The sequence below is a fragment of the Phodopus roborovskii genome, unplaced genomic scaffold (assembly GCF_943737965.1).
Source record: "Phodopus roborovskii unplaced genomic scaffold, PHOROB, whole genome shotgun sequence".
NCBI lineage: Eukaryota > Metazoa > Chordata > Mammalia > Rodentia > Cricetidae > Phodopus > Phodopus roborovskii.
This window is the reverse complement of record NW_026126645.1, coordinates 2,406,522-2,650,314: the sequence shown is the minus strand read 5'-3', so window position 1 is coordinate 2,650,314 and position 243,793 is coordinate 2,406,522. Positions and strand designations below refer to the sequence as shown.

The 243,793-nt window shown below is 43.5% G+C and overlaps 5 protein-coding genes across 8 annotated transcripts; 1 reads left to right on the top strand and 4 right to left on the bottom strand.

Moving 5' to 3' along the window:
• Positions 1-6,678: 6,678 nt before the first annotated feature.
• Lactbl1 (lactamase beta like 1) lies at positions 6,679-16,764 on the bottom strand. The gene is made up of 7 exons (XM_051173694.1): positions 16,753-16,764; positions 16,099-16,234; positions 13,905-14,014; positions 11,255-11,412; positions 10,003-10,241; positions 8,388-8,493; positions 6,679-7,660 (listed from the first exon to the last, which is right to left on the bottom strand). The coding sequence occupies exons 1-7, from the start codon at positions 16,762-16,764 to the stop codon at positions 6,679-6,681; spliced, it is 1,743 nt and encodes a 580-aa protein (XP_051029651.1).
• Positions 16,765-21,032: 4,268 nt separating this feature from the next.
• On the bottom strand, positions 21,033-25,918 carry Tex46 (testis expressed 46). Its single transcript, XM_051173616.1, has 2 exons — positions 25,510-25,918; positions 21,033-21,279 (listed from the first exon to the last, which is right to left on the bottom strand). The coding sequence occupies exons 1-2, from the start codon at positions 25,699-25,701 to the stop codon at positions 21,064-21,066; spliced, it is 408 nt and encodes a 135-aa protein (XP_051029573.1). The 5' UTR covers positions 25,702-25,918; the 3' UTR covers positions 21,033-21,063.
• Positions 25,919-30,756: 4,838 nt separating this feature from the next.
• On the top strand, positions 30,757-78,819 carry Kdm1a (lysine demethylase 1A). Of its 2 annotated transcripts, XM_051173760.1 has the most exons (20): positions 30,757-31,292; positions 36,835-37,000; positions 50,459-50,518; positions 55,181-55,314; positions 57,153-57,231; positions 57,910-58,002; positions 58,678-58,784; positions 60,633-60,714; positions 62,377-62,471; positions 69,296-69,438; positions 69,985-70,075; positions 71,014-71,148; positions 71,798-71,871; positions 72,332-72,443; positions 74,290-74,422; positions 75,108-75,295; positions 75,661-75,775; positions 76,864-76,991; positions 77,534-77,680; positions 78,380-78,819. In XM_051173760.1, exons 1-20 carry the CDS (start codon positions 30,927-30,929, stop codon positions 78,563-78,565), a joined length of 2,634 nt encoding a protein of 877 aa, XP_051029717.1. In that variant the 5' UTR covers positions 30,757-30,926; the 3' UTR covers positions 78,566-78,819. The 2 variants fall into 2 exon arrangements, with proteins under 2 accessions (XP_051029717.1, XP_051029718.1); XM_051173761.1 differs by lacking the exon at positions 50,459-50,518 and having other exon boundaries at positions 30,758-31,292.
• A 1,443-nt stretch (positions 78,820-80,262) lies between these two features.
• Luzp1 (leucine zipper protein 1) lies at positions 80,263-151,451 on the bottom strand. 3 transcript variants are annotated; one of them, XM_051173691.1, is made up of 5 exons: positions 151,333-151,451; positions 99,653-99,754; positions 85,985-89,156; positions 84,133-84,294; positions 80,263-83,411 (listed from the first exon to the last, which is right to left on the bottom strand). In XM_051173691.1, the coding sequence occupies exons 3-4, from the start codon at positions 89,042-89,044 to the stop codon at positions 84,142-84,144; spliced, it is 3,213 nt and encodes a 1,070-aa protein (XP_051029648.1). In that variant the 5' UTR covers positions 89,045-89,156; positions 99,653-99,754; positions 151,333-151,451; the 3' UTR covers positions 80,263-83,411; positions 84,133-84,141. The 3 variants fall into 3 exon arrangements, with proteins under 3 accessions (XP_051029648.1, XP_051029646.1, XP_051029647.1); XM_051173689.1 differs by having other exon boundaries at positions 80,263-84,294; XM_051173690.1 differs by lacking the exon at positions 99,653-99,754 and having other exon boundaries at positions 80,263-84,294; positions 151,333-151,435.
• Positions 151,452-173,604: 22,153 nt separating this feature from the next.
• On the bottom strand, positions 173,605-175,028 carry Htr1d (5-hydroxytryptamine receptor 1D). Its single transcript, XM_051173687.1, has one exon. The coding sequence runs from the start codon at positions 174,854-174,856 to the stop codon at positions 173,618-173,620; it is 1,239 nt and encodes a 412-aa protein (XP_051029644.1). The 5' UTR covers positions 174,857-175,028; the 3' UTR covers positions 173,605-173,617.
• Between the last annotated feature and the right edge of the window lie 68,765 nt (positions 175,029-243,793).

Below are 243,793 nucleotides of genomic sequence, written 5' to 3'. Positions count from 1 at the left end.
GGAGTGTAGTGCATGGTGAATGAATGCAGCAAGAGGTGAAGCTGCTGTGGTCTCATGCAAAGAGATCAGAATGAGCTTGAATATATTGGGTTCCCATAGCTCATAGGGAGTGGCACTCTTAGGAGGTGTGGCTTTGTTGGAGTGGGTGTGGCCTTTTGGAGAAAGCATGTCACTATAGGGGTAGGCCTTGAGGTTTCCTATGCTCGGGATATTACCCAGTGACATGCTTCCTTTAGCAAACCTCCATCTCCTAAAGGTTCCACAACTTCTCAAATAGCACCACCAACACCTAGAGACCACATGTTCAAATACGTGAGCCTGTGAGGGACATTCTCCTTCAAACCACTACATCAAGGAACATGAGTCAAAACATTGGGGTCTTAAAATGATTGAGAGCTTGGCCTTCTCAAGAAGGTCAACAATGACCAAGAGAAGGTCAAACAATGGCCAAGAGAAGAAGGTCAAATGTAACCAAGAGAGGTAAGATGAGCTAGATGACAAGAGAGGTCTTTCATTACTGGTGATTTTTTTTTTACATTTATCTATTTATATACATACATCTTTATTATTGGAGGGGCCATTCAACACATTATGCACAAAAGAGTCAGGGACAGAGAACAGTCAGTTCTCTCCTTCTATCCTCAGGCTTGGCAGCAGGTGCCTTCATCTGCTGACCCATCTCACCAGTCCATTTGTGTACATGTTTGACACAGGGTCTCAAATATTCCAGGCTAATGGAAAACTTGGAATATAGCCAAGGATGACATTGAACTTCTGAAGATTTATTTACATTTGGTTCCCAGTACCCACTATGGCCTCTCACAACCATCTGCAACTCTAGTTTCAGAGGATCCATTGCCACCTTCTAGCCTCCTTGGGCACCAGAAATGCCCATGGTATACATGCATACATGCAGGCAAGGCATAAAGTAAAATAAAAAAAATTAAAGCACAATAAAGTAAGGCAAGGAATGAAATAATAAGAGAAGAGAAACAATGGGCATCAAGGAGATGACTAGCTGGGTAAAATGCTTTCTGCCAATGAGAGCCTGTGTTCTCATTCCCAACACCATGGAAAAGCAGGTGTGGTGGCGATGCCAATCATAGATAGTCAATAAGGCGATGCCAATCATAGACAGACAATAAGGACACAAGGGTCCTGGAACTTGCTGACTAGCCAGTCTAGCTGGCCAGTGAGCTTCAGGTTCTCAAAAATCAGGCCAAGGGCAACAGACAAACACAACTGATGTGCTGATATTTTGTTGATGATCTAACAAATAAAGCTTGCCTAAAGAGAGGGCAAAGCTAGCCATACTATTCAGCCATACAGGCCAGGTAGTAGTGGCACACACCTTTAATCTCAGCAGCCACACTAGTTAGCTATAGAGGCTGGGCAGCAGTGGTGTGCAACTTTAATCCCAACAGGAGAGAGGGATATAAGATGGGAGGAGACAGGAGCTCAGTCCATCTGCAGTCATGCTGAGGACAGGGTCTCCTCTTTGATCTGAGCCTCGGTAGACATAAGAACTCTCTAGTGATTGGCTGTTCTGCTTCTCTGATCTTTTAGCTTTCTACTCTAATATCTGACTTCAGGTTTTTATTATTAATACCAACTGGAATTTGTGCTACAAACTGGTATCACCCTTTGGCCTCTACATTCACACACACATACACACACACACACACACACACACACACACACACACACACACACAGCTCTGTAGCTTAATCCCATCTTAAGTCCATGTAATGATACACGTGGTTTTACAATGTGTATATTGGGAATGGTATTATTCAAATGAACGTCTTTATTTTCTTTTTTGGTGTGTGTGTGTGTGTGTGGGAGGGGTGGTTTGAGGCAGGATTTCTCTGTGTAGCCCTGGTGTTGATCTGCAAATGGACCCTAAGAGAACAGAGTGATGAGTTACAGGTCAGAAGATCCTTGTACTCCATGTATCCAACAAATGACAAGCAATCCAAAGACGTATGTATGAAAAAATTCAACATCATTAGCTTTTAGGAAGTTGAAAATTAAAACTACAGTGACATCTATTAAAATGATTAAAATAAGCTGGGCATGGTAGCACATGCCTGGAATCCCAGCACTCGAGAGGCTTACCTGAGGGACCACAAGTTAAGGCCAGCCTGGACCACAATGAGACCTGGTCAGGAAAAAGAAAAGTAGCACTACCAAATGCTAGCCAACATGGTGGGGGACTCCCATCTCACTAGACAGAGTGCAAACCAGCAGCTTGGCAATTGCTTCAAAAACAGCATAAACTTTCATTGGTCCACAATCCTTTGCACTCTTGGGTGTTTATTCCAGAGAAATTAAAGCAAGTTCACACGAATGTGGGTAAACAGATGCTCATAGCAACTTTATTCATATGAAACAACACAGACATCCTTCAAGAAGTGAATAGTTAGACAAATAGCGTTCCATTTGTCCATGGAGTCACTACTCTGCAACCAGAAGGAACGAACTGTTCATACCTGCAGCCACTTGAAATGACTGGAAAAGTATGCTAAATGCTGGGGGAGGACCTCCAAAGTTTGCTGACTTCCCAACAGCCATTTAATGCCTGAAATTTCTTTTGTAAAAGAATTTATTTTAGTCTTAGCGACAGGTAGACCTCCAAGATCTGCCCAGTGGGGGACAGCAGACAGCGTGGACCTCTCCAGCCTTTCACTGTCTTTAATAAAGTGTTTTGATTCCCCCTCAAAAAAGAATTTATTTTATTTGGAGGTATTTGCTGTAAAGCCTAACACTCATGAGGCAGATCTCAGAATTTGAGGCCAATGGTCTACAGAGCAAGTTCCAGGACAGCCAGGGCTACACAGAGAAACCCTGTCTCAAAAGTACAAAAAAAAAAAAAAAAAAGTTCCTTCCTTCCTTTCCTTATTGTGTATGTATGTGGCATGTGCCTACAGAAGCCAAAAGATCACATCAGACCCCCTGAACCCGGAGTTACAGAAAGTTGTGAGTTGCTCATGGAGGGTGCTGGGACCCAAACTCCAATCCTCTGCATGAGTGGCAAATGCTCTTAAGTATTGAGCCATCTCTTCAGCCCCTCCCTTTTTAAAATATTCCATTTATTTAGTGCGCTTTGTGCACACATATGTATGCTTGTGTATGTGGGTCTACACACAAGTGTCATGTTACATAGGTGAAGGCCAGATAACAATATGGGGTAGTTAATTCAGTTCTTCTGTCATGTGGGTTCTGGGCATCAAACTCAGGTTGTCAGGTTTAACAGCAAGCACCTTTACCCAAGGAACCATCTCGCCAGCCCCTAAGATTTGATAGTGTTAAAATGACAGAATTCCAGAAATAGAGAACAAGCTATGATTGCTAGTGCTTAAAGAAAGGGTAAGTCTTAGGGAGCAGGTGGAGATGGTTAGGAATGGGGACAGCTGGGCTGTTGTGCTGGGGAAAAGCTTTGGATCTTGGCTGCATTAGACCAATGTCTTACTTAACAACATTCTGCAAGATGTTCCTCAGAGAAAAAAAACTGGGTAAAGGCTACTCTAGTTATTTCTGAAACTTATGTGGGGATTTATAATTATCTCAAAATTAAAAGCTAAAGATTTTCAAAGTCACATGGGAGCTGAGCATATTGCTTACTGGGAGAGCATCTGCCTACTAGCACACATGAGGCCCTGGGTTCAATCTCCAGTACACGTGTGTGTGTGTGTGTGTGTGTGTGAGAGAGAGAGAGAGAGAGAGAGAGAGAGAGAGAGAGAGAGAGATACAAAATGCAATCCATACCTTTGCATTGGGTTTAACAGGAATAAATCTCATCAAAATGTTAATCCCAGCACTTGGGAGGTAGAGGCAGGCAGATTTCTGTGAGCTAGAGGTCAGCCTGGTCTACAAAGAAAGTTCTAAGATAGCCAGGGTTGTTACACAAAGAAACCCTATCTCAGAAAGAAAAAAAAATTAAAATTCTGTTCTTTAAGATACCATTAGGGCCTGGCATTGGTGGCACAAACCTTTAATCCCAGCACTTGAGAAGTAGAGGCAGGTGAATCTCTGTGAGTTCAAGGCCAGCCTGGTCTACCGAGCTAGGTCCAGGACAGGCTCCAAAGCAATACAGAGAAACCCTGTCTCAAAAAACAAACAAACAAACAAAAAGACACCATTAGGAAAATGGGCACATGACTGTGATTGCAGCAACTCAGGTGGCCAAGGAGGCAAGAATTAAAGGGAGTCTGCCCAACATCTCGAGACCCTGCTTTAAAATTGTAATATCTGGGGTGGGAGAGCTGGAGAAGTGACTCAGTGGTTAAGAGTTCATACTGTGGGACTGGAGAGATGGCTCAGCAGCTAAGAACACTGGCTGCTCTTCCAGAGGATCTGGTTCAATTCCCAGCACCCACATGACAGTTCACAACTGTCTATAACTCCAGTTCCAGGGGATCTAATACCCTCACACAGACATACACACAGGCAAAACACCAATTCATATAAAATAAAAATAAATCATTTAAAAAAAATAGTTCATACCGCTATTGCAGAGGACCTGAATTCAGTTCCTAGCACCCACACCCACAGGCTCACAGCATCTTGCCCATAACTCCAGCTCCAAAACCCGCTTCTGGTCTCCTAGGGACCCTACGCTCATAAAGACATAATCCAAACTATAAACATTGCATCTCCAGCTCCAACACCCTCTTCTGGCCTCCTAGGGACCCTATGCTCTTGAGGACATGATCAAACGATAAGCATTGTTTTTTTAATCTTACAAAGAAGAACAGGGATTATGAGTATGGCTTGGATGGAACAGTTTGCCTGGCATGCACTGGACCCTGAGGGTTTGCACCCAGCACTGCATAAACAGGGTGTGGTGGTGCACGTCCTTAGGAGGTGGAAGCAGGAGAATCACAAGTTTAAGGTCACCCTGGGCTACATACTGAGTTCCACAGCAGCCTAGATTACAGGAGACTGTACCTCAAACTACATAAATAAATAGACTTACATGAGAAAGGAAAATGAAAGATCAGTCCAGAGAGTGGGAGAAACTGTATCCAGAGAGGAGATTATATATATATATATATATATATATATATATATATATATATCTTTTACAATTCAAGAAATAGAATACAGTTAAAGCCACAGTGAGATAGGACTTAAGAACTACCGAAAGGCTAAAATGAAAAGACCGACAGGACCAAGCGTTGCCACATAACATGGGAAACAGAACCACCACACATTTCCATGTGGGGATGGAACGTGGCACCAGACTTTTGGAAAACTGCCTGGTAGTCACATCTAGAAACTCATCCAAGAGCAATGAAAGCCTGTGCACACAGGAGAACTTGCATACAAACCTCTTTTCCTAACAAACCTCATCTGGAAACAACCCAAATGTTCTTCAGTGGATGAAAGGTTAAAGGGCATAGCCATGCTGTGGAATAAAAAGCAATGAACTATGGATGCACATAAACACTAGGACCTCAAAACACACCGAGCTCAAGGAGATACACACACAACCTCCATGGTGGGATCCCATCCACACCAAACTAATCTAAAATGACAGGAGGTGGATCAGTGGTTGCCTGGGGCTGGGCGAGGAGGTGAGGGAGGGGACTGACTGTAAAGGAATAGTTGGGGGGGGAGGTGATGAAAATCTCATGGGTCTTGATTGTGGTGATGGGTATAAATATTTATCTACATTGTCCAAACTCAGGCTGGGGATGTAGCTCAGTTGGGAGAGCACTTACCTAGCACATGATGTCCTGGGTTCTATCTGCAGCCCCACTAAATAAATATATAAACAAACTGCACCTGATGGTGCCTTTAATATTAGGCAAATTGTAACTCAAAAACAAAACATGTTGTTCTTTTAAACATTGCCTCATGTGGTCCAGGCCTCCTGACCGTCCACCCTCCACCTCTCCAATAGTGGAGTTACAAGTGTGCACCACCACACCGTGTTTTTGCAGCCTGGCACAGGCTCTCTACCTTCTGAGCTATGCTCTCAGCCTAGTGAGAATGGTTTTTAAAAGACGCCGATCCTGGTATTGTGTCTTTGTTTACACACACACACACACACACACACACACACACACTCAAATATATTTCAATATTTATTTGATTGTTTGAAACGGGGGTCTCCTGCAGTCCAGGCTGGCCTCCTGATTCTCCCCAGTTCTGGCCTGTATCACTGTGGCAGGGCAATGCCTAAGTGTTTAAATGCTTACTGTAAATTCCTGTATAACTCTTCCTCCAAGGTGAATAAGCGCAGTTTGAAACCAGCTGCTGTCCAAGGAAGACCTCACTTTGCCAACTATTGTGTTCTCTGGTGGGCTTCCCTCACAACATCGGTTGGGACGCTGGAGGAAGGGCAAGGCTAGAGCTGAACAGACACCGTACCGTGCACGGGAGGCTGTAGGGAAGAGAGACTAAAGAGAGGACGCAGGTATGGGAAAATTGAATTGGGGAGAGGCTATGGACAGAAGAAGCTGTGGGGGGAAGGTGAGATGGTGGCAGTTAATGTTGGGGAGAAAAGCTATGAGCAAGAGGCTAGAGGGGAGGTTGCAGGAGGAAGCTGCAGGTAAGAGAACTGCAGGCCGGTGTGGGCAGGCTGGAGGCATGAGGATGGTTGCATGCATGGGTAATGCAAAGGCATAGGTGGTTGTGTGTGTGGAGGCTCCCGCAGAGATGCCCAGCTCATTAGGAGCCAAACACTGGCCTGCGCTGCAGGCGCAGCACTCCATAGGTGTTGAGTCCAGGCACGTCGAAGCCTGGTGCCAGCCCGTGGCGGTCCAGCGGGTAGAAATGCACCAGCTGCCCGTGTTGCGCCTCCAGAGACAGCCAGGCATCTGCGACCGGCAGTGTGCATGGGAACTCGCGTGCCACATGCAGCTGGAAGACCCGTCCGCGCACGTGACGCAGGGTGAACGATCGGAAGGCAGCGGGCACAAGGGCCTCCACGCGTGGCCCAAACTGGCGCAAGAGCAGCTCGCCACGCGGCCCTGCGGCACGCACCTCGTAGAAGGTGCGGTTGGCGAAGGTGAAGAAGCCGGCGAACGGGCGCGCGTGGGGCGGAGGCGCGGGGACGCGTTCAGCATCGCGCAATGCACGCTCCAGAGCAGGCAGCAGCATGTCTAGGGCGTCAGCCACCAGGTCGCGTGTGGGTGGGCGTGGCCCCGCCAGCAACAGCACAAACCCCAAGCGCAATGGTGGCACCAGCGCCAGGCTGGCAGCATAGCCATCCAAGTCGCCGTCCTTGCGTGCCACTCGGTAGCCCCGTCGCTCGTGGAACTCCCAAGGTGTGCCGGTTTCGTGAGCAAAGTAACCGTGGGCACAGACACGCAGTGGTGATAGCAGCGTGGCCAGGCTGTCGGGTCGCAGTAGCTGTTGGGACCCTGCGCCCAGTAGCGCTGCCGCCAGCCTGGCCAGGTCTGCAGCTGTGGAGTACATCTGGCCCGATGGCCGGTACCAACCCAGGTCGTAGAGCGGTGCAGGCCGGCCGCTGCCATAGAAGCCAGCAGCCAGGCGAGCATGCACAGCTCTGGTCAGTGCAAAGCCAGTGTCGCTCATCCCCAGGGGCTCCAGGACCTGCTCAGACACCCAGCGTTCGTAGTCTCCCTGTGCCGTGTGCGCAGCCAGCACATGGGCAAGGAGCGAGAAGGCCAGAGTGCTGTAGTGGCATCTGGAGGGAGAGAAGGGGGCATCAGGATGGGGTCCTCAGGACAGTGTGGTGTGTGGTGGCACCAGAAGGGAAAGACAGCATGGCCTACAGTCCAGTATTTGGAGAAACAGAGAGAAATCTGGCCCAGGGTAGCCCAGGAGTACCAGCTTCCTCTGCCTATTGTGTGTTGTCCATCCTCCATCCCTCACCACCAAGTTCTCAACTTGTTTAATGGTCAGGCCTTAATCTGAGCATCATTATTCATCATGGCAAAATCTGAATTTTTTCCATGCCTCATCAGTGCATGCTATAAAAAAGAGCCTTGGTCAGATGTTTGCTGGTGTATCCAGTGCTAGCAGATTTCTGGGTGGAGTAGTTGCCTTGATTGCATTTTGGGTCTTGGGATTTTTGTTTGTTTGTTAGTTTTTAGACAATGTCTTTGTATAGCCCAACTTGCCCTCCATTTCTCTATCCTCCTGCCTCAGCCTCCCAAGTGTTGGGATTACAGATGTGCACAACCACGCCATCCCCAGAGCACACACTTAGTAAACAATTCAGTTGATGAGTACCGGGACATTGGAACAGAACTGTGTTCTGGACCCAGCTCATCTAGGCCTTGCAGTCCTGGCCTCAGTCTTTCTGGCTGTAGGATGGGCTCTACTCAGAGATTCCCAGAACCCTGCTCACTCTGACCATCTAGGGAAAGCACTTCCTCAAGTATGGCTGGACTTCAGGGTACACTCCTCACCTGGTTCCTGGGTCAGCCACCAGGACATCATCCCTGAGCAGGCCCAGAGCCTCCTGGGTGCTGCCCCTCCACAGCAGCGAAGTGCCCCGCAGCCTTCTGGGAAGTCCTAGGGAGAGCAGCGGTCAGACCTGCTGAGCCTGTGCTTTGTTGGGGAAGTCCCTTCCCTAGATGCCACCAAATCACCTGTCCTCACACATCCCTGCCCCTCCCCCAGCCTCTCCCCTCACCCCAAGTGGGCCATGATGTCCCCTTCCTGGAAGCAAACTGTTTTCAACTCTCTCTCCCAGGTATTGGGATTGCAGACAGGTGCCACCAAGACCAATGCTTCCAAGGGCATTTAATACATCCTGAAATATTTAGTATTTAGGGCTAGCAAGATGGCTCCTGGATAGGAGAGGTGCTTGGCACCAAGCCTGACTCATTGAGTTCAACCCTCAGGACCCCTGTGGTGGTAAGACACATCAAACTCCTGCACTTATAGAACCCAGGACCACCAGCCTTGGGGTGACACACCCACAATGGTCTGGGCCTTCCCCCATCAATCACTAATTAAGAAAATACCCTACAGGCTTGTCTACAACTAGATCTTAATTGAGGTTCCCTTTCCTCAGATGATTTTAGCTTGTATCAAGTTGACATAAAACTAGCCAGGACAGGGGGTGTTAAATTTAAATCAATTTAAATTCCTTCTGCTGGCGTAGACAAGGACATTGTCTCCATGGTTTCCCCAATCAGCGTACCCACCATTTCAGTCTTTGCCAGTCTGATAGGGACTGTGTGTCTCAGTGTAATTTAATTTGCACACGTGTTTCAATGAACTAGCGTTGGCATCTTTTATTATTTCACAGAGCCTTTCCTGTGCCATGTCAGTTCTGTCCTTCACTCATGTGCCCTGTGGGCTGTGGCTTGCCACGTCCTTTGTGTATGTGTTCAGGGAGTGCAGAGCACCCTACTGGGTTTAACATGTTGCCTGGCCGTTGGCATGACACACACATCCTGACTCACTTGTTTGGGAACCTGTGTCTCTGCCTGACCTGTATTCCCAGATTTAGACCTGGGATGGAGCTCAGCTGGTACAATGCTTGCTTCACATGTTTGAATCCCTGTGTTCCTTCCCCCAACAGCATACATACATACTGGATGTGGAGGTCAATGCCTGTAATCTTAGCACTCAGGAGGTAGAGAAGGAAGAACCAAATGTTCAGGGTCGCCCTGAGCTACACAGTGAGTCTGGAGCCAGCCTGGGCTCCAAATGTAATAAGTCCCAGTGCTAGAGAGATGACGGGCTAACGCTGCTTTTCCAAAAGACCCACGTTCAGTTCTCAGCATTCACCTGTAGCTTCCACTGTGTGGGGGGATCTGGCACATACCTCAGTGGGCCCTCCCACACACACACGGCATACACTCTCACACACATACATACATGCATTTTTAAAATAAATTTTAAAAACTATCTCAGGCTTACCACAATTATTTCTACCATGGCCTGTAGGTTGGAAATATGGCTATTCAGGAACCAAAGCAGAGTCCTAATTGATGGAGAATCTGCATCCTGGGCCTGTTCCCCAAGTCCCTCTGATGTGGATTGGCTCAGCTGGGCAATTCTGAGGCTCACCTGACAACTGACTGGCCATCCTCCGGAGAGTGACAGAAGAAGGCCTTGGGAGGGAGCCCATCTCTTCATATTCCCCCATTGGTCCCTGTGGTTCAGGGTCTTGGGACTTGCCCAATGGGTTGTTGATGGAGAAGGTGCTGGCATAGCGCTCCAGAGGGTCATCCAAGGAGGCCACGATGCCCTCCTCCCACAGGCGGTACAGCATAAGCACTGGGAAGATCTTGGAGATGCTGGCAATCCTTTGTTGGGGTATAGGAGTGCAGAGGGCAACCTGTTAACCTCACAGCCTATTCCCCACCCTGTGCCCAGCCTCCAGCTTCTCATATTCAATAGTTCTGCCCTAGTCTGCAACTCCAGCTGAATCCCCAGCCTCTGTAGAGAGCCTTGAGATGTGTAGAATGTACCAGAAGCTGGGATAGGATAGACAGTTCAGTGCCTGCCCCATACTAAACCTTTTACCAAGCCCCACCTGTATGGAGGCAGACCTGGATTTAGTGAGTCTCTCACTGTGTGTCCTTGGGTAAGTTACTAGACCTTTCTGAGAGTTTAACTGTTGGTTTCATGGAGTATAATGGGGGTGGAAATGTGTATGTGTGCGTGTGTGCAAAAGCATGCATGTGTGTGCATGAGCACATGCATACACATGTATGTACGTGTGTGCATGCATGTGTGTGTGTGTGTGTGTGTGTGTGCATTCACAGAGCATTCAGCATGGCAAACAGATGATGAGTACACAGTAAGTGAGGCAAATAGAACTCTGGGCCCTGTGTCTAGCACCACAAAGGTGCAGTGTAAAGGCTAAATCCCATCAGACCTCTGAAGCCCCCACAGCATCCCTGGGATCAAATGTGTCCATTGTTGCAGCTATGAGGACTCTGTAGACAGCACCTGAGAAGAGAGTCTCTGGGCATGTAGCCAAGTATCCCCAGATACTTCCATCTGGGCCAGTGCCACTGACTCATAGGGCTGGGAGCTGGTTAGTTATCACTCTTGGGTGGCACATTGAGAAGTGAGGAGATGGATCCTTTTCTCATGTGGCCCGTGGTCCCTGGGGTGTGACATTGGGCACTCATACTTCCTGGTTTTCTCTGGACCTCTGTCTCCTCTTCTGTAGAGTTACCAGGACTGAGCCACGGGCCCAGGCAGCTGAGACCCCAGCCACACCTTTCTCTTGAATGTCCCTGCCTCCTACATCTGCCTGACTTGCCATCCTGCTCATCCCCTCTGGGACCCTGGAGGTCACCCCACTAACCGGTACATGGTATACTCGTTAGGGGTTCCAGAATTTGGATCTGAGCCATTCTTCTTTCCAAAGTTCCCAGTCCAGAGCACAGTGTCATTGTGGATGACAAGGGCAGACATGGCAGCCAGGCCTGGGGCCAACATTGCCTTGCGTAGAATTCCATCCACCTTGTGGAAGAATAGGCACTCAGAATGTGGGTGCAGTGACAGCTGTTGCCCCTTCCTCGCATAGCCACCTGTCCCCACAGAGGCACCCCCACAGTACCCTAGGAGCCTCCAGACCTTGTAACCCCAGCCGTGCCCCATGAGGACCCATTCTCTCAGCAGCTTCCCTCCCACATGTTTGGACATAGGACTCGTGTGTGTGTGTGTGTGTGTGTGTATGTGTGTGTGTGTGTGTGTGTGTGTGTGCGTGCGCACATGGGAGGAGTGCACATGTGTGCAAGTGATATGGAAGCTGGAAATTGACATTGGGTGTCTGAAACACTCTTCACCTTTATATATTGGATCGGGGTATCTCACTTGAACCAGAACTCACCAATTCAGGTAGTCTAGCTAGCCATCTTTGTCTAAGGGAAACCTTTCTCCACCCAAGTGCTGGGATTATAGACAGGCCACATGTACCTAGAGTTTACATCCATGTGGAGGGTCTGAACTCTGGTCCTCATATTTGCACAAACCACTGAGCCATCTCCCAAACCCCTCTACTTAATCAGCTACCAGACACCTACCTTGCCTTGTGGTTTCACCTGCCCCTTGCTAAGCGGTTTCCATAATTCTCACTTGCTCTAAGTCGGTCTTTGGGGTCCTCAGTTTACCCATGTAGTCAGGGATTCCCTGGACATGCATACAAAGGGGTGGCACAGCCTGACTGATACCACAGTGCTCAGTGGGAAGAGGCTGCTTTGTCACTCGAGCCCTGTGACCCTGTGATGTAAGTTATATTGGTAAATTGTCATGTGCTATTTGAGTTCACTGTAGCTACTGTAGAAGTGGGGTTATCTCCCCCACCCCTATTTTGGACCCAAGCATGTTTGTCTCAAAGTGTCTTCTGAGACTCTTTGTCTGGGAATGGGCTGCCTTCCCTTGTTCTGTAACAGGAAGTAAGAACAGCAACTCTGTCCAGGAATAAAAAACAATACGTCACTGACAACACTGGAAAAGTCGCTATTATTTATCTTTGGGTATAAAACTTCTATGAACTTGTCACCCTTTTCCTTCTGCTTCTCGTCAGCGCACAGCTGCCCAGATGTTTTTGGCTCTGATCCCTTTGTCTCTATTCTCCTGAGGTGAGTGACCCACAGGGCAGAATCTGAGTGGCACCAAGGAGAGCCATCCTGAAGTGGGGCAAGTTCTGGCCCGGTGCATGTATACCTGTGTATGTGTGTACACCTATGCATGTTACATGTTACAAGACCATATTACAGTGGACCCTGTCACTCTCCCATTTCATCTCTCCCCACCTCTCTATGTGTCCTGTGTTCACTCCACTACTTCTGGGCCTTTTCATATGTTGGCCCCTTGTTTGGGTATACTCCTACATCCTTCAAGCTTCTTTATTCCCCTGCCTGTCCTCATCTCAGCCTTGGCCCTACAGGGCCCTGACAACCTCCAAAGGCTTCACACACCTGAGCCCCACAGTCCGCAAAACTTTCCTAATTGTGGCAGTTTGAATGTAATTGGTTTCTGTAGGCTCACAGGGAGTGGCACTTGTAGGAGGTGTGGCTTCGTTGCAATAGGTATGACCTTGTTGAAGGAAATATGTCACTGTGGGGGTAGGCTTTGAGGTATCATATGCTCAAGCTACACCTAGTGTCTCAGACTACTTCCTGCTGCCTATGAGATCAAGATGTAGCTACTTCTCCAGCACCACGTCTGCCTGCAAGCCACCATGTCTAGTCATGACAATAATGGCCTAAACCTCTGAAACTATAAACTACCCAATTGAATGTTTTCCTTTATAAGGGTTGCTGTGGTCATGGTGTCTCTTCACAGCAATAGAAACCCTATCTTCACTCTTTTTTTCCCCCTCCTAAGACAGGGTTTCTCTTTTGGCCCTGGCTATCCCAGAACTTGATCTGTAGACTAGATTGGCCTTGAACTCAGAAATCTGTCTGCCTCTGCTTCCTGAGTGTCAGGACTAAAGGTGTGGTCCACCACCCCAGGCTCCTAATCTTCACTCTTGCCCCTGAGTCAGAAATATGTATTATCTTAGCTGCTTCCTTCACCTAATAGACTGAATAGGAGTCAGTCTTTCCCTACCCCCTTCTGTCTTAGAACTCACAATGTTGTCCAAGCTGACCTCAAACTTGCAGTGATCCTCCTGCCTCTGCCTCCCAAGCACAAGAATTCTAGGCACAGAACAGGAACTCAAGAAATTTGTGTTGAAAGCTGGATATGGCAGTGCACACCTTTAGTTCCAGCACCCAGGAGACAGAAGCAGGTCCATACCTATGAGTTCAAGGCCAGTTTGGTCTATAAAGACAAGTTCCAAGACAGCCAGGGCTCTTATGCAGAGAAAACATGTCAAAAAACAAACAAAAAACAAACAACCAAAAAAGCCAAGTACATTGAGTGAATGAATGAGTGAATGAGAGAGAACACTCCCTCCTCTACCAAGCTTTACCACATTACCAGTAATCTCCTGGGCTATCACTAACCTTCTCCAAGGCTTCCTTCAGCACTGGGAGGGGATGAGCCAGAGGCACAAGCTCGGGGTGCTGGGGACACATCTTCACTGGGGCTGGGGTCACCTCTGGCTTCAAGGAACCTGGAGGGCATATCAAGAGGTGAATACAGAAGAGGTCAGGTCAAGGGCAAAGGGACATCTTAGAAGATAGCAAGGCTGCAGCAAAGGCCAGAGCCATGCCTTGGGGAACACCCTCCAACCAGCAGGAGCCTTCCCAGGAAATGTTCAGACATGGGCCAGCCAAGAGACCAATGGCCAAGGCATAGTGTCACCTTTAGGATTGAGCCTCTTCAAGTCTCAACTACTAGTCCTAAGCCCCCCTTTCTCCTCACAGGCTCAGCCTCATCCATCTATTCATCCATCTATCCATTCCATCCATCCATTCTACCCATCCATTCATCCATCTGCCCATCTACCCATCTATACCTCAAGATAGTTTTCTATGTTTGGGTGTTGAAACCGCAGGTGGACTTCAGGCCTGAAGCAGCAGGAACAGTTTATTCTGTTCCCAGAACTGAATGTAAACACTGGTCACAGGGTAAGTCTCATCTGTCTTTATCCAAGGAGTGGCCATCATCACACGGACAAATCTGGGAAATTATCCCTGAGAGCACAAAACCATAGGGAGGCTCCAATATCAAGTATCTTTCATACCTCCTTGAAGAAAGCAGATTAGATCAGCAGCAGTAGAACTGTCAGCCAGCCCCTCAGAACCCTGAGAAATTATCAGCTGGTGAGTTTGATATGTTTGTTTATTCCCTTGTGGTGCTTGAGATAGACCCTAGGGCCTTGCACACTGTAGGCAAGTGCTGACACTAAGCTGCGCCCCTAGTCCCTGGGGTGGTTTATTCTTTAGACAGATAAATAGATGATGGGTGGTTGGTCATTGGAGTAGAAGTCTTAAATAGAGCCTTAGCTTTGTCAGTTTGGGACCTGGGTGGGTCTGGCATCTGTAGCCAGACACACAGATAGCACCTGGGGGATGTCTCAAAAGGCATGGTGGAATCAGCAAATCTGGGTAGGACCTGAAAGTTCCAGCATTTAAGTGGGACTGGGGGGTTGCCACAGCATGGCTGTGGAGGTCAAAGGACAACCTGTAGGAATTTTCCCTTTTTTCCATAATGTGGGTTCTAGGGATCAAGTTTAGGCCATCAGGCTTGGTGACAAGTAGCTTTATTCGATGAGCCATCTGGTCTACCCAGCCTCTGGAAAGTTTACAGTGGGTTGACACTGACTATGCCCATTGGATCTGCTCACACAGCTCAGTTCAGATGTCAAATGTCTTGAAGTTTCCCCACTACAAATTCATTTTGTGGACTTATAGTACCACCTGTCCATCACAGCTTGGTAGTTTGAGAATAGTGGCCCTGAACAGCCTGCCAGCTATGGCCTATTTGCTTAAGCAACAAAGAAGCCCCTTGAAAAGGAATTTACCCCAGAAAGGACTGGGGTGGGGGATGGAGACCCTGGAGAGACAGTAAGAGGGGCTGTGTCTGGGAAGGCTTCCTGGGGCCATGGAGCCCTGGGCATCTTGCTGAGCACTGACATTGGCAATATGAATGACAGGACCGGGAGAAGCTGCTCTTTAATGCAGTAGAGACTTGGGGTGCTGGATTGCTGGATGCTATGGCAACAGAGGATGGTATCCATCTGTGACCTACCCCTCTGGAGTCCTAGATGGAATGAGGGGGTCTTTGAAAGGGGCAAGGGTCAGGCAAGCCCACAGAGCAAGGGAAGCACTGTTTAAACTTTGCTTTTTAAAACTAAAATTCTAAATTAGTATGCGCGCACACACACACACACACACACAGGTCATGTGCATGCATGTGGAGGTCAGAATAAGTTCATGGATTTTCTCCTTCAACCTTGACATGGGTTCTGGGGATCAAACTCAAGCTATTTGGCAAGGGCCTTTCACCAGCCTCTGTTTGAGCTTCTCAGGGACCCTGAGTTGGCCCCTAGGCTGGATGAACTCTGATGGCAATTGGGTTTTCACTCTGTTTATAAGAGCTTGACCAAGCCCAGAGAGCTCTTGAGACCAGAGATGAACAGTGTGACTCGGAGTGAAGAGACCTCTGTGCTCCTTCACCCCACATCCTTGGCTGCTCCAGACATAGCAGGGACCCATGCCCTCCGACTGGAAGTGAGTGGCTTTCTTCACTCACCAGTCTGCAGCTTGGGGAGGTGGTACTGCCACAGGAAGCAGCCAGTCATGGCCACTGAGAACAGGAAGAGGAAGCCACTGAGGGCCCGAAAAAACCATTTCTTTTTCCCTTTTAGGAGACAGGGCTGGTGGCAGGCCTAGAGAAGCAAAGACATGGGTCATGAACTCTAGGATGAGCAAGGAGAGGAAGGTATGCTTGCTGCAATGCTGCCCCGTGAAGCCAAGGGTCTCCCCAGGGTAAGTGCCTCATCAGCCCTACACACCTGGTCTGGCTCTGATGCCCTCAACTCACCTCACCTCACATGTGCTTATCAAGATATCCCGAGCCCCACTGAAAGGGAAATCTTAGGACAAATGACTTTACCTCTTGGAGCCTGACCACTGCCCCTCCCCCTGGAAAGCAGATGATTGAATCCCTTAGAAAGCTGTGCAGAAAGCAGGGACCAATGAGCAGTCATGTAACAACAACAAGTGTTAGCACAGCTGTCACAGTTGCTGTGATTGCTCCACAGAGACACAGGTAAGGACGGAGGCTCTGGTGAGGGGTGCAGGTGGAGCAGCCATGGTGGGAAGGAGGGTAGAGGCACTGAACAGGTGGCTGGGGAGGAACAGGGATGCTGACAAAGACATGTGTGATTTCCGGTTTGAGCCTCACCCGAGTCTTCATCCTCCCCAAGGCATAGAAGATTCCTGCTCCTTGAGGATTCTGGCCTGTAGCCCAAGAGACTCTGTGGGCAAGAAACAGAGAGAGAGAGGAGCAAATACAAAGGGAGGTGGGAGTGGTGGGGAGACAGGGCCTGGAGAGGTGGCTCAGAGGTTAAGATCACTGACTGCTATTCTGGAGGACCCAGGTTCAATTCCCTTCATCCAAGCTCACAACTGTCTGTAACCCCAGTTCCAGGGCATCTGACACAAACACACATGTAGGCAACGCTCTCCTACATATATAAAAAAAAAACCAAACAAACAAAAAAAACTGTCCTGGGGCAAGAGGGGAACACACAATAGCTAGAAAAAAAAGGTAAGATTTGGATGTTGGGGAAAGGGGTTCCTTACTTCTGAATCTCAGAAGCCTCATCCTGGAAGTGCCATTTTTCCCACTGGAAGACCTACATTCTCCCAAACCCTTCTACCTCAGACAATCTACCAACAGATCCAGGCATTTAATTCCGGATCCCCACCCCAGGCTGCCTCACAATGACCTGCCCAGCCCACGATTCTCACATCTTACCCACTTCCAGAAGAACAATAGGCCCACAATGCAGGTCTTTCACAGGGTTCCCTGTGTTCCAAGAGACAGAAGAGTCCTCCTGGGTTCTCAGCATGGGCTTTTACCCAAATGCCCAGTGGTGACAGATGTGGACCTCATTTCTCCAGTGCTAATCCCTCTGCCCTCTGCCTAGAGGATTAGCTCCCAGAAGCCCCAGCAGCAGGTAAGCTGGGCAGAAGTGTCAGATTGCTGCATACTCCATGTGGCCTCAGAAGCTATAGTTTGGTGTGTGTGTGTGTGTGTGTGTGTGTGTGTGTGTGTGTGTGTGTATGAGCTCTCTCTCCAGGAATCTCTGCGGACCCAGGGTAGAAAAGAAGTGACAAAAAATGATGTGACCCACAGGCCCTAAGACCCATTTGAAAGCTAGTTCACTAGTCACCTCTGAGGAGCATAGGGTGCCACCTTCCTATTAAATTCTCAGAAGCACCATGGTGACCTGGAGTGGCACGCTCTCTTGGTGTCTCTGTAAATGAGAACAATAATAACCATACCTAGTTAAGCAGCACGATGATTGTAAAGCAAGGATCCTGGGACCTGGCTCCCAGGGACCGCTCTGCCAAGGCTGGCTCTCGTGCATTGGCTTTGGTATCAAACCCCGGACCTGCCCTAAGGCTGACTTTAGGTTTTTTTGTTTTTGTTTTGTTTTGTTTTTTTTGTTTGTTTGTTTGTTTTGTTTTTAATGGAATTTCTGGAATGTCAGAAGACAACTTGCAAGAGCTGGTCTTTCCACTGTGTGGGTCTCAGGGATTGAACTCAGGTCCTCAGGCTTGGTGGCAAGCACCTTGACCTGCTGAGCCATCTTAAAGGCCCCTGTCTGTGTCTTTGACCTGCATGGCAGTTGCACAAAGTGGGATCTACATTGTCGCACTTCCCATTCAGAGATGTGAAGTTCCCAGGAAGTGTGAGGCTGAAGTTGGAGCACAGCAGCCCCCTAGGAACGCCTTCCTTACCCCACATCTGACCGACCATGAGGTCCCCCAGGGCAAAGACAGCATGTCAAAGATAGTGCTGATGATCTGAGTCAGACAACTCGCTGCAGGAGCCTGCAAGCCTCCCCTTCTGGATATCCTCCTGGATACTTACTTACCTTTGTTTTTGTTTTTTGAGACAAGGTTTTTCTGTGTAACTTTGTAGCCTGTCCTGGAACTAGCTCTTGTAGATCAGACTGGTCTCCAACAGAGATCCGACTGCCTCTGCTTCCCAAGTGCTGGGATCAGCTCTGGATACTTAACTCCAGACCAGCAATTTTTCACCTGCAAGCCAGGGTTATTCCCAATTCAGCCAGAAGAGAATCATACCATGTCATACAGCAATATCACCACTAGGTGGCAGCAGATACACGTGGGTAAAATCTCGGTCAGCTTCCGCATGTTTTTTACTGGAGAATTGCTCTTCAGGCTCTGTACCCATGAAACAAGAATGCTCTTCCCCCCCCCCCCCCCCCCCCCGTCTCTCTCTCTCTCTCTCTCTCTCTCTCTCTCTCTCTCACACACACACACACATACACACACACGAAGAAAAATGACTGACAAACTGCCAATACAAGAAGACAGTTAAACTTTCCTGCTTTGCTGAGGAGTCTGCCAGACACACTATGGCCTATGGGCTGAAGATGGAAGATTACAGAAGAACTTCGGGTGACTGGCCAGGCAGTGAGTTGTCTCTGTCATTTCTAGAGTTTATATATTATCCTTCTGTGGTCTTTGATGGAGTTGAAGACAGATAGTTATGGTTATAGTTTTCCTTAATTAGGATTAAAGATAAGTTACATATAGGACTTTAGACTCACAAAGATAGAATAGATGATGGAATATTTTCTTAAATCTTACTAAATATTAATGGACTAAATATTGTTAACTGTGATTCTTATTTGATAACTGTTGTGTGATATATTTTGCTATATTAAGGTTAAAATCCTTCTTTTTATTTAGACAGAAAAGAGATGATAGGAGATGTCATTTTGTAAATATGTTTCTTATACTGGTTAATGAATAAAGCACTGTTGGCCAATAGGAAAGCAAAATAGGAGGGACTAGGAGACAAGGAGGAGAAAAGAAGTAGTAAGGAGGAGTCAGCATGGAGAGACTGGAGAGAACTGAGGTCCAGGCCCACTCTCCGGTAAGATGAGACCTGGAAATACTTAGATTAATAGAAATGGGTTAATAAGATAGAGCTAACTTATAAGAAACAAGTACCTGACCAACAGCATTTATATCTAATACAGAGTCTCTGTGTGTTGTCTGGGGCTGGCACTGCCGTGGCTCCAGGCCAGCAGGAAAAACCTACTTGTAACAAAGCACTCTACCAACCAAGCTAATTCCCAGGCTCCATTCATAACTTGTAAACCTTTCTTTCATTTATTTAGACTAATATACAAGAATATAGCTATCAAAGCATGGGCTGGAGAGATTGTAGTGGTTTAGAGCTCTGGCTGCTCTTCTGGAGGACATGGGTTCAACTGAGGAATTATCTCTACCAGATTGGTTCATGGGCATTTTTTGTTCATTATTTTCATGTGTGTGTGTGTGTGTGTGTGTGTGTGTGTGTGTGTGTGTTTTAATTGCTAATTGATGTAAGAGGGCCAGGCTGGCTGTGGGCAGCATCTCTGGGAAGTAGGCCTGGGCTTTATAAGGTAGTTAAGGACTAGATGTGGCGGCGCACGCCTTTAGTCCCAGCACGCAGGAAGCAGAGGCAGGTGGATCTCTGTGAGTTTGAAGCCAGCCTTGTCTTCAGAGTGAGTTCCAGGCCAGTTGGGTCTATATGGTGAGACTCTGTCTCAAAAGAAAAAATAAAATAAAAAGAAAGGTGGTTGACTGAGCCGGTAGGCAGTATTCCTCCATGGTCTGTGCTTCAGATCTTGAGTTTCTTGAGTTCATGCCTTAGTTTCCCTTGATGATATAACCTGTAAGCCAAATAAACCTTTTCCTTTCCAGATTGCTTTGAATCATGGATTTTGTTATGTTTTCTTTTCTTTTTTACAGCAACAGTCTGGGACTGGGCTGGTTACCTCAAGAGAAGGAGAGAAGGCATTTGCTGTTTTTATTTTATTTATTTATTATTTTGGGTACATGTTCATGTGTATGTTTGTGACAAGTGTGAAGGTTAGAGGACAATTTGCAGGAGTCAGTTTTCTTCCCCAACTAAGTGAGTTCTAGGAATTGAACTCAGGTTGCCAGGGTAACTTGGTGCGAGGGAAGTGTCTTAACCTGATGAGCCAAAAAGAGTGTTGTTTTGCTTTGTTTATTTTGGAAATACCGGGGATTGAACCCAAGACCTTGTGTATCCTAGGCAAGTGCTCTATCACTGAGCTACATCCCTAATGCAGGAGAAGTTTTTATAAAGCAGCTTTGGCTTTCCTGGCTCTCTTTTACTTCCTTTCTCACCAAGTGATTTCTGTCTGCCTGTCTGTCTCTGTCTGCCTATTTCTCTCTCTCTCTCTCTCTCTCTCACATACACACACACACACACACACACACAAACACAACACACAAACACACTGTGATGCTGTCCTCTTTGAATCCTCTTTGAAGCCCTCACAAACAGCCACTGCTAGCTTCACAGTCTTGAACCTCCACTATAAATTAAACCAAACTTCTTTATAAGTTCCCAGGCTCAGATCTTTTGTTATAGCAGCAACAACAACAAAACCAGACTCATACACTGGGTGAAGATCACATCAGTAGAGGCTATCCCATTTCAATTACATTCACTAGGGCTATTGGTAGCATAGTTAGAGATGATGGAGAAAGCAGAGCCATTCCTTCTTGTCCTGTGCAGCCTCCTGGAGAAGTTCTGGTGTCTGCTGCTCCACCGGCGACGCTGCCGATTCATTTTATTCCATATGATGAGCATCTGATTTTCCAAGACCTTCAGCTTCATCTCATTGAACAACAGCCGTTCAAGGACAATACCCTGGAGGGAGAAGCAAGCATTCATTTTCTCCAGCTCTTTCTTGTTCATAACATTGTTGTTAGGATTGAATTCTGGAGCCATTTTTTCTGCCACCTCCTAAGAGCCCCATCTGAAGGAAAGAGTCAATTCATAATGATAATTCCTTCCAACACAGAACATTTGCTCCAGGCCAGGTTAATTTTATTTTTCATCTCTGGGACAGAATCTCATTTAGCGCAGGATGGCCTGGAACTCACTACATAGCCCAGGATAACCTTGGACTCCGCATCCTCCTGCCTCTACCTCTCCAGGTCTGGGCTTACACATGTACATCTGTACATCTAGCTTATACAGTGCTTGGGAGGGAACCCCCAGGGCTTCATGTATGTTAGGCTCGACCTACTGAGCTACATTCCCAGCCCTTCGGGCCATTTTATCAATTCTCAGGCCCTCTGCCAAGATGAGAGCATCTTTGCCATAATTTGTGGTTGGGAAAACTGGGGTCCAGTGAGGGAAAGTCACTTTCTTATCAACCTACAGCCAACACTTCCTTCTCCAAAGGTCTAACACCCATGGTTGTGTTTGTTTCATAGGAATGGTCTGCTGGTTGTAGAAGACACAAAGCCCTGGTGTTATGAGTAAGGTTTTTCCGCCAGCCTGGTCCCAGAGCCGCACCAGCCCCAAATAACACAGAGACTCTGTAGTTGATATAATGCTGTTGGCCAGTTACTTGTTTCTTATAGACTAGCTCTGTCTTTAATATTAACCCATTTCTATTAATCTAAGTATTTCTACATGGTCTCATCTTACCGGAGAGAGGGGCCAGCGTTCTGCTCTCTCTTCTCCATGATGAATCTCCTCCTCTCTCCTCCTAGTCTCCTAGTCCTGCCTATCTTGCTTTCCTATTGGCCAACAGTGTTTTTATTCATTAACCAATACGAGAAACATATTTACAGAATGACATCTCCCATCACCCTGGGTGGACAAGATGGTTCAATGGTTAAGGTTCTTGCTAGCAAGCGGGTCATGATGAGTCTGACCCCCAGGACCCACACAGTGAAAAGAGAGCTGACTCCTTCAGACTGTCATCCCAACATGCAATGTGCCTCAAGGTTAGCCACACACTAAAGAAAAAAATTAATGCCATTAGCATACATATGTATATGTCTGTCTCCAAAATCTTTATTTTCCAATTTCTTTTGGAGCATTTTGCCAGAATCAGTAAAACCTCAAACTACAGCATCCTAGTGGTCTCTAGACATACTCAGCATTCAGTCCTCACAAGTTCTCATGTGCCCTCCCTCCAGTTTATAGCAACATACCCCCTTTGGATTAAGCTACAAACTACTGGTCTTTAAAAACTGGACACATGTATTTATTTATTTATTTATTTATTCAGAGTATGTGTGTATAAGTCAATTCTAACTTAGATCATCAGGCTTGGTAGCAAGTGCCTTTCCCCACCGAACCATCTTGCCAGCCCAAACTGGTGGTCTTAAGAAATACTTTAGTCGGGTGGTGGTGATGGCTCACCACTTTGATCCCAGCTCTTGGGAGGCAGAGGCAGGAGGATCTTTAAGTTTGAGACCAGCCTGGTCTACAGATGAGTTTCAAGACAGCCAGAGCTGTGACATAGAGAAACCCTGCCTCAAACAAACAAACAAAAACAGAAAGAAATACTTTAAAACTAATTATTTCAGGACGGGATCTAGCTCAGTTGCTGGGCTTTTGCTTGGCATAACTAACTAAAGTCCTGGAGTTTGAACTCTAGCAGTATATAATCTAGTTGTGGTGACACACACACCTATAACTCTAGCACTCAGGAGATAGAAGCAGAAGGATTAGGGGTTCAAAGTCAGCCTGGGATATATCAAACCCTACCTCAAAAAACAAAGTAAAAAGATGTGGGTTGGGGGAACCAGTAAATATTATGCCAAATTCCCACCTTTCTCGTGTAAACTTAAGAAATCAAATAAAGGGTGGGCTGGAGAGATTGTTCAATGGTTAAGAGCACTGGGTTGCTCTTCCAGAGGTCCTGAGTTCAACTCCCAGCACCTATATGGTGGCTCACAACCACCTATAATGAGACCTGGTGTCCTTTTCTAATATGCAGGCATGCATGCATGCAGAGCATTCAAACTGAAAAACAGAAAAAAAAAAAAAGGCTAAAAAAGAAAAAGAAATCAAGTAAAGTACTGGGGATGCGATTCAGTGGGAGAGCAGGGAGAGATTAAGAAGGGACAGCAGGGAAGGGGGAGAGAAGAGGGCAGAGGGAGGACATTTCACAAATAGAATTAAAGTTTCTGTGAATTTCTCCCCGCAGAGTTCCCTTCCCCCAAACATCACTTCCTCAGTTAAAGTCCTGAATTTGGCATTCAGTGCTTTAATGCATTTTCCCTTTTTCAAATGTATATTGGGATGGTGTGCCTGTGTGTTTGCATGCTGGAATGTGTATGAGCATGTGTGTTCATGTGTGAAGAGGCTCCAGGCTGATGTTGGGTGTCTTCCTCAATTGTTCTCTGCCCTATATATGAGGAAGGGTTCTCCCTGAGCCCAGGACTCTCTGTTTTGGTTAGTCAGCCTACTGTGGGGACCCTCCATCCCTACCTGCCACAGCCTAGGATTACAGGTGGACCTCACACCTAATTGCTTTTTGTTTTGTTTTGTTTTTAGAGACAGGGTTTCTCTGTGTAGCTTTGTAGACCAGGCTGGCCTTGAACTCACAGAGATCCGCTTGCCTCTGCCTCCCCAGTGCTGGGACTAAAGGTGTGCACCACCACCGCCCTGTCCACCTACTTGCTTTTAAGTGGGTACTGAGCATCCAATTCCAGTCCTCACATTTGACAGAAAGTGCTTTGCCTACTGGGACATATCTCTAGCCCTCATGTGTCCCCTTTTAATTTAAAACTATTTTATTTTATTTTTAGATATATATTTATTTACTTTATGTTTGAGTGTTTTGTCTTTATGTATGTGCCCAAGGAGATCGGGAGGGGGCATTGGGTCCCATGGAACTGGAATTATGGATGGCTGAGTCACCATATGAGTGCCTGTGGGCCTTATCCTAGGGCATTAGATCCCTGGAACTGGAGTTATAAGCAATTGTAAGCCACCATGTAGGCGCTGGAACCCAAACTCAGGTCCTCTGCAAGGACAGCAAATGCTCTTAATCACTAAGCTATCACTCCAGCCCCACATTATTCTTATTTTGTGTGTATGGGTGGTTTTGCCTACATGTATGTTTGTGTAACATGTGCATGCAGCACCAGCAGAGTCCAGGAGAGGGCATCAGATCACCTTACTGATGGTTGTGAGGCACCATGTGGATGCTGGGAACTGATCTGAGTCCTCTGCAAGAGCAACAAGTGCTCTTAAAGAATGAGCCATCTCTCTAACATGTTCATTTGTTTTAAATAAGATGCCATTTTGCCTTTTCCAAGCAATATCTGGATATATTCTAGGTTGTGGCAAAGGGGTAGAAAGTGATACTAGTATTTCCTGACATGGGGGCCAGAGAAGCTGCTAAATAATGGCCCCCCTTCCTACACAGCACACACACACACACACACACACACACACACACACACACACACACACAATCAAAAACTGTTCTTACTTGGTTACAGCCCTTCCTAGCATAAAACATCTGTTATAGTGAGGATCCAGAATGCCTCCCAAAGGCCCATGAGTTAAAGTAAAGCCTCAGTCCAGTCCCTGGTGTATTTGAGAAGTGGTAAAACCACTTAAGAGAGGGAACTTCACAGGCATGCCTTCAAAGGGGGTCATGGAACCCTGGTTCGTTTCCCAGAGCTCCTTTTCACTTCCTGGTCATATGTGCTTATGGTGATATATTATTTATGATTTATTAAAGCTTGCCTCCTCAGGCAAAAAGTCAGCCACAAGCCATAGAAACCAGGCACACACCTTTAATCCCAGAAGTCAGAAAGCTAGGTGGTGACCTTTAATCCTAGGACTCAGGATTAAGAGGTAGATGGCTCTCTGTGAGTCTAAGGCCATCCAGATTACACAAGATTGATCCAGTCCTAAAGAGAAACAGCTTGCACAAAGGTGATCTCAGCAGCTGGGACCACAGGCCTTTAATCCCAGCATTAGAGAGGTATATAAGACAGGAGCAAGGTCTCAGTATCAGGCATTCATTCTCCCATTAACCTCTGAGCCCCCCACCCCATCCCCAGTCCATCTCTGAGAGTCTCACAACCTGCATTTGAAGCTAAGCACTTTCTTGCTTACCGTCCGGGAATGGGAAGGAGCCTGACGGAGTTCATGTTTGACCAGCCAGTTGCTGAGCAATAGCAGAAGGAAGAGGAAGCCAAGCAGGACTGGTTTAAAGCTTATCAGCCAGGCCAAAACTGCTCCTATGGCACCAGAAGAAGCAAGAAAGCCATGGAAACTCCTAAGAAGAAATACCAAGTCACTCAGCATTATGGCACAGAGGGGCACAGGCCCAAGCCCCCTGCTGAAGTCCCCTCCATGACAGGAGGCACAGCCACCCACTCCTCTGATTCATAACCAGCTCCCCACCCCCACCCCACCCTGGCTGTCGCATAACAATAAGTACCCCTATGTCTTAAGGGCCCACTGTGTGCCAGGCTCTCTGGCAGGCAGCTTGCAGGCACCATCTCAGGACCTCCTGGTGGCAGCCAAGTGATGTACCTCCCTCATTGAACATTTCTGGGTGCGCCCTGTAACAAAACAGTCAATGCCACAGACCACCTGTTCTCATAAAGGGAGAGACATCGAAGAAAACTTATCCATACCATGGAGATAAGGCAGACAGTGCTGTGTGCACTTTCATAGTCATGCTAACATACTGTCAATAAGTCCATGGAGGTCATATACTTGATTTACTTTGAAAATTACATGTATTTGTTGTTTGTGTATGTGTGAATGCATGAGAACAGTCTACCATGTGGGTCTCAGGGATCCAACCCAGGTTGCCAGGCTTGTCAACAAGTGTCTTTATCTACCGAGTGGGTACTTCTGCTTATTTTCGGTTTTAGTTATTTGTGTGTGTATGTGGAGGCTAGAGAACAAACCTTGGCTATTGTTCCTCAGGAGCCACCCACCTTATTTATTTATTTTAGGTTTTGTTTGTTTTTGTTAATTTTTTCAATAAGGGTTTCTCTATGTCGCTTAGGAGCCTGTCCTGGAACTAGCTCTTGTAGATCAGGCTGGCCTGATCTACTCACAGAGATCCTCCAGCCTCTGCTCCCTGACTGTTGGGATTAAAGGCATGCACCACCATCACCTGGGTCTCTCTCTGGGACTTGGGGTTCACTAATTTGGTTTGAATGGCTGACCAGCAAGCCCCAGGGATTCCCCTGTCTCTACCTCCACAGTGCTGAGTGTACACCACCACACCTAACTTTTTACAGGGGTGCTAGGAATTGAACTCACGTCCTTGTGCTTTCATGCTGAGCACTTTACAGATGGAACCACCTCCCCAGCCCTTAAGTAACTTCTTAATGTTGATTAGTGGCCTTACTCTGTAAAGTTTAGGTACAAGTTTGCTAACTGTGCTGGATAATTTTATGTCAACCTGACACAAGCTAAAGTCTTCTGAGAGGAGGGAACCTCAATTAAGAAAATGCTTCCTTGCTGGGCAGTAGTGGTACACACCTTTAGTCCCAGCATTCAGGAGGCAGAGGCAGGTGGATCTCTGTGAGTTCCAGGCCAGCCTGGTCTACAAGAACGAGTTCCAGGACAGGCTCCAAAGCCTCAGAGAAACCCTGTCTCAAAAAAACAAACAAAAAACAAAAACAAAATCCCTCCTGAAGATTAAGCAGTAAGCAACAAATCTGGAAGGGATTTTCTTAATTAGTGACTTATGGGGGAGGGACCAGCCCATTGTGGGTGGTGCCATCCCTGGGCTGGTGTCCTGGGTTCTATAAGAATGCACCCCACAGAGAACAAGCCAGTAAGCAGCACCTTTCCTGGGCCTCTGTCTGCATCAGCAGCTGCCTCCAGGTTCCTACCCAATTTGAGTTCCTCTCCTGACCTCATTCAGTGATAAACAGTGATGTGGCAGGATAAGCCAAATAAACTCTTTCCTACCCACGTTGCTTTTGGTCATGGTGTTTCATCTCAGCAAGAGTAACCCTAACTAAGACACTGACTTTTTTGTTTTATTTGTTGAAATCGATATTTTTATGCAGCCAGGCTAGTCTAGAATGTGTGGCCGTCCTGCCTCAGGCTCCCGTGTGCCGGGATTATAGGTATGTGCCACCATGCCTGGCAGATGCTAACTTTTTAAAAGTGGATAAATTAGCTGCCCCACTTTGAGAATTCCCTAAAAGAATTGGGAGGATGATCCTTTAAAAAAAATTAAACATAATTACACCATTGTTTATTTACTTATTTATTACAATACTGGAGATTTAACCTAAGCCCTCATGCATGCTAGGCCATTGCTTTACAGTTTGACCTATATCCCCTATGTGTGTGTGTGTGTGTGTGTGTGTGTGTGTGTGTGTGTGTAGGCCAGAGGTCAACCGTGGGTATCATTCATTCCTTGAGCCATCTACCTTGCTTTATGAGAATGGATCTTCTCATTTACCTGACCTCTCCAATCAGGTAGATTGGTGGCCAAGAATCCCAGGAATCTGCCTGTCTTTCCCTCCCCAGTACTGAATTATAAGTGCACACAGCTACATCTGGCTTTTTTACATAGGTTCCCGGGATTGACCACATGTCCCCAAGCCTGTGCAGTGAGCACTTTACCAGCTGAATTGGATTCCCAAACCCCATCTCTCCACCCTGCTACCTCACTAAGTTACAAAATCACCTTGAATTCTGACTGAAGTCCAGGCTCAGTTGCAAGCCTGTACCTGTCAGAACCAGTTTCAAAAGCAAGGACTTGGAGCGATAATTATACATCCATGTCCACAGCAACATTATTCATAAAAAACAAGAGGTAGCCGGGCGTTGGTGCACACCTTTAATCCCAGCACTCGGGAGGCAGAGGCAGGTGGATCTCTGTGAGTTTGAGGTCAGCCTTGTCAACAGAGTGAGTTCCAGGACAGCCTCCAAAGCTATAGAGAAACCCTGTCTTGAAAAATTAAACCAAACAAACAAAAAAACAAGAGGTAAAGCCAAGTGAGGTTGCATAGCCTGTGACTCCAGGTGAAGGTAAAAGGATTAGGGATTCAAGGCCATCCTTGATTATACAGCAAGCTGAAGGGCATCTTAGGACACTAAGATCCTGTCTCAAAAAAAAAAAAAAAAAAAAAAAAAAAAAAAAAAAAAAAAAAAAAAGGTGTGTGTGTGTATCATTGAAGTGGCCCAGTAGGTAAACCTGAACAACTGAGTTTAATCCACATTATGGAAGGGGAGAACTGACTCCTGCAAGTTGCCTATGACTCCATACTTATGCTACAACAGACAGACACACACACACACACACACACACACACACACACACACCACATTAAAAAAATTTTTAGTTACCTATTTTTAAGATGGGGTTTCTCTGGCTGTCCTGGCACTAGCTCTGTAGACAAGGCTGGCCTTGAACTAAAAAAGATCCACCTGCTTCTGTCTCCCCGAGTGTTGGGACTAAAGGCATGAACCATTATGCCTGGCTTTAAAAGCTTTTTAAAAATAAGGAGAAGGAATAAAAGTCAAAAGTTTGAAGCAAAAAACTTTGCATTGATAAATGAATGGATAAATCAAACCAAATGGGAGCTGGAGGCGTAGTTCAGTGATACAGTGCCTGCCTACAGTGATGGTCAGGGTTTGTGGCTGAACCTAGACTCGCCACTAGGGGAGTATTTTCACTATGTTCATTAACGTGGGAAGACTGGGCAGCTCTGGGCAGAGCCTTTCCTGTATAAGGTGGAGAAAGGGAGCTGAGCAGCACATACATTCATCACTCTCTGCTTCCTAACTGTGGATGTGGGGAGGCCAGTTTGCTCTAGCTGTTGTGACTCCCCTATTCTGATGGTGTATCTTGAACTGTGAGCTAGTTCAAATTTATAGAGGCAGGAAGTAGAAGAGTGGCTGCTAGGCCCCAGAGGGAAGGGAGAGTAATGTGCTTACATTTTTGGATATGATGTATTTTATGATGGGAGAGCAGGGTTTAGCTAGCACCAAGCACCCTTCTCCATATTATTAACCCTTCCCTAAATTGCTCTCATCTCTTACCCACAAACTCATCTCCGTTCCCTCAATATAATTCTATCACAGTCACTGATGTTGTTGATTTTGGTCAAGCCAATGTACTTCATGCGAGACATTTGTTGTATTGATTACATTTTTTTCTTACATAGCTTTTTAAAAAGGTCTGTTCATGTAGTTCAATTAGTTTTGATGAATACACACACCCCTGTAGACATCACCCTAATTGCAGTATGGAATTTCTTCCCAGCAAACTACTGTTTTGCAGTCAACTTTCCCACTGTGGAAGAATTAAATAAACTATGTGTAACAGGGCACCAGACTTGAGTAGCCCCTGGGGCCCTACCTAAAATAACTGACTCCATGGTAGAAAGTACCATTCAGGCTGTAAAATTCCACACACAGAAAGCACTGTCTGCCAAAACTAAAACAAAGGCCTAATCTATCAAAGTCCATAGTTTTGGGAAATGTACTAACCTTGCTTTTTGGCTTTTGTAGATCTGCTTCTGGCTAACTGTTCTTGTTAACTGAAGCATGTCAATCCAGGACATGGTTTTTGTGCTTGAATGTTCACCCTGAGAAAGGCTCAGGGCTACTGCTGGGATCCCAAACACCCAGTCATTGCCAGCAGGCTGATAAAGATTTTCTAGTAGCTTAAACTCACTTCTGAACAGTCTTCCCTGGTGATTTTATCCCCACAACATCACCTGTCCTCAATACCCCATACGTCTCAACATTCCACGAATAAAACACCCACCACCACAACATTAGAAAGAACTGACTTAGGCAGAAGAAGTGTTACATGCCTGAAGATGAGGGACACGGAGGAGGCCTGGTGTGTGTGTGTGTGTGTGAGTGTGAGTGTGTATGCAGATAGTGTGCTGACCCAAGAAACAAAATAAACAAGGCTTGGTGGCAAGAGAGAGTGTACTTTGACTCAAGCCATGATTTACTTATTTCTCTCTATTTTATTACTGTGGAAATTTGAGCACTCTTTGTTTTTCTCCCAGTCCAAGTTGGGCAGTTAAGAAGTTAGTTTTCTATAGTCCCCCAGCACTATGGATAACCCAGGGCCATGTACATGCTAGGCAAGTGCTCTAAAGATGAGTAACACAGCGTAGGATAATTAAGCCATCATTAGTTAAGTCATCCGTCTTGGTGTTCCTCTGTCTCACTTAGAGGTGGTAAGCTCTCTGTAAGCCACAACGCCATAATGCAACCCTTGTTAGAATTAATGGTGTTGGTTGACTCCCTACCGCAGGGGGCGCTCTACGTCGGCCTCGCTCTCGGAGCTCCGGCTCCGCTCTAGCCTCCAGGACGCTGCTCTGTGTCTGTGAGGAGGCCGGGAAGAGGGGCACAGCTGCGGCTTTTTGTCCTGGCGCGGCGGGGGCGCGCAGGGCGCGTGCGCACGCGGTGGTGTCTGGCGTCTCCCCGACCGTGTGAGGTGCGGAGCGGGAAGGCTAGGCGGCTGCGGACCCACGGAGCGGCAGACCGAGCGGCCCCTGCGGCCGGCGGCGGCCAGGCGGCCCGAGATGTTGTCTGGGAAGAAGGCGGCGGCGGCGGCGGCGGCAGCGGCGGCGGCAGCGGCGGCGGCGGCGGCTTCTGGGACGGAGGCCGGGCCCGGGTCGGCGGGCGGCGCCGAGAACGGCTCTGAGGTGGCCGCGCCAACCGCGGGCCTGGCGGGCCCCACCGACGTCGCTACGGGGGCGGCGGGCGAGCGCACTCCCCGAAAGAAGGAGCCTCCGCGGGCCTCGCCGCCCGGGGGCCTGGCCGAGCCTCCCGGGTCCGCCGGGCCCCAGGCGGGACCCACGGCCGGGCCGGGCTCCGCGACGCCCATGGAGACGGGAATAGCCGAGACCCCGGAGGGCCGACGGACCAGCCGGCGCAAGCGGGCCAAGGTAAGGCCGGGCCCAGCCTCTGGCTCCCGGGGGCTGGGAGTGGAGGTGGCGGGGGAGGGGAGGCCCGGCCTTTGTGCGGGGACCCAGGGTGTCGGGCACGGGAGGGCGTGACCGTGATCTCACTGGGAAAGATGGCTTCCCGACGCGTCGGTCCACCTGGGTGGCTGGTGTGTACGGACATCGGGCGGCTTTTGGTCTGGGTGCACGCGCAGCGGGAGCTGGAGGTGATGCTCGAGAGTCAAGGGACTTGCAAAGGAAGGGACTTTTTTCCCTTTGATTTTTTTTAAAAGGTCTTTCTGTACGCCAGGATTTAAAAAAAATTTTTTTTCTTTCACGGTGGTCTTTGGCGTAGACATTTTTAAAATAAACCAAAAACATGAATTTGCTGTCTGTGCGAGTGGAGATCATAGGACAACTCGCCTGAGTAGGTTTTTGTCCTTCCACGGTTCTCAGGAATCGAACCGAACTTGACAGGCTTGGCGGCAAACGCTCTCGCAGGCCTCGGGTGGACTTGATGAAGAATGCTCATAGCAGTTGGTCACGGTGCAAATGCAAAGATAAAAGATTTGGCACCAAATCCAACACTATACTCAGATAACCTCCGTCTCACACCTCTGTGTGCCAGATGGTGCATTTGGCACACAGCCAACGTTCTCCTTTTGCCAAACACCACTGATCAGGTGGTGGTAGCTTCGTTTTAAGAATTGAGTAAACTGAGGTTTACAGTTTAAAAGCTTGGTGTTTTGACAAGGTGTCATTGCACTACTGAAACAAAGAGCACCTGGGGCAGTGACACTGCTAGGCGTTGGTGTGGCTTTATTACTGCACGGACTCTGGCGTTTTCTGGAGCGTTCTTCATCCGACGGGGAAAACTGGACACACATGTGGGTATATAATAAGTACATGAAGTAGTCTGAGGTTGTACCTGGATGGCACAGTACTTGCCTAGTGTGATTGAGGCCCAGGGTTTCTGTCCACAGCACTGCAAATAAATACGTCAATCAGTACAAGTGTTAAGTAAAGTTGGATTTAGGTAATCTCTTTGTACTCCTGCTGTACTGGGGAAGTGTATGTGCTAGACAGGTTCTCTACCACTGTACTATATTCCCCCTTTTATTTTGAAGTTCAGTTGCCTAGATTAAGCCCTGAGGGTTTTTTTTTTTTTTTGTGGCCTAGACAGGGCTTGAACTTGTGATCCTCCTTCGGCAACCTCCCAAGCCACTGGGATTTGTTTTGTTTTTGATCTGACCATCTTGTTATGTTGCTCAGTTTGGTCTCAAACACTTGTGATCAACACATCCAGAGATTGTGCCGGCTGCTGTGTATCATTTTCCAAGTCGGTGGGATGAGGAGCATCTTGAGATGAGTGTTTACAGAGAGCACTCAGCTTCACCTGCCTGCTTGAGAGATCTCATGCTCACTGCTTAGTAAAGTGAGTTTGGAGGAAGGACTTTTTTTGTGTGGGCTGTCATCAGCACACTGATAGAAAGGTGGGGTCCTGGGACTGGAATGGTTTCAGTACAGGGGGAGGAGAGGAAGGGGATGAGGGAACCAAAATGATGTGTGATAACCTACCTCACATGTTTTTAAAATCTCCCAAACTAGAATCCTGTTTTTAACTTCCAAAGAAAGTACACATGGGAAGGCAAAAGGCACACAGTGGGGACACCCCCCAACCAAATATAATTTGATTCAGCCTGCTTTGTTTTGCGTGGGTTTTTGTCTTTTGTTTGTTTTAGAGGCATTAAAAAAAAAAAAAAAAAAAAGCACAGAAATGACTTCAACTCTTAGAAATGAAACAAACCAGAGCCCAGTAGGGTTCCATTTTATCAATTCATTTAAAAGTGTGGCCAGAAACAAATTTAAGATAACTTAGAACAGATTTGAGATAATTCATGTGCCAGTGTTGTTTTTAAAATATGTATTCATAAGAAAATCAGCACCACAGTCAGTTTAGAACATTTTCACTCTTTCCCAGAGAAACAGTCGCTATCTTTTCTCATCCCCTACCTCCAGCCCTTGGCAACTACAAGTCTACTTTCTGACTCTGTGAACTTGCTTATTCAGAACATTCTGTGTGGAGTCTCAGGATATGTGGCCCTTTATTTTTGTCATTAATAAGGGTTTGTCAGCATTCATTTGTTTGAGTGACACTTGGGGAGGCCTCTACTTTTTTGCTGCTATGTACAATTTAGCTATAAACAGTAATATACAACATGTGAACATAAGTTTTCAAGTCTTGTACTACCTGGGATTATAATTGCTGAGTCACGTGTGAATTCTGCTTTTGTGAGGAAATGCAACCAAATGCTTTTCTAAAGTAGCAGCTACAGTTTCACATTTTTCTTGGCAATGTGTATGTGTTCATTTTCTGTGTCTTTGTACTTAGCATTTCTTTTACTATAGTCATCTTTGTAGATAGGAAATGGTATCTCATTGTAGTTTGACATGCATTTCCTTAATAGCTAATGATGTTGAACATGGTTGGGGTTTGATTTGCTTGTATTTTGGTTTCTTTGTGTAGTCCTGGCTGTTCTGGAACTCACGCTGTAGACCAGGCAGTCCTCAAACTCACAGAGATTTGTTTGCTTCTGCCTCCCAAGTGCTGGGATTAAAGGGTGTGCCCTGATCCCCATTCCCCCTTTTGCCATTCATATGAGAGATATCTGTTAAATAAAAAAATTTAAAGGACAAGCCAGGCTGGTCTTAAACTCAATATGTGGTTGAGGATGACCTTGAATTTCTGACCAATCTGCCTCCACCTTAAGCACAGTGCTGTGATTACTGTTATGTATCACACCCAGTTTTGTTGGCATTGTGGATCAAACCCAGAGCATCCTGTGTGCTAGGCAGGCACTGTACTAGCTGAGCTACATCCCCAGCTCTATTTAGTCACATTTTGGGGTCATTTTTAAAAATGGGTTTTTAAATGATTTTATAGCGAGATTTATTGTTTTAAACTTTGACGTTCAGTGTATGTATTTGCCTTGTTCTGCTGTCCCCAGTGTTACCCCTAAGGAATGTCTTTCTGGTCCCATTGATATATTTTTCTATCTATATGCCACTAACATACTGTTCTGGTTACTGTGGTTTTGTAAAAGATCAAGATGTGTGAACTCTTCAGCTTTGTTCTTTTTCAAGATCATGTTGATTGTTCTTTTCATAGGAACTGTAGAACAACTTCATTAAATTCTTAAAAACAAAACAGAACAAAAAAACCGCTGGGCAGTGGTGGTCCACTTGGAAGGCAGAGGCAGGCAGATCTCTGTGAGTTCAGGGCCAGCCTGGTCTGCAGAACAAGTGCCAGGAGAGCCTCCAAGGCTACACAGAGAAACCCTGTCTTGAACCCCCCAAAGATAATAATTTAAAAACTCCAGACTTGAGGTCAGGCCCCCGCGCTTGTGCTCCTGCACTTGGTGTTCATGTTTGGACATTTGGGCGCATTTGTATGTGTATGTTTGTATAGAGGTGGAGGTTAATACCAGTGCCCTCCTCAGTCATTTCTCTAAGCTATACTTACTAAAGCATTGTCTTTGTAATTCTCTTGCACTTAATTCCTGTTTCCCATCTCAATTAGCTTTTTTTTTTTCTTTGTGTGTGCAGGGTACGTGTGTGCTTATGTTTGCATGCATGTGGAGGCCAGGGTTGATATAGAGTGGCTTCCTTAATCACTTTCCACTTTATTTACTGAGGCAGGGTTTCAGCCTGAACCCCAAATGTTTATGTTTTGGCTTGTCTGTTAATCCAAGGATCCCCTGTATCTCCCAAGCACTGGGATTACATGTGGGCCAACACTCCTGGCAACCTGTTATGTGACTGTTGGGGACTGTGGCCTTCATTTCCATTTACTGTTTGTGCTTTTATCCCAGGAGTCATCTTCCCACCCCTGTGAGACAGGGTTTCCCTGTATAGCTTTGGAGCCTGTCCTGGAACTAGCTCTATAGACCAGGCTGGCCTCCGAGCTCACAGAGATCCACCTGCCTCTCCCTCCTGAGTGCTGGGATTAAAGGTGTGTGCCACCACCACCGGGTGTGATCAGTTCTTAAACTTTCAAAAGAAACATGAGATATGTTTATTTGGGGGACAATTAGAAGCAAGTCTGTGGGGCTAGAGATGGCTCTAGCCAGTTAAGAGCACTGGCTGTTCTTCCAGAGCACCTGGATTTGATTCCCAGAACCCTTGTGGAGGCTGACAACCATCGGTAACTCCAGTTCCAGGGGATCCAATGCTGTCTTCTGGTCTCTCTGGACACTGTATGCAGAAACACTTGGATGTAAAACACCCATAGTATAAAATAAATTAAAATACAGAAAACGTAGCAGCAGCAAAGCTGTGAAAAATTTTACTCATTCTTAGCCAGACTTGAGAACTAGTGTGAACTGTAACTTCAGTGGATAATTATCCACTTAAGGAATAAAAGGCAGACTGATGAGTGTGGCCCTGCTGGCCAGTATTGTAGGTGAAGTAGAAACAGGAGGCTCTCCAGGCTTATTAGCTGCTAGCCAAGCTTTGGGTTCAGTGAGAGACCCTGTGTCAAGAGAACCAAGCAGAAAGAAATAAGCCAGGACACACAGTTTCCTCCTTTGGCCTTAGAATGTGCAGGAGTACACAGTCTGTGCACATGCACCATATAGACTGTTTTAAAAAGGAAGCTGAGGCCAGTGTAGACAGGCTTTGCTTCAAGAGTTTTGAGGTGTATATAGACAGTATAGCAATGTTATGTTGCCTGGAAATTTGTCTAGTGTGGTGTGCCTCTTTTAAAATAGCATGAAATTATATAATCAAAATTAGGTTCAGGTTTTGTAAAGGTGTTACTGAAGATGGTAGGGTCAACACCTGGGCCCTAGCAGTAGCTGTAACAAGCTTGTCAATTTAAAGAGACAAATAATATCAAAAGACAGGAGGGAGAGAGGAGAGAGACTACTGCCTGAGCTGCATCCTCAGGCATATTTATCATTATGTAGGCTGGTATAGCTACATACCTCATATATAGCTGAGTGAAGCCAAGAGGTGGTGGCACATGCCTTTAATCCCAGCACTTCAGGGAAGTAGAGGCAGGTGAATATCTGAGTTCGAGGCCATTCTGGTCTACAAGATGAGTTCCAGAATAGCCAGAACTACACAGAGAAAACCTGCCTCGAAAAACAATCAGACAAACAATTCTTTTTAGAAGTCATTTGGGTACTAGAATTATAGGCATATACCACCATATCTGGCTCACTATTAACTGTATTTTTGGATGAGGGCTACTTTAATTGAAACTTTTAGTGTGTGATCATGATAATAGACACACTGAAAACAACATTACAGGAGAGCTTGAGTCAGAGATGTGACCAGTATAATGTTGTAAATTATAGATTGGGCTAATCTAGTCTTTCTTGAGGCCTTTTGTCTTTAATAACTGTTGAAAGTTGGCTTTATCTTTGTTATTTCTTTAAAATTTGAAGTTTGAAATCAATTAATTTCCATGAATGGTTCCAAATAGAGTCCCTGATTGAGATTCTCATTGGATTTATTTTTTTCTGGAATAATTTCTACATAGGTAGAATACAGAGAAATGGATGAAAGCTTGGCCAACCTCTCAGAAGATGAATATTATTCAGAAGAAGAGAGAAATGCCAAAGCAGAGAAGGAAAAGAAGCTTCCCCCACCACCTCCTCAAGCCCCCCCTGAAGAAGAAAATGAAAGTGAGCCAGAAGAGCCATCTGGTGAGTTGTAGTGACCGACCATGGCTTCTTTTATCTTAGAAATATGAATCACTTGTCTTGCAGTATTATTTATGTCTTCATCTTTGGCTTACATTCTGATTCTGGGGCTCTTTGCTGTGTGCCTTTTTAATGTAGATGTATACATGTATGTATGTGCGCACATGTATACATAGTGCTGCTGGCAATTTTGTGTGTGTATGTGTGTGTTTCTGAAGAAAATAAAGGATGATGATAGATAATAGCAGTGTATGTTGGTTAGAATTAGGAGAAAATAAATGGTTAGGGAAATGTCAAATCCATAGAGCCAGTCCTGTCAGCAACAACTTGAATTCACAGCTTAAAAGTTTTGGTTTTTTTTAGTGTTGTTGTTTTTGTTATGTATGCATACTTGTTAGTAAAAACTTTTTTTCTGGTAAACATACATAAAAACATCCTGAAATTAAAAGGAGCAAGCCTAAGATCTTGTAATTTTTATTTTTGAGCGTTCCAATCAAAGGAATGGTATAAGAAATGGGGAGATGTCCAGTCAGTTAAGTGCTTGCTGCAAGTTCCAGGACCTGAGTTCAATCCCCAACTCCTGTGTAAAAGCTGAGTGTGGTAGCATGAGCCTGTAATATCAGTGCTAAGAAGGCCAGGCAGAGACAGGATTATCATTTAGGTCTGTTGGCTGGCCAGTCTGAAAATAATATGGAGAGTGATTGAGGAAGACGGATGTTGTTGAACTATGGTACCTTTATGCATATTTACAAGTGTGCATCTGCACAAACTGACATGAAATAGAAAAGGCCTTGAAGAGAATCTGATCACATAAGCTTCCTTATGCCTAGCATCTTTTTATTTTTTATCCCGGGTGTTTCTCCTCTTTGATGTTATTGTAAATTACTAGAACTTAAGTTATTTTTTTTTTTAAGTCTACTATTAATGCTGGTATTCCTCTTGAGAGTATTAAAGGTCAAATTGTTAATGTAAATTTAGGTTCAGAGCTTAAATTCTGACTAAAGCTCTTAAAAATAATGTACAATTGAAGTAATTATAAAAATACTTTCTGAAAAAGAAAAAGATAAAATTCTAAGTTCAATTCATCCCAGTATCCGGGGGTTTCCCTAAGGCTTTCTTAAAATAGTTTATCAGTTAACTCCCTATTGGAAGGCCTCTAGTCTGGTGCCTTACCTTTGCACATCCATCTGGAGGCAGCAGAGCCTTCTCTGCACCTCAGCAACACCTTCTCATTGTTGCATTTTCTTCCTGCCCTTCCTAAATCTTGTACTTAGCTTTTTTTTTTTCTTTCTCTCTCTGGAAGTCACTGTGTTAAACCAGGCTGACCTGCCTCTGCCTCTCGAGGTCTGGGATCAAAGGCGTGCACCAACTTGGCTGTGTTTAGCTTTCTTTGTGCAATCTGTATCTCTCTCTCTTCTTTTTGTGCCTCCTTAATATAGTCTTTTTTATTTTTATCTTTTTCTTCTGTTTTTGCTGGTCACTTGTTATTGAAATGCGTGCTATAGCTCATGAGGCTACAGATCCTCAACTTAGGGTTCTTAAGTATTGTACAGTGATGTTCTGATATGTCAGAGGTTGGGTTCTGGTGTGGTAGGGTATTCTGTGGTCCCAGTAAATACGATTTATCTTAGGTACCAACTTGATGTACATTTTCTTTGTCCTTTAAAAATTTAAATCAAGCCTTGGATTTTATATGTTTGTGTGTGTTTTATTACATAAATAACAGGCACTGGTCCTACAGAATGTGTCTTGAAGGGATTTGGAGGCCCTGTCTTTACTCCATTATGTTAAAACAATCCAGTGCTTTAGTATAAAGGAGTCTTAGTAATTTTGGGATAGTTAGATTTTTTTGTTTTTGTTTTTCTAAACAGTTTCTCTGTATTGCTTTGGAGCTTGTCCTGGAACTCGCTCTATAGACCAGGCTGGCCTCGAACTCAACAGAGATCCTACCTCTGCCTCCCAAGTGCTGGAACTAAAAGCATGGAAAGTTAGATTTTTTTTTTTTTAAGTTAATTCTAAAATATTTTAAGTGTTGCTTGCTTAATTTTATTCTTACCTACTTTTAAATTTGTTTACAAAATTTTGCTTTGCTTTCTAAAGTGTTAATTTTGTGGGTGTTCCAAAGATAGCTCACATGGTTTGACTGGAGAAGTTCCTTTAATTGAGAATTGGATAGGGAAGCTGGAAGGCAGATTGCAGCCATATTGTAGAGAGCCTGGCTTGACTGGTAGTCTGGTTGGAGGTAGTAACCAAGTTACTTTGGTTTTGTGGAACTGGGTTCTAACTCAGGGTCTCCAGCTAGACAGACATGTATTCTACAAGTCATTTGCCCGCACTTCCCTAGGCTCTCACTGAGGTCCTTTAGAGTACGAGAATAGTACCAAGTTATTTGTTGTAGAAAAGTCAGTCTGTAGAGGGGTCTAACAGCATAGAGAGGGAGGGACATTGGAGAGAGAAAAGTATATGAGAGTTGATTTGAAGTGGGGTGCCTTTCTCATGCTAAGTGATACTTCATCTAGGCACCACAGTTAATTTTTAAAAATGAAAATAAGAGGTGTTTTATTTGTTTGGTGTTATTGGATTAAATTTATTTAGAGGAAGTTCTCTATTTGGACTTAAACATTGTCTCTCCAATTTCTTTGACATTGCACTGTGGCATTATACTCCTTTTAAGAATCAAATGGATACAGATTTTTAAATATTAACTGTTGCTTATATTTAAACCTATATTACTTTGTTTTCTTAAAATTTCCATGTTTTTAATATTTTGTTTAACAAATGATGGTTTTATTTCCTTTCTTAGTATCTTTTCTGTGAAGATTAAGCTTTGTCTTACGTCATACAGACTGCTTGGGAACAAACTGCATTTGGGTGGCATGTATTGGTTAATGGTGGAACTTCTGTAATAGAAGACTCATTCAGTTAACCTTCACTGGTTTAGAGTAATTGCTCCTTGGTTGAAGGAGCTTCTAATAGAAATACACTTTATTTGGAGCTTACCTCAGCTTTTCTCATCTACTTCAGGTCATCGATTGATGTTGTTTGGGCTTTACACTGTTAGCTGCTCTGCTGCTACTAAGCCTTTTGTGTACAGAAGCATCACTTGTCCCCATCCTGCTGCCTTACTAGTTGCTGACTTTACATTTCAGTAGAGCACTTTGCTTAGGACCATAATATACTATTTTGAGTAATAAGCAGCTTTGTTGTGCATATCTTGACATGTATGAAAACTTCAAAATAATAAGCAAAAGCATGTTTAAAATGGGCAACTAGATGCTTTTCCAAGGCTTCTTCAAGTTAAAGAGTATGTGAGCTATTTTCACAGAGGTACCACTTAAACCACTGTTCAATTCTCAGATTAGTTTTATTAGGCATGGTTAGTGGATTGGCAGTTATAATCAATATGTTAAGTATGGGAAGCATTATTTATATCCCTTTTAAAGCCAGATGAAGGTCTCTTTGCAGTAAAGCCAGTTCTTTTGTACTTGGGGAATGTGTGTGTTTGGGGGGAAAAGCTGTTAAATTAGCAAAATTAATTTATGTAATAATCGGTATAGCAAAATGTTTGTGTGCTTTAAATAATCTGGGGGCTGTTGTAATAAACTGACTTAATGGTATCTTAAAAATTCCCTTTGGAATGGAAGTGTAGTTCAGTGGTAGAGCACTTGCCCAGCATAACAGCCCTGGGTTTGCTCTCCAGCACTGCAACCCCCACCCCTACCAAAACAAAAAACAAAAAACAAAACAAAAAAACCCAGGAAGACAAAATGCACATAAAGGGTGTTCAGGAGCTAGGGAGATGGTTCCTTTAGTGAAGTGCTTGCCTTACAAGCAAGCATGAAGACCCTAGTTCAGGTCCCAAACCACCCAGGTATAGTGGTTTATGTCTCTATCTAATCCCAGCACTGGAAAGCAAAAGACAGGATTCCTGAGACTTGCCAGCAGTCTAGCAATCTAAATGAATTAACAAGTTCTAGGTTCAGTGAGATGAAAAATAAAGAGAAGACTGCTAGGCATAGTGAGAGATGCCTTTAGTCCTAGCACTTTGGAAAGTAGAGCCAGATAGATCTCAGTGAATTCAAGGCTAGCCAGGGCTGCAAAGTGAGGAAACTCACCCAACTATTACTCCCGCAAAAAGAGGGAAGAAAGGAAGAGAACAGTTGAGGATGATACACAAAAATACCCAAAAAATAAATTAAAAGGTATACCCAACCTAGATTAGTGAAAATACTAAATAATCTAAAAACAAATATAGGAATGTTATGATTAGAAGAATTTAATTTGTTTCATTGACATTGGATCACAAGTGCTATTATAATTAAAATAAGTGACAAAAATTGATAAACATTTTATTAATTGATTATTCAGTGTAACAAAAATCTAAAAGGTGGAATCTTCCTTATTAGTGGAGGACAGAATTCAAAGGACAATTCATGGAAGTCAGTTCTTGTCTTCTACCATGTATTTCCTGGAATTGAACTCAGGTTGTTAGATTGGCAACACGTGCCTTTACTCTGAGCCATCTCCCTGGCCCTGAAGAAGAGCTGGCAGCTGATTTCTTATTTCCTTTGTAATAGGACCTCGTACAGTCCAAGCTCATTCTGGACTCACTATGTTAAGGCCATGGTTGAACTTGTTTATCATCCTGCTTGAACTTCCACAAACTGGATTATAGGCATACATCATTATACTCAGCTGGTTTTCTGTAAAAGAAAAGGAGAAAACAGGCCAATGGGATGGCTCATCGTATAAATTCCTTGCTATCTGTGCAAACCTGGTGATGACCTGGTGTAGACCTACCTGGTCTACAATAGTGAGTTCCAGTACAGCCAGAACTATGTGGAAAGACCATGTCTTAAAACAAAAACAAAGCCTGGAGAGACTTAGAAGCAGAAAGTGTGGAGAGTACAGGGTTTGTATGTAATACAGAGGTAAAATTTTTAAAAATTAAAATGGAGCTGGGAGGTGGTCCAGGCCTTTAATCCCAGCACTCAGAGGAAGAGGCAGGTGGATCTCTTTGAATTCCAGGACCTGCCGGGCTACATCGAAACACCACCCTGTTTCAAAACCAAAACAGAACAAAGCAAAAAACATTCAAGAAGCTGGTGATAAGGTCTTCTTCTGCTCTGGAAACACCTGTGGTGGATCTTTGAGTTTGAGCCAGGCTGATCTACAGAGTAAGTTCCAGGACAGCCAGGGCTACACAGAGAAACCCTGTCTCATAAAACAAAACAAAATGGTAAAGATGAGACTACAGAAAATAAGATTCCTCCAAATGCAGTAGTTCCTTATTTACTTTATTCAACACACAACAACTGTTACAACTAATTGTAATCCTTTGTTGGAGGTGTAGTTCTGGAGTCTTAAGAATTGAAAAAATAAGACCAGATTCTCCCATGGTATTCAATCCAAAGGGCTACAGATAATAGCAGCTGGCTTGGCTGTAGGAGTGAAGCAGCACAACAAGTGTTTAAGGAAAAGTGTACTGAGAATCCAGAAATTTATTTTCTAAAGTGGTAGATAAAATTGTTTGAAATTATTTGTATCAGATTATGTATATAATCTGTTTTTAAGTAATATATATTTGTAGAATGTCAGAATCTAATGAAGGAGCATATGTATTACCTTGATGAGGTCATTTTTATGATGAGAATACCTAACACCTATTCTTGGCATTTTTCAAGAATATACAGCTTTATTGTTACTTACTGTAGTCACTGTGTTTCATAGATTTTTGTTTTACGAGGCAGGGTTTCTCTATAGCTCTGTAGACCAGGCTGTCCTGGAACTCATAGATCCATCCGCCTCTGCCTTTTGGTGCTATTAAAGGCATGATCCTCACTGCCTGGCTGTACCATAGATCTTTTAGAAATTGTTTGCAAGCTAATGTTTCTGCCCCAGGAACATTGGATTTTGTAAATTTTGCATTAAATATGAAGAGTTGATGTTAGGTTTTTGTGAAGTAGTTCTAGATTCTTGATTTTTGAAATGTTAATTGTTTTTGATTGGTAAGAACCATTGGATTCTATGTTTGGCCTTAGAGAGATTGCCCTGCTTTCTTAATGAATGGCTTTATTTTGTTTTGATTTTTCAAAATAGTAATTTTAGCTGAGCAACTTTGTTTAATGACTTTGAATCCTCTTTGCTACCATCATTTATTTGATCTGATCACATTGTAATATACCACTGGGGTAATTTGTCTGTGACTGTGAAGACTCCATTGAGAAAATGTAAACTCTACCATTATGTATGAACATGTTGTATTAAGTACAAGTTTGAACTAGGAATAGAACAAATTAATATTTTAGTCAGAAAAAAAGAGGTCAGCTTATAGCCTACATAGATGCTTTTAGAAACTGGAAGTCATTTTTAGTACCTCATTGTCAAATATGTGCACCTGGGTATAAAGTAGGATAGTAACTTTCTAGTATGGAATGTGTTACAGTGGTACTTTTAATAATGGCCAGAATAAAATTTGATGCTGTCCATTTTAAAAACAGTTAAATAAGAAAAGTAAGCCTTGTTTTTCACTGCCCAGACACATCTGAAGCTTGTAACTAGACAATGTAACAGAATCTGAATTACATATTTTCTTTGGAGCATTTTGAAACCTACACTATGAATCAAGACTTTGCACAAAAATAGGGGACAGAAAAATCCCTACTGTGGAATGTGGGTAGTGTGTGAAAATAGTCTTCTGTTGATTTCTGAAAGGTTTGCTTTCCTCCGCAGCTTACCGTGTATTAACTTCTTACATTGTTTCCATGGTTCCTGCTGCTTCTGACTTCTGTTCCTTCTGGCAGGTGCCATGAAGTTCTAGACAGATCCTGTCAGTACCCTTTCTTACTTAATAATAGACATTATGAAGGTTGCTTGTTTTTAGTTCATTTTTTCAATGATGGCATAATGGGATTGCTATTCCAATTGAAACTTGTGAATTTTATTTATATTGTTCAAATGCTGACTGTAATTGGCACCCTAGAGACCGTCAAAGGCCTCTAGTGTGCTTGAAGATTCTGGCTATTTTTTGTTACCTCTATGAACCTTGTTTACTTTGTTTTGCGTTTATTCTAACAAACATAGGTCATTTATTCTGCACAAAATTGGGTTAAATAGGCAGTGGGAAAGAACTGTATTGAGTTTATTTATTTAATGATGCTTTAGATTGTTTTTACTTATGAGTGTGTGTCTCTCTGTATGGACATGTATATTTGGTTGCCTTAAGGTGAGAAGAGGGTATCAGATCCCCTGTAACTGGAGTTACAGGCAGTTATGAGTCACTTAATGTGGAAACCTTTATCTCCAGCCTCTTGAATGATTTTTTGCTTGTTCTTGTTGGTGTTAGGTTTTTGGTTTGTTGTTTGTGTGTTTAAGACAGGACCTTTCTGTGTAGCCCTGGCCAACATGGAACTCACTATGTAGAGCAGGCCATCCTGGAATTCAGCCTGCCTATGCTGGGATTAAAGGCATGCCACCATCATGCCCAACTTGTGAATGGTGTTTTTAAAGCTATTTCTTAAAATGGAGATAGCAGAAAGGTAGTACAAAGTAGTGATGATCACTCTAATTTTTTTTTTTTTTTTTTAATTTTATGTGCATGTGCCTATGTGGCACAGAACAGGGCAAGTATGCAGGCATCCATTTTCTTAATCCACCATGTGGGTTCCTTGGGTCAAACTCAGGTCATCACATGTGGGAACAAGTGCCTTTACTCACTTAGCTGTAGTTCTGCCCACTTCCTTAGTTTTTAACCTTTGATTAGCTAGTCTCTGTTAGTTGGTTCGATTTTGAAGTTATGGGTTTGCTTACTCTCCTAAGATCAATCATGCATTTATTTATAAGCTCAAACTTGTTGAGCCTCTATTTTCATGTAGGTTTAAAATCTTAAATTCATTTTTCCTTCTGTCTTTTATTCTTTTTCAGCCATCTTTATAATATTTACATTTTAGCTTTATCTGTTTCTATTTTATCTATTGCATTACCATTCTCCTTAATTAAAACAGAGTAATCTTTAAAGTCCTTTATCCTTTCTATGCCCTCATATGCACAGCCTTTTTAATTTGTAAATCTTGTCCTCTTACTCATTTTGTTACAAGTTATTTCACTTCACATATAAATGATTTTGTTGACATTTAATTGCATTTTCTAGGCCATTCTTCTTCCAAGACATCTGTTACAAAGTGGTCAGATCAGTTTAATTAAAATACAGTATTACTGTTTTTTGTTTTTGTTTGGTTTTGTTAAAGATCAGTTTTCTTCCATTAGTGCTAAGGTCAAGTTTAGTTATGACTAGATATTACCATCTGCAAAGTTCATACTGGAGAAACATATAGTCGAGTCACAAAAATAGTTGTGGGAAGCTATCATAATGTTTTAAATAGGCTTATAGATTTTTTAGGACCACGTTCATAGCTCTTCTCTGCCAAATGTGACCTGTGGGCTACTAACTGGATATAACTAGAGCTTGGCCATCTTTGCCTGATCCCCCACTGCTGTTCTAGACCATCTCCTTAGCTGAGTGTGTACTATGCCATCCTTTGCACATACCACATCTGATTTTCTCCCTGCCTCTGAATGCTTTGTGTTATGAGTAGTTTCCCCACCGGCCTGGTCCCACTGTTGCACCAGCCCCAAATAACACACGGAGACGCTGTATTAGATATAATTCTTTTGTCCTGTTACTAGTTTCTTATGGGCTAGCTCTGTCTTAAATATTAACCCATTTCTATTAATCTAAGTATTTCCACGTGGTCTTATCTTCACTGGAGAGAGAACCAGGTGTACTACCCTGTAGGTCCTCCATCCTGAATTTCCTCCCTACTACTTTATCCTCCTTGTCTCCTAGTCCCGCCTATCTTGCTTTCCTATTGGTCAACATTGCTTTATTCATTAACCAATACAAGAAATAAATTTTCAGAATGACATCTCAGTCTATCCAAATACCTCGGAACCCATACAGAAAATCATCCCTGACCCTCGAGTCTGTTAGCTTAGTTCATTTTTTAAAGTTGCTTTGTGAATATTTTTCATTTTTCTTCAAACAGATTAAGCTCTTTTAAAGCAGAAATTCTACCCTATTTTTGCTTTGGTGCTTAGCAGTTTTGGGATAAATATCCATTAAACATCAAATATAAAATTATGAAACCCAAAATTTCACTGATTGTTAATAAAGTGGAGGTTTTTGTGTTCAAGGAAGAGTTTTACCTTTTTTATTTCTTTCTTTTTTTGTTAAGCCAGGGTTTCTTTATATTGCTTTAGAACCTGTCCTGGAACTTGATACTTGATTTGTAGACCTGCTTTGCCTCCCGAGTGCTGGGATCCAAGGTGTGCACCACCAACACCTGGCTTTTTTGTTTGTTTTGTTTAAATTTTGAAATACCTGTTTCTTATTACCAATCTAATTGTCAAGGTCAACATGAGATGACTAGATTGACAGTCATTAGTCTTCCAAAAAAAGTATTTTTTTTCCAAGAAGACTTAGAAGTTTATCAAGATATTTAGAATGTAATTCCAAGAAACTAGTCAAAATAAGAAGTTCCTGGTATCAACAAAGTGGGGATTTTCACCTCCCTATATTTGAATATTTGAAGGTCAACACTGCCTTCTGTTTAAGATTTTAGAAAAATGGTCCCTTGGGTATTTGAATCAAGATAAGGAGTCTAGTGATGGAACTGGAGCACTGAAAGATAGTTACACAGATGCTACAGATGATAAGCCAAAGAAAGACTGATTCTCGATTTTGAGAAGCCGTGCATGCTTGAGGAATTCTTTTTTTGCACGCTTGTGCACTGCACATATAGTGGTTGAGATGAAAACTGAAGGCTGTGGCACCAGAAAAGCTACTTTTGAGTATTTTCATTGTTTATCTTGAATTTGTATTTATTAAAGATAACTATGCTTGCTTGTTTTCATGTCAGAGTCTCAAGCTGGAGAATCCCAGATCAGATGAATAAGACATTTTATGTATGTTAAATGTTACTTGAATGGAAAGTTAGCTGTTAGTGTTTGTATCTGTACCATGATGAAGAAAATGAGCTGCATGTAATAGTCGGTGATTGTAGTTCCAACACTGAAACTTGTAAAGGAGGGTTATTGTGTAGACCCTGACTCGAGAGTTCATCCAGAATACTAATAAAGACATCTGGCAGGGCTTGGACTGTAACACAAATTGGCAGAGTACTTTCTAGCAGCTGAAAGCAGGAGCAGTTTAAATCCATCCTCCAATATGTATCAAGTTCAAGGCCAGCCTGGAATACATGAGAGCCTGTCTTAAATAAATAGATTGCTGGGCTGGGAATACAATAATGATGGAATACTTGCCTAGCATGTGTGAGGCCATAGGTTCAGGTCCCAGCATTGCAAAACAAGCAAACAAACAAAACACTTGTTGTGCTAGGCATGTAGCCCAACATTGTAACTTTTCACTTAGTCATGGCGCAAATATAACCAATCACTTGGAAGGGACCAGCAGGTAGATCAGAAATATAGTTGTCTTCAGCTGCACAATAGCAAATGGTCACTTAAAAAAAAAAAAAGAAAAGAAAACAAGATTTCTTAGCTCCTTTGAAAAGTGGTTAAATATACCACAAATACATTATAGTTAGAAACTAACCACATCCTTTCACTTCTAACAAAATAAACTTTGAGGCCAGGAGATAAATCTTAGTAAGCATATTTTAGTTTTGTTTCCCATCAATTCTATTTGTTTGGATTTGGTTTCTCTGTGTAGCTTTGGCTGTCCTGGAACTCACTGTGTAGACCAGGCAGAGATCACCTGCCTTTGCCTCCTGAGTGCTGAGATTAAAGACTGCCCAGCTATTTTCTGTCATTTCTTATGCTGTATTACCTTTTGAACTCTTAATTCTTTGCCTAAGTAATACCTTGAATGAAAGAGCTTTTAAAACTATTTCCAGGATTTTGATAGCTTCTACATTTATTCTATATGTTGTTATCAATTAACAGGATCTTTTTAAGATCAGAATTTTCTGTGTAGACCAGGCTGGGCTTGAACTTGCCATCTTCCTACTTCAGCCTTTCAAGCATGCACTACTATACCTGGCTCAATTAGTGTCCTTATAAGATTTTTAAAATGTTTTAAAAGCAGAAGCAAGAAAGCAAGACTGTTTTATTCTTTTGTTATGATATTCTTTGAAACATGATAATCACAAGTAAGAAATGTGTCTTTTTATTGTTGTTGTTAGTACCATTGACAGTAGAAAAACAAGAGATGAGCTACTTGTAGCTTAAACAAATGTGCTTCTTGTATGGCATGTAGTCGGAGAAAGGGAAATGATAGGAATAGGAAGAGTGGAATAATTGAGCTCAATGGCCAGTTGAAAGTGCTTTTGTTTTTCTGTTAGGCTTTTTGTTGTTGTGTTTAGTATGAAATTTTTGCCAAGTTCGGAACATTGTTTGAGAGAGAACGTTAATGTTTTTATTTTGGATTTTTTGGTGTTTTGGGGGTTTTGTGTTTTTTTTTTTTTTTTTTTTTTTTTTTTTTGTTGTTGTTGTTACTGTTGTTTGTTTCTGTATTTTGAAACAGTTTCTCTGTGTAGTGCTGGCTCTCCTGGAACTCTGTAGATCAGGCTGACCTTGAACTCACAGAGATCCACCTGCCTCTGCCTACTCAGATTAAAGGTGTGCACTACCACCGCCTGTCTTAAAAAGTTATTCTTAAACTGTATTTGTTTACTGTTATAACCCCTTTCTCTCTCTTTTTAAAAAATATGATTTAATATTCTGATCTACTCTGGTTCAGTTGGGAAATTCAACAATGAGAACATTTTTTTTTTTTTTTTTTTTTTTAAACCCACAGTACTTTTAGGAATAAAAGATCATACCAAGAGTGAACATTTCTGATTTAAATTGTAGGGCCTTTGTTCTCAAGATTAGTTTGCATATTAGGTTTAGCATTTGGATCTTCTTGATGGGAGATGTCATTCTGTATATGTTTCTCATACTGGTTAATGAATAAAGCACTGTTGGCCAATAGGAAAGGAAGATAGGAGGGACTAGGAGACAAGGAGGAAATAGGAAGTAGGAAGGAGGAGTCAAGATGGAGAATCTGGAGAGAATAGAACTGCCAGCCCCCTCTCGTTGGTAAGACCACATGGAAATACATAGAAATGGGTTAATACTTAAGACAGAGCTAGCAATAAGAAACTAGTAATGGACCAACAGCATAATATCAAATACAAAGTCTCGGTGTATTATTTGGGGTTGGCGCGGCGGGACAAGACCAGGCGGCGGGCGGAAAAACCCGTACTCTTACATCTTCTCATCATGCTTATGTGCTGTTTCCTTGGGGCACTAAACAACAAATCATACACATTGTATTTGTCTAAGCAGAAAAACCATCTAGAACCTAGTGAGTCCTTTAGATGAGCATAGGAAAATAATCTTTAGAACAGTGTCCACCATCTGCGGGCACATTCTATTGTCAGAAGTCACTGTTTGTGTTTCATAGACCTGGAACAATTTTATAAGGGCTAAAATTGTTTGCCTGTACTGTACCCTTAAACTCAGTTCTGGACTTTTGTGTGGGGATAGTTTAAATTGTCTAATGAAGTTTGTCTAAGTTCAGATCACTGGGAGATTGTGTTTTCCTATTTCCAAAGGCCACATTGTGATCTACCAGCAGTATACCAGGGGCTTGGAAACTTAAGATCATGTTGTCTTTGTCTGTCTTGGTGATAGATTGTAAAAGACAGTCTGTTGATGATATTTTCTGATTGAATTTAAAGCTTTGATTCTTGAAGTTCTAAACAGTACCATCTAGGAGAATTTTTCTAAAGCAGGGCTTAGTATGTCATTTAAGGTAGAAGTTCCCCTATGATGTTGCCCGAGTCTCTCCATCCTCCCACAAGTGTGTGTCTGTCTGCAGTTTGGCCTCTGACTACATGATATCTTTACTGAGGAAGCACTGGCATACTGGCATGTTCAGTCCAGTCTTATCTACCATGTATGATAAACAAAACTACTGTTGATGCTGAATCTTTTAGTTATATCCCTGCTTTGATGAGGACAGGATTTTTTTTTTTTTAACTAAGATTGTCAGTCATTTGTTTGTTGTCCTTTTAGATTTTTGATGCAGTTTAAGGTCCTATAGTCCATGTCAAACATTCTCAGTCTAGCAACAGTTAGTTAAAAGATATTGGAATCCATCTCTGGTCCCATGCAGACTTACTCAGCAAGACTGGTAGCAAGAATTTAGGGATTAGAAATACTATGTACTTTGTTCTACTGCCTTTCAATAAGGATCAGCATGTGAAGTTGAAATTTCCTGACCGGAATTTGAAAGATGATGTAATACTCTGGGCCTTGATTCCAGAAGGAGCTCTCTGATGCAGGTTTACTAGTTGGTGATAAATTCTTGAGTCGCCAACTAGTAGACCTTTTATGTCCAGATATTATCTTAATTTATGGAGTAAGGTCCCTGAGTTCTCCTCTTTCCTTCCACAGGGCAAGCAGGAGGACTTCAAGACGACAGTTCTGGAGGGTATGGAGACGGCCAAGCATCAGGTGAGGGTGGCATTAGATGCTTGCCACTTTAGCAAGAGCCGCCAAGCCAGGGAGTGATTGATGCTTGCAAGTGTTTTTGGCTATGGTATTCTTATTGTAGCCAGAAGCACAGGGGTAATGTAACCCACAGGACAGAGTAGTGTAAGTAGAAAGTGTAGCCAGAACAAAGGCAAGCAGTCTCTATTGAAGTCCTCAGGCCGATCTCAGCCCTCCATTCTTCTTCATGTTTTTGAGGAGATGGCGGGTACTTTTCTCGGGAATCATGGGACCTTTAAAGAGAAATGTAGTAGCACTAGATACAGACAAGAAGTCATGGACTAAAGTCTTAAAGCTGAGGTATTTTAGGACTAGACTATAGGTGACATGTTACATAGGTTCGTGTTGGATACTTTTTCCAGTTTTAGTAGGTAATCTCTTTACAGTTGAATTAATTTGTTTCTGGGGTAAAAATCACCCCTTAAAAAAGTGTATTCAAAGGGTTATCTCTTCTCAGACCAAACTATGAACTTTAACTTGGGATTTATAGGGCCATCATTTGGAACAGTTAAGCTTGTTCCAAGAATCTGAAGTAACATGTTTGCGTTTCATTCATCCTTTTTGTCTTTGGAAGGGTATGTGTGTCTGTGTCTGTGTGTATGCCAGGGTCCAGAGCTGGTTTATTTAGACACTTGGATAAAATTAGAGTACATATTACTTACTGTTGAAGGCTGTCTATTTTCATTAAGTACAGATTTGTACAGTGTGTGTCTAGTAGGTTCAGGACATATTTGTGTTTTATTTTGGATCACAGGTAGTTCCTTGGAGATAGAGCAGTTGGCAGTTGGTAGTCAAGGGGATTTGATTTGGATTGTTCAGAGTAGAGATCTTTCTATACTGACCCAAGGACCAGAGGTTTAAATCAGTACATGCTTACCTCAGAGGGGTATATTTCTCTTTCAGAGAGAATGCTTTTATTGAGTGATGCAGGAGATCTTCCTTGAAACTTGATCAGGAACAGCCTTAAAGTCTGAAGCCAAGTTGTTTTGTTGTTTTTTGTTTGTTTTATGAAACATTCCTCTTTGCTTAAATGAACAGACAATGCATTGTATAACAGCAAACTTTGATGTGGAACTGTGGAGCATGATTCTCGGTGTTGCCAGGATGGTGGTGAATGTTGTGAAAGAAACCCAAAGAAGCTTAATGAGTTGGCCAGCAGTGAACCAGAAGCTGTTGGAGTGAAGAACCCGGGGACTTTGCTGTAGACTGTAGACTGTTCTGTTTATTGATAGCAGTATATTTTATACTTACCCTAAAGATAAAAAGTGTAATTATGAGAAGTCATGACTTTGCTTTTCTCTTCCTGTCTTTACTCTTTTTATTTTAAAATCAAGTAGGACTTGATATACTTCTTCTGATTTTAAGGAAGACTTTACTTTCAGCTTGGAATCTAGTTAATTTATCTCTTTTATTTAAAAAATAGAGGCAAATGATATACAGAGGCCTCCTTTCTCTAACTTTTCTGTTACTTAGGCTCATCAAAATGCCATTTGCATCTCATAAAAATCAGGGTAAAATGATTTTGTGACAAAACACTTAAGAATCCTACCTCCCTGCTTCATTCTTTTCTAGTTGACTAAGCCTGCAAAATTTAGGTTGTTCCTTTAAAAAAGAAGGTTTATATGTTTTTAGAGACAGCATCAGATGATCAGAAAGGACATTGTAGTTCAGGGTAATTGCAGTCTGGAAGGAAAGCTATTCTAGAACTGTGTAAGGGGTGAGGGATAGTACTGAAGCTGGGTAGACTGGGGCTTTTTAAAAGTTTAGACAACATCTATGTAACTTTCTGAATTCTAGAATAATAGATTGTATTAAGTGCACCCAAACACAGAAGTGGAAACTTTTCCAGAGCCAAGTGCAATACATTATCCAAGTCATCAGGGTTCCTGTGAAGGAGATTGGTGTGAGTTTTGATTTGTCTTGTTGGCAGCACTGAGGAGAAGGCCAGGCCTGTACATGGCCATGCTGGGTCTATGCTTTTGAGCAGTCACCCCAGCCCTCACTCTCCAGAGTTCCTAGAGGCTTTCTCAACTTGAGAGCTTGGTTTCGAAGGAATTCTATCAGGAAGATAGAGCTGTAAAGCAATATTGTTTCTGATGTGTTTATACCACTTTTAGTTTCTTTAATTGCATTTGTATAGTATTTTTGATTTCTGATTTAGAGAAGTACTTTGAAATTGCTATGTCAAGTAAATAACTTATCTTAATTGTTACATACTCCTCAGATGCCCCAAGTTAGCCAAATATATGAGAATTTTTGTTTTGTTTTCCCTAAGAACACTTGCAACTTGGAACCAAATGTCATGAAATTTTGGGGGATTTTTTTTTCCATGTAATTTTCCCTGCTGTCATTGAAAAATAATCTGCTGTAGAAATGTTAAGTAATTTACCACTTTTTAAGCATACAGAATATAATACAGTATAGTTAAGAAAGACAATTATTTTTGGCAAGCCAGAAAGGGGTTTTGTTGATGTTTTGTTTGGGTATGTGGTGGGGTTTTGCCATAGCCCAGGTTGACCTCAAATTTATGATCACCCGGCTTTAGCCTCTGGAGTACTGGCATTATGACACAAATCACCATGGTCAGCTGAGAAATGGGAATTTAATGAGGATTTGATAGAGATAGTCATCTTCATGTTAATAGTGCACACCTGAACTATATAGCAGTAATCTATTAAGTATTTGGTTGAAGTACTAAACTGTAATGAGTAGGTAACTGTTCATTATAAGGATTTAAGATATTTTGGGGTTTGACTTTTGTTTTTTGTTCAGTTGCTTTGGTTTTGGGGTAGGGGACAGGGACATCAAAGCTTTATAATAAAAAATTTCTGCCCCTGCTAGCGTTTCCTCCATCTCTACCATCACCTCCTTCTCTTGTATTACGTGCCACCTTATTTTATCCTTAAAGAATATCTAATTGTTTTGACAATCTTTGATTTTGGGTTGAAGTTAGTTAAATAGGATTGTTGGTTTTATTTAGTAATGTACAACACATGGTTTTTGCCCTTACCATCTTGTGCTTCTCTCTGAGAACAGCTATTTTTAATATGTGACCTCTGTTAGCACTGGTTAGTTTTATCTGGACTTTTTGTTAACTCTTTTGTTTCTTTAAGTAGTGATTGTCATTTGGATGTCATCATGGAAACAGATCCTGTAGTAGAATTGCTCCAGTCTAAAAGTTAAATTTGTGTCTGCTGTGTTCTTTCTTTTTAAAAGTTATTATTTTTTATATTACAATCCCAGTTCCTCCTCCCTCCTTTCCTTTTGATCCCCCCACTTCCCCTACCTCCATCCCACCTCCCATCTGCTCCTTGGAGAGGGTAAAGCCTTCCCTAGGAAGTCGACTTAGTTTGTTCCATCATCTCATTGAGACATGACCAAGGAACCGCCCCCACTCCCCCACATACCTGTATCTAGGCCGAGCAAGATATTTCTCCATATAGAATGGGCTCTACTAAGTCAGTTTGTGCATTAGGTTTTGTACCCACTGCCAGTGACCTCATATATTGTCCCAGTCGCACCATTGTCATTTATATTAAGGGAATCGAGTTCGGTCTTCTGCAGCATTCCCATTTGTCAGACTAGAGTTAGTAATCTCTCACTAGTTTAGGTCTCTGCTGTGTTCTTAATTCTAATCTGTACTACTTCCTTTTATCATTGCTTCTAACTTGTTTTATGACTTTAAAATATTAAATATAGGTACTTTCGTCTTGCTTTGTTACTTACTATAATACGTTATAATACTAAATTCAGGAATTCTAAAATTGTACCGTTTCTTGTCCCTCTCCTTTTTCTAGAGTAGAGGTTTGCTGGGGATTGGACCTAGAACTAGCTAAGCACATGCACATGCTAAGCTTGAGCTGCACTCAGGCCTATCTGGCTGTTCAGATGCTGGTTTAGTGTAACCCCAGGGTGTGCCTGACTTTCCAAGAATTTCTTACAAAGATGTGTTTACCCACTGGCTTATAAAATATTTAAAAGCCAGTTAAAACAATTTCAGAATAACTTTGTAGTATATGTGTACACTGTCAAAACCATATGTATATCAGCATTTTGCTTGTATAGAGATGTATTTCTAATGTTGCTGACAGGAAAAGTAAATTCTTGGCCCTCTTCTGACTATAGTCTGCTTACTTCTGTGCCCACTTGCTAACACTGCATAATAGGACTAATGCTGCCTGCTCATGATGAGATTGTGTACTTTTCTGTCTTTGAGTTTTCAACCTTCAACTTTCCATTCCATGCTGCACTCTCAGGTGAAAGCTTGTGACTCCATTCTTTACTCCTGGTGTCTGTTGGTGTACTTTCCTTTAATTTACTTTTTTCTTTAGCTTTTATTGTATGCTATGATGCTCATTTTAATTAGAGTATAATTTAGTATTACTTGATGAATGAAAATATTCTAATTGGCTTGTTACAAAGTAATTCATTAATAAACTTTAAGTTTTGAGATGTTTAACTTGAAATAGTACCTGAAATTTTAACCTTTGAAGTAAAATTTAAAAAAGCAATAAATTAGGCAAAGCTTTACAGATCTTCTCTGCGTAGAAGAGGGGTTTGAGGTTCCATCATTGGCAGTATGTGCCCACTTGCACTGTTCTAGTGGTCCTCTGCTTCCTTTGCTAGGTGTGGAGGGTGCAGCTTTTCAAAGCAGACTTCCCCATGACCGGATGACCTCTCAGGAAGCAGCCTGTTTCCCAGACATCATCAGTGGGCCTCAGCAGACACAGAAGGTTTTTCTGTTCATCAGGAACCGCACAGTAAGTATCTATGTATGCCTCCTTTTTTTTCACTTGGATTTTGAAAAATACCTATGACTTTTATATCAGAAGCGTGTTAGATAACATGCTCTTTTCCATGGGCTTCATAAGCAAACTTGAACTCTAATGTCTTATAAGTCAGAATAGACTCCAGATAGAAACTGAGTCACCTGTGGGCTCCACAAGCTGTCTTATAATTGAATCAACAGGTTTTAAGCATAACAATATTTGCTTTTAGGAGAAATTTTAGATATAATTACCATGGTTTTGTTTCATTTGAGGAGAGTTTTTGCTTCTTACTTAAATTTGAGAGATGGTTTTAATAATGATTTCTGTCTTCTGTGGTTCAATTTCTGTGACCCAAAGTCAAGATTTGGTAAAGGATTGGCTCAAGTTAGCATTGTAGTTTCTGCTCTGAGTTGCTTTGTGCTGCAATGATGATATCACAGTGACCTTCTGCTCTTGTCAAGATTTGGTAAAGGATTGGCTCAAGTTAGCATTGTAGTTTCTGCTCTGAGTTGCTTTGTGCTGCAGTGATGATATCACAGTGACCTTCCGCTCTATCTTCTGTCTTCTGACTTGATAACTGAAATAGAGCTCTGACCTGAGCTTTATCCCAGGATGGAAAGAGGAAGGAGCTGTGAGGTTGAAGAGCTTGAGCCGTGTATATGGAGTGACTGTATTCTTCTTTGATTGTAGCTCTCCAAAAAGTGGAGTGTCTGTGTAGCTCTAGCCATAGTCTATCGCGGTTAAATAAGGATCAGGATAAACAAATAGGCCGAATAGATGTTTATTCAGGGAGAAATAACTTACAACCTAGACAGATGAACACCAGGAAATTCAACCCGATCCTCTTCTGTCGGAGTCACGCCAGCCAGAGAGCCTTTCCTGGCTCTCCCTCCGACCTCCTTCCACAGGTCACTCTGCCCATGGCTCCACCCCCCAATGGGCGTGGTCAGTGCCACAGAACTATCTCACTACAATAGTCCTTTGTAACTGGTTTATTTATTATAAGCAAATTAAATTCCTTGGTTAGAACAGGGTTTTTTTAATCTTTAGCGGGACTTCATTTATCCTGCTTTGGGGTGTGTGTGTGTGTGTTCACTTTGACAAGAATCCATGTTAAAACTCATTGAGAACCATTGACTATACAGTAATCATTCCATTCTTCATCTGTAGGCTTTGATATAACTTAAATAATTCATTGTTCCCTTTTTCCTTCTTAAACATATCTACTCTCTTGGCTTCATGGTATATAGATTTTTTTCTCCTGTATCTTGGCTGTGTAGCCAGATGCTTTCCTACTGACTATTATGTGAAGTCCTCCATCCCTTTTCTCTAGTCTTCTGTACATTCACTTAATCATCACCGTGCAGACCTCACCTGCTTTATCTCTTGTGCCTCCTCTTAGTTGTCCTAGAATTAGACTTATGGTGTAGTCTTTGAATTTTCACTGGCCCCATTCAGCAACTCATTTAGCTGGATAACCCTGAACTAAGGGATCATCACTGACACTTTTTAGCCCCTGTATACCTGAATGATTATAATGATTTTTATCTGTTCAATATCTGGAATTACATAGCCCCAGGTTTAAATCCTAGCTGCTTCCTATTGGTTATGAGGCACTTTCCTTCTTTGGGCCAAATAGTCTCCAATTTCAATAATACACTAATATGGTGCAGTTTTGTATGACACAATAGTTTCCTTGTCAGCATTGTAACCCTAGCTGTTTATATGAAAATAAACTCAAAGTCTTAATAGGTGATTTTTTTTTTTTTACAGCTGACGAGGTTACATGAGTCTATGGGCATATAATAACATATGTCATTTAAATATAGTTGCAGTTATGGTTGGACAACCCAAAGATTCAGCTGACATTTGAGGCTACTCTCCAACAGTTGGAAGCCCCTTACAACAGTAAGTACTGTGCTTGCTGGAGACCTTATGGCTTCTGAGGGAATTTTTTTGTTTCTTATTTTGGGTTTTTTTTTTTTTTTTTTTTTTCATTCATTGACATTTTATTTCATCTTGTGATGTGCATAAATGACCTATAAAGTTCCATTTTTGTTTGCTTTTCTGATCTATAAATTGTATTGATGCAGATTGCTAAGTGCATCCCAATTCTGTTATCTCACTTGGATATAAATACTTTGGTATTTGATTGGCTAGTTACCTGGTTTTCTTCCCGTTTACCACCAACCAAGTCTTAGGAAGTTTTTGCCAAAATATATGAACATTGTTTATAACGTAAAAGGTTTGTTCTCTATTTTATCTGTAACATAGTATCATTTTTAAATGTTAATTTAGCCAGGTGTATGGGCACATGCCTGTGACTTAAGCATACAGAAGGTGGAAGAGATTCAAGGTTAGCCTTGTCTATGTAGCAAGTTTGAGGCCAGCAATCCATGCCCCTCCTCCCAAATTAATTTTTGTTTTGAGCATTTTGTATTATGTTACAGCCTAATAGTTCTGTAGCTTAGTTTGCTAAAGGTATCACATGACCAAGAGTCACATGAATTGTATATAGTATGACTTTACATTGGAAAAAGAAGTGTAGACTTTTGGAAATATGAATGTTTTTAATTTACTCTATAGGCGATACTGTACTTGTCCACCGAGTTCACAGCTACTTAGAGCGCCATGGTCTTATCAACTTCGGCATTTACAAGAGGATAAAACCCTTACCAAGTAAGGATTCACCCACCAAATGAACTAAGTGGTTTTGTAATACTTTCAGGCTTGTGTTTAATATTCATGATACATTTCCACCAGTGAAAATATTCCCAGTCTTGTACATTTCCCTGGATTTCCTGTTTGAAAGGGTCTTAGGAAAAGATTAATTTCCAGTGTTTGAAAATTGGAATTAAAATGCTATTAGAAATCTGAGAAGTCAATTATGCAAGCAGGAGGTTTTGAGGCTTTCCTCTTAGAGTTCTTTTTTCTTTTTAAATATTTGTCCTTTTCATGCTTTTTGAATAATGTCTGCCAGGGAGTTAAGAGACAAGGATATGCCGATGAGAACTGAGTAATTTTCCAGAAAGAAACACTAACTTAAACAGAAGTAAAACCCTTAAAGAGAATGGCTCACACTAGTACAGTGAGCAGGCCTTCCAGAGGTTTGACCACAGAACTTTCCATTCCTGACTAATACAACTCTAGCTTATAAATTCAGTTATAAACTTATAGCATTGAACTAATTTTTTCAAGTTTCAGACAGTTGTTCTTTTCATAGTTTCTACAGTTTGAAAGTAACTGAATTGTTTAAGACATATTAACAAACCAGAAGTTTTCAAGAGAAGAAAAAAAATCTAAACTACAACAAAATATTATAATTCTTATTCTTTTTTTTCCCCCTCCTCTTAGCTAAAAAGACAGGAAAGGTGATTATTATAGGTTCAGGTGTTTCCGGCTTGGCAGCAGCTCGACAACTACAGAGTTTTGGGATGGATGTTACACTTCTGGAAGCCAGGGTAAGAGTTGTACTTTGGGATTAGAGGTTTGATTTAATGGAAATATGGTAAGGAGTACCTGTTGCAAATTAAAGAATTGAACAACCAAGACTGATTTCTGTAGTGTAACAGAGTATTTTTGGATACTGAATAGCAGATAAAGTGTCTCCTATAGCTTTTACTTACATTATGTGATTGGTGCTAGGAATCAAACTCAAGAGCCTTGCACATAGTAGCCAGATGCTCCACCATTGATCGATATTTTTAGATAGAGTATTTTTGACAATACATTTTTAGAAAATACTCACTGAGTATGTGTAGATAATGTCAGATAAGTTTTTACCATTAGCACTGTTTGTCTTTTTCTCTGTTTTAAGATTTATAATGATGTGTTTTATGCATGTATCTGTGTGTGGATATATGTACATGTGAGTGCAGTTTCCCAAGGAATACAGAAGAGGGTATCAAACCTCCTGAACTCAATACAGTTGGTTGCAAGCTATCCAGTGTGGGTGCTGGAAACTGAACTCAGATCCTCTACAAGTACACCCAGTGCTCTTAACCACTAAGCTGTCTCTTCAGCCCCTAAAGTTAAGGTGTTCATAAACTACCTGTTTGTAGGAGACAGTATCTTTTGGTGATAAATTACACTGTTTGTTAGACAGGGGGAAGGATGCTTTTAGGTAGATACAGTCTTTTAGGACCTGGTAAAGGCAAAAGAGTTGGTTATATTCATTATTATTATCCTTGGATCTTGAAATGGAAACTGAAAGTACATGGTGTTACATCATCACATCAGCAAACTGTTACAAAAATGGTTTTCTTAAATAATTTTTCATATTTTATCTTACAGTAGATTAAAGATTTTTATTTAAAAAATGAAAGAAACTTCTCAGTAACCTAAACATTTTCAAAATTTTATAAAACTTTCGAACATTATGTTTCATTCAAAATTACTTTCTTAAAGTGTTAAGTTTTAAATGCTCTCCCTAGAGTATTGGGAAATAAAAATGATTTTTCCCGATACGCTGTTACTGGAAAAACCTTTTTTTATGTACTCTGTGTTATGTACTGTGTGTTAAGAGTAAAGGAATGCTTTACGGGCCATTTGTGATCGTTCCCACATGGGTTATAATCTAACTGGTAAGGGTTAGTTTTGCTTTGTTGTTGTTGTGTGTCTAAAGTTTGCAGAGTACTTTAATATTTTCCATAATTTTATCACTGTAGCTCAGTAAAGTTTTCCTGTCCCCAAGACCTTAATCAGCAGATGTAAGCCTGGGTCTAATTGGGAGTAAAAGCTATGTTATCTGTTTATGTTCAGTAGACATAGTTCCTGGGCATCAGGTTGCTTAGAAGAGAACATTTATCAGGGAAGTCATCCACCAAAAGATTCAGTTACAACAGCCAGTATACCTGTAGTCCAGATAGCTTGGACCACCAGTTTAAAACTAGCCAGGGCAGCTTGGTGAAATACCCTTCCCCCTATTATAAGTGACAGTAGTAATTAAAGAATAAGCTTCAAATCATATAGAAAGTTGGTGTTTAGTGTTGGAAATTATAAGCATAGATTTTTCTCTCTGAAGGGCACTTGTGCATCCTGTATAGTTAGAATAGCTGAGCAATGCATAACCTTCTGGCTGACAAGCTTGTTGTTTCACATTACTTCTGACATTCATGCTTATTGCTGACTTTCTTTACGTCAACTTCAGTTTATCATTGGTTTGTGTTTTGTGCACATAGTACTTTCTATTGACTAAACATAAACTCAAAATAATACTTCTTACCTTATGAAAGATTGAATCCTGGTATGCTGACTTATTGTGTTTAAAACAGAGTAAACGACTTTAGCCATTTGATTTGTAAAAACAGGATCGTGTAGGTGGACGGGTTGCTACATTTCGAAAAGGAAACTATGTAGCTGATCTTGGAGCCATGGTAGTAACAGGTCTTGGTAAGTAATTTTAGTTTATACTGTAATACTTAATCTGAGACAGATAGACCTTAAATTTAAATCAATAGTTTTGTAATACACTGATTATGGGTTGTGTTAGTTTTCTTTGCCAGTAACACACCACAGACAGTCACAGGGGCACAACACAGACAATGAATCATAAGGACACATCAGAGACAAAGAGTCATCCCACGACAAGTCAGGGACACACCGCAGACAATGAATCATAATGAAAGAAGTTAAGCCAGGCTTGATGGCACATGCCTTTAATCCCAACACTCAGGAAGCAGAGGCAGGCAGATCTCTGTGAGTTTGAGGTTAGCTTAGTCAACAAAGTAAGTTCCAGGACAGCCAGGGCTCTTATAAAGAGAAACCTGTCTTGAAAAACCAAAAAGAAAGAAGTTTGTTTTCCTTATAGTTGTGGTACTAGGCCAAAGTGTCAGTGATCTGATAGACATCTTGATGATTGTCTCCAGGTACTTCAGGTCACATGGCAAGAAAAAGGGCCTTTAGATTTCACTCATCGAAGGCTAATAAGATTCAGTCAAGTGGCTCAAGTTTGTCTGTCTTTTAGTTTGGTTTTGGTTTTTTGAGACAGGGTTTGTCTGTGTAGCTCTGGCTGTCCTGGAACTTATCCTGTAGATCAGGCTAGCCTTGAACTCACAGAATACTGGGATTAAATGTATCCTTTTACTGGGAATTAAAACTCCAGCCTGATTTTTGAGGGGACAAAGTATATTCAAACCATTGCAGGTCCTTACCTCCTATTAGTAGGAGGTAAATTGCCAAATAACCTTTCTGAAGGCCGAAATTGTAACTTGTACAAGTCCTTTGATACTGGGTAGCTTTTTCTAATTTAAAGAAATTATCCTAAGAAACACAAGTGAACAATGTTGTGCTTGGATTATTTCCAACACGACATTGTTTATAATGGCACAGCATTAGGAACCACATTAGATTACTTATTATACAGTAAAACATATGTATCTCCTAAGACTTATATAGCTCCGTAGTTTTTTTCAATGTATTACTAAGTTAAAAACTTTCATAGAATGGGTTATAATCCTTTTATGGGAAGTCTGTAACTCTATACTCCTAAATCTCAGAGGGATCTGTAATAAAATGTTAACTTAGAGGATTATGAGTAATTTGTAACCCTGGCTGTCCTGAAACTGGCCCTGTAGACCAGGCTGGCCTTGAACTCACAGAGATCTGCCTGCCTCTGCCTCCTGAGTGCTGGAATTAAAGGAGTGCACTACCACCGCCCAGCTAATTTAACATTTTTTATGTTTGTCTTAGGTGTTTTTTTTTTTTAACTGTGAGCTTTATTATATAAGATGTAACTGAGACTTTATTCATTTATTCTTTTGGCAAGGCTGCTGGGGATCTAGCTCAGTGCCTGTAATGTGGGAGACAAGCTCTAGTACTGAGCTCCATCTCTAACCCTTGTTTATTCTACAAGGTGTCTCATTATATAGCCCATGCTGGCCTTGAACACTCCATTCTTCTGCCTCGAAAGTGCTGTGGCACTGGCATGGGTCACCAAGGCTGGATTTAAGCATTTTTTATTTTGAGTAAAGGAATTTTGACTTTCAATTTTTTCTTTTCAAGGATAGGCTGAATTTGTTTGAAATTTTGTTTTGTTTTATTTTGTTTTCCTAGGAGGGAATCCTATGGCTGTTGTCAGCAAACAAGTAAATATGGAACTGGCCAAGATCAAGCAAAAATGCCCACTTTATGAAGCCAATGGACAAGCTGTAAGTTGATGACAAACAGAGCTTTTCAAAATTTCTTTGATTCAGTTGGAAAAAATTTCAGGGCAATCAGTTACTGAGCATGGCATGAATATACAGACTGAGAAACAATTGGCATTTTTCTGGTTGCTTTCTTAACCCTGAGCTATATAGGAAAGGATGATGGTACATGTGCAAATTTACATGTCTGTCTGCTTAGGCATTTATCTACAGGTATTTACTGAAGGCTAGCCACCCACTTAATTGGCCCTGGCCACTTATTTTAAGAGACCTGTGGATTTAAACCTAATTCTTCATATTTTTGTACTGTGCCTCCATTGTGTGCTTAAGCTCTGTGTGCTCTGTCACTTGGCTTTGTGTGTTTAGACTCAGGCTTCTGATAGGCTAATAAGTAGCCAAATGGTGATACTTACCCAGAAGTAGAGGTAAGTTAAAGTGTTTATGGTCAGAGATCTAGGAGCTTCTTATCCTTGGTGTGAGAGTAGCAGGAACATGGTGATTGGTCTGAGAAATAAATGTGAGTAGTTGAGCCTGACAGGCCTGATTTTGTAGGCATGAGAAAAATTAAAAAGTTTGTGTTAACAGAAATTTGATCAACTCCCTCAAGTCAGGATGAGAGCCCATTGTCTGAAACAGTATTAATTCTGAGGAAGAAATATTTGCTATATACTGCCTATGTCATGGCTTAGCTATTATACCAAAGGTAAGACTCCCTACTCTTGAGTAGGGACATCCTTATTTATTCCTAGCTGCCTTAGGTTTTTTAATGGCTTGATGTTCAAGAATTGCCTTGGGTTGTGTGCACCAACATGGCCAGATTTTTTTCCAGAGCTTGGGAGAGCCATCTAATAAAATAAGCAGGATAGAATGAGAAAAAAGGGATATGCTAGAAGTTAATTTATTGAATTATTTGATAAAAGTAAGTAAAGGATATATATAAAGTTGAATATCATTCTCTACTTTAATGATAGCCATTTGGAAATAACCCCCTTCCAATTTTTATTATTAAAAATAGTACAAAATGAACTCCTACTTTTCTGATTTAATTTGTCCTGTTTCTGCTTTGGGGAGAGAAGGATCTGAAGAATCTATACCCAGAAGCCTAACAACAGCACTAAATTGAGGCAGATTTGCTAACGGTTAGGTAGAACCAATTGCTGCAGAAGAGTCAAGGGACAAGTGGGTGTGTGGGAGGGACTGGTAGGACAGTGTGAAAAGGACGAGTGCATTTGTGAGGTGCAGTTAAGACTTGCGTCTGTGATTGTACACTGGGGCTGAGGAAGGTAAGTAGGTGGAGGGGTCTCTGAGGGCAGGATGAGCTCATCCTAGTGAGGCAAGAAGACAAGCTACAGTGTAGGGCTAGGCCTAGCTATGGGTGCTGGGAGTGGAGTTTGGAGCAGAGGAAGTGACAGAATGAGGTAGATGTTGGAGGTCAGTAGCAAGAAAGCCTGGTTGGTGTAAGGAAACCAGGCAACAGTAAAGAGATACCTAGAGAAGTGCTTTTAGTGTTAGATAAGCTTTTTTGTAACTGGCTTCTGAGCATCCTACCTGAGCCGCCCAAGTGCTGAGATATCAGGCCTGTGCTACTCAGCACAGCTTAGCTGACATTTTTTGTTTTTGCTGTGTCCAGGATGGGACCCAAACCCTCAGGCTTCTAGACAGTTGCTCTATCACAGATCCTTAGTGCTCAGTGTTTTGCCTTTTGTGAAGTTTGTTACTGGTGATTACATTTCTGTTACAGGGTTTTAATGTGTTCTAATAGCATGGTCACCAGTCTCTCCTGTCACAGATGAACAGCTTGCATAAAAACATAGATATATGCGACCAACCATATTATAGATGTTCCAGTGTAAGTTCCCTATCTAAAGACCAGCCCTTTGGGCAACATCTGATAGTTTGAAAAGGGATGTGGGGTTCTCCCCATTTATTATTTTTAGATTTATATATTTTATGCGTAGGGGTGTTTGCCCATATGTATGTCTTTGCACAGTATTGTACCTGTTCCCATGGAGGTCAGAAGAGGGGGTTAGATTCCCTGAGATTGGAATTATAGATGGTTGTAAAATACCAGGTGGTGCTGGGTATCTTAACCTGGGTCCTTCACAAAAGCAACAAGTGCTCTTAACTGCTGAGCCATCTCTCCAGTCCTGGATGTGTTTTTTTGTTGGTTTTTGTTTCCTCTCAGTTTATTTATTTGTATTTGCCATATCTAAATGATGATTCTTAGGCATTTTAGTTTTAGAAAGAATTCTTTGTAGCTTTACGCTCCTCTTGACTTATGTAAGTAGCCATGTTAATGTCTGTTTTTCTGTCTCCACTGGTATAGCTCAGTGAGAATGTGGAACTGTTGACCTGTAGACTAGATTTTCACTTGAAGGACAGGTACAGAGAACCTTCCTTGCACATGCTTATAATTTCAATGACGCTTTGTGGCTTTAGAAATAGACAGAATTAAGTGGGTGGGCAGTTTTTTCCCCCCTCATTTTGCATAATGGAAAGCTGTAGCTCCCGTGTATTTCCCTAAAGCCACTGGTCAGGACCAGAAAGCAGGACTGTTGCTTGGTGTTCTGTCTAGCTCAGATTCCCATGCTTGTTCCCTGCAGGGTGAGGGTGTGCAGCACCATGATTGCCTGTGTGACTATGTCTGCTAAGTCTCCTTTTCAGAGAACTTTAGTTCTCCTTAGCTGGGCACTCAGAAGCAGAGGCAGGTGCAGGTGGATCTATGAGTTCGAGATCAGCCTGGTCTACATAGCAAGTTCTGGGACAGCCAGGGATACATAATAGAAAGACCCTGTCTCAAAAAACAAAACAAAAACCTAAAGTAGTTTCCCTTGGAGCCAGCAAGACCCACCTGGAGTAGAAATTACTCAGCTATGGAGATTTTTAGCTGTTTAAAAATGAGATTCTGTGTTCTTTGTGTACAACCTCAATCAAAATTGACCCAGCACAGTGTCAGTCCTGTAATTCCAGCTACTTCAGAGGCTGTGACAGGAAGATCACAAGTTCAAGACCAGCCCAGGCAGTTGAAGTAAACTCTGCCTCAAAATAAAAAGACTTAGGGATGTATGTAGCCTAGTGGTCTAGGGTTCAATCCTTAGTACCACAAAGGAGGGTAACAATTTGATAGTTTAGTTCTCTTGTTAGTACATAGAGAATTAATAATTCTCCCAGGTTATATAAGATAGCAGTTACTTAAAGTTACGGATATCACCAGACATGGTGGTGCATGCCTTTAATCACAACACTTAGTGGGTACATGCAGGTGGATCTTTAAGAATTTGATCCAGCCTGGTCTAAGAATAAATTCTAGGATAACTAGGGCTACAAAGAGAAACCCTATCTTGACAAACCAACATTAAAAAGGGGGTGGGGTGGGAGGGGCGGTTGTGTATATCACAGGTGGTACTTGCTTAAGGACATAGCTCCATACCCAGCCATTTTTTGGTATAGGAAAAAAATGTAATAGGTAGTGTTTGTTGTTACTTTTTTTTTTTTTTTTTTTTTTTTTTTGTATTTGTGTGTATATGTGTATGTCCAGACGTGTATACATGTTTGGTGTTGTGAGTGGTGTCTCCCTCTCTCACTCTCCACCTTATTTTTGGGACAGGATCTCTCACGGACCCTGGAGCTCACTCACTGAGCTGTTTTGGCCAGCAAGCCCTAGGGATTCTCCTGACCCTGCCGCCCCTGAACTGTATTATATTTTTATGTGAATTCTGGGGATTTGAACTCAGGTCCTCTGTTTGTGTGGAGGCACTTTACAGACTTAAGCATCTCATCTCCCCAGCACCTGTTGTTAAACTATTAAAAACATAGTGACAGTGATCTCTAAAATAGTAGTAGCTCACTGTTCTATGTGGTCCTACACGGGCAGCTAGAGTATCGAGCTTCAGTGTTTGCCTTGACAGTGAAAGTTTTAAATGTTGGATATGTAAAATAGAGCATTTGTAACTGGCCTTTTAGTAATGGAGTTAATATTTAAATGCATTAAAAACATGTTTGGGTTTCCCCTGGTCAGTATTGGTTTGCCAATGGACACGTATGCTACTTACCATTTTCTAAATACTCCTTTAATTTCCAATTGAAATGTAACAGTTAATGGAGAACAGCCTGGCTTCAATGCTTACCCCCTGGTTTCACTGGTAACATTAGCATTGTTGTAATTGCTCTCCTGGGCAGAAATGGGTGGGCCTGGTTGCTGGTGATCTCACATAATTTCATAAAGTTGAGCCTTGGGTCTAAGTGGGTACTGGATATGCAGTCTTATCATCTGATGTCAGTCAAATGTGGCAGTACTTCTTTGTTTTGAGTTTTGTTTGATTTTGTTGTTACTGTTCTGTGTTTTCTGTTCTTTAATTTTTACTTTTGTTACTCACTGCTTTCTCACCACCACCCACCTTTTTTAAATTGCCCCTACCCCTGGCCATTTCTATGCCTTGACTTTCCCATTTTGGTCTCTGTACAGTCTGTTCCTTATTTCTCCAGCGGTTGCAGCTTCTAAGCTAACAGAATGCTTCTGTCATGCTGTGTGTTTAAAGCCTTGATTTTACTGCTGTCATACAAAACTAAACTTGACGTGGCTGTTGGGCTGTTATTTACAGTTTATTTCTCCCTCTGCTGCACTGGTTAAAAGGACACTGTCAAGGTATTTTTTCATAATTTTTCAAATCATTTTCTTCACTGTTTACAGTAACCCATTAAAAGCTTAACACTTAAATCTTTTCCTTTCAATGATCCTCTCCATCACACATTCACACTGGTTTGTTGTTGTAGAGTTGCGCCTATATGTTGGGCTGGTGCTGTTTGAGTTTTTGTCATTGAAAGCGCATGTAAACATCAGTTTTTTTGTGGGGAGTATGGGTGGGAAAGGGGGAAGTGTAATGAATTAAGCAGGCTGCTCAGAAAATAGAGGGAAGAAACAATAGGTCAATTTGGTCCCTCTAACCTTGACAGTGTCCCTTTAAATATTTCTCTATCACCACCCTAGACCCAGTTACTGAACCTGAGTGCTGGGTATCTCTCAGTATGAGCTCCCTTATGTGACTATCACCTAACCACAAAGATTAAAGCTTGTCTGAAGCAAGCCATCCAGTTGGCATTAGAAGAGCTTTAATCTGTCCCATTTACGTTCTCGTGTTTTGGCGCATTCCGCCTCATGGTAGAGGCATATGTGGTCTAGTTCCTCTTGCTAGAGCATCTTCTTGTGAGGCATTTTAAGGAACCGCCAGGAAAAGCGGTCTTGCGGTTGACATGGCACAGCTGTGTAGAGTTGATATTGAAGTGTGATTGTAGAGTGCTAGAACCATCTTCTGTAGCACATTGCAGGGTTGCACTGGAGATAGCAAGTTCCTGGGCAGAATTTCATTTTGAGTTACTCTGTACATGGCCATCATGTCTGAGAAAAAGTAGTTGATGAGAACATGAATGAGATTCATGACAACAGGGTCTCTGAACAGCTCTAATAGATGCAATCAGTGCAAGCAGAACCATCGCCAAGAGCTCTTTCATGGGAGAAATGGGTCTGCCAGATCCTCTGATCTCCCAGCTGGGACTATAGTACTGTCTAAAATGACACCACACATCTGAAGCCTGGTTCTCTACCTCATTTCTCTACACAAACCAGGTTATTGGAGTTTAGATTTCCTTTAGGCTGGAAGTAGTTGATTCTCTGTGACCCTAATTGTCACTTGTATCTGTTGTGTTCACAGATCCAATGCAAAGCTGCTTTGGCCCTCTCCCCTTCTCTTTTTAGTAAAAGTTACCCTGTTTTGACAGGTCGTCTTTGCCACACTAGTGGCTCATCTCATGGGGTTACCTGTGAGGGGTATGGTCGAGTGCTCTCCTCCTCCATTTTTTCCAAGTGCAGGATTGAAGTGTTTCCTGTGAGAGGTAAAAACCTCTTACATGGTGATCTTGTCAGTAGTCACTTTCTACCAAACACTGCAGGCTTGCTATTTACTGTCTTATTTTAGTGCTTTGTTTTCTTGTTCCCTGTTTTAAGTTGATTGCAAAGTGAAGTCTGTATTTTAAATCCCATTTCCCACCCAGTGCCCAGCTCTGGCAAAAGATGCTTATCTTAGACAGGCTTTGTTGTTTCTGGCTATTGCTGTGAATCCAGCAGTGGGACTGCAGACAGGAGAATGATGAACTGATGCTGTCATTAGACTGTACAAAATGGTCTAGGTCAGCAGGAGTACTGCTTCAAAGTGTTCCCTTCCTCTACCACAGCAAGGAGCCAGTCCTTCTGGTAATTGCATTATTCCTAGTCTGAGAGAGTTGACATTCACCTCTGAGGCTGAGAATCCATTATCATATGTAAAACAGTAAGGTGCTGACGTGTTACTGTCAATACCATGAATTTGACTTCTCTATTTCCTACTGTGCCTTGAAAATCTTTCGTCTCTGAACAGGTAACTTGAGCCTCTTCCCATTTTGCTCTTATTTTGGAGGAAAGTCTTCAGTTGTGTGATCAAGTCTTTGTTCTCTGGAACTTTCTAATATGTCCTTTGCATGTCAGCCCAGCTCAGCTCAGTGTACACTGTGCTTCGTGTAACTTCAGCTAGTGCCTGCCATTGGAGGTCTGGTGGCTGTTACTGTAGGTTGAGTCCTAGCTTTGAGGGAGAAAGGGAAATATTTCAGGCCTGAAACATTTCATATCTCATTTAAATGGATTAACCACTTCATAGAAAAAGTCAAATCATTGTCTTCAAAGGTTTTCCTTTGAAATACATATTTTGGCCTCTTAAACTGTAGAACATTTTTGTGTGTTCATGGATGACTATGCTTAGTTTGATAAGGACCAACTCTGCTATACTTCATATTTTCAGGTTCCAAAAGAGAAAGATGAAATGGTGGAACAAGAATTTAACCGGTTGCTAGAAGCCACCTCTTACCTTAGTCATCAGCTAGACTTCAATGTCCTCAATAATAAACCTGTATCCCTTGGCCAGGCATTGGAGGTTGTCATTCAGTAAGTACTTGAAACTGTTTATCATTTATAGTTCCATTACAGACTATATTTCTGAAATCCGGGCCAAAGAGATGGCTTAGTGGTTAAGAACACTGGCTGCTCCTTCAATGACCTGGGTTCAGTTCCTAGGACCTACATGGCAGCTTGTAACCATCTGTCACTCTAGTACCAGAGGATCTGAACATCCTTTGCCTCCTGCCTCTGCTGGTGCTGCATGTGCGTGGTGCATAGACATACAGTCAGGCGAACACTTGTAAAATAAAAATAGATAAACTTTTCAAAATAAAATGAATTCCAAAGTAAAACATTTAAAATAAATTTTAAAATAATTGTAGAATCTCCAAGGCCACTTTCAGTTCTAAAATGTATCACTTTCATGTCTGTAATTTTATTTATCTTGTAGGTCAGGTAACAGATACAACCAGCTAATTTTCTTCTCTGAATATTAGAAAGTCAGTGGGCTTTGGCCCTCAGTGTTTGGCTGGGTGCCTGTTTTGTGCTATAGAGCTGGCTTTGCAGCTGGGCCCCGTGCATTGTCTCTTACAGGCTACAAGAAAAGCATGTCAAAGATGAACAGATTGAACACTGGAAGAAGATAGTGAAAACTCAGGAGGAGTTGAAAGAGCTTCTTAATAAGGTAGAGCTCTGCATTCATGGTTTCCATAGCACCAAAAAAAAAAAAAAAAAAAAAAAAAAAAAAAAAAAAAAAAAAAAATAAGGGGACTCCTGTTACTTAAAAATGTTTAAGACCTTTCTGGAGTTTCACCTCCATGGAGAGGTGCTGCGTGGCTGGTCTCCTGACCCTTACTAACTGCAGTTTGGTTGGTCAGCATTTCTGCTGAAGTCTGGGGTCATAGCAAGATCAGCTATACTGGGGCCAAGTACCTATAGATGAAGAAGATCAAGTCAGCCCATTCATTGCCGTAACTGTTTCTCTTGATGCCGACACTTCTACCTCCATTCCCTCACTGAGGTTTCTGTCACCACCTTCTGATGATACAGGTACAGTCAGATATCTGTTTTTATCCTACCAACTGCAAAAGATACCAGCTTAGGGAGAAATGATTTATCAGCTGGGGAGGGCCAGGGCCTCACTCTGGCTTCTTGTCACTAGGAGCTCCAGCCCACCTCTATATGGAGTGTGGAAAGGGTTGAAGAGTGGTTGAGAATTGCCAGTTGGCAAACAGCTGTGGGCCTGGCTTCAACACCCTAATATTAGAAATGATCATATAATTATTTGTGTGATTTGACCTTTTTACATGTTTTTAAAAAAAAAAAAAAAAAAAGAATGGGGCTGGAAAGATGGCTCAGTGATTAAGAGCACTGGTTGCTCTTTCCAGAGGACCCTGGTTCAATCCCTAGCACCCAGATGGCAGCTCACAACTGTCTGTAACTCTAGTTCCAGGAGTTCTGACACCCTCACACAGACATTCATGCAGACAGACACCAGTGCACATTAAAAAAAAAAAAAAAATTTTAAAAAAAGGAATCTGCCTCTGCTTCCTAGTGCTGGAATTAAAGGTGTGTGTCACCACCAACTGGCTAGTATGAAAATTTTTTACTTTTCCATCTTAGATGGTAAATTTGAAGGAGAAAATTAAAGAACTCCATCAGCAGTACAAAGAAGCATCGGAAGTGAAGCCACCCCGAGATATTACAGCTGAGTTTTTAGTGAAAAGCAAGCACAGGGACCTGACTGCCCTCTGCAAGGTTAGTTCCACACTGCCCTGAAAAGTAATGTAGAGGTGGGAAACCTGAGAAAAGAGAGCTTCTAGCCAACGACAAGAGTCTGTACTATGCAGAAGATGGGTCGGTGCCTAAAGAGCCATGGAGAGTTAATGGCTCAGTACAGTGTGAGATTGGTATTTCCTGCATAGTTCTTATTCTGACATTTGGGAATGGAAATGTATGTGGAGTTTGAATTCAGACTGTGTGCTTTCAGTATCTCACACGATGATCCCTAGCACCTTGGCTGCTTTAGTCTCCTTATGTGCAGCATGGTATTAATAATGATACATAGCTTGGAGAATCCCTCTGAAGCGTAAATGAACTGTGGCTCTAAGGAACCCCCCAGCAGGGCCATGAGAAGTACTGAGAGCATGGTAACTACTGTGATTTCACATCCTTGTTTAGAGCGTGCCAGTGCTTTTACATTTTCCATCCTGCTCTATCTTATCCCAGATTCAAAGCTGTTTCCAGCATAAAAATCACCCCTGAGGTTTGACCCCCCCCAGCCTTAAATTAAATCACATTTTGTACACCTGACCTAAGCAGGAAACATATTACATATAAACTAGATAAATATTTGACCACTGAATTGAGACAAATTTTTTTTTTTTTTTTTTTTAATTTCTGTTAGGAATATGATGAATTAGCTGAAACACAAGGAAAGCTAGAGGAAAAACTTCAAGAATTGGAAGCAAATCCCCCAAGGTAAGGAAAGAAACTCAGACATTAAGAATGACAGCTTTGCTCTCCTTCTTCAGTTTGGGAGGAAGATGACAAAACAAGGCGCCTTTACTGACGAGTTAGTGTGTGATGGACAATATGTACGGACACGGAGCTGTGCTCGGGTTGTGTGTGAGGTGTTCTTTGTATCTAAAATTAGCTCTTCTTTACAGACCTGGTATTGAGATATAGCGGTCCTAGATAGGAATTGTCTTTGGCGGGTGATTTAAGAGACCATTGTTTTACAATAGATTTGGGGGACTAGGACTTTTTCTATTTCCACTGCGTTTCAGGCAGCAATGGCATCCTCTCTAGACATCAAGGTTAGAGCAGTTCTGTGACTTACATATAAGGTACAGTCCCAGTTTTAGAGTGCAGATTGGCTGAGACCATCCATGTGAATTCATTGATATCTTTGTTAACAATGCACTCCTATTTTTTTCAGTGATGTATACCTCTCATCAAGAGACAGACAAATACTTGACTGGCATTTTGCAAATCTTGAATTTGCCAACGCCACACCGCTCTCTACCCTCTCTCTTAAACATTGGGATCAGGTAAGATTTCATTACTTATTGAATTGCACATACTTAGGACTAAAAACTGTGTGTGTGTGTGTGTGTGTGTGTGTGTTTGTGTGTTTTCTTTGTGGGTTGTCTTTATGTGCCTGACTCCACTTACCTTGAGGTAGTTCATCCCCTTGTCATTTATTACAATTCCATTGTAGGGATAAACATAGATTGTTAATTCATCATTGGTACAATGATGGGTTTATGTGTGTGTTTGAGGAACTATTTAGTGAAGCTGCTCTGAATATTAATTTTTTCTCAGAAAACAGGTTGAGTAAGTTGGGTGGTAGTGGTGCATGCCTTTAATCCCAGCACTCAGAAGAGAGTTAGGCAGAGCTCTGTGAGTTCGAGGCCATCCCTGGTCAGCCAGAACTAGATAATGGAACCCTGCTTCTGACCTCACCACTCCCCAATCCCCAAAAATTTTTTTAGTGGAATTAGGTTTTTTAGTGGAAAGTAGGTTGGTTTTTGGTGGTATTAGGGATCAAATTCACAGCCTTGTACATACCAGATAAGTACTCTACCTCTGATCTAACCCCCAGCCCTGCTTCTGCCCCTATAACTTCCAGACTGCATACCAAATTGCCTTCCCCCCCAGTAGCACAGTCCATGTGCCTTCACATCCTCAGAGATACTCAGTGTCAGACCTGAAAGGCAGAATGTCCTCATGTGTGGATCAGTTGTTCTGTGTCTTGTAGTGAAATGTCCTTGGGTATTTGGTTGGTTGTCTTTTTTAAGAAGTTGTAAGAGCTCATCTGTCAGATAAATATATTCAAACACTTTCTTCTAGTTGTTGGTATGCCCTTTTTGTCCTGGCTCTAAGCTTGTGAGCATGCTCTGTCATTATCCCTTCAGCTCCGTCTCTACTTTTTACATTCTGAAAATTGTCATTCTCACCTGAGCTTGTAATGTTTTCACATGTAATTCCTAAGAATTATGATACATCCCCAAGAGTTTCTAGACTATGTGGGATACTCTTAGCTTCCAGGCGAGACCTTGGCTTGATGCTTCATGAATGTTGGAGCTTCCTTTTGCGTATGGGCAACCTTTACCTAACCAGACCAGCTGGTTTTAGAAGTAGTCTCAACTTTAAAATCTGTCAGTTTAAGGATTGAAAATGGATTTTTCTCTTAAGTAAATGTCTATAATGCTCTAAGAAGGTAAATAGGGCTGGGTGATGGTGGCACACACCTTTAATTCAGCACTCGGGAGGCAAAGGCAGGTGGATCTCTCAGGACTACACAGAGAAACCCTGTCTGGAAAAACCAAAAAGGATCCCAAAACAAAAAACAAACAAACAAAAAAAAAGTGCATGTATCAGCTTTTGTGCTTTCTAGTCATCTGTCTCTGTGGATGGTCTGAACATGGTAGTGAGTGCTGTGCTAAAAATATCTAGGGACAATAGAAATGAGTTCCTGGAGAGTAGAGACAGATCAGTCAATACTTTTCCCTTAGGCAGTTAAACTTGAATACTAAGTAATTGTTTAGTTGTGGTCTTAAAATACAAAATACTGTTTGGGGCTGGAGAGGTGGCTCAGCAGTTAAGAGTACTAGATGCTCTTGCAGAGGACCGACCTGGGTTAGATTGCTAGCACCCACTCAGTCAGCCACTCTGGTCCCAGGGTGTCCAACACCTTTTTTCTGGCTTTTGCAGACACTGCATGTATATGGTGCATAAGACACATGCTGGTAATACCCATACACATACATTTTTTAGAAATTGACTAGTCTACAAGCTTGTGCTCTTTAACACTATCATACAGAACTCAGTGCAAATGGCAGTTTGAATTTTATTTAAAAAGTGTGGTAATAGGTCTTTTTTTGTCCTTGTTAGGATGATGACTTTGAGTTTACTGGCAGTCACCTGACAGTAAGGAATGGCTACTCATGTGTGCCTGTGGCTTTAGCTGAAGGCTTGGATATTAAACTGAATACAGCGGTGCGACAGGTTCGCTACACAGCCTCAGGTATGTGCCTGCTCTATAGCAACTAGACCACCTTCTCTGACACAAGATGAGGTTTTTTACAACCTTTTTTTGTAAGCTTGATTGCATGGTTCATGGATAAACTTTTGTAAGTAGATGATAGAGTGAGAGAAACTTCAGTACCATCTTAGTTCTTTGTCTACAGAGAGTGGACCTGGGTTAGCTATCATACTCAGGATGTGCTATATTTTCAGAGAATTCATAATTATACTTAACAATGACTTGATCAAAAGATACCTACATATATAGTTGTATGACCATTCATATAAAAACATACTAGGTCTCATTAGCCATTTCCTATGTTCTATGCTTTTACAGTCATTGTTGATAAATGTGTATAACTATTAATAATGGTGTTATAATTCTGATGTCAACTTAGAAGTGAGGCTAAGCATTACAGTATATCTCCACAGTTTGAGGTTTTGTGCCAGTCTTCAAGTTCCTTAGTGAACAGGCAACCACTTTAGTATATTGCTTGTGTGGAATGGGGGCAATCAAGGGTTCCTTATTGACTGGGGGTTTAAATCCTGGCAGCCGTAGCCCCCTTCTGTCTTCTTGTCTGAAAAATGAAGGAAATAGCATGCCAATCCTGTTGGCCACCGTGTCCAGTTCCCTCGTTGATGTCATCCTCATCACCAATACAATAAAGTTTTCCCGCTTTCTCCAGGATGTGAAGTGATCGCTGTGAATACACGCTCCACAAGTCAAACCTTTATTTATAAGTGTGATGCGGTTCTCTGTACCCTTCCCCTGGGAGTGTTGAAGCAGCAGCCACCAGCTGTGCAGTTTGTGCCACCTCTTCCTGAGTGGAAAACATCTGCAGTTCAAAGGATGGGATTTGGCAACCTTAACAAGGTGACATGCTTTCCTTCCTCTCATTATAGCCTACTGTTTGGTGTCCAGTGGCATCACTGAGGAATGGGGTCTCCATGCAGCCATGTTTGCCTGCACCCTCCACTGTGATTCCAGGCCTGAGGCCTGGCAGTTCATATAACCCAGTGCCTGGTTGTATTATATAATATTCAAGTACACTTAATCTTGTTATAACCTCAAGCCTTCTGAGGGTCACAAGTCACATCATAATGCAATGGGGATTCTTGTTTTTACACTGAAAGCGGTCAGTAAGTATAAGTAAGACCTTAAAGGACACATACGATGCTAACAGAAAGCTATCTCTTATATGCTTATAAGCCAACTTATATGCTTCCTTCCTGTGGTAGGTGGTGTTGTGTTTTGACCGAGTGTTCTGGGATCCAAGTGTAAATTTGTTTGGGCATGTTGGGAGTACAACTGCTAGCAGGGGCGAACTCTTCCTCTTCTGGAACCTATATAAAGGTAACTGCTTGCTGGTTTAATTTTTTCCCATACTTTCAATAGAAACATACCATCAGTTGATTAACTAAAGCACTAATTCCCTCTTCCAAGAAGAGAGAAGAACAGGTGTTTCCTGTGCAGCAGTTGTAGGCCACTGCTTAGGAGCAGTTTTCTGACTATCACTCGTTCCGTCCCCACTTGAAGAGGCATTCATACACCAAGGTGATGCCATGCCTTTTCCCTGGTTCCACCCAGGCCATCTGGTCCTGTCAATGCCAGCTTCATGGTATTCTTCCCTGCTCTTTCATTCCTTATCCATCACCCGTGTCCTTATCCAGGCCATTGTCACCTCCCATAGCATTTGCTAGTAATTACTAGTGTCCCTGCTTCTGTTAGTTTTGCATTAGCTGATTGCTTTGCATAGCAAAAGGGAAACACAGATTTCTTACCTAAGCCCCTCACAAAAGCCCTTCCCACCTTCCCAGTGTACCCTGATCCCAGCTCTTTGTTCAGCCCATCTGTTTGCGTTTCTCTTTTCACTATCTGGCTCACTTTGCTCAGCCTTCACAGCTTGGGCTGAATGTATTGGAAGAGGCCTTTAAGGCACACATTTCTGTTGCCTAGAATCTGAATTAAATCTCCTTATATAGTCTCTTTACAATATCCGGTATTGGCACAGCTTTATCAGAGGTCGTGATTCTGTGTATGTGTGGTTTTCTATTAACTCTAGTATAATTTGTAGCTCTGGGACTGTCATGGAAGCTTCTAGTATACCAAATGGCTGACTGAGGGTAGTGATAGGTATGAAGGATCTCAGCTAGGTAGAAGGGATGTTGCCATTGCCGTGGAAGCAACTTCTTTGGCTAGGACTATGAATTCTATACCTAAATATAGAAATGTTAGTTCCTTTAACTCTCGGAAGTCATAAGCAGATGAGTACCCATTGGTCAGTTTCTGGGGACAGAGTTCAGAAAAAATAGCTTGTTTCTAGCTCTGTGTGGTACTACATGGCTCATTGACATTTACAGTACCAAGAACAAAGTAGGGCCTGACAGGACTTTGTTCTTATAAGAAAACACTTCTGAGTAAATTGTCTTTTGTTTCCTCAGCTCCAATACTAATTGCCCTGGTGGCAGGAGAAGCTGCTGGCATCATGGAGAACATTAGTGATGATGTGATTGTTGGCCGGTGCCTGGCCATTCTCAAAGGGATTTTTGGTAGCAGTGCAGTACCACAGGTATGTGAGAATGAGTAGACAAGCAGGGATCCAGCTTCCAGTTGAACTGAGGTTTGGCTTATTTGCAGTTTGCAGCTTAAATTATTGATCAGGACATTTATGTCAAAATGGAGACATGTGCTAAGCTGGCCTGAATTTTAATGTTTGAAACTTTAAGGACATGACCCAGAGAATGCAGCTGCTAGCTAGCTGAGTTTCTCCCTTCTGTATGTGGGGTCACATCACAAGCAAGTGAATTCAGTGACTACATTGGGGAGTTGTATGAGAATTTCTTTATAGCTTATGATTTTTCAAGCCAACTGCAATACTTTAGCCTCTTGTGAGATTTAAGGTGAATTAATGCCATTATGTGAATTTATGAAAAAGGTCAAGTGCTGATTGTCATAGAGGAGGCAACATGGATTCTCTTGTGTCTGCATCCAAAGCATCAGCATCCATCGACCTGGTTCCCTCATTTTGTCTGTTACCTGGGTCCTGCCTACTTTTCAGTAATGGCTGCTTTGTCCCACCATCAGTAATATTCATGCTTCTCTTGTATCTAGCCCAAGGAGACTGTGGTGTCCCGCTGGCGTGCTGATCCTTGGGCCCGAGGTTCCTATTCCTATGTGGCTGCAGGATCTTCTGGAAATGACTATGATTTAATGGCTCAGCCAATCACTCCTGGCCCCTCAATTCCAGGTGCCCCACAGGTGAGGAACTAGAAAGAAATCTGTGTCTGGGCCTATTTGGGGAAAGATCAAGAGCTCAGGGTAGAAATGTACTCTCTGGCTACTTTAGACTTCAGTCATTCTTGTCCTTAGATACTTTGAGAATAAAGTACTATTTCTCATAGCTGGGGTTTTTGTAAATGCAAGCAGCCTAGATTTTAAGGGTAAGAGTCCAGAATTACATCTAAGTCAGTAAATTCTCTTCTTGCTTGGCTTTGTCCCCTTTAAAAGCCCTATTTGGGGACTGGAAAGACTGCTGCTCTTCAGAAGACCTGAGTTCAATCTCCAGCACTGACACTGGATGGCTCACAGGCTCCTGTAACACCACACCCTCTTCTACTTCCATGGGCATACAAGCTTGTTTTTTTTTTTTTTTTTTTTTTTTTTTAAACCCTATTTTTAATTGCACCTAATTTTATGGCATCTTATAGGGTTGCAGAGGTCTGAGTCACTAGGGCCTTGTCGATCCTAGCTTATGTAGACTATGCTAGACCTTGTTCCAGAGTATTCATTATCACAACCCAAAGGTTTGGTGTCTGCTCTCAAACACATTCCTGCTTAAGAAGGCTCTCCTCCGTGTGGCTCAGAGTTTAGGATATCATCAGTAGATACTACGTGAAATTAAACAGGAATTTGGGAATTAAGACACTATTGTTGATTATCTCTCCCCCACCCCCCAAGCCCATCCCAAGACTCTTCTTTGCTGGAGAACATACAATCCGGAACTACCCAGCTACAGTCCATGGTGCTCTGCTGAGTGGGCTTCGAGAAGCAGGAAGGATTGCAGACCAGTTTTTGGGAGCCATGTACACTTTGCCTCGTCAGGCCACATCAGGTGTCCCTGCACAGCAGTCTCCAAGCATGTGAGACAGATGGTTCTGAAAACAGAGGTCCAATGGACAGATCTGCCATGTAAGCAAGCTCTTCTAGCAATACTTGATCCTACTAGAAACTCCTATGTCATCAACTGCAGGACTCCTAGTTTGACATCAGAGGCTGGCTCCTTTGACTGACAGCACAGAGAGGAACTTACCCAGGAATTTGGAATTATGTCTCCATAAAGACCAAGACAAGCAAGTGCTGTGAGATAACCTCCTTAGTCTTGGAGTTTGGCTTTTTTTTTTTTTTTAATATATTTTGAGAATAAAAGTTTAAAATAATTTTATATAATGGTTTATTTTTAATTTATGTGCATTGAAGTAGGTGATCATGATGGCCAGAGGCCATGTATGTGCTCAGAACTAAATTCAGGCACTCTGCAATAGCAGTATTTTTTGTTTGTTTGTTTTAAACTACTGGGCCATCTCTAGCCTCATATAAAATTAGTTTGATCTTTTGGATTAAAGCTTCATATATATGTAGATAATACACAAGTGTTGCTCTTACCTACCTTTAACAATAGTATATATATATTCTCTATATTGCATTAAGGAGGCAGACAAATGGTTTGGTCAGGTCCAAGAGCTCCTACTGACAGTTTTTTTTTTTTTTTTTTGGCCAGGGTTGGGAGTGGTGGTCCCAAGACAGAGTTTCTCTGTATTGCTTTGGAGCCTGTCCTGGAACTCGCTCTGTAGACCAAGCTGGCCTCGAACTCACAGAGATCCACCTGTCTCTGCGCCCCCCACCAAGTGCTGGGATTAAAGGCGTGCACCACCACCCAATGAAATAGATATTTCTATTATCATATGTCTCCTTAAAAAAAGGTAACTTTTGCAGGCATGGCGGCACACACCTATGTTCTCCAGTTCTTCTTTAAGGTTCTAGTTTTTGCCTACATGTATGACGTATGTGTATTATATATACATGCCTATATGTCTGTGAGCCTCCATGCTGGTTCTAAGAACCAAACTGGGGTCCATTGTACTTAAAAACTATGGAGCTGGAGAGAGATGGCTCCATACATTTTTTTTTTTTTTAAAGCTATTACTATGTATGCAGTGTTCTTCCTGCATGTATACCTGAATGCCAGAAGAGGGTACCAGATCTCATTGTTGTGAGCTACTGTTTGGTTGCTAGGAATTGACCTCTGGAAAAATAGGCGGTGCTCTTAACCACTGCCCCCTTCCCCATTATAATTCCTAAGGGCAGTCTATTAAACTGGAGGCTCCAAGGGAATGTTTCTATCTTTTCACGTACCAGTGCCTGTCTGTGTTGCATGGAGTAATAAGCACCTTGTAGTTGAACCGTTGTACTTACAGTCCAAGTCTAATTTCCCATCTCAAAACTCTTCTTATAGTGCCTTTGAAGTCTCCTCTGTTCTAGGACAGCCAAGGGTACACACACACTGTCAAAAAGATGCTGTTTGTGTAGCCCTAGTTGTCCTGGAACTCACAGGAGATGGATCCTTCAGCCTCTGCTGCTATTAAAGGTGTGTGATAAGCCTCCTAAAAGGAAAACAGAGCAGAGATAGCTGCTGGTTTTAACTCTGGTTCACTTTTACAGCATAAATTATTAGCTAGGCATTTTACCTAAATTTGTGAAACTCCATACCAGCAACACCAATTCAGAGAGAACCACTGTTCCCAGGATTATATTGACAAAATTGTCATTGACTCAAAGGAGCATATGGAAACGGGAGCTTTATTGGTTATATTGTGCTGCAGAGCCAACAGAGCATTACAGCCTAAGGACACATGCAGACAGGCAGCTTCAACTATACACATGCACCCAAGGAGCCCTGAGCCACTGCCCGTGGCTGTGCCCTGCTTTCCAGAGGCAGGTTCTGGCCTCTCTGGTCCCATACTTGGAGCAGGAATGTAGAAGCTGCTGCACCTAGACTCCAAGGGGCAGAGGAGAAGCCAGAGCCACCTGCCTAGGCAAGTGGATATGGACCAATAGCTGAGGCCCCAGCAAAGGGCCTATCATGCTAAGTTTATTTAAGGGCCATCTTCCTAGCCCTCCCAATCTTTAAAATACAAAAAAATAGACTTTATTCTCTTAAAAATACATTCCATTCAATACATGTTCTGAGCTGTGAAGCAGCAAGAAAAATAGGACCTCTTTCCTATGACCTTGGTCGAGGTGTTGAGAACCCTGTTCCCTATTCAGGGTGTTCAAAAGATAATCCCTAAAAAGCAGCTCTTGCAAAGCAGTCTTTGTCAGAGAAGAAACCCATGCCAACAGAAGCAGCTGGGGGTTAGCCTCTGTGTCCCTGCTCCTTTACTGACCCACTAAATCTAACAACTAACACTGCCCAGGACAAGATGTCCACTATTCCTCCAGGCACCGGCTCCTGCTGCATGAAGGATGACTGGTGTGCAAACTTGCCTGTAGCCTTGGCCCCACACAAATCCCTTTAACTCGTACTCTGAACTATTTCACTGCCACAGAAACAGACCTGGCACAGCTTCCTGCCTGCCACCCTGCAGCCTTTTCTGACTTCCAGTACCCAAGTGGCAGGTAACAGAGCAGGTGGATCCAGCTCCAGGCAGTTCTAGAAATAGGTTCCTCAGAATTCTCTGATAAACACCTGCTGGCCATCTACCCAGACTACTGAGAAGCACTTGTCATAAAAGTGAGTCTGTTTATGGGGACTAAAGGAATATTTGGCTTGATTAGACAACAGTTTGACTATGGGTCTCCTATTTGGAGGTTTCCTCTAGCATCCAGCTTGGACCCAAAGGTACATCTTGGTTTTTTTTTTTTCCCCAGAAATGTGCCTTCTGACTTTGGAACCAGAGCCAGCCTGTTCATTCATGTAAAGCCCAGAGGAACCAAACCCTCCAAACTTCACTTTCTTAGGATAAATGTTGTCTGCAATTTAAAAATATATCTACTTTATAGCTGTTCTACAAAAGTGTGCAGATTAAAGAAATAATATCCTGACATAACTGTTACAATCAAATGCTATTGCACTCAGATTTTCAAAATGGCAGCCCATCGCTGTTCCTATTCCACAGAACATGTTAGATAGCAGAAGGTATTGGTACTGCTAAAATGTGGAAAGATCCAGACTTTGGCACCAGGAGCTACAGCACCAGAATCCAGGGCTCGACACCCAAAGACAAAAATTATTGTCGAGATCTTTTGAGGCAGGGTTTGGTGCCCCTGTGTCTATCAGTAGAGAAGAGCCACAGACTTAATTTCCTATACTCTTCAGTGGACTACCACAGAGTTCTGTTTCCTTTGAACTCTCAGGGCTGCCAACTGGTACAGAAGAATGTGAGTGAGAGAGGTTGCAGCTTTGAATGAAGGAGTATCTGGCCAGTGACCCAAAAGCAGCAGCAGGAACAGAACTTGAAAACACTACCCTAGAGTTGTACATCAAGTTGGGATGTGGAGGCAAGACACATGACAATGACCTCAGGTTAGCAAAACTCCATTCAAACAGAAGTGTTAGCAAGTTGTTCCTGTCCCTGGGGATTTGAAAACAACAACAACAAAAAAAAACAAAAAACAAAAAACAAAAACAAACAAAAAAAAAACACAGTAGATCTCCCCACACCCTGGCAGGATGGCTGAGTCTGATGCAGACAAGGGCAGATAAGTGCCAGTGTGTGTGTGCTGAGTAAGGGTGGAGGAGACTACTCAGTCCTCCTGAGGATGTCCTGAGTCTTCCCTGTCCAGGAAATTCACAGGAAGAGGCACGGAAACAGGAATCAATCAAACTTGTGTTATAGAAAGCACCTAGCTTGAAAGCCAGGAAACATGGCACTGGGGAACACCTGTGCCATATAGACCTGAGACCACCCAATCTAATCCTTTCACCTCAGACTGAAGACAGGCCTTACAGAGTTCTCTGAGCTCATCCCCATGACAGAAACATGAGGAAAGGAGAAAGTATAAGACCTGGAAGACAACTGAAGGCATAAACACATTCCCTAGATTCCTGTGAACACCACCTTCAAAAGCAAGAGTCAGCTCACACCAAGGGATGAAAACAAATTTGAAATACCAAAGTTAAGGCCTTAGAGGTCATCCAATCCAAAGAACTCATTCTAAGCTAGCTGTGAAGCAGCAGTGGCAGAACATTTGCCTAGCACACCATATCCTATGTCCAACCCCAGCATGCACGTGTATACTCACATGTAAGCAACAAATGAATAACCAACAAAGAAGTCATTTTTAGAAATAGGGGAAACTGTGGCTCCAAGAAGACAATGACTTGCCAAAAGGTCACAAATAAGGAGTGACAAAGCTAGGAGGGATGGGGAAAAGTGGCTTTCCAGACTCCCAGTATAATAAGGCAATGACATCCACTACATAGGTAGCCGTGGAGGATCCCTGTGAACTGAAAGAATGCTTCAAAAAACTCAGTGACAAGCAAGCAGTTCTTAACTTCCCCATGTGGTTGATATAAGGAGATGAAAGTTTTTTTTTATTTATCCACCTTCCTAAAAGGCTTAATGCACTTTGAACTGCATAAATCTGAGGCCCTCAACAGGCAGGTATTGGCTTTCCTCCAATGAAATTACTGAAATAATGATCTATTCGTAGATACCAAGGGCTTGCTTTTGTGGGAATGGTGCATTAGCAGTCAGCATGGTAAAGTGCGAGGCCTCCTCCACAGGATGGAAGAGGAATGGGAGAGAGCAGTCAGTCCATGCCTTTCATGGAGCTATTGCTTGTGGAGTGACTAAAGGAATTCAATTATTCTTGTTTGTTTTCCCATTTGCTGGGCACTTCCTAGAAGGCAGGGTATGCTGGGTCTGCCAGCTCAGTCTAAGATTTTTCCCAAGATGAGAGTGATGAAGTCAGCTGAAGTTTCCAGGCCCTGGGGAGAACAGAGATGATACCAGCAGCAATGTTGGTGCCCAGGAAAGGAGATGCATGAGATCTGTCTGTTTCTGATGCCTTTGGAAGGTGAGCCAAGTGCTGGAGTGGGAGGATGGTGTCATTCCACTTGGTGTCATGCTCTGTCTCCACGAAACTGGTTAGCCAAAAGGGTGGTCCCATAATTACTTAGGGGCAACAGCACAGACTCTTCTTCTGTTTCCAAATTCTCAAGAACTCAAAGACAGGAATGTAAGTCCTCCAGATGGAAATGATGGCTGACGGTTTCCAGGGGGATCCCTTAGGACAAAGAAGGAGCCAAGTAGATATGGTGGGGCATCGGCATCAAGTACACAGCGAGAAGGGCTGGCCTTTGATACACAAACAGCTCACCAAGGAGCACAGAGAGCTTTTGGCTGCCTCTATATGGTGGTGGGTTTCTATCACTTCCAGTTTGGGGGTCTGAGAGTGCTCGATGCTACCTTGGGGACAGGCATAGGAGAGAGGACTACTCATGCATCAGGAAGGCTGGCCTGAGTGACTGGTTTGTAGTCTCTGATCCTACTAGGCAACTGGCAAAAATTACCTGAGCCATAGCCTGGCTCTCTAGTCTCCAGCCAAGGCCTTGTGTCTAGCCTGATTAACTGGCCTTGGATCCTTCACAGGCCAGGAAAGGGGAGGAGCTGAGAAGCAGAAGGAGGGAAGAAACAGCAGACTTTCACCTAGCTGGCTCAGTCTTCCTCAGCATAAGGCCTGGCTGGCTCTAGCTGCTCCTCAGTCCAGACTCCAGGCTCTGGCAACCCCTGCTTCCCGGGCAGTTCAGAATGTTCCAGAGCGTTGTGCACTCGTCTGCTGGTAACAGATGTGCCATCCTCCCCTTCCTCCTGTGCCAGTGAGTAACAAAAATAAAAAGTGAGCTATAGAGATAGTACAGGGAAATGAGACAACCTAACCTTCCACCCTGGTAAGCTCTCGGACCTGTAACTGGAATAGATACATACTACACAGTAAACTGCAAAGACATTTGGGGGAGAGGAGAACACAGCTCAAGTCAGTATAAAACTCCTTGGAAATAACTGAGGAAACCAAGAGGTTCATAACTGAACAGACCCCATTATAGGTCAGAGCCTAGAACAGCATTATGGGAGCAAGTACTCCCAAGAGGTATGTGTGAAAGCCAATTTCCTTGCTGCATGGCTGGAGTATGCTAAAGAGAAAGTTAGGTCTTTATTTCCTATGCATGATCTATGAAAAAATTCACATTTTCCTCTTATATCATTCTGTCCCTTGACTTCTGTCTCCCTGGAAACTCAGGCAAATCTTTAAGACCTGAGATAGCATCTTTCTCCCCACTCTTGGAATTCTGCCTTGTCAATATGATCAGAAAAGGCAGGTGATCATGGTAGAGAGGCATTCCTAAGGTTCCAACTTGCACTTTGGTTTTCTCATCTGGATGACGAATAAGGTGCCTTGTCTAAGACCTTCATCTTTGCTACTCAGATGTGAAAAGCGAAGACGATATTGTTCACTGGACTGTTTTAAGGGATATGGGGTGAAGCCAAATGTCAACCTAAAAGATTGACACGCTGGTCCAGTTAACCCACAGTTGCCTACCTTTTTAAAAAGCACTAGCATAGGCTGGAGAGATGGCTCAATGGTTAAGAGCACTGCTTATGCTTCCAGAGATATAGGTTCAATTCCTAACATCCACATGGCAGCTCACAACCATCTGTAATTCTAGTCACAGGGTGTCTGACACTCCTGGCTTGTGTGGTTGGTACCAGGCACAGACTTGGTACACAGACACACATGTAAACAAAACACCCATACACAATAAATCTAATCCTGCCGGGCAATGGTGGCCCATGCCTTTAATCCCAGCACTCAGGAGGCAGAGGCAGGTGGATCTCTGAGTTTGAGGCCAGCCTTGTCTACAGAGTGAGTGCCAGGCCATGCTCCAAAGCTACACAGAGAAACCCTGTCTCCCCCCACCCCACCCCCCCAAAAAAAAGGAATTTTAAAAGGTACTATGTGTCTAGAAGCAAGATATTTTAATGGTCAACGGATCCAGGTTCAGGACATCCCTGGGGCCTTCTCCAAGTTCTGTTCTAACACATTGGTCTCAAGTCAGTTGATTGTGGGTTCATCTGCCTTTAAATGAGTCATATAGAAGCACTCACACAGAAAATACAATGGGGTAGGCCTATCTGGGACAAAAGAAAATAACACTTATAAAGTAGGCCCAGGGTAGGCCCTCACTCTCCTTATCTGTAGGCTGCCCACAGAGACCTGCTCACCAACTGAGGCAGGACAGGAAGAACATGTTCATTGACACCCCACAGGTACCCAAGAGCTTTCTGTTCACTGCTCTGGAAACAAAGCCACTTTCTGTTTGCTCCCCTTCCGTGTGAAAGGAAAATGAAGACAAACTAGATGAAGGGTTCTGGAAGTCATGCTGCTTTTTGCCAAGCCTATGTGAGACTCAGTATTTCCCAGCATTCTGGGTTCCCTAAATCCTAGGCTGAACAGATCAAGGCTGAGGGGAAACAGAATGGGAAGGAAAGTGAGACTCACCATGCTTGCCGTGTGGTTCCAGGAGGCGGCAGTGATGGCATCTCCTATACGATTCCTCCGGGTGAGAACCTCTGCTGCGGTGAGGCTACTTTGGGTCCTTCTAGAGGAGAGTTCAGGAGCATCCCCTGCATCTCCTACCTTTCGAGTGCCCTGTTCAGAAGGGAGGAGCCTAGGCTGTTCAAGCTCTAAGAAGTCTGTGGAAGACCTCTGTGTGTAGGCATTGGTAGATTCTAAGTGCCTACCTACTGGAGCTGGGGTGTCTTCTGAACATTTCAAGTCTCGCTTACTCTTCCAGGCATTCCTCACAGTGACATGTCTGGTGTCAGAAGAGCCCACCTCTGAAGAGGCACTATGACTTTTCCACCTGATTGTCTCCGCTTGGGGGGCATGACTGTTCCTCTCCACAGAATCAGATGGCTTGATTAGAATGCTGCTCCGAGAGACCACTGTCTCCGATCTATTCTTTAGAGACCCATCTCCCATTCTTTCAGCTTCTGTGAGCTGCAAGGTGATATCATGTTTATGAATAGAGAGCTCAAGGGGAGAGTTGACATGGTTGCTACCTGCTGTGAGCTCTGGATGCCCCACCTGGATGTTGCTGGTGGAGGTATGCCTTTCCCTTGGGGCCTCTCCTTGGACAGCTCTAGGGCCACTGCTTTCAGAGGGGTAGATGGTGATGCTGCTTGTCACTTTGCTTGGCACAGGTTTAGAGGTGGATCTCTGCTTTTCCAATACAACCTCAGTCCCAGACCCTCCCATGATTTTTTTCACATCCTTATCAATGATAACAGGTTTTATGATTGCTCTAGATCGCAGGGCCTCTCTGGGGCTGAAGGGCCTTTGGTTTTTTACCCCAGCACCATTGGCATCTGGGAATTCAACAGCAGCACTGGAGGAAGCTCTGGTAGCTTTCACTGACTCATTTTCTATTGCAGCATTTTTATCATTTTCAAATAGGGCAGTTCTAGGTCCTCCTCGGGACTTGACCTTTTCCCTAGAGTTTGGCTGTTGTTTGGGCTCTGGCTCTGGCGTGATAGTTGTGTTTACCAACTTGGCAGTAACAAGAGATTCTATGTCCAAGTCATCATCTGAGTCTGGCTTCTCTTTGCCACTGGATTTAATGACACGACACCTTAGGGCTTCATGCTGACGGCTGTCTTCCATCACAACTGCTACAGACTGGTCAAGTCCTTCTTTATTTGGCACTGAAAAGCCCTGAGGGATATTTTCTTGGCTTCTTGAACTATATGGATACTTTGATAAAATAGGAGATTTAGAACTTGGGAAATTGGCATCAGCCTCCAGGCCATTAGCAGCCCTTTTGCCTTTAGAAATCCCTTCTGAGGAGGCTCTTCGAGATGAGGACAGAGCTCCAGTGGCCTTAGAACAACCAGAATCTGCAGCCTGAGTTACTTGACTTCCATTTCCAGGTACCTGCGCTCTCTTGCCATAGAGGGCCTCAGAGATCTCAGAAGTCTTATCGCCTCTACCCATTGTATCATTGGGAACAGGTCCATGGGTGGAGTCACTAAATGTTCGAGTTGTCTTTTCTACTTTCCCCTTAAGTCCACTCTCAGGGCCTGGCTTGGGAGTTCCCTTCCAAACTTTACTATGCTCCTGGGCAGCTGGTGGGTAACGGCTGAGCACTGATGGCTGCTCCCTACACTTTTTCCCTTCACTCTGAGAAGACCCAGGTACAAATCGGTCTTCAGCTCTCTTTGTCTCCTGAGGTCCATTGTCTGCACCCACTCCCATGTTGGAAGTTTTTGCTGCCCTTCTGTTGGTAAAAATAGAAGAAGCCTGCTTGTTGCTTAGAGAATAATTTTCATTATTAAGAGCAAACTCCCTATTCCGGATCCTTTCCCGCTTATGTTGAGGAGACAGTTCCCGGGGTATGTGCCTTGACATGGATGCCTCAACCCCATGACCTCTGAGCTTAGTCCTCTCGTGCCTGCCTCTGCCCAATAGGAAAGCATCTTCCCCTTCTATATCCCCATTTCCTAAATCTTTCTGTTTCTTGACTTGTAGCTTTATCTCCTCTAACTGGCTAGCTAAGATTTTGTTTTTATTCAGTTCAGTTAGGTAATTATCCTGAAGGTCATTGTTTTTAGCCCTCATTTTCTTAAGTTCCTCTTCCAAAGATTCAAAGTGTTTGATTTGAGTCTTAAGTTTCTGAATCTCTTGGTTGAGGTCTCTGACTTTGTTGTCCTCCTGGTTCCGGTTCTTTTCATTTTCTGATTTGTCTCTGGTTTCATTCTCAACCTGCTTTAAGTAGTCCAGACTGCCCTTCCTTCTTGATTCTTTGGAAGGCAGTGTGGAGATGCCATCCTCAATTCGCAGGTCATTCCTCTCCAAAAGGGTAGAAGCATTCCTCGTGTGATCTCGGCTCATTTTCTTGTTCTGCTCCAGTTTTTGAGTAAGCTCTTTTATTAATTTCTCATTTTCTTTCTCCTTTTCATTCAAGTATTTTCTCTCATTTACAAAACTCAGGGTTAATGATTTTAGCTTTTCTAATTCTGATACTAAAGTCTGCTCAGTTTTATCTAAGCGGTCCTCCGAAGATTCCAGTTCTTTCACTTTGACTCTAAGCATTTCCAACTCAGAAGAGATTTTCTTGGTCAGATTTCTCTCTTCATTCAGGCTCAAACAAAGCTGGGAGCATTCATTCTTGCTCCTGCTCAAGGCCTCTTCTAGCTTCTCTAAATCAGCCATTCGCTTCTGAAGCCACTCAATCTCAGATTTCAGCTCTCGGGTAAGGTTTTCCTCCTCTTCAAGTTTCTCCTTCATCATATGACACAGGTCCTCTGCTCTCTTGATTTCCTCATCTTTACCTTCAATCTTCAGTACCCGCTGTCGAAGCACCTCAATCTCAGCCAGCATGCTAGAGTTGCTGCCCTCCGCCTGGATCACCTTCTCCTGGAGGTCCAGGAGCTCATCCTCAGCTTTCTGGAGGTTTTTTGTGGCTTCCTCCAACTCATCAAGGCGGCGGCTTAGGCTCTGTAACTTAAACCTCAGGTGTCGACTGGAGGCAGCATCCTTGTAGCTGGTCATGTCTGCCATGTCTACAGCCAGCCAAGGTGTACTGTTAGAGGCATCCAAATGCACTGGAGAAACTGGTTACCTTTCTTTTGGCATCCACAACCTTCTTCGGCAACTGAAGACCATTATAAGTCTACAGAATGAAAGCAGAAAGTGTGTCAGCAAATTTTAAAAAGGCATGTTAGCTTGATTATAAAAAGAACTCCAATCTACAGTCCTTATATAGAGGACACACCATCGACTCAAAATTTTAATGGATTAACTTGAATAAACCTGCATAAAAACCTCTTTTCTTCATGGTTGACAATGAGCTAACTCCTAAGCACAGCATGGCACAAGAATGAAGGGAACCCCAAATTCTCATGGCAGAGTGCAAGGACATCCACCATATACAATCTCTACCTTTTCTGTCTTCATTAAAAAATAAAAGCCTTTCTTCCTTAGCTGTAAAATGAGCATAGTCCTCTCTCCTCTATCACCACATGAAAAGCATGTGGTGAGCTCTTTGGAACAGCACACTAAATAATCCTGAAGTGGGAAGAAAGGAAGGGAGGTAGGGAGTGCAGACCAAAGGAGGGAAGAAGTAATATATTTTAAACAAGTTAGTGAAAGAAAGAAAACCTACCCCAAACAGAATAAAGTTCAATCTGCTCCCAGACACAAGAGTACAGGAAAAACAAACAAACAAAACCCAAAAAACCCACAATTTATAAAAGCAACAGGTTTTAAGAAATTGTCTCAATCAATTGGCTGTTTTAACAAAAGATCTGACACTGGATCATTTATAAAGACCAGATGAAGACACTGAAAACTCAGGCTACCAGGAGGTTCTTCTATGCCAGCTTCAGGCCTGATGTCCACTCCTAGGAGAGTATCTTAAATCTTTAGACTTGAATGACTGAAGGACAACTTGTCACCCTTCTTAAGGGTGACCTCTTAATTTTATCAGGGAGGATTAAATTTGAACCTAAGTTTTATGGGGCACACAAACATTCAAATCATAGGAATAATATTTGAGGAAACAACTGAACTTTAAATGCATAGCAAGTAGAAGACAAAAGACATGGAGCTATCTAGAAGTATATATCCCCTGCAACAACCAAACATGAGCAGTTTAACTTAATGAATTCTTGAGCACCATCAGTAAACTGGAGAGAAGGCATGTGCATGGCCACCAGATGGCACTCTCAAACTCACATTTAAGGCTATAAAAAAACAGCTGTGATGGTGTCAATTATCAACTTGACAGAATCCAGAAATCACCTGAGGCCTCAGCACATGGCCGTGGGAAGTTGATTGTGTTCATTGATGCCCACTGTGGATGGCCTTTCCTTGGCAAGGATATTGGACTATATGCATGGAGAAAGGGAGCTGAGCAGCAGCAATGCAATTATTGCTCTCTGTTCCTGTGAATGATAGGACCAGCTGCTTAAGATGTCTGGCACCTTGGTGGACTGTGCCCTTAAACTGTAAGCTGAAATAAAATCTTTCTTTCTCCCTTGAGTTGCTTTTATCAAGGTATTTTAATGACATCAACAGAAAAAGATACTAAGACAATCATCTTACCAATTCTAAAAGACATCTTAAATTAGATCACCAAGGAATCAAACAAATAAGGAACAGAAGATAGCTGGAAATACATTTTGAAATGAAGGAAAACGCAACTTTCCTGAATTTGTAGGATAAACTGAGAATGGCACAAAGAGAAGATGGTAAGGTTTTAAGAGCTGAAAATTGGAGATCTGCTATGAGAGTCTTGTACCCATGAAGTCTTAACAATGAGTTTGCCTAAATAATGATATCATCAGATAACATTGCAACATGGTTGGGGGAAGTCTCAAAAGACCCAACACCTACAGCTACAAGCAATTGATAGCTAATTCAAATCGGTCAACCCTAAACACATATTTTCTCTCCTCTCTCTCTCTCTCTCTCTCTCTCTCTCTCTCTGTGTGTGTGTGTGTGTGTGTGTGTGTGTGTGTGTGTGTGTGACAGTAATTATAAACAGGCCATGAATTTCAAGGGGGTAGCAAGGGAGTTTGAGGAGCAGGAGAGGGTGTAAATGATGGAAATACAGTTATTTATGAAATTTCACAGGATGAAGTGAAAGTGTTGCTTAGAGATATTCATGGCACTCAGTGCATATGGTAGATGAAATTGTAACAATCAGTAACCTTGAAGCTTCCATCTTAAGAAACAAACAAAAAGAGTAATTGGATGATGATAGGTCCAGCTGCTAGGGAAAGGAAAACAGGATGACTGCTTAGGCAGCCACCTATTAGCTAATTATGTAATTAATCTGCTAATTCACTAAAATTAAGCAAAAGAAATAGAAAAGGTAAGTGGAGATTAAAAACTAAAACAAGGAAACAAATAGCGGTGTTAATCAAAGATAAAGCAGGCTCTTTGAAAAGATAATGGGGCTGAAGAGATGGCTTAGAGATTAAAAACACGAGTAATTGTAGAAGACATAAGTTTTAGTGCCCATTATCCACTTCAAATGGCTCACAACTCTAGTTCCAGGGGATCCAGTGCCCTCATTCCACAGGCACCTGGATGCATAACACACTAACACACACACACACACACCCCCATGTGGAGTATGGTTGTGGACCCCAGTGCACTGAAATATAAAAGACCTCATGCTTTTGCATCAAGACCGTTTCTCATGAGTGAGTGATTGGGGGGGGGGGTGCCTTTCCTGAGTCGGGGCGTGAGGGTCCACGCCCTCCATGGGTCTTTCACGGCTTTTTGAAAACTGCTTGATGTGGTCATCATACCAATAGGTTAAAGAAGAAAATGGACATGATATCACATAGACAAACTCAAGGCCTCCATGCCAGAATGAGGGACAATAAGAATGTCTTCTCTCATCATCTCTTTCAACATTGTACCAGAAGCTTAGATAATACAATTAGGCAAGAAAAATAAAGGATATGTTGACTGGGAGGAAAGAGAAAAACATTGAGAATGAGGATAACATGACATGTCTGTCTATGTAGGAAATTCAAAAGATGGAGCAAAAGAAAGTCACCTTAAAACAAGTAGTGATTATAAGATTGTTACAGACTTAAGTATAAAATATAAAACTATTAACTCCTAAAATTTTAAAAAGAAAAATCAGATGATCTTGAGTACAGTGGTAACCTTAAGTACTGTCCCAAAAGTACAATCCATGCAGGAAAGAATTGGTGAAAGACATCAAGACAAGCCAAAGATTGGGAGAAAATAACTAACATATATTTGATAATAACCAGGAATCATAATCTCAGAACTTGGAAGACAAAGGCAGATGGATTCCTGTGAGTTCAAGGCCAACCTAGTCTAGAAACTGAGTTCCAAGACAGCCAGGGTTACAAAGAATAGACTATTATCCAAAATATACAAATGCTTACCTCAGTAAGAAAAACATGAGTGAAAGACCTGAATAGACATCACAACAAAGGAGATATACAAACTGCAAATAAGCACATGAAAAGATCATGTTGATTTAGAACTGGGACAAAGAGACAGACAGACAACATGCCAACAACTGGGCATGGTGGCTTATGCTAATAATCCCAACACTTGGGAAGGCTAAAGTCAGGAAGACTGAATCTTGAACTTGAGGCCAGCCTGGGATACACAGTGAGACCTTGTCTTAATAAAACAAAGACCCCAACATCACTACATAGCTACTGGAATGAACAAATTATGAATAACATGGAAGATGCAGAGCAACAGGAACTCTCAAGTCCATGCCAATGGTAAAAAATGTATTACCACTTTTGAAGACAGTTTCTTAAAAACTAAAACTAAGCATACTCTAACCACCTAATCCAGCGGGGTTTTAACCCTTTTTTCCCCTCACCCCAGATGACTGAAAAATTATTTTAACATAAAAAACAGGCATGTAAATATCTATAATAACTATATTTATAATTGCCTAAACTTAGAAGCAGGGAGACATCTTCCAGTGAGGATAGGGATAAACTACTTCATCCAGACAATGGAATATTAACTCAGTTCTAAAATGAAACAAGTTATCAAATTTAAAACAGCTCCCAAGGAGCCGGCCACTGGCTCATTCCTTTAATCCCAGCACTCATGAAGCAGAGGCAGGCAGATAGATCTCTGTGAGTTCAAAACCAGCTTGGTCTACAAAGCAAGTTCCAGGACATGCTCCAAAGAAACCATGGGTGTTCAGGCAAGGGGGAAGGCTCACAAAGTCTAACTTCTAACAAAATGACACCTGGAGAAGGCAAAACTATGGGAACATGAAGAGCACAGGGGATATTTGGGGCAGTAAAATACTCTGCATAACGTAATTTATGGATACATGTCATTCTACCTCTCTTTAAATCTATAAAATATACAAGATCAAGAGTGAAGCCTAGACTGATTGTGGTAGCATACACAATTAATCCTAGCACTTGGAGGCAGAGGCAGGTGGATCCCTATGAAGTCTGAGGCCAGCCTGGTCTACATAGTGGGTTTCAGGTCAGTCAGGGCTAAACAGGGAGACCGCGTCACAAAAAAAAAAAAAAAAAAAAAAAAAAAAAAAATTAAAGAAAAAAAGAAGTGAACCTTAATATATCAATGTTGGGTGACAGCAACTATTATGACCTAAATAAAGATCATTGTAAGTGTCATGGTTTTTAGAAAGACCACTGAAGATAACAGCGGGGCTAGGAAGACTAAATAGGAAGCATTATGGTAATCCAGGCAAAGACCACTGTGGCTGGCAATAAAAGCACTGAGAAATAGAATTGGTCATGTGAAAGTAGAACCCATGCTTCTGTTCCTGAACTGCATATGATGTATGAGACAAAGCGTAAAATTAGGCCAAGGTTGCTGGCCTGAATTTGCAGGATAATCAGTGCAGTTGATTGCAAATGGAACAGTATGAAAAAGATCAGTTTAAAACATTTGTTGAGGTACTTAGTTGTCATTCAAAGACAATAGAGACCACAAATACACACGCATGAAGAGGTCAGGGGAGAGATGGTCTCAATATAAATCTGTGAGTCAATATAAAAGCAATGACATCTCCAAGGAATTGAGTGAACACAGATAAAACTAAATCAAATGTCTGAACCCAAATATTTTATTGGTTGAGATAAAGAACAGCAAAGGGACAAAGTATTTATGAGGCAAATAGGAAACCAAAAGTATACACAGTGTGTTGTATTATGGAAGCCTCTCAAAGTGTAAGAAAAAAGCAATGATGAGCTGTGAGGTAAGACTAACCAAGATGGAACTATCAAGACAATTACATAACAACTATCACCACTGGGGCTGAGGAGTCATCTCAATGCTAAGGCATTTTCTCCAGCCTATGTAAAGCCTGGGGTTCTACCTCCAGCACCACATGGGCAGGTGGTAGGGGTTTGGCACTAAGTAACTGGAATGCTGTTGGAAACAGTGACAGAATCACTAAGGATTTAAGTCATTGGAAAATTAAGACTCAAAGCTAGGGGAAAGGAGGGAAGAACTCAGTCTTAGCTATAAGAGAAAGTCCAGCATCTAAAGTAAAACGAACTCTCAACAATCCAACAACACTTGCAGGTGAGGCTTGAAATACCAATGCCTTTTGGAGACTTAGGGCCACTGATTGCACTACATTCCTACAGCCAGTAGATGGAGCCTGTGCAACACACAGCAACAAAGGAGAAATCACTACCACCAAGGCCAGCTCTCTCCCTCTCATCCATCACTCTGCACCCTTCTCTTGGTATAGCTCTTTCCTCTTGTCTAGACATTTTTAGACTCTCTCATCTTTCCCTAGCCTACATGCTTCCATATACTCCAAAACTGGAGGGGGAGGGTAGACCTTCCTTTGGCCATTTGCTTAGTGGCACAGCAAAAGTCTTACCTATTTATACATAATAGGGGATTAGGGACTCAACTAATTTCATACAGTCTGATACAAAAGACAAAAGATAAAAGGTTAAAAAGATTATATTAGCATAAGTTACTGGAAGACACCATGTGTCTACAAAGTGCTTTAAAGCAGTGTGTCATTGTAAATATGCTTGTATAATATAAAGAGATGAACTTTAAATAATATACCTTATATTTCAACAATGAAATAATATATTTTATATCTCAATAATGCTTTCTTGTTTTATTTTGTATTTTGTTGGAGGGTTTTGTTTGTTAGTTTTTCAAGACAGGGTTTTTCTGTGTTGCCCTGGCTGTCCTGGAACTTGCCTTATAGATCAGATGGGCCTTGAACACAGAGAGATTCCACTGCCTCTCTGTGCTAGGATTGCAGGTGCCACCACACCAGGTTCAACAATGCTATTTTTAAAACACAGTTGGACATGGTACCATTCATGTAGTTCCAGCTACTCACAGAACTATAAAGCAAGAGGATCCTTTGAACTAAGCAGCTCAAGACTAGCCTAGGAAGCATAGTGAAGACCCCATACAAAAACAACAAACAAACAAAAAAAAAAAAAAAAACCTATCCTCAACTAACACTCTCAACACATTCCCTTTTCACTAGTTTATAATGCATTTCTCATGGAACAAATCTGTTATGTAACAGGAAACAGGTCTGTAGGTTCAATGAGCAGCCTCCTCACACTCCTGCTACCTTGACTTCCATGATGGATGATGGCACCTTCAAAGTGTAAGCCAGACCAATTATCTCTCCCTTAACATTTTTGTCAGGATATTTTATCATGGAAACAGGAAAAGTAACCAAATTTTATCACACTGTATGAACTTCTGTTTACTCAGTCTATCTCTCCCTATATCTTTCTTATTTGTATTCTTAATTCTCAGTACCCAGCAGGGAGCCTGGTACACAATAAATGCTTAAACTTGGTGAGTCTGAGTGGCTGAATGATTCAATGGCTAGCCAGACACTGGCTATTAACAGAAAACATTAACTAATGCCAAGGAACTGTTCATGGATTATAAAGGAGGAAATAGCTGGCAAGAGTGGATCCACATGGAACAGAGTATCAGGTCCTGGGGTAATGTTCTAAAAGATCACACCCAAGCTCTGTGCCACTTGCTTAGTGTCCCAGCACCATACTTACCCTTCTAATCTGTGGGTCTGTTCCTTGGAAACAGGGCCAAACTGCTGAAACCATTCCTTACAGTGTGCACAAATATCACTACTGGGCCAGGTAAGAACATAAAATATTTCTGGATCTTCCTCCACTCCTTAGAATAGGGTTTTAAAACCTCCAATAAACACTTCTTTTTCTTTTCTTTTTGGTTTTGGTTTTTGGGACAGGGTTTCTCTGTGTAGCCCTGGTTGTCCTGGAACTCACTCTGTAGACCAGGCTGTCCTTAAACTCACAGGAATCCGTCTGCCTCTGCCTCAGGAATGCTGGGATTAAAGGCATGCATCACCATGCAGCTAAATACACATTTCTTATCTGGAGGGGGTTGGGGGTGGGGCTGCTATTTCCAGCGGAGAAGAGGGTAGATTCTTCTCTTTCTAATGTTTGCCTGTTCCCTGGGGAGAATTTAGTTATTTACTAAATATTTATGAAACACTTGATATACCCAGTCTTTTGTGAAGTGCTAAAATACATTAAAAGTTTCCCCTTATCTTTAAGAAGTCAGATCTAGTCAAAAGTAAAACAATGGTTTAAAAATAAAGCCTTCTCTATCAGGCATAATGGTACTGGCCTGTGATCCCAGCATGCAGGAAGATCAAGGGCTCATAGTGAGCTCAACATGAAGAAACAAAGGAAGGAAAGAGGGGAGAGAGGAAGCAAAGCAGCAGTAGCTTTTCCTTGATCATCTTATGACCCACCATCCCTATCTTCTTACACTGTTTTTCTTCTTCAGCACACTTGACTAACCAGACGTACACCCTGGGGATCAGAAGTAGCAACTAACTATACCTGAGAGCGGCACCTGGGACAGAACTTGTTCATGCTAAACCTTGGGGGTGGGGGGAGTCACAGAAAAATAAAGGGAAGGATGACTTGATGGGAGATGTCATTCTGTATATGTTTCTCATACTGGTTAATGAATAAAGCACTGTTGGCCAATAGGAAAGTTAGGTAGGCGGGACGAGGAGATGAGGAAGAAAGGGAAAGTAGGAGAGGAGGCAGGATGGAGAGCCTGGAGAGAAGAGAACCGCCATTCCTCTGCTCTCGGTAAGACCACGTGGAAATACACAGAAATGGGTTAATAATTAAGGCAGAGCTAGCCCATAATAAGAAACAAGTAACCAGGCCAACAGAATTGTAGTCTCTGTATTATTTGGGGCTGGCACGGCGGCGGGACAAGACCAGGCGGCGGGAGGAAAAACCGTACACCTTACAATGACTAGTCCCACTTATTTGCATTTTGTTTCAACCAAGTGTCATCCTAAAGCCCACGTAGTCCTGGAACTTAGCATGTAGCCCACATTAGCCTCAAATTTATAATGTTCCATGTATTGGAGTCACTCACAGGCATGCACCACCCAGTCAGTACCATCTCTCTCTTTTTAAGATTTCTTTATTTTTTTTATGTACATTGGGGTTTTGCCTGAATGAGGATGCCAGATGCCCTGGAACTGGAGTACTGTCATGTGGGTGCTGGGAACTGAACCCAGGTCCTTTGGAAGAGCATTCAGTGCTCTTAACTACTGAGCCATCTCTAAAGACCAGTCCCATTTCTTAAAGTCAATGTCTCCCACATCATTATCTACCTCAGTTCCAATTAATATTAAAATTATCTTTCATTTAGTAGCTCATTTCTGCCAAACATTTAAAAACAATAACAAACAAACTAAGGCCTCTTGTATCTCAGGCTGGCCTTGAACTTTCTATGTAACCAAGAATGATCTAGAACTTCTTATCTGTCTGCCGCCAATTCCCAAGTACAAGAACAGGTATGTGCCATCACACCTCATTTATGTAGTGCTGATGGTACTAACAAGTACTCTACCAGCTAAGCTACATACTCAGCCCCTTAAACCTACTTCTAAGTAGCCCCATCTAGAAACTGACTTCTTCCTGTCCTGGCAGGAAAGTCTGAAATAGAACATAATAAATCGTGCCCTCCCCCTTCTCCCAACATAGTTGCTGTGATTCATTTCCTGTTCCCAATAGTCATTTAATACAGGGGTCGGCAAATGTCTTTGCAGTTTGACACATAACTACAGACTCAGGTTGGAAGGGTTGGAAATACTTTACGTTTTGTGGGACCAAAGGTGTCTGACCCAACAACTCTATTTTGTGGTGTGAAGCAGTCATGTCAGATATAAGAGAATAAACATAGCCATATTTCAACTAAATTTTATTTATAAAATCGGGCAAAGGGGCCTGAAGCCCAGAGTTTAGCATCTCCTGATCCACAGGAAAATCAAAGTGGTGTTTTTTTAAACGGTCTTCTCTGGACCACTCCTAGTAACCAGTCTTAAAGCCTTATGCCTTCTAACAAGTGTCTTGCTACCACTTCCTGAGTGTATCTATTTCATTATTTGATTTCAGTGGTTTTTATTCCCCCAGAATCATAAATTCATGCATTTTAGACTCGCAAACCTCAGAGTTAACACCCAAGTAGCATTTAGAAGTTCTTCAAATGGAAAGAATTCAATGCATCATCCAACTCTTGTCTAAGTACTTCTAATGACAAGGACATATACTTTCCCACCAGACAATTAATTCCATTTCTTAATAGCTCTAAGACACGACTTTTCAGCCTCGAATGTTTAGCCACATTATGTGTAAACCTAATATTGTCTGACTCTCCCACCAGCATGTAAGATCCACAAGGTAAAGAACCTATTTATATGTCATCTAATACCTCATGAAGAGTTCCTCTTTGTCCTTATGTCTTTTTCATGAGTGGGTTGACAAGAGAAATATTACTGAGATAGGTTACTCCAGACCTTTCTCTATCCCTATCATGCCAGCAATGACCAAGACCACTTGGTCCCTTAACTCACTCCTGCTCGTGTTCTGACCCCTCAATCCTAGTTCGTTGGCGTTCTCCATAGCCTTCATGAGTACAGCCAATAAAGACTGGCTCAACAAACCCAGAGAGAGCAAAAAGGAATTGGCTGTTAGTCCAAGTTTCTTTAATCTGTTTGTTTTGGTGTGCTTCTTAAAGGTAAATCAGCTACCATCTCAACTGAGAAAGTAACTTTCTCAAAAGAGTAATGTGATATGATGAAAAAGACCTAGTTTGAAAACTTAACTCTATCATTTGCTGCCTGTGTGAACTTGGAGAAGTTATTTGGCCTCTCAACTCACTTTCTTACATTAACCTCACAGAATGGGTATTTTTTGTTTGTTTAAGATTTATTTTTATTTTATGTGCATGTATGTGTAAGGATGCCCTGGAATGGGAGTTATAGACAGTTGTGAGCTGTCATGTAGGTGTGGGAATTAAACCCAGGTCCTCTGAAAGACCAGCCAGTACTCTTAACCACTGAGACATCTCTCCAGCCCCCTAGAATAGGTGTTAAGGAAGAAAGATTTTAGCTTCAAAAGTAGACTAAACCCTATCAAGTTGGTAGGCTTAATTCAAAGAGAAAACATGTAAAATGCTTAGTCTCTGATGTATAGTTCATACAAGGCATCAACCAACACTGTTCTCCCTTCACTTGCTGGGGTGGAAAATTGTAAAGGCCAAAAACCACCCAATTCTATTGGCTTGCCAGATATCACTATATAATATACTTACCATTTAGGTAGTGGGAATTTCTGTGGTGACTTCTCGTTGCCCTCCCCACTGCCTAATGTCTTGGAAACAGTCACTATCCTTCACTGGTAGCTGCCTCTTGACCTAGAGAGGATATAAAAGAGATATATAAAGCATAAGTCACAACATGGCTGAACTGACTCGAAGACCTTCATATACAGTCCAGCATCAGAAAAGAGGCAAAGTAAGAGCTATATCGATACTTGGCTGTGAAGGAAGCTACCTATATCTCTGAAGAGGAACTAGGCTCCATGCCACTTCCCCTTCTATCAGATCATATGATTCCCAATCCAGATTGTCTTAAATTAATAATGTTTCCTAATATTCTAAATATTTATGACATCTTGTAGCCAGGAAGCACCTCAGAAATCATCTAAATGACAGAGTTTGGAAAAGGTGAGTCATATAATGACTTAGGGGTAAAGCTGGAATTACACTAGAAATAAAATGTTTTGGAGGACAAATAGAAAACTAACTAAATCCTAGGCAGTATTTTTCTATATGTGATAATGTCACCTACTGATAGATAATCTAAATCTCAAGAAGTCAAGTGATTTGTCCGAAGTCTTATAGCTTACTCAATAAATACAGTGAAGACCAACTCAAGCTTATCTGGGAGTGGGGAAACAGCAAGCCACTTCACAACACTAACTCTCATTTTATTGATTGTATTGGCTCTGAACCATCCAATTAGAGCTAAAAGTGGAGTTAATACAAATCACTCCCTATCTTCCTAAAAGAAAGCTGAAGAGCCAATCAATCTGAAACCAGAGATTAGAGAAAAGTTATGGGAGGTAGAGAACTTGGGTCAAATCTTCCTATCTATCCTGGTCTTGAAGAATGAAGGTGGTTTATAGGTCAGTGCTAACCTAAGCTTTTGAACATATTTATGCATAGCACAAAACCAACTAACTGCCTCTATTCTCTTAGACATCTAGTACAGAATTAAAGTTCTGTTTAATAACTTAAAAGATGACAGTAAAAGGAATACCTGGAAGCTTTAAAACAACAAAACAAAACAAAACAAAACAAAACAAAAAAAAAACAAAAACAAAAAAACCTGAAGAGTGGGCTAAGGGGTGTAGCTCAAGGTAGAATACTTGCCTAGCACGCATGAAGCTCAGTTTTGAATCTCAGCATCATCTTGGCCCAGAGAGGCAAGAGGGCATCAGAACTGTGCTAAAATTAAAAATATCAACTGAAAATACTCTTGCACCTAAATATATGATATAACCCCAAATTATGTAAAGAATTAGGAAAATGAAACCTAGTAATTAAAAGGCAATCAAGAGAATGCAACACAAAGATGGATTCATGATGAAATTACCAAAGACAGAAAATACAAATTTAATGAAGTAAAAGAAATGCTCAAAACTAAAGAAAAATGGTAAATTTTGAGAGAGAAATTAGATGTTCTTTAAAAAGGGGGAACTTAAGAACAGAAATATAGTATCTAACTTTTTAAAATTCACTCAACAGATAAAAGCAGAATGGAGAACTGGGGAGGTGGTTCAGTGGGTAAAGTCGTTACACAAACACTAGGGTCTGAGTTCATTGTTATCTTTGGTATCTTATCAATCTCCAGCACCTATATGCAAAACCCTGGTGTGGTGATATACATCTGTTACCCCAGGTTGCTGCTAGTAAGTCAACCTCTGAATCAGAGTTCCAGTTCAGTGAGATACACTATCTCAAAAACAAGGTATAGAAGATACTTGAAATAACCTCTGCCTTATACACATACAAACATGCACACATGTACTTCTTCTGCATAAACACTCATACCAATGAACATATACACTATACATGGGGGAAAACAATTTAAAAAATTAATCACCAGGCAAGGGTGGCTCACACCTTTAATCCCAGTACTTGGAAGGCAGGTAAGTAGATCGCTATGAGTTGAGGCCAGCCTGGTCTACAGAGATAATTCCAGGACAGTCAAGGCTATACAAAGAAACCCTCGAAACCACCACCACCCTCCAAAAAAGTAAATAAATCTAACCCCCCCCCCAAAAAAAAACCAGAACAGAACAGAGAAAACAGTGGGAGTTGGTAAGAACCACAAAGCAGAATTCAAAATCTGAAGTAAGTCTATGTTATCTGTGGCTTCCAGAAAAGCCACCACCATCAGACTCTTCACCAGAATGTACAAATTATTTTCTGTTGTGAGAAAAACTGATAATGGAATACTCAATGACTTGAGATCACAAACTATCACCCAAAATTTTATTGGACCAGGTCACCTTCATCTAGTCATTAACCTCTGGGAGTTAGTTACCCAGATAAAGGCAAAGTAGAAAGTATGAAGGTGGAAAATAAAAGGGCAGGAAAAACTTAAAACAATGTCCAAAGTAGCTCCATGGAACACTGGGAAACATGGGCAGTTGAGTTTGATCCCCTGTAATTGCTAACGCAGCAGACACAACTGTTAGCAAATAAAGCTGAGACACTTGAATGTGTATTGTCTACACCAAAAAGCCAATACACAATAGGACAGGTAAGCCTAAGGCCTCTTGTTGTCACATGCTTGGTGAGAATCACTCCAGAGTCACTAAAGCTAGTGAAGCAGCCAACCTGAGTTTAGATTAATTGTAAGAATTATTTTTTCTTGTGTTTGGTGTATATATGTATGTGCATGGGTTTATGTGCTTATGCAAATGTGGTATAAAAGCTGGTGAAGCAGCTAACTTCACACATTGAAGTCACTGCATGCTGGAGCTCAGGACATCTTTAGGCATGCATGGAAGAACAAATCCTAAATTGCAGAAGGCATACCAAAGACAGTCCTGTTCCAAAGTTCAAAACTCACAGACCCAGGTAGCTGATGAGCAGTTACTGCATTCATTTGTTTAGTCATTCAAATAGCAACTAATTTCCTATAGTTCATGGAGCTCTGAGGTCTGTACCCAGGACGAACAGTGAATAGAAACAGACTGAAACAAAACAACAAAAAAGAATCTTAACGTATATAAATCATATGCACTATGACTGGATAAAAATTACTGCTGGGTAGTGGTGGCACGTGCCAGCATTCAGGAGGCAGAGGCAGGTGGATCTTTCTGAGTTCCAGGACAGTCAGGGCTACACAGAGAAACCCTGTCTCAAGGGGCGGGGGGGGGGGGAGAGAGGAAGGAAGGAAGAAGAAAAAGAAAGAAAAACATGTCACTTCAGGTACCTAACAGGTATCCCCTAATGTGACTGTTCCAAGTGTTCCAAGTGGAAGGATAAAGAACAAGGAGGAAGCAGCCTGGCCTATAATCCCAACACTTCTGAGGCTAATGCAGGAAAAATGTTACAGAGTTCAAAGCTAGCCTAAACTACATAATAAGTTCTAAACCAGCTCTGGGCTACAGAATGAGATCTTACACAACCCTCACATTCCAAAAGAAGAAGCATAGACAAAGCTGCACAGGTGTGTATGGAGCCACACCACACACACACATGCAAACTTTGGAGGAGAAACATCAGTTTGCATCTGTATCTGAAGAGTTACAGGAAGTCCCTTAAGTATTAAATAAAGGTAAGACATATATGCTCTGAAAAGATCACTTTGACTTCAATATGGATGATGAGAGGAAGGGTGATTCTAAGAGAGATGGTTCATGAGCTTCCATGTGAGAGCTGGAAATTGAACTCTTTGCTCTGGAATTGACGAGTGCTGAGCCACCTCTTCAGGCTCTGGTAACCATTTGTTATAAGCACTTTGTATCAGTCAATTCAATCCTTACAACCACTCTATGTGACAGACACTATTATCACACACACACACACACACACACACACACACACACCTATCCTCAAACTTACTCTGTAAACCAGGCTGACCTCAAACTCACAATGATCCTCCTGCCTCTGCCCCTGGGATTAAAGGTGTGTACCATCATCACCCATCAATTATCACTCATAAAAGAGAAAAAGGTTAAGTAACTGTACCCACCAGTTCTTCTTGTTGCTTCCCTCATAACCAGTACCTGGTAGACGTTTAATCTACTTGCCCTCCAAAACCTCAAACCTCTCTAGGTCTACACAAAAGCAGCTAGATGCCAGAGAACCACTGGAACCATGCACCAGTGTCATTTTAAATGTATCACCACAAACTTCCAACACAAATCTCCATACTGCCAGCAACTATGCCATGCTTACCTAGTAAGCTGATTTTTATTACTCAAAATCACTTTCATACCTTTGCTGTCTCTCAATAAACCTCCAATGCCATCAGCTGATAACACTGTCACCAAGAAGCAATACCCAGACCCTTATTTTCCTGCCCCCAAATCTAATATACCATTCTGTTCCCCCTAGTTACAACGGATCCAGTCCCCTTTCTTGTTTGTATATACATTACCCTCACACTCTTCTCACACCATTACTTTCCTCACAGCAACCATCAGCATACAACATGCATTAGAAGGAGTGACCTGCACAACCCAACACTGGTCTTGTCAATAGAACCAAAGGATGTGAGAATTAGCATTTAATCTGTGCGACAAATTGGCAATTGCTCCAACATCCAAATCCATGACTAGTGGATTCATCTCAAACAGGGTCCAGCCAAAAGGATGCTAATGAACTCACCAAGGGCACATGGAGTGAGCATGTACCCAGCATGCATGACACCATGTGGTGGTCTCTGGCAAACTAGAAAAAAAATAAATAAATTTGTCTCAATTCACAAATAATTTGAGAAGTCATGCTCTTAGAACAGAAAAATAATGTAATACAGGACAGCTAAAGAGTCTCACTAAAATCTCATTAAAATGAGATTCTAGGGACAGTAAAGATCGATTAGCAGTTAAAAACACTTGTTCTTGCAGAGGACCTGGGTTTGCTTCCCAACACCCACATGGAGGCCATAATCCCAGTTCCAGGGATCCTAACCCTCTTCTAACTTCCAACTGCCAAAGTTAACACACATACAAAATACAAGCTAAACAGTCATATTAAAAAAAAAAAAACAATAAAATGAGATTCTAATAATAGGCTCTCATGTTGATCCAGAGACCATATTTCGGAAATAATATTCTAGAATTTCCTATTTAGGGGAAAAAAAAACAAAAATCAAGAAACTCTCCTTTGATCTCTACCTAAATGTCTGACAATGAACTCAACAAATTCAAATACATACTTTCATTGTGTTCATAAACCTACTCCCCTTCAATGTGCCCTTCACCTCACCCAACTGTACAGGTGAAGCACCTAGACTCATGCTGGACTTTTCTTTGCCTCAAAAAAAATGTCAAACCAGCAGGTCCTGTCGATCCTCTTCCCAATTTTCTTGGTTCTGTCCCTCTGTTCCCCATATTCCTTACTGCACTGTAATACAAGGTGCTGGACTTTATCGTACCTACTATAATAGTGTCATTAAGCTCTCTGCTTCCAGTTATCCCCATATAAACTACTCTCCAACCAATTACATTTCCAAAATTTTAATCAGATCAAAATTGTATCATGTCAAGCAGATAAAAAAACAAAAAACAAAAAAACAAAAACCAACAACTTTCCATTTCACTTAATCTCTAGTCTTCAGCCACAGCCTAAGGGAGTGTATGCACTCTAGCTCTAACCTCTTTTTTGTTTTTGTTTGGTTTTTCAAGTCTGGGATTCTCTGTATTACTTTGGAGACTGTCCTGGAACTAGCTCTGTAGACCAGGCTGGCCTCAAACTCACTTGCCTCTGCCTCTGCCTCTGCCTCTGCCTCTGCCTCTGCCTCTGCCTCTGCCTCTGCCTCTGCCTCTGCCTCTGCCTCCGCCTCCTGAGTGCTGGCTCTAACCTATCTTTCCGATCTCATTTGTCAGCCTCCCTCTTCACATCACGTTTCACGTACATTCTGTATTTTATTTCTACCTAGAGCCTTTGCACTAACTGTTCCCTCTCCTCCTTGGACAGCTGGCTCCATTTAGTCATTCAAAAGTTAATATAAATTTTACAACCTAGGTAAAGTTTGGATCAACCAAAATAAAATTGTTCTCACTCTCTAATATATTCCCATGCTTTGTAAATGTCCATCTTAGCACTTAACCATACCTGCTGTTTTGTTTTTTTATTCCTCTCTCCCTTCTATAAATAACTTCTACTTTTGTCTAGCTCATCACTCTATCCCCAGTGCCTAGAACAATGTCTGGTAGGTAACAGATGGGTCTATATCCCAGAGGAGCGGTATGGGTTGGAGACACTGAGGTATGACTCATATCCATAAAGCCAATGGGGGTGGACTGAGAGGGAGAATGTCTAGTATGTGAAGATAGGAGGGCCTGGGAGGATAAACATTTAATAGCCACAGAAAGGAGGAAGCGCCTGTAAAAACATCAGAGAAGTGGGAGGAAGATTAGGACACTGGAGTCAAAAGAAGAGTCCTTCTAGAAGGAAGGAGTGGTAGCAGTTCACTAGGCCAAGAAAACAAAGGACAAAATGTCTGTAATGTTCAGCTTGGTAGAAGATACTGGTGACCTCAGTAAGAAATGTAGGCAGACTGGACCAAGTGAAGAGGCAGTGAATAGAGACAGCTTTGTAAAAGTATTTACCTGTGTAACAGTAAAGATGACAAAAGAAGGGAAAGCTGAGGAGAGGCTTTTATTTGGTTTTGTTTAAAACCAAGGGGGAACTCTGGCACTATACCACTAGTCATAGTTATGAAAACTCCAAGTCTTAACAGATACTAGTCACCTAAAGGTTTCAAATTGTGTTTACTCACTATTTAGAATGTGACTTTCTTCGGATTAATTCTTAAGTGGTTAAAAAAAAAAATGTAGAAGTTTTTTGCTTACACAAACATCTTTCTTATTACAATGCAAGACTTAAAACAACAACAAAAGGGTGCTATTAGGAGTGAGCTAGAATATATACTATAGGGTATAAGTAAAAAGTTTTTTTCTTTTTCCCATTTTAATGTGAAGATATTTCTTAGGGTCACTATTTCTACTCCCAGCAACACTGTCTTTTGCTTTATAACCTCTAAAGAACAGCCCTTGTCTCTATTCCACACTTTCACCCTATTTGCTCCCCAGGCAACACACCACAGTGGAAAGAGCACACAGTCAAAAGTCAGAAGAACTAGGTCCCAACTTTAATTCACCAACATTGATGATTAAACTTTACTACCTCTAGTTTTTCAATTTATATAGAAATCATATCTAAATTTCATAAAACTGCTGTGAGGACTGGAAAAAAAAAAAAAAACAAACATACCGCCAAGCCACATACACCAAAAATGGTTTTCTTTACATACGAAATGTCATATCTTAGGTCAGACATAAACTTCTTTTTTAGTAGTATGTTCACATGCACAACTGTACTTCTGTCTGTCTGTCGCTTGCTCTCTTTCTCTCTCTCTCTCTCTCTCACACACACACACACTATTTAAAATTTGCTTAAAAACCCACTGGGTACAAAGGACTTCATTAAGTAGTAAAATGGGCTGGGCAGTGGTGTCACATACCTTTAATCCTAGAACTTGGGAGGCAGAGGCAGGCGGATCTCTGTAAGTTCAAGGACAGCCTGGTCTACAAAGTCATTTCCTGGACAGCCAGAGCTTTCACACAGAGAAACCCTGTTTCAAAAAAAAAAAAAAAAAAAAACAAAAACAAAAACAAAAAAAACAAAAACAAAAACAAAAGTAGTAAAATGGGGGCTGGCTAAGTAGTGTAGGCCTGTAATTCCAGCTACTTGGGATGCTGAGGCAGGAGTACTATTACAAGTTCAAATCCTGAATGGGATAAAAAATGAGACAAAGCCCAGCCTGGCCCACTTGGTGAGACTCTGTTGCAAAAACTAAAGCCTGAAGAGAATGGTTCAGTTGGTTAACAGCTTGTCATGTAAGCATGAGGACCTGAATTCAAGCCTCAGCACTCACATAAGCCAATATAACCCAGACCATGAAGAGACAGGTAACACACATAAATAAATGTAATTGAGGCCAAGCATAGTGACTGCACACCTCTAATCCCAGCACTTGGGAGAGACAGGCAGGAGGATCTCTGAGTTTGAAGCCCACATGGTCTACATAGTGAGTTCCAGGACAGCCAAGAAAATATAGACTCTGTCTCAAAACAACAACAAAAAGGTAATTTTAAAAAATTGTTAACAGGAAATGAGTCATACCTTCCTTTCTTTTTTCTTAGACTGAAGAATCAACCTTTAAAAATGACTAGGAGTCATTTTTTTATTTTTATTTTGGGAAAGGAAGTAACCAAGAGTAACCCCAGACTCTTAAACAGATATACATGCTAGGCAAGTGGTATATCACTGAGCTTCATCCCCAGGTCTTGAACATACTAAATGAGAAGACTCAGTTAAGTCAAACTGATGAAAAGACAAATGGAACTTAGTTTAGTAACTAGTTCTCACACTATTCATTGGGGTATATTATTGGGATAATCTTTTTGTACACTTTGTGAAGCTGTGTCTCTGTTTAAACTCACCTGTCTAAGACACATTCTGATTGGTTTAATAAAGAGCTGAATGGCCAATAGCTAGGCAGGAGAGGATAGGTAGGACTTCCAGGGAGAGATAGGAACTCTGAAAAATAATTTGTGATGCAAGAGATTTCACCAGCCAGACTAGGAGGAAGTATGACATACCATAATGAAAAAAAAACAGCTGGGAATAATCCTAAGATAAGGCCAAGTATTCATAATAAAAAGTCTCTATGTCATTATTATACAACAGGCGGTCCAAAGAAAGGCCTGTTACAATATATTGCCAAAATATGCTATTGCCATTTCTCAAGTATCCATACAATAGTCATACCTGATCCATTGTCTCTCATCCCCACTGAAAATATGGTACTCATCAAGCATAGTCAAATATGTCTGTAGTCACAGCTACTCAGGAGGCCAAGGCAGAAGGAGCACCACGATCACAGGAATTCAAGACTAATTTGGCTGGAGAGCAGGAATGCACAAGCAACTAAGAGCATATACTGTTTTTGCAGGGGACTCAAGTTGAATTTCCAACCCTCATATCAGGCAGCTCACAACAACATGTAACTCCAGCTCCATAGGATCTGAGAGGCCTCCAAGGACACATGTGTACGTGTACACCCACACCCATATATCCAGAACCAGATGCCCTCTTTTGACCTCTGTGGATACCAGGCACACATACAGTACATAGACAAACATGCAGGCAAACCACTCATACACATAACTATATAAACAAATCTTTTAAAATAAGTATCAGGAAAGTATCATCAGCTCTAGATGAAAATACCTAGTACATTGTAAAGACTGAACTGAGCCCCTATTCTAATTAACTATAAAGATACTTTGAGGTATCAAAGAAATCTGATTATGAATTAAGTTTTTGCTACTATAACTAAAATTAATAACAGTACCAAATTACATTAAGAAAATACCCATATTTGCAGATGGATATGGAAAAACAGATGACATTGACATGAGATCTGAGATTTGTTTTGAATTTCCTCAAAAAGAGAAAAAGAATGTGTGAAATAAACATGACAAAAACCTTTAAAACTAATTATCTAGATATATGTATACGTAGATTCACTACTGGGGGGGAGGGGGGATGTTTGTTTTTTGACACAGGATTTCTCTGTGTATCCCTGGTTGGCCTCAAACTCCAAGATCCACCTGCCTCTGCCTCCTGGGTGCTAGGATTAAAGGAGTGCACCACTACCCAGCAAAGTTCTTCATAATTTGTGAGAGAGGGAGAGAGAGAGAGAACCTACTACAACCACAAAAACATTTAGCACATCTACCAAAGTAGAATAGCCTGCCAATTCTATTCCTTTGTATATAAAACCAAGAGAAATGAGGACAAACATCCTCCAGGACATACACTAGAACAAAATTGTTCTTGGCCACTTTCTCACATAGCCAAAATGGGTATCCCAAGTGTCCATTAACAGTAAAACCAATAACTATGGCATACCCACCAATTCAATATCCAATAGGACATTGAGGAACAGTGAGCCAGAATTAAAAGAATACATACTGTCTGACTCTATATAAAATCAAATAGACAAAGCAGCCAGGACTACTTAAGTACATCTATAAACTGCCCCCCAAGCAACAGAGGGAGTTTAAGGTTAATCTAGGCAACTTAGTGACCCTGTCTCAAAATAAGTAAAAAGTAACACAAGGGCTTGAGGATATCCTCAGTGATACAGTGCTACACTAGCATGCTCAAAGCCATAGGCTTAATCCTAGTACTGTAACAACAAAGACAAAGCTAGTTAACAAGAAAATGCAAAAGCCAATTTGGGGCACACAGCTACAAATATACCAAGACCCTGTTTCAAACAAAACAAAGCCAGACATGGTGATGCACACCTGTAATCCCATCACTTAGCTGTAACTGATATTTTTTTGGGGGGCACTATTTAAGTCCTCGTCCCCTTTTAGGGTTCTGACCAAATTATTTAGTTTCTCAGGTTCTATCCCAATAGTGGTCCACAAATTGGAAATGTCCCCTAGCAATCTTTAAAAGTCATTAAGGGTCTACAATTGATCTCTCCCAATCTTACCTTTTATGATCTAATTTTTTTGCAGACCTATTTTATATCCTAAGTAATCAATAGAATCTGTTTTTTTTTTTTTTTTTTTTAAAGAAGCAATTTAATCCCTAATGAGGCAAAACTGGCTTTTTTTGAACATTTTTAAAAAAGTATCTACCTTTAAATCAGCTATTATCCATATAATGGTAAATTATGGATTGTGGAAACTGTACATGAATAATTTCCAACAGTTTTTGCAAAAAATATTGGCACAGAATGGGGCTATTTAACATTCCCTGTGGAAGAACTTTTCATTGATATCTCTTAGCTGGCTGAACATTATTATAAGTAGGTACCATGAAGGCAAATTTTTTTCCTATCTTTTTCTTGTAGAGGTATAGTTAAGAAATATCTTTTAAGTCAATAACTGTAATAGGCCATTCTTTAGGTAACAGAGAAAGCAAAGGCATTCCAGGCTATAAAGAGGCCATCAGCTGAATTACTTTATGGCTTTCAGGTCTGTTGCCATTCTTTATTTTCTAAATTTCTTTTTAATAACAAATATAGGAGAATTTCAAAGACTGGTAGATTTTCTAATGTGTCCAGCATTTAGCTGCTCCTGATCCAGCTGTTCTAAAGCCTATAGATTCTCTGATGTCATTGTCCAACCCAGACAGGTTTGTCAGTTAACCATTTTAAGGGTAGGGCTGATGGTCCCTCTGAGTTTGGCAGCTGTTGTGCCCTGTTTTTATACAGTCTGAATTGTTGGTGACTGTTTGTTTGTTTTGTTTTGTTTTTGAGACAGGGTTTTGATGGGAGATGCCATTATGTATATATGTTTCTCATACTGGTTAATGAATAAAGCACTGTTGGCCAATAGGACTAGGAGACAAGGAGGAAAGAGGAAGTAATGAGAGTCAAGATGGAGAGACTGGGGAGATGAGATGCCTGCCCCACTCCCCAGTAAGGAGACCACGTGAAAATACATAGATCAACAGAAATGGGTTAATAATTAAGACAGAGCTAGCCGATAAGAAACTAGTACCTGGCCAACAGCATTATATCAAATACAAGTCTTGGTGTGTTAATTGGGGCTGGCGTGGTGGCGGGACAAGACCAGCGGCGGGCGGAAAAACCCTACTCCTTACAGGGTTTCTCTGTGTAGCTTTGGAGCCTGTCCTGAAACTCACACTATAGACCAGGCTGGCCTGAAACTCACAGAGATCTGCCTGCCTCTGCCTCTCAAGTGCTGGGATTAAAGGCATATGGTAACGACACCGGGCCTAGCAACTGTTTTTTATAGTGCCTTATTATATTCTTTCCAGAAACATGAGTTGGTTTAAGGTCCATTTCTGAGACTGGAGGAATGTTAATTATGGGTATTCTACTGCTGCAACAGATCACAATCCCATTAATTTACTGCTACATTAGCCACATATGGCCTAAGCCTTCCTTTCTGTCCTTTTGGATCTATGCATTCAACCCTTCTCGTGCTTTGTTTTATTTGCTATAGAGTTCCAATCCCTAGGAACTGAACATCTACCTCCTGAAGAGGCCAATTTGGATGCCATGATTCTGGAGAAATAATAGTCATATCCACACCTATGTATGTCTAATAATCCCTCAATTACAATGTTATTTATTTGTACTCTTTGGTCTTTGGTCATTTATAAAAATGTGTCAAAATATACATTTGTGGTTCTTCCAGGAATTTTTGATTCATCCTCCAAAATCATCCTCCAAAGTCATATGGCACTATATTATTTCTGATTAAGTTTTGTATAGTTACAATTTCGAGGACATTGTCCTCATGTGGCACATCTGTTTAAAGATTTTTTTTTTAATTTTAAAATGTAAAGCTTTAGTCTTTAAGCTATATAGGCTATTAAGAATTAAAGGTTAATAGTCACCCATGTTTCTTATAATTATGTTCTCTTATTTCTTATAATTAAATTAGGTTCTCTAGATGCACAGAAAAATGTACTCCACATAGATAGGCAATCTTCAAACACTTCAGAGACCTACAAAATATGGCGTTTAAATGTTTCAATAATTTAGAATTCTGTTGCTATGATACACAACTGTTCCTGGCAACACTGATCTACTCCCGAGAGAATGATGAATACCAAAGACACTCCATATGGAACTTGTTTTCTTCTTGACAAAACTGGCCTATCAGGCAAAGAACTGACTTTGCCTCAACTGGTGATAGTAAGCATATTATCTAATCTGGACAAGCTCAATACAAGGAAAAGTGACTACTGAACCTTGCCAAGACAAGGCAGGACAGTCTTTCAAAATGGTCTGTCAGGTATTCCAAGCCTATGGCCAAAGCTGGTTGTCCCAGTGTTGCAGAGAGACTTTGGATGACTGTCCAGGTAGCCAGCTGTTTCTGTCATTTCGTGCATCTTTTGGAAGTCACTTGCTTGCACTTCCTGCTTACTCCAGTAATGTTATTTTCCTTCTCAGTCTTTGATGGGATTTAAGATGAGATAGGCACAGTTACTATCCTCTCATGTCTTAGCTAAGGTACAAGACTTAGACCCTTCAGGATACGACAGCTATCAGAATAATCTCTGTTATTTGCCAAGTACCTATAGCCTGTTAGTATGTATTTCTTGCTTGATGATGTTCTTGGTTGTAGTTCCATTTTGTTATCACCCTTTCTTTCTCCTGGACATTACCTGATAATTGTTCTTATTTGTATTTGGTTTAGAATCTTCTTAATTAGACAAAAGAGGAAAGTGTTGTGGGAATTCATTCCACCAACAGCCTTGGGGCAGCCAACTCTAGGACATGGTCTTGTCTGTTACATGACAACTGATAAGCTGGAGGGGAAGCTCGCTAGCTCACTTGTTCTCTTGCTCAGGCTAGCACTTGGCATGGTGGAGAGGCAGCATGGGATCAGCAGAGGCATCTGCTTGCTCTGGATCTGTGAGTTTGACTTTTCATTGCATCCCTTAATTAATTATTATACTTTTGTGGGTTCTCACTTTGCTAAAGTTTAAAGTATAGGTCAGCTTGGCTACAAGAGACCGCCTCAAAAAAACATAAAAATGATCAATTAATTAATGGTTAAGCTTTTACTTAGGGAGTCAGTAATGACAAGGAAGAAGTATGAGGGAAGAAACATTCTGGAGTTGGAAATATTCTGTGTTTTTTTAATCTGCTATATATTTTAATAAGTCATTTTTACTTGACTATATATAAAAATCTATTGAGTAATTTGGGTATATTGCTATAATCTAGTCATGAAAAAATATGAAATAAAATCAAAATCTTAGTCTTTAGTATTTTTTTAAGTCATGTAAGCAATTCTAATGTATAGTTAATACTAGGAAACTTCATGTCAGTAAACTCAATCTCATAATTCTCTGGTCTTCCTTGCAATATAACTGTGAGACAAAGCAGTAAGAACAGAAGATGAAAAGATCAGAGGGCAAAGTAAGAAGGGAAGACTTATTTGAAAAAGGAAAAGATCCATGGTAAAGAGGAAAAACAAAGGTCAGTTCTGATGGAACTAGGAACACAACTAACAGCAGCAGTAGGTGAGGCTAATCCCATCTTAGTTTAGATTTGTAACTAACACTGGCTGTGACACTTAGGCAAACTGCTCCACTTCTCCCAGGATTTCTTACAGGGGAAGGGGAAGGGGAAGGGAAGGGAAGGGAAGGGAAAAGGAAAGGGAAGGAAAAAAGGAAAAGAAAGGGAAGGAAAGAGAAGAGAAGGGAAGGGAAGGGAAGGGAAGGAAAGGAAAGGAAAGGAAAGGAAAGGAAAGGAAAGGAAAGGAAAGGAAAGGAAAGGAAAAAGTCAAGAGAGGTAGTTAATGAGGAATCCAGTAGGAACCAGCTCTGACAGATCCCTAGATTTACTAGCACAGCACTTATTCAGTACTGTAATCATCAAATTGTTTATCTCCTGGACCAAACCCTACTTTTATTCTCTGAACAACAAACCTCTTAGCTATTCAAGAAATTGGGGGAAAAGAATTACTCCAGCCAAGAATTCAAAACTTTTCAACATACCAAGACCCCACTTCAGAAAACAAAAGAAATAATATACCTCCTATTGCCCAGTGCTCTTACACTGTATTTCATGGTTCAGATTCCAACTTCATAGTCACACTTACACATTCTCAGCCCTCAAAACAATCCTCTCAGATTCCAAGATTATCAAATCCATTTTATGTAAGAGGAAACTGAGGTCCTACTTTTAAATAATTTGCTAACTTGTGGCAAACTAATCACAACTAAGGAAGGGCTTTCAGTGTAGCTCTTCAGGGCCAGAAGAGAGAGAAATGTATCACTGCCTCCATTCCCTCTGGCCTCCCCAAACAAAACAGAGTAGCCTGTGACTGCTAGCTTTTCTTGCCCCCATGACAATCAGTTTTATGGGCTATTTTATTATAGTTTTGTTTAGTTGTTTTTATTTCTTTTGGTGATGATAGACATTTAATGAAGAACTATGTACATGCTAGGCAAGTGTTCTGCCACTGAATCATAATCCCAGTCTTCCTTTTTACTATGTTTTAAGGAGAAAAATGAGACCAGTCCAGGATAAAAATCTCCAAGACTTCAAACAGCCATACTCATAAACTTCTATTATGTATAAAGCTAAAGAAATTAGGGCAAGACATGTTCCAGCAGGAAGGTATACTCCCACCAGTCCTAGTGAGGCAAGTCAAATTGTTTAGAGGGCATTTGTTTTACTTATGACTATTGTTTTCTCTGCACCACTCTAAATTCTTCAAAGAGTTGAAGTGACAGCCTCATGAATCTATCTACATTCCCTTCTGTGCAATGACCATGAAGCACCCAAATCAAAACTAAGCCACAAACATTATTTTTCTGACTTAGTAATTTATGAATGTCTTTCCCAAATTTTAAAATTAAAATTGTTTACTTAGCCAGACATTCTTCAATGAATAATACAAGAAATGCTAAGAACAAATATCAAGAATACTAACACTTGCAGTTGGCATACATTTAAGTAGCATTCAATGGCAGTGTGCTACATGAATGATAACTGAAAACTTAAAATCCATTTAAAAAAAAAAAAAACACACTTGTGGGGAGTAAAATGTCTAGGACAAGAACCAAGAGAGTTGGCAAGTGTATCAAGCAAACTAGGATCTAAAACAGTTTTACCAAAACATGCCTAGTAGGCACAGGTTTTAAGTACCATATACAGCACCTATAGCAATCAGCTATAGCCCAGGTGAACACACTGGGGCAGGTCAGCATCTAAACCAGCAACAGCTCACCCTGACACTCCTTAACAATGTCCTGCAGCCCAGCCACAGGATTGCAGGAGTTAAGCCCAACAGTACTAAAATTTAGGAGGAAATGAGCATGCCACCTGACACTTTTCTGGCATATAAGCCGATTAGTTTGAGTTACAAACATGACTGCAAGGTTCCAGTATGATGATGAAACTACTCTTTCTACAAACTAAAAATAACTACTTTATCAAAACAGGAGCATTCCCCAGGTATTTCTGCCCTGTCAGCAACCCAAAATTCTATTTTCCCAAACAATTCATCTGATTTATATATAGTCTTACTGGATCCAAGAATCCACAATTCCCCTACATTCCCATTCCTCATCCTAATGCTGCCCTGTGAACAGAACAACAGTCCTAAACTCCTTCCTACCTCATGCACTTTAAGTTTCTATTCCAATAAACAACTATGTACCAAGTTGTACCAACTATGTACTGAGCAGCAACTGGAAGAAGTGCTGAACTGCAGCAATCCAAAATGAAACACAAAGAAAAAATGAAAGACAAGACAGGACATGATTGGAAGTCAGCTAAATGCTTTTTATTCAGACAGGAATGGAAAACACTCCACCCACCTAGAAGAATACAAAGCAAAAGGAAATAGTGTCCAGCACAGAGCTAGACTGTGCTGTATAACCTTAGAACAGTCATCAAGCTTGTTCTAGAGACAGATGGACCAAGTTATCTCTGAATGCTACCCTGAATTGAAGTGACTTTTGCACTGAAAATAAACTACCATAGTTAAAGCCAAACAAGTTAAGTTTGATTGCAGATTTTCCCAGTCATACAAAGCTAAGAGAAAGGCGTTACTGAGAAGCAGTAGTCACAAAGAACCAGAAAGCTGTGTCCTTTGTAGCTTTCAGGCCCAATGGTAAGACACCAATACTTTTCCCAAAGCAAAAGCTGCCTAGACTTTGAATTTCCTTGTTCTTTGCAACTAGCATCAAAAATGCCACAATACTGTACCACCCTATGAAGTTCAACAAGGCATTTGTTATTAGAACAGTCACTTGAGAAACACATTAACACACTTCCTACAGATCCAAGTTTCAAGTACTCTTCTCTAGTCCTTTTGTTGTTTTTTGTTTGTTTGTTTGTTTGTTTTGTTTTTTTGAGGTAGGGTCTCATATAGTCCAAGGTGGCCTCAAACTCACTGTGAAGGTGAGAATGACCTAATTCTTCTGCCTTTCTCCTGAGTGCTAGAATTACAGTGTGTATTATGATACTTAGTTTATATGTGTTAAGGTAAGTTCAGGGTCATGTGCATATTAGGCAAGATCTCTACTAAGTGAGCTATCATTTCAGCCCTTGTGGCTCTTTTAACATTTTACCACCTCAAGCAAAACTAAGAGTAGGTTATCTAATAAAATCTATATTCTCAGAAACATTTCTCCAAAAACAAAACAAACAAAAAAACCTTAGCCTGAGACCACCCAAGCACCATCCAGTTCCAATGCAGAATCTGTGGCTTCCCAGTCTACAGTCTATCCACCAAACTGCAGAGCCATGGAGGCCAGAAAATGGATAAAAGCTGAAAGGTGACAAAGATTTCAAACATGACCAAACAGAAAAAAAAAAAAAAAAAAAAAAAAAGGCACATAAAGGCAAGGTGAAACCACTGAAGGTGATGGGACAAGTGAAAAGTAACACGGCCAAGTGGGTCTGGGCAGCCGGTAAAAAGTCACAAAGCATCCAGAACACAAACAGAATGCAAAGAACTTCAAGGCACCTGGATTCACTCAGAGCACTACCACAGCCTCCAAGGCAACAGGACCAGCGCTCCACAGGGTACACAGCTATGAAGAGGGGAGGGCACATGAGGAGACTGGATTCCTTTGGTATTCTGCAGAACTTCTCCAAGATGTACTTTTTTGGATGAAGAAAAAAAAAAAAAAAAAAAAAAAAAGATTTATTTTGAGTGTGAGTGCTTAGCCTACCATACTTGTCAGCTTGCCCACAGACCTAGCACAGACCTAGCAGAGAGGCTTCTTAGATATTAGACCTCCCACAACATGACAACAACAGTGGTGACATTAAAGCTGGGGCAACAATGTGTTTCCTTCAACAGTGTGCCCACTAGAATGTAGCTGTGACACTCACCACCCAGTTCAACATCTAGCTTACATTTGCCATTGATGATTTCAATCTCCTCCCTTAAATAACTTCTTATATACCTTCTTAGTGCCCTCATCATTTGTTTACTCTTTTACTAAGACATTTGCATGCTAGAGGCTTCATGATGTGTGAAAAGTACACACTTTTTTTGGAGGGGGTAAGGTGTAAGTTTTTTCAAGACAGTCTCACTATGTAGTTCTGCCTGTCCTTGAACATACTCTGTAGACCAGGCTGGTCTCTAACTTACTGAGATCTGCCTGCCTCTGCCTCCCAAGTGCTGCAATTAAAGGCCTGCACCACTTACATCTGGCAAAAACTTAACCATAGTTAAATAACTAGAATTTTCAATGAACAGAATTTCAGAAGGTATTAAATGTAGGCAAGTTTTTGTTTTATTTTGGTTTTGGTACAGCACACCAATCTATAGCCAATTTGACCTTCTCTATTCAGAGCTTTCTCCTTCCCAGGTATATGGCTAAAGTAAAAATTTTAAATTCTATTAGGAAAAAGGACAATGGCTTGTTTATTTTTCTCCTGCAACACCAACATCTTAAAATAGAGTATGCAATAGTCAGAGACTAAAGCCAAGGCTTAAATCTCTGTAAAAGCCAAGACTTAAACCTCTGTAAAATAAATATCAGATCCATTGGACATTATGTAAGAATGGGTCTTAAATAAGCAGGCACTTGCCTGCCCACACATTAAGAACAGGGTAAAGATGCCTTCTATCAACAAAAGTACAGAAAATAAGCCAGGCAATGGTGGTGCATATCTTTAATCCCAGCACTCAGAAGTCAGAGGGAGTTGAGGCAATTATTTCAATTCCTCCTTCATTCCAAGGACCTCCTTTTGGTGACTAAGTGGATTATTTTCTTTGAAGGTCGATTATTGGCTTCATCCTGGGTTCTGTTCATATCTGAAAAGTATTCCATATAATTCTAATTAAATTAAGATCCTACTTAAAATTAGCACCCCTATTATGCATGGTGGTTACACACTTATAATCCTAGCCCTCAAGATATTGAGACAGGAGGAAAGTAAGTTTGAGATCAGCCTAGGCTGTTAATGGTTTGGATCTGGATATTCTGCCCACAAACTTGTTCAGTACTCTGTCCCAGTTGCTGGCACGGTCCTGGGGAACTATGAACATTTAAGAGGTGAGGCACTAGCAATGATATGATCAGCTAAGATATGAGATGTCACCTCAGCTCCTGCCATCCCAGGTATAAACCTTACTGTGGCCATGCCTTTCTGGCCATGAATTAAGTACTGTACCATCTGAAGTCATGAACCAGAATAAACCTTTTCTCCTTTAAGTTGATCTGTCAGATATTTTATCATAGAGGCAAGTAAAAATGAATTTCAAGCCAGTCTGGACTATAACAAGACCCATCTCAAAATTTAGTAATCATAATGTTAACAAAAAGCCTCTTTCTTTAACTTGCTCTTTTCCTGTTTGATTTTTCTTCATGGTTCCTAGCATTTTCTAAGATTTAATATTTACTTACCCCCTAGAAAAGGGGTATCCCAACTACTACTTCTGTATTCCTAGGACCCTCAAACTCCTGGAATGAAGCAGGTGACTATTTCAGAAAACAAATTATGGCCTTAATCTTCCATGTTATACTGGACTCACTCACTTGCTAGCTAAACTCTAGGCAACTACCTTTCTTGCTTTTGATGGTGACAATATTCAGCAAAGTGAATCCAGGGACTATTTCAAAAAGGGACCTGACTTTCTCTACTCTGGTGATACAATTTTCTCCCCAGCTGAACTATAACAGAGGCTTAAATTCAACCTATAGACGTTTCCAAAGGACGTAAACTCCACAAGAATGACTGTATGAGAAGGCAAAAGCAATGTTGGGAACACCAATGTGAGAGTCCAAGTCTCAACAAAAGCAAGAGAGCATACTGCAACAAAGACTATTGCATTCTGTTCTGCAGTGGGTCAGCCAGACGCTTCCTGCCCAAACTTAACTAAAATTCGCTGCATGTCCTAGTAAGGGTTATTGCTGTGATGAAACACCATAACCAAACAACTTGGTGAGGAAAGGATTTCACTTACACTTCCAAGTAACAATCCATCACTGAGGGAAATCAGGGCAGGAACTCAAACAAAGCAGGAATCTGGAGGCAGGAGCTGAGGCAGAGGCCATGGAGAGGTGCTGCTTACTGGCTTGCACCTCCTACATTGCTTGGTCTGCTTCTTATATAATCCAGGACCACCAGCCCAGAGATGGCACCACCTACCATGAGCTGGGCCCTTGTACATCAATCATTAAGAAAATGCCTTACAGCCATTGAAGTTCCCTCTTTTCAGATAACACTAGCTTATGTCAAGTTGACATAAAACAAACCAGTACATCATGTATTTGTCTATATTCATCTGTGGTTAAAAATGCCTTGTGTATCACCTTATTCCTCAAACAATCCTGGGGCTGGGGAGAGAGCTCAGTGATTAAAAGCATATACTACTCTTCCAGAGTTCAGCTCACAATCAACTGTAACTCCAGTTATCCCTCTTCTGGCCTCCATGGGCACTTGTATTCACATGCACATGGCTGTCAAAAGACAGGCAGGCATGTATGTGTACGCACACACACCAGGAAGCAGAGATAGGTGATTTCTGTGAGTTCAAGGCCAACATGAACTATGTATTGAGTTTGAAACTAGTTTGAACTACATATAGACCCTGCCCCCCTCAAAAAAAAAAAAATCTGACAATACTATACTCATTTTAGAGATCAGAAAATCTAATCTCTAAGGTTTAGCAATTTGCAGCTAATAACATGGCTGAGATTTGAATCCATACTGGAACTTAAATTCTTGCTTCTTTTCACTTAAATATTTTAACTCCTAAACCATTTTCCTCCCCATTATTGATACTAAGACTGCCAAAAAGACATTAAATGTTTATTCAATCCATGAGAACTAAACATGACCATTTTAATTCAAACTCAAGAGTGTTGTCTAGGATCAGATTCTTCAGTTCTAATTTTACTTTGGGGTGGTGAGGTGTAAGTAAAACTTCTCAAATCATAAAAAAGAAAGAAAGAGAAGGAAGGAGGGAGAGATGTAGATAAAACCCAAACTCACAAAATGAATAGTAAGTAATGGAAAACAGTTAAAAAGAATGGGCTTATTCCAAAATTGGACTCAATATAATCCATTATTATAGAAGTTGGAAGGGAATGTTTTTAGATGAGTTTTGTTGACTGAGATGCTGTCTCAATATTTTACCCAGGATGGCCTTGAACTTGTGAACTTAAGCAATCCTGCCACCTAAATGGCCTAAGTGCTAGGAAGTACAGATGTATGCCACCAAGCCAGGAGGGAATTTGGATATAAAGTCAACCCATAAGAGGAACTAAAGGGGAGATGTGAAATAAAATCTTAAATTTAAACTTAAAATTGTGGTAAATCCCCTTTGCTCCTCCATCTAAAAATGGTATCCTACCCTAAAGTTCAAATCTGACAATACCTATAAAAGCACCATTACAGTGTTATACAAAATTATCAAGCGTGTGATGAACCTTGATAGCAAAGCAAAAGCCTACTAAAAAAGACAGCCCACAAATGCAGCATTAGCCCCCCACAACATCTGAAGTACTGACCTAAGTTTCTTAAATTCCAACTTCATCCTTCAGAAAGATATGGTTTACTCTCCATTTTTTCCCAGTGTTCTCTCTCTAACAGCACCAATCAACAGTCAAGCCTGGGATACACATCTAATCATATACTGTTTTATTTTGAGAGGGATTTTCAGCAATAACCTTACCACATACTGGTAAGATGATGGGGACTGCCCTCCTTTAGATCCAAATAGTAATTCCCTCCTTTGTTACAGCTTTTACCCACTTTTGACATATCAGATCTGTTAAATCAAATTTGGGGGAAGGAGAAATAACATGACAACTCCAAATAACATCTGAAACCCTTAGGGGAAGACAATAAACACTATCAGCATATGCCTAATGTTGGGCTTATTCTTTTATAAGCAAATAAATAAGAAAGCAAATCAGCCCGTCATAAAGACATTCAATAATCTCACATTTAAGAGAACATCAAGAAAGTGCTTTCTACCAGCCCAGTTATCTCTTTATCACTTGTTTTCCCTCTCTGGACTTAAAATGGGATTCCATTGGTGGCTCCAGCACTGCTGGTGGCCCCTGTATATGCATGAGCTCCATCAGAAGCAGAGTGCAAATGTGCCTCCCCCTCCTGTAGAAGGAGCTGCTATTCCTACAACCCATGTGTCCATGGCTGTATCTGCAAGGGTGCATCCAGTAAGTGCAACCTGTACCTGATATGGGGAAGCCCTGCTCCAACACATCAACAACATTTACAAATTGGATTTGTTTTCAATATAACTCTAAGCATTCATTTTTCTATAAAATATTTGGATAATAGTCACTGACATGAAAAAAACATCAGTCTAATTAATGCCATGAAGTACTTTTTCCTATTGATAACACTACTGAGATTGTTTCAAAAGAAAATGTTTTTTTAAAGCCAAAGTTTAGGTGGGTGAAAAATTGTGAGCTATGAGAATTGTGTGTTACATGTGTGATTATATGGGTTTTTTGTTTTGTTTTGTTTTTAAAGATTTATTATGTATACAGCATTCAGCCTTGGACACCAGGAGAGGGCACCAGATCTTATCATAGATGGTTGTGAGCCAACATATGATTACTGGGAATTGAACTCAGGAACTCTGGAAGAGCAGTCAGTGCTCTTAACCTCTGAGCCATCTCTCCAGCCTGTGTGATTATATTTTAAATAAAGAATAAGACTTAAAATATCATAAAGCCCACCATTCTTATTTCCAGCCCTCAAGCATAAAGACCAATGCTCTATCGATACTCACATTATAGCAAGGACAGTAAATCTTGCAATACATTTCAACAAACACCTTCAACTTTCCCTATCCATCTCTAAATACCAAAAAGCCCAACTACTAAGCAGCTATTAATAATATGAATTCTTTCCTAAGGATATATCACTTGCAAGAGCCTTCCCATTCATTTTCAGAATGCCCTTCTGTATCTATGCATAAACAATGTAACAGAATCCAATTAGCTTGGTATCTGCAAGTAATCTAGGCTGTAAATTTCAAAGAACTCAAGTAAATACAGTAGGTAATAATATTAGCAAAATAAGCTGATTTAACATGCAGTAAATAATAAATAAGCATCCACAAAAATAGAGAATAAAGTCTAAACTGCTTAGTTTGTCACTCAAGTCCTGACATCCCCTCCCAACTTTAATTTTTTATGTAATACAATTTGGATTTCTCAATGTCTTCCCATCACATAAAGTAACACTACTGAATCTGGTTACTGCCTTCTCCTACCTCATGACCTACCATATCCCACCACTCTCTCTGATCTCTCTCTGTTCCTACACACCTTCAGTTAAAGGTTAGTATCTTCCTATATCACTTCCTATGACTTCTATTGCCTTGTAATTCAAGTTACAGGTCAAATGTCATTTCCTCAGATTTGCCTTACCTAATGATGATACTGGCTAAAGCTTCTTTCCTTACATGCCTAAGTAGGTTAAAAATTTTAATATCAAACAACCTTGTTTCAAATTTAAATTAAAAAAGGAAAAAAATTAGTATCTATATCCAAAATTATACTAATAGGTTTGAGAGGGGTTGTTTGTTTGAGACAAGGTTTCTCTGTGTAGTCCTGGCTGTCCTGTAACTTGCTCTGTATACCTGGCTGGCTTGAAACTCAGCCAGCCATCTGCCTCTGCCTCCCAAGTGCTATGAATAAAGGTGTATACCAACCACCTGGCCTACTGTTTGTTTTGTTTGTTTGATTTTCTGCTTTCTCACCCAAAAAAAAAAAAAATTGTAACTCTACAAAAATAAAGATTTTGCTAGTGTTGTTTTCTGCTGCATTCAATGTCCAGAATGCTGTATAAAATACAAAAGGTAGTCAATAAATATTAACTATACAAACAATGTATTTGTTCACTCTTACCCAAACATTGCAGTTTTCCTCAAGAGCATTAGCAATGTTTTCTACCTATTTTTCCCACAGCACTTAACAGATTAAAAATATGGGAGTCACTAAAATTTTTAACTACATAGCCAAGAAAGACTTTACTTTTCTGTATAGTCTCCGATCTGTTAGCATCTTGAAGTCAACAAATACAAATTAGGTACCTATTATAAGCCAGGCATTATTCACTTAATATCTACCATAAGCCAAGTTAGGCTGCATTCTAGTTTTTGTTGTTGTTATTTTTAAGATTTGTTTTTATGTGCATTGGTATTTTGCCTACATGCATGTCTGTGTAAAAGTATCAGGTCCGCTGTGTGTTGGTGGCAAATGCTTTTAATCCCAGCACTCAAGAGGCAAGCGGATATCTGTGAGTTCGAGGCCAACCTGGTCTACACAGCAAGTTCCAGGACAGCCTCCAAAGCAATACAGAAACCCTGTCTCGAAAAAAGATCATCAGGTCCCCTGGAACTGGAGTTATCAGTTGTCAGCTGCCATATGGATGCTAGCAGGGAATTGAACCTGGGTCCTCTGAAAGAGCAGCCAGTGTTCTTAACCCCTGAACCATCTCTCCAACCCCATTTGGTTTTGGTTTTTAATTTATGTTCCTCATCATTGATTTCTTTCTTTTTTAATTTTGCAGAGGTGGGAAACAAATACAGAGCTTCATGTATGATAGAAAAGTGCTCTACACTCAGCTCTCAGCCCTGGTATTCTGAAAGATCCAATACTGTAACATAAGACAAAGAAGCTCTGAACCTTCCCCCTAGTCCCAGTCTGGTGATCTCATTTTACTGATCAATTGTCATTATTGCTACCTGTAAGGCACAACTTAGAACACAGTGGTATTTTTTATGTCAAGAGACCACAGTGAGGATTTTATGTCCAATTATACCAGTATTTCTTTAGTTACTATACTTCCTTCTTTTTTTAAAGATTTACTTTATGCATATGAGTGTTTAGCCTGCTGTGTATGTCTGTGCACCGTGTGTGTGTGGTGAAAACAGAGAGGACAGAGAAAGGAATCTGACCACCTGGAGTTACAGTTGTGGGCTGCCAGATAGGTGCCAGGAACTCAAAGAGCAGCAACTGCTAAGCTATCTCTCCAGCACCTTATTATTGTACTTTCAAAGAATATTTCTTAAAAACCCAAACCTGGCATTCTTAAGAAATCTAGAATCATTTGAACTAAGGAAGTTTGCTGTTTGTTTTTAAAGACAGGGTTTCTCGTGTAATAGCCCTGTTTTTCCCAGAACTCACTTTGGAGACCAGGCTGGCTTGGAACTCACAAAGATCTGCCTGCCTTCCTCCCAAGTGCTAAGATTAAAGGAGTGTGCCACTATGCCAGACAAGAAACTATTTTTCCTGGTCTGAAAATAATAGTAGTTGTAGTAGATGGCCTTCATTCTAGAGGTTACACATCTGAAGTTGTTCAGAACAAAAAAAAGTGTTTAAATTTCTTTCCAGGGAGGGTGATTTCAATACAGGTTGAATATATATTTAGACTATAACTGATTTAGAGAATACTAAGAGGACTCAGAAAACATCAAAACATAAGAAGTATTGACAAAGAGGGTAAAGAAGAGGAAAACCTTCTCAGGGCCAAAACAACTAACAGGATCAAGTCCATTCTTCCTGAGCAGGAAAACTAAACCACTGAACTGCCATGACAATGTATCGGGAAAGGATTTTGTAAATGCATAAGGATTTTGAAATTACAACTCAGTTGTTAATACTGTTGCTACTTAAGTGTATGTTAGGAACTTAATCAGAGCTACCAAAGTAATAACTCATTCAGGCAAATATTATCAAAGGACAATAAAACCATTTGGTTAAGAATAGAATATTCACACTGTCTCCAAGTCATTCCACAAATTTCTTACAAAGGGGAGTAGGTACCTATACAATGCAAAGGTCAAGCAGACTGACACTGCCTGTCTTTATGACAAAAGAAAAATGCACAGCATCATCTTGCCAAAATACATTATCATTTCCTCACCATAAGTTTTCCCTGCTATCTAAATATGAGAAAACAATGAGTTAAATCCAAGACCTGGACTCTTAAAAACATTTCACTAAAAAAACACACAAAAGTTTGGGAAGGCTGTTCTAGATCAGAGATGGAAAAGCTCAAGCTTTATTGGAGCACAACTCCTAACAAGCAAGAGACTCTATGGCCCACAAAGCTGAAAATCCTTACATGGATGACTACAACTCTGAGATATATAACAATCAAATGTAACAAGAGCTCTTTAAGATAGATCTTGAACCAACAGAAGTCCTAAAGTACATTTAGAAAACAAGGGGTAAGTTAGATATGAACAAAATTAAATAGTATATGAATGCTGAATGCTAAGGTATTTATCAAGTACTGATGAATAATATATACAACTTTCTTCCAAATGTTTCAGATGAGGAAAAGTAAGAAAGAAAAAAAAATCAATAAAGTAAACATGCATTAACAAGCATGGAATCTAGGTCAGTGGTTCTCAAATTTTTAGATCTTATGTCTCCTTTACTTTAAATCATTAATGGACTTTTAAAACTCTGTTGCTTAAAATTCTTGACCAGTTTTTCACTTTGAATCAATCTTTTACCCTTGTAAAAGCCCACACTGGTTATCTGAAAATGCTGATTCACTAAGGTGACAAAAACAAAGCAAAACAAATGTACATTCCATTTTCAGTATCGAAAAGCACTGGCTCATTTTATTTATTTATTTATTTATTTATTGTTTGGTTTGGTTTTTGGAGACAAGATTTATCTGTGTAACACCCCAGGCTAATCCTACAAATCCATGAGAACTACTGATGTGTATGAAAGACTTATGGATCCTCATAACACTACTGATTTAACAGCTTCACTTAGGAAACTTCAAAATATAAAACTGGGGGCTGTTAGTGGGAGCCCACTCTAGTTAAAGCACCCTGAATGTTGAGGCAAGTTTGAAGCTAGCCTGAGTGAGCTAAATAGGAAGACTTTGCCTTTAAAAAGGAAAAATCAGGGAGAAGGGAGTTTGGAGAGATGCTCAGTGGTTAAGAGTACTAGCTGCTCTTCCAGAGGTTCCTAAGTTCAATTCCCAGCCACCACATGGTGGCTCACAGCCATCTATAATGGGATCTGATGCCCTCTTAGGGCAAAAAGTCAATACAGCACTCACATACATAAATCTGAGAAGGGGGGGAGAGAAGTTTAACATCATTAGTCACTAAATCAAAACCACTTTAACCCCACTTGTGTGGCTATTAAAAAAAAAAGATATGTATTACAGCAATATGGAAAAATGAAAAGCCCTGTACTATTAGCAGTATAAACTGAAAATGACACATTGAGAAGACTGTCAATAGTTCCTTAAAACATAAGACACAGTGACTATATGACCCTGTATCTCTACTCTAGGTATGTACCCAAAGATGGAAAGTTCCTAATAGACAAAAAATAAAAACAACCCAAATGAGAAACAAAATTAGAATTTTCACCAAGCATGCCTATAATCCCAGGACTCAGGAAAAGAGAGATAGGAAGGAGGATAACAAATTTGAGGTTGGCATAATGACATAATTCCAGGCCAATTAGCGATATACTACATAGCAAGATTCTGTTCTGTCCCCCCAAAGGCATTATTATACAATAAAATTACATATGTGGCTCTAAAAATAAGCACCAATACATATTGCAATAAAGAAGTATTTTAAGACACTACAGTAGTAAAGTTTAGTGGTCCACCCTGTAACCCCAGTACTAGAAGGTAAAAGCAAAGTGGATCAGGAGTTCAAGGTCAGTCTCAGCTACAAATCAAATTTAAAACCAGCTTAGGCTACACAAAACCCTATTTAAAAAATTATAATGTATGTAATATATATATATGTATATATATATATATATATTATATACACACACATTTATGAAATGTACAGGCAAACCCATAGAGAAAGAGGCAGTTTAAAAGAGATGGAGAAGAGCAGAGTGACTGCTAGTGGGCATGTGATTCCTTTTTGAGGTGATTGAAATGTTCTGAAATCAGATAGTAGAATTGGCTGCACAACTCAGAGAATATATTTTAAAAGACCACTGTATCAGGCCTGCTCTAGCTGCTGAGGAGGCTTAGGGCAGCCAAGATTCCAAGTTCAAGTCCTGCTTGGGCTACAGAGTAAGTCTGTGGCCAGCCTGGATGACCTAACAAGATCATTATCTCAAGAAAAATGGATATAGCCCAATGGCAGAACATTTGCCCTGGATTTGATCCCTAGCACAAGGGAACTGGAGGAGCAGAGAAGAAAAGAAGGTGGGTGGGGTGGGATAAGGAAAGAGCTAGGCATAGTGGCACACAACTTCAATCCAAGAACTCAGGACGCAGTGACAGGTGGGTCTCTGTGAGTCAGAGGTCAGTCTGGTCTACATAGCCAAGACAGCCAGAGCCACATAATGAGACCTAAGATCCTGTCTCAAAAAAAAAAAAAGTATACACATACGTGTGTGTGTGTGTGTGTGTGTGTGTGTGTGTGTGTGTGTGTGTGTGTGTGTTTGATCCCAGTACTTGAAAAGCAGAGACAAAGACAGAGAGACAGGAGGGCCCTGAGAAGAACTTTTACACCTGAGTCCCAAGACAGTTAATATTACACAGAAAGACCCTTTCTCAAAAAAGAGGAAGAGAAGGGAAGGAAGGAAAAGAGAAAAGTAAAGACAGACAAGACTACTGAATTGAACATTTAAATAGATGAATTTCATTGGGAATTGAATTACATACCACACATATGGACAGGAGTTGGCTATTGTTTCTATGTTGCCCAAACTAGTCTCGAGTGATACTCTCAGCTGCTCAGCCTCCTGAGCAGCTGGGACTACAAGCACAGGTGAAGCTACCTAGCTCTTTCCTTTCTTGTAAGCACACACACAAACTCCAAGATATAGTTCTTACTTATTCATTCTAAGGTTGGAAAAAATAAAAGTATTAACACAAAGTGAAAGCATCAAAGTCTCAAAGTATTGAGTAGCCATACATTGTCAAGTAGGTACAGAGGTAAACACTCTGCTTCTATGACCCATACAGTCTATTATAACTACACAATTAAGCAGCTAAGTATAACACGATGTGTTAAGTACAACAAAAACAGATGACAAAGTACAGAAGAAATTTATTACAGACTAGTTAAGTGTTTCAGGTAGATGATGATGACTAAGCTAGATGTTGAGGGGAGGTAGAAGTTACGACCAGGAAGATAATGGGAGGAAAAGGGCAGTATGTCAGTCCATGAACTGATGCCATTTAGGTATGATGATGACATTTAAAAATATGGCAAACAACATCTACAAGTTTTATATAAAACTTTCATAATGAAATTTAAGCTGATTTTTTAGAATAAATGAAACCTAACTAATTTTTTAAAAGCAGAGAAGACCAGCTGAACATTGGTGGCCCATACCTTTAAGCCCAGCAGGCAAGAGTCAGAGGCAGGAGGATCTGTGTTGTGAGTTCACGGCCAGCCTGGTCTACAGAGCTAGTTCCAGGAGAGGCTCCAAAACCACAGAGAAACCCTGTCTGGAAACAAACAAACAAAAGCAGAGAAGACTATGTAAATGGCTCAGTGGATAAAGTACTTCCCATACAAATTTGATGATCAAAGTTTCAATCCCCAGAACCCAGATAAAAGCCAGATTTAGCAGTGCAAGCAGCTATAATCCCAGAGTGCACCAAGATGGAGGGCAGAGGCAGAAGAATCTTTGAACAATGGGACCAGCTGGCCTGGCTTACTCAGAATGAAGGCGATCCTGTCTCAAACAAGGTGAAAAGGCAGACCTACACCCTAAGGCTGTCCTCTGACATTCAAACATGAGTCATGGCACTTGCATATCCACATATGCTCTCTAGCACACACACATACATACAAATACACAGAGGTTCATAGGCACTAGATTTGAGATAAAACTAAAGAAATGATGAGAAGTAGGCAAAATATAACTAGAAATGAAAGTATTTAATTCAGCAAAGCTAAAATAACTCAAACATTGCTGAAGTAGTATTGACTAATTGCTGGCAAAGGTATGACTTGGGAATGCTGGCTAGCTTTGTGTCAATTTGACACAAATGAGTCATCTGAGAGGAGGTAATCTCAACTGAGAAAATACCCCTATAAGACCAGGCTAGAGGAAAGGTTATAAGGAATTTTCTTAGTGATTTGATGGGCGAGGGCACAGCCCACTGTAGGTACAGTCATCCCAGAGCTGGTGATTTGGGGGGGAGGGGCACATGCCTTTAATCCCAGCACTTTTGGGAGGGCAGAAGTAGGTGGGTCTCCATGAATTTGAGGCCAGCCTGGTCTACAGAGTGAGTTCCAGGACATCTAAGGCTGTTACAGAGAAACCCTATCTCAAAACACGGGAGGGGGGAGGGAGGGAGTCTGAGAAAGTCATCAGGAGCAAGCCAGTAAGCTGCACCTCTCCATGGTATCTGCATCAGTTCCTACCTCCAGGGTCCTGCCCAGTTTGAATTTCTGCCTTGACTTCCCTCTGTGGACTGTGATTCAGGATTATGTAAGCAGGGGGAAAAAAAGACCTTTCCTCCTTAAGATGCATGCTGTGATGGATTAAAAACCCATGTGCCAAACAATCTACTTATCTATCCTTATTTAATTTTTATAATATAACTGAAATAAATACAAATATCCCAATTTTAACATGGAATTCAACATTAGAAAGGTTACTAAAAATCAACAGCTCACATGACTTCAACCATGCATTCTGATGCATTTATGTTTTTGGTTGTGAGCCTAGCCTTTAACGGCTGAGCCATCTCTCCAGTCCCATTCTGATGCATTTAATTCTACCAACAACTATAAGAACTATGTATGGTTAGGATTCTGATTTACAGATGAAAAACATAGGTTCAAGAAAGCTACACTTTCCTTAGAATTTACCATTAAAAAGCAAAACTGAGATTAAATCCAGGGCTCCCAAAACTAAAGCTCTCTCTTCCATATATTTCACCTGCCCTCAATTATTATCAACCTAATCCAATGTGATTTGATTCTTCCACACCCTGAATGCCCAGTAAATGACACAGAATGGCCTCTCACATAGACTAAACACATACATATCCTGAAGACATTGTGCAGGACAAAGAGAAGGCTGCAGCTGGACAAACCCTAAAACTGAATTCTTTACAAAGGCCACAAGCCTCCAATTCTAGTTGAGTGTGGAAGAAATGCAATGGGAAAAAAAATCCCAATAGAAATGAAAATGACCAATCAAGTCCAGCAGCTGAAAAGGACCAAAGAAAGAAAAACAAAACGAAAGAGCCTATAAGCACTTGGGTCCTACAGTTCTAAGAAGCTGCAGAAAACTGACAATAAAAGAGTGTGATTCAGATCAAGAGTTTAAGCCAAGAAACAAAACACAACAGTATACTAGTGGTAGGTAGCTCACGTCTCCCACTCATTTTATCTTTATCTCCAGGTAAGCTGTTTTCACAATTCCCAGAAAATTCAATATCCTCCCAACGCTATTTCTCAGCATGCTAGAATAAGATATATGGATGACACAGGAACACACCTTCCCCGTACCTCCCATGAAAGTAGGAAAAGAATCAAATATCGGGAATAGCTAGGAATTATCTTCCCTCTCATTCAAAATAGCACAAGTCTAACTGGGTACATAGCTCTGTTGGTAGAGTGCTGACCGCTATAGCATGCATGAAGCCCTGGGTTTCATTCTCCACAACAACAAATAGAGCATAGTGGCACACACTGCACTGTGTAGTAAGTAGGGGTAGAAGGATCAGAAGTTCAAGGTTATCCTCTACCGGCCTAAAAGGGGAGGGGGAGCAGTAACACAAATTACTCTCACTTATACAAGAGAGCTATCTACTACAGAACTCCAACCCACTTTTCATTTTGTTCTTCTGTACTTAGTAAATTCCTTCATGGGTTTTTTTTTTTTTTTTTTTTTTTTTGAAAAACAGTACTAAGTACACTCCAGATCTATCTCTCTCACAGGAATGTTGTTTGAAAGACATACTAAAGTACTGTAAAAGCTCAAAAGTGTAATATAATAACTACTATTTACTATTTACTGCAGGATATTCTAAACCTTTCACATAAACTTGTTAATTCCTCATACTAAGCCTATGAAACACATACTGCTATCCTCCTTTTTCTAATAAGTAAACTAAGGCCAAGAGTTCCTTGCCCAAGTTTACACAAACACTGCTTGACAGAGCTGGAATTCAAACTCAAGCCACCAGGTCAATACACTTGTGTATGCTACTAAATTAATACTTATGTAATATAAGTCACATAGGATATTATGGCACGTGAATTAGGACTCAATAATGTAATTGAACATCCAGCCAATATCTGAATTCTACAATTTATTTTCTAAGACACAAGATCTCATCCTGTAGCCCAGGCTGATCTGGATTTTGAAATGTAGCCTAGAATGGCTTCAAAGTCACTACTATTCTCCTACATCAGCTCCCAAGTACTGGGTTGAGAGAGAGAAGCCAGCATGCCTAACTAAATTTTACTTTATTCCCACTACACTACACTGTCACTTTTTTTTTTTTTTGAAGTCTGAGATTAAAATGAGACAGATAAATAGATCAGTGGCTTTAGAGTCACAGAAAGTCAAGACACACAATATGTCATTTAGTAACAATATATAACAAGTTACCTGACTGTGCTTCAGTGTCCTCATATATAAAATAGGGATAATACCTGTTAGAAACTAGCAGCCAGCTGATCTCCCGCCCCATGATGGGCGGATGCTCATGGCCATGTCATCACTACTTCAGCTTTACCTGGCGGCCAGAGGACTCAGTTACGCATGCGCAAGCCTCTTTTAAAGCAAGTGCGCCAAGCGCTTCTCTCTCTTTGCTCTCTCTAGTTTCTCTCTGTTTCCTCTCTCTGCTCTCTCTCTCTGGTCCCTCTCTGTTTCCTCTCTCTCTCTCTCTCTCTCTCTCTCTCTCTCTCTCTCTCTCTCTCTCTCTCTCTCCTGCTTTCGGTTGGCCACCAGCTACCCCCTTTCTCTCCCCTCTCTCAATAAACTCCACGTGGACGCTGAGTCTCGTGTTTGTGTTTCATAGGCATTAGCTGCAGCAAAAGAACAACAATACCTACACCACAGAGAATTTAAGAATTAAGTTCATTATAAACTCAGCACAGTGGCCAGCACATGTAAGTGATAAGCAAATACTTCTAATAATAGCTGTTGTTTTACTCTTGGCCTTCTGATCCATTTGCCATTTAAACAAGTATCTAAAAACTTTTGCTTCAAAAAGCAATCAAGTCATTTTGAATAGGTATATGTGCACTGGATTTCAAATATTAGCATCTCCATTCCCTGGTACTATTTTTCCATTTTTTTTTTTTTTTGTTTTCTTTTGTTTTAGTCAATGTTAGAGATGGAACCCAAGGCTTCATAAGGTTACACAAATACTCTTATCACTGAGTTATATACCATCCCTTTAAAAACTGATTGCCTGCCTATATGCTAAGACTTCTTTTATATATTTTTCCTTATATATGCATCTTCCACACACAGCTTTTCTTACATCTTTTTAACTGCTTTTAGATTTACTTACAGATTACTTATGTCTGTATGAGTGTTTGTCTACATGAATATCTGTACATCATATGCATGCCTGGTTCTCGAAGAGTCCAGAAGAGGGTGTCAGATCCCCAGGAACTAGAGTTATAAACAGTTGTGAGTTATATGGATACTGGGAACTGAACCTGGATTATTGCAAAAGTAAGTGCTCTTAACCATTAAATCATCTCTCTAACCCCTTTCTTATATTTTTTACATGTAACAATACTACAGCAAACTCATCTCGTAGAATAGTGGTTCTCAACCTGTGGGTGGCAACCTCTTTGGAGTCGCATATCAGTCTGCATATCAGATATTTACATTGTGATTCATAACAGAAAATTACAGTTATGAAGTAGTAATGAAATAATTTTATGGTTGGGGGTCACCACAACAGGAGGAACTGTAGTAAAGGGCCACAATATTAGGAAGATTGAAAACCACCATCTTAGAACAAACTCAATTTGTTTTATACATAATTTTTATTGATTAAGGAATTTCAAATCATACAACCCAATTCCACATATTTCCCAGTCTTTTCATATCCACTCTCCACCTTTGTAGCTCCCCCCCAAAAAAACTTATTTTTTTAAAAAAGGAGGAAAACAGTCTCTCTCACCAGTCTTCTCTCATACCGGTCACAAATGTCAAGTCTCCAGGTCTGCCATACTTTGTACCATTCTGTTCCTCCATCTTTCCCGCCTCTCAATCACATATTCCTTTATCATGGTGGCATGGGCAGCTGCAGCTGTGTAATATACTCTTGCCCAAACAGTTTTACTTACAAAATGTTCATTGCAATGACTCATGTGTTGACCTGGTTCAAGGCCTCTGGCTTCTGCTATATCATCAATACTAAACACCACAACGTCTCTTGGATATCCTGCTGTTGCCCACAGGATCATGGAACAGCTCCTTCACACGCTCAAGCAGCTCATCGATGGGATAGATGTTAGGGTAGACCAACTCAAGGCCCTGAATCTGGGCCTGCATAGTAGCTGAGTTGATCAGCCCAGGCCTTCACCAGCACATGGCCCTCCCTGGAGGGGTGGAACCAGCTCTCACACCCAGCAACCACAGCTGCTGCCCAACAGTAAGGGGCAGGGCTAGCTCATCAACTTGGTTTCAGGCGGCAGCCCAGACCAAGGACATTCACAAGGTCTTTGGTGGTAACACAGGCCATGGTCATCAACACAGTAGGACTATGGAGCCACACATGGCCCTCAGGAACAGCTCAGGCTGGACATCATCACTATGGCCTCAGTGGCTGTGCAGGCTCTGGTAAAGGCTAAGGTCACAACCAAAAACATAAGTATCTGAAACTTGAGGCTGGAAACCTGTCTCCACAGTTAAAAGCACCAGCAAGTGGACCTGAGTTCAATTCCTAACACTAGCAGGTGGTCGGCAACCATCTGTAACTCCTACTCCAGTGGATTCTGACTCTTCTGCTGTCTTCTCTGGACACCTATACTCACATACATACCTACGTATCTCTCCTCTCTCTCTCCTCTCTCTCTCTCTCATTCACTCTAAAATAATGAATGAAGTGTAAAGAAGTGGGATTGAGCTTTCTAACACTAAGACAATTCCAGTAAAGAGAATCTGTGAGTACTTTTTGATGGTAAAAAGAAGACAGGTAAGTTGGAAGAACTGTGCAGCCTGAATGTAAAGAGCAAGTTCTGGACACCACAAACATTACATCTTCAGCACTACCCAATCCGATATTTCCACTTTCCAAGAAACTGGACCCTGAAACATTCTTTAATTCGCCAAGAGTAGGAATTTGCTGATTAGCATTTTGTTTATGTCCATTTATTTAACTAGACATTTGTTTTTAATCAAAATTTGTTCAAAGTCCTATAAAAAGAAAGAAGAAACATCATCCAAAAGATAAATAAAAGCCATATGACTAGAATTAAGAGTTATAGATCATACCTTTTGTAAACCCCCTTTCGTACATATACAGCAGTGATTTTCAACCTTCCTAATGCTGCGACCCCTTGATACAGTTCTTTATGTTGTAGTGAGCCAACTACAAAATTATTTTTGTTGCTACTTCATAACTGTAATGTTTGCTACTGTTATAAATCATAATATAAATATCTGATATGCAGATGGCCTTAGGCAACCCCTGTGAAAGGGTCATTAGACCCCCCTCCAAAGGGATCATGACCCACAGATTGAGAGCCACTGACATACAGGACAGAAAACATAGATAATACTAGTTAGTATTTGGATAGCATATCACCAACTTCAAATACTATATAATCAGTTTTCTCAACTGACCTACTCTTTAATCCTATTTCCATAGGCTTGAAATAGTTATCTAAAAGCCTAACACTAACAGTTTATCTTAAACCTCTAACGTTAGGAATAATGTGAGGGGAACCTTGGCAGATTCTATGGCAGGGAAGGGTGACCAAAGCAGAGGGACAAAGACACCAGGCAGACACACCTTAAGTGAGAAATATTTTATTAGAAAGGGGAGGAGAAAAGAGGTAAAGACAAGAGGAGGAGAGGAGAGGAGAGGAGAGGAGAGGAGAGGAGAGGAGAGGAGGGGAGGGGAGGGGAGAAGAGTGGGCGGAGGTCTTTCTTTTAAAGGAATCCTTTGCACCTAGGCTGACCAGGGTACTGCCTGAGTGCATTCTGCCAGGTGACAGGGGCAGGCTAGCATAATTCCTGAATCCTTACATCTACCAACTTCATTTTCCTTATAGAACAATGATGCCTATTTCATGAGGCAGTTGTAAAATTCAAGTCTTAAACATGCTGAGTAGCCATTATACAGTAGGTTCTAAAGAAAAGGTAGATATGTAACATACTCAGAGATTACTTTAATAAGTATCATAAGTAATAAAGCTGATCCCAAATGTTGTTGTTACACTGCTGTTAAAATACACAGGACAAATTCTGGAGAGAGAGAGAGAGAGAGAGAGAGAGAGAGTGTCAGAGTCCAACCCCCAGGTCTGGAGAGATGGTTCAGCCATTCTGCTGTTCTTCCAGAAGATCTGACACTCTCTTCTGGCTTCCATGGGCAATGGGCATGTACATGGCACACAGACATACATGCAGGCAAAACATCATATACATAGACTTAAATTTTTAAAAATTCTAAAATGAAAAAAATGCATCTTCAGCCAAACATTAGACAGAGCTTAGAGAATCTTACAGAAGGCAAGGCAGGATTGTAGGAGCCAGAGGGCCAACACACCATAATAAAATAGCCCATAGAATCAACTTAGTAGGGCCCAAATGGGCTCAGAGAGAGATACTGAACCAGCAATCAAGGAGCCTATAAGGATCTGACCTACCTCCTCCACATATAAGCTTTGGGTTCCTGTGGTACTATTAACAGTGGAAGCAAGGGCTGTCTCTGAATCTTTTGCCTGCTCTGGAAATTTTCCTCCTACTGGGTTGCCTCATCCAACTTTAATATGAGGGGATGTGTTTTATTATAACTTGATATGCCATGGTTGGTTGATATCTCTGGGAGGCCTCCCTTTTTTTCAGAAGGGAAAGGAGGCAAAGTGGATCTGAGGGAGAAGGGATGTGGGAGGGAAGGACTGGGAGGAAAGGAGGGAGGGGAAACTGCAGTTGAGATATAATATATGAGAATAAATAAATAAATAAATTTAATGCATCCCCAAAATTCCTCTTTATTTGACAATCTAACAATGATGACATTGATTGAGGTATAGTTTCCATACAGCAATGTACTTTTAAGCCAAGTGGCAGTCTAGGTGCATGCCTTCAATCCCAGCCTAGAGGCAGAGGTGAGCAGTTCTCTTAGTTCAAAGCAAGCCTGGTCTATGAGTGAGTTCCAGAACAGCCAGGACTATATACAGAGAAAGCCCATCTCGAAAAACTAAAAAATTAGCTAGTTGGGAGGCTGAGGCTGGAGATCCACAAGTTCAAGGCCTTGCCCAGCTACAGAGAGTCAAAAGATAGCCCAATCAACTTAGTAAGACAAAGATTCAAAATAAAAAACATGACTTAAGTATGGAGGGTCATCCCTATAACCTCAGCACTCAGGGGAGGAAGCTAAGGCAGGAGGATTAAAAACTGAATTGAAAAAACATAAATTTAATGGGCCAGCCAGATGGCTCAACAGGTAAAGGCACTCACTACCAGGTCTTATGACCTGAGTCCAATGCACAGAATCCACATGGTAGAAGGAAAAGAAATCTCCCTCCCATAAGGAAATGCTCTTTCATAGTTTTGTTTTGTTTGGTCAGAACAACATTTTCTTATTCTTAGTTATTTTTAAATAATACTGTTGGGGCTGGAGAGATGGCTCAGAGTTTAAAAGCACTGGCTGCTCTTCCATAGGCCCTGAGTTCAAGTTCCAGCAACCACATGGTAGCTCACAACCATTTATAATGAGATCTAGTGCCCCCTTCTGAACTGCAGGCATACATGCAGGCAAAACACTGCATACACAATAAATAAATAAATAAATAAATAAATAAATAAATAAATAAATCTTTAATAATAATAATAATAATGTTTAATTTGCTGTTGTCAGTTTTCATAATTAGACTAGATTTACAGAATTACTCAAAGTTATGACTGCAAAGTCTCTGAAGTCTCACACCCCCTCCCCCCACCCCTATTCCCCATGTGTCCTCTGACCTCCATTCACATACCACAATATCGACATAAACATACACATATACAAAGTAAATATTTAATTTTTCTTTTAATTAAAGGGAGCAGGGCTGGAGAGAAAACTCAGCTGATAAGACCACATATTGCTCATATAGAGAATCTGAGTTTGGGTCCCAACACTCACATCAGACTCACATCTAACTCCACCTCCAGGGTTCCAATGCCAAGGATATATGCATGCCTGTGCACACACTGGCACATAGATACACACACACATATAATTTAAAAAGAAAACAAATCTCTTATAAGCTGGAAATATAGCTCAGTGGCAGAGTACCAACCTAGTGAGTCCTAGGTTCAATTTCTAATGTCACAAATAACAAGATGCATAAATATAAACAAAACCTTTTTTGTCCCCAGATTAATCCCATGGGGATTCTAAAGAACCTAAACATTGGTAAGTGTAGTTAAGGGGAAAAAAAGCACAAGAAGTCAGGTGTGATGGCTCCATCTACAATACCATCCCTAAGGAAAGTGAAACAGAAAGATCAGAGAGACACAGTGAGAACCCTAGCAAAGAATTTGAAATAACTTCAGTTAACTAACAATCACAGTTAATTCTCAGTCTTAACCTACTTCAGATTTTTTTTCTTTTAAATGTTATTTAGTCCTGTCTCTGCCCTCAACAAATCTCTCCAATATATCCCTGTGTTTGTGTGTCCTCCTAAATGAGCACAAGCATGTATGTGCGCATGAGCAAGTCAGTGATGCACAGAGGCCAGAGGCACATGTTGGATGCCCTGTTCTATCACCCACTGACTTAACTTCTTCATACACTATTTCTCACTGACCCCGGAGCTTGCTGGTTTTTTGCTAATCATGTCTTCTGCTCTCGGTGCTGGGGTGACAGGTGCCCATGATCACATTTGGTTCTTTTTTGCAGATGGCACTCACTCAGGTTCTCTTGCCCACTGAGTCTCTAATATATCCCTTAATTTTTCCACTCAACCCCTAAGTTCATGACTCAGTAGTATTCACACTTAAAATTTTCAATTAAAATATAATTACACCATTTTTCTCTATTTATTCCCTTTCCTTCCTCTAATTCCACCTATGCCCCCATCTCTACCCATATCCCATATCTTGTTCTCTTTACATTCCAATTTCTTTAAAAAAAAAAAAAAAAAAAAAAAAAAAACTTCAACTGAACCAGACATGGTGGCATGTGCTTATAATCCCAGCACTTAGGAGGTTAAAGCAGGAATATTTGCCACAAGTTTGAGGACAGGCTGTGTTACACTGAAAATAGCAGGCCACCAAGAGCAACACAGTGAAGAACCTAACTAAAAAAAAAAGAAAAGAAAGAACTAAACAAAAGGTGGCTCCAGATGACCACTGGCTGTGCCTCCAGAGGACACAGGTTTGGTTCCCAGCACTATATGACAGCTCACAACCATCTGTCACTCTAATTCCAGGGGAATCTATACTCTCTTCTTACCACAAGGCACATAATGAGATGCACAAACATACATACAGGCAAAGCACCCATTACACATAAAAAAAAATAATAGTAAGATTTGTTTATTAAAAAGAAACAAATTTAAAAAGTCCTATTAACTCTACTTAACACCTAATAATACGTCTATTAATTCTGAGGAGATCATGTCACTGTCTAATTTATAAACTTTCAATGACTCCCAAAAGTTGACAAGGTCAAGCCTAAATTCCTCAAATCAACTACTGATGGTGTTCACTACCAAACTGGTTATTAATATTACCTCCTCATAGTCCATAGCAATAACAGACAGGTCTTGTCAGGTCTATCAGTCATACAAGTTTACCCCAATCTCAGTATCTTTGGTTTGCATTGCCCCAGTCTGAAAACCATCCTCTTCCTTAGGCCAATTCAAATCCATCTTGTTGTACTTGGTCTAACTGCCTTCATGAAGTCCTCAGACTACACTTAGTAAACTACAAACTTGTTTCCAGATAAGCCAGCAACAGAACAGACTTTAGTCACTACACTCAATAGACTTTCAAAAGACTCAAATGTACATTTTCCCCAAGGGGAATTGTGCAGTATTTAAAACTGTTTCCCTCTAAGATACCTTTTTCTCTTATCTGCTTTTAATGTTCCATCTTTTATAGTGATATTAGATGCATCTCATCTTCATGTTCTTATTTAGAAAAATATGCTCTTGAAATGAGGCTGGTTTTTGAACCACTAGTCTATATACCTCATTTTGGTTTTTATATACAGCTCAATGCAGTTAAAGAACTGTTTCAAAACTAAACACTGTCTCCCCAGTTAGACTTTTAAGAGACATGTATAGTATTTCTTTCATCTTTTTGTCTGATACTAACTATTCCTGGGTATTATAAACAAATCAGATATATGTAAATCCTGGCTTTTAAAATGTGACAATAGACAAAACCATAAGTGAAGTCAGTTCAGTGTTCTCATCTTCTCTCCTCCCCTGAACACAAACTCACATTTCTACATTATTCCTGTTTCCTCATAAGATCACTTAACTGCACTCCATTAACTTTTATTTATGACCTAATTTTTTTTTTATCCTTGGTTTCTTTAGCATCTCCTCAGTCTCTCTTTCTGATCCTTTAGCTGTGTTACTACTTCCCATCAATTTTAAAATCACATTTCTTTTCACAATGGGGACTGAACATCAGCTATGATATGCACATACTCCACACAGCACCATATCATGTGTGTGTGTGTTCATGCCTGTCTTAGAGTTACCTCTGCTGTGATGAAATACCATGACCAAAGGTAACTTGAGGAGGAAAGGGTTTATTTCTCTTATATACCCTGAATCATAGTCTACTGAGGGAAACTAACACAGGAATTTAAACCTGGTGGGAACCTAGGGGCATGAACCATGGAAGAGTGCTGCTTACTGACTTGCTCCTTCTTCATGGCTTGCTCAGCCTGCTTTCTTATAGAAACCAAGAGCACCAGCTCAAGGGTGCTGCCCTTACATGGGCTGGGTCCTCCCCAATTAAATCACTAAGAAAATGCTCTACAGATTCACCTACAGCCCAATCTTAATGGAGGAATTCCTCAATTAAGGTTCCCTCCTACCAGCTAACTATAGCATGTGTCAAGTTGACATAAAACTAGCCAAGGGGGGGGGGGGGGAGAGACAGAGAAAATGTTCCTGAGAAATCTGACCAAGCATGGGCCTCCAGGATGCTAAACAAGCACTATACAATGAGCTGCCCCTAGTCTCTATTAAAACTTTTATGATTACTTTCAAATTGACTAAAAATCTAACCTCAAAAGTGTTAGTTAACCTCATTATCAGTCAAGTTCCTACAGAAACGACTTTAAAATGTCTAATCTTATGAAATTATATTAAGAATAGCTCATGTTGCTCTAAAAGTAAAAAAAACAAAAACAAAAAAAATTCCCAACAGGGTGATGGTGGTGCCTGTCATTAATGCCAGCACTTGGGAGACACAGCCAAATGGAGTTTGAAGCCAGCCGGGTGTACAAAGTAAGTTCCGGGACAGCCAAGGCTACAGAGAGAAACCCTGTCTTGAAAAACAAAAAGCAAAAACAAATTAAGTATTCCTGCCAGGCATGGTGGATCCCACCTGTAATCAAAGCTGCTTGAACTCCAAAGAAGGAGGATCACAAGTTCAAGGCCCTAACCAAATCCCTTAACCCTAAGTAACATTACATAGACTGAGCAGGCATATTTATAAATTTAGGAATACGTATGTATATATGGATATGTGTATGTAACAATAATTAATGAAAAAAGGAGGCCATGAAATTGAAAAAGAACAAGGAGGAGTATATAGAAGAGTTTGAGGGAAGTGAAGGGGGAAATGTTGTAATTATAACCTCAAAAAATACATGAAAATTTAAATCTAAAATGTATTCTTCCTATCCTTGAGGAGATGACAAGTATTGGGAGACAGAGGCAGGTGTTGATCGTGTTTATTAGGGAGAAATGATCTTTCATGTATACTGTACATGGGTGATAATATTATCTGGTGTTCTGGCTTGAATAGTAGTATTCAAAGTAAAATTAGGACCCTTGCTGGACACTGGCTTCTGGAGCAAACTGACCTTTTGAATCTATAAAGTGAAAACAATATAGTCTATACCAAAGGGTTCATACAAAGAATACTCTGTTGGAGCTGGACAGTGGTGGTGTACATCTTTAATCCCAGCACTCAGAATTCAAGGCCAGCCTGGTCTACAAAACAAAGCAAGTTCCAGGACAGCCAGGGATACACAGAAACTTGTCTCAAAAAACAAACAAAAAAAGATTTGGCCAATAGTAAGCTATAATGCATGCATGTGTGCGTGCGTGTTTGAGAAAGAGTCTCCCAGTCTGGCCCCTAACTCACAAACCTCCTGCCTCAGCCTCCTGTTTGAATTACAGTCCTATGCCACTAGGCTTTCTTAAAACAGACTTCTATTTATCAATTATAAAATGTCTAATAGGGTAATCTGCACTCAAACTGACTCAAAGAATGCATACACTATTATGCCTTTAATACAGAAAGAAAAACTGCCAAGAAAGTTTACCAACAGTTCATAAGATTTATTTAAAGTGCAGCCATGTTTTGCCTGCATTTATGTCTGCGTGAAGATCCCCTATAAATGAAGGTGGACAGTTGTGAGCTGCCGTGGGGGTGCTGGAAATTGAATCTAGGTCCTCTGGAAAAGCAGTCAGTGCTCACTTTCAGTGAGCCCTCTCTCTCCAGCCCCCTCATTTTTAACAGATCTGACTGGTTGAAGATTTTCTCTCTTTTTTTTTTTTTTGGGGGGGGGGGGGTGGGGGTGTTGGGGTGAGGGTATGTATGTTCCTGTGAGTATGTGCACATGTTTCGCCAAGTGGAGGCCAGAGTCCAGCACTCTTTCCTCAATCGCTCATCTTTCTTTTTGGAAATAAATCTCACTATTTGACTATGTAGCTCTTGGTCTGGAACTCAGTATACAAAAAAACTGACCTCAATCTCACAGAGATTAGCTTTCCTCTGTCTCCTGGGTACTAGGATTAATCATGTATATCACATGCCCAGCTCATTTCATTTTTTTGTTTTGTTTTTTATTTCTTGTTTTTTTTTTTTGTTTGTTTGTTTGTTTTTGTTTTGTTTGTGACAGGCTCTCACTGAATCTGCAACTCAACTCATCAATTCAGCTGGCCAATAACCTTCTGGGATCCATCCATCTCCACCACCCCTATGCTGGGGTTAGCTACACATGCTAGATGGGCTTTTACATTGGTGTTGGGGCTCCAACCTCAAATCCTTATGCTTGTACAACAAGCACTTTACCAACATATATCTCTTCAGCTCCTACTTTGGTTTTTTTGTTTTTTTTTTTTATCTGTGTATATGAGTTCTTATGTATGAGTGTGGATATACACATACCACAGCAATGTATGTGCAGGTCAAAGGGCAACCTCAGGTTAAGACCTCATTTTCTACCTTGAGACAAGGTCTCATAATTTACTCCTACATGCTGGATGGCCTGACAGCATCCAGATACTCTCCTATCTCTGCCTCCTATCTTATAGTAGGAGCACTGGAAATTACACATGTATGTTATCATGCTAGGCTTTATATAAGTTCTAGGGATCTGAACTCAGGTTCTCGTGCTTGTGTGACAAATACTTTACCCACTGAGTCCTCTCCTAGCTCTATTTTTGTTTGTCTGAGACATGGCCTTGCCATAAAGTTCAATCTAGTCTTTAAATCATGATCCCCATTTCAGTCTCCACTCCATCCCAGTTTTGAGGTTACAAGCGTCCAAGAGCTCAGAATTTCCTTATCAACAGGACCAATAAAATACTGATCAAAAAAATATTTAAAGCTGGACTCAGTGGCACATGCCTTTAATCCCAGCATTCTGGAGGCAGAGGCAGGTGGGTCTCTGAGTTTAAGGACAGCCTGGTCTACAGAGCTAGTCTGAGTACAGCCAGGACTGCTACAGAGAAACCCTGTGTCAAAAAACCAAATAATAATAATCCAAAGGTTACTCCCTGGTATCTCTTTTCAGCTATCCAATCAGAAGCCTTCTACAAACACAGACCAAGCACCTTTCCTGGTAGAAACTCTGCTTAGTTCTTCACCTGTAATGGTTTCAAAGGAGCTTATGCTTTTTGGCACCAGGACTATACTTCTGTACTTTCTTATGGTAACAGTCTATTATCTGATACACTTGGTGCATTCCTACCTTTTGGATTAAAGGAAATACTATGTAGAATTCTAATTTTTAAAAAAAGAATCCACTAGGGCTGGAGAAATGGCTCAGTGGCTAAGAGCACCAGCTGCTCTTCCAGAGGACCTGAGTTCAATTCCCAGCACCCACATGGTGGCTCACAATCATCTATAACGAGATCTGATGCCCTCTTCTGCCTGATGCCCTCTTCAGTCATGCAGGCATACATGCAAATAGAGCACTCATATACATAAAATACATGAATATTTTTAAAGGATCCATTTAATAAGATATTAAAATTGCTACCTATACATAAGCAGTTTTGATGATGCTCAATCACCAAAAACTCTACTGTGGTAAAGCACAACCATGACTCAGTACTTAGAAAGCAAGGGCACACTGGAGGCCAGCTGGGGGGGGGGGGGGATGCTACTGAAACATCTTAGTGAGTAAAGCTATGAGTTTGGATTCAGGTTCTCAACACCCACATAAAAGTTAAGCATCATCTTCAGAAAGAGAACTTGTCTCAAAAAATAAGGTGGATTATAGAGAAAGGCACCCTATGCCATGTATGACAAACATACAGCACACACACAAAATCACCCTCTACTGAGGACCTACTATGTATGGTGCTCAGTGAAATAATCAGAGGGCTATTAAATAATACAAACAACTTCTGAACAAATTTCTTATCAAATTAGGCAACTAAAATATAAACTAGTATGGGAGCTCAGCAGTTAAGAATGTTAGCTGCTCTTCCAGAAGATTAAAGTATGGCTACCAGTTCTCATGACAGTAAATTCAAAATTGCCTATAATTCTACTCCAAGGGATTTCATACCCATTTCTGACCTCCAAGATCCCTTGCACATAAGTTGCAACACTGACACATAGAAACATTAAAAAAATAAAATAAAAAAATTTAAAGATACACACTAGCTGGTAGCGGTGGCACACACCTTTAATCCCAACACTCAGGAGCTGAAAAGTAAGTGTTTTGTGTGTGTGTGTGTGTAAATTAACCAAAAAAATATGACACGTACTATAAGGTATAAAATTTTTTTGAAAGGGCCAGCAAGATGACAGGTAAAAGTGCCTGCTGTCAAGCCTGGTGACCTGAATTAGATCCCCAAAATCCACATAAAGGTGCATGGAAAGAGTTGACTCCACAACTCCACAAAACTGTCCTTTGACCTCCACACGTGCATATGAGACACACAATAAGCAGTTTGGGTTTTTGTGTTGGGTGTTTTTTTTTTTTTTTTTTTTTTTTGGTAAAAGTTTTGTTTTTGTTGTTGTTGTTGAAAATAACAGCAAAATGAGTACAGGGACTTGCTACTAAGCTTGACGATGTAAATTTGATCTCTAAGACCCAAGGAGAAAAATATACCCCCAAGTTGTTCTCTGGCCTCCATACATATACTGTGGTATACAAACATGTGCATGCACACACATACACAATAAATGTAATTTGTTTTGATTTTTGAGACAGGGTTTCACTATGCAACTCTGGCCATCCTGGAACTCATTATGCAGACCAGGCTGGTCTTGAACTCAAAAGATCCACCTGCCTCTGCCTCCCAAGTACTGCAATGAAAGGTGCACACCACTATACCCAGCTAATAAATTCAATTGTTTAAAAAAAAGGGGGAGGCAGTGGTGGTGCACACCTTTAATCCCAGACTCTGGAGGCAGAGACAAGCAAATCTCTGAGTTCAGGGCCAGCCTGGTCTACAGAGAGTTCCAAGACAGCCAGGGCTATACAGAGAAACCCTATCAAAGGGGAGGGGAGAGGTGGGGGAATATTTTTGGGAAAGCTTTTGATCCAACAAGATATTAGGAGGATTAAGACAAGCAAATATGATTTACATAAGGAATATCAATAATAACAATGCCATACAGAAAAGGTATTTTTTAACTTTTATTACATTTTTATTTATTCACTTCATATACGTGTGTGCATACGTGTATATGTATGCATGTTATGGCACATATATGGAAGTGAAAGGACAACTTGTAAGAATCATTTCTCTCCTTCCACTCCATAGTAGGAAGACAGATAATAATCATGCAAGTAGGTGTATCATTAAGAATTATAATAGAACCAATGAAGAAAAGCAACAGAAGCCAATAATAGGGAATAACGGGAAAGGACTAGCAAGACAGAGTGATGAGAAGTATCTCTGATACTCAACACAAGCTTAGGCATTTGGGGGGCAGAAGCAGGTGGATCTGTATGTTTGATACCATCAAAGAAAGTTCTAGGACAGCCAATGTTACAGGGTAAAACCCTGACTAGGGGTGGGGAGGAGGCTCCTAGAGAAGAGAGGGGATGAAGTCCATATAATAATAAAAGGATAAAAAGAGCTGCTGCTGGACAATCATGAAGACCAGAGATCAGATCCCAACACTAACTTAAAAAGGTTTCACAAATTCCTTTAATTCCAGTTCCAAATGACCAACACCTTTTTTTGGCCTTTGTACAATTCATATGGACAGACGGACAGACACACACACAATTTTCTTTCTCAAATATATACAAAGATAAACAAATCTTTAAAAGGACAAATGCAGGGTCAGCCTGGTTGACAGGAAGTTTAAGTTTAAATCCAGGCAACTTAAACACTGTCCCAAAATAAATACAAGGTGACATCATGTTCAATCCCTAGTATCACAAAAACGAAAAGAAAAAGTATGGTAGGTTTTTAAAGCTTTATGCAAGTTTTTAATAACACATTTTAAATTATGACTTGGTCAGGGCATGGTAGCACCTATCTATAGTTCTATAATTCTAGTACTCAGGCAACTGAAGCAGGAGGCTAGTCATGAGTTCAAGGCCAGCCTGGGATACATAGCAAGTTCAAGGCTAGTCTGGGCTGGAGAGACAGAGTCAGAGAGACAGAGAGGGGAGAAAAGGAGAGAGGGGGAGAGAGAGAGAATTGGCAGAGCACTTACCTAGCATTTGCAAAGCCCTGAGTTTAATCCCCTGCAACACACACACACACTCTCTCTCTCTCTCTCTCTCTCTCTCTCAAATTATTTCCTCAGCTACACAGGGAGTCTGATGCCTGAGCTATAATGAAACCCTGTCTCAAAACTCAAATAAGTAAGACTGTCCAGATAAAATACAAAGAGAAGGGCACCAGCCAAGGATGAAGTTCTTGAATAACAGACTAAAGTGACAGAAATTTTGGATCACATATAAAGGGGAGAAGTGACCCAAACAGTAAATGAATACAAAATACTATACTTAAAGAATAAATGCTGAGTATGGGAAGGGAAATGTGCAATAAAAGGTGAGTTATTAATTCTTTAGCATTGAGGAGGCATCTATAGGAACTAAAAACAAATGAAAACAAAAGCAGCATGCCTACTACATTGCAGCTCTAATTTTGACATGGTATATTCAACTTTGCTCTTTTAAGATACCCAACACACCCGAGTGTAATGAAATAAAGATTGAACCTGCTTGTCCTCAAATACATGGTCTACCCTCACAAGGTCAGCAGTGACTGCTCTGAGCTAAGCTCCCCATATAAAATGAAGATAATAACTACTTCATAACTATGAAGTAAGCTACTATAATTTTCTCCCTACAATCACCCAAAATGTTGAGTAGTCTGAAGGGTATTTTAATTTATTTACTATTTCCTAATAGTATATAGCGAGAAGGCCAACAATTGATGCAAACAAGTTTCTATTCTCAGACAAATTCACAGATAGGAATAGAGAATTGTACAAGAGAAATAAAATGAAAGAGAGAGAAGGGAAAATAATGAAGTAGAAAGGTGGTGGCTTCTAGATTCTAGAAGCTGTGCAAGGAAGGTTTTGTCATTTCCTAATACAGAGAGACTTGAGCTAAAGCAACCTGAGTCAAGTTTGGTGATTCAGAAAAAGTATAAAGAAAAAAAAAAAAAAAAAACCACACATTTTCTACCTAATATATCCTCCCCTTTGTTTAATGTTGGCTAAAATAAATCAGAGATCAGCATTAAGGATAAATTGGTTACAGGTGGGAAAGTGAGACTTTCAACCATTTCACTGCATCCCCACCCTTAAGTACTATGTGGACATTTTATGCTAACTATACATTTTAAGCATGTATTATGTATACAAGCTATATTTCAAAGGAAAACAAAAAGTTATACTTTTTTTTTTTTTTTGAGACAGGGTTTCTCTGTGGCTTTGGAGGCTGTCCTGGAACTAGCTCCACACCAGGCTGGTTTTGAACTCACAGAGATCAGCCTGCCTCTGCCTCCCGAGTGCTGGGATTAAATGCCCAGCTAGTTTTACTCTTAATAAAACTTTACATAGTATTAATTTTAGCAAAAATATATCCTTTGGCCTGGAAGTAACTAAAATCTACTTCCTCCCAAATGTAGTCATCACTTCCTCTCTTATGAGCACCATATTAAATATTTAAGGTTTCCTTATTTCCTACCAAGTTGGCATACAGACTCCCTAGTATTCATTCTGATCTCACAGTATAAAATCTAAGCATAGAGACAGTTGGTAGTGGTGCACACCTTTAGTCCCAGCACTCAGGAGTCAGAGGCAGGTGAATCTCTGTGAGTTTGAGATCAGCCTGGTCTACACAGCTAATTCCAGAGAAACCCTGTCTCAAAGAACCAACAACAAAAAACTAAGCATAGAAACCTCCTAATCTGTTATCAATTCCTTAAAGAAAAGTTTAAAAGAACAAAGTAGTAGTAGTAGTGACTTCACAACACTATACCTCTGTCAAAGCTCAAACTATATGCCTAACATTGATCAATTATATCACATAAAAAGTATACATCAATAACATACATTCATTCAGCAAATAAATTTAATGAGTGTCTGTTACATGCATCAAAATTTATAACAAATCTTCAGGTTGGATTATCTGAGTCCTACAAATAGCATGCTTTACTTAGTTGGTACCGTCCCATAATTGTAACATGAAAAAGTTTGATTTTCTAGATCCTGAATATCACCTCAATGATGGCCTCTACTGTAGGACCATTACATCTTTCTACCAGCCTCTGTTATACAGATGAAATAAATGTATGACCAACTTAGGCAACCACTGTTTTGATACAAATGTTTCCAACATGAGCAAAACATTAAGCACCTACTATATACAGTAGGTATTTTTATATAGTCTTTGAACCAAAACACTATCACGCCTCCAGAGCACACTGACATCACTCTATGGTCCCACAATGACCCACTGGACTGACTCAAAGATCTAGAAATTAAGTTTCTTGTTTCCCAAGGCAGTACACAATTGGAAGTTAATGTGGAGCAAACAGACTCATATCAAATTTCAGAGCTACTTTTTACTAGTTATAGGCATGAACTTGGAAGTCACTTATACATTCTGACCTTCAATTTGCTCAACTAGCACTTCACTGACTTGTTAGACTATATAATATACTTGCCACCTAGCAATAATATTGAGTAGCAACTCAACATTATTTGTTCCCTTTCTTGGTCTTCAGGCTTTAAAAAAAAAAAAAAATCAGAAGGGCTAACAATTCATGTTATAGGAGCTAGAGAGAGAGAGCAAAATGTTCTTCCAGTAGACCAAAGTTCAGCTCCCAGTATACATGTCAGGCAGCCCAGAACCATAACTGCCTTAAGTCCAACTCAGAGGGATCTGGCCTTAGAGAGCCCCTGAACTCATGTGAACATTCCCATACACAGGCGCACAACTAAAAATATTTTTTAAAATCTTTGTTATTAATGGTCAGCTATGAACCTATACTTCCTGCCTTCATAGTCCATCCCTTGCCCATCCCACTGTGTCTACTTTTTCAAACTTTAGTTGCTATGTTTAGAAAAGTGATTTAATTTTAGAAATCTGGAAAATTCTTCTCAGTAAATTGAGCAAAACCTTAATCTGCCCCAAGGGGAAATTCTGCGCAAAACAATTATTTCTAACAAGAGAATAATTTTCTATGGGGGTTACAGAATTTGACCACACAAATGCCACCAAAGCTGTACACAAAGTGACAGAAGGCAATCTGGAACATGCTGCACAGATTTCCCAAAAGGAACTATCCTCCCCTCATCTGGGGTTGCTAAATCTTCCTAGGTGATCTGAATTCTTCCCGGCTCTGTCACTACTCCAGATCCTTAAGCCAGAAGAACCACAGCAGTGGATAAAACGAAATACCCTGAACAAATCCCACTTCTCAAAAATATCCCCCAAATGGTAGAGAGGTCCAGAGTATTTTCTCCTCAATGGACAGAAAAGCCACCACGAGGCGCTCAGAAACACAATCCTTTCCCCCAAGGTCATTCAAGTCAATGAAGAAGGTGCGACGAGAATCTGCAAGCTCCTCGGTGAAGAACACTGCGGAGATTTTTTTTTTTTTTTTTTTTTTTTTTTTTGAGGTGTGTGAAGGGGGATGGGGGGTTGCCTGCTCTCTTCCCCTCTCCCACCCCGAAGTGTGAGCACCCGCCTCGGCATTTCCGAAACAAGCCACAACAAGCTCTGCAGTGTTAGGAAAGGGGCTGACGCGATGAAGAAACAGATGCTCCAAAGCAAGATGGGTCGTCCTCGGCCGGCCGAGGCTCCTGCGAGGTAATTAGCAGAAACCGCAGGCACCTCGGAGAGAGGTCCCCACCGGGCTGCGGACCCCCTCCCCCAGCCCCGCCGCGCCCGGGACGCCGGCTTCCCCTCGCTCGTCGCCTCGCCACCGCAGGCCAAAAGCGGCTCCCGAAACCGCACTTCATTCCTGCGCTTCGGGAAGCCATGGCTCCCTTCCCCGCCGGGCCACGGGGCGGGGTGCGCGCTGCGGAAAGTTCACCGCGGCGGCGGCGGGAGGGGGCCGGCGGCTGCCCGAGTGCCCCTGCAGATTCCACCATTAATTAGTCCTCGGGACTGTCGACTGGCAACTTAAACAAAGCGAATGCCTCGAATTCCTTCCCCGGCCGCGGCGGTCTGGCCGCGAGACGGAGCAGCGCGCCGGCGGGAGCCGCGCGGGCCGAAGCCCGGGCCGACAGCTGCGGGCGCCGCGGGCCTCCCTCTCCGCGTCCCCCGCGCGCCTCGTCCCGCACACCGGCCGCGGCCCTTCCTGTCCGCTCACTTCCTTCCTCCCCGCCCGCCGCCCCGCCGAGCCCGGCTAGGACCCCGACGCCTCCCGGGCCGCGGCGCTCGCCCTCACCCGGCGTCTCCTCAGTCTCCTCAGAAACGTCCCTCCCCCTCCCCGGGAGGAAAAAAAAAACCTCCTGAGTCTCTCCCTCCAACTCCGGCCACACTCTCCCGGGCTGGCCCACCGGAGTCCTCCCCTTCCCGGCTCCGCTTCCACAAGCCGCGCGCACTTCCCACCGCCCCCAGGACACCCCGGCCGAGCCCCCCGGCACACAAGCCGAGCCTTCAGACTGGCCGCCTGGCCGCGCTCCCGCCGCCGCCTCACCTCTGCCGCTCCGGCCCGCGCTCCGCCGCCGAAGGATCCGGCGCTTCGCTCCCAGCGGCCGGCGCCTGCTCAGGCTGCCCCAGACTGACAATGAGGGGCGGGGCCTCGTGTGGCGTCAGCGTTCCGAGGGCGGGCCTGAGTCGAGGCCACGCCTCTTACGCTTTTTTTTTTTTTTTCTTTTTTGCCCTCCCACTTCCAAGCCCAGGGTTTGAACCCAGCCAAGTTTTCATTGCCTTCCTAGCTAGGTGCTGGGCTCCAAGGGAAACCTGACTTAGAAGGCAGAATTGAATGCAAAACGGGCGGTCTCAGAGATGTTGGGAGAGTGAGATCATTCATGCAAAGCGATTAGCCCGGGGCCTGAAATGGAGTAATCCGCTCAACAAGCACCACGGTTAGTGAGTGTGGAGAAGGAACTGGGCGTGGCTCGGAAGTCATGAGTTCTAGTCCCACTAACTCCACATTCATTCCTTGTGTGCTGCCAGGAAAGTCCTTTCCTGTCTATCTGTATCCACCTTCTTTAAAATGGGAGTTAGCAGAGGCCAGATGGTATCAAAACGTCTCACCAACGCCTTCTATGTGCAAAGTACAAGGGCCCAGTGAAGGGTGAAAGGACTTTGAAGACAGCCCAGGACCCACACCCAGCAAACTACAGGCCACAGAAGACATTCTCTCTGTGGATGCCCTCCCACGCGCTGGCACCCAGCAGCCTGCACAAGCCGGAACACAGATGGCTAAAGGCTGCTTTCTCTCTGACTGCAGCAATATGGTCGGTCTCTGGAGACACCTCTTGTGTAAGCTCTTTATTGCCTATGGAACAAAGGCCAAATCCGTAGCCTGGTATGCTCACTTCCTACCTTCATACACGCAGTCTCTAGAGTTTACACAAACTTCGGCGCACCCACTGCTTTCCCACATCTGGCCTTCTGCTTGTGTTCTTGCCTTGTCACCCCATCTCATGTGCATGTCCTCCTAGTTTCCTCCAGGCAAAAGCCAAGCCTTTAGGCTCTCTGTACCTGATAGCATTGACTTAGCTCGCACAGGGTCATGGACACAGCATAACTTGTATCCAATTGACCTCCAGCTGGGTATGGTAGTGACACATGCCTACAATCCCAACACTGAGGCAGCAGCACGGTGCATTACTCGTTACTTAGCTGCATCTTAGCTGGGCTAAGGCTAAGAGAATATTTAAAAAAATAATGCCAGTCATGGCCATACACACCAGTAGACAAATGCTGAAGAGGATGTGACAGCAGTATCACAAGTCTAAAGCCAGCCTGGTCTAGCCTTTGGGGCTAGGGACATAGCTCAGTTGGTAGAGTATTTGCCTAGTATGCACAACAGTCTGGTTTTACTCACCAGCACTGCATAGACCAATGTGGTAGCACACTGGTAGCACACACCTGTAATTCCAGCACTCGGGAAGTAGAGTCAGAAAAATCAGAAATTCATATGCAAAGCTGAGCACAGTGGCAAATGCCTTTAATCCCAGCACTTGGGAGGCCGAGGCAGGTGGATCTTTGTGAATTTGAGGGCAGCCTGACCTATATACATAGTGAGTTCCAGGACAGCCAGAGCTACATAGAGAGACCCTGCCCCCACCATAAAAAAAAAACAAGTTCGGGCTGGAGAAATGCTCCAGTGATTAGAGCATTTTGGAGAGGACCCAGGTTCAGTTCCCAGCACCCACATGACAGCTCACAACAATCAGCAACTCCAGTTCCAGGCGATCTAATTCCTTTTTCTGACCTTTTCAGGCACCAGGCACATACATAGTACATATACATATATGTAAGCAAAACAATCATAAAAAGTAATAAATAAAAATAAAAATTTTGTTGTTTTTGGAGACAGGATTTCTCTGTGTAGGTAGCTATTGCTGTCCTGGAGCTTGATCTGTGAACCAGGCTGCCCTCAAACTCAGAAAGCCTCTGCCTCCAGAGTTCTGGGATTTAAAATAATAAAGTTTTTAAAAAGAAAATTAAGGTCATCCTCAACAACATAGTGACTTTGAAGTCATTCTGGGCTACATGACAGCCTGTCTTTAAATAGATAGATAAATAAAATTTCCATTTGTTTCTTAGTGATTTATAGGCATGAGAACTAGGCATGTTTATGGAACTCAAATTGTGATGCCACAAACCCATTCCCCAGTTTATAGGAGCTCACTAAGCCTCAGCTCCTTCACCTGTGAAATAAGAATAATTACATAGTCCTTGTGTTATTTGTTTAACCTGGATTTGACAAACTCGCTCAGTGATAGAGCACTTGCCTAGCAAGTACAAAATCCTGGGTTCAGTTCCCAGCACCAAAAGATTAACTAATTAATCAATTAATTAATTAAACATGATAAGTCAAGCAGAGTGAAAAATGACTCTAATTTCAACTCTTGGGAAGGATTGTGAGTTTGTGTCTAGCCTGGGCCACACAAGGAGATGCTGTTTCAAAAAAAAAAAAAAAAATAAGTAAGCAAAATAAATGTGATATTATATAGAAAGCACCAGGCAACAAACAGTGTGGTTATCATTCTTATTTTCAAAAGCACCTCTGTCAGTGATATTTCCAGTTTCTAACATAAACAGCATCCTTGTCACCAGGATGGGTAGTATAGGCCTGTATTCCCAGAAGTTTAAGGCCAGATTGGGCCATATGACATGGTTAAGAACCTGTCTCAAAAAAGAAAGAAAGAAAAAGAGAGAGAGAAGAGGGGGAAAAATCCACCCAGTCATTTCATAGGAGATGACCTCAAGGGTTTGACATAAGGGAGAGGGTTACTGAAAGTGGCTATTAGAACAGGAGCCAGTTCCCCAGTCTCCAGACCCCAGGTGGATTCTGCAGGCCCCAGGGCATCAGTCTTGGCACACCTCCAGGTTGACAGCAGCAAGTTCTCTCTGCAGGTTATTGCAGCAGAGTGACCTGTTTCTGTTCCATGCCTCCTCACAGAGAAATGGAGACTTGTTAGGTTGCCCTCAGCTGTCCCCTAGTCTTCCAGAGGAACCACAGCAAGGCCCTGGGTATTTCCAGAACACCAGCCTGTGGGAAGAGGGGAAGGGTTTTGGACTTCTGATTAATTTCCTGTGTTGCAGATAGGCAAATGGCTGTCCTGAAATGCCTGAGCTAGTCCCCAAGAGCCCCTAAAAATTGTGGTTTATTTTTAGAACTAGGAGATTCAAAAATGCTACTTCCCATAAAAAATAAGCAGGATCACAGGATTGCTTCAGACACAGAGAGGGCCTTTCCTAAATCCCTCTGTCTGCTAATGCTGGCTTAAGACACTGCAAACATTCAGCAGAGAGAACAGAGAACCAAGCAGGTACAGGGAAGGGCCGGGAGGTCTCTGAAGTGTGTATGGCCTCATCAATCACCACCTCATTCAAAGCAGAAGTTTCAGAAAGGGATAGTTCACGAGTCAAATTATAGCTCCACCAGTTACCAATTACAAAACCTCAGACTTCAAATTTCTGTACCTCAGTTTCTCCTCTGCAAAATGAGAATAATAGTACCTACTTCCTGCCATGACTGTTGTAGATCGAATGAAACAGCATGTGGAAGAATTCAGTTAAAAGTTTAGTACTAAGTTTATGCCTGAAAATGGTGTGTGTGTGTGTGTGTGTGTGTATACACTGTGTGTGTACTGTATGTGTGTTGTGTACTGTGTGTGTATTGTATGTGTACTCTGTATGTGTGTATGTGTGTGTGTGTGTGGTGTGTGTACTGTATGTGTGTGTGTGTGTGGTGTGTGTACTGTATGTGTGTGTGTGTAGTGTGTGTGTGTGTTTGTGTGTGGTGCTTAAGCACTCTCAAGTGTAATTGGGAATTAAACCCAGGGTGTCGTGCATGCTAGCCAAGTGCTCTACTATTGAGTCATATTCCTGGCCTGCCACTGCTATTTCACTGTGTCCTCCCAACAAATCTCCCATGTATTGGCCTCTGGGCTGGAAAGACCCAACTACAGTCCTGTCCTCAAGGAGCCATTAGTAAAGGGAGAGGGTGGGTTTGCATGAATATGTGAAGGCAGGCGCCTGCTCAGTGTTCTTAGCTGCAAATCATACGTCACGGAATTGCAGGTGTACGTGAGGCCTGTGCTTTATAGTAAGTGCTTAATCTATATATAGGCAGAAATTCAAAGGCAAGAAGAAAACACTGAGGACTTTCACCCTTTTTTCCTGTGTGTATATAGGATCTAAAAAAAAAAAAAAAAAAGACCCAACTAAATGCTAAGAGGGAGGGAGTCTGTGCCAGCTGTGAATAGTGACATAGAAAATCTCAAAGGTAGCTGGGTGTGGTATTACATGCCTGTAATTCCAGCACTCCAGAGGCAGAGGCAGGAGGATCAACTCAAAGCCAACCTGAGCTACTTAAGACCCCTTTTCTAAAATAAGAAGTTCTACAAATCCCACCTCATTTTCTGTGGGGTCCCAGTAAATGTTTCTAAAGATAGAATTCTTTGCCCAAGACCCAGAGTCACAGTAAAAGCTTCAGCCCAGAGAAAAACTAAGATCTGAATTTTAGGAGCTGGGGCTACAACTCCATGATAGGACACATGCTGAGCCTTTGCCAGGCCTGGAATTTGACCCATAACAGATATACAAATGTTTAGGGGGGGGGGGTTACAGGAGGGCACAGATCCCCACTATACCACTTAGCAACTTTAATCTTTACTCAGTCCATCAATTCAAATGTTAGTCTCTGGAAACATCCTCACAGACACACCTAGGAAAGTTCTGGACATCCAGTACCCCAGACACACTGACACATTAAAAATTAGCCCTCACACTATGGGATGTCCCTCCCTCTCTCCCAAAGAATAGCAAGCTGTCAGCTCTTGAGTCTTGTGTGCCTAAACTTGCACTTTCGTTTTCCCCCAGTGATATCTTCCTGCAATTTAATTTTTTTTACAAGCAGCACGTATTACTTTGTCATCAGAAAATAAGGCAATAAAAGCATATATAAAAAGAATGCTAACCAAGCTAGGGTTGGTTCACCTTTGTTGGTTGGCAAACAATAAATTATAGCGCAATAATGAATGGGGCCAGGAGCAAAGTCTCATAGGAGTCATGGAAAGTGAGAGTGGAGAGGAATAAACCACCCTCCAGCTGCCTGCTAGCCTCCCAATGGCATGGTTTTCTGCCCTCACGTTCCAGGGCTCCCACCTCCGATATCACTCATTCTACAAACTAAGAATCACAATGAGTGATGAGTGTTCTGCACCAACTATCTCAGACGGTTATAGGAAGCATTCATTGCTCTTTTTAGGTTAGGAAGACAAGGCTTAGAGGTAAAGCAAGTTGGAGAGGCAAAGTTACTTACCTAAGATCACACATTTACTTGGACTTAAACTAAGAGTGGTGCAAAATCAATGTCTGGGTCCTTGAGGCTAGTAGACGGCTTGCCTAGTGTGCACAGAGCTTTGGAACCCATCCTCAGCAAAGCTCTCTACCTCCAAATGAGGAGAAGAGCTTGGAAAAGTCGCTACATTCTTCATCAATTCCCCCACCTCCTTAGGATTAAAAAGGACACCTTTTGCAAATTAAATGCTTTGTATGTTGTAGCAGAAAAGAAATCCATTATCCCAGCCCTCTAGGGACTGGGTGTCACTCATCTCTGCCTCTTCTGCTGCTCTCCCCCATTAGTGTTTATCTCCAGGGCTGTTAGCAATACTCAGGACCATCTTCTTGCACAAACCCCTCCCCACCCAGTTTGGGACCTCCTTGAAGACAGGAACGATGCTGATTCATTCCTGGTGCTTGTCTACCCTTAATGCAGCGTCTGGCACGCATCTCTCCATTCCTTCACTCTTTTATTTCACAACAAATGCCTGCGTGTTTAACATGTGTCAGTGCTACACAATCTGCCCTTTTAGCAAAGGTCCGTATCTTCCTGAACTTTGGGACTTCTGAGGTGGAGAGACAGGGCATCGAATACAATTGTTTAATGATATTAATCACAAAGAATCAGGCCATATGTTATGAGGGATAGAGGGATTCTAGGAGATTCTAGGAAAGCCGGAAGACTCCTTTAAGAGGACATGGCCTGGAAGCACAGAGACCTATTTAAGGTCATACAGCTGATGGGGGGGAAAGCTGGGACTTAAATTTGAGAATGACTGATTCCAACGACCATGCTATACTAGAAAGCACTGCCTTTGTGTGTCCTCCATCTTTTTCTTCCTTGTAATTGGTGAAAAGGAATCAAGGTCTGCCCATCACAGTAACCTCTAAGTCCAGAACTGTTCTTAAGGTCTCCACCAAAAAGAAACCAAATCTCCGGGAGCCAAGAACAAAGTTAAGGCTCGAAAAGGCACCCGGAGTCTAACACCAGCGGGTCCAGCAATTTCCTAGCGGTGCTGTGGACCACTCACCTACACACCCACAGTATGTTGCCCCCTCCAAGAGAGCTCTGGGCCGGAGCCCTCCCTCCCTGCGTTTCGTCAGGGCGGTGGCGCCTGCAGGATCCCGGCCTTGCGGCTGCCGCACTGGCGCAGGGCTGGGGCTGCGGCAAGGGGCGCGCTGCGGCGGTGACAGCTCTCTGCAGGCTGGGACGCCGCGATGCTGTAGCTCCGGCTTTTCCCACCCACGGGCAGGGCGTTCCCGCCAGCCCGCTTCCTGCAGCCGAAGGCCGGGGCGGAGGGCCCCGGGGCCTGGCAGGCCGGGTTCCTGGCTTTCTCTGCGTTTCCTGAGCCGGACGACCGGGGGATGGGACCCAGGGCGCAAAGCTCCTTCTCCGGAACGCGGCCAGGAAGCCGCGCGTCCTTGTGAACTCCGGGTCCTCCTCTGCCCGGAACGCGCTGGGGGGTGGGGAAGAGGGGGCGTGTGGTGACAGTCTTTGCACCGAGACGGGAGGCCACACATTTATCCCAGGGAGGCAGAGCCCACAGTGCGGCCAGATTCCAACCCCCTGATGTCAGTCTGTTAACTCCATCCTTCGGATGAGAGCACTGAGGTTGACAAATGAGGAGCAAGCGCCAGGTTGAGCGACGATCAGAGAACAACTTAGAGGATACCTTTTTAACTCAAGTCGTCTTACTTATCATGAGAGACTTTACCCACTGGGCCCGGAATCTGACAACCATAGGTCCTGTGGGTTCTTCATCACACAGCTATGTAACTCAGCTAGGAATTTGACTCCAGGCTCCCGTTTCCAGACCTCAGGCCATTCCATTCATTACACTGCCTCCTAGCTCTAGTCCAGTAACCGGGAAGGTTTGGAGGACCTTACCTCATTTCTTATGAGTCCCCCAAATGCCCACAGCACATATCAGTTAACTCGAAGAAGACTAAGGAACCTGGAACCCAAGCTAAAAGTTGGGGCATCAGCCTGACTCTTTCCACAACCTTAAAAACTAGTGAAAATTCAGCCTCTCTTGGACTTTTTCTGATCATGGTGTTCTCCATATTTTCTTCCCTTGTGGACAAAAGTCCGGTTTAAACTGCAAATGTAAAGCCAGTAGACAGCTCATCCTTAAAATGTCTGCCACACGATCATAAGGACCTGTCTTTCTCACCCCAGCACCCACAAAAAACGCTGGCTGTGGCCGGGAGTGGTGGCATACACCTTGAGTTCGAGGGCACCCTGGTCTACAGAACTAGTTCCAGGACAGCTAGGGCTGCACAGAGAAACCCTGTCTAAAAAAGCAAACATCAAGGACAATGATGACTACAACAAAAAGCTGGGCGTGACTGCCCAAGCTGGAACGCTATCACTAGGAAGTAGAGACAAACAGATTCCTGAAGCTCATTGGCTAATCTGCCTAGCTAAACCAATGAGCTTCAGTTTCATTGAGAGACCCTAGCTCTAAAAATAGTGACTGGGGAGGGATGTTGACGTTTGGACTCCACATGTATGTACACACAACAAACACAATTTTTTAGAATGTAAATGCTCTGTGTGTGTGTGTGTGTGTGTGTGTGTGTGTGTGTGTGTGTGTGTGAGAGAGAGAGAGAGAGAGAGAGAGAGAGAGAGAGAGAGAGAGAGAGAGAGAGAGATGGGAAGGGAGGCAGAGAGGCTGCAATGCACACATGCTATGGAGGAGGCCAGAGGTAAACATCCTCAATTGCTCTCCACATTATTTTTCCCTTAAGTTCTGCACACGTATGTATGTGTGTGTGTGTCTGTCTGTGTGTGTGTGTATGTGTATGCATGTGTGCCTGTGTGTGCATACGTGTACCTGAGTGCAGGTGTCTAAGGAGGACAGGAGAGGGTGTCAGATCCCCTGGAGCTTTAATTATAGATTTTTGTAGGCTGTACCCATGTGGGTGCTGGGAACTGAACCCAGGTCCTCTTCAAGAGCTACCAGTGCTCTAACCACTGAACCAACTCTCTAAGCTCACCCCCATCCCCATTCTTTTGAGACAGGCTCTTTTCTTGACCCTAAAGTTCACTGAATCAGATAGGCTAGCTCCAAAGATCCATTTTCCCAGTACTGAGGTTACAGTGATACAAACATTTTTACCTCCTGAGCCATCTCCTCAGCCCTAAATGCTCCCTTTTACCCATGGATCCACGCAAGCAAGGCCAGCCCATTTTCCTTCTCGTGGCCAGTCTACACACATATCTACAGGAACTGGACCTGTGTCAGTTACTCACTAAAGATACCTCCCTCCACGTTTAGAGCTGTCGCAGAGGAAAGCAGCCCAGACTGCATTTTTCCAGCACTTCTTGCAATTGCGATGTGATTCCTCTCTACCAATGGGACAGTGGCAAGGATGACGTGGCACCGCATCCAAGCCAACGTGGTTAAGAAGTATGCATGTGCTCTCCCATCTGTCAGTTGCGTGTTCTCATGTGTGTGGCACAGCTGAGTATAGAAGTGCACGTGTGGGTGTCTGTATAGAGCCCTGAGACTGATGTCAAGTATCTTTCTCCATCACTCTCCATCTTAAGTATTGAGGCGAGGTCCCCCCCCCCACTGAACCCAGGGCTCCCTGGTTTTGCTACTCCAGCCCTTTAGCTGGAATCTCCCCTTCTATGCCCCGGGATTCTAGGTGGACTGGGTTTGGGGAGGATCCAAACTCCGATCCTCAGGCTTGTGACAAGCGCTCCACCCACTGAGCCACTAGAAGAGCCTCTGTTTAGTCAAGCACTGAGATGTCAGAGCTGCTCTGAATAGCTCTAGCATCATTTCATAAATGCAGGGTTAACTTGGTTTACTGTTCCCTCCACTGGAAGACACTCATCTTACAAACTGTGACCGGCTGCCTCAGCCAGTCAGAAGGTCTCTATTCATCTCATAAATGCTTCATGTCCTGCCGAGTCCAAAAAAGGGTTTGGAGGTGGTTTCTGCTGCAGCCTAAAGACCATTTGATCAATAATTAAAGAGTAGGAATCAGAGAGTAATGAAAGCCTGGGCAGAAGGCCAGAGGAGAAGGAAGGAAGAAACATGAAAATCTGACTACAGCGGCAAGGTGATGGAAAGTTTTCTAAGGACAGAGACTGTGGTCTAACCCAAACGGTGCTGAGTTTCCTGGCAGTCAAAGCAAAGAAGGAAACAGGATATGTTTCAAATTGTATAGGAAGTAGTAAACGTGATTAAGTGCACAGTAAGTGCACAGGCCCTGGAGACAATGTTATGTTAATTAATACACACACACACACACACACACACACACACACACACACACCACTGAAGACTGAATTTAGAGCCCTTCTGCCTACCAGACAAATTCCCTATCATTAAGCTATATTATTTTGAAACCCAACTCTAGTCACATGACCCTAAGCAATTTTTTTTTAAGGGGGTTGGTATTTTCAAGACAGGGTTTCTCTGTTTAACAGTCCTGGCTGTCCTGGAACTCACTCTGTAGACCAGGTTGACCTCAGACTCAACAGAGATCCACCTGCCTCTGCCTCCCGAGTGCTGGGATTAAAGGCCTGCACCACCATGTCCAGAAGACCCTAAGCAATTCTTGAACTTCTCTGTTCTTTGAGGTAATTTGGGAAGATTAAATGAGTGAAGCACGTGTCGTGTGGCTCTTAGAGCAGGCTTGCATGAGGTAAATTGTGTATGAGAATTCACTAGTGGGTTGGTAACATGAACATGCATGCACGTGAGGCTCTGGATTCCATTTCCAGGATTCCCCACTAAGGAGTTTTGCTTTGTTATGACTGGAAGAATCCAGGCCAGCGGTTTTGGAGAAGCTCATGTCTCCTTGCCCTAAATTCTCCCTGGCAGATGTCATATAAATATAGTGGTCGGTACTACCAAGCTGACAACTGCTGTACCTTGTGTGGCTTTTGGGCCAGTTCTGCTTACTGGATAATTCTAGGTGCTGGGGGGAAACTTGGGCTCTGAGCACACTGATCTATCCATAGGCCCAAATAAAGGTAGGTCCATATACATGTGCTAACCTTGGTTTCCCCACCCACACAATGGGTGAGTAACAAGTAGGACCTACCTACCTACCTCACAGGGCAGCCATAATGAACACCAGGGCTGGGTGTAACTCGGTGGTAAAGCCTTGCCTAACATATGTGAGGCCTCGGGCTCAATTTTCTAGTCTGCCAGAAAAAAATAATAATAATGTAGGGGTTAAGGGCACTTGGTGGGTTAGCATATGAATCCGAGTTCAGAACCCAGCACTCATATTTTTTTTTTAATGGCTGGGGTTTTCTGTCTGCCAGCCTTGCTCCAGGTTCAGTGAAAGAAACTGTCTCAAAGAAATAAGGCAGAGGACACTGAAGGAGTGGGCCACATGGTGTCCTTCTTTGGATTCTGTGCAAGTACGGACATGTTGCATACAAACACACAAGCACGCACATACACAGGCACACACAAACAAAAAACAAAGGGGGGAAAATAAAAGAAAGCATGGATCTATACAACATTTGCGGCAGTAACTGGGGTTAGAGGCAACCTTCCGTGCACAAGCACAAAACAAGAAAGCCAACAACAAACAGAACACAGATTTCCTCCTTGAAACCTGGTCCAGGAAAATCATTTTGAATGTTTAAACAAGGGAACAGACACAACGCCTTCCTCCTGAAGGTAGCCCTGGACTGACCAGCATTGTTTCTTTGCCTTTGGCTAGAATTCCCTTGGCCTAATTCCATGTGGTGTCAGCCTGGGGCTGACCTGGTTTGAAACCCACCGTTGCTTGAAGAGGCACTTCCAGACCAGAGAGCCAGTGTGCCCACCTATATAGCCACAGGCTCTTTGAGTGATGGACAACCTGGAAGTCCCCTTTCTTGGGTCTTCTCTGACACTGCCCCCATAACTATGCTGAGGTGTACACCCACCACCTTGTCCAGTCCCTAAAACAGCCAGAAAGATTGATCCCATCCATAGTCACATTTTATTTTTTATATTTTATCTATTGTTATTGTTGTGCATGTATGTTGGGGGGCTGTGCATGCCACTAAACATGTGTAGAGCTTAGGGACAACTTTTTGGAGTTGGTTCTCTCCCACTCTTATATGGGTTCAAAGGATCGAACCCAGGTCACCAGGTACCCATTGGTCCCCAGATACCACCTGGTCACCAGGTACCACCAGGCCTCCATAGTCCGATAACCACGTTTTTACGGATGCAGTAGCTGAGGTTTAGATAACCAATGTGACTTGGCTGTGGTAACATGGCCAGTAATTAGCAGAGTTGGCACCTGAAAGAGATGCTTGCCACAGGTGTGTGTCCTAGCAGACTGCCAGGCCTCTGCTCTCCTACCCCCCACCCCTGATCTGGCTTTTCACTTAGCCAGTCTCTCATCTCTGTTCACTGATATCAAGGGTCTCCTAGGATACCAGGTGGAGAAATGATCCCTTCAGCCAGCGAAGCCCCCTGCCCTGTGTGTCACCTAACCAGGGCAGTCTCACTAAGGTTTAGCTAGGGACCCATGGGAAGGTCTCGGTGGGTGGGTGGAACCGCTGCTCTTGTTTGCTCCGCCTCTCGGTTGGCCTCTCCGTCTCCACACTTCTCCACCTCCCTTCTTACGTCTCTGCAAAGCTCTCAGCGCCGATCTTACCATGCCATCCTCTTGCTATCTTCAATAGCTCCCAGCTCCTCCCAGTATAAAGTTCAGAGCAGATAGCTTGCCTGAGTCCCCAAGGTCCAGCCTACTCCTCATCCAATCCTCCCTTTCTTCCAGGCTTACCTCAGTCCTGCCCCCCCCCACTACTCCACCCATTCAAAGTTTCCGGTCTTCCAGCCTTTGAACTTACAGCTCCCTGAGTGGTGTGAGGTGAACAGAAGCAGGGCTGTGGAGCTGTCAGACCCATTAGTGACCCCTAGAGTGATGCCAGAGATTTCTGCTATCTGGTAGAATCTCACTAGCGGTGGCTACCAATCACCTAAGAGAAACACCAACGACCAACCTCCAGCTTTGTGTAGAGCCCAGGAAATGGCGACCTCCTCTTGTACTATGTTTGGTGTGCCAGCACACCCCTCTGAGCCAGCTCGCAAGGAGGTCCCCAGCTGCAAAGATTTCTTACCCTGTCGGCTGGAATCTATCTCCCAGAGTTTACCATATACTTCTGCTACCTCCGTGGTCAAGCCTCTGTGAGTGTGTACAGTGACCTTGGTGCTGTCCCAGAACAGGCAGAGGCTTGCACCTGCTTGTTGGAGAAAATTTGTGCCAGAGGAAGGTGTTTGCCCACCCTTCTTTCTGCACTTTTCCCTAATGCCTCTGTGCCACCTGGTGGACAGATATGGAATAAACCAGTATTTCGGAGGAGACCAGCACCCTTCTCAAACTCCCAAGATATTCCTAATTGGATTTTATCCTATGATGGATGATGGGCTCTCAGATCTGTATCAGACCCTCTCAGGATTAGGTTCCTCTTTCAGAAAAAGAACAGAGTTGGGTCCTTCCAGCTCTGACTCAGCCAAGGCCCATGTCTAAAGTTACTCTGTCTAGGGCTGGAGAGATGGCTCAGTGGTTAAGAGCACTGGCTGCTTCTCCAGAGGACCAAAGTTTGATTCCCAGCACCCACATGGCAGCTCACAACCACTGGTAATTCCGGCCCCAGGGGTTCGATTCTTCTTATGGCTGCCTCTGTCACTATATATACAGACAAAACACCCATATATGTTTTAAAAATCTTTTAAAAACAAATTAAAATCAAAGCCCAATGTGGGAGCACATATCTTTTAATCCAGCATCCAGGAGGCAGAGGCAGGCAGATCTCCACAAGTTCGAGGCCAGTCTCATCTACACAGCAAGTTGCAAGCCAGTTGGACTGCATAGTGAGACCCCGTGTTATGACAACAAGGACAAAAAAAAAAAAAAAAAAAAAAAAAAAAAAAAAAAAAAAAAAAAGCATTTTATCCCAGCCTGTCCTTAAAACTAGGCTTGTACCCTTGTCCAGTTACTTCTCTGCCTTACCCTTGCTTTCTTAAGCACATGATTGGCGCAGTATGTTGCTATAACATGGTGACTGTTGCTAGGGAGAAGTGATATAGAAGGACTGTGGTGGTACAAACCTTTAATCCCAGAGCTCAAGGAGGCAGAGGAAGGTGGATCTCTGTGTGTTCAAGGCTAGCCTGGTCTACAGAGTAAGTTCCAGAAAAGGCAGGGCTGCATAGTAAAGAGACCCAAACCCATCTTAAAAAAACAAAACAAAACCCAGAGGGGTTCAAGGAGTATGATAAACTGGGAGCTAGTGAAGCTGCTCTTAGGCCACCTCTCCTAGGTATGAGTGTCAGCCCCGGTTTACCCATCTGGGGTGGCAGTTGTTTCCTGATCACCAAGTTGCTGGGGGTCATGGAGGTAAAGCAGCCCAAGTTCATGAGCTGCTGCTGTGACATGGGTGACAGAACTTTTAAAATCCTCTTTCTCTGGGTCTGGGACCCCTGCTTCTGCCTTTGAAAACAAAATATGGGATTAGCAAAGCAAACACATGTGCCATCAGAAGGCCCTTTAGTGGAGGACTGTGAGCATCGGTGCTTGTCAGGCACGGTAAAGAAGGCACTGTCCCCTCTCCCTGTCCTTCCCAGCCCCGACTCTGGAAGATGGCTGGAAGGACAGACACCTGAGGCCACTGAGGGGGAGGGGCACAACATAGGCCTGCTGAAGAACAAGCTGTCTGCCTTCCTATCTGTTTCATGTACTTTGATCGCAGATGGACTCTGTGGGCCATATGGGGACAGAAAATAGCCAATCATAAAAAAAAAAAATAGATCACAGGTTGCCAACTGGCAGCCCAAGGGCCAGACCTTGTTCTGTAGTTCGAATGGTCGACTGTGTGAGTTTGGCTTGCCAAATGATTAGTTCCAAATGAGTAAATGGTAGCCTAGTTCCATTCAGTGATTTCAGTGATTTCCCCAGTGTCAGGGACAGTACCTGGTGCCAGCCACCCTGAGGTTGATAATATTTTCACTCATATAATACCAAAAATGAACGGAGTCAAAGAATCAAGGAACTGGAAACCCTGGTCGCCAAACTTGTACGTTCCCTCTGTTCTGTGTGTATGTCTGTGTCTGTGTCTCTGTGTCAATATTTGTGTGTGTTGTGTGTGTGTCCGGGTGTTCATGGGTAAATATACATGCGCCTGTGTGTGGAGGACAGAGGTTCATCTTGGGTGTTGTTACTCCGGATATCGTCCATATGATCTTTGAAATGAAGTGTCTCACTTTTACCTGGATCGGGTTAGCTGACTGGTCCTGAGCCTCAGGGATCTTCCTGCCTCTGCCTCCCCAGTGCTGAGCTTACAAGCACTCAGACCCTCAAGTATGTAGCTCCCACCCTATACTGGTTGAGCCATCTCCCCAGCTTTACTATGACACACACGGCCCTGGCCACATCCCTTTGGGGGTTCAGAGTGGAAACTGGCTTCAGTTCTGGCAGTAGTATGACACAAGGCAAAAGATTTTGTTTCTTGGGGATTTGGTGCATAATCTGAAGTATAACGACAGGCCTGGCCTCACTGGGCTAAGTGGTTAATGTTCATAAAACGCTTAAGGCATACCTGGGCACACAGTCAGAACTCAATAAATGCTAGCTATTATCATTAACTGTCTGGCCACATGCCAGGTGCTAAGAGGACAAAGATAAGCGCTCCTGCAGGGCTCAGAGTCTGACAGGGATCATAGGGTGAGGGATGTGTGATGGAAGAGGCCTGACCTTGAGAGCAGAGGGGCTGAGGTCACCTGTGTCCACAGAGCTCACATATTTGCACAACCTCCAGGATTCACATCCTGGAGGCCAGAAGTCTGTTCCCAATTAAACCACGGGGAAGGGATGGCTGAGAATGTAGCTCAGTGGGAAATCATTTGCCTAGCATGTGTGAAGCCCTGGGTAATGCTTCCAGCTCAAATAAATAAATAAAGGAGTAAATAAATAAAGGAATAAATGAATAAACAAACAAATAATAAACAAACAAACTGGCCTGGGAAGCAAGGCTGTAATGTTGTATCCTTGAAAGTCCAGGGTCTCAGAAAGCCTGAGGCAGGAGGATCACTTGAGTTCAGGAGTTCAAAGCCAGCCAGCCTGGGTAACATACAGGGATCAGGCCTTTTTAAAAGGGAAAAGAAAAAAAAAAAAAAAAAGATGTATTTTGAATCTTTCTTTTAGTTTATATGCATTGGTGTTTTGCTTGCATGTGTGTCTGTGTGAGGGTGTCAGATCTTGGAGTTATAGACAGTGAGCTGCCATGTGGGAGCTGGGAATTAAACACAGTCCTTAGAAAGAACAGCCAGTGCTCTTTCCTGCTGAGCCAGCTCTATAGCCCATCTGGTTCTTTTTGAAATGGGGTTTCTCTGGGTAGCCTTGACTGTCCTGGAACTCATTCGGTAGGCCAGGTTGGTCTGGAACTCACAGAGATCTCTCTGCCCCTGCCCTGCCTCCTGAGTATAGGGATTAAAGGCATGTGCCACTATCACTTGGCTGAAAGTTGCATTTTTAAAAAATAAAATTGATTGAAAAAAAAAAATAAAGCCAGGAAGGGGGGTACACCCTGTAGTTCCTACTTTGGAAAGTAAAGGTGGACGTTCAAGGCTAGTGTGAGCTATATGAAACTCTGTATCAAAAACAAATGTGTTTGTTTTTAATAAGTTTGTTTTAATAATTTTAAAATTATTAATTTAAAATAATAAATAGGTACTGCAGAGTGGGGAAGGCTGGGAGGAAGGGGTTATTTATTTGCTGTATATGTTTTTTTTGTTTTGTATTTTAGTTTTTTTGAGATAGGGTTTCACTGTGTTGTCTTAGGTGGCCTAGACTCATTCCATGCCCACAGGGACAGTGTTGCTTTCAAAAATTAAATGTGGGATTCTATGAACAAGGGACAGGACCGGAAGGTGAACCTCTGCCATATTTGCATACACCAGGGCTTTGCAGCGTGTCATGCTGGTTGAAGCCCTGCCCTCCTGCGTCATCTCTCTCACATTGGGTGTGTGCCTGTGACTAAGTGTGAAAGAATTAAGAGCATGCCTAGGATGGGGGGGAAGAAAGAAGATTAGAAGGAGAAAGTCCTCAGAACAGGCTGTCTCTATTATGGTCTTGAGAAACTTACTTGTTTCCTTGTTTATTGATGGGAATTGAACCCAAGCTAAGGTATGCGTGCTATGGTAAGTGCCTAGCCACCAAGCCATAGTCCAGCAGTCAGGTTCGTTCATTCGTTCATTCATTCATTCATAGCTAGGGTCTCATGTATCCCAGGCTGGCCTCCAACTCACTATGTCTCACTATGTAGCCCAGGATGACCTTAAACTTCTGGATCTCCTGCTAGTGCTAGGATGATATTGGGCCACTCCACTTGGTTTATGCAGAGTCGGGGATCACACCTAGGGTTTCTTGCACAATATGCAATCACTCTGCCCCACTGAGCTGTGTCTCCAGCCCTACCTCACATTAACTTTAATTCAATCTTTTGTGGCAGAGCCTCATTACATAATTCAGGCTGGCTTTGAATGTGAAATCATCCTGCCTCAGCCTCCCAATCTACACTTCCAAGTCCACAAGTATTTTGCTTTACTTTATTTTAGCTGTTTTTCAAGACAGGGTTGATTTTTTTTGTTTATTTGTTTTATTTTGTTTCTGTGTAGCCCTGGCTGTCCTGGAACTTGCTTTGTAGACTAAGCTGGCCTCAAACCCCCAGAGATCCTCTTGTCTCTGCCTCCCAAGTGCTGAGGCTAAAGGGTGAACCACCACATCTGGCTTGGTTTATCTTTAATTAATTAATTTTTAAGGCAAGGTCTCAACATATATCCCTGACTAGGCCTAGAAGCTATGTGTAGTGTCCATTAGACGATCAGACTATGGCTGCTTCTACCTTAGCCCTCTCAAAACCACAGGCCTGTGCTAGACAAAGTTTATTTTCAATGTGTCCTTCATGTGGCCTAATGAGTGACTGGAACGTGGGCAGCCTTCAGATGATAACAAGGGCCAGTCAGCCTGGGACAGAGGAGGTCTTGATTAAAGCACAAAAAGCCTGGAGGTAGCTCAGCAAGTCAAGAGCACTGGCTATTCTTCCAAAGGACTCAGGTTCAATTCCTAGCACCAATATGCAGCTCACAACTGTCACTCCTGTTCAACAATCTCATACAGACACACATACAGGCAAAATATCAATATACATAAAAATATATAAATAAATAAGGCCAGCACACATCTCCTAGGTTGGCTGACCCTTTAACTTTCACAGTGCAGTGACTGCTGGAGGGGGGTTGTCTGGAGGGTGGGGTGGGGAACTGGACTAAAACAAGCCAAGTCACCAGATCTAACTTGACCCCTTGGAGACCCCTTGGTAAGACTGACATCCTTACCAGCCATTTCTTCCCAGCTATGGCTTCCCATCTGATCCAATTCCACTTTCCACCAATCCTCAGGGAGCAGTTGTAATCTCTCAAAAATTTAAAGACAAGCCATTGAGTAGAATGGAAACAGAATTACATTTCTCCATCAGTCACTCACTCATTCAAACATGTGTTTTATTGAACATCTACTCTACACCAGGCCTTGTGGCATGCTGGTGATCAAAGGGAGAACATGGCAAATAAGACTATCACCTTGAATCTCACACTGCAGAGGAGGACAGGCAATAAGCAAGGACTACTTGCTAAGCGAAGTCATTGGAAACAAGCTTAATAAAACATAATGCCGGGAGCTGGGTATAGCAGTCCAGGCTTATAATCCCAGCTCTGGGAAGACTGAGGCAGGCGGATCCCAAGTTCAAGTCCAGCCTGAACTATATAGGGAGGGGACCCTCTTTCAAAAGTCTACTAATGGGGCCTGAGGAATTGGCTCCAAGGTTAAGAATACTTGCTCCTCTTCCAGAAAACTAGGTTCTGTTCCCAGCATCTACATGGTAGCTCTGCTCACAGTTCCACAGGCTCAGCTGCCTCCTCTGACCTCTACAGGGACTGCACACACATGGGTGCACATACACACTTGCAGGCAAATGCTCATAGAATAAAATAAACCTTTTTAAAAAGTCAGTAATAGAAGGTGGTAAGATAAAAGCTAACCTGGTAAAGGCAGAAGCCTTGGGGACCTGAGTTTAATTCCTGAGATCCACACAAAGATGGAAAAATGAAACCAACTCTACGAAAATGTCCACTGGCTTCATAAGCACACTGTATCACACACAGACACACAATATGCACACACACATACACACAGCATGCATGCACACATAAGCACACATACATGTGCACACACACACCATGCGCATATACATGTGCACACACACGCACATACAAATCATGCACATATACACACAAGCACACGCACACCATGTACATACACATGTGTGTACACACATGCACATACACATGTGCACACACAAGCACACGCACACAATGTACATACACATGTGCACATAGAAATCATGCACATACACACAATAATAATGACAGTTTTTAAAGTGATAATAACAATGCCAAAGAAGGAGCCAAGACGGGCTGGGCTAATGGGGCAGCCAGTCTTTTTCAACAGAATCTGCAAACTCTGGCCCTGGAGCGGAGCTGCCTGCCGCCTGTTAGTAAACAACGGAGAAAGTTTATTTACATGCCATCCAGGCTGTGTTCATGCCTCAGTGGCAGAAGTGGAGTGACTCAGAGAGCTGGAGATATTCACTCTCTGGCCCCTTTACAAAGAGTTGCCATTGCAAGGAAACACCACGTCACACCCACTAGAATGGCGCCAATAAAACAAGACAGGCAATAACAGGAGCCACAGGATGTGGACAGACTGGAACCCTTATGTACCGCCACGGGCAAGGGAAACCGGTGTGGCCACTCTGGAAAACAGTGTGGCCATTCTGCGGGAGGCCAAACACAGCTGTCATCTGACTTGTGGTGAGTCCACTCCCAAGACTCGAAACCTACGTCCACACCAAAACTTGGACTTGGATATTCACAACCTCATCTGCAATAGTAGAAAAGTGGAAGTAATTCAAACACCCCTCAACTGTTGAATAAACTGTGGTACAGCCAACATCCAGCAATAATAAATGAAACAAGCTGGGTGGCAGCAGTGTACACCTTAAATTCCAGCACTCAGGAAGCAGAGGCAGGTGGAACTCTGAGTTTGAGGCCAGTAAGGGGAGTTGGGGAGATGGCTCAGGGGGTAAGAAGTGTTTACTATTCAACTCCTGTTCCAGTGGATCTGATGCCCTCATACAGACATACCTGCAGGCAAGACACCAATGTACATAAAATAAAAATAAATAATTAAAAAACAAACCAAGTTCAAATCCTGAGCACCCACACAAAAACCAGACATGGCCATGCATGGTTTGAATCCCAGAACTGAGGGGCTGAAACAGGCAGGTTACTGGCCAGCCAGCCTAGCCAAAATAGTGAGGTTCAGTAAAAAACCCGTGTTAAGGGGATAAGATGGAGAGAATCAGAGGAAGAAACCTGATGTCCTTCTGTGACCTCTGCATCTGTATGCATGGGTAAATGCACTCACACATGCATACAGCACAAACACAAATGGAGGGAGGAAGGGAGAGAAGAAGGGAGGGAAGGAGAGAGGGAGGGGCTGTGTGCCCTGCCCTCCTCTGCTCTGCTCCTTCAAAGTCCCCAGAGACCTCATGACAACTCCTGTCCCTTGTCCTCCCACTAGGACTTATCCTTATGAAGCTGTCTCTTAATGAAGCTGCCTTCTTTTTTTTTTTTTTTTTTTTAATTCTTTATGTGCATTGGTGTTTTGCCATGAGTGTCAGGTCCCCTGGATTTGGAGTTACAGACAGTTGTGAGCTGCCATGTGGGTGCTGGGAATTGAACCAGGGTCCTCTGGAAGAGCAGCCAGTGCTCTTAACCACTGAGCCATCTCTCCAGCCCCTGCAGCCTTCTTCAAACCACAGGTACATTTCTTTCTTACCCATGCAAGATGAGGAGGAAGAAAAAGTGAGAAGAGGGCACAGAGCACATGAGGGTGCTTTAGAGGGCTGTTGTCATCATCATCATCATCATCATCATTATTATTATTGTATTGCCACCTGTGCTTGGGTAGGTCAATTCCTGAATCTCCAGAATGACAGGCCCTTCCTATGTCAAGGGTCGTGTTAATGTATGACACAGTTATTATCATCTCCATTTTACACTCAGGGAAAAGAGATGTAGAAGGATTTAAAAAGTGCACACAGCTAGGAACTGACAGCACTTGGATTTGAACTGAAGGGTCAGGTTCTCAGTTTCTCTCATTTTGTTATTGTTTGTTTTTGTTTAGTGCTTGGGATCCAAACCCAAGAACTGCAACAGGCAAGTACTCTATCATAGACCTCAGCCTCAGCCCCAGGTCTTAAGAGGTTTTTTTTTTTTTTTTTTTTTTTTTTTTTGTTTTGTTTTTTGTTTTTTGTTTTTTTTACTTTTTTCCTAACATTTTTGAAATTTATTTTTTTGTGGAAATATAAGTATGTGCATTTGTGCTAGCATGTGTGCATATGCAGAAGTCAGAGGACAGCTTGTGGAGATGGTTCTCTCTACCATGTGGTTCTGGGAAGCAAACTCAGTTTCTTTACCCACTGAGCCATCTTTCCAGTTTCTCCATTTTTAGTTGTCACATTACACAGGCATCCACAGTCATGAGGCTCACTGTTATAACAAATGCTAACATGTTTGGCACAGGGCCTGGTATGAGGTGGGTGCTCGGTGGATGTTCTAGACCGAGTTAAGTTGAAAGTCTAGACATCTGGGCAGAAGGGGAACAAATAAACAGTCAAAGAGTCTACTCTTCCTAAAAGGCTGGGGCTGTGGATCAGAATGTTTGCTATCCAAGTATGACAACTCAAATTCCATCCCAGGAACCCGAGTAAAGAGCCAGGTGCAGTGGGTACACGACTGTAATCGTAACACTCCTGCCATGACGAGATGGGAAGTGCAGAGAGGAGAATGTCCCTGGAGCTTGTGAGCTAGCTAGCTAGGAATATGCAAGGCAGAGATGGAAACAAAAGACACCCAGCCTCAAACAATGCAGAAGGCAATGACTGACACCTGAAGTGGTCCTGTGACCTCCACACATGCACTGTGGCATGCCATACCTTCACACACATATCATGTACACACATACACAAAATAATAGGTAAATAAATAATTCTGTAAAGACATCACTGCTCACTATGTCCCATGCTTTTTATTTGATAAAACTCAATATCTTAGGAACTTTGATGACAATGAGTTGTAAAAAAAAAATAGTAATTCAGAAAAGAAATCAGAATGGGCAGAATGGGTTGACCCACTCAACGCTTGGTGGGTTCAACATTTGTCAGTCTTCTTGAGGGGCATGGTGGTGGGTTTTAACTTCTGAGCATTATATAATAGAGATAGAGGGAAAAATGAAGGATGCAGGGTAGTTGATCTGGTCCCAAGTGTCTCCCTCCCCGGGTGCCACCCTCTGAATTTCTTTCCATGTCACTGGTACCACTTTCCTTTGGACAACCAGGACCCAGTGGAAGCAATTTGGTGTTATTTCCTAATCAAAAAGCTATAGGAGATGGCGACCCTTCCATTCTAATTCCAAACTCTCTCTAATTCATTTTTTACACCAACTCTCCACAGCCCCATAGAAACCAAGGTAGACCAGAAGGCCTTCTCTCTGAGCCCTGCTAGAGAATAGACAGTTCCTCACCTCAGTCCTGTAGCTTAGATTTCTTCCAATCCAGAGAACCATAAGAATATTATGTCAAGGGACATCTTCAGTCCTGTCCCCATTTACACAATGGCCTAGCTTTAGATGACTCAGAAGTCTAGAAGACGCTGGCAGTATTCATACAAAACAGGTCAATTGATTAATCCAAGACCCAAAATAGCACACATCAACTCAAGTCTCAAAGAAACAACAATAATTTTAAAAGGCAACCTTAGTTGGATTACAAGATATAACATGAACAAGAGTCACTCCAAATCTGACTAGGAGGCCTTCCGGAAATGGACAACTTTTTGAAATGCTTGTCGAAAGTCTTCGTTGAACACAGTGTAGATGATGGGATTGATGAGGGAGTTTAAATAACCTAGCCAAGTAAAGAAGTCAAAGAGGGCCGGGTGGATCCAACAGGAGTCCCTGCAGATGGGGAGAACCAGGGAAACTACAAAGAAAGGCAGCCAGCAGATGATAAAGGCCCCCAGAATGATGCCCAAGGTCTTAGTGGCTTTCCTTTCTCGAGCTGCAGAGATCCTCTTGCGTTCTAGGATGCTATCTGCAAGCTTGATTTTCACCTGGTTGAAAAAGAGAGGGGAGCCAGCTGTGTGTGAGTGGCTCTCGTGGAGGCTGGGGTTGAGTGAGCAGAGTGAAGAACCTGCGGAGCCTGTGATAAGCTGTGCTGTAGTGAAGCGCTTCCCATAGAGTGAGGGTGGGTTCAGGATTCGACTCCGGGCAGCCACATATATGCGGCCATACAGGATAATGAGCAAGATGGATGGGATGTAGAAGGCCCCACAAGTGGAGTAGATGGTGTAAGAGATCTGAGATGTGTTCACCAGGCAGTCAGACATCTCCTCCTGAGCTGTGGCCTGCCGCCAGAAGAGCGGTGGGATGGAGATACAGATGGAGATGACCCAGACTGCCGCGATCATGGCTGCTGCATGGCCTGCTGTCCGGCGTTTGCTGTACTCCAGGGCGTCAGTGATGGCCCAGTACCTGTCCAGAGCAATGACACAGAGATGCAGGATGGAGGCTGTACAGCATGTGATGTCAGAAGACACCCAGATGTCACACAGGACTTGGCCAAAGTTCCAGGTGCGGGTGGTAGTATAGGCTATGCTGATGGGCATGACCAAGATAGAAACCAAAAGGTCGGTGGTGGCCAAGGAGCCAATGAGATAATTGGCTGGGGTGTGGAGCTTCTTGGTGAGTAAGATGGTGGTAAGCACAAAGGCATTGGAGAGGACAGTGGCCAGCGTGATGATGGAAAGAACCACTACAAGGGAGATTTTGAGAGCCTGCAGAACCTGTGGGTCCCAAGCCCCTGTAGTATTCAGGGATCTGTTGAAGGCCTCCTGGGGAAGGCCTTCTATGGACTGGTTTGGCAGAGACATGCTCAGTGTTGCTCTCTTTCCACAGACTTCTACACACAAGACTCCCTCCTTCGCTGTTGTCCCACCCAAAGAGGAAGGTAATCCTTCGGTTCCATAATTGTCAAGGCCATACATCAGAACAGAGCGCAGCCAAAAGACCTCAAGACATGGCCAGGAAAGAACACCAAGACCACCACTAGCTGCTTCTGGAAGCAGGTGAACCCCAAGGCATCTTGGGGTTCTGAACCCTTTCCCAGAAGATGCTCCATCCCAGGGAATACATGATGGATTTGTCAGACAATTACCAGAGTCTCACAGGAGGATAGGCAGAGTGCTGGGGTTCTTTTTGCCTTTGGTATTCTAGCTCTTTGTAAAACATAAGACCTCGATATATTTAGTAAAAACTTTAACAATTCCTCGTTCATACTGAGAGAAGATTCTGGATATCAGGTCACGTCCAGAGAGCTTTGAAAGCTGAAGACAAGAAGCTGCAGCTGATTCAGAGTATGCCATCAACAGCTCCGTTTTCCCAGGCTCCTCCCGACAACGCCATGAGTCCTTAATGTCAGTTCTATCCTGCTGATGGCTTCTGAGTCTGACCAGACAAAACATTCCCGTTACCAAGACTCAAAGAATGCATGAGCTAGGAGAAGACAAAACCGACGGATGGGTCACTGCTGGTTCACGGTGATGGAGATATGTTCAGAAGTGCTGAGGTTTGAGAAAGAAAGAAAAAGGAAAAGAAAAGCAGGATTAGATTCTAAAAGGAGAACTCAGAAAAGGTAGGATGAAAAGGTACTGCTTTATGCTGCCCCTGGTGCTGTGAACTTGATGGGGAACACAGCAGCAGTGGTGTGCCCCACCCACACGATTCCCAGGGGGGACAGAGTGTCCTAGCTGTTGGAAGTATCACAAGCACATGAAGTCATCACTGTAAAGTGAATCAGAACACGTCACTCTGTTTATGCTGCAGTGGAAGCCAAACAAAACCAAACTGGGCCTGGGGGAAGAAAGAATACAATATTGTCATCACCCATTGTCGGAGGATGGAGGGGCGCTTACTTCCATTAATCTGACTTTCCAAATGTCCTAGAGTCAGCACAAATAACTTTGTGGCAGAGTGAGGAAGGGGATGGTAGTGCTTTTTTGAGACATGGTCTCATGTAGCCCAAGTTGGCTTTGAATTCATTCTGTTGTCTAGGATAACTTTGAACTCCTGATTCCTTGTCTCTACTTTCTAAATTGTAGGATTACAGACACCCACTCACTATCATGCCTGGCTCCTGACTGATTCTTAAAACAAAACCTACAACAAGCCATGAATAGTGGCACATGCCTTTAATTCCAACACACAGGAGGCAGAGAGGTGGATTTTTGTGAGTCTGAGGCCAACAAGGACTACATATAAGATCATTCCTCAAAAACAAAACAATAATAACCACAAAAAACCTACAATAAAACATTTTTAGGGCCTCTTCTGGCACTTGCTTTGTAGACCAGGCTGGCCTCCAACTCACAGAGATCTGTCTGCTTCTGCCTCCCCAGTGCTGGGATGAACGGCGTGTGCCACCACCCAGCCCCAACAAAACATTTTTATTAAGTAAAAAATTGAACTGCTGATATCTGGGTGTCATAAGGCCGGCACAAGGTGAGAGCACTGAGGACCACAGTGGGTGGAAGCTAGTGTCATCTGTCTGAATAGAGGCTTCACTGAGAACCGCATGGCCATGACTGGAACGCTGGTGTGTAAAGTGGCAGACTGTCTCAGCAAGGACTTCCAGGACTATCTCATGCGCACACACTTCTGGAGTCCAGGTGCCAATTGTGGTCTCCCCACTGCTGCTGTCAGTGACATGAAGAATCCAGGGATTATCAGTGGGTGGATGACTTTAACCCTCTGTTACTATTCTTTGACATTTGTGACATTTGCCTACAAGGCACAACCTGGATCTAGCTTCTGTTTGCATGCCCTGTAACAAATGAAGTAGATCAGCTCATTCAGGGGGCACCTTGCTAACTATGAGATGAGTAAGCAGCTGTATAGCAGTGCAAGGATCAGCTCTTGAAAGGAGCAGGGCCTGCTCGGCAGTGGCGGCGCACGCCTTTAACCCCAGTACTCAGGAGGCAGAGGCAGGTGATCTCTGTGAGTTCAAGGCCAGCCTGGTGTACAGAGCGAGTTCCAGGACAGCTGGCTCTACACAGAGAAGGAAGGAAGGAAAGAAAGAGAGAAAGAAAGGCAGCAGTGCTGTGAGCCACAGATCACATCAGCATAAATCATCTTGCTGAGGGGAAAACACAGAATGCTATCTTTAATAACCTTGCCAACATTACAAAATAGGAGAAAGTCCCTAGACCAACTTTCTACTGCCTTATAATGCTAAAATTTGTCTTCATCTGTAATTCAAAATACACAACTAATTTAATAATTGTGAATAATGATTTTACCTATAGTAATGTATAGTGATGTGTATGTTATCTATTGGGATTTGTGTAATAAAAATGTAAGGGAACAAACTTTTATAACTATAAGCACTTACAAACTCAAAATTCTTGACTTTCTCTTTAATGACTATAGTATATCCTTCAGTTGGCATATTAAGACATAATTTCCAGTAGTAACAAGAACTAGTATTATCCACTGTGTGTAGATGCAGGTCTGTTAATGACAATAAATGATTTAAATATTTGCTTTTAAAAAGTTAACTGCTAAATTTTAAATCCTTGAACATTTTTCATGGTAGAAATTCATCTCCAGAGAAAGAATCCAGCTTTATAAATGGAAACAGGATGTTTGACCCCATGGGTTCTTTATTCATTGGTTTGATTTTAAGGTTATTTATTTATTTATTTGAGTGAGTGTGTATGTGCGCACGTGCGTGTACACACACACACACACACACACACACACACACAGAGTACCCTAAGAGGCCAGAGAGGGCATCAGATCCCATGAAGCTGGAATTAAAGGTAGTTGTAAGCCAACATGTGGATAGCAAAAAACAAACTCAGGTCCTCCAAGAGAACAGCAAGTGCTCTCAAAGGCTAAGCCATCTCTCCAGTTCTCTGATTTTTTGAAACAAGGCTTCATGTATCTGAGGCTGACCTCAAATTCGTTATGCAGCCAAGGATGACCTTGAACTTCTGATCCTCCAGAGTTCTGAGATTACAGGCATACACATCCACATCCAGTTCAAACAATGCTTGGGATGGACTCAGGCCTGAGCCTCCCCAGCTGTTGTTTTTTGAGACAGGGTCTTGCTATGTGCCTGGGACAGATTGGTACCCGAAACCATCCTGCCTCTGCCTCCGGAGTACAGGGATAACAAGCATGTCCCAGCATACCTCTGACATCATCCCACCCCCACTCCCACGCACAAACCATGAAAACCATTTTCATGTCTCTTCCATGTGCTTCTGGACTCTGGGCTTAAGTATTTGAGATGTTAAGCAAATGGTTTTGGGCCTAGGCATGGATGATGAGGGTTAGGCAAGGCTGAGCACCATCAACACAATCTCACCTCTGGCATAATCCCAGTAGAAGCCCATGGGCATAGGACCCAACAGGCAAACTTAAATGCTATGGGATGGGGATTGGGGAAGCCGAGTAGTGTTGGGATACTCAGCCTTATGGCAATCCTATCTCCTTTCTTTTTCCTGATTTGTCTTTGCTTTTGTTGTGAGTAAGGGTCTCACTGTGTAGGATACTCTGAGCTGCAGATCTGCCACCTCCCAAGTACTGGGATTATGGGGGTGTCACCATCCCTAGCCTGTGTATGTGTGTGAGTGTGTGTATGTGTGTGTGTGTGTGTGTGTGTGTGTGTGTGTGATGTGTATTCGTGCATGAGCACATCTGTGTAGAATTCCTATGCCACAGTGTGTGTGAGGGTCTGAGGACATCCTCAGGTGTCAGTCTTCACCTCTACCTTGTTTTTGAGACAGCATCTCCCTTTTGTTAGTCATTTTTGTATAAGGCAGCCTAGCTTGTCCACGAGCTTTAGAGGACTTGCCTCTTTTTATCTCCCATGTCACTGTAGGAGCTACTGCATCTGGTTTTATGTGTGTTCTGACATGTGTGCCTGATCTACATAGTGAGTCCCAGGCCAGCCAGGGCTACATAGTGAGACCCTGTTGATGGGAGATGTCATTCTGCAAATATGTTTCTCTTATTGGTTAATGAATAAAGCACTGTTGGCCAATAGGAAAGCAAGGCAGGCAGGACTAGGAAACAAAGAGGATTCAGGGAGAGATAGGAGAAGATTCAACATGTAGGACCAAGAGATCAGAGGTCTGGACCCTCTCTCCAGTAAAATAAGACCATGTGGAGATACTTAGATTGATAGAAATGAGTTAATATTTAAGACAGAGCTAGCCAATAAGAAACACTAGTAACAGGCCAACAGCATTATATCTAATACAGTGTCTCTGTGTGTTATTTGGGGCTGGCAGGAAAACTACTCATAATACCCTGTCTCAAGAAATAAAATAACAACAATGACAAAAACCAGCCTATAATCCCAGTGTGCAGGTGGAGGTAGGAAGATTAGGCCAGCCTCCGTTATATGGCAAGTTTGAGGTCAGCTTAGGTTATATGAGACCCTGTCTCCAAGAAAGAAAGGAAGGGAGGAAAAAATAACCCCCTAAACAACCCTAAATGCTAACTCAAAAACATATCCCCAAATTTGAAAGAAATTGTTATTGTCATCCATTATTACTACTACTACTATTATTTTGAGGCAGGGTCTTAACTATATCTAATATTGATCAAGCTGATCTGAACTGACAGACATGAGCCAGCCTTTGCCTCCCTGGTACTGGGTTAAAGGCACACCCAGTCTGTTGTTGTTGTTATTATTATTATTACTAATGGCATTGCTATGTTACAGGCACTGAGCTAGTACAGGGTCTGAGTCACCCAACCTGTCCAGTGGGCAATGTATGCTTCAACTTACAAATTGGCCAATGGGTGTTCAGAGAGGTGATGTCACTCAGCTGGAAGTAGAAGGATTGGGTCCAGCGCTCTCCAAATCTCTACCCTTCTTCAAATTTTGCAATCCAGGAAGAAAAGCCTCAAGGCACAGGTATGGCCCCAGGGGCAATAAGTGACAAAACAATTCTCCTGCCTCTTCCTGCCCTGGGCTTCCATTCCAAGTCTGCAGCTGCTTCTCCTTCCTAGGGCTCACACGGAAGATGTGAAGTCAGATTGGGTCCTTAGGAATTTTCTTACCTGCAGACAGCCAATGTGGACTTGCTACTGTCATGTCCCATAGCAGGCTGGTGTGCCTGCTCCACACACTCAGGTGGCTCCAGACACTCCAGCAACTCCCTGCAGGAAGAGTTATGGGCTGGGAAGGTCAAAAGGCTGGTAGGCAGGCAAGCCCTCAGTGACATCTTGGGAAGAGGGAAAGGGACAAAGGAGATGGCCTTGGTTGGGGGCTTGCTCTGGAACTTTTCAAGGAAGTGACATCATTCTAGAACCTTCAGCTTTTCCCTTTTCCTTCTTGAACTAAGTTGGGAAACTTGTTCCTGATTCTTTCACCTTTGGAGGCACGAACTACAGAACTACAGACAACTGCTTTTCTCCATCACAGCTCAAATAACAAAACAGAAACACAAACATGGATGACCATTAGATGCTGTTTCCACACAGGAGGTAAGGGAACAAGTTTTGTTTTTTGTTTTGTTTTTTGAGACAGGGTTTTTCTGTGTAATAGCCCTGGCTGTCCTGGAACTTGATCTGTAGACCAGGCTGGCCTTGAACTCATAGAGATCCATTTGCTTCTGCCTCTCAAATGCTGGCATTAAAGGTGTGAGTCATCACCTCCAGGCTTGAGGGAACAGTTTTTAATCAGATCAAGCCGGTGCGTGAGGAGAGACCATACAAAGTGTCACCACCTGAGAATAAAGCAGAAGTTGGAAGTGCCCCTAGACACAGCGTTTGTATCATCTGAATACACGATTGATAGATATGGTGACTCTCTGAGGACCTATGTTTCCATTTCTATGCATGCTCCAACAATGGGCAGACAAACTCCTATGTTCACAAGCTCACGGGATCATGAATGGTATTGGTGGTCCCAGCTGCAAGAGCAAACAACCAGAAAGAAATGAATTGAATTGACCCTCAATGGGGTTACCTGCACACCCCCAATACAGAGGTCTAAAATGTCCCATTTTTTTTCATTTCATTTTATTTGTGGTGTGTTTGTGTGTGTTGAGACAGAATCTCACTGTGTTACCAGGGCTTTGTGTATGGTGAATACTATTCTTTAATCTGCATGCACATATATATGTGTACACACATACTGCTTTGTAGGAAATAACATATTTGTAAACAAAGAAAAGAGTCTGACGAGAGTAGCGTCAATAGAGAAAGAAGCTGATGGGGGAAAGCCCCACCCTTGGGTGTCCATGAGTGCCCTCCTACCTGGACCTTCACTTGTTCCCGTTCAATCTTCCCCCAGCTAAGGCCCTGGAAAGCCACACAGTCTCAAGACAGATTGTCCACAAGTCCCTTTACCTCCTGGCCCTTCCTCACCTGTCAATTAGAGTAACACCACTTTTCTCCCAGAATCCTCCTGTGGTTTCAGCAAAGTCAGGACACCCTTGGCAGAGAGACTGGCACACAGCAGGGCTCCTCCCCGCCCTTAACCTAATCTTCCTGCCCTAGGCTCTGGGAAGATGAGCCCCTTTTCTTTTCTGAGGGGTCTTTAACTGAGTCATAAAACCTGCCAAAAACAAAGCCGATGTGTGACTCTAATGGATCTGTAGAAGCCAGTCTCAACCTTTTAGAGGCAAAGAAAAAAAAAAAAATCCAGGGCTTTCTGATCAAAGATTTGTTTCAGTAGAATAAATCCCCCACAGAGGAATTCATGTCTGTTTTCTCTGTAGGAGTGCTGTTGTACGGATGAGTGAGCCCTGGACAGGGAAATAGCTCTCCACAAATCTGAGCACTTTCCGTTTTACAAAAGGCCTCCACAGCCGTTATCTGATCCCACTCCCCATCCTGTGTGGGACCTCCTGTAGACAGAGCCCCTCTCTACCAGAAAATCAAGGTATCAGGCATGTCTCCTAGAGATGAAGTGACGGTTAAATGTAAAGTATGTGATTCAGACAGAAAAGTCTTCCCATGACTATGGCTCTTCCTGCTTCCCTCCCTCCCTCCCTCCCTCCTTCCCTGCCTCCCTCCTTACCTCCCTTCCTCTCTCCCTCCCTTCCTTCCTGCCTTCCTCTCTCCCTTCCTCTCTCTCCCTTTCTGTATGTGTGAAAGTGCTAATTTTAAGCTTTAATCATTATCTTGAGGAACAAATAAATCAGCTTCCAGGTTCAAGCTCTTAAATTATAAAATCTGGAAAATGGGGCGGGAGGGATGGCTCAACATTTAAGAGCTCTTACTGCTCTTGCAGAGGATTCCACATGGGAACCCAGCACCCACATCAGGCAGCTCACAACTCTGACCTCCTCGGGCACCTGCACTCATTCATACACACACACACACACACACACACACACACACACACACACACACACACACAGTTAAAGAATAAAAATCTGGAAAATGGTTGGGCATGCTGACCTTTAGTCTTAAAACTTGGGTGATAGAGGCAGGCAGATTTCTGTGAGTTTGAGGTCAGCCTACTGTATACAGTAACAGCCCGGGCTCTGTAGAGAGATCCTGCCTCTAAAAAACAAAAACAAAACAAAACACACACAAAACAAAAACAAAAAACAAAACAACCCTCCCAAATCTTCTGTAAAATGTAGGAGGAAAAGATAGACACATTCTTATCTTTCTTCTTTCTTCCTTTCTTTCTTTCTTTCTTTCTTTCTTTCTTTCTTTCTTCCTTTCTTTCTTTCTTTCTTTCTGTTGTGTATCCCAGGAGGGTCTTAAAAATCATTATGTAGCTATGTGCACTGTTTGTGTGGCCCTGGGCCAACCCAGGCTAAGCAAGCATTCTACCAACTGAGCTACATCCCCAGCCCCAGTAGGCAGATCCTTGGCCCAGCACCTCCATGTCTGTTTGCCCAACAAGCAGGAGAAGAGGCTTGGGGCTGAAGCTCAGAGGTAGACCACTTGCCTGGCATACGGGGCATCCTGGGGTGGATCCCCAGCACTGAAAAATAAAAAGCATGCATGAATATGTCCACTGAAAGATGTAAGGTACAAGCAAAAGTTGTTTGTGGGAACTTGCTATTTGTCAGAGCTCTAAATGGAATCTACCTAAATGGACAGCAGAAATGATAAATGACAGCACACAGTGTGTCAGAGAATGACCCTAGACAACCACATGGATGAACTGCACATTAGATCAAGAAGCAGCCAGATACCAGCTTCCATGAGACTGTATAAAGTTCACCAGAGTGCAAAAACGATCCCCTTGATGAGGGCAGGATCCAGTGTGACGTTTGTTTCTTGTTGAGATATTGCCTTGCTATGGAACCAAGGCTGGCCTCCTACTAACCTGTGTTGATCTTCCTACCTCGGGCAGTCAAATGCTGTCGTGACAGCTAAGACATCAAGGCTGGGTTTAGAATGTAAATCTTAAAAGGGGAGGGGCCTGGGGGGCAACACATGTTTTGTTTCTGGAGCTGTGAAAACTCACCACGCCATGCCCTTGGGTTTGAGGAATATTTGCTTTTACATCTCCCCACACTAGTGAATATCAGTTAGAGGCCAAGTGGCTGAAAGAGCACCCAAGGTCACCTATGTCACAGGTCGACCTCGGGCTCACCAGTTGAACGTCTACACTGTTCCTTCACAAATGAAGACAATAGAGGCTCCAGCACCACACAGCTAGCAGTTGTGTGTATTGAACAACGTGGGGCGGAAAGGGTCAGGTGTCTAACAAATGCTCCATCAATTGTAACCACTGTGCCCCCCCCCCCCCGCCAAGTTATCTGCTGCCCTCCATGCTTTTCAACACCCAGAGTCAACTCTGGTGGTAAAGTACAACATGGAAAGTCCCAGAAATAAACTATTCCTAAGTTGTAAATCGTGCCCCGTTCTGGGCAGATGATAAAATCTTCTACCCTCCTGTTTAGACTGGCCCAGGGGTGAGTCATCCTTTGCCTGGTGTAGCCATGCTGCACACGTGTGTGAGCTCACTACCTGTCCATTAGTCACCCAGGAGCTGCCTCCACTTCAGACCAAGTCTTCTGTTCTCATAGCGCTTGTGTTCAGGAGTCCTTTATGTGGCTGGAAGTTAGCACTGGTGCCTCTGTCATTCACCTGGCTCCTTCTCTCCAGTTAGGTATTTAGGCATTATATCATCTTGTGTTGTTACAAAAAGATGAGGGGAGTTGGAGGGGGGGTTATAGTCACATATAGTCACAAAAATTGAGAGGTCTCACTATGTAGCTCTGTCCGGCTGTCTTGGGACTGGCTATCTAAACCAGACTGTCCTTGAACACAGAGATCACCTGCCTCTCCAGAATCTTCTTTGCAAGTAACCATCTGACCATATCACTCCCCTAAAATCCCCCTGGGGCTTCCACAGCACTTTTACTGCTTGGTTTAAAAGACCCACCATGAAGATTCCCTTCTCCCTCTAACATGCTCTGACACAGTTTGCTATTATCTCAATGCTCCAGTGATGCATAGCTGCTTGTTTTTGTGCCAGGGCTGTCTCCTGCTCTGACCCTGTGTCCTCCTATGCTTGGAAAGTGTCATCTCTTCTGCCCCCTAGTTGTCTCACTCCAACTCTCCCTATGGGACTACGCTGTGATGTCTTTCCTAACCTGCCTGCCCTAGGCAGCCCAGGTGCCCCTCCCCTGAGGGCCTACCATCATCAGTGTCTCTACATGAATTCCTTGAGGACAGGGGCCTGGTCTTATTCCACCTCTGACTCTGACAAGAGACAAATAAATGTTCATGTTGGCGGTGGAGGGGGGCACCCAGAGAGATGGCTTAATGGTAAAGGGTCTTTGCTCTTAACCCAGGTTGGGTTCCCAGCATCTGTGTTAAATAACTCACAGATGCCCATAACTCCAGCTCCAGGCCATCCAATGCCTCTGAACCTCCTTGGGCACCTGCACTCACATGCACATACTCACACACAGACACACAATAAAAATTAACCTTTAAATGTTATGCCAAGACAGTGATCAGGTGGTGAGTGGCCTGAAGAACAGGGCCTGGCAGAAGCAGGGATCCTAGGCTTTAGCTTGGCTCTGCCACTAACTCTATATAACCATAAGTCACTTCCTTCTATGGCTCTCAGTTTCTCAAACTTCAAAGAGTATTGGGACAAATTAGAGACTCCCTTGGGGAGTATCAGAAGCACCTAGGGTGGCTTTGTAAAACAGAAATGGCTGTGTCTGACAGCACAGGCCTGTATAACCCCAGGAGGCTAAGGCAGAGAGATCAAAGGAAATAGTTCAAGGGCTATTGGTGGTGGCTTATACCTTTATTCCCAGAACTCAGGGTGGGGTTGGTCATGGTAGAGCCAGGCAGATCTCTAAGTTCAAGGCCAGATTGGTCTACAAAGTGAGTTCTAGAACAGCCAGGGCTACACAGAGGAGCCCTATCTTAAAAACAAAAACAAAATCAAAATAAGTTCAAGCTATATCTGGATGTAAGAGCAAGTTTAAGGCCAGCATAAGCAACTGAGTAGACACTGTTTCAAAATAAAAAAGGAAAGAATGTGATGGAGATATATATATAACTCAATGGTAGAATGCTTGCTTTTGGGAGGTCTTGGGTTTGAATTCCAGCATTTGGTGGACGGGGCTGAAAGGAAATAAACAAAAACCAAACCAAAACACACAATAATTTAGGCCTCAACCCCTGGGGGTGAGCCCAGACACTACAATTTCTAAAAATTCCTCAAGTGTTTCTACAGTGTGGGCCAGCTGGGGTGACCTCAAGATACCATCAACACTGATGGCTGCATATTGATAAAATGTCACATACAAGAGAGACCTGTTTTCGGGGCCTTTGAACCAGTTAGAGAAGCACAGTTTAAGCCTCCCTCTTCTTGCTTTTGGACTGGGTTGTTATGAGCCCTCGTCAGGCCAGAGGCCATGGTGAGCAAGCCACAGCACTGCTTAGAAGCAAGAGCCTTTGTCACTGGTATTTGGTAAATTCCTGTGTGTGCGGGAGAGTGGGCAGCAAAGCAAGGCCTTAAACTGCCCTTGAGGCAGGGTCAGCATACCATTTATAGATGAAGAAATGGATTGGGGAAATGAGCAGCTCAAGTGCATGCATGGTACAGCTGGATTGAGAGCCCCAGCCCAGAACTCTGGAAGACTCAGTACAGAGGTCACAGAGCACTTGAAACGTAGACACTGAGACAGGATTTACGTGTGAAAAAACACCTGGAATCCCAGCCCTTTTGAGGTTGAGGCAGGAAGATACAGAGTTAGAGGCTAGCCTAGGCAACACACACACACCCACACACACACATACAACACACACAACACACACACACACACACACACACACACACACACACACACACACACAAGGGCTGGACAGTGAGTTCCCAGAACCAGAAGTTTTCAACAGACTGCTATCACCCTCTAGGGGTCACTTTGGGATTTTGTCCTCTGAGAACTGCGTTTCTGGCCAGGAGGGTGGGGCACACAAGGAGAGCTCGCCAGGCATGACTCTGGTTATCACAGTCCTTTCTCTTGTTTTCCAGGGGGAGGAAACTATAGCTTAGCTCGGATGAAAAGTTAGGATTGGGATTTGGGTTTGCCTGGCTCCTGCTGCACCCCTCCTAAAAGGCATGAGAGCCCAGCTCTCCTTTCTCTTCCCGCAAACTGCTGTTCAGTGTAGGCCTGCAAACATGCAAGACTTTAGCCAGGCCTCGTGGCTCACACCTGCCACTCCAGCACTTGGGAGTCTGAGGCAGCTGGAAGTCAACCTGGGCTACACAGCAAGACCTTTATCTCAGAAAAAGAAGAGAGTAGGAAAGGGACCGCAGGAGGGGAGGGGAGGGGAGGGAACGTTACTCCAGTAAGCTCTCCTAGCAGGACCTTCTCCCACCGGTCCTGTACGGCAGATCATTAACATCTTTGTTCAACACTTGGCACAGCCCAGAGGAAAAGGGGAGGTGGCATTCGCAGCATGTCTCACACTTGGCTGTGCCTGGAGTGGGCCTGAGAGCCAGCTTGGCTTGCTGCAGGTAAGACTGCTGGGTCCAGGCTGCACAACACACACTGAGCGCGTGCGCAGGGCACAACAGAGTTAAGCCGGCCCTGGGATTTGCAAAAGACCTAGGTGTCAGAGTGGAATTTTAGGAATCATCCAGCCCAGCTCCCTTGCGGCAATGGCAAAGGGGCAGGCTCAGAAAGGGTGAGGCACTTCGGCAAGTCATATAGTGATGGAGTCTCCAGACTCCCCAGACTCTCACTTGCAGAGTGAACCCGAGACAAAGATGGGCTCAGGGACCTTCCTGCCTGCCAAATGCTTCTGATGTTTTCAAGCCACGCCCTCCAGCAGGGGCAACTCTAATACCAGACAGGCCATATAGACCTTTTGAACTGCACCCCTTGGTCTGGAGCTTAGCTGTCTTCTCTCCTCACCTCCAGATGCTGCACATCTGGATCTCTAGAGAGCATTTTAGCTTATGGAGTGAGTCTACTCTTCTCTTTGGGGCTGACGAGAGGCCTCCAGCATGAGTAAACAAGATACTACGAGTAGGGATCTATTTCCTGGGAGCCAAACGGAATTGTGGGGTTTAAGGCATTCAGACCCACTAGCCACCATCTGCTTTCCCTGATGGGAGGCATGGGGCAGCAGTGATTAGGAGTTAACACAAGCTTTGGAGGGAGGTAGCCCATGGGATCAGGCAGACAGCTTGCTTCCCAGCTCCATTTATTGGACAGACATCCTGCTGTCACACTGAGATCCCACTCAGTGAGTGGCTTGGAAGTACAGGACTGACGCTTGGAGATCACTTGCCTGTAGTCACCGCAAATCCTTTTCATTTCCTGCCATTTGCCTTTGCCAAGACCACACGGGCCAGCTCCTTCCCCTCATCCTCCTACCTTCTGTGGACCCTTTGAAGCCCCACCACTTGGGTGAAGCCTGTATGTGTGAAGACAATGGTGCTTTTGCTTCTTTGAGAGTTCCTACAGGTCTCTCCCACTACCTAGAATGCCTTCTGTTTTTATTGTTTAAAGTCTTTATTCTGTGTGGGTGATGAGTGCATGTTGTGTGTATGTGTACGTGTGTGTGTGTGCACGTGTGTGTATACCAGCCAAATGAGGGTACTCTCTCATTTCCTTGAGACAGGATCTTTAGAGCTCACCATTTAGGTTAGGCCGGCTGACCTGTGAGCTCCCAGAATCTGCCTGTCTCTGTTCCCCAAATGCTGGGGTTACAAGTGTGCATAATCACGCCCAGCTTTTTGACACGGGTGCTGGGAAATTGAACTCAGGTCTTCAGGCTTGTACAACAGTCCTTCCTACCCCACTGAGCCATCACCCTCTCCTCCAAAGAATGCTTCCTAGAAGTTTCTTTGGACCCCAGAATAGAATTGATCACTCCTTGCTTTCTGTTGTGTTAAGTTCCTTATGTAGGCATTACATTTGGCCTCCCCAACTGTCCTCATTCTTCCTGTGTCCCCGCCAGACCAAAATTCTGTAAGGGAATGACACAAGTGTGGTGGAGCCCATTGTCCTTCCCCTAGCCACCTTCAGCACTAGCTGCTCTATCTCCCCTTTGTGAAACTTCCTCTTTCCCCTGTGCCAGCCCATTCCTCACACAGAGCCTGTCTCACTATGTAGTGCACAGCTCATCCCTAACACACATTCCATCCATAACAGAGAGCCATCTCACTATGTAATGCACAGCCCATCCCTAACATAGAACCCATCTCTCTATGTAGTGCACAGCCCATCCCTAATACAGATCCCGTCCCTAACACAGAGTCCATCCGTAACACAGAGTTCATCCCTAACACAGAGTCCATCCCTAACCCAGAGCCCATCCCTAACCCAGAGCCCATCCCTAACACAGAGCCCATCCCTAATACAGACCATGTCCCTTACACAGAGCCCTTCCCTAACACAGCCTGTCTCACTCTGCAATGCAGAGCTTCTGTGTCATTCCTCTCCCCACAAGATAGAGCAGGGCTTGGCTTTGTTCATAGCTGAACGTTTTGGAGTTGATACAGGTAATCAATAAAAATTTGCTCAAAGAATGGATGAAAGAATAAAACAATTTTACACTTCTTAGATCTGTTTTCTCATCTCTCGTAATCCAAATGCCTTTTGGTGATTCTATCTGAAGGTCCTATAGGAGTTCCAAACTCAATCAAGTCCTCTCATCCAGACTATTACTTGGCTGTCCTTCATACTGCTGATCAAACCCAGGGCCTTGTGGATGCTAGATAAGCACTCTACCATGGAGGTACATCCTAGGCCTTGGTTTTTTGAGACAGGGTCTCACTATGTAGCCCAGATTGGCCTTAAACTGGACATTCTCATGCCTCTGCCTCCTGAGTGATGGGTTTACATGTATGCACTTATTTGTTAAATGGTTTTTTGTTTGTTTGTTTCAGTCCGAGGACAACTTGTGGGTGTCACTTTTCTCTTCCACCATGGCATTCCCAGGGATCTAACTCAGGTCAACAGGCTTGGCAGCCATAGCCTTTACCCACTGCTATCTTGTCAGTCCCTCTTGATATTTTTTGGACAGAGATTGAACCCAGCAATTCATGCACACACTAGGCAAGCACTCTGCAACTGAGCCCCTGCCCAGCACCCAAACTGAGAATTCTTTCTCCTGTTTTTCCCTGGCATAAAAAGAAGGAAACCAAGGCTCACACGAGTCAACGGCACAGTGGAAAGCCTTGATCTTAACAACCCAGGTGTCTCATATCTTTGCAGGTTCTGTGTTCTATCTCTACATATTTGGGACAGTCATTTATCTTAGATTGGGCTGCCCTGTCTGTCTTGAGGCACAATGTCTCCTCTACAGAAGCCACTTCCTCTAGGAAGCAAGGTCAACTGGCATGAAATGCCACCCACTATCATCTGAGTCACATGCAGCACAGACTGCCTTTCAGTAGCTATGCAGCCAGGAATGATCTTGAACTCTGCAATGTTCACCACTGGAGATCAAACCCAGAGTCCTATGAATGCTAGGAAAGCAACTCTACCAACTGAGCTACACCCCCAGCCTACAGTCTCTTCCTTCCTTTCCCCTTTTCTCCCTTGGTTTTTGTTTGTTTGTTTTTGTTTTGTTTTTTTGAGACAGGGTTTTCCTGTAGCCTTGGCTGTCCTAGACTGAAACTCAGAGATCCACCTGCCTCTGTCTCCTGAGTACAGGATTAAAGGTGTGTGCTACCACTGCTTGACTTTTTTTTTTTTTTTTGACAGTCTTATTATGTAGCTCCCATCACTCAGGCTGACCTCAAACTCAAGATCCAACCACTTCTGCCTCCTAAGTGCTGGAATTATAAGTCTGATGCACCACCCCTGGCTTCTGCATTCTATAATACTCAATGGCCCTTGACCATCCGTGATCTACAGTCCCTCACCATCTGTCTGGAACCCGTCACCTCTTTAACTTACCCTTGTGTCTACATTTACCCCCACCCCAGTACCGCCACTTCTACCCCACACAGTTGTTCTCATCCATGTCACTCATGCCTATGCTCATTTGGGCACTTAACACTGGCTGATGCTTTCCACTTATCTGTTTACTGGCCGTCTCTCCACTCCACACCCCCGCCGAACCCACATAACACGCAGCTCTGTCTAGCTCATCACTGTATCCCCAGGGCCTGACTAGTGGCTGCCTGACAAGTAATGGATGGATTGCCAACATAAGAGTGCTCTAGGCTGGGAGACATCCACCTATGAGTCACATGCATAGAGGTGGTAATAAGAGCCTGGGGGAAGGTCTACCATAAGCAGGGAGGTGGGCTCAGGCCAGCAGAGCACCTAGTGCCTGGGCATAGGAAGATGAGCCTGCAAAAACAAACAAACAAACAAACACAACAGCTGAGAGAGAGAGAGAGAGAGAGAGAAAGTGAATTTGTTTTCCTGGATGCTGTTGCTGGCTGACCTTGGACTCTGTGCGCCCGATGGGAGCTGTCTGTGCAATGAGGACACTCTCAGGGCTGAGAGTGTTGGTCTCTGAGGACCTGTATTTCTGTTAGTGTTCACATCACCCTTGCCAAAAAGAACTGTTGTCCATCCCAGGAGAGAAGGGATCACAGCAGCTCCATTTGCCATCAGGCAGCTGGCAAACCCCAGGGAGGTATCTTTGTATTTCTGGCCTTGTAATTAAATGGGGAAGTGGGGAAGCCCAAGCGATACTGCTTCAACCTGCTGGCACGGACTTCAGCTTCCCACGGAGTCCTGGTCTATTGGACAAAGCCTACCGTCTGCCAACCAGCCTCACTTCTCAAATGACCACCTTTCGGCTGTCATAAGAGGTCTTATGTAGGGGGACGGCTGAGACTCCAGCCAGTGTCGCTGGGGTCCAGACACACACTCCACTAGAAAACACGGTAAGGCAGTGGTTCCCAACCTTGCTAACGCTGTGACCCTTTAATACAGTCTCTCATGTTGTGGTAATCCCTGACCATAAAATTATTTCCATTGCTATGTCACAACTGTAATTTAGCTACTGTTATGAACTGTAATGTAAAATTATATGTGTTTTCTGATGGATGGTCTTAGGTGACCCTAATGGGCCATGACCCACAGGTTAAGAACCACTGCCAGGAAGAGATTCCAAAGAGATCCAAGTCTGATAATTGCAAAACAGGGCAGTCAAGGAGGGCAGAGCTCCTGCTCGGGGTCAGATAGATGGTATACTAGACAATAATCCCATTTGATTTTGCAAAGCAAACCTGCAGTGTGGATGTAGTCATCCTCATTTCCTATAGGAGGGAACCAATTCTTGGAGAGGTCAACTGCTTTCCAGCGATTGCATAGCTAAGAGGCCAGGGCTACTTTACTAATGCAGCCAGACTGAGAATACCAGGGTCTTAATCCCTGAACGTTCCCCAAACTAGCAGAGTCAAGAGACTTGAGTCTTATATTCTCTAACTATTGTGACTTTGGGCAAGATTTCGTTCCCATTGCCCTCACCTGTACTAAAGCTAATCTCCTAGAGCTTCACAATTTTGATGTTACTAGAGCATCTAAGTTTTGCAGAGAACTTGACCGTGTGTAAAAGGGCATTCACGGCCTCGCACCAGTCTGCAGGGAAAGGGAAGCATCCTCTCCACTTGATAGATGCGCATACTGAGGTTCGAAGAGAAGCCGTGACCTGCCCAAGGTCACAAGCAAGTCAGGGCCCTCTCCAAACCCCAGCTCCAAACTGGACGCTCCTTTAAGTCCCCTCCCAAACCGGCGTCACCCCGAAACCTGGCCGGTAGAGGGCTCCCCGCTTGCCTCAGTCACCTCCGGGGCCACCTGGGGGAGGCGTCTCAGATCGGGCCTGGGGGTGCAACTCCCACCCCACAGGTTCTCCCCCAAGGTGCTGGGCATTGAGTACGTGCTCCCGGGGTCCCGCGGCCACCTTCAGGAGCTCCCTCGGTCCACCCTCGGTCTGGGGCTCCGGACCTGACATGCTCCCTTCGGCCCGGATGTTCCTTTGGGACTTTCTGTCCGTGCGCTTCCCTCACGTCCCAAAGGCATACAGAGGCGGGACGCCTGGGAACCGGGATCTGCTGTGTTAGGACCCGCCCGGCCAGGCTCAACCTCGCGAGGCTGCAACGCCCGGCTGCCCCGGGACCCCCGCGCTTACCCGCTCCCCGCCAGCAGGTACAGGTCGACACTGCGGTGCGCTCCGCATCCTAGCGGGCAGCAGCCGGGCCTCCTCCAAGACCCTGCTGAGCTCCGGGCGCCGCCGCCCTCCGTGCCTGCAGCTCGGGCTCCGCGCTCCTGCCCGCGCCCGCCTGTGCTCCACGCTCTGCTCTGGGGCTCCTCCCCCGCTGGGCTCGCTCCCCACTCGGCCTCCCGCCCACAGCAGGGGAGGCCCGCCCTTGAAGCCCCTGCCCCAGCCCCACCATGGGAGATCATTAGGGACGCAGATGGAGGAGGCCCACCTGTAGGAAGGAACGGACTGTCCGGGGAAAGTGGACTGTGCCTAGACTCCATCAATACCTCTCTGCGAATTCCTCACAAGCTGGGTCTCCCGGCCCCTACCTTTAATTGAGCAAATATTTATTGATCTGCTTCATGTCTGCATGGACTATGCGCTCAGGTGAGAACCATTGCGCACCCCTACTACCCCTAACCCGCCTCCTGGGCTCACATTCTACTGAGGCGGATACGCACTTAATGAGATGTCAGATGTTTCAGGAGGGAAATAAAGCAAAAAAGGAGGATGAGGATTGTTGAAGGAAGGGGGGGGGGTCTCACCGGGAAAGTAGCCTCCTAGCACAGAGAGGAGATAGGAAGCGTCCGAACAACACACTAGAGGTGGGATGGGAATAGTCGGTTTTCTGCTGGGCAAGAGGGTGATCCCAGCAGATCTGAATGCCAGCTCCCCCATGCAGTGTTTAGCAGGTGCAAAGAGCCAGGCGAGAGGGAGAGAGCTGAGTTCAAGGACAGGAATAGCAAAAACTCCTGCAGAAGTCCGAGCTTCAAGCAGGTCTTGACTAGGCTCCATCCAGCTTCGGTGGACCTACCTGGTCTCCCGTGCCCTTGCCCACTGTGTCTCCTTATTGCTTGTCTATCCTCAAGCCTTGTCGTCATCAGCATCCTCCACTACGCTGGTTACGCATTCTTGATGAATTGATCCTGTGAACATTATGAAGTGACCCTGACTCTCCATCCCTGGTAATAGTTGTGTCTTCAAGTCTCCTTGCTGTGTGTGTGGCATGGGGGCGGGCGGGGGCGAGCATGGGGAGAACCCGGAAGCACCCACACAGCTGTTTGACATCTGGCACACCAGTACACTGAGAACTCAGCAGCTATTTCATATTTTGCTTTCAATGTCCTTCTTTGTCCTTCTATTTGCACCAAATTCTCTGCCCACCTGGTCTTCCCCTCCCCTCCCCATCTCTTTCTCTCCTGGCCTTTCATTTGTGATTGGCTTGGAGCCTCATCTCTTACAATCTCTTTTTTGGAAGGCTGTGATCAATGGTCATTAATAATGCAGAGATTCTTTTTGTCTTAGCGCAGATCTCAGGCAAATAAATCACTGGCATGAATAGACAGGAGTCATCAGCAACCACACCTCAACCTTCTCCTCTCTCTTTAGGCCCTTGGCTCTTTTCCCACGTAGGAGATGGGAAGATAGAGCAATGCCAAATGTAGATGGCCCCTAATATAGGCTGTGCTACCAGTGTCCTGGCTGAACCATTATGAAGGATGCACAGCCCAGCATGGCAGCTGCCAGGGCCCTTCCCCCAAGATCTTGCAGTTGAAAAGTACACACTGCAGAGTAGTCAGAGACGTGTCATGGGTGTGTGGCTTTTATGAAAAGTCCCCAAAGATGCTCTGGAAAGAGCTCATCTGGTAGAATGCTTGCCTAGCATGCAAAAATCCCCGAGTTCAATGTCCAGCATCAAACAAACCAATAGTAGTGGCACATTCCTGTAATCCCAGCACTCAGGAGGAGGAAGGAGGATTAGAAGTTCAAGGTCACTGGCTACATATATCGTAAGTCTGAGGCCAGTCTGGACTCCATGAGACTCTGTCTCAAGATGATGATGATGATGGGACAGGACAGAGGGACAAATCTGAGGCAATGCCTTCTAATAGCATCTGCTTACAAAACAGCCCAGGAAGGTGACACTGGACAGCTGGTTGATGGAAGGGGCTAGGCCTATGAAGGGGGCTCACTTCCGATTCTTGAGTCCTTTGGGGACCAGCAGATGTGCAAAGTGCCATCTCTGTCGCCATGGATGGAAACCCACAGACTAGGGCACAGCATAGTGTGAGGAGGGTAGAGAGAGGATGAGAGGTACAAGCCTAAGGTATAGACACATGGCAAGGGTCACCTGAGACTTGAGCCTTGAGGCAGGAGCAGGAGGCATCTAGGCAAAGACCAGGCAAGGGCCACGGAGAAGGTTCCTGGGAGCAGGGGCACTAAAGAAGGAACGCAGGAAGGGCCCTTGCTGCAAGGGCTCTGGATGAGGTGGAGTGGATGACGGGGCCTGGAGGGACAAGAACGCTGGCTTATAGAGTCTTGAAGGCCAGATGACAGGGATTTCCTTCCACTGTTGGGTTTTGAGAACTGAGAAAAGGTGAGAGCAAGGGTGTGACATGACTGCACAGAGCTCACTGGCAGGCCTGATGCCCTGAACTTTGAAACCCAGGTGGGCATCATGAGAAGGACCTTTGTAGTTCCCATCATTGCCACAATAATTAAAAGAAGGGAAGAGAGAAAGTGAAAGAGAACCCTGCTGGGGGGAGGGGAGCAATTTCCAGTTAGCTTCCCACCTTCTCCAAGCCCCGCTCTAGCATCCTGCCTTCTCCAAGCCCCGCTCTAGCATCCTGCCTTCTCCAAGCCCTGCTCTAGCATCCTGCCTTCTCCAAGCCCTCCTCTAGCATCCTGCCTTCTCCAAGCCCTGCTCTAGCATCCTGCCTTCTCCAAGCCCTCCTCTAGCATCCTGCCTTCTCCAAGCCCTGCTCTAGCATCCTGCCTTCTCCAAGCCCTCCTCTAGCATCCTGCCTTCTCCAAGCCCTGCTCTAGCATCCTGCCTTCTCCAAAGCCCTCCTCTAGCATCCTGCCTTCTCTAAGCTCTGCTCTAGCATCCTGCCTTCTCCAAGCCCTCCTCTAGCATCCTGCCTTCTCCAAGCCCTCCTCTAGCATCCTGCCTTCTCCAAGCCCTGCTCTAGCTTCCCTAAACCAACTTCCTGAGCACAGGGAATCTGACTAAAGCTTTGGCATCTCCAGCTCTTCCCACTGCCTTCTGAGAGGCCATTTCACTTGTCCTGGCATCCCAAGTCTTCTCAACCTAGTCTGTCTCTGTACCCCCTGGCTCATGATTTTGTGGCATCTGGGAAGCTCTTTCGCTCCCACTCCTGCTAGCGGAATCTCACTGACAGACTCTTTTTCTCAGTGTACTGGCCTCACCCTTCAGGCCCATCTTAGAAACCCCTTCTCCATGTGGTCCTCATATTCCTCATGCTCAGGAGAATGGGTCCATACTGGGAGGTTCACGCCAGAGTGCAGTTAAATGTGCAAGTGAAGATTCCTGACTTTGACTCTTGGCTTTAGTGTTTCAGGGCTGCATAACTCTGTATACATCGTCCCAATTCTGGGAACCTGGGTGAGTTTGCCAGCATCATGATCATGGTGAAGATTGCTTACCTCGCCGGGTTATAACATAAGAAAACCACATTGAAGTCATGCAGCACCTGCCAGCAGGTAGCCTCAAGATGGGCTCCAGTCACTGTCATTGTAGTCGGATCACACACTGGCTCTAAGCCCATCTTCCACAATGGGCTGAGTTTCTGGCCGGATGAGTTGAGCCTAAGTCATCTTGGTACACCCAATGCCTAGTCCTACTCTAGCATACTATAAGCATTCACGCAAAGCTGGACAGATGCTGGATGGCTAGATAAATAATGGAAGAAGAGAGCTGGGCATCCAGCTCAGCTGTTAGAGTGCTTGGCTAGCCTACATCAGGCCCTGGGTTTGTTCCCTAGCACCACATAAGCCATTCATGGTTGTACATGCCTGCAATCCCAGCACTCAGGAGGGGGAGACAGGAAGATCAGGTCATTCTCTGCTACATAGTGAGTTCAAGGTTCGCTTGGGCTATGAAGGACAAAAAAGAAAGAAGGGAAGGTAGGGAAGAGGAGGAGAGGAGGAAAAGGAGAGGAGAACTCAGAGAAAGAAAGAAGGAAGAAGGGAAAGGAGGAGGGAGGGAAGGGGAAGGAGGAAAGAAGGGGAAGAGGGAGAGGAAAGGGAGCAGGGGGAGAAGGAGAAAGAAGGGGAGGAGAGGATGGAGGAGGAAGAGAGGGAGGAGGGAGAGAAGAGGGAAGAGGAGGAGGAGGGAACAAAGAAGAAAGGGGAGATGGAGGGAAGAAGGGGGAGAAAAGAGGGAAGGAGAGGGGGAGGGGAGGAGGGGAGGGAGGAGGGAGAAGAAGAGAGGATGAAATGGGGTGAGAAGAGGTAGAGGAAGCCACCACTTGATCATTTTTTTTTTCCACTTGGCCATTTCTATTCACTAGAGTCCCTCTGCTTCAGAAGTGGCAGCTAGACTTACCCTCTTCTGAAGAGTGTTGAATGAATTCCGTGTAGGGGAGTGTGTCTGGGGCAGGCTTTGTCACCAGACAGGCTGTGCTTTGCAGAGTCTTCAGAAGGGAGCTGTCTAGACAGAGGGGTCATGCCTGCCAGGGAGGAATGGGGACCGCATGGGAATCAGAGCCCAGGGGAAGGCTGTCCAGAGAACCAGGCTTCTCATCCCTCTCCTCCTCTCTAGGGCTTAGGACCTGCCTGGCAGCCTTGCTACCCACCCCCAGCAGGTGAAGTGACTTCATATGGATTTTCCCTGGGGACAGCAGAATGCTTCAACATAGCCCATCATGCTGACCACTCCTCTTCCTCTCCAGAAACCTGTTAAGAAAGGGTTTTGTGTTTCTAGCCCATGGATGAAGAGAAGCACAGGAAACAAATAGCCTCTCTTGCAACGCCAGAGACAGGACTTTGGTTAGATCTGCTCCCCCAGGGATTGGGTATCCAAATAGCTTTTTCTTTTCAGTATACATTGCTGTGGTAATTGGTGTCAGGTCATCCAGGAGATCTGAGGTCTGCTGTCTACTCCTGGGGAGTTCACAACCCAGGGCACAAGTGAAGTCTTGTTAATCTTTGTATTCCCAGCTCTGCTTGGCAATGTACTGAATAGAATAAATCACAGACTGTCAATGCTGGAAGGTCCGAGTCTTTTCAGTTCAAGTGTTACAGTTCCAATAGCTTACTGAGACCTGGAAGCAACTGAAAAGTAAGGTTAGGAATTTTAGATCCCGGAGTCAGACTTTCTGATTTGATTCTCAACTTTCCCATTTCCTAGCTGTATGACTGTGGCTCAGTCACTTACCCTCTCTGGACCTCAGGTTGTCTGAAAGAAGAGAAAAGTTTGGGGAATGAATGGAGATCATCCATGCATGAGATTTGTCAAATAGCACATAATTCACTCCATTTGCCTGATGGTTATTGATGGGTGACCTGGTTACTCATCTGGGATGCCCTTTTCAGCTTTCTATGGCGTCTATGTTACCAGAGTGTGCTCAGGGGAGAGTGGAAGTCACATGGGAGCAGCTCTGTGCCTGTGGTTTGCTGTCCTTGGGGACAAGTGCCTCCCTAAGCCTCTACTTCTCTTCCCTTCAGCCTGGAGTCCAAGGACTCCTGACTGGAACAGCACAGAGACCCCTAATAACCAGCTGGAGCCCCACCCACCCACCTCCCGCCCCTTGTGGCAATTTCCTCTGGACCAGACAGAGTGGGCTGAGCTGGCTAGAACCAACAGGAAATTCCAGAAACTGAGAGAAGTGGGCATGGGTGGCCACAAAGATGGCTATCACCTCCAGTCAAGGCATGAGGTTTGGCCTGAGCCAGCATGACGCATCCGCAGAGCCAGAGCAGATTGCTGTTTGTTTTCCTCTGCCTCCACTTTTAACAAGAGAATTTAATTAAGAGCTCCATGGCCTCGCCTGGGGAATAGAGATCCCAGGGGCCAGCAGCAATGAGACTGGTGGCTGCAGGATGGCAGGGAGGGAAAAGGCTCTCTTGACTCAGATAAACCTGCTGTGGGCTCAAGCCTCTGCAGAAAGAAAGGAGGCATAGAGGGCAATGAGTCTGACCCCAGGACAAAAATCTTTTTCTACATTACCTGGAGGAGTGTTAAATTGATTGCCTGATGACTGATTAATTGATTGCCTGATGGCTGATGATTGATTGCCTGATGGCTGATGATTGATTGGAGACAGTCTTATGTAGTCCAGGCTGACTTCAAACTCCCTAAGTAGCAAGGATGCCCCTGAACATCCTTGATTCTATTTCTGGAGTTCTGTAACCACCCTGCCTGGTTGTGTGTGGTGTAGAGGATTGAACCCAGGGCCTTGGGCATTTGAGGCAACCACTCAACCAACTGAGCCATATCCCCAGGAGTATTAGATTCCATGGTACAAGTTTCTAAAATTTAAACCAGCTGAGAAAACAGGCAGAGCTTGCTGTCCCACATGTCTCTACTCATACCTTTCAGACACTTATTATTAAGGCATGGCAAGGCAGTTTTTGTTCAGGGGCCGTTGTAATAAACAAAGTACCCATAGCAAGGAACTTGTTGCAGTAGGGAGAGGCACCTCACACCAAATATACTGGGGACAAGTGGAGTTTATAACCAAGGGGCAGAGTTGGGGGAGGGTCTGAGGAAACATAGGGTAAGGAGAATGCTGGCCAAATCCACCCAGCAGGATTCTTGCTGGAGAACAGGCCAGAATGACATCTTCCACCCCCAGTGGAGATGAGAGAGGGAATAAGAACCAGATAGCTAGAATGACCAAGATCAGATAGAAGAATGGGGATTCTGCTAAAGGGACTGTCTTAGTTAGGGTTTCTATTTCTATAATGAAACACCATGACCAAAAAGCAAGTTGGGGAGGAAAGGGTTTATTGGGCTTACATTTAGGCATTGCTGTTCATCACTAAAGGAAGTCAGGACAGGAACTCAAACAGGGCAGGATCCTGGAGACAGGAGTTGATGCAGAAGCCATGGAGGAGTGCTCTTACTGGCATACTTCCCCTGGCTTGCACAGCCCACCTTCTATAGAACTCAAGATCACCAACCCAGGAATGGCACCACCCACTGTAGTTGGAAGCTTTCTGTCCTGCCCACAAGTTCTTGAATAACCACTCCAAGGCTTAGTATTAATTATAATTGTTTTGTCAATGGTTCAGGCTTGTTGTTGGCTAGCTCTTACTTCTTAAACTAACCTATTTCTAATAATCTGTATGTCACCATGTGGCTATGGCTTACCAGTAATGTTCTGGCATCTTACTTCTATGACAGCTACATGACGTCTCGAGGACTCTGCCTTCTTTCTTTCTCTGCCTCTGTTTGGATTTCCTGCTTAGCTATATTCTGCCCTGTCATAGGCCAAAACAGCTTTATTCATCAACCAATAAAAGCAACACATATTGGAAGCATATAGAAGGACATCCCACATCAATCTACCATGGGCTGGGCCCTCCCCCATTGACCACTAATTGAGAAAATGTCTTACAGCTGGGTCTCAAGAAGGCATTTTCTCAACTGAGGCTCCTTCCTCTGTGATGACTAGCTTGTGTCAAGTTGACACAAAACCAGCCAGTACAGGGACCTAGCCAGAGTCTTTGCTAAAGGTGAATTTCACAAGAAAGTGCATGGATGAGCCTGGGATGGGGTTTGAATATCTGGATAACTTTTGGTCAAGCAGAGACACTTTGTCATTTCAGTAAGTGGCATCAAGTAACTTTTCTTCTTTAACAATACTGTGCCAGACCTGGTAGCACACACCTGTAATTGCAGCATCCAGGTTGTTGAGGCAGGAGGATGGAGAAAGAGTCAAGGCCAACCTGGGCTGGAGAGTGAAACCTTGTCACAGAACAGAAGGAAACCATGTCTTCCCTGGGCACAGAGAAAGTCAGGGGATCTGGTCTGATTCTAATGATCCTCCCTTGGTCTTGATATCCTAATCTGCAAAGTGGGGAGAGCCCCACCACCCTGCATGGTCTGCCTGCAAACAAGAGCTGTAATACCTTCACGCAGAATCACAGGAGGAATATGGGAGTCAGGACCGGGAAGGGAGACTGTTTCAGAGAGAGGGAAAACCAGGCTCGGTCTAACCAGGGGAGGACCCCCCCCCATGCTTCCTTCAATTAGCTGTGTGATTTGGACATGGATGGTACCTCTCTGAGCCACAGGTTTTCATCTGAAAAAGGGTGATGTTCTCATCTATTGTTACACTTGGGTACTATGAGAGGTCTGTGAACCAAGAAATAGAGATGCCTCCAACTGGGCCATCCATGGGCATTTACTTTTTTGGTAGGGGGTTGAGGTGTGGGGGGGGTAAAGTCTTAAGTAGCCCAGGCTGATCTTTAAGTTGCTGTGTAACTAATGATCATCTGGAATCTCTGATCCTCTCACTTCTACCTCCCAAGTGCTAGGATTACATACTTGTACACCACACCCGGTTTATGCAATGCTGGGGATTGAACCCATGGCCTCCTGCGAGCTAAACAAGCACTCTACCAGCTGAGTTACATCCACAGTCCTTTATAAAATGTCAAATTAGGGGCTGGAGAGATGGCTCAGAGGTTAAGAGCACTGATTGTTCTTCCAGATATCTTGAGTTCAATTTCCAGCAACCACATGGTGGCTCACAACCATCTGTAATGAGATCTGGTGCCCTCTGCTGGCCTGCAGGCATACATGCATATAGAATACTGTATACATAATAAATAAATAAATCTAAAAAAAAAAAAAAAAAAAAAAAGGCAAATTAGTATCAGGCGTGGTGGCACAATCCTGTAATCCCAGTCCTTGGGAGGCTGAAGCAGGAGGATCACAGTTTTAAGGTCAACCTGATCTACACCAAGCCTAATGACCTGAGTTCAATCTCCAGACTCCACATGGTAAAAGGAGAAAACCAAATCACAAATGTTGTCCTCTGCCTTTACATACATGCAATGATGTGGGTACACACATGCACAAATAAATGCAAATAAAACTTAAACAAAAAAGCCCCACCTATTTAAGGGTGTGTGGGTACAGGGGTGTAGATTGTTACCAGAATACTGTAAGGACCTTATTCATTTCCCAGTGCCAGCCAAACAAAGCAGACAGATGGGGATCATGGGGACAGCACCAGCATGGTGGCCTGAGTTCCACCCCAGACCCACATAAAAGCTGAATTCAGCTAGGCAGTGGTGGCACGTGCCTTTAATCCCAACACTCAGGAGGCAGAAGCAGGAGGATCTCTGTGACTTTGAGGCCAGCCTGGTCTACATAGTGAGAGCTTGGCTCAAACACACACACACACACACACACACACACACACACACACACACGGTCCTGTATTTAGAAGGTAGTGGTTGAATGGAATTCTGTGCTGTGGAGGGTATGGAATGGATAAAAGTGAGGATCTGTCACAAGGGGACCAGGCAGGAACGATGGGATCTGACAAATATGAGGACCAGTTCTGAGATGCCCCTAGGTTTTCACAGTCCATTTGAGCCTTCCACAGAAGCCCAAAGGCAGGGCATCCCCAGCTGCCCCTGTCCTCTCTCTGTGGGTCTCCTGGGATGCTGGAGCCTTCAAAGCCAGCCCCTTTCTCTGACTCTCCTAAGAGCTGAACTCATTCAGTAGAACAGATGAAGCCAAGAAAGGAGACAAGGCTTGCCCTTTCTTACACTTTCCTAACTATGAGACAGCACTTCATTCCTTACTTAAGCTAGGCATGGTGGCACACCCCATAACCCTAGCACTCAGAAGCTCAGATCATCCTCAGTTACATAGAGTCTGAGGCCAGCCTGTGCTACATGAGACCTTATTGAAAAAACTAACCCTTCACTGAATAAATAAATAAACAAATAAACATAAAAGGCCTTCATTAATTTTAGCACCACCTACTCAAAAGGTTTGTTGGATGCCTGGCACTGCCTTGGGGAGTATTTTCCACATGGCATCTCCTCTAAGCAATCCTGGAACTCTGTACTTTCCCACCCCTCCTTTTTTTTTTTTTTGAGACAGGGTTTCTCTTCATAGCCCTGGCTGGCCTGGAACTCTCTCTGTAGACCAGGCTGGCGTCAAACTCACAGAGATCTGCCTGCCTCTGCCCCTGATACGCTGGTATTAAAGGTGTACACCACCACTGCCCATCTTATTTCTCCCATTTTAAAGTGAAGAAACAGCCTAAAGTCTCACAGTTAAGAAATGACAGGGTCAAGATCTCAACATGGGCAGCTAGCTCTGTGGGCCTGGTTACTTGATCTGGGTGGATTTCTCAAACTAGAAAATAGATTGGTAACATTTGACAGGTATGGGTGTGGAAACAAACAAGGCCAACGTCTTCATGAAAGTATTAAAAGAATAAGCATGGGGCTGGAGAGATGGCTCAGTGGTTAAGAGCACTGGCTGCTGCTCTTCCAGAGGACCCAGGTTTGATTCCAGGCACCCACATGGCAGCTCACAACTGTCTGTAACTCCAGTTCTGGGGGAACCCGACACTTCCACACCAATGCACATATAAAATGAATTTAAATAAATTATCTTTTAAAAAAGAAATAGGACATCTACAGTATTAGCTACCATAAATGAATAAACAATAACTCAGTAGGGCCAGGAATGCAGCTCATGACAGAATGCATGACTAGGATGTGTGAGATTCTGGGGTCTCTTCCCACCACTACAGAAAACAGAGTCAGTGTGTCTGTGTGTATGGATAAACTAAGCGAAGATAAATTAAGTGTTGGAGCCAGGGGTGTAATGCAGTGCTAGGACACCTGTCTAGCACACACAAGGATCTGGGTTCAATCTCCATTACTGGAAAATAAAAACAAAAATACAAATGAAATTATATGGGCTATGATTCCACTCTGGGCCCACAAGTGAATATATGGGTGGCTATAAAAATAAATAAGTAAACAAATTCAGTGGTTACCTGGTGAGGAAGGGGTCTGGAAGATGCACAACCCTTATTAACACTTACACTTTTAGCATATGTTTGTTTGTTTTTGAGACAGGGCCTCAATGTGTAACCCTGGCTAACCTGGAACTCACTCTGTAGACCAGCCTGGCTTCAAACACCCAGAGATCAGGCTGCCTCTGCCTCCTAAGTGCTGGCATTAAAGATGTGTATCACCACTCCTGACCTACCTCTAATTCTCTTACACATGGCATCACCAGCACATTTTCTAACATGTATGAATTAAATATATAAGAAAAACTGATGACGAAGCTACTTTCTGTCAGTAATCTTCACACCACATGTTAAGAGAAACTACTGCTGGATATGAAGGCTCATACCCAGCCCCAAGCAGGCCTTCTGGGTCACCAGGTATCTACACCAAAGGCTTCTCAGTCACCAGAAAACCTTGCTCAGCATCTCCAAAGAATTGGAATCCACACATTTTTATCATGATAAAACCAACATACCAGTGCTGGAGATTCAGCTCCATGAAGAGCCCCTGCCTCGCTTCCTGGAGGCTCTGGCTTCCCTCTTGAACCTCAAGAAACAAAACAAAAGTAGTCACTAAGTCTAACAAAGGGAAAGAGACTTCCCCAGGATCATAATGCCAATGGCTCCCACTCCTGCAATGATGGCTTCTCCCCTCCTGTCCCAGGGCCTAGGAATACAAAAGAGAAAAATCCTCTCCCTTCCCACTCAGCCTCCTCCAGAGAGCACCAGCTGTGAGTGCCACAGAAAGAAACCTCAAACATTCTAAAGCCGATCCAAACACAGTTCCCACATTTCCTCTCTTGCGGAGGAAGAGCATCCTTGAAGGAAGATGCTAAATTGCCTTAATTATATTTCTTTCAAAGGCACAACGTACCCATCTGCTTTCTTGGTAGGGGGTGAGGATGCATACTGAGCACAAATATAAATCAACCCAAATACAAACACAATTAGCAGGCCTGGCCTGCCCCGCTAATGCTGAAAAGGAGCAGAGCGCCAGTGTAGGGCTGTAGTTCAGTTCAGCTGAACGACTCCTCAGGGTTCCAGCTGGCTGACATTTTTTTTTTCTAATTACATTTATTTATTTATTTATTTAGTGTGTGGAGGGGTGAATGAGTGTGAGTGTATGTGTGTCAGGTGTGTGTGTATGAGTGTTGGGGGGTAACGGTGCACATGTATGTGAGAGTGTATGAATGTGTGTGTGCGTGTGTGGGTAGGTACGAATGTGTGTGTGTATATGCAGGTAGACATGTATGTGTGGGTGAGTGGGTGGGTGGGTGTGTCTGAGTGCAGGTGTGTGGGTGCTACGGAGCATGTGTGGAGGTTAAAAAACAAGTCACAGGAGCTGGTTCTCTGCTTCCACCGTGTGGGATCAGGAGATCGAACTCAGATAATCAAACTCCGAGGCAAGCATCTTGACCCATTGAGACATCTTGCAGACCATGGAGTTGACTTTTGACAAGAAGTGAGGAGTGGGTAGTGATCCCCATGCTGGGCCTGGGTGGGGTGACAGGGCAGAGCCCTGGGTGAGGCAACAAGAAGACTGGACAGTCATGGAGTCACTGGGACTCCAGGAAGACAGAAAATTCTAGAAGAGACTTTGAAATGGCAAAGTAGAAAAAGCACAGACGACGGCTCAAACCCTGGTCCAGTCACTTCTTAGCTATGTGACCTTGGGTAAGATTTGTAACTTTTCCTGGGTTTCTGGGGACAGTGATAAACTGACATGAAGAGCAGAGAGGGAATATGTACACAGTTCTTAACACCACGAGTGATTCAGGGTTTGGTTTGTTAATTATTCTTATTGGCTCCGCAGCTCCTTCATGGTCTTCCCCCAGCCTGCACACACATTGATAAGCAGGGGCCGTACCACAGGGCTGTACCATAGCCGTCACTGGCTCTCTGTCTCCTTAGGTGAGATGGCAGTTTGGAACAAGGAAAGCAGTTGAATCTGTGTCCCTGTATGAAATATGCACCACCTTAAGTAAGTGACTTCACCTCCTTGGGACTCAGTTTCTCCATTTATAATGAAAAGTCCAAAGGATGCTTCAGCTCTGGCCACTGGTTCAGTCAAGCTCTGATACAATCAGCAGGGAGAAAAGTCCCCGTGTTTGTTTGTGACTTAGAACACAGGGACTGGGACCAGGAAGAGATGGGCTGCGCTGCAGATGAGAGTGAGCCTCTGAATGCTGATTTTCCTTCCCTGCAGGCAGTGAAGGGACTCTCCATGGTGATAGTGTCTTCTATTTTGTTGAAACCCACTCTGCACCAGGCACTGTGTGGGGGATTTCACACATGTAAAATCGTCTATCCTTGTCGTACCCATAGAAATAAATGACCTCATTTTAAAGAAGAGGAAACCTATTTGGAGAGGTTAAGTCTCTTGACATCGAGTCAAATAGTGAAAATGGGATTTGTATCCAGACAGGTCTGGCTTTAACTCCCTGTGCTTGGGGGAGTGTGGGTGAAAGTCTGGATTTGATCCCTGTCATTTACTGCAGTGGATTGAAATATCACACTGGACCCCATTCATATGCACACTTACTACACGTTTATCCACACTTCCTTAGGGCTGGAGATGTAGTGTAGCTGGCAGAGCATTTGCCTAACATGCACACAGCCCGAATAAACCAGGTGTGGTGGTGCATGTCTGTCATCCCAGAACTCAAAAAGTAGAGGTAGGAAGATCAAGGTCATGGCCATGGCCACAACATAAACAAACTGAGAGTCACCTTGCTTGGTGGTAGCCAGCTTTGCCCTCTGAAACTCCTTAGCTGCTTTTGAATAAAGGAGACATGTTTCCACTCTCTGGCCTTGGGTGAAAGTTAGCCTTGTGAATATATGATATAACTATATTGAATATACACAGGGTCTCCGGGGAGAGCAGGGCAGCCTTCCCAGCAGTGACGAATGACTGACAGAGCAGGGCTGGGCTCATTCATTCATTCATTCAGTCATTCATTCGTGAACTGCTTGAGACAAAGGGAAAAAAAGAGGCTGGCGGGGTGACTCAGCATGTAAAAGCACTTGCCTGGAAAGCCAGGTGACCTGAATCTGATTCCCGGGATACAAGTAAAGTGAAAGGAGAGGACAGATCCACAGAGCTGTCCTCTGACCTCCACACACACTGATGATGATGATGTTCTAGTTTCATTGTGTAGCTACTGTAAAAAATACTCTGAGCAAAAGCAACTTAGGAGAGGGCAGTATTTATCTGGCTTACACTTCTAGGTCAGACTATCACTGAAGGATGTCAGGGCAGGAACTCAGCAGGCACTTGAAGCAGAAACCCTGGGGGAACACTGCTTGATGTCTTGCTCTCTGGTTCATGCTTTCTTGTGCACTTAAGGACCACCTACCTAGGGAATGCTGTTGCCCACAGTGGGTTAGAAACCTCCTACATCAATTATTAATCAGGCAATTCCCGACAGACATACCCAGAGGCCAGTTCCTCTGATCTAGTCGTTCCTCAATGGAGGCTTTCTTTTCAGACACTAGGTTGTGTCATATTGACAGTTAATGCTTACTAGAATGATAAATAAATTTTACAAAATAGTTCAAGTATCTGTCATAAGCAAACTCAGAAGCAAAAATGTTTGGCATCTGATTTTAATTTAAGCCACAGGAATTGTAACCATCTGCTGGTTGTGGCCTTCATGGGTAAGTGACTTTTAGTGAAATGACAGGAAAGGCTGAGACAGACTCTGCCCATGTCCATATCTGACTGCAGGCAGTGGACTCAGGTGACACTCCTGCCTAGACTCTAGTGAGTCACTAGATTGAGCTGTCTGAGAAGTTAAGCCTTGGAGCGCTCTAAGAATTCCCAATGGCTCATTGAATTGAACAGGGCCAGGTGTTTGGGCAAATGTGTGATGTTCTCCAATGTGCACCCAGGAAAGGGAGTCTTGTATCCTAAGGGCCAGCAAGAGATCCATGAGGCACAGGGAGGCACTGGAACCATGCTCTCTGGTTCTTGGCAGCTTCGGCTTGAGCATGTGAAATATGCAGCCTAAGCGATTTGTTTCTAAACTACTGTGGACTTCTTATCTACACTTTGCTATGTTTCCACCAGAAGGCAGGTTCTTAAACAGGGACTTCATTAAGGAAGACTGCCCACCAAAGTGCAGCAAGGATGCAGGAGGAATGCATCATCCATGCAATGCACTTATCAAATGTATTGATAACCAAGGCTCTTAAAGGGAAAGAAATAAGCTGTGCTGGAGGGGAAGCCGTTGCCTCCCAGAAATGAGAGTCTGGGAATGGAGGATTCCAGGTGCCACTGGGTCCAGATGCTGAGATTGTGTTTGCTCTACTTGAGTCATAAAACCTGAGTGTGAGATGGGGGTGGGGGGATGCTCCCAAAGGGAAACTAGGCCACTCACCAAAGGCAAGGGGAACAGATACAAAGGACAGCTGCCTCTTACTCACCTAGTTCCCCTCCGGGGAACGGGGCACCCGAGAATGAACAGGTGGGCAGATGAAATCTAACAACAGTTTACTAACCAGACATACGGTTCCTCTCACTTATCCACTGGAATACTGACAAAGTCTAGAGTATTCCCAACCTGGCCCTCTACATATACAATTTTCAGGTTCTTGGTCCAAAAGAGTGACTCTCATTGAAAAGTTGCCACCTCAAGAATTTAGGTTAAGTTTAAATCCAGATCAGGCTGTGTGATCTTAGTCAGGTGACTCCCCAAGCCTCAGTTATCTCATCTGAATAATGGACATGAGCTCAGGTACAGGTTTCCTTTCAAGGATAATGAAAACATCTGAAGAGTGGTAACATTATACAATTTTGCAAATACAACCTTAAAAAAAAACACTGACTTAGGGGCTGGAGAGATGGTTCAATGGTTAAGAGCACTGGCTGCTCTTCCAAAGGATTCCATATGGCCCACTCACACCTGCCTGCAACTCCAGTTCCAGGGCTTCTGACACCCTCACAAAGACAAACATGCAGGCAAAACACCAGTGGACATTTAAAATTTTAAAAAATTATTTAAAAAAATAAATACGTTTATTTATTTATTTATTTATTATTTATTTGCTGAGTCATATACCTCCAGAGGCTAAATTCGGGGATGTGAATTAGGAATGCAGGTCAGTGGCAGAGTCTTTATCTAGGATGCATGAGGCCCTGGGTTTTATTCCCAATACTGCTTTAAAAAGGGGGCAGCTTACAAGGTGGCTTAGCAGGCTAAAAGTGTTTGTCACTGGGCCTGCATGGTAGAAGCAGTGAAGCGACTTCCTAGAGTTGTCCTCCAACCTTCATACCCACACTTTGGTTCATGCCTTCCTTCAGTAATAAATAAATACATTTAATTTCTTTTGAAAAATGAGAAAGAATGGGTGTATGTGTGAATGTTATGCTCTATTATCTTCCCTTTTCTCCCCCTCCTACTTCTTCTGATTTCTTGACGTAGGCTCTCATGTTGCCCAGTCTGACCTTGAACTCTTGATTCTCTTTCTACCTTCTGAGCACCAGGTAGGGGTGTGTGTCACCATGCCCAACCTGTTCCTCAATTTAAAGAAAGAAAAAGAGCCAGGGCTGGAGAAATGGCTCAGCAGTTAAGAGCTCCTGATGCTCTTATAGGAGACCCAGTGTTGTTTCCCAGCACCTACCTGATGGTTCACTATTCCAGTGCCAGGAGAGATGACAACGCTCTCTTCTGACTTCCTTGGGTATCAGGCACACACATGGTACACAGACTTAGAGGCCGACAAGACATTCATACATGTAAAATAAAATAAATCAATCAAAATAATAATAAAAAAAGGACCAGGAGTGGTGGCACATGTCTGTCATCCCAACCCTAAGGAGACTCAGGGAGGAAGATTGCTTTACATTCAAGGCTAGCCTGGGCTACGTGTCAAGTTCCAGGCCAGCCAGCCAGGACCATACAGCAAGACAGGGGGGAAAGGACTTGTAAGGATTAAAAGAGGCAATGTGAAGAGAGTGACAGGCACCCTGGCGTGGAATAGAAGCTTTCTTCCCCCTCCTCCCTCGGTGCCCTCATCCTTGTTATCCTACCATTCTCATCAGCACCATCATGATCTTTATCATCATGACAATCATCTCTCTTCTCTTCTCCATCTCTTTCATCATCACATTGGTCACCACTGCTGTCCTCATTTGTATCTTGCTCATTATAATCATCTTTATCTTCCTCATCATCTTTATCTGTATCATCATCATCCGCGTTGTCTGGGGTAGCAGACACATCTGAAGCAAAGCTATGAAGACCGGCTGGAGCTGGACCAATGACACAGCCCTTGCCGGGCATATGTGAGACCCTGGTTGCCATATCTAGTATGGGGGGGGAATAAAACTTAGTGTATTAATTGACCTGTTATTTTATTTTTTTCACATTACTTAGAATAGAAGACATCTGGCAAGGGAGCAAAGTGAAGCTTCACGTTGAAATTGCACTATCTAAATAGAACTATGGGGCTTAAAATAAATCTTATTTTCTTAAAATATTATCATGGCTGACAGACTTGACTACACAAAAATAAATGCTTCTGTATGGAAAATGACACAGTAAACAAAGTCAAAATGACAAGATTTGCGGGAGATAGTTCTATATAAAACAAGGGGTTTAGAGCCTGGCATTGGTGTCACACACCTTTAATCCCAGTACTCGGGAGGCAGAGGCAGGAGGACCTCTGTGCAATGAAGGGACAGTAAGTGGACATTACATGAAAATTCAGAGTGTCTATTACAGGCAGAACACACATGCCACATGTAGCTGTGTAAAAGGGGAGAGACAATACACCACACATTTGGCGAGAGACACACCTCTGTGTCTTCTGGGGGACAACCAGCTACTAAAGCAGAGTGGTAGGAGAGATGGCCATCTTTGAACACTCCTGTGTCCTGCAGCTTTGAACTTTGTTCAGTATTTTTTGTTGTTGTTTTTGGTTTAGTTTGTTATTTTTGAGACTGGTTTTCTCTGTATAGTCCTGGATGTCCTGGAACTCATTCTGTAGACCAGACTGGCTTCTAACTCAGAGATTCACATACCTCTCTCTGCCTCCCAAGTGCTGGGATTAAAGGCATGGGCCACATTGCCTGGCTCAATATATCTTTTTAAGATTTATTTTTACTTATGTATATGTGTGGATGGACACACGTGTGCAGGTGCTCACAGAGGGTAACTGAATACCTGAATGAGAGGTACAGGAAGTTATAAGTCAACACGGTGGGGGCTGGGAACAGAACTTGGGTCCTCTGCATGAGTTCTTCAAATTCTCCTAATCACTGAGCCATCCTCCAGCCCACAGTAGTTTGTTTGTTTATGTGTGTGTTTGTGTGTTTGTTTGGGGAGGTGGCTCAGTTGGGAAGGTGCTTGCTGTGTAGGCATGAAGCTCTAAGTCCAATGCCTAGTACTCACATAAAAGCTGGGACACATCTGTAATCCCATCACTGGGGAGATGAACACGGGAGGACCCTCAGAGCTAACTAGCCAGCAGTTTAGTTGAATAGACAGCTCCAGGTTCAGAGAGAACCTGTCTCAAAAGATAATGTGGAAAAGCAATGGAAGAAAATGCCAATTATCAACCACTGGTTCTAGCCCATGCAAAAAGACAGACAGACAGACACACACACACACACACACACACACACACACACACGGGGAGGGGGCGGGGGAGCGCTAAAGCTGTAATCCAGTGGTACATTCCTGACTGGTGTGTGAGAGCCGCCGCGTTCAGCACTCTGTTCACACTTACATGTATATGCACACACATACTGTGAACTAAATAGAACGATCTAACTATATCAGAAAGATACCCACAATATATTGTTAAGTGGGAAAATGTGCCTTTTATAACAATAGAAATAATCCTTCTGTAGAGAAAGAAAAGCAAGGTGCACGACCCCATCATCCCTCATGAGCCAGAGATAGGACTCTGCATAGAGCCCCAAGCCTGCCAGACCTACATTGTGAAACTCCATCTCAAACAAAGAGATAAAGCAAAAGGAACAAAAACAACAACAACAAAAATCCTGACCACACACACACACACACACACACACACACGCACGCACGCACGCACGCACGCACGCACATACACACACGCACACATTTAGGCATTAACTGAAAAGGTAGTTTTCAGAAATAAATTACTGGGGCTGGAGAGATAGCTTAATGGCTTAGAGCACTCACTGCTCTTGGAGAGGACCCAGGTTCGATTCCCAGCACCCGCATGGTGGCTTAGAACCATCTCTTACTTCAGTTCCAGGGGATCCTGTAGCTAGAATTCTAATAGGTATTAATAACAAAAACCCAGAGCCGAATATAAGGGGTGAAAGCTGAAAGATCAGAGATGAGGAGCAGCAGCCACTTTTAAAAATACAATTTATTTTTATTATTTTATGTGCTTCAGTGTTTTGCCCAAATGTGTATCAGATTTTGGAGTTACAGTTGTCAACTACCATGTAGGTGCTGGGATTTGAACCCGGGTTCTCTAGATAAGCAACCAGACACTTTTTACCTCACTAACTCCTCAGCCTGAAGGGGAGTGAGCTCCTGTCTCGGCCCACCTTATGTTCCTCTCTCTGCCCAGCCACATCACTTCCTACCTCCTAAGTACTGGGATCAAAGGCATGAGATTCCAAGTGCTGGGATTAAAGGTGTGTGCCACCACAGCCTGGCCTCTAAGGTTACTAATGGTTAGCTCCACCCTCTGATCTTCAGGCAAGCTTTATTTGTCAGAGCACAAACAAAATATCACCACAGGATCCAACCCTCTCTTCTGGACTTTCAGAGCACAGGGTTTGCAGATGATGCATGTACATACATGCAGGCGTATATGTGTGTGTGTACATATATGTATATATGTATATATAGTTCCAAAATCTAAAAAGAAAACCATTTAAAAAATAAATTATTGGTGCTGAGGAAGATGTAGCCAGTTGTGAGTACTTTTTCAGCATGCATAAAGTCCTTGACAAAACAAGGTGTGGTAGGTAATTCCCACCTGTAATTCCAGCTCAGGGTGAGGGAGCAGAGGCAAAAGGGTCAAGAGCATGAGGTCATCTTCATCTACATAGCAAGTTTAAGGCTAGCCTGGGCTTCATGAGACCTTGTTTCAAAATTAATTATTGGTTTTGGGTTTGTTTTTGTTTTGTCACAGTGTTGAGTTGATTTTTCAAAAAAAATGTATTTATTATGTATAATAATGTTCTGCTTGCATGTATGCATGCAGGCCAGAAGAGGGCACCAGATCTCATTACAAATGGTTGTGAGCCACTATGTGGTTGCTGGGAATTCAACTCAGGACCTCTGGAAGAGCAGCCAGTGCTCTTAACCACAGAGCCATCTCTCCAGCCCCACTGGATTGATTTTAAGATCATCCTGGTCTAGAGATTCCACTCAGCCTCTGGGCGGTGATAGAGAGAGTGTCTTGGTTTCCTGAGACCTACTGCGGTAGGATGGATGTTGCTTTCCTGTCCCTGGAAACCTCAGGCTCTGTGGCCTTGGCTACCAGCCTTGACCTCTCCTCACACAGGGAAAATGGGGTACAGACTGTGTGGAAGGGATCTGAGGCATCAGAACAGCACACAAAGCAGCGGGGCGCAGGAGCAAATGGGGCAGGGATCTTGCAGAGCATCAAGTCCCTGGAGATCTGACTGGAATTTTGAGAGCTACCTTTCCACTATTACAGAGATTATCAGGGGCAAGCTTATTCCTGATCATTGTGTGATGGGATTCATCCCAAGTGGTTAGTCCCAGAGGGAGGTTCAACAGCTTGGTACCCACTGACCTGCTGGCTTTCTTAGACTGATTTATTGATCAATGGCGGGAAGGGGGATGTAGCTCAGTTGGTAGCGTGCTTACCCAGCGTGTACGGGGCCCATGATTCCCAGCACTATATATATCAGACACGGTAGTGTATACCTTCAATTCTGAGGAAGTCAGGGGAGGGTCAGAGCACTTGCCTGGTGTGTGTAAGGCCATACATTCCATCCTAGAACCTTGAGAAGAGTCCCAGGGTCTAAGGGACCCGGTCTTCCTCTGCCACGCACTCAGTGATCCTGGGTAGCTAACACAACCTCTCTCAGCCTCAGCATTCCCATCTAAGTACAAAGCTTGTCTCCAGAAAACTTTGGGAGTGCCAGTGGCTCTGCCAGAGAGTCTGGTGCACAGTGGGCCTCAGAGACCACTGGCTTTGGGCACAGCAGGGCTGTGGCTAGTGGAGATGGCTCTGTGTAGCCACAGCAATGGCTCTAACTATACCATGGACCATGGTTGTGGGATGGATTGCAACAGAGGGCAAGGCATTCCTGTGGTGATGTGTGGGCCTGAGCCTAAGGTGAAGCACTCACAGAGTCCTCCCTTCAGCTGGATGGCTCAACTGGCTAGCTCAGCAGAACCACAAGCAGGCAGCAGGCCATCTTGAAGCTGAAAAGCCAGAGAGAGACCACTGCAGCCAATGCTCTAGGCCCATCTGATAAAAGTAACCCTCCGAGTCCCCATGGGGTAGAGGCAGCACCCCACCCTGTTCTTCACACCTCGGGCGGGATTCACCAGGCACAGTCACTAATTATTTCAGAAATAACTGTGGCTGCACTTGCACCCTGACAGCTGAGGCTACAAATGCCCAGCTGGCTTATTTCAATGATTTTTTTTTTTTCATGGAAACAGTTGCACAGGCTGTTCTGAAGGGTGTTCAGTGATCTGGCTTCAGGAAAGAGGACTGTACCTCATCCTGGACATCAGGTCACTTCCAGGGGCAGTCTGGAGGAAGGAGGATCACTTAGAACAAGCGCTCCTTGGTCCTAGTTTGCTAACTAGGAAAAGCTGACAGGTAGGGAAGAGAGCCTGGGTTTGCATCCAGGTTCTGTACTTCTTGGCCCATGACATTGAACAAGGTCGTGCAACTTGCTTCCATTTCTTCATCCTGGCCTCTAGTCATAAATTGGAAACATCATCCTGTAGCCTCAGAGGGAATAGGCAGAAGGAGAAACTGAGGCTCGGGGAGCCACAGTGGCTTCTGGAAGCCACACAGTGAGACCCCGCCAAAGGAGACCTTCAAGGCTACAGCAAATGATTGTCCCTGCTGTGCTCTCCTCTCAGGTATCATGGATACCTGGTGGCTGCCATCCTGTGGCCCTCGAAGCAGGCCCGACTGGGGCCCAACTAACCTGTGGTTCCTTGAGCCCCCAGCACTTCCTCTCCAGTGTGTGAGGTCTGTTGGTTGGCCTCACTATTCTAAATTCCCAAGGAAAGTCTGAATGTCAGATCAACTCAAAATAGGGGGTTGAGATGTGAAGTCCAGAGCTAGGGAGCAGAAGAAGTTTTCTTTTTGCCCAGTGTGTCGATTAAACTGCTGAGTTGACACAGCCTAGAGTCACCTGGAAAGACTTAATTGAAGAACTATCTAGATCGGGTTGACTACTGGACATGTCTGCGTGCGTGCGTGCCTGTGTCTCCTGGACTGTATAAGAAAGAAGCAGCAAGCAGGGCTGCATGCATGCATTTCTTTCTGCTCTTTCTTAACTGTGTGGTGTGATTAAGTGCCGCACACCCCTGCCACTTCGACTGCTCTGCTATGACAGACTATAACTAGGAGCAACAAGCTGAATAAACTTGTCTTAGTGTCTCTATTGCTGTGAAGAGACACCATGACCACAGCAACTCTTATAAAGGAAAACATTTAATTGGGGAGGCTCACTTACAGTTCAAAGGTTCAGTCCATGGTCATCATGGCAGGCAGACATGGTGCTGGAGAAGTAGCTGAGAGTCCTACATCACAAAGGCAACAGGAAATCAACTGAGACACTGGGCAGTATCCTGAGCATAGGAAACCTCAAAGCCTGCCCCCATAGTGACACCCTTCTTCCCACATGGCCTCACCCACTCTAATGAAGCCACACCTCTTAACAGTGCCACTCCCTTTGGAAGTATGGTGGCCAATTACATTCAAATGACCACAAAGCCCTTTCTTCCTTAAGTTGCTTTTTTTGTCGGGGCATTTTATTACAGCAACAGAATGAAATTGGAACATCCAGGAACACCTCTGCGCCCTCAGGAGCTCCATCCCCAAATCCGGCCATTCCCAAATCATAGCCAGATGGTTCCCAATTGCTGTGCAGTAGCTTCAGTTCAAGACAGTCCCAGTGGTGGCTCATGCAGCCTGCCTGAGAACACAGAGGCTTGGTAGCTAGACCTCTGTCCTCACTGTCTGGAGTCTAGTCCCCACTGGGCTTTGTGAGCTTGAACAAGTTGCTTCATGAACCAGTAATTCTATTTCCTACATGAAAATTGAGATGACCTATTGACAGGCTGTTGATTTAAGTGAGATAGTCTCTGTTCATGGCCTGCTAGGTTCCAGGCCAGTCACTGAACCTCTGTATGCCAGCTAATGACAGATAACTACCGGTTATTTTCATATTTCCCTACCTAGAACACAAACTCAGTGAATGCAAAGATTGTGTCTGGTTTATGCTTTGCACAAAGAGACACTAAAATAAAAATATAGATTAAAATGTAGGGCTGTGGCTGTAGATCAGTTGGTAGCATGCATAAGACCCTGGGCTTGAACACCAGCATTAAAATTCCTGGGATATAGCTGAACATCTCTGAGGATGTGGAAGTCCCTTAGTAACATAAACAGCTACAGGTAGCTTTGCCACTGGTGCCTCATAGGTGTCTCCTAGCCATAAAGACTCTCTCTCTCTCTCTCTCTCTCTCTGTGTGTGTGTGTGTGTGTGTGTGTGCGCGCGCACACGCGCTAATAATTTAGGAATAGAACCCAGGATCTCAAACTTTCGAAGTACCTTCCTGTCATGAGTTATGCTCCCTGTACAGGACACTGAGCTTTCAGCTGGTAATGTTAATGTCCTTGCTTGTGACCCTTCTTCCTCTGCTTCTAGATTTTTTTTTATTGTGTTTTAAAGGCAGAGTTTCACTGTGGCCTGGAACTTACTGTATAGCCCAGATTGGCCTCAAACTCATGGCTATCCTCCTGGGACATTCTTCCAAATGCTTTAATTCCAGATATGAGGCATCACCACTCCTAGCTCTTTCTGATTTCCCCCTGGTGTTTTAATCCACAGATGGAATGAGAAAAAAGAAAAAGCACTTCTGAGTCCTAAGACTCCTACCTCAACCAAAGCACAAGCTATATTTTAACTCTTTTCCCTGAGAGGAAAGGAGAGCTTTCTGTTCATCTGTTGGCCTTTCCCTGGCTAGGAGAGTTTTCTCCTTCCTTCCTCCCTCCTCCCCTCCCTCCCTTTCCTTGTTTCCCTCCCTTACTCTCTCCTTCTTTCCTTACCTTCCTCCCTCCCTCCTTCCTTCCTTCTCCCCCGCACACCAAAAGAAATTGCTTCTAGTATCTTCCTTTCCCTCCTGACCAATTACTTAGCTGGCCATACTATAAAATAAAGTTTACACTACTAAATTGTTTCCATGGCAACCGCACACCCCGAATCTCTGCCTTTAAAGCACTCATACCTCCCCTCCCCCCATTACAAAGTCAAGCTTTTCAAAAAGTAACTTTTATTTAAAGTACAGAGACAGACAGAACCTAACAAGGTTTGTAAAGGAAGATAAAATGACTGCACCAGCTACTGGTCCTGAGTAGAGCAAAGAGATGATTCCTGGAGGAAAAAAAGTCCTCTGTAACTCAATCACAGGTATTCACATTTGCTGAAGCCATTTCAAGTTTGCATAAGGAACCCAGAGAACTGTAAATATGATGGGGAGCCCTTGCTTTCGGGCACTGCTCCTGATGTGCTAGACCTTGGTCTCAGCACCTTGTGTCCATGAAACACTTCATCTCATTTAACCCTGATTGCATCCTGCAGAGAGTTTTAAACACAGCCTGCACAGCTGCTGAGGGCTTGTGCTCTTGAGAAAACTGATCTGGTCTCGAATTAACTCCTCAGAGCTGCAGCATTCAAGCCCAGGGTCCTAACAGCAGCACCAGCTGTCCCTGATGCAAGTAGAGGCGGCCACAGTCCTTAACTCAGTTAACTCGAGCTTCAGAACTGAGAACCAGGGAGGGAAGGCTACCGCCCCCCACACCATTAGGGACCTGCAAGGGTAGGATTTGAACCTCTGAGGGTTTACTCCTTTCTCTTAGTTCATTTAAACTTCTGAAACAAAATGCCATAGGCTTAATGGTTTATAAATAACAGAGATTTATTCCCTCAGCTCCAGAGTCTGCAAAATCCAAAACCAAGGCACTGACTGGGTGTCTGGTGTTGCCTGGCTATCTAGTCCACAGAGGGCCTTTCTCATTGTGTTCTCAAATGGGGGAAGGAAAGGGAGTTTCTGTCAAGCCTCTTTGTTTATTTTTAATATATTTTAAAACTAGTTTTTAAATTATTTATTAGTGCTGTGTGAGAGTATCAGGTCCCTGGAGCTAGAGTCACAGACAATTATGAGCCATCATGTGGTTGCTAGGAATTGAACCTGGGTCCTCTGGAATAGCAGGCAGTTCTCTTAACCCCTGATCCATCTCCGTCAAACCTCTTTTATAAAGGCACCAATATCTCCCATGAGGGCCCCATCCCGACAAGGTGATCACTTCTCAGAGGCCACATCTTATGCCCCAGGCTCTAGGCTCCATCTCCAGCACCACAGATAACCCCCAGCAGGTGTGGAGGATCGAGGACAACACAGCCAGTCCTCTCCTTCTCCCATAGGATCCAGGGACTGAACTCAGGTCATGGGCTTTGTGTGAGAAATTCTTTACCTGCTCAGCCATCTCACCAGCCTGAGAACAAAGATTCTGACCTAAGAATTCAGGGGATGGAAAAACTCTGATGGAAGCAGCCCCAAAGCATTCAGTCAGCACAATGACTCCCAGAAATGCTAAGAGCGAGTCACGGAAGTTGGTGGCATTCCTCAGTGGACTTGGTCTGAGTAGAAAGTTCGGGCAGGCTCGTGCCAGGCCAGGTACCCTCTCACTGCCACACTTTCCTAACTTGGAATTTGCACATCTTCCCAACAGTTGAGGGCAGGATCTTTATTTTCTCTCCCATATCCGTGGTCCTAGCAGCAGCATATTGCTTGTTGTTTGGGTGTGCACAAGATCCTCCAGAGAACTATTCCCCAGAAAGAGTGGGGTCCTGGGGTTCAAATGCAAAAAGTCTACAGCTAGTCAACTCTCAGGTGGCATGGGTTATGTACAGTGGAGAAGGGTGACACAAGCCTGGGAAAGGAGGTGCACATCACAGAGGCAGGAAGATAGAAACACAGCTTTGCCCACAGCCAGCCAAGGCTGTCACTTGGAACAATCTCACAGTTCTTCAGAATCAATCCGAATCAAGTCAATTTGTAGAGCCCGGGATGGCAGCTCAGGCCTTTAATCCTAGCACTCAAAAGGCAAGAGGACCATGAGCTTCTGATCAGCTCTCACTGAACCTGGAGCTTGCCAATTCAGTTAGCCTGGCTGGCCAGCAAGCCCCAACCCCCTCCTATTTCCAGCCACCAGCACTGAGGGTTCCAGGTGTCTTAGGGCTGCCTTGCTGGGCTTTTATGTGGGCACTGGGGATCAACCTCAAGTCTTCTTGTGTTTGTTTGTTTGTTTGTTTTATTGTGTTGTGACAAGAACCCTGCCAATGAACCATCTCCCACCCTCTCTCTCTCTTTTTAAAAAAATTACATATAGTGTCTGTACACGTGTGTGCATATACTCACATGTGCCTTTGTACTATTTGCATGCACATGGAGATCAAAAGACAACTTTCAGGAGTCAGTTTCATCCACCATGTAGGGTTCAAGGACTGAATTTGGCTTGGCAGCAAGCACCTTTATCCACTGAGCCATCTCTCTGGATCCCACACATGCTTATTACTGTCCATTCAGTAATGTTATGATTTCCAAGACTGCTCCATCATGGAGTTACAGAAGGGACAAATCGCCACTGCAAGGACCCAAGTAAACTGAGGACAGTTACTCTCTAAGCAGGTAACCTGCTCACACACTAGGGCCACAGAGTGAGAGCCTGTCTCAAAAGCCACAAGGGAAGACAAAAGAAGAAAAGAGAAGGAGGAAACGGGTATGTTACTGGCAACTCTAAGCCTCCTGGAACACCTCAGCAGTGGCGAGGTGGTCAGCCTCCACCGAGAACAGAGGATCGGCAGCAGCTGCAATGATGCACTCTCTCCTCATAGAATCACATGTGGGCAAAGGTCATGATGCACTCCTTTAATCCTAGAACCCTAGCACTCATGAGGCAGAGGCAAGAGGATCTGAGCTCGAGCCCAGTCTGGTCTCTAGAATGAGTCCCAGGACAGCCAGGGATACACAAACAAACCATGTCTCATAGGGGGAAAAAAAGGAAGGAAGAAATGAAGGAAGGGAGGAAAGAAGGGAAGGAGAAGAGGAGAAGGAAGAATAAAGAAAGGAAAGAAGAAAGGAAGAAAGAAAGAAAGGTCAAATGTGGGGAGTCAGAAGATGGACTCCTAGCTTCCTGAAATTAAGTGACTAAGATGACACTGAGAAACTAAAAAGGGGTGTCTTAGTTTTAGGGTTTCTGTGCTGTGAAGAGACACTACAACCATGGCAACTCTTATAAAGGAAGACATTTAATTGGGGTGGCTCACTTACAGTTCAGAGGTTCAGTCCATTAAAATCATGGTGGAAAGCAAGGCAGTGTGCAGGCAGACACAGTGCTAGAGAAGGAGCTGAGAGTTCTACATCTTGAACACACAGGCAACGGGAAGTGATCTGCAACACTGGACATGGCTTGAGCATATGAGAACTCAAAGCCCGCCTCCACAGTGACACACTTCCTCCAACAAGGCCACACCTATGCCAACAAACCCACTCCTCCTAATAATGCTGTTCCCTGTGAGTTTATATGGGTCAATTACATTCAAACTACCACAGGTGGCTAGTACTGTTCCCAAGGAAAGAATGTGAATTGAAATTATTAATATAAAGGAAGGGCATGATGGCTCATGCATTTGATTTCAGCACTCAAGAGGCAGAGGCAGGAGGATCTCTGTGAGTTTGAGGTCAGCCTGAACTATGTAGTGAGTTCCAAGACAACCAGGGCTATGCAGAGAGACCCTGTCTCAATAAAATAAAATAAAAAGTTAACAACAACAACAACAACAACAAAGTTATCACTCTGTCTGTGTGAGTATACGTGTGTGTGTGTGTGTGTGTGTGTGTGTGTGCGTGCACCATGGTGCACATTTGGACGTCAAAGAACAACTTTCAGGAGGCAGTTCTCCCCCTCTGTCATGTGGACTCCAGGTATTGAATTCATGTTGTCACGATTGATGGAAAGCACCCTCATCTTCTAAGCTACTGCCCCAGTCCAGTAGCTGGCTTTAAAATAGTACTGGGATAATGGAACTTAAAGCCAAAGTTCAATAATGGAGAAAATGAAGGGGAGTATGCTGGATGGTTTTATGTCAACTTACGTAAGCTGGCATCATCTGACTGTAGGGAACCCTATTGCCTCTATAAGATCAGGCTGTTGGGCATTTTCTTAATTAGTGATTGTAGGGGTGGTGCCATCTCTGGACTGGTGGTCCTGGGTTCTATAAGAAAGCAGACCAAGCAATGCAGGAGGAGCAAGCCAGTAAGCAGCACCTCTCCATGGCCTCTGCATCAGCTCCTGCCTCCAGGTTCCTGCCCTACTTGAGTTTCTGACCAGACTTCCTTCTGTGATAGACTACAATGTGGAAGTGTAAGCCAAATAAACCCCTTCCTCCCCAATTTGCTTTTACATATAGTGTTTCAATGTAGCAACAGAAACCCTGACTAAGACAGGGAGCTAGCTCCATGGGTTCCTTCCTATCAGAGTTCACTCTGTGTCCAGTGGACTGTTGACCCCACTGAAGACCACTGTTGAAACAGATGTGGGGCTGGCTGTCAAAGATTGCACCTGTAATCCCAGCTCTTGGGAAGCTGAGGCAGGAGGATTGCTTTGATTGGAAGGTAGCCTAGAGAGTTCCAGGTCACCCTGAAATATAAAATTAGACCCTGTCTATGAATAAGTAATAAATGAAAGTGGCATTTGTGGCTAGATGGAGGCAGTACTCATCCCATGCTCTGAACAGTATGGGGTAGTTAGTTCTATGCACTTCTCTTGTGAATATATTTTACAATTATTTCAAGTTAAAAAAAAAAAAGTCAAATATCTGGGTGTGGTGGTGCACACCTTTAATCCCAGCATTTGGAAAGAAGAGGCAGGTGGATCTCTGTGAGTTTGGCAGCCTGGTAGACACAGCTTGATCCAGGCCAGCCAGGGCTCTGTCTTAAAGAAAATGGTTGGGGTCAGGTAGGGAAGGTGGCTCAATGGAGAGATGGCTCAATGATTACAAGCACTCGCTGAATTTGGGTCCCAGTTCCTGGGCTATCCTACATCTTGAGCTTCTGAGGGCAACCATAGTCAACGACAAGTTCACATACTAAAAGAAAATAAAATCTCCTGAAAAGAGAGAAAGTGAGCAAATGTGTTAGGTCTGGTGTGTAGCTTAACAAGAGAGCACAGGCCCGGGACCTTCCTTCTAAAGACCCAGCAAACATATGCAGCATGGGGCTCCCCCATCCCTGCCCCTGGCTCACAGTATCTGTTTCTATTTATGTAAAATGGGCCTCTCCAGGGTCACTTCTGGTTGTAATAGTGTGGAAATCTGTAGAAGTCTTTGCCACAGCAGGGAGAACAAGAACCCAAGTCTGACAGCCCGTGGGAACACCTCCCCATTCAACAGCGAAAATGTATTTCTGTCTTGACATCTATAATGGAAACTTAATTGCTGATAAGTGGCTGACAACTGGTAGATGTGATTTGGGAGCTAAATCTATAACAGGCTCTGGGAGCTCCGGCAGAATGCCAGGCTCCCAGGAGGTGAAGGGGAAGCCTACATTTTTAGGGCACAGGCCATCAGCTTGGTTTGGGAACCCTGGAGCCAGGGATGGCAGACCTGCCCTTCCCATTCCCTCAGCAGGAAGTGGCAGCAGAGACAAGAGGGGCCACTTCTTCCCAGGCTCTGCGGTGATTGTTTTCATGGTCATATAGTAATACTGGCACTGTGGTGAGACTGGGGGAGGGGAAGATGCTGTTTATTGAGGACCTTCTGCGCGTCTGGCTCTCTCCTGAGCATGTGACATAAAACACTCCTTGAGTTCTCATGACTGTATCACACAGATATGACCATTCCCCGATTACAGCAGAGAAACCAAAGCACCATTGATTGCCCAAGCCCAATAGTTACTGTGGGCTAGAGAAATGACTCCAAAGTTAATAGGGCTTGTTGTTCTTACAGAGAGGATCAAGGTTCAATTCCCAGCACCCACAATGGGTGGCTCACAACTGCCTGGGACGGAGCCCCAGGGGGTCAGAAGCCCTCTTCCGGCCTCCACAGCTATACTCACACAGACACTGGCAGTCTGGCCCGAGCCCACGCTCTCACCTCCTACATCCCGCTATCCCATCTCACAGGCTCACCCCAGGGCTGACAGTCGGTAGTTTCAGCTTACGGATAGTGATGCAGGCAGATCGAGGGATGTCCTTAAGGTTGCATAGCATAGCATGGGTGTGGCTGAGCAGGATCCAACCGTGCAGGGTCAACACCCCCCACCCCTCTGCACCCCCCCAGTCAGTCCATGTCACCTCCTTTGGTGAGTCCGTGGCCAGCCCTCCAAGGAGCCACTGAAACAGAAATTACAGATGTCCTCCCAGCAGGGCACATCTATCTTTGTGCTGGAGCTGTCACTGATTCACTGTTACCTCAGGCAAGTGCTCCCAAGTCCCCTTTGTAAACAAGATACTAGGTGAGCCCCTGGTTATGGCTGGGTCATAGTTACTGACACAGGATAAGGACTGAAGGGCTTGAATTGCTCCTGACTCCAAGGACAGAGGTCTCCAGGTAGAGCTACCTGGAAGCTTAGATTTGAACCCCTGCTTGGGGCTGGAGTAATAGGGTGCTTGCCTTAGGTACAATCTCCAGGGTTGCAAACCAAACCATAAAAACCCTGGAAACATGCCCTTTCCATATCTGATCCCCTCATTTCTTTTTAAATTTTTTTATGAGACAGCACCTCAACTAGCTCAGGCTGGCCTTGGACTACCCTGATCTTCCTGGCTCTGCCTCTCTAGTGCCAGGATTACAGGTGTGCACTACCAGGTCTTGCTCAACTCAACTCTCCCTCACCTCTTCCCAGAGGAGGAACGCCAAGAACAGAGATGGTGGGGGAGGGGTTTCATTGGCATCTGTGATACAATGACTACAGGTGTGGTGTGATGACACAGGACAGTAGAAATTTCGTTTTCACAATTCTACTAGAAGCCAGAAGCCCTACATGAACCAGGGACTGGATGCCAGTAAACATATCCTGCGTGGAGTTAAGAACTGTGTGTAGACTCTCCCAAGTGGCCTTTTCCACGAGTCTGTTCACCCACACAAACTTACTAGACCAGACTGAGCACCCCCACGGGATAAGAGCCTAGAGCACGATTGCCTGCTTCAAATCCCAACTCAGCACTTGTCCTGTGCCCCAGTCTCATCTGTGAAATGGGAACACAAAAAGACACCTACTCTCCAGTGTGTGGTCACGGTTCACTACTGTTGCCTGAAAAGTGCTTGGGGGAGTGAGGGGGGTGAGGGGGAGCAGGGTGGGAACAACAAGTGAGTGCTGGCTGCTCTACTTACCAGACCTTGTACCCTGCATGCTTGACAAACAGATGACTTCCACGGTCTCCCTGTTGTCCTGTTTGGGGACACTGAGACTGGGACAGAGGTAGCCAGGGAACAGCTGCAGTGCAGTGTGGCCAGCAGCCCAAGCTCGGCCTAGGACACTGACGACAATTGTGTGACTATTTCTTCCCAGAAGCAAGTCATCCCCTTCTGTTCTGTCCTGCCTCAGCTGTCCCCTCTGGGTGTTCCCAAAGTAGCTTCTGTCTGAAGCAGAGAACTCACAACAATCCTCCTGCCTCAGCCTCCTGAATGCTGGGATTAGGAACATGAGTCACCACATCTGGGTCTTTTTTTCAAATTAGGAAACGGAGACCTAAAGAAAATTTAAAATCTTAAATAAATTAGGAGACAGGCAAAGACAAGATTTGAACACAGGCTTGCCTCACTCTAGACTTAATATCATGGAGCCTGAGGCTATTTGGAGACTATGTCAACCAGCTTTTTGCCACTATGATAAAATACACGATGTAATGATGCAGGTTACTCATGAAGAAAAGAGGTTTCCTTGTTTTTTTTTTTTTGTTTGTTTGTTTGTTTTCTTTTCGAAGCCCTGGCTGTCCTGGAACTCATTATGCAGATCAGGCTGGCCAGGAACTCACAAAGATCTGCTGTGGGATAAACCTTCATGCTGTGAATATGTTTTATTCTCACTGGTTAATAAAGAAGCTGATTTGACCTATACCAAGGCAAGATAAAGCCAAACTGAAAATATGGAGAGATAAAAGGGTGGAGTCTGGGACAGATGCCATCGAGCCACTACAGAACAAGTAATTCCATGAGACATGTGACAAAAACGTTGATTAGTAGAAACGGGTTAATTTAAGTTGTAAGTGCTAGCTAGTAATAAGCCTGAGCAACAGCCAGTTTGTAATTAATGTGAAGCTTCTGTGTGATTATTTTGGGAAACGAAAATGCCACCTCAGTCAGTTTACAGAGATCTGCCTGGAATCAAAGGCTTTAGCCACTACCACACCTGGCTGAAAGGTATTTCTTTAGCTCACGGTTTTGAAGATTCAAAGTTCAAGGTCAGATAGTTCCATTTGGTCTCTGAGAAGGAACTGTGGAATGTCAAGGCTGAGCATGTGAGGTGGGAGCTAAGCTTGGTCCTTCTGTGAGAACCTCCCAGCAAAGACTCACCAATCCTGTTACTGCCCTCCCACCAACCCGCACTTACTCAAGAATGCTACCATTGATTGAGTCTCCCAGCTTTGATCATCTTTAATAGAGCACTGCAGAAGCTAAGGCAGGAGGATTTCTGTGAGTTTGCGGCCCGCCTACAGTGTAAAACTCTTTCAAAACAAAATAAGAGAGAGTGAAGGAAAAGAGAAAGGGAGAGGAGAGAGGAAGATAGCGAGCATGCCAGCTAGTAGCTTAGCTTGTATAAGGTTCTATATTCAAACTTCAGCACCAAAAAATATTTTAAATGTGATTTTTAAAAATACAGATTTGGAGGCTGGAAGAAGGCTCAGTCAGTAAAGTGCTTGCAACACAAGCATGAGGAACAGAGTTTGAGACCCAGCACCCATTTAAAAAGCTGGACTGGGTGGTATGCACCAGCCCAGATCAGCGCAAATGGTGCTCTGGCCAGCTGGGAAAGAGAGAGGTAGGAACTCCATCTCAAGCTTCACTCTGCTCTGCAAGCCATCACCCCTCCTCAGGAATTGCTTTCCTCCCTCTCAAAGGTCAGTCCTCCCAAGGGAGAAATTAGTATTTTGTCCACGAGGCTTTCAGTCCTAGCTCCCATCTTGCTATGCCAAAGTGGCTTCCCCTCCTCCCTATGAATCCCATTATGAGGCTTCCTCAAATAAGGAGACATAAACAGGTGCCCTGCCCCAAACTGTTTTCACTTCACCTTGTCTACCAGGGCTGTGGTTTCAGGATGCCTTGTTCCTTCCCTGGCACTGTCTCCTGAGTGACTGGTACAAGAAGCACAATGGGGTCTGACATAGCATGATAATGGATTAGAACTCTGAAAATGTCAGCCATCCCAATTAAGTGTTCTTTTATGAGAGGTGTGGTGGTCATGGTACCTCTTCATAGCAATAGAACCCAGGAGAAAGATGTGTGTTGTAGGTAACAAAGCTGAAAGGAGTTGGAGATCTGAAGAGCTTTTTGACATCAGACATGGAGATGCAAACTTCAGAGTTTGCCCAGCCTTGCTTTGGTCTTTAGTCCAGTATTTCCTCACTATATTCCCTTCCCTATTCTTTGTGATGGTCCTGTGCCATTTTATGTTGGAAGTATGTGACCTGTTTTTTCACTTTGATTTTATAGGGGATTACATAAATCTCAGAAGAGACTTTGAACTCTGGACTTTAAAACATTTTTGAGACCGTGAGAGACTATGGGACTTTTGAAATTGGGCTGAGTGCATTTTGCACTATGATATTGTTACAAGCTTATGGGGGGGCAGGGAGTAGAATGTGGCAGTTTGAATGTAGTTGACCCTGTAAGCTCATAGGGAGTGTCACTATTAGGTGTGGCCTTGTTAAAGTAGATGTGGCCTTGTTGAAGAAAGGATATCACTGTGGGGGTGGGCTTTGAGGTCTCCTTTGCCTGTGGGTCAGTATGTAAGACTCTCAGCTCTGTGTCCAGCACCATGTCTGCCTGCACACCTACCATGATGATAATGAACTAAACCTCTGAAAATGCAAGCCACACCAATTAAATGGGTTTTTTTCCCCTTTATGAGAGTTGCCAAGGTCATGATGTCTCTTCACAGAAATAGAAACTTTAACTAAGACACTGGGGGGGAAAAGGAAAGAGGGATGACAAAGATGGCTCAGTGGGTAAAGACAGCTGTTGTTAAGCCTGATCACCCGGGTCTGATCCTCAGGGACCATGTGATGACCCATACACAAGCACTGTGAGCCTCCACCTCACCCCACCCCCCATAAGTGCCATTCTTAAAATGAAAAGGGAGAGATGTCAATTAAGCTGAGACAGTGCAGTAACATCAAGGAAAGTGATTTTGTGTCTTGGGATGAGGGGATATCTTCTTCCTCCTCCTCAATATCCATACCTTAACTCCATCCTCAGGGCTCTGCCTGGATACTGCATAGTCACCACTGACATTGGCACTGGTTTGTCTCCTAATGCCTCAAACACAGAGATCTAGCCTGTGAGTGAGTTCTGTTTGGACAAATGTCCCCCAAGGCCCATGTGTTGAGATTTAAGATGCTCATGAAATACGTGACTCACAAAATTGTACAAAAACCTGCCTGTAACAGACAGAACACACCCTGAAAAACCCGTGCTATGCAAATGAGCCCAGCAGCCCTGTGGTGTAAAAGCTTCAACCCCTTGCACAGTGAGGCCTTCTGAGCTGCTGGATTCCCATGCTTGTATCACTTGCCCCCCCCCACTAGAAGTGCATGACCTCTCCATAAATGATCCCTGCTTTTTCTGCAGGGGTGTGCCTCTCAGAAACACAAGAACCAGTACTGTGAGGGACTGAGTTGGGCATTAAAACTGGACAGAGTGCAGAAACAGACTCAGGGCCCTCAGGAACTTTGGCCTGAACCATCCCAGAGGTCCATGCCAAATTCTGATGGCAGTTAAGTGCTGTGTAAGAGAGGTACACCAACTACCCGTGAAGGGCACTGTGGGGAATTGATCTGCTGGGGCTCAGAGAGGTCAGGATCAGCCAAGACTTGAAGGAGAGGTAGGAAATAAGCGGGCAAAGGACCAGGAGGCTTTAATGGAAGTGAGGGAAAGCATTTGGGAAGGAGTTGCATATGCAAGCACTCTGGGACCTTGAGAGAAGGCCAGAGTGGCTGAAATTCCAGATTCAGGAAGAGAGCAGTGCCCAGGGATGCTGGGGGGGGGGGGGATGACAGGGGTCAGGCTGGGCTGCGCTTCAGAAATCAGAGTGAGAGCTTTTCCTTTTGGCCTGGGCCACCATGTGTTTAAGCAGAGTGTGATTTCTGGGCAGTAGGTTCTTTCTGTCCCTGCCACTGTCACTGCAGTACTATAGTCTCTTGGCACCTTTAATCCATTTTAGCCCTTCTATAGCCTTCGTTTATACTGGTATGTGAAGCATAATGTGTGAGCTTCTGGTTAACATAAGCAGCTAAAATGGAATAAAGAGCCTGTGATTACAGCCAGCTATGAGAAGAAATCAGGACTATTCAGTAAACAGTGACCAGCAAAATGGACATGGCTTGTGTGTCTATTGTCATTCAATAAATTCAAAAGAGCTGACATAGTAGAAAGACATAAATGCTGCCCATTTATGTTCCCAGCATAGCACACTCATAGCAGTAATTCTATATAACACATAAATCCAATCCTTGGTGTCACCCCAAATCTGCACAGCCTCTGCTTACATACTGTGTCATAGTGTTCTGCCTTGTCTTCTTGGAGGGACAGTTAAGACAGAACTCAGTACCCTCCCTTCTGAGCCTCCTGAGTGCTGGGATTCCAGGCACACACCACCACAGCTGGTTTAAAGTTTTGCAGGGGGTTAGGGAGATGGAGAGAGATGGCTCTGCAGTTAAGAATACTTGCTGTTGCCTAGTGGTGGTGATTCACGCCTTTAATCCGGGTACTGGGAGTTGGAGACCAGTCTGGTCTACAGAGTGAGTTTCAGGACAGGCTCCAAAGCTACACAGGGAAACCCTGTCTCAAACAAACAAACAAACAAACAGAACACTCGCTGCTCTTGCTGCCTCAGTTCCCAGCACCCACACTGGGAGCAGAGGCTTACATACTGCTGCCTCTAACTCCAGTTCCAGGTGATCTGCCGCCTTCTTCCGATCTTTGTGGGCACTGCGCACACAGTGCACATAACATAAAAGTCACTCACACGTGTAAATAAAATAAAAAATGAACAAATGTTTGAAGTTTTCTCTTTCACTAGATGTGTATTTCTCAGCAATCCCAGCCAACTGAGGTTAGTTTAGACTTGGTAGTCAGAATAAGTCAGACCTTCCCCACCACAACAGCAGCACTTGACCAGTGAACATTGACATGGACCAGCAATGCATGGGTCTAAACAAGCACAAGCCTAGTCAGGGATGTTAGCAAGGTGGAATTTGGAAATAACCGTCACATGCTGTGTCAACCTTTCCCACTGGTAAAAGGGCAGCCAGCATTTCCACATGAGCAGTCTTCTACCACGTGGAGCTTCCTTTATGTAACAACCCATGAGTAAATGTATGACGTCCACGGAGAAGATATGTCACTTGCCCAAGATAGCATTTGGCAGAATGAGGGGAGGAACTTGGAACCCAGGGTACTGTTCACTTACGGAGATGGTGAGCCCTCTCTCCAGGCTGTTGGGCCCTGCAGTTAGCTACATCACCCCTCAAATGCACCAATCACAGAATGACTTCAGCTGTGTCTCTAGAAGCTTTGGAAACATCCAAGCAGAGGCGGAGTGGGCTCTGGAAGACCTGAGTATGGTCTCAGCCCTCTGTGTGCCTCATGGACAGCTGTGTAGTTTGATTGTTAACCTGACTGGAATGAGAGATGCCTAGGACTTGAGGAAAGCACACTCTGGGTGTGAGGGCATGTTGGCGAGTTGGAATGTGGGCGGCACCAGCTGAGAGGCTAAGGGTTGGGATGGAACACAGGGCCAGAAGCCACTAGCTTCCCAGCTGTCATGAAGTGAACAGCTTTTCTCAAGCAACCCCTCACAGATGTACAAGGCAGCAGGGCCAGCCTCTGAAACCTAGAGTCAAAGTAATCTTTCCTCCCGTATTATTAATGTTCTCGTCACGGTGATGAAATCCCTACAGATGCTGCTTCCGGGATGAGAGCTTTATTTGGGCTCATAGTTCAGCAGGCATGCTGCATCATAGCAAGGAAGGTGTGATGGCTAGAGCAGCTCATTCACACCTGGTGGATCAGGAAACACAATGAGTCAGCTGTATGGCCAGACTCTCACTCTCAGCTGCCAGCCTTCTGTGACCTACTTCTGCCAGCTCTGCCTCCAACCTCGTATGTTCCATGTCTTGTGTCTTTGGGGCTGGGAAGATGGATCAGTTAATGAGGACCTGAGCTTGGACCCCCAGCGCACATATAAAAAGCTAGAAACAGCAGTACATGCTTGTGATCTCAACGCTGGGGAGGCAGAGGCAACGGGATCACCAGTGCTGGCTGGCCAGCAAGCCTACAGAGCTCCCGGTATAGTGAGAGACCTCGTCTCAAAAAAAAAAAAAAAATAAAGTGGAGAGGGATTGAGGTAGACACCTGACATTGATCTCTTCCTTCAGCCTCTACATGGACACACACACACACACACACACACACACACAGAGAGAGAGAGAGAGAGAGAGAGAGAGAGAGAGAGAGAGAGAGAGAGAGAGAGAGAAACCTACACATATACACAGAGCAAGCAACAACAAAGAAATATGATGCCACCAACTGGTGACCAAATAAAATGTTCAAATATAAAGTGTGTGGTGGAGGATGTCTTAGTTGGGGCTCCTGTTGCTGTGAAGAGACACCATGACCATGGCAATTCTTACAAAGAAAACATTTAATTGAGGTGGCTCACTAATCATGGTGGGACAAGGTGGTGTGCAGGCAGACATGGTGCTGGAGAAGTACCTGAGAGTCCTATATCTTGTAGGCAACAGGAAGTGGTCTGAGATACTTGGTGGTACCTTGAGCACTTGTGAGACCTCAAAGTCTGCCTCCACGGTGGCACATGTCCTCCAATGAAACCATTTCCTTTCAAACCATCAAAGGGGGCAAGAACATTGCTCATTTAAACGATAATATCTAGTTCACACTGTTTCTCTCAAACATTTGCCACTGTATGAAAAGTCAGACTAACACAATAGCCCATGTCCAAGGACTGTTTTTTAATAAAAGGGTAAAATCATGGTTCCTATTCAGATATAAAACAGATATATCTTAAATATCTTCCTTAATTCGTTATTGAGGAAGCAGATGTTAAAACTAACTCCAAAGAAAATCCAAATAATAGACACTACGCATCAGGAATATTGATATAAATGGAAGGCAAGCAGCTTCTTCTATAGTCAGGGGGAAGCCAACAGCATCTCTGTCAGATGGAGTCTGCATGTTAACAGACAGGAGCTATTTCTCTTTCTTGGTTCGCTACAGCTTATAAATTTGCTCAGTGAAGTTTTGCATTCACAGGTCCCATTACCAAAAAAAAAAAAAAAAAAAAAAAAAAAAAAAAAAGAAAGAAAGAAAGAAAAAAAGAAAGAAAGAAAGAAAAAAAGAAAGAAAGAAAGAAAGAAAACAAAAAATATTTTAGACAGCACTTGGGAGATTGAGGCAGGATGGTCAAGACTTTGAGGCCAGCCTGATCTAAACAGTGCATTTATGGGCAGCTTGGCCACAAAGATTGGCCCTGTCTCCAAAAACAAAACAAAAAGAACAAACAAGACAAAACTGGGGGCTGGAGAGGTGGCTTTGTCAGTTCAGACCTCTAGCACCCACAAATACCTGGGCGTGCATCTGTAATCCCAGTGATGAGGGGAAATGGGGTAGATTCCTGGGGTTTGCTGGCCAGCTAGCTTGGCTGAGCTGTCATGTTCCACATTCAGTGAGAGGCCCTGTCTGAAATAGTGAGACGGAAGAGGAGAGCAGAGTGGGCAGTGTCAGCCTCCATACACACTTGTCACTGTGACCTAACATCTGACAAGAAGTGTCGTAGGGGGGAAAAGGCTTATTTTGACCCTTGTGGGGATAGAGTTCATTATGGGGGTGGAGAGAGGGTAGGAGGAGCAGGCCCCAGCTGTGTGGATGTGGGCAGGGACTGGCTCATACTGAACATCAGGAAGCAGAGGGTGGAGACTTGGTGTCCATCTGGCTCTTTCCTCTGTTCGCTTTTTATTCAGTATGGGATTGAGATGGAGTGTTCACATTCAGGGAGACTCCCCTCAGTTAATCATCTCTAGAAAAGGCCCTGGGGACACACTCATTAATGTCCTAGGTGTTTATTAATCCTATCAAGTTAACAGTCAAAAATTATCCATCAATGGCTTGAGGCTTGAAGAGGCCAAGGGATACAGTGGTCTCTAGATCCTGGAAGAGGCAAGGAAGTGGTTTCTCCCTGGAGCCTCCAGGAACACAGCTCTACCAGAGCCTTGACTCAGGGAGACACACTTTGGACTTACGACTTCCAGAAATTAGGTGTGTGTGTGTGTACGTGTGCGTGGGCGCGCACAAGCACGCATGCCTGTGTGTCTCTGTCTCTGTGGTGTATGTGTGTGTCTCTGTGTGTGTGTACTGGGGATCACACTCGGGACTTTGTGTCATGCTAAGCACATAATGTACGCCTGAGTATATACATTCCCAGCCGAATTTGTGTTATTTTCAGTCACCAGGTTTTTTACAGTGACAATGGGAAATAATATACTCTCACTATCAAAAAATAATCTTGCAGACAGGTGTGGTGGCACAAATCTTTTATTCTAGCACTTGGGAGGCAGAGGCAGGTGGGTCTCTGTGAGTTCAAGGCCAGCCTGGTCTACAAAGTGAGTCCCAGGACAGCCAGGGCTACACAGAGAAATTCTGTCTTGAAAAACAAAAACAAAACAAAAAAATCTTGCAGGAAGGTTATTCTTGCCTGCAACATTAGGCTGTACTCTAGGTTTGGCTTGATTGTGGAGAAAGGTTAATGCATAGACACATATTGCTGCAGGTGTGAATGAGCTCTCAGTTCGGGTGGATTCCTGTCTTTCTGTGTAATCCTGGGCTGACCCTGAGTAACCTTCCTTACTCACATGTTAGACCAGGACGTTGTAAGAGAGTCTTGAAGGCAGAGACACCATGAAAGTCCAATTTGTTTCCTTGGGACCAGTGAGAGCTGATTAAATCAGTAGCATCTCAAACAGGACGAGGCAACACCATGACTGCAAACACGGTTTTCCCAAATAGAATCTAGTAAAGAATCTGCTAAAAAAACTTAAACAAGTTAACTATGAGTAAAGACTTAGTAAAAGTTGCTAAAGAAAGGAGACAGAGAAATGGGCCAATGAGTATAAGACATTTTCCCTCCAGTACTGGGACTCAAACCTGGGTTACTTTTACCTACTCCCAGCCCAACGTATGTTTTCAGGATTTCATTTCAGTCTACAGATTGTACTAAAAACAAAACAAAAACACTCCTATATGCACCCAGGAAAAAGTTTTAAAGGCATCAATAATATTCAAACTGCCACTTTTCCATATCTGTTGATTCCATCCTGTGGTTCTTTTATTATGGAAGGTTTGAGACAATACCCCAGTTATTCTGGGCTGGCCTTGAACTCCCTATGTAGCAGAGAATGAGCTTGAATTCTTCTGCCTCAGCCTCCTAAATGCTGGGATTACAGGTGTGTGGCACTGTGTCTGGACCACCTGTAATTAATTCTTGATTCTGGCTCTTGAGTTAGAAACCTAATGATGTCACTTGCTTCTAGTCTGAAGCGTACTAACGCCTGTACTGGTACAGTCTGTAGGTTGTCTAAGCGATGACAACTGAGCTTATTGTCAAGTCAACAGAAACTCCTTAGGGTAAAATAAGATCCCTCTATGGATGACTTCACAGTAGGACACACCCTACTTGTACTTGCTCCCAGAGTATGACAATCACTTTACAGTGATTGCACTTTACAGTGCAACTTTACAGAAAGAAACACAATTAAGAAGACCTAGATCCATTCCTTTCCTGTTTGTTTGTTTGTTTTGTGATGCTGGGGGCCAAGCCCAGAGCTGTGCATACCAAACATATGCTCTACCCTGTGCTACATGTCTGAGCTCCCTGAACTTGCAACCAACATCGTGCATGCATTCTAAAGAGAAACAGCTTGCAGCTCTCATCAGTCCTCTGAGGAAGCTACATTCTCAACAAGACTAGCAAAGGAATGGCTGCACCACATGGATCCTGAAACCTTCCACCATCCTGAGAATCACTCCAGCCTTTCCCAGAGAGCTGGGACGCTTGAAGCTCCAGCAATCTTTCCCATTCTCTTTGACAATGAATACAACTGTCCTGGTCTTCCACCACTGTTGAGTGGCTGTGCTGTTTTTCTTAATATTTCAATACACTTAAATATATGTTACTTTGGTTACTAAAAACTGCCCCCAATTTTTCTTCCAAGACCCACACCCGACCTTTATATTTAGATCCATCTCTGCTTTGAAAGAACTTGGACTTTATATGGTTCGTGTGAATTTCTTTGCAGGCTTGTTACTGACCAGAAACTTAGGATGACATGGCATCTGAAGAATTATGACAACATTGGATTGTAAGCTGTAGAATAATGCATGAGTACTTGCATCGTACTGACAGGAACGAATGAGATGGAAAGCACTTACTTATAGAATGTCAAAAGCTCATTATTATTTTTTTTCTGTGCAGCCTTGGCTGTCCTGGAACTTGCTCTGTATACTACACTGGCCTCAAACTCACAGAGATCTTCCTGCCTCTGCCTTCTGAGTGGGATGAAAGGTGTGTGCCACCACTGCTTGGCCAACTTTGTTCTTTTTTATAGAAATGGTCTTATGATTTTGATGGGGGATGTCCTTCTGTATGCTGTGAATATATGTTTCTCTTATTGGTTGATAAATCAAGTTGTTTTGGACAATGGACAGGTAGGATGTAGCCAGGCAGGAAGTAGAGGCTGGGCTACCAGACTAGGCACGTTCTGGGAAGAAGAATGCAGATAGTGAGTCAATAGCTGGATGCAGGGGAAACAAGATGAGAATGCCATACTGAGAAAAGCTACCAAGCCATGTGGCCAAGCATAATAAGAAGTGTGGGTTAATTTAAGTTGTAAGAGTTTGTTAGTAATAAGACTGAGCAATAGACCAAACAGTTCATAATTAATATAAGTAAGCCTCTGTGTGTTTATTTGGGACTAAATGACAACAGGACCAGGTGGGACAGAAACTTTTGTCCACACTATTTAGCCCTGCCTCTGCTGGGATTAAAGGCATTAACTACCATTGGCCACTCACCTTAATTGTTTTAAAATTTATTTTTTTTTTATTTTTAACATCTGTATGTGTGTGCATGTGAGTGCAGGTACCCTGAGAACAGAGGTGTCAGCTCCTGGAGGTGAAGTTACAGGCAGTTGTGAGCTGCTAGATGTGGGAGCCAGGAATTGAACTCAGGTATGTACTCTAAGCCAGTGAGCCATCTCTCCAGATCGCCTCATTTGGTGAGACGAAGTCTCTCTCTGACCCCAGAACACACTGATTCAGCTGGATGGGCTGGCCAATGAGCCCCAGGGATCTTCTTGCCTTGGCATCCCTCCCTAGAGCTCAGATGACAAGCAAACACTAATGCTATAGGCCAGATTAATAACAGACTTACAGCTCTCCTCCTGCTTCAGCTCTGGGGATACAGATAGGCACTACCATGCCTGGCTCAAAAACACCATCTAACCATGTAATTAAAGTCAACATCACCAGCTGGGTGATGGTGGTGGCACACACCTTTATTCCCAGCATTCAGGAGGCAGTGGCATGCAGATCTCTGAGTTGGAGGCCAGCTTGGTCTATAGAAGGAGTTCCAAGACAGCCAGAGCCAAACAGAGAAACCCTGTCTTGAAAAAAGCCAAAACCAAACCAACCAAACAAAAGAAACCCAAAAGCCATCAAACAAAAAAAGCTAATATTGGGGCCTGGAGAGATGACTTAGCAGTTAAGAGCACTGGCTGCTCTTCCAAAGAACCCTGGTACAATTCCCAGCATCTACATGGGAGCTAACAACTGTCTGTAACTCCAATATCTGACACCCTCACACCCTCACACATACATGCAGGCAAAACACCAATGCAAACAAAATAAAAATTAAAAAAAAATAGCTAATGTCACCAACACACCTTCTGATATGATGCACCAAGGACTCAGGATCACTTTTGTGGGGTTCCTGGTAAATATGTAGACATGACCTTAACCCAATCACACAGATTTACCAGGACCAGGCCAGACTAAGACAGGATGAGAATGACCTTGGATTGAAAGATACCAATGGCTGGGCCGGGGAGACTGCTTAACGGTAGGATGCTAGGCTGAGAGGCATGAGATCCTGGGTTTGATGCCCAGGTGAAGGAGTACCAGAGGTAGAGCACAGGAGACCCCAGGTTTATAACCCATCACTACATACACAAATAAGTAATTTAAAAGACATTTCAAACATAAAAGATCCTGCCCACCCCCTGCCCCACCCCTAGGGCACACAGCATGTTAATGCATGTGAGTAGGTTAGTTACTATTAGTCTGCTAAGGAGTGTGAGTAGATTAAAATGTTAAGGAAGGGGACTGAAGAGATAGCTCAGTAATTAAGAGCACTAACTGCTTTTGTACAGGACCTGGGTTCTAGTCCCAGCATCCACACAGCAACTCCCAACTGTCTGTAAGTCTAGTTCCAGGGGATCTGATGTCCTCTTCCAGCCTCCTCAGGCACCAGGCATGCATATGGTACACAGACATGCATGCAAGCAAAAACACCCATACACATAAAATAAAAATAAACACAACTTTTAAAATATTGAGGGCAGTCAGGGCATAGAGTGTGTGGATTTCTTTCATTAGTGACAGCAAGGTCACGTTATGGGTACATCTTTCCTCCCTCTGTGCTGGTTCCTCATATAGAGGGTTAATGTGCAGGCACCACCTGCTTCGGAGATTCACAGGACTTCTCCCACGTCCCTTGCAGCTCTAGACTGATGCTCCACTTTCCACGGCAGAAAGAGCAGCTGCGAGAGAATAAAGAATGTAAGGGACACCAGCAGCAGCAGGAGGAAGTAAGAAAGCCAGGAGGAGGCCTTTCCAAAACCAGAAGCTTCCTTCTCCTGACTACCACACTCGGCAGCTCCCCTCCGGGAACAAGAGCACAGTTCCCTCACCTAAGAATAAAATATTCCACCCATTCTTCTTAAGGACAATTACGGCGTGTTTCAGGTTGTGTCAATGATTACTTGCTACTGCTCTGCAACTCCAAATAACTTTAGGTTCCCATAGCAACACACTGCTTTGGAAGCTGACATTGTTCCCTAATCCATGTGGGAAGGAACAATAGTGGCTTCTAGAAAACTCATAGCAAGTGGGAGAGACCATGTCAGGAGGGTAGAGGGAGGGGGCAGTGACCAGTTATCAAGAATTTTGTCTAGCCAAGGACAGTGAACCTTCTTTGAGCAACATTGAGTGCCTAACCAGTCAGTGATTCTGGGTGGACCCCAGAGCGTCTGCCAAAACAAGAGATTTTGGGAGAACTCAGCAGGACCAAGGCCAGAGGAGACAGCCAAAGGAGACAGCCCTGCAGTCCATCAACTCTGAGAAATGTCAACTAAAGTACAAGTCCTCTAAAGAGGATTTCATAGAGAAGATGTCAAAAGAAATATGATGGCAGATAAATGTCATGGTTGATGACAGGCAAAATTACTTGAGAGTCATATGCTGCTACCTGCCACCTGCTGTAGGCGTAGATTCCTTTACTCAGGATGCCTCTGACAGCAAATGTAAAGGTTTCTCTACACTGACTGGTGACTGATTCTGTCTTACAGGACATGCAGTGTCCAATGACTCTGTTCTGTCACTGCCTTAAGTACAGACACCACAGGGTGAAGGCCCCACAAGTCTGTTCAGTTCCAAACTTGGTTCCATGTTTTCTTCTGGACCGACTACAAATGCAGGGTTCCTCAAGCCTCCCTTTGGCTTTAATAATTTGGGAGATGGGGTCTTGGAATTCAGAAAAGCAACAGCCAAGTGGAACAAATGCAAGCCCTAGTCCAGGGGCCAGAACAACCCTCCCAGCACCTCAACGTGTTCATTCACTTCAAGGGAAGTGTTAACACGTACCAAAGGGTTTTGTTTTTTTAAATAAAATTTAGCCTCTACCCAAACCCCCTTTAGGAGGGTAGTGGCTGAAGACAATACTGAGTCTATTAAGTTTCCTCATGAGCATAGACTCAGGTGTGATTGAAAAGGGGATTTCTCACTGGGCACTGGTGGCTCATACCTTTAATCCCAGCACTGGGGAGGCAAAGGTAGGCAGATCTCTGTGAGTTCAAGGCCAGCCTGGTCTACAGAGCTAGTTCCAGAACAACCATGGCTACTCAAAGAAACCCTCTTTCAAAAAAACAAAACAAAGAACTAGACACTATCACTGAGAAAATTTCAAGTTTTCAAAAGGATCTCTAGCTCAAGAGCGCCAGAAAAAAATGTAAAGTGTTTCTTTAGATTGAACTGGACTTAAATTATTGAAACACATCTTGCTGGTAAGAGGAACTCAAATGAATTTTTAATACCCCCTAACTAACACTTGGTATTTACAAACGGGTTATTTTTGTGTCACATGTTTATGTAAAATAAAATAAACATCCACAGGACCGAGTTAAAAAGTTACTTTTAGCTGTCGTGGTACACCCCTTTAATCCCAGCACTCAGAGGCAGATATGGGTGGATCTCCAAGTTTGAGGCCACCCTGGTCTACAGAATGAGCTCCAGGACAGCCAAGGCTATACAGAGGAAACCCTGTCTTGAAAAAGAGAGAGAGGGAGAGGAAGAGGGAGAGAGAGGAATAGAAATAAACCTGTATGTTTGTAAACTGGTGTTTCTTGCAGTGCTGAAAGTTTGGCCCTGTTGCATGCCAGGCAAGGCTTCTTGAGCCTAACCACGAAAGACAGGGTTTTTTTTTTTGGGGGGGGTTGTTTGTTTGTTTTGAGACAGGGTCTTCTGCAGCCCAGGCTGGCATTCAAGTCCCCCAAGTAATTAAGAATGATCTTGGATTTCTAATTCTCCTGCCTCTGCCTCCCAAACGTTGGAACCACACGTGTGCCATCATGAAAGACTGAAATAGTGCTGGAGACTGAACCTGGAGCCTCATGCATACTGTGCTTGTAGCACGAGTTCTAATTGGCCTTAGTAATAAAAATCTGGAGTCAGATATAGGGGTAAATACTGAAAGACCAGAGAGAAGGAGAAACTAGCCACAGCCTCACCTTACTTTGACAACTTCCCAGCTGAAGAGAGAGCAAGCTCCTATCTCCTCCTGCCTTATATCCCCCTCTCCACCCAACCATCTCACTTCCTGTCTGTCTGTACAGACCTACAGACCTCTATGGTTAACTAGTGGCTAGCTCTTCCCTCTGGTCTTCTGGCAAGATTTATTTGTTAGAGTACAAACAAGATATCACCACACTATGCAATCAGTCACCCTACCAACTGAGCCACAGACCAGGAGGCTGTTAAATGTTCTCTTTCTTTCTTTTTTCAGTTTTTTGAGACAGGGTCTCTCTGTATTGTTTTGGAGCCTGTCCTTAAACTCACTCTGTAGACCAGGCTGGCCTTGAACTCACAGAGATCCTTCTACCTCTGCCTCCCAAATGCAGGGATTAAAGATGTGCACCACCAATGCCCAGCTGGTCTTCTCTGCTTTTAAAAAAAATAGTTAGGCTTCATTTATTCTAAAAAAAAAAAAAAAAAAAAAAAAAAAAAAAATCACCACCACCACCTAGCTAAGGCTGTTAAATGTTAAAGTCCCATAGCTAGTAATATATAGTTGGGAAGCTCCCAGCTTAATGCTCATGTAGAGTTCAGTATGGTGAGCAGCAAGGTGGAGATGGGGCTTCAGAGAAGTCTTTCTAATTTGAAAACACTTATTTTCTGTGTCATAAACAGGTGGTTTTAACTTTGTTCTAGAAACCCATAACCCTTGTAAATAGCGCCTCCTGGTGGCCAGCATAGAGAACAGTCTCATTTGCCTTTCCTAATCAAATTTGTGTCTCTCTTTTATGGAGAATATTGTCTTTCTGCTCTTTGTGTTTCCCCCCAGGGTTTCTAGTTGTCCAACAGAAATTCTCCTCCCCACCAGCAGCTGGAGTGCAGGATTGACATTGGCAGACACAAACTAGATTCAGTATTTCAAGAACTGCAGAGTCCAGAAAAGGATGGAAGGTGACAGGGCTGATATTGAGAGAAGGTCAGACAGCACAAAGGCTTGGGTATGTAGCTAGCTGTCTGATCAGATGGGAGACACCAAGCTCTGAAAAGACTGCCTTCATTTCCACCATGAATCCTTTGGTCTGTGATGAGATGCTAAGATGTGATAACCATCAGCCTTCTCAGATCATTGGCTCTCTCTGAATAAAGGGCAACCTAAAGATTCAATTTCCATCTCTGTTCACTGGCATTCACGGCAACAGGCAACATGAACACTGGTATTCCAGTTATGTACAGTGTCTTCATGGTGCTAAGTTTTGGGGGTTTGTTTGTTTTGCAGGTCTGGGGGGTCAAATTCAGGACCCCCTGCAAGCTAGGCAAGCACTCTACCCAGGTCCCAGCCTCAGCCCCAGCCCCAGCTTCTTATATTTAAGATGACTCAGTCACCTTGATCATTTAAAGGGAACACTTACTGTGGAGTTACAGTAAGATTTACAATTTTCCTTAGAGGCAGAAAGACTCTCCAGTTTTCAGACTTCTAACTAAATCTCCAAGGGAGGAGTGCCACCTTAAATGGCCTGGTTCTGGTCAGCTTACTAAGTGACTCACGAAACCTCACCCTTAAGAGTCTTGTCTTTCTAAAGCATTATTGGCTCCCTCCTCTCTAGGCAGTTGTGGTCTAGACCTTGACTGCTCCCTTCCTAACCCAGGCTGCCAGGACTCAGTCTCAGCTGCATCCAGCCCTAAAGCAGAAGCTGTTACAGAAGGAAGGCAAGCACATAGCCTGACTAAAGCTGACTAAAGGCCAACTGAGGGCTGGGCAAGTGAAACTGTCAAAGCTACTCACACAGCTGGATTCAACGGGTTCTTCTAAATTATATAATTAAATAATTATATATAGCATGTTGGCCATTACATAATAGGCTTGTTTCCCACCTTGACCTTACTAGATTTGATTTCACCTAAAAGACAGAAAAATAAGAGCTGCTGTTTCCAAGGGACGATGTAAACATCGACTCTTGGCACATGATTGAGCATGGGAAGAAACTCTGTGATGGGTCACCTCGGTCACTCTCCACAATCTTACCAGGCTGCCAGCTATTTTACTGAGACTACGAAAATAATTTGTGACAAAAATTTAACTACAAAGCTAGCTTTCCCCCCCATTGTGATGCTGGAGATTGAACCCAGGACCTCAGGCATGCTGTATCACCAGGTGGCCTTAGAGCCTAGTTTTAAATGTTATAAAAATGCAATGCCAATGACTTGCATGAAATGTATAAATTAATCACTATGTTGACAAAAGCAAAGCTCTGGGGCCCTCTTTCCACATCATGTGCCTTGGATGGCAACCACTTTCTGGCTGTGTGTGATCATATTGGGTCATCATTGCTTATGAGATTTACCTAGTGCCAGGACATCAAGCATACTGACATTTCAAGCCCCATTATCATATATTTAAATGAGTGCAGTCAGCTCATTTAAAGCAAATGGTAGATAATGGCATGGCATGGTATGGCATTTGTATAGTATTCGAGAAGCCCTGGGTTTATCTCCACAGCAATACACACTGCCCCAGCTATTTTCCTGTTGCTGTGAAGCCAGGGCAGGAACCCACAGGCAGGAACTGAAGCAGACACCAGGGAGGAATACTGTTTGCTGGCTTGACTCAGCTTTTTTTTAATCCTTTTAAAAGACATCTATTTCATTTGTATGAGCATCTTGCTTGCAAGCATGTCTGTGCGCACCATGCATGTGCTTGGTGCCTGATGAGATCAGAAGATGTTGGATCCTCTGGAATGGGAGTTATGGACAGTTGTGAGCCGCCATGTATGGAAATCCAACCTGAATCCTCTGCAAGAACAAGTGCTCTTAACCGCTGAGTCATTTTTCCAGTCCTGCAGTTTCCTTTCTTATATAGGCCAGGCTGCCTGCCTTGGGATGACATTGCCCACAGTGGGCTAAGCCCTCCCAAATGAATAATAATAATAAATGTCCCACAGACTTGCCCAAAAGTCAATCTGAGGGAGGCAATTATTCAACTGAGAGCTGTGATCTATTCTTCCCAGGTGATTCTAACTAACCAGCACACACACATACACCCCGTGTTGTTGCAGCGCAGGTTTACTTTGTGTGAAGAACAGTTCATCATTCTACTTTTGGAATTTGATTTTTATTTATGGTGTGTATGTGTGTGTGTGTGTGCACGTGCATGTGTACCATGTTGTGTGCAGAGGTCAGAGAACATGGGTGGAGGTGATCAAACCCAGGTTATCAGGCTTGTGTACCAAGTGTTCTACCCAATGAGCCATTTCACAGACCTGGCTCTACATTTTGACATACAAATGATTTTTACTATCAAGTGCTTTTTAAATTTTTTTAATGTTTTAAAACAGGGTCTTACTATGTAGCCCAGGCTGACCTGGAATTTACGATACTGACCACACTGGCCTGGAACTCAAAGATTCATTTGCCTCTGTATCTCCAGTGCTGGGATTAAAGGCCTTCATCACCATGGCAGGCCAACATTCACTTCGTGATGTGGTAGGTATGCACATTTGTGGTGGGGAGAGTGCACATGTATACCTGTGTGTTTAAATCCAAAGACAACATCAGATCTCTTTTTCAATTGCTCTCCCTCCCCTTCATAGAAGTAGCCTCTTGCTGAGCCCAAAGCTCCCAGATTCTGGCTAGTCTAACTAGTGGCTTGCCCCAGGGATTAATCTTTTCTCTAGCTAACCAAGTGCTGGGATTTCAGGAGTCAAGGCAGCCACTAGGCCTACCCAGCTTTTGGGGGGGGGGTGCTAGGGAATCTTTGGCTTCATGTCCCTCAGACTAACACTTTACCACAACTCCCTAGCCCTGTCTTTCTTCTTCCTCCCACCTACCTTTCCTCCCTCCCTTCCTTTTCTTTCTCTTCCTGAGAAATGAAGACTTATCCCAGCTTGGTCTCTAACTTACCATATACCTGAAGCTGGCTACGAACTCTGGATTATCTGCCTCTGCCTCCAGAGCCCTGGGATTAAAGGTGTGTTCCATACCAACTCTGGCTTCTATCAATAGTCTTATACATGTACCTTAAGGCAAGTTTAAGAAGGGTCAACACTTTGCTATTTGGTGTATTTTCACATTTACTCAGTAAACTTTTCTTATAAAGCAGCTGTTCTAACCCAGTTTTTGTTATTGCATTTATTATATACTTGTGGGTGGGGTATGTAGGCCATGGCACTAATGTGGGGTCAGAGGACAGCTTGCTGGAGCTGGTTCTCATTTCCTATCATGTGAGTCCCAGAGTTCAAACCAGCCAACTGGTATTCTGGTCCCTCTCGGTCCCTTTAGGAGTAGGGATGCCCTGTGAGGTCAGCAGAACCCTGTGGGAATGATGGGGATTTTCCAGATTCTTCAGTGCAAGGGGAGCTGGCTGCATGTGTCATGGGAACAGTCTATGGAGAGAACCACCTACAGACCTGGGGTTTCCCACCTCATTACACACTGCTAAACATGAGTGAGCCACCACCCAATCAGTTAAATCTTCAAATGACTGAAACCTGAGAGACCAAGCTAGAAATCACTCAGTTAAGACTTTTTTTTTTTTTTTTTTTTTTTTTTTTTTTTTGGAGACAGGATCTCAGACTGGCTATGTAGCTCAAAACCTTGAACTTAGAAAACAAAACAAAACCCTCATAACCCCTGAAGCCGGAGTTAAGTCATTGGAGGTTGTGAGCTGCTGGAACTCCATCCTCTGGAAATGCAGGACACATTCTTATTGCTCAACCAGTCCCTAATCGTGAACTTGTGCTATATGAATATGTAGTGCTTATGTGTGCATGTGTGTAAGTACTTTATTCCTTTCGACTCTTCTAAAGAGACGGTCATTCACTGAACCTGGAGCTCACCAAATTTGGCTAGACCGGCTGGCCGGTGAGTTCAAGGGATCCTCCTGTCTTTGTCTTCCCGGTGTT

Coding starts and splice junctions, on each gene's coding strand:
- Lactbl1 (XM_051173694.1), bottom strand. Junction 14,015..16,098: donor CCTCCCCAAGCTGCAGACTG/GTGAGTGAAGAA, acceptor TATGCCCTCCAG/GTTCCTTGAAGCCAGAGGTG. Junction 11,413..13,904: donor TGAAGGAAGCCTTGGAGAAG/GTTAGTGATAGC, acceptor TTCTTCCACAAG/GTGGATGGAATTCTACGCAA.
- Tex46 (XM_051173616.1), bottom strand. CDS start 25,701: ATGCTGAGTGACTTGGTATTTCTTCTTAGGAGTTTCCATGGCTTTCTT. Junction 21,280..25,509: donor CTCCTTCCCATTCCCGGACG/GTAAGCAAGAAA, acceptor TTCTCCCTCCAG/GGTATTGTCCTTGAACGGCT.
- Kdm1a (XM_051173760.1), top strand. CDS start 30,927: ATGTTGTCTGGGAAGAAGGCGGCGGCGGCGGCGGCGGCAGCGGCGGCG. Junction 50,519..55,180: donor TGGAGACGGCCAAGCATCAG/GTGAGGGTGGCA, acceptor TTCCTTTGCTAG/GTGTGGAGGGTGCAGCTTTT. Junction 69,439..69,984: donor GCATTGGAGGTTGTCATTCA/GTAAGTACTTGA, acceptor TGTCTCTTACAG/GCTACAAGAAAAGCATGTCA.
- Luzp1 (XM_051173689.1), bottom strand. CDS start 89,044: ATGGCAGACATGACCAGCTACAAGGATGCTGCCTCCAGTCGACACCTG. Junction 84,295..85,984: donor GGAACCACACGGCAAGCATG/GTGAGTCTCACT, acceptor TCACTGGCACAG/GAGGAAGGGGAGGATGGCAC.
- Htr1d (XM_051173687.1), bottom strand. CDS start 174,856: ATGTATGGCCTTGACAATTATGGAACCGAAGGATTACCTTCCTCTTTG.